General features: G+C 41.5%; 2 protein-coding genes and 1 long non-coding RNA gene across 4 annotated transcripts; 2 read left to right on the top strand and 1 right to left on the bottom strand.

The window, feature by feature from the left end:
• Nucleotides 1-70,832: 70,832 nt before the first annotated feature.
• Nucleotides 70,833-171,479, bottom strand: PARM1 (prostate androgen-regulated mucin-like protein 1). The gene is made up of 4 exons (XM_030877869.2): nucleotides 170,974-171,479; nucleotides 106,100-106,795; nucleotides 86,077-86,155; nucleotides 70,833-74,629 (listed from the first exon to the last, which is right to left on the bottom strand). The coding sequence occupies exons 1-4, from the start codon at nucleotides 171,014-171,016 to the stop codon at nucleotides 74,545-74,547; spliced, it is 903 nt and encodes a 300-aa protein (XP_030733729.2). The 5' UTR covers nucleotides 171,017-171,479; the 3' UTR covers nucleotides 70,833-74,544.
• LOC115864330 (uncharacterized) lies at nucleotides 170,157-199,866 on the top strand. Of its 2 annotated transcripts, XR_009564033.1 has the most exons (5): nucleotides 170,157-170,257; nucleotides 171,513-171,584; nucleotides 189,776-189,856; nucleotides 194,826-194,967; nucleotides 199,109-199,866. It is a non-coding gene; the product is annotated as an uncharacterized lncRNA (long non-coding RNA). The 2 variants fall into 2 exon arrangements; XR_009564032.1 differs by lacking the exon at nucleotides 170,157-170,257 and having other exon boundaries at nucleotides 170,982-171,584.
• Nucleotides 199,867-244,936: 45,070 nt separating this feature from the next.
• BTC (betacellulin) lies at nucleotides 244,937-286,124 on the top strand. The gene is made up of 6 exons (XM_030877868.2): nucleotides 244,937-245,291; nucleotides 268,438-268,536; nucleotides 275,424-275,541; nucleotides 280,858-281,004; nucleotides 282,768-282,878; nucleotides 284,318-286,124. Exons 1-5 carry the CDS (start codon nucleotides 245,228-245,230, stop codon nucleotides 282,874-282,876), a joined length of 537 nt encoding a protein of 178 aa, XP_030733728.1. The 5' UTR covers nucleotides 244,937-245,227; the 3' UTR covers nucleotides 282,877-282,878; nucleotides 284,318-286,124.
• The last annotated feature ends 2,234 nt before the right edge of the window (nucleotides 286,125-288,358 follow it).

The following is a 288,358-nucleotide window of genomic DNA, read 5'->3' as shown; positions in this document are numbered from 1 at the left end:
AAAGAGAAAATTAACTGGTTCTGATGTTTTGTTGTCAGGAAAACATTTACTTCATCACACAGTCTGATAACTCTATTTTTTTTTCAGCTCCATCGTTCTGCTTCAGATACTCAAATGGAATTTCCAGATGGTTGCCTTCTCTAAGGTATGATGCTTCTTTCCATAAGCAATCCTCCTTCCCTCCCACATGCAATATGTTTCCTACATACTTGGCCCTTAAATTGTTTTCTTTTATGTTTTAAAAATAATAGCTGATGGTTTTGATGTGTTCTTTAACTAACACTTGATACCTGGGAGGGGTGTTTTGTTTCTATATCCCAAGTGATGCCACAGTCTCAGTAGAAATCTGCTTTAGAGGTTGATAGGGAATTCTTCCATCAGTCAATGTTAGGTCAGTGGCAGTGATAAATCCATCATAGTTGTCCTTCACTTTGATTTAGTTAAGACTCCACAGCATCATTCGGTCCCTCTTGTATAACCTGGGATGGAGGGAACAGAGACAACTGTGGCTTCAGCTGGAAGCTGGGCACATTTCATTGTGCTGACTGACGCTGCCTACAGCTCCGAAGCCAGCATATACCATCTTTTTTTTTTAAAGGTTTAAGGGGGTGGGGTTGATGGCGGACTCTGGGAAGGCTCATGCCAAGGAGTACTTCCCAGAACTTCTGCTGCAAGTGTCCTTGTCCCCGCAGTAAGCCCAAGCCACCCCCCTGCCTCTGCAGGAGACCCTCCAACACTAGTAGCTCCGATGGGGAGTTTAACAGTGCTATTGATCCACATCAGAGAGAAAAGTTCTTCAAGGTTGTTGGTCCCTGTCTCTCCCATGGGCTGCCCTCACCTCAGCGCTTACCCTTCCAAGTCAAGCTCTTTGTGCCCTAATCTGAGGGAATAGCAGCATCTTGGAAATCTTCCCAAGTCCTCTGAGTAAGGCCTTGTGGCTGACAGGGTCTTTGTGCTCCAGCCTGGAGACAGGCCTGTGCCTGTGAGGTGGGAGAGCCGAATTCAGGACATTGGTCCACCAAGACCTCCTGGCTCCTCATAATATCAAATGGCGAAAAGTCTCCCAGAGATCTCCATCTCAATGCTAAGACCCAGCTCCACTCAACGACCAGCAAGCTACAGTGCAGGACACCCTATGTCAAACAACTAGCAAGACAGGAACACAACCCCACCCATTAGCACAGAGGCTGCCTAAAATCATAATAAGGTCACAGACACCCCAAAACACACCACCAGACGTGGACCTGCCCACCAGAAAGACAAGATCCAGCCTCATCCACCAGAACACAGGAACCAGTCTCCTCCACCAGGAAGCCTACACAACCCACTGAACCAACCTTACCCACTGGGGGCAGACACCAAAAACAATGGGAGCTATGAACCTGCAGCCTGCAAAAAGGAGACCCCAAACACAGTAAGATAAGCAAAATGAGAAGACAGAAAAACACACAGCAGATGAAGGAGCAAGGCAAAAACCCACCAGACCTAACAAGTGAAGAGGAAATAGGCAGTCTACCTGTAAAAGAATTCAGAATAATTATAGTAAAGATGATCCAAAATCTTGGAAATAGAATGGAGAAAATACAAGAAACGTTTAACAAGACCTAGAAGAACTAAAGAGCAAACAAACAATGATGAACAACACAATAAATGAAATTAAAAATTCCCTAGAAGGAATCAATAGCAGAATAACTGAGGCAGAGGAATGGATAAGTGACCTGGAAGATAAAATAGTGGAAATAACTACTGCAGAGCAGAATAAAGAAAAAAGGATGAAAAGAATTGAAGACTCTCTCAGAGACCTCTGGGACAATATTAAAAACACCAACATTCGCATTATAGGGGTCCCAGAAGAAGAAGAGAAAAAGAAAGGGACTGAGAACATATTTGAAGAGATTATAGTTGAAAACTTCCCTAAAATGGGAAAGGAAATAGTCAATCAAGCCCAGGAAGTGCAGAGAGTCCCATACAGGATAAAACCAAGGAGAAACATGCCAGGACACATATTAGTCAAACTATCAAAAATTAAATACAAAGAAAAAATATTAAAAGCAGCAAGGGAAAAATGACAAATAACATACAAGGGAATCCCCATAAGATTAACAGCTGATCCTTCAGCAGAAACTCTGCAAGCCCGAAGGGAGTGGCAGGACATATTTAAAGTGATGAAAGGGAAAAACCTACAACCAAGAACTCTACCCACCAAGGATCTCATTCAGATTTGATGGAAAAATTAAAACTTTTAGAGACAAGCAAAAGATAAAAGAATTGAGCACCACAAAACCAGCTTTACAACAAATGCTAAAGGAACTTCTCTAGGCAGGAAACACAAGAGAAGGAAAAGACCTACAATAACAAACCCAAAACAATTAAGAAAATGGTAATAGGAACATACATACCGATAATCACCTTAACTGTAAATAGATTAAATGCTCCAACCCAAAGAAATAGACTGGCTGAATGGATACAAAAACAAGACCCATATATATGCTGTCTACAAGAGACCCACTTCAGACCTAGGGACATATACTGACTGAAAGTGAGGGGATGAAAACAGCTATTCCATGCAAATGGAAATCAAAAGAAAGCTGGAGTAGAAATTCTCATATCAGACAAAATAGACTTTAAAATAAAGACTATTACAAGCGACCATAAACAAGATGAAAAGACAATCCTCGGAATGGGAGAAAATATTTGCAAATAAAGCAACTGACAAAGAATTAATCTACAAAATTTACAAGCAGCTCATGCAGCTCAATATCAAAAAAAACCCAACCCAATCCAAAAATGGGCAGAAGATCTAAATAGACATTTCTCCAAAGAAGATATACAGACTGCCAAGAAACACATGAAAAGCTGCTCAACATCACTAATCATTAGCAAAATGCAAATCAAAACTACAATGAGGTATCACCTCACACCAGTCAGAATGGCCATGATCAAAAAATCTACAAACAATAAATGCTGGAGAGGGTGTGGAGAAAAGGGAACCCTCATGCACTGTTGGTGGGAATGTAAATTGATACAGCCACTATGGAGAACAGTATGGAGGTTCCCTAAAAAACTAAAAATAGAGCTACCATATGACCCAGCAATCCCACTACTGGGCATATACCCTGAGAAAATCATAATTCAAAAAGAGTCATGTACCACAATGTTCACTGCAGCTCTATTTACAAACCAGGACATGGAAGCAACCTAAGTGTCCATCGACAGATGAATGGATAAAGAAGATGTGTCACATATATACAATGGAATATTACTCAGCCATAAAAAGAAACGAAATTGAGTTATTTGTAGTGAACTGGATGGACCTAGAGACTGTCATACAGAGTAAAGTAAGTCAGAAAGAGGGAAAACAAATATCGTATGCTAACACACATATATGGAATCTAAAATTAAAAAAAAATTGTTCTGAAGAACCGAGGGGCAGGACAGGAATAAAGATGCAGATGTAAATAATGGACTTGAGGACATGGGGAGGGGGAAGGGTAAGCTGGGACGAAGTGAGAGAATGGCATGGACATATATACACTACTACATGTAAAATAGATAGCTAGTGGGAAGCAGCTGCATAGCACAGGGAGATCAGCTGGGCGCTTTGTGACCACCTAGAGGAATGGGATAGGGAGGGTGGGAGCGAGGGAGACACAAGAGGGAGGAGATATGGGGATCTATGTATATGTATAGCTGATTCACTTTGTTATACAGCAGAAACTAACACACCATTGTAAAGCAATTATACTCCAATAAAGGTGTTAAAAAATTTTAAAAATAAATAAAAATAAAAAGTAAAGGTTTAAGGGAAGGGATTTGCTGGGTGATGTTTATCACAGTCTTTCAAAGAGCATCTGTATTTGAAATGAAGGTAGGAAAATGGAGATGAGCATAGCTGGCCTTGCACTATGAGTCAGTTTCCCGGCAAGATTTATGCTGGCAGACTTTGATTGTACAACCTGTTGACTCTTCTGTAGACCCATAGCCCACCACCCTCACAATCACAGCCACCCCTACCAGCTCCAGAACCTCCACCGTTTTCAATCTGACAACCATTATTTTGGCTACAGCATCATCATCATCTGCTCTTCACCCCACAATCCTGATAACACTTTAATTCAATTTTATCAAGAGCCTCATGACCACAATTTTATGATGAAACTCTCTAAAATAATACTAATAATAACGTTGATTGTGTCCATTTTGCTTTATATAATTTAACTCATTTAATCCTCACAACAGGTTTTGAACTGAGTAATATTATTAACTGCATATTGTAGATATAGAAATTGAGGCTCCTGGAGTTAAGTAAGCCACGCAAAGTCATAGAGCTAGTATGTGATGGAACCTGGATTTTTAACCCAGGCCCAGAATCAGAATTTTTAGCCACTAATCTAAACAAAGATTTGTTCACTGAGAACACTTGGATTTGAAGTTTCAATAGCTTTGTCACACACAAACACGCAAAAGCACTACTTTGGACAATAGCTAGTAAACTCATAAAGCGCATTTCCCTTTGAATGTGTCAAGCTAGAGTAAACTACGTATCAGGTACGAATGAACCTTGAACTATCAGTGGCTAAACATTACAAAGGTTTGTTTCTTGCTCCCAGAAAGTCCAATGCCAAGTGCCTGGCACTCCAGGGCACTGCACCGCCCAAGAGCAGCGCGGGAATACCAGCTCTCTGCAGGGTTGCTGGTGCAAGCGGAGAGAGCATGGAAAACCTGCCTACTTTTAAGGACCTCAAATGGAGAGTGACACACTTCCCATCTGTTCACAGGCATTAGCCAGAACCAGGCACATGGTCCCAACCTAACCACGGTGGCTGGGACGTGTAGGAAGAGAAAGCACATGGAATGTTCGAGAGCACTACCATGTCGTATTGCTGGACAAACATAATCCGTTCAAGTAAATAGTTGAGTCATAATTAATATATCCATAATTGGAATGCCAGGAGACCCGGAACAATTCTGCTTTAGGAATCCAAGTCTCTTACTCATTTGTGACAATCCTTTCTTCATCTGAAAAGTGTATGGACTTGATAAACTGTCGTGGGATATTATAGTGTCCCAAGCCTTCGGCTGCTGCATTCCTAAGTGATGATTTATATAATTAACCATAAGGGGGAGGAAGGAAGGCATGAAATCTTCAAAATCTTTCTATCTTGCTCTGCCATGTCACATGCTACTCTTTGATATTTCTAGACGTTGGAGAATAGAGGAAGTCCCACCTCTCAGAGCTCCACATAAGAAAAGAAGACTTATAACTGGATCTCATCATTGTCATTTCTGTTTGGTATAAAAGAGGGAGACATGTCATCTAGCCTACAGGGAAGAAGAAACCAGGTTATGTCCACAGAGCTTGCTGAAGGGAAGACCTCTCTTTGTCTAACATTCCTGACTTGGTGGAGTGGTCTTCACTGTTTAGCCTTTTTTTTTTTTTGGCGGTACACGGGCACAGGCTCTGGACGCACAGGCTCAGTGGCCATGGCTCACAGGCCCAGCCGCTCCGCGGCATGTGGGATCTTCCCGGACCGGGGCACGAACCCGTGTCCCCTGCATCGGCTGGCGGACTCTCAACCACTGCGCCACCAAGGAAGCCCCACTGTTTAGCCTTTGGGAATAAATCAAGGAAAGAAATTTCACCAGCAGAAAGCTGAAAAGCTAGAACTGGAGATATTTGATTGTTATTTAATATTATTTTGAGTAGAGAATAAAAAGCACTATGCTATAAATCTCTCTAATAGCCTAAGTCTTTCATTCACTGCCTTAAACTAGAGAGAAAGGAGTTGACTCTAATCTTTGGGTAAATAAAAGGCACTGGAAGTTCTCAGGGTGCTTCCCAGTCTTTGTGGACAGTGTCATGGAGGGCAGAGCTGCTGTGCTTACACTCAAGCCGTCTCAAGGTCAGGCTGCATTGGTTTCTGATCTGACCTTCTGAGAAACCACCCATGTTCTTATGTCCCACACGTCAGTCGTGGGTGCTCTGCTAAATGAAGAAGGCATGAGCCTCCAAGCTTTGCCCCACAAAGGGCTAGAGCCACATCTCTTGGCTCAAATTTAGCAACTTTAAATACTGGCATCCCTCCAAAAAAAGATACAGTGTAATCTAGACTCAATGTGCCCTGCTTATCTCTCAAGTAGATAGGTGACTGGTTGCACTGCTTGTAGTTTTTCTGCTGTGGCTGCTACCTCTCAAAGTTTCTTTCCTGGAGGTGGAGATTTGGAGAATGCATAGTTCCTCATCATCCCTCTTCCTTGTGATTGTTCCCATTTGGTTGGCTGGCTAAGCCACAGAACTACCTTCTGTGCTGTGAAAACATCTCACGGTACAAACTATTTTCAGGAAGATAAGTTACCCATGCACGGTCATGTACTTAAACTAGCTCACTGTCTTTATCTTCAGACTCTTCTCTCTAGCCGTCACATACTGCCTTTTCCAGTTACTCTGTAATAGCTTTATTTTCTCTTTCACCATCAACCCCTTCTTCCAGAATCGCACAAAAGAGTCTCCAGTCCTCTGTCTTGTCTGCTCCTGGCCCATCAAGTCAGGTTTATTCTCAAGAGAAGTGCTCTGACTGTGGCAATCTCTTCTCTGCGAAGTGCCTTAAACACACTCACATTTTGTTTACAATATATAAACATTATATTGTTAAATAATCAACTTATTTCATCTATCTTTGTTGTGAGTCAGTCTTAGGTTATGTCTGTACCTATGCTAGAACTACTTGAACCCTTTAAATACTGTAAATGGAATCAGAGAGAATAGAAATAAACTCTGTACTTGGCAGGGTGGAGGTCCCTGTAAATAGGAAACTGGGTAAATATTATTACGTAGAGATGAACGGCCTAAGCTTGAAAGGAAAGTCCAGAAACTGAAATAGACAGAGGAAACATCCTTCCTTAATGTCCAATGAAGCTGAAAGAGAAAAAGTTTCTTTTTTTTTTTTTGCGGTACACGGGCTTCTCACCGCTGTGACCTCTCCCGCTGCGGAGCGCAGGCTCAGCGGCCATAGCTCACGGGCCCAGCCGCTCCACGGCACGTGGGATCCTCCCAGACCGGGGCACGAACCCGTGTCCCCTGCATCGGCAGGCAGACTCTCAACCACTGCGCCACCAGGGAAGCCCAAAAAGTTTCTTTTTCTCCAGCTTCACTGAGATATAATTCACAAACAAAATCATAAGATGAAGTATACAAGGTGATGATTTGATAATTGAACTCATGGAAACAGAGAGCGTTAAAAGTAGCTGCCAGGGTCTGGGGGGTGGTGGAGATGGGGAGAGCTTAGTAAAAGGGCACAAACTTTCAGTAAATAAATAAATTCATCTTATAAATAAAACTTTTTATTTATAAGATGAATAAAATCTGAGGATCTAGTGTATAACATTAGACTGCAGTTGATAACACTGTTGTATAATAGAAATAATTTTAATTCGGTTTCAGAATAGGAATGTGGGAAGACTAGTGATGGAAATTGGGGATATGTAAGGAGCTGAGCTAAGAAAAATACAAGTATAATTAAGATTGAGAAATAAAATAATAAACTAAGAAAGCTGATTTAAAAAGTTTAGCTGTGTCCAGCTAGTTTAAGCACCAGACTGGATACTCAATAGTAGTATTTTTGCAAGTAAGTTAAATTTTTTATTCTGTCAGTTTCTATAACTCTGTTTGCCTAATATGAAGCCCCAGGAGCAAATGAAAACAAAGCCCCTCATTATAAACTTTAAAGTGGGCTTAAGAAGAAGTATCAGACTTGCCTCTCACACATGACTATGGCTGACCAAGGGCAGATAAGACCATGGCCATGTGTGCAATCAGCTTGTGAACCAGCCCCTCTACAGCATGATTGAGGCCATGGACATTCCTGGGATTGAGCCAGTAACAAAACCAAGTACTTAAACAGTACGGGTCCATTGGTGAGAAAATCCCAGTTGGAGGAATTCTTTAGTGACTACTTTGCCACCATATCATAAGTACTGTGAAATAGTTATTTCATTAAAGTTATTATTGCCTTTACTGTAGGTCTTTTCACTGGATCTGGTTTTGTATTCCTGTTGGTTATGGGGTAGTTCTAACCTTCAAAAATTACTCTGGAAGAGAAGAATGTTCTCCCTCTCTCCTTGTCATTTCACTTCCCTAAAACCAGGATCTTTTCGTTTACTGACGAGGGATTCTTTTTCTGCAACAGGAAGATTAGTTAACTGACTCAGTCATATTTTCCCATAAATGGCAACATGAGCTGTCCTGAGATTTATTTTTAGATACTGGATTAGTCTTAGAATGTGAGTTCTGCACTGTGGGAAAGAATGACATGACCCTGCTAAGATGTGAACCCTGCTTTCTGTTGCCACGGTTACCATTTGATCATCCTAACTTACATACTCAGAGTCCAGATGAATAAATCTAAATAACAGCCTTTATAGAAGACAGGAGTCAAACTACAAAATACGTCGTCCTGTATATGAGCAAATATGAGCCATGCATAGACTGTAGGACAAAAATGCCTGCAGAACAAAAAGGAGCAGGGATACATTTTGCCAGAAAATGCAAAATTTGGATTGGTCTTTACAATTTATTGTTTAGGAAATGTAGGTTTCAGAATTGCATTTTAAGCATCTAGCCCAATATCTTGTTATCTGAATGACTGCACTGGCATCCTGTTTCCTTTGCATTCCTTATTAAAAACATCAAACTGAAAATAGAATAAAAATAGACTTTATTAAAAGCTATAAACATGTTCTTAAAATATGCTAATTCTAAAACATCTGAAGCATGACCACCATTTCATGATCATTCATTCAGTCCTTATCTTTTGTGAACATGACTCTATGACATCAATGGCAAGATTCTTATTCTCTCAAAGCTAGTTTTCATGGAAAAGAATTGAAAAAAAAGGATATAGATATATACATATTTATACATATAACTAAATCACTTTGCTCTACACCTGAACCTAGCACAATATTGTAAATCAACTATACTTCAATTAAAAAAAAAATGAAAGAGAAAGGGCACTGCAAAAAAAGTGCCTAGCAAAGTGTATAGTGTATATTCAATAAATAATGGTTATGAAAAACCCTATTTTTTTTGGGGGGGGGGTACGCGGGCCTCTCACTGTTGTGGCCTCTCCCGTTGCGGAGCACAGGCTCTGGACGCGTGGGCTCAGCGGCCATGGCTCACAGGCCTAGCCGCTCCACGGCATGTGGGATCTTCCCGGACCGGGACACGATCCCGTGTCCCCTGCATCGGCAGGCGGACTCTCAACCACTGCGCCACCAGGGAAGCCCAAACCCTACTTTTTTAATGATTAAATTTCAGGAAAAGAAAATAATCATGAATACAACTCATCCCCTTCCCCCAATAAATAGCTACTTATAAGGGAGCAGTCAAATTTTTACCCACACAATTTGTAATTGAAGAGATCATCACCTAACATTCACCGTGCCCCCTGCAGTGGAAGCGCGGAGTCTTAACAACTGGACCACCAGGGAAATCCCGCTAACATTCTTATTTTACAAAGCAAACCTTACCTCTCAGTGGCAATCATAACAAAGTTTCTTATTTGAATACATTTTACAGTTTAGGTTCTTCTTTGAACCTAGTGCTCACTAGGCAAGAAGATAAGTTGAGAGTACAAATTCTGCTTTTCTGAGATGACAAACTTACGAATTCCCCTGTTTCAGGGATTATGGAAGTGCTTGTTGGCAAACATTTTGAGTAGACTGGCCCCATTCTGCATGACTTGTTTTCTATGACAGTAGCATGAATTCATGCACGTCAGGCTGTGCTCCCGATTGAGTTTAGATGAGTAAGGGCCTTGGTTTCCCTTGAAGGGAGGGGTTCAGTCGTAGAACACAGGTTGGAGGCTGATCCACGATTTCCTTTCACGGGGTTTAATGACTTTCATTCAGGAAGCAGTGGTGCTGGACAGTTCCCTTCCAAGCAAGCAATGAGAGGCCAGGATCGGGTCCAGGATTTGGGGTCCTAATAATAAAAAAGGTGGTGTTATTGTGGTCTTGGACAATAACTTTCTCCTTCGACTCATCGTCCATTTCAAGTTGAAATGATACTTTTAAATTTTTATCTGACACTGATCTATTTTTGCAGTCCTGTTGAATAATAAAACATTTGAATTTTGGAACTAGGACTTTTGAAACAGTGCCAGTTGTTTCCGGAGTGGTCAGGAAATGAGATTTCTCAGTTCAAGCTCAGGTTGCTCTAATGTCCAGATCACTCCACCCACATACACCACCAGCCTTCTCCAGGGCAGTGATTCCACCATTCCTTTGGGTTTGGCATAGTTGTTCCAGGACCATTTTGTGTGTGTGTGTGTATGTGCTCGTGTGTGTGTGTGTGTGTGTGTCTAGAAATCTGAATTTTAACAAGCATATCAGGTGTTTCCAAGGCAGACGGTAACTGAGAAACAGTGACATTTGAAGAACAAGCTTCTAGTTTGCATTTGTCTATTCCGTCAAGGAGATTGTTCCAGTTACTATTGCTGTGCAACACACCACCCCAAAATGTACTGGCATAATACAGCTATTTTATTACAATCCTGGATTCTGGGATTCAGAAATTCAAATGGGCACAACAGAGGCAACCTTTCTCTGTTCTGTGATATCTGGGCCTCCACTAGTGAGATTTGAAGGCTGAAGGTGACTCTACTGCTTTGAGCTGGAATCATTTGAAGTCTTCTTCATTCACATTCCTGGTAGTTGATGAAGGCTGTTGGCTAAGACCTCAACAGGGCTGTTGGCTGAAACACCTTCATATGGCCTCTCCATGTATCTCTTCAGAGGATAGTTTGGGTTTCCTCACAGCATGGCAGGTGAATTCTTAGAGTGAATATCCCAAGAGAGAACAAAGTGGGAGTGTGTGTTATTTTTACAACCTAGCTTGGAAGTCACATAATATCACTTTTATCATACGCCATCAGGTTGAGGGAGTTACAAGATCTGTCCAGGTTCGTGGACTGTCAAGAGGACATTATAAGAAACCATGAGGGATGGGAGTATTGTGGCTATCTTTGGAAGATAAAATCTGCCATTGAGACCAATCATTTAATGGAAAACTATCGAAAAATTAGTAAAGACAAATAGAAGCTCAATATAGTTGAAAACATTATAATAGAACACTTTTCTTGCTGTGAATAAGTTAAAATCTCTTCACCCAGATGAATTACATCCTATGGTACTAAGAAAACTCACAAATCATATTACTGAGACGTATGAAAAATAAGAGACATTGGCAAACTGGGAAGTTGGTACATATCATTCTGTCCACAGGAGGAAAAAGATGGACTCGATAAATGGCAGGACAAATAAGATTCTAGAGTCTAGTAAATTAAGGGCTAGAGTTTCAAAATCCAGGCCAAGGATGACATATAAATCTGCTACAAGTGTGCTACCACTTTCTTACCTTGTATATCCCTGGAAGATATTGCAAAATAATCAGATCATGGCATCCCTGACTGCTGTGTTTGGACCAGACCTAGAATCATTGTCAAAATTATGCTCTAGGTAGCCACAGCCAATGAATTGTTATTGATACATGAGTTAAAACCTACTTCTTATTTAGAAGCAAAAAGTGGAGGTTCCTAGATCCCAGTATCATTTCAGTAAAAGTAAATCATGTTGTACCAATTTTATTTATTTTTTCTTTATAAAAATTATCAGACTGACTAAGTTACTACCATAGACATGGTGTTCTTTGGCCTGTATGAAGGAATTTGACACATTCTTGCTCATGATAGTCTTGTAGAGAAAATGGGAAACCACTAGTTGAATGTAACAACAATGGAAGAGACCAGTTATTGGTATGACAACCCCTCACAAAATGTGATGACTCCAACTTGGTTGGAACATTCTTGTGTGTTCAACATTTTGTAAAATCAAAGACTTGAAAAATTTAAGGGTATACTAATCCCATTTAGAGATGATATGAAGGTGGAGGAGACCAAATAGGTTGCATGACAGAATAAGAATTCAGAAATGTCTTGATATGTTGCATCCAACAAGATGAAATTCAACAGGATATATAGTCTCGCATCTGTTTCCCCCCCAAAAATACAGAACATATAAACTTGACTTTGCAACAGCATATATAAGGAATACTTCTGTATTTTAATTGAGTAAGATCAAATCAACTGTGTGAAATGATCTCCAAAAATGTTTGTTGAAGTTCTTTCTGGAACAAAGATGGTAATAATTCTATTCTCTAATTGCTTACTCAGATCACAATTGGGAGAGTTCATTCAGTGGTGAACACTCCAGTTTAAAGGGGTATAGAAAAGTCAGAGTATTAGCCAGGATTTGTGTTCCCTGGAGAAGGAAAACTTAGGATATTTCATATAAATCTTAGTCATAATATATGCAAATCATTGTGCTAAGAATTTTACTTTTAAAACCTAAATTTTTATACTATTATTTAAAATTAATTAATTAATTTAATTTTTTTTTTTCTGGCTGTATTGGGTCTTTGTTGCTGCACATGGGTTTTCTCTAGTTGTGGCGAGCGGGGGCTACTCTTCATTCTGGCGCACGGGCTTCTCCTTGTGGTGGCTTCTCTTGTTGTGGAGTGTGAGCTCTAGGCACACGGGCTTCAGTAGTTGTGGCATGCAGGCTCAGTAGTTGTGGCTCGCGGATCTAGAGTGCAGGCTCAGTAGTTGTGTCACACAGGTTTCGTTGCTCCACGGCATGTGGGATCTTCCCGGACCAGGGCTTGAACCCATGTCCCCTGCATTGGCAGGCAGATTCTTAACCACTGCGCCACCAGGGAAGTCCCAGGGAAGAGTTAGTGTAAATTCACTCTTACACTAATCCTGTAAGGTAGGTATTATTCTGACCATTGTATAGATGAGGAAACGGAATCACAGTGTTTAAATAAAGTATAATAGCTTTAAATAGCTATAAAGTGGAAGAGCCAGGATTGTAACACAAGTCTGTGCCACCCTGAGTCATCAGAACATCTGTGACAGTGGTTCACAAAATTCTAGCACACATATGCATCTTATGAGGATCTTGTGTAAAAATGCAGATTTTCAGGCCCAGATGTTCTGAGTCAGTAGGTCTTGGATCATCTTCTTTAAAATATTTCAGCATAGACTGTGTGATATGAACATGTATGTATGATTTAGTTTTAATCTAGACCCTTTTTGTGGTTAGTTGTCCTAATCAGAAATATATACTCCAGGGTCATTAGCTAACATTTAATCAAAGGTCCACAAACCAGGGGAATTAAATTATATTAATCTCCAGTGAATATCAGAAATTCTGTTATTCGATTAATGAATATCAGAACTGGGTATTTCTTGATGAAATTATTAGTGTTCATTATATGTGGATTTTCTGGCTGTATTGTAGAGACCCTCACAACCTTGCATACCTGGGCCATAAGAATATAGCAGGCCCAGCAGTCTGCATCCTCAGAAATGGCACCCAGAGCTTGATTCGTCAATGGCCTGTTTCAGCTACTAATTTGGAGACTTCCTGGTCTCCTGACTCTGACTAGATAGTTGGCTGAATCCTGCTTCTTTTGCCTCCAGTGAACTGTCCATGAAATGTTTTGTCGGAGCTCTTAGAGGAAGGAATTGAGAGCTGGAACTCCATCGGGCTTTGCCAAATTGGTGGTGTGATTGTCACATGTTTGCTGAGAAATGTGTGTGTCAGGATTCAGTCTGAAGCTTGCTTTCAGGGGGTTGTGGAGATGAAACCCATAACTTTCACCTATAACTAAGTGTTAGTGTTTACCAAAAACCTCATGAAAAATGTGTGCATAACTAAGTTGATCAGGATCTGAATTATTAGAAGCAAGTTAGATGATTCTGATTTGAGAAGCACTGAGTTATATCTCTTTCCTTGTTTAAATGGAGGACCAATGAATATTTGGTAATGGGAGGTGGAAGTGTTTCAAACGTTGGATGAAGACCAGATCTTTCTTTTTCAAAAAGTCCTTTATAATCTTGAGATTTAATCAATTAAAAAAAAGAGATTTAATAAAAAGTATTTGTTTTGGTTGGTAAAAAAGAAAAAAGCTTTGTGACCCTCAACATCTGCTTAAAGCCCCATAGCCAGATAAAGTTTTCTGAGTGCTTCAGACTGAACCATTGCCCCTATCTATGATCCAATGAACTTTGCAAAGTCCCTGTAATTTCAAAAGCAAACACAATTAAGTGAATCATATGCTTTGTTTTTTTGAAAAATTACTTTACTATCTTAAAGTGATATCAGGAAGCTAGATATATCTGGTGAGAAATAATGTTTCATTAAAATGCTGTGCTTATGATCCTATCATGATTGTTTGTGCTTGATATTATGTTAAGTATGATATTTCAAGGCTAGTCTAGAAAAAAACCATGACCTATCATTATTTTTGCAAATTTCTCATGATGAAAGGGCATTGGTATTCTTTTTGGAATAAATCTTACAGGAACAGATAACATCGATTTTTGAAATATTTAAGCCTATTCCTTCATACTCAGACAACAAATGCAATGAAAATAATATGCCTTACATATAACCGGAACTGTATTAATGTTTGTGGACAAGCTTTTTGATATAGAGCAAGTGAAGGAAGTATTAAATGTGGGAAAAGTTGAACAGGAACATAGCAATGATATTACAAAACTAGTGTGTGGAGCTTCTGAATACAAAAGAATATAGAAGCTTCTGAATCTTGAGATATTAATGACTAGGAAGAGATTTTAGTGTAGAAAACAAAATCATTAGGGAAGACACCCCTTCAACCTAGATGGAAAAATGACTGTAGCTGAAAGCCAAGGAGGCCATTTTCTGCCTGGGAATTTGTATTGAAGAGAGAAAGGGAATCATTAAACCAATAGGGGGTTCTTCAAATTTTAAAATGGTGCCCTTTGTTTTCACAAAATCACATCAAGCTTGTTTGTATCTCAGCATTGTTCAGTAGCAAATGAGGTCATGTTTATCAGAGACAGTGCAGAGTTTTATGGTGGCCACTAAGCGATCAAAAGAGGATAAATTACGTTGCATATAGTTTTAGTAGGTGTAATGATAAATTGAGTTATTTGGCTATCAAAATCTAACATGGAATCTAGTTCCGTCATGATTGATGAACCTGAACACTCCATGGACTTCTCAAATCCTACAGATGATGGTGGCTGCATACTGTTTTGTAACTGTTTCTTCCATGTGGCTTTCTTTAATAATATTTACTGCTCCTAGAAAAAATGTACATTGAAAAAGACATCCTTTCTTTTCAGGAAAGAGTAAAGGCTGCTAATTTGATATAATAGATTACCCAGCTTGTTGATATTTGTTAAATATACAAATATTACATCTGATTATACATTTGATGCCAAGTAAACTACTCAACTTAGTTTGATGATTAAAAGCATGCCAGTTATTTGGTGACATGAAAATCAAACAACAATTTGAATAAAATGTTCATTTCTTAATCAGTTGCTTGGGTTTTTCCCTTCTAAAATTGTAAGTTGTATTAAAGAACTTCCTGTTTTGTGTGTTGCAGTTTCCCCAGAGAGCAGAACATTAAGAACAAGAATAGTTTAACAATGAAAAGAGACTGGAAAATGAGTGGGTGTTGTATGTGTACTATGTCAAGAAGATAGCAGAAATGCTGGTTAGCTTTCTTGATCTATAGTGAACAAAATATACTGCTTAATCACACTATTGTATAGAATATTTCTTTAACCCGTCATGACTTTAATGGTGAGCCTACTATTTGCCTTAAATTTTTTGAATTTCAAATCGTTTCTTTGTTCATCTCATAGCATGTTATGTTTAATAGGTGCTAGGTTTGTGGGGGGTTTTCTTATTAGTCATCAATTTTATACACATCAGTGTATACATCAATTCCAATCACCCAATTCATTCACACCACCATCCCCAACCCCCACAGCTTTCCCCCTTTAGTGTCCATACGTTTGTTCTCTACATGTGTGCCTCAACTTCTGCCCTGCAAAACAGTTCATCTGTACCATTTTTCTAGGTTCCACATACATGCGTTAATATACGATATTTGTTTTTCTCTTTCTGACTTCCTTCACTCTGTATGACAGTCTCTAGATCCATCCACGTCTCTACAAATGACCCAATTTCGTTCCTTTTTATGACTGAGTAATATTCCATTGTGTATATGTACCACAACTTCTTTATCCATTCGTCCGTCGATGGGCATTTAGGTTGCTTCCATGACCTGGCTATTGTAAATAGTGCTGCAATGAACATTGGGGTGCATATGTCTTTTATAATTATGGTTTTCTCTGGGTATATGCCCAGTAGTGGGATTGCTGGATCATATGGTAATTCTATTTTTAGTTTTGTAAGGAACCTCCATACTGTTCTCCATAGTGGCTGTATCATTTTACATTGCCACCAACAGTACAAGAGGGTACCCTTTTCTCCACACCCTCTCCAGCATTTGTTGTTTGTAGAAATTCTGATGATGTCCATTCTAACTGGTGTTAGGTGATACCTCATTGTAGTTTAGATTTGCATTTCTCTAATGATTAGTGATGTTGAGCAGCTTTTCATGTGCTTCTGGGCCATCTGTATGTCTTCTTTGGAGAAATGTCTATTTAGGTCTTCTGCTGATTTTTGGATTGGGTTGTTTGTTTCTTTAATATTGAGCTTCATGAGCTGTTTATATATTTTGGAGATTAATCCTTTGTCTGTTGATTCATTTGCAAATATTTTCTTCCATTCTGAGTGTTGTCTTTTTGTCTTGTTTATGGTTTCCTTTGCTGTGCAAAAGCTTTTAAGTTTCATTAGGTCCCATTTGTTTATTTTTGTTTTTATTTCCATTACTCTAGGAGGTGGATCAAAAAAGATCTTGCTGTGTTGTGATTTATGTCAAAGAGTGTTCTTCCTATGTTTTCCTCTAAGAGTTTTATAGTGTTTGGTCTTACATTTAGGTCTTGAATCCATTTTGAGTTTATTTTTATGTACGGTGTTAGGAAGTGTTCTAATTTCATTATTTTATGTGTATCTGTCCAGTTTTCCCAGCACCATTTATTGAAGACTGTCTTTTCTCCATTGTATATCCTTGCCTCCTTTGTCATAGATTAGTTGACCATAGGTGCCTGGGTTTATCTCTGGGCTTTCTATCTTGTTCCATTGATCTATGTTTCTGTTGTTGTGCCAGTACCATACTGTCTTGATTACTGTAGCTTTGTAGTATAGTCTGAAGTCAGGGAGTCTGATTCCTCCAGCTCTGTTTTTTTCCCTTGAGACTGCTTTGGCTATTCGAGGTCTTTTTTGTCTCCATACAAATTTTAAGATTTTTTGTTCTAGTCCTGTAAAAAATGTCATTGGTAATTTGATAGGGATTGCATTGAATCTGTAGATTGCTTTGGGTAGTATAGTCATTTTTCATAATATTGATTCTCCCAATCCAAAAACATGGTATATCTCTCCATCTGTTGGTATCATCTTTAATTTCTTTCATCAGCGTCTTATAGTTTTCTGCATAAAGGTCTTTTGTCTCCCTAGGTAGGTTTATTCCTAGGTATTTTATTCTTTTTGTTGCAATGGTAAATGGGAATATTTCCTTAATTTCTCTTTCAGATTTTTCATCACTAGTGTATAAGAATTCAAGAGATTTCTGTGCATTAATTTTGTGTCCTGCAACTTTACCAAATTCATTGATTAGCTCTAGTAGTTTTCTGGTGGCATCTTTAGGATTCTCTACGTATAATATCATGTCATCTGCAAACAGTGACAGTTTAACTTCTTTTCCAATTTGTATTCCTTTTATTTGTTTTTCTTCTCTGATTGCCATGGCTAGGACTTCCAAAAGTATATTGAATAATAGTGATGAGAGTGGACATCCTTGTCTTGTTCCTGATCTTAGAGGAAATGCTTTCAGTTTTTCACCATTGAGAATGATGTTGGCTGCGGGTTTGTCATATATGGGCTTTATTATGTTGAGGTAGGTTCCCTCTATGCCCACTTTCTGGAGAGTTTTTACCATAAATGGGTGTTGAATTTTGTCAATACTTTTTCTGCATCTATTGAGATGATCATATAGTTTTCCTTCTTCAATTTGTTAATATGGTGTATCACATTGATTGATTTGTGCATATTGAAGAATCCTTGCATTCCTGGGATAAATCCCACTTGATCATGGTGTATGATCCTTTTAATGTGTTGTAGGATTCTGTTTGCTAGTATTTTGTTGAGGATTTTTCCATCTATATTCATCAATGATATTGGTCTGTAATTTTCTTTTTAGTAGTGTCTTTGTCTGGTTTTGGTATCAGGGTGATGGTGACCTCATAGTATGAGTTTGGGAGTTTTCCTTCCTCTGCAATTTTTTGGAAGAGTTTGAGAAGGATGGGTGTTAGCTCTTCTCTAAATGTTTGATAGAATTCACCTCTGAAGCCATCTGGTCCTGGACTTTTGTTTGTTGGAAGATTTTAAATCATAGTTTCAATTTCATTACTTGTGATTGTTCTGTTCATATTTTCTATTTCTTCCTGGTTCAGTCTTGGAAGGTTATACCTTTCTAAGAATTTGTCCATTTCTTCCAGGTTGTCCATTTTATTGGCATAGAGTTGCTTGTAGTAGTCTCTTAGGATGCTTTGTATTTCTGTGGTGTCTGCTGTAACTTCTCCTTTTTCATATCTAATTTTATTGACTTGAGTCCTCTCCCTCTTTTTCTTGATGAGTCCGGCTAATGGTTTATCCATTTTGTTTATCTTCTCAAAGAACTAGATTTTAGTTTTATTGATCTTTGCTATTGTTTTCTTTATTTCTATTTCATTTATTTCTGCTCTGATCTTTATGATTACTTTCCTTCTGCTAACTTTGGGTTTTGTTTGTTCTTCTTTCTCTAGTTCCTTTAGGTGTAAGGTTAGACTGTTTATTTGAGATTTTTCTTGTTTCTTGAGGTAGGCTTGTATAGCTATAAAATTCCCTCTTAGAACTGCTTTTGCTGCATCCTATAAGTTTTGGATCATTGTGTTTTCATTGTCATTTGTCTCTAGGTTTTTTTTGATTTCCTCAGTGATCTCTTGGATATTTAGTAATGTATTGTTTAGCCTCCATGTGTTTGTGTTTTTACATTTTTTTCCCTGTAGTTCATTTCTAATCTCATAGTGTTGTGGTCAGAAAAGATGCTTGATATGATTTAAATTTTCTTAAATTTACTGAGGCTTGATTTGTGACCCAAGATGTGATCTATCCTGGAGAACATTGCATGCACACTTGAGAAAAAAGTGTAATATGCTGTTTGGGGATGGAATGTCCTATAAATATCAATTAAACCTGTCTGGTCTCTTGTGTCATTTAAAGCTTCGGTTTCCTTATTTACTTTCATTTTGGATTATCTGTCCATTGGTGTAAGTGAAGTGTTAAAGTCCCCCACTATTATTGTGTTACTGTTGATTTCCTCTTTTAGAGCTGTTAGCAGTTACTTTATGTATTGAGGTGCTCCTATGTTGGGTGCGTATATATTTATAATTGTTGTATCTTCTTCTTGGATTGATCCCTTGATCATTATGTAGTGTCCTTCCTTGTCTCTTATAACATTCTTTATTTTAGAGTCTATTTTATCTGATATGAGTATTGCTACTCCAACTTTCTTTTGATTTCCATTTGCATGGAATATCTTTTTCCATCCCCTCACTTTCAGTCTGTATGTGTCCCTAGGTGTGAAGTGGGTCTCTTGTAGACAGCATATATATGGGTCTTGTTTTTGTGTCCATTCAGCAAGCCTGTGTCTTTTGGTTGGAGCATTTAGTCCATTCACGTTTAACGTAATTATCAATATGTATGTTCCTATGACCTTTTTCTTAATTGTTTTGGGTTTATTTTTGTAGGTCCTTTTCTTCTCTTGTGTTTTCCACTTAGAGAAGTTCCTTTAGCATTTGTTGTAGAGCTGGTTTGGTGGTGCTTAATTCTCTTAGCTTTTGCTTGTCTTTAAAGCTTTTGATTTCTCCATTGAATCTGAATGAGATCCTTGCTGGGTAGAGTAATCTTGGTTGTAGGTGCTTCCCTTTCATCATTTTAAGTATATCATGCCACTCCCTTCTGGCTTGTAGAGTTTCTGCTGAGAAATCAGCTGTTAACCTTATGGGAGTTCTGTTGTATTTTATTTGTCATTTTTCCCTTGCTGCTTTCAATAATTTTTCTTTGTCTTTAATTTTTGCCAATTTGATTACTATGTGTCTCGGCATGTTTCTCCTTGTGTTTATCCTGTATGGGACTCACTGTGCTTCCTGGACTTGGGTGACTATTTCCTATCCCATGTTAGGGAAGTTTTAGACTATAATGTCTTCAAATATTTTCTCGGGTCCTTTCTCTCTCTCTTCTCCTTCTGGGACCCCTATAATGTGAATGTTGTAGTATTTAATGTTGTCCCAGAGGTCTCTTAGGCTGCCTTCATTTCTTTTCATTCTTTTTTCTTTATTCTGTTTTGCAGCAGTGAATTCCACCATTCTGTCTTCCAGGTCACTTATCCATTCTTCTGCCTCAGTTATTCTGCTATTGATTCCTTCTAGTGTAGTTTTCATTTCAGTTATTGTATTTTTTATCTCTGTTTGTTTGTTCTTTAATTCTTCTAGGTCTTTGTTACACATTTCTCGCATCTTCTCAATCTTTGCCTCCATTCTTTTTCGAGGTCCTGAATCATTGTCACTATCATTATTCTGAATTCTTTTTCTGGAAGGTTGCCTATCTCCACTTCATTTAGTTGTTTTTCTGGGGTTTTGTCTTTTTCCTTCATCTGGTACATAGCCCTCTGCCTTTTCATCTTGTCTATCTTTCTGTGAATGTGGTTTTTGATCCACAAGCTGCAGGATTGTAGTTCTTCTTGATTCTGATTTGTGTTTTTCTTAATAGTATTTACAGAGACTATTTATGTAGATTCTCCTCTGCTATGGTAGCCTGATTCTTCACATGGCCCCTGCTGTTTCAGTAGCTATGTAGACCAGGAGCAGCTCTGGAATCACTCGGCTGTTGAACTCACAGGGACATTGGAGATGATCTTGTCCAACCCCAGTTCATAGTTGGTGAAACAAAATGAAAGAGGTTGAATGACTTGGCTCGTGCTTTTTATTGGCAGACCTTGAGCTAGAGCCTGGTTTTGTCAGTCTCAATCCAAGGATTTCTTTTTTTTTTCCTCTTAAATCAAGCTTTTATTTTGAGATTGTTGTATATTTGCATGCAGTCATAAGAAATAGTAGAGATCCCTTGTATCTTTCCCCCAGTTTCCCCCAGTGGTAACATCTTGCAAAACTATAGTACAATAATACTATAATAGTGCTACAATAGTACTATAATAGTACCACAATAGTACTATAGTGCAATGTTGCAACCAGGATATTGACCTTGATGCAGTCAAGATGCAGAATAGTTCTATCACAAGAATCCCTCATGCTGCTATAATACAGCTACACCCATTTTCTCCCCCCCCGCCCCGCCCCCCCGCCAACCCACTCATTAACTGTTGGCACTCACTCTAACCTCTTCTCCATTCGTATAATTTTGTCATTTCAAGAATGTTATATAACTGGAAACATACAGTATGTAATCTTTTGTGATTGACTTTTTTCCACTCAGCATAATACTCTGGGGATTCATTGAGAGTGTTGTGTGTATCAGTTTTTTTTATTGCTGAGGAGTAGGGAAGGACCACATCAATGCTTTTCTCACTGATGATTGCTCTTCCAGTCTTGTGGAATTCTCAGCCATTTCCACTTTCAAGGTTAAAAAACATATTTTTAAAGAAATAGTTCAATTTTGACAACCCTCCTTTTATGCTTTGAGAGCCTTAGGAAAAGTAAATGTAAAGGCAGCAGAGAGTACAAAGTGCCCCAGCTTCCTTATTTTGTGGTAAGAATGGGGAGGACTTCAGAGAGAGCCTCCAAACTTCAGAAAATGCTTCCTGATGGTATGATGAGAAGGGACCATGTCCACGTGAGGCAATCTCCTCAGGGACCAACACCTCAGCTATTAAACAGGGCAATACAGTTGCAGATCTCATCCCCATGTCACAAAGGGGATTTGCGGGTGCCAATCATTACTGTAAGTGGAATGTGGCCAGAAGACATGATTTAGCACCTGTCCACTCTCCAAATGTGCTGCGGGTTTTAATGACCTGAAATAGTTGAGATTTGGCTCCTGCCTTAAACTCTAAAGATAGGTTCATTAGAAAGGCAAGATGCTTGTAGGTGAAGAACATGTTTTAATTCTTGACTTAAATTTTAGTTCAACTCACAGTGAGCTGCATGGCCTGTGTCCTGTGAACATTTGGAGGTATACTCAGAGGTCAGAAAAACTTCCAGAATTTCAGAACTATCAATTAAGAGATGATAGGTCATAAAGCCATGCCCCAACCTTTCTTCTCTCAGTGTTTTTATCTGTTCTAACCATCTGTGGATGACTTGAAGAAATAGTAGTGGAGGGAGGAAGAAGTGGTCTAGAGAATATTGGAATTAAAGTATGGGGTTGGGGGAGCACAGTTATTTGAAGAATTATTTAGGTAAAACGACAAAGACTTTGGAAACATAAAACAAGTAAAGGGGGGATATGATATAGCTTACAAAAATCTGATAGACAATTTTTAAGAAACTGTTTCTTAATGTAAAGTGAGGTACCCATTTGGCGTGAACCCAAGAAAGTTTGGGAATGAAAGGGTGGGGACGTAGGGAGCATGGGAGAGAGCCTTGTGCAGGGCATGAGGGACTCTTCTGGCTAAGTTGGGTAGATCTCAGGCACTAGAAGGGACTAGAAAGAACCAGAAGGAAAATACTGATTCATTTGGATTTTAATTTTCACATCAACAGTTTTAATTTGAAGTTGCCCGTCTGAGAGAGGCCAATAGATTTTCCTGCCAGTGCTGTGAAATCCATTGTGAATCTGAAGGGGTAATCTGAAAGGTACTAAAAAATGAACAGCTTGGAGAATCATTTCTGTAACTTCAGAAATAATTTATTGTCCTTCAGAAAGCTAGGCTGCTTGTATCCCCGCCTGCTCTGATTTCAGATGCCGTCCCTGTGGTATGGGCTGGCTTTGAATTTTGCCAATAAATACTTAGACATGATTTTTATGTAACTTGTCCCTCTCTCTAGTGTCCCTCACTCCCAGAGGCCTGTGCTCATAAAAGTTAAGTCCAGTCTTCCTGGAGTACAAAGTCACAACATATAGGAAGTCATCAAAACATCTCAGCTGCTGGTTGGTTGGGGCAGCTGGGTGTGACATTTCAGGTGAGATTATTACAAATTCCCTGGCACTGTCCACATTGAATGGTAAGTATGAAGGGTTCACTGGACTCCCCTCTGAGAGTCTGGCTCAAATCACTCTATCCTCACCCTCCCAGAAGTCCAAGTGCGCCACTTCTGGGCCCTCCAGGTGGCTGCTGTGGAATTGCTGATGAATATTTACACAGTTTCAGTCTTCAGGCTTCAGATTTAACAACAAAGCTTGTTGGTTTGGTAAAGCACCCTAGAGAAATTGGTGTTCTCCAGAGGTTCATTCTAGGGTCAGGTAGGGTAGGTAAATCCTCCAGGTAAAGAAGATGATGCAGAGGAGAATGGAGTGAAATGAATGGCTTCTCTGGGGCTGCCTTCAGCCCCAGCTCCTGGCATTGCAGGCGTAGAAAGGAATTGGCGCTAGTTTCCCAAAGAAGTTTATATTTGCCCAGTCTCCCAGGTAGGGACGGGAGCTCATGGCTAAAGGAATTTTGAATTGATGGATGCCATCTGCTTGAAAAAACAGTCCCTCTTCCACCCCTTCCAGCACCGAGTTTTCACTTTTCCTTGCTCTCAGTGTCTTTTCATGGGGAAGAGGGGCTTAAAAGAAGCAGCATAGAGATTAAGAGCATAAGCTCGAATAAACCAGACTCCTTGGGTTTGAAACAAAGCTTTGTCACTTACCTTATTCCCCTGACCTAACCATTCAATGCCCTAGTTTTTCCTCAGCTGTAAAGTAGGAATAACTTATTTCATGGGTTTTTATAAAGATTAAGTAAGTTTATAAATATATTCCAATTAGCTATTACTGTATAATAACTCCAAGTTTAGTGTGTTAGAAAGAGAACACTCCTTTTATTTTGTTGCACATGGTTCTAGCAGTTGATTGGGCTCAGCTGCATCACTGAGGGTCTGTTTTGCAGTTGCAGTCAGAGGGAGGCTGGGGCTGGAGTCACCTTGACCTCAGCTGGGGCTGTTGGTTGGAACACTTCCGTCCGGAGCCTCCATGTGGCTTGGGCTTCCTTGCAGCATGGAGACTGGGTTCCAAGGGCAAGTGTTCCAATAGACCTACTTGGAGGGTATATCACCTTTAATGAATTAGCCTCAGAACTCACATGGTGTCACTTCTTCCATATGCCTTTGAATGAAGTAGCCATAAAGGTCCATTCTGGTTCAAGGGGAAAGGTCACAGATCCTACCACTGAATAGGAGGAGTGTCAGCATCACTCTGCAAGAAGAGTATAGGAGATGGGGTACATCTTTCAAAAAACCAATATGCTACAGAATGTGGGCCACATAGAACAGTATCCGGTTCAGTAACAAATGCTCAGTAAGCATTTGTTATCATCACTTACTGGATTCCAAACCTGCTGATCCCCAAATGGGACACCTGACCATATCTTATCCCAGCCTCATTTCTGAGGAAAATTTGGGGCAAGTTACAGTTAGCCCTGTGGTTCTAATGATGCTACTACATACTTGTGTCTAGGGTTCCGTGAGGGGGAGCTCCTGGGTCTGAGGCTATTGTATTCTTTGGCAGTAAACCTGGAGGTGAAGGATGAGGAAGAAATTCAAGGCAGCCTGGAAAATGTGCCTGGGTCATTTGGTCATAGCGTGATGGACGGCGATGTAGGAAAGCAAGTCCATTTCATCCCAGCACAGGTCACCTATAACTCTCCAAGTGACCCAGCATAATTAAGCTCCAGAAGGAGCTGACTACAGTCCTGCCCTCATGTTCACTGAGGCCTGTAAGCTTAGGATAAAGTTGAGTAAAATTTTCCTTGGCACCGTGCAGCATGTCTCTGAGGTTGAATGCCCCCGAATACAATCACCTCATGGACATCCTGGGAAGCGTTTGTTCGACTTTGGGGTGACCCTCATCTGAACCTGAATCTCAAAGGCAAATGGATTAGATAGCTTAGTCATGGGAACCCCAGTCCAAAGGCAGAGCTTTAGTGCTTTTGTTGAAAGCAAATGAAACAGAGGAAACAGCTTCTTATGGGCCATCTGCTTCTTTACAGACCAAATAGCACCAACAACAAGGCTTGGCCCCGGGGCAGTGTTGACAGACTGAAGCAGCTTTCTCCAGATGTGTGTGGAACCTCCATGACTCCTTTACCTTTTCCTAATATAGTACCTGCCAATTTAAAACAGAAAGTTAAACAGTAGCCTTGTTCCTTTTCTTTGCAGAGTAAGGAATCTATATGACTGAAACAGAAAAGTAATGCAGCTAAAAACTTTAGAGTTGCCCTAAAAATATTCAAATGTAAAAATCACCAGGAAGGCTTGCACTGTCTCTGGAGATAGCATTCAGCTATGTGTAAATTTACCTAAGGTTTTTGTCACTTATGTATAGCTCTTCTAAAGATCCTCATGGGGATTCTGGGATTAAATTAAGTACCTGTTAAAATTTTGGTAGTAACTCAGTAGTTCATTGTTAAGTCCTTGTGGATGGATTGCATCGGCTCGATGTTGATATGTAGGGAGTGAGTAAGAGCAAACAGCACAGACCTCCAGATGAGAGTCTCCCATTGGCTTGTTCCATCTGCTGGTGGCCTCAAAAGGCATCCTGGGAAGAACTGCCTTTCTGTAGACTGGCTGAGGGAGAAATGAGAGAATCAGAGGAGGTTATGGGTAGGTGAACGATTCTAATTGACTTATGTTCAAAGAGCAGAGGCCAACCAAGGATGAAGGGGGAATAAAGAAGAGGAATTAAAAAATAATAAGAGAATTTACCGTATGAGATGGCATTGCCATCTGCAGACTGATAACATCTGATTATTGTTCTGGGCTGAAATTTCAGGTTGAAATTCTTATCCCAAACCAAACCAAAGATTAATGTGTAATATTTTTGTAGCATCTGTGTCTTGGTTTGATTTCACCCAAAACAACACTGAGATAAGGACTTGGGTGCCAGGAGTTTATTTGAGAGGCAGTAAGCCCAAGTGAGGCAGTAAGGGAAAAGCAATAAGAAGCATATTAATGAGCTGTGGGCATCTAGATCTCAGTCCTCCAGGGGACACTTTGAGGAGCCATGTATAGCACATCTCAGAATTGTCTCACATAGGGATAAAAATCTGGGACATTTAGTCTTTGCTTCCAGTCCTTATTGGTTGAGGTTTGACCCTGAGTATATTAAATTTCCATCTTTCTCCCTCCCTTTCTCCCTCCCTCCCTCCCTTCCTTCCTTCCTTCCTTCCTTCCTTCCTTTCTTTCTTTCTTTCTTTCTTCTTTCTTTCTTTCTTTCTTTCTTTCTTTCTTTCTTTCTTTCTTTCTTTCTTTCTTTCTTTCTTTCTTTCTTTCTTTCTTTCTTTCTTTCCATCCATACATATACTTTAGGCTTGTGTGTTAATTGACTAGACTCTAGTGATAATATGAAAACCATGCCCAGTTAAAGTTTGATTGAATATATCCAGATAGATAAATAAATAAAGATTAATGGAACTATTCAGAAAAGCATAGGTGGCCTGTCCACACTTTATCATATGAAACAGTATTACCTCATCTATCTGGAAGAAAGGGAGAATATATTTTACCTTTTCACCCTCTGGTCTCCAGATAAAATCTCCAGTTTGTTTGAAAAGATAACTGGCCATTCATTCCCCTACTCCACGGATTTTACTTTTGAAAGAGCCAATGTGTTATACCTTCCCAAATTCACAATGCTTCTTCTGGATCCATTCAGAAGCTGAAACTTTTAGAAAAGAGCAAAGCAGAAGGTATTCAGGGACTGAGATAGGGCATTGAATCTTGAGAGATTTGGGCCCCTTGAATAAGACTAGGGAAATAGGGGAAGAGACTAGGCAGGTTAGATCCTGGGTATTGCTATTTTTAGCATATTCCAGTAATTTAGAGTATCAAAGAATGAAGTAATGGGGTTAGAAGGTCATTTTAATTCAATGTAGTAAAGCTGCATATGATGAAGGCCTGGTCAACACAAGAAATGAGAAAGAGGGCTTTGCTTATCATGTTGCTTTCCAGATGTTGATCTAAGAACCAGCACTCAGGAGGACAGGCAAACACTGAGGACTCTTTCCTCATTTGATGATGAATAACGAAAGAGAAAAATCAAGAACAACAATATAGAATCTATGGGAAGGCGAGGGAAGGGAAATATTCTGAATTCTCAGAGAAGGTATATAGTTTCAAGAATGAAGACAGTATCTACCTAAGGATATATAAGGATACTTATGAATAGGGAACCAGAAGAAGTTTAAAAAATGTTGGGAATTCTCAATATAATTCAAGAAGACTCAGACTCCATGAAATAGAAATAGGAAATCATAACGAGTGAAAAGACTGAGATAGGAAGAAAATGTGTTTATGGAAAAACAATATAAGCCCCTTTTTACAAGGGAAAATATGAAATCTGAAATACATGTCTTCTTTTAAAAAGAGAGTCTGCTTTAAGGAATACTAAAAGGCAAATCTTTTGAAACTAAAAATGCTATGTTTACTTAGTTGCTCTGCTACAAATTCCCTGTCCTGTTTTATATGGACACTGAGTTTATGAATTAATAAACTATAAAGAGCCTTTGTTAGTTGACTAATTAGCTAGAGGAAATGTTCTCTACTACTTAAATTTGATTAGTCTCTCTTATTTATCATAAGTGACAAAGTCCTCTATTGTGTTTTCCTGTCATTCAAAGAAAAGCAAAATGGATGCCCTTGTCAAATTATTTTGTTAAAGAGTTAGTATTCATCAGTCTGAAATTTAAACATTACTGTTTTTATAAATATTAAAGTTGGTGAGACAAATTTTAGAGAATTGAAAAAAGATGTGGAACTTGGCTAGTGTAACAGTAACAGTAACAGTTACTTCATGATGACTATGTAATTTATTTCATATGTAAGAAACTTATATTTAACTTACTGGATTTTTTCTCCTTTCTTCTATCCTGCTTCTTTCTGTTTTATTTTTTTTCCCTCAATATAGATATACAGGGTAATTTCTGAAATTTGAGACAATAGACCACTCTTATATTTTCTCCACAATGGTTTAAAAATAAAAGTGCTTCTAGAATTGCCTAAACCAAAAATATAATAATGGGACACTGGAAGTTAACGGAGAAATGAAGAATACAATGAAAGTGAAAGCGGAATTTATACTGTAGAAACCTGATTCAAACATGAAAGATTTTCCCAGGTTCATGGGAAAAAATGTAAATTCAAAGAAAAAAATAACAACATTATGAAAGTGAACATTATTGGCATGGAAATAGAGAATCAGTGATTTATGTTTAGAATCATAGGTGTTCCATGGAGGGCAGAAACAAAAACAATGAGGACAAAATCTGTGATCAAAGAAAAACTATATGGAACTTGAGAAAGAATGAGAGAGATCGTTTTTGTTTTTGTTTTTCTTAGATTCCATATATATGTGTTAGCATATGGTATTTCTTTTTCTCTTTCTGACTTACTTCACTCTGTATGACAGACTCTAGGTCCAGCCACCTCGCTACAAATAACTCAATTTTGTTTCTTTTTATGGCTGAGTAATATTCCATTGTATATATGTGCCACATCTTCTTTATCCATTCGTCTGATGATGGACACTTAGGTTGTTTCCATCTCCTGGCTATTGTAAATAGAGCTGCAATGAACATTTTGGTACATGACTCTTTTTGAATTATGGTTTTCTCAGAGTATATGCCCAGTAGTGGGATTGCTGGGTCATATGGTAGTTCTATTTGCAGTTTTTTAACGAACGTCCATACTGTTCTCCATAGGGGCTGTATCAGTTTACATTCCCACCAGCAGTGCAAGAGTGTTCCCTTTTCTCCACACCCTCTCCAGCATTTATTGTTTGTAGATTTTTTGATGATGGCTATTCTGACCATTGTGAGATGATATCTCATTGTAGTTTTGATTTGCATTTCTCTAATGATTAATGATGTTGAGCATTCTTTCATGTGTTTGTTGGCAGTCTGTATATCTTCTTTGGAGAAATGTCTATTTAGGTCTTCTGCCCATTTTTGGATTGGGTTGTTTGTTTTTTTTGTTATTGAGCTGCATGAACTACTTGTAAAAAAAAATGGTCATGAAGAACCTAGGGGTAAGACAGAAATAATGACACAGACCTACTAGAGAATGGACTTGAGGATATGGGGAGGGGGAAGGGTAAGCTGGGACAAAGCGAGAAAGTGGCATGGACATATACACACTACCAAACGTAAAATAGATAGCTAGTGGGAAGCAGCCGCAGAGCACAGGGAGATCAGCTCGGTGCTTTCTGACCACCTAGAGGGGTGGGATAGGGACGGTGGGAGGGAGGGAGATGCAAGAGGGAAGAGATATGGGAACATATGTATATGTATAACTGACTCACTTTGTTATAAAGCAGAAACTAACAAACCATTGTAAAGCAATTATACTCTAATAAAGATGTAAAAAAAAAAAAAGAATGAGAGAGAGAGGTGCAGACTGATCTGGCTCCTCACATTCCAGGCTAAATCAGTGCTAAGATCCCAGCAAACGGCCACATCCAATGGTGTGCTGGAGAAAGCTCATACTAGCTTGTGAAAGCTGACTTTTAAATTTTCAGAAATTCTATGAGCTGGTCATTAAACACAGCCACTATTAAAAGTGAAAAGTTATAAACTTACAGTTAAGCAAATTGTATTAAAAACAAAGGTAAACATTTAGGTTGCTTCCATGTCTTGGCTGTTGTAAATAGTGCTGCTGTGAACATTGGGGTGTGGTATCTATACAATGGAATGTTACTCAGCCATAAAAAAAGAATGAAATAATGCTATTTTCAGCAACTTAGGTGGACCTAGAGTTTATCATACTAAGTGAAGTAAGCCAGACAGAGAAGGACAAGTATCATATGATATCACTATATGCGGAATCTAAAAAATAAAAGATACAAATGAATTTATTTCCGAAACAGAAAGAGACCCACAGACATAGAAAACAAACCCAAAGGGGAAAGGGGCGAGGGAGAGATAAATTAGCATGTTGGGATTAACATATACACACCACTATATATAAAATAAATAACCAACAAGGGCCTACTGTATAGCACAGGGAACTACGCTCAATATTTTGCAATAACCTATAAGGGAAAAGAATCTGAGAAAAGTATATATATATGTGTGTATATATATATATGTGTGTATATATGTCTGAATCACTGTGCTGTACACCTAATATGATATTGTAAATCAACTATAATTTTAAAAATAAATAAAAGAACCATTAAAAAACAAAACGAAGGTAATACTCAAAATATCATTCCATAATTATTTTACTACATGTTACTGTTATCCATGCTCTCGAGGTTATTTACGCCTATGGTAACTGTACAGAGGAAATGCTGTATGATGATGTGCCACCATGCATCCTTCCCTACTCTGGGCTCAGTGATGTCACAGTGGTAATTTGAAATCCGCCATGGTGGGAGTATTTATACCATTGGAATCAATAAAAGCTAAAAATCAGGGCTTGGTTTCTTGTTTTGTTGATTGTCTAGACTGCAGAAAGTAGATGGAGAAAACATTAATAATGAAGATTAAACTTAAAAGTGTGCTGTGTCTATAGTCATCCTATTGTGAATAGCACAAAAAAAATTGAAGAAACATTCTTCTGGTATTCAAAAATTATCTACTAAGAAAAGAATTCACTCAGGTCACTGACAGATAAGTGAAGTTCTGACATAAGTTTCTGTGGTTTCACTTCTTATTAACATAAAAGATACTATTAACCAACATTCATGTTGGAACTACCCTAATTTTTTGATTGCAGCCATAGGATGTCTATATAACGAGTGTTCAGTAAATATCAAAGAAGTCATTCAATAAGAACCAATTAGCTATCGGGGATTTAAATAGAATTATAAATTTTATTATTATTTACCACTTGTGTGCTATGCATCCTATCTATCATTAAAATTTACAGTAAACACACAGAGGTATATACACATTCTTTCTTTGGAGAGTTTTGTTTTTAAACATTTACCAGGACACTAGACGCCCCCTTACTTGCAGCTTCACTTTCAGTGGCTTAAGTTACCTGCAGTCAATGGTGTCTGGAAATAGTAAGTGGAAAATTCCAGAAATAAACAATTCCTAAGTTTTAAATTGTGCCTTGTTCTGAGTAGCGTCATGAGATCTCTCGCTATGAACCTGTGTCCCACGCGGGACAAGAATTATCCCTCTGTCCCGTGTATCCTGCCCATTCATCACTTAGCCACCTCTTGATCATCAGATTGCCTGTCGTGGTATCACAGTGTTTGTGTTCAAGTTATCCTTATTTTACTTAACAATGGCCCCAAAGCGCAAGAGTAGTGATGCTGGCAATCTGCCAAAGAGAGGCCGTATAGTGCTCCCTTTAAGTGAAAAGGTAAAAGTTCTCGACTTAATAAGGAAAAAGATTGTATACCGAGTTTGCTAAGATCTGTGGTAAGAACGAACCTTCTATCTGAGAAATTGTAAAGAAGGAAAAAGAAATTCGTGTTAGTTTTGCTATCACACCTTAAACTGCAAAAGATACTGCCACAGTGCGTGATAAGTGCTTAGTGAAGATGGAAGAGGCACTAGATTTGCACAATATGGAAGATATTTTGAGAGAGAGAGAGCACACATTCATATAACTTTTATTATAGTATATTGTAATCATTCTATTTTATTATTAGTGGTTGTTAATCTCTTGCTGTGCCTAATTTATTAAATAAACTTTATCATACATATGTATGTATAGAAAAAACATAGTATATATATATACTATATATGTATATATAGTATATATATACTATATATATATACTATATATATATACTATATACTATATATGTATATATACATATATATATAATGTGTATATATGTGTGTGTGTGTGTGTGTGTGTGTGTGTGTGTGTGTGTGTGTGTGTGTATATATATATGGTTCAGTACTATTCGCGATTTCAGGCATCCAGTGGGGGTCTTGGAATGTATCCCCGGAGGATAAGCAGGGATGACTACATATAAATTGCCACATTCAATTTTCATGGATTACAAGGACAAGGGAAAAAAATTGCTCAAGCAAAAGATGACACGAACAAAGGGAATAAAGATGGCGCCTTTTTCAGATGATTTTTGGAGACACCAAAAGCTAAGAGACAATGAAGGAAGGCAGCTACAGAGTTTGGGGTGGACACTTTGTGATCCAATAAGAAACATACAGTCAGGATATCTTTTGTATGTGAAGGTCAGGGAATGACATCTTATGTTATCCAGGGACTCCAGAATGATTTCACCAGCATACCCTTCTTGAAAAACTTACACGACTGTCTTCTCACTAGCCAAGAAATAATCAAAATGAGGAGGTCAAGAATGGGAAAACTTCTAAGAGGAAGCCCTGAAACAAGCTAATAACAGAAGAGGAAATAACTGCTGTACATTTTGTTGCAAGCCAAATGCAACTAAAATATTAAAAATTACTAAGAGGATAGAATAAAATAACTTAAAACAATTAAAAAGAAGAGAACTGAATAATGATCATAATTTGTTAGTGGTGTATTGATTTCCTGGTTCAAGGTGTCTAATATGTAGAGAGAGCCAGGCTTTATAAGCTCTGTAATGTTATTTCTTGAATGTTTTTAAAAAGAATTCGCTTTATTCCCTCAGTTTCCTAAGAAATATCAGTTTTTCTTATCTTGTTCTGCTTACCATTTTTTGTCTTGGATTGTTTGTTAGTTGAGATAGTTCTACTTTCTATGGCACTTTTGTTGAATGACTTTATTCCCTTTAATTTAGAACCATATTGTGGCTCCTATCCTCTTCCATTTACAATAAATTTATTTTTTTTATTCACCATAAAGATCATGTTTATTTGCTTTCAGTAACCTTATTCGGATATTCTTGTTTAAAAATTTTATTAAGACATTGTTTTAGAGCACTTTTAGGTTCACAGCAACATTGAGCAGAAGGTACTGAGATTTCCCATATAAATGCTGTCCCTACACGTGCATCACCTCCCCCATTGTCAACATCTCCCACCAGATGGGTACATTTATTACAATTGATGACCCTACATTTGATACATCATTATCACCTAAAGACCATAGTTCATATTATGCTTTACTCTTGATGTTGTACATTCTATGGGTTTGGGCAAATGAATAATGACGTGTCCATCATTATCGTATCATACATGGTATTTTCGTAGCCCTAAAAATCATCTGTGCTTCACCTGTTTATTTCTCCCCTCACCCCCAGCGCTTCGCAATCATTGATCTTATTACTGTCTCCATAGTTTTGCTTTTCCAGAATGTCATATAGTTGGAATCATACAGTATACAGCCTTTTCAGACTGACTTCTTTCACTCAGTAATATGCATTTAAGGCTCCTCCATGTCTTTTTGTGGCTTAATAGTTCATTTCTTTTTAGGGATGAATAATATTTCACTGTCTGGATGTACCACAGTTTATCCATTCACCTACTGAAGGACATCTTGTTTGCTTCCAAGTTTTGGCAGTTATGAATAAAGCTGCTATAACATCTGTGTGCAGGTTTTTGTCTGAACATATGTTTTCAACTCCTTCTGGTAAATGCCAAGGAGTATGATTGCTGGATTGTGTGGTAAAAGCATGTTTCTTTTTATAAGAAACTTCCAAGTGTCCTCTAAGTGTCTGTACCATTTTGCATGCCCACCATCAATGAATGAAATTTCTCTTGCCACACCCTTGCCAGCATTTGGTGTTGTCAGTGTTCCAAATTTTGGCCAGTCCAGTAGTTGGATTGTGATATCTCATTGTTGTTTTAATTTGCATTTCCCTGATGACATATGATTTGGAGCACCTTTTCATATCTTATTTGCAATCTTCTTTGGTGAGGTGTCTGTTAAGGTCTTTGACCCATTTTTTTATTGGGTTGTGTTGAGTTTTATGGTTGAGTTTTAAGAGTTCTTTGTAAAAATATATCTATATATTTTTTCTATTGCTCCCTCTTCATCATATTATCTGTAAGGTCTAAGATATATTATTTACCAAACTTCATTTTTCCTGAATGCCGAAAACCCAGGTAACACTGAATAGGCTCACCTCCCCCCAGGTATAATTTTAAGATCTCTTCTCTATGCAGTGTCAGATAGCATGTTATTCAGGTATAGGAGATGAGGCAGAGAGCCAAATAGCATAACACACTTTGCTAATATTCTTCATCTTGCCAATCAGTACCTATTGATGCCGTACCTATAGACTCCAGGTGTCCAGCTCTTGCCTTAGAGATAAGGAGATGGAGAGAAAGAGTTTTCAACGGGAACTGTTGGTTAATCACAGGCCAGAATCTAAGACTCCCTACTCTCAGTTAACTGGTTAAAAAGTGACCTTGGTTTTTTACTTAGACGTGAGAACTAACAATGATGAAGCATTGAAGAGGAAGGAGATAGTAAGGGCTAGAAGGGGCCTCCTGATGAGCCTCTGTTTGCTGTGATCTAACCAGTGGTTAAATCACCTTGTGGGTACCTCTCCTGCGGGTTCATTATCCCTCCACTAAGCCTACTATGGTCTGGTCCATAGTTTACTATCAGATCCATCCCCTCATATGAGTGACTTTCTTGGTATTTGATGTTTTTACATCCCTTGTAAGGGGTCCCTTTGTTTCTCCTGACAATTCCTATCACTTCATAGTTCATTCTGAGTTACATTATGTTCCTCTTAATGGGCTTATTGCCAAAGGGCATTGGCTAGATGCATCTTCCAATATATATGGCATGCTTTTTTTTTTTTTTTGCGGTACGCAGGCCTCTCACTGTTGTGGCCTCTCCCGTTGCAGAGCACAGGCTCCGGACGCGCAGCCTCAGCGGCCATGGCTCACGGGCCCAGCCGCTCCCCGGCATGTGGGATCCTCCCAGACCGGGGCACGAACCCGTGTCCCCTGCATCGGCAGGCGGACTCTCAACCACTGCGCCACCAGGGAAGCCAGGCATGCTTTCTTTATATCCTTTTCTTCTTTGCTTTTTCTGAGTTTATTTCAATCCCAGATTATTGGAGGCTCTTCATATTTAACTTCTAGCACTTCCTAGTTTAGGCTTGAGTTTTTTAAAACCATGTTAACAATCTTTAAGTGTACAGTTCAGTGGTGTTAAGTTTATTCACATTGTTGTGCCACAGATCTCCAGAACTTTTTCACCTTACAAAATTGAAACCCTATACACACATTAAATAACAACTCCCTCTTTTCCCCTTAGGTTTGATTTTACTTTATGGAATAACAACATGTAACAAAACAATTCTCAGGGAAGGAAGCAGCTCCCAAGTCCTAGTACCTAGTCTTTTGTAAAGATGGATATGTTAGGATGGTTATTTTTAAATTATGGAGAAAAGGCAAAAGATTTATTCGATCTGAAGAGAAACCAGAGTATTTTCTTTTTTAAAAAAAAATTTATTGAAGTATAGTTGATTTACAATGTTGTGTTAATTTCTGCTGTACAGCAAAGTGACTCAGTTAAACGTATATATATTCTTTTTCATATTCTTTTCCATTATGGTTTATCACAGGACATTGAATATAGCTCCCTGTGCTGTACAGTAGGACTTTGTTGTTTATCCATCTTATATATAATAGTTTGCATCTGTGAATCTCAAACTCCTAATGCTTCCTTCCCCCACCCCCTGTCCCCCTTGGCAACCACAAATCTGTTCTCTGTATCTATGAGTCTGTTTCTGTTTTGTGGATATGTTCATTTGTGTCATATTTTAGATTCCACATGTAAGTGATATCATATGGTAAGTTATGGAGGAAAAACTCATCCTTTAGAAATTTTAATCTCTTTGGGTGCAATTGTCATCACATATCTATATCTGTATTTATATCTATATCTATATCTACTGGTTGAATGATACTTGGCCCCTGAGTCATCAATATTTTAAATAAAAACCCACCATAGCCAAGAATGATGTGCAGCACACAGGACCCAGACATTTTTGCAGGAACTCTTAAATATATTTGTAGTTACAACACCCACTCCTCCTGGTGTTCTAACTTTATGCAATTTCTATCTATGAGACAGCCCTAAATCTTTCCATTCCCAGAGGAAGCCTGCCATCTGTTCATCAAACTTAAGAGTAGTTGGAGGGAGCAGCTGCAGTTTCTATCTGGATTTGAGTGTGTATGTGTTAGTCATTAAGAAAAAAAGTTATGCTCATTTATGTTTTGAGTCATAACTATGCCATCAGTTGACTCCAACAAAACTGTCAATGCCAGTCTCAAGGGAGCAAGGTCTGAGTTCTGTTCCCAGCAATACTTTCCTGGTGGATTTTGGGTAACTCATATCAAATTCTTTCTCGTTGTCTCCATCTAAAAATGGAGAATGTTCTTTAAAAAATTTCACCTCTTCCTCTTGTCGAGAATAAAGAGGTAGCTCTTTGATTTCCTTCCCTATTTTTTTTGAATAGAGTAGCTTAAGTTCAGCTCTGGGAGTCAAGTTCTCCTTGAAGAGAGAGTCTAAGGAACTATCGTGGCTGAGGGCTAGGAAGAGCCTTGGAGATCCAGTGGTCCAGGACTCCTCAGGCTTCAGAACTGCATTTTTTCTTGCTAATTTTTGCAGTATCTTTATATCACCTATTATATACTGAATATATAAATAGATTTCAGACTGACTTATTTTTAACACTCATCTTTGTCCTATGTAAGAATATCTGTAAATTATAGTTTAGATGTGCTATTAAGCTTATATTACAAACTAAAAAATATAGAATTTATAAATGTACATATTCCCCAAATTGCATTAAAATAAACACATGATTCTTTTTTAAAGTTATTTTAAAATTTTTTGATATGTAATTGACATATAATATCAGGTTCAAGTGTACAACATAATAATCTGTTATGTGTGTATACTGTAAAATGATCAGACAATATGTCTAGTTAACATCCATCCCTACACATAGTTACAATTTTTTTCCCTTTGATGAGAACTTCTAAGATCTATTCTTTCAGCAACTTTCAAATATACAATACAGTATTGATAACTATAGTCACCGTGCTGTACATCACGTCCCCATGACTTACTTATTTTATAACTGCAAGTTTGTATCTTTTGAGTCATTTCACCCACCCCTCTGCCTCTGGCAGCTACCAATCTGTTCTCTGCAAACAGACAATTTTATTCTTAAAATAAAAAATAATGGATTGTGTGCCACCTAAAATTAGTGGCTCACATGTCATATTTTGGGAAACACTGATCTAAACCAGCTCTGTCAATTTGTACACATGGAAACTGAGCTTCAGAAAGTATAAATGACTTCAAAAAGTCCTTTCGCTAATTAGAATCCAGGGTTTCTGACTTCAGTTTTCTCAGGCATGGAAAAGTAAATGGGAAAAGCATTCTGGGTGACAAATCTACTTGGAATTTAGTTAGGAGAATTTGGGGAGATGAGATAGCTGGGAAACATAGTTTGCGAAAATTGCAGAGGATCTTGGATGCTAGGTGTAGGAGTAGAAACTTCTCCCTGGGCTACAAAGTCTTAACCCTGGGATCCAAGGAACATCTAAAATTATACGTGAAGTTTAATGGATTTATGCACATGGATATTTGGGTGGGACGAGAGCAGTCCTCCATAAAAAGTTAATAACCATTGCTCTTGGCAATGGAAGCTATTTGGGTTCTCACATAGGGGAATACATGTGTTTTGGAAAGATCACTCTGGTACAAGATGAGAAATGGAACAGAGTGAAGATTGCCTCAAAGAGAGACAGTGGCAGATGACTGAAGCCATTCCAGCAAAGTTACCTGAACAGGGCTTAGGGAGTCATCCCTTTAGGGTGGACTCAGGAACACAGATGTAGGTAACAGTGAACCAGAAGGGACTCACATTGGTTTTCTTCCTCTAGTTTCTGAGGATCACCCAAGGAACCAAACTGAGTGAGAAAATTACATAATGCAAATATTATCAAAACAACTCTTGGTTTTTGTGTGTGTCTGGAGGTGGGGGTAGGGCAAAGGAGGAAGAGGAAAAGATGGTGAAAGGAGAAGCTTCTGCATCATTGGAGTACTGCTTATTTTGCAACTAATAGGAGCACACGGGGAGGGATGCTTTCTGTTACTTTTGCTTGAGGGTTAATCATTTTAAAGCAACTGTTATCACCTACCTCTCTGAGAGTGTTGTAGTTCCCCAAGCGTGAAAAACGTATTTAACAGACAAGGTAGCCCCATGAGTCCCCTGCTGCTCTGCGTGCTTCTGCAGGTTATTTTACTTGGAAAGCACAACTGAAGAAAATTGTTTCTATTGAACACTGAGCAATGCAGAATGAGGATTTATTCACTCGTTTACCAAATGTTTATTGAGTGCCTATTATGCTCATGGCACTGATGGACACTAGAGCCGCAGAGAAGGAGAAGTCAAGAGTCCTTATCTTTAGGAAGTTTACAACGTATTAGGAGTAGCAAAACAAATGAATGCATTTATCTACACACGTGGACACATTGCATAGCAAGTTAAATTAAGAAATAAAAACAATCATACACCTGATGACTAATTATATATCATCTTGTGATAGCTTTTCTTAGGAGGAGGAGCAGTGCTTTTATTCTCCCCAGAGATCATCATCCTATTTTTTCATTGCAGTTTTATTGAAAAGCTGAAAAAAATAGACTATACAAGGGATGACAAAGAATAGTAAATGCAGAAAGAGACAGTTACTTGGGGACTTATTGATTAACAACATAGCCTTCACTTTGAATGAATAGCTTTGCATCTACCTCAGGTTGCTACCGAAGGAAAGCCACCACAATTATTATTTAATACTTTGGAGGTGACATCTATGTTCAAGAGACTGCTTCATAAATAACAGGCTCCCATAAATAATGAAGACCTAGTCTGCTTTAGAAAATTGCAACTGAAAGTCATAAGTGGCTCAGAGTAAGAGAAAATAAAAGATGGAGCATTCAGTAAAGCCATTTGTGGCTGGGCTAACTGGACTCAGGAAATGCTGATGGAGGAAGTCACAGTGGGTAACAGAAAGCTAAGATTGAAGCTGGGGAAACTAAGGTGAAAGTTCGGTTTAGGAAAATCAGGAATAGATTTTCTCTGGCTCATATATATCAAATATTCCAATGAGCCTGTTTGACTTCCCAGCAATACCTTTAAGAACTTTCCCAAAGATGGCAAGCTGATCTTCTGTGTTACCACCCTCATGACTGCAGAAGCAAGTTTTTTTTAATGAGAGTAATATGAATAATGTCAAGCTCAATCTGTTGATAGCATGTGCATCGGTTAGCTATTGCTGCAAAACAAACTAACCCAAAACTAAGTGGCTAACAATGACACTCATTTAATATTATAGCTTTTATTTATGCAGATTAGCTCTGGGTTTGGTGGGTGGCTAGGCTTGGCCGGGGTGGCTGTACTCCATGTGACTCTCCTCCTCTTGGGAAATACCTGGACGTGTACTTTTCATGGTGGTGGCAGAGGTCCAACAAGGCAAGTAGAAAGCATGCAGGGACTCTGAGGACCGTGACACATCATTACTTTCCCCTCATTCTATTGGCCACAGCAAGTGAAGGGGTGGGAGGATATACTTCATCTACATAATGGGAGGAAGTAGGAAGTTATATGCAAAGGGTGTGGATATAGGGAAGTGGATATAGGGTGGTGAAGAATCGGGGGATAGTAATTCTGTCTCCCTATTGTGTCAAGACAGGACAGACTTGGATACAAATTTCAGCTTTATTGTTTATAATTAAATGTCTCAGAGAGGTTGCTTAATCTTTCTGAGTCTTCATTTACTCATCTTTAAAACTAAATAATAAAATGTTCAGATTTTGTTTGTAAAACTTCTGGGACTTAAACTAAATTATCATTTTTTCCTTTTCCTATTTTGTGTGTATGGCCATATGTTTGCTATTATCAAATTCTTGTAATTATGCTCACATCCACTCTTATGCTGCTCAGGACTGACTCTATCACCTTTCAAAGATCTGTTACTGACAAAAAGAAAATGAAGAAAAGGAGAAAGTGGAATTGTTCTCCAGGAACGTAGTGTCTAATAATGCAAAGCTGATTAGGTGAAGGCATTCTCTTTTGGTTTTCAGAGTGACTATCAACATCATATAATAGCTCATGCCCCTACTCAGAAATCTGAAGGATTTACTTTCCTGAATAATTAGTATGTTTCCAGTATAACCTCCAGTGATTAATATCAGACCACTATTTGATATCGGCAATGACAATAATGTAAGCCCTACTTCCTTGTCCAGTCCAAAGGAAGGTCTCCAAGGGAATGTATAATTTCTGCATGGAGGATCATTTTATTCAGAGATTAGGAACATCAATTAAGTAGCTGGGTGTGTCATATATTGTATCTCATTTAATCCTTAAAATGGCTCTGGGAGGTACTTATTTTACAGATGCAGACTTTCAAGCTTAGACAGGCTGGGTAACTCGTTCAAGGTTGTATAATTAGTAAGTTGTAGTAGCTAGCCTCCATACAGATCTAATTCTAAAGTCTGTTATTAAGCACTTTTTTTAAGAAAAATAATCTGGAGTTGAATTCCCGATTTAAAATTTAGAATTAAATAAACAATAGATATCATCTTTGATGTCAAAGGAAAAAATACAACCTATCACCAAACACTAACCACGATGAGTGTCACTTAAACATTCAAGTCACAATAATTTTGCTTGTCTTTGAAAAAATTGTAAGGCCTGTTTGGAAATGATTTGAATGATCTAGGTCTCTTTTTAAAGCAGGGGGAATCCCAAACTGATAATTTCCCCTTTTTTTGTAAATTTCCCCGAGGCAAGTAGAGGGCTTCTAAATTATTTGATTGATCTTAGGCCAAACTGAGATCATTCTTTTCCAAAATAGCCATTCAGCATGTAAAGATTTGAAAGGCCTGGCTAAAGATTTTAATAATGAGAGTCTGGTATAAGAGACATCTCTCTAAAGTAATTCTCTCACTCTCTCTCCTTCTCTTTGTCTTTTCTTCTTTGCTTTCCAACATCTCTCTTTTAGTTCCTCTCCTGCACCAACTCCTCACTCAAGGAAGTTTCAAAGTTAAATTTGGGGGTAGGGAAGTGATTTGAAGCTATGAGCTTTGTCTTAGACCAACTGGTAGTTCCTAAGGTCTTATCTTCTTTGTTTTCTTGAGCAAATGCCCAACAAAACTTGTGCTGTCTGCAACCCAGCTAGGGAATGAGCAGGCAAAGTTAGTGAAATGTGAAGATTTATAGGATAGCAGAGAGTGGAGAAGTATTAGTACCCAGAATATGCCAAATGTGGGGTGAGTTAGCTCTAAAGAACCAGATCTATTTCCTAAAAGCAAATAGGGAGCAAATTGTTTTTTTCTTGGATTTCATGGCACGCTGGTCCTACTCTTCCTCTCCCTCTTAGGCCACCACTCCTCATTGTCTTTCGCATTTTCTTTCTCTCTCCCCCTCTGTCTCCTCTGCCTCTAAATGTAGGCATTCTTAGGATTCAGGCCTAGACTTTTTTTTCAGTTTAGTTTACACTTATTTTGTTGGGTAATCTTATCTGCTAACAAAGTTTTACGTATAATTTATAATCCAACAATTTAAAGTCGTTTTCTATCTCTAGCTTGGATCTTTCTTCTAAACTTCAGATACACATATACAATGGCCAAATTGATGCCCCACCCAGGTACCTCGCAGGAATTTTAAATGCTACATGTTTGAAGCTTGCTTATCGTCTTTCATCCGCCCCCTTTGGACCATGCTGTCTTAATAAATGCTAACTCCATCTACCTGGGTGCTCATGCCAGAAACCCAGGAGTCATTCTTTTCCTTTATTTTCTCTTTTAAAACAGTAATTTAAAGTTTATTCCAGCTATAATACCGGTTTCTCTGTCATGTTTCAGAGCCCATTACCAAGACATTCTGTTGCACTTGTCTGTCTGATTTATGGATCTGTTCAATTTCTGGCACTAGGGCATCATCTGAGTTTCGACCAGACAGCAGTGATAAAATGGGTGGAATAACTTTAGAAATAGTTAAAGCAAGAGACCATTGTGTTTCTAAGACAAATGCTCTCATTATTACTTCATGTTTGGGTGATAAAATAGAATCATTACCATTTAAATTTCTAAATATTATTTAAAATTTAATATTATGTTAATATTTGGATGATGAATTCTTGTTGTAAGTGCAATTGTCAAAAAGAATATACATTGATAAGGGCTGTCATTAGGGCCTGTAATTGTGGCCTGCCAATCAGTCACAGGCCAAATGGCTATGTTCCTTATTAGTGGTTTTAGTGCCAGGTCTGTGATTTTCTCTTTAGTTTTCCACTCTCTCAGTGTGGATGTCCAAACTCTAGGGTGGTGGACAGAGGCTGTCCTTTTGCCTCATGCCATCTTTGCTGAACTCGAGTGATAAATGGATGGTAAGTTGGAGGGGTGATGGGTTGGGAAGTGGATCAGGAATGAGGGCAAAGAAGGGAAAGTGGAAACCTTTATACAGTAGAAGTCATCCGCAACACCTCCTCCCCTCAGCCCACTCTCCACATCCAATCCATCACTTGACCTGGCAAAATAAAGCTCACACCCACCAGTCTTCCCCATCCCACCAGCCATCATGATCTCCCTGAACCATTGTAATAGCTTGGTAGCTATGTGGAGCATCTTCCCTCTTTCATCCTCAACCACCTTGATCCATTCCTTAAACTGTAGCCAAAGTGAGCATTTAAACAACGTAAATCAAACTGTCTTTTTCTTTCTTCAAATCGTTTCATGGTTCCCCACTAAACTTATGATATAATCTAAAATTTTTAGAGTGTCCCCCAAAGCCCTTCCCAACCTGACTGCTTCCCAGACTCCTTTACCAGAGCCCTCCCTTTTCCTCTTTACACTCCAGTCACGTTTTCTTCAACACACACAAGGCTTCCCACCTCCAGCGGGGGGCGTGCTGCTCTCTCTGCCAGGATGAGCTTCTGTTCTCTGCAGAGCTAATTAACTCCCACTCTCCTCCAGGGCTAGGTTTAAATGTCACTTTCTCAGAGGGACAGTTCCTAAATGTATTGATCTAAATTATCATCCTCTGTTATAGCCTCACACAGTGCTTCTCTTTATAATCTTTATCAAAATTTGTAATTTCATATTTATTTATGCAATTACTGTCTCCCCTACCAGCCAGTGTGTCCAGAGGGCAGAAGCAGTATCCACTTTGATATCATTAGCACATGTCTAGCATGTGGTAGATTGGCGATAAATATTAGTTGGAATAAAGGTAATATAATTTTTATTATAAATTAAAAAATATATTCTTTTTCCTAAAAAATCTAACTTTTAGGGGGATCTTTGAAGAATTTATCATAAGTCTTCATATAAAAGACATTATTAGATAGTACAACAGATAATGTATGCAGTTTGGATTTATAAGAAATATGGAAATATTCATTAAATTGATATTAAAATTAAATATTGGCTATCTTTTAATCATAGAAAGAAATACTTGTGTAATTGGTACCTTGAAGAGCAGGACTCTTGGGATACATTCAAAAAGTATATTTATTTTTTATTTGTTTAAAATATATTCAATGGAGGAAGTGTTTCCCTGCCCTGGTTTACTTTTACATACTAACAATAAAAAATAATTGTACAGGGCTTCCCTGGTGGCGCAGTGGTTGAGAGTCTGCCTGCTGATGCAGGGGACACGGGTTCGTGCCCCGGTCCAGGAAGATCCCACATGCCGCGGAGCGGCTAGGCCCGTGAGGCATGGCTGCTGAGCCTGCCCGTCCGGAGCCTGTGCTCCGCAACGGGAGAGGCCACAACAGTGAGAGGCCCGCGTACCGGGAAAAAAGAAAGTTGTACAATCACAGCCTCAGTTTCAATTCAGAAATTAAGACATCCAGTTCCAAGTAATGATCTAAACGCTGAACTCGATTTAAAGATAAAGTATTTCCACTTCCCTGGCTGGTAGTTTTCTTCAGGCAGGAAGGCAGGGAAGGGGAGGTTTCACCCTTCTATCTCCTTTCCCAAGTTGGGCTTCCATCCCTCCTTTTTCCATCCCTTTTTGAGAATTCTTGGATGCATGTCCTGTGAGGTGGGCAATACACATGTATGTATGGAGAGGGAGAGAGAGGGAGAGAGAGGGAGAGAGAGGGAGAGAGAGGGAGAGGAAGAGAGGGAGGGAAGGAGAGGAAAAAAGAGAGAGTTATTTTAAGGAATTGGCTCACGTGATCATGGGGGCTGGCAAGTCCTTACTACTTGCTGTCTCTTGTCATTTTGATGATAGTCATTCTAATGGGTGTGAAGTAATATCTCACTGTTGCTTTTATTTACATTTCCCTGATGATTACTGATGATGAACCCCTTTTCATGTACCTGTATGTCTTCTTTGGAAAAATGTCTATTCAGTTCTGTTGCCCATTTTTTTAAAAAATAAATTTATTTATTTTATTTTATTTATTTATTTTTGGCTACATTAGGTCTTCATTGCTGAACACAGGCTTTCTCTAGTTGCGGCAAGTGGGGGCTACTCTTTTTTGTGGTGCACGGGCTTCTCACTGAGGTGGCTTCTCTTGTTGTGGAGCGTGGGCTCTAGACGTATGGGCTTCAGTAGTTGTGGCATGCAGGCTCAGTAGTTGCGGCCCATAGGCTTAGTTGTTCCACGGCATGTGGGATCTTCCCAGACCAGGGCTTGAACCCGAGTCCCCTGCATTGGCAGGTGGATTCTTAACCACTGCGCCACCCGGGAAGCCCCCATTGCCCATTTTTTAATCAGATTGTTTGAGTTTTGCTATTGAGTTGTAAGAGTTCTTTATATATTTTGGATTTTAACCCCTTACCAGATATGTGACTTGCAAATATTTTTTCCCATTTCATACGCTGCCTTTTTATTTTGTTGATTTTCTTTTTCTTTTCCTGTGCAGAAACTTTTTAGTTTGATGTAGTCCCTCCTGTTTATTTTTGCTTTTGTTGCTTTTGCCTTGTGTGTCCAAAAAAGTCATTGAAAAGACCAATGTTTTCTTCTAGGAGTTTTATAGTTTCAGGTCTTAAATTTAAGCCCTTAGTCCATTTTGAGTTGATTTTTGTGTATGGTGTAAGATTATAGTCCAGTTTCATTCTTTTGCATGTGGCTATCCAGTTTCCCCAATATCATTTATTGAAAAGAGTATCTTTTTCTCATTGTATATTCTAGGCTCTTTTGTCATAAATTAATTGACTGTATATCCATGGGTTTATTTATGGGCTCTCTATTATGTTCCACTGATCTATGTGTCTGGTTTTATTCCAATACCATACTGTTTTGATTACCATAGTTTTGTAATATAGTTTGAAATCAGGACGTGTGATGTCTCCAGCTTTCTTCTTCTTTCTCAAGGTTGTTTTGGCTGTTGGGGGTCTTTTGTGGTTCCATATGAATTTTAAAATTGTTTGTTCTATCTCTATGAAAAACACAATTAAAATTTTGATAGAGATTGCATTGAATCTGTAGATTGCTTTGGGTAGTAGGGACATTTTAACAATATTTGTTCTTTCAACCCATGAGCACAGGCTATCTTTCCATTTATTTGTGTCTTTTTCAATTTCTTTCATCAGCATCTCATAGTTTTCAGTGTACAGAACTTTCACCTCCTTGGTTAATTTATTCCTAAGTATTTTACTTTTGATGCAATTGTAGATGGGATTTTTAAAAAAATTTCTCTTTCTGGTAGTTTGTTATTATTTACATATGTCAAAATCCAATCAAAGATTGAAGTCATCTGGATGGGGGTTATAGACTCTAAGCTAACTTGAAGATTAATAATAATATGAGCAAATTTAGGGGATGTAGGTTATGTGGCCTTCTTTTTAAATTTTGGCACCATTAAAGCAGTTACTATAAATAGAACCCTTCCTATCAGTATAAGACAAAGATTTAGTCCTATTTAAGGCTGATGTCCTCTGGTTATTAGGAAACTTCAGCAAACTAGGAAGATAATCAATGCTCCTTCCCCCCAGTTATTTGGAATGAAACATTTGCTTCATTACTGGATATGTTGGCATATTCTCTTACTCACTGTTCACTGTTTACTCTTGAGGCTCATGTTTCTCTTCTATTCACTTTACTTTGTGTTCTAGGAGGTTGAGATCTATCAGCTGGACCAACCAGGCTCCTTTCCTTTCTGAAGTGCAGAGGGTGCCAGAGGAGATAGAGACAAAGTTTTTTTGTTTTTCCCATATCTCCCTCCCTGCCAAGCTTTAGGTTGGTGGTGACTGAGTTCGCTACCAAGGCCACAGTTCCCGTCAGGTGACTGTCCAATAACTACAGGTCTTACTGCACTCTGCTAACTGCTCCATTTCTTTAGACCTAGGTATGCTAGTCAACCTCTTGTTGCTAGCCCTGTGGTTCTTCACCGTTCTTGTGCGTTACTACCACACTTTTGTCAATAGTGTCTTAACTAAACTCTTCTCCATTACCGTGTTTGAATGTGCCATCTGTATCCTGCCAGCACCCTAAATGGATTACATAATTGGTACCAGGAGGGGCCCCTGTAATGAGCTTTTAAAATGGGTTTCTGGAATTGAGAGTCTGACATATTTGATGAATATATGAATAAACTTTTTCCTTGCTGGGGGGGAATGGACGTTGGTAGTCCATAGTATGTGGTACCATTATGATTACTCAAAGTATCACCAGTAGCAGCATATGATGGAGTACAGATGCAGGGCAAGGTACTGGGAGACCAAGTCATCCAATTCTCCCAACACCATTTATTGAATGACCCTGTCTTCCTTACTGATTGAAATGGTCTTCTTTACCATAAACTAAATTCTTTTGTGTACTGAGGACTGTTCCTGGGCTGTCTATTTTGTTCCATTTATTTGGGTAAGTCTCACATGATCACTTTATTTTATTGACCCACTATGTGAGTAAAGGACAGAACACTGATTCGTAATAATAATACCCTCCACTTCGATAGTGCTTGTACCAGGCACTGTTCTAAGTGCTTTAGGTATATTAACTCATTTCATCTTCAGAACAACTCTATGAATAGAAGCTGTTATTATCTGTGTTTTGCAGATGGAAAATGAGATACAGAAAAGTTAAGTGACTGGCACCAGATCCCACAGCCTGAAAGCAGAGGAGCTGAGATTTGAGACTAGGAAGTCTGGACTCAGAGCCTGCACTCCTAACAATTATCCTACACTACCTCTAACCATGAGTGAGGGCATCTCTTTGGGGGACTAAAAAGATACAGTCCAGGTGCACTGCTCCTGATGATTTAAATTAATCAGATAGAACTTAGATAACCTAGAAAAATTGGTAGTTATGATATCTCCTAGACTGTCTCTCTCAATTATCTGTTTCTCAAGTAACCTTCTAGTTACTGTCAGACTTCATCTGCATCAGACTAGCAAATCAAGTCTAAAACATTTTATACTTGCCCATCTTCCCTGCTGTTCATATCACTGAGTTAGCCAAATAAATTCAATTTTTTTCTGCGGCAGGTTTCTCACAAATTGTGACTGGCGTCTGTATATTTATGAAGTTTCTATTGCATTGCTAGTTTCTCATTGTATTCTTATAATAGATCACAGATTGCGTTGGTAAATGCCATGACGAGACATGATAAACACAGTCCATTTTTGATGGGGTAAAGTTCTCTTTAATTTTCCTGGTCTATAAAACAAGGATTAGAACAACTGACTCACAGTGTTGGAGTGCATATTAGAAGATCATGTATGTGAGTGCAATTAGTAGTGCCTGGTGTATGGTAGGTATTCAAGTAATGTTGGTAGAGTCTGAATCATCAGAGGCTACAGTTATTACAGGGCTCAAGCTAAAAGCAGGGAGGAGACGTGGAGTGAATCATACTTATTGAGCATTTCCCATAGTCCAGGCATTATGGTTGGTGGTTTATATGCATATAGTCTGATATGGTGGAATTGGTAGGTGCTTTTATAAGACGACATCCCCATGTTGTACAAAATTACGGTCCAAATATTATGTGCTACTTTGACATCTGGTGAAAAGAAGGATGCAAGGGGGACCCTCAAATATCCTAACCACAAGTTCCCTTCCAACTCTACTCCTCAGTTAAGCTTCCCAGGCCAAACAACCCTCTTTAATAGCAAATAGACCAAGTACAGTTCCCCTTTATCCCCAAGTAGCAGGTTTCAGTTCCTGGCCAGCCCACAGAATTGTTCAAACAAGCCAATTGCATCTTTCAGTGGGAAACAGAGGGTGCATCAGTCTCTTGATACTAAAAGCTTATCTCCCAGAGCCCCTGGTTATTCACTCTGTCACTGAGTACAACCCCTATGTGGTCTGTGAGGCATGTGATGTCTTCCTGCATCTGAGCTCTGAGTATATGTGACTAACAGACTGCTGTGATTCATCTGTCCAGTATTGGGTGTTGGCCATCCCCATAGCCTTAGGACCAGAATTCCTCTTTCACCAACAGAGTGAATAGGAGGTGGTCAAAAACCCTAGAAGAAACTAAACTGAATGAGTTCCACTGATTGCCCTAGATCATTGCTTCTCAAACTTTAGTGTGGAAACAATGACCTGGAGATCTTGTTAAAATATCCATTCTGACTTAGTAGGTCTAGAGAAGGTCTCACATGGGGCCTGAGATTTTGCCTTTCTAAAAAGCTCCCAGGTGATGCAGCTGCCCCTTAGACCACATAGTGAATAATAAAGCCCCAAGGGAAAGAGAATCCAGGCCAGGGAGACCTGGAATGTTCACTGCATCACTCATCAATGACCTTCCAATCATCTAGGAATCTGGCACATCAAGGAATGATGAATAGTACCTTCTAGGAATTGGGATATTCAGCCTGAGGGATTGGAAACTGACTAAGATCTGTGTAAGATGGAACACTCCACTGGAACCAAAAGAAAGAAACTTCTTAGGGGTCACATGGCCAGGAGACCCACATGTCAGACCCACTTATCAGTCTCTGCCTTGCTCTGGCCACTCTGTGATCCAATCCTACTGCTATTTTAAAGATGGAAATACTGGTCTCCATAAAGCTTGTCACTGGACTTTTTAGTTCTTTAGGATTAAAGAACTTTGCTTATTTCTATTAGTTTTTTTTTTTTTTTTAAGTAAGTTTCATTGGGAAAATGTCTGAATCAGGGAAAGGGGGAAAGGAGACAAAGGATTTGTTGCAAAGGGCCCTACTAACAAGCAAGACAGATACTTGTCATTGAGAAGGACAGGAGGAGAAGGAGAGAAGCAGAAGAAGAAGGGCTGGATGAAATCAAGTCATGTTTTCTCCAGGAAGCCTGACCTCAGTGAAAATCCAAAAGCAGAGGCTCCCAAGGAGTCCTTCTGCTCCCAGGAGACAGTGCAGATTAGATTGGTTTTATGCTTAGCAGACAGGCCTTGATGCTAATTTCTCTTGACCTTCTCTTGTGATTCTTGTCAGCCTGGCACTCATCTGTTAAGCTTGCTTTAATTATGTGCATAATGGCTCATTATTTTTTATAAAGGAAACAGCAAAGGAAACAATTATGCAAATGAATGAGGTTTGTTGTTTATTGTAGAGTTGTGGGCTAATTGGGCACTGGTACAAAAACACCATTGTCAAACACAGTGCCAGAAATAATCCCACTAATCTCTACCTCTGAGATCTCTTTCAGCACATCAGTACCTACAAGATAAACTTAATGTCCGAGAACAAATATGAAATGCCAGAAGAACTCATCTAGTGTAGTCAGATGGGTTAGGGGGTCCCCAGAAAAAGAGAACCAGACATGGCTTTCTTGACAGAAGAGAAGCCGTTTTGGCCTAGGCCATTTGGGGATGTAAGCCTGGCTGCAACGCCTTCCCTTGAACAGGTCTCAGTAATTAATGACCTTGGGGAACAAAGGAATGCAGGAACAGAGAAAAGGCAGTCAAACGGGAGCGCAGTGATAAAGCAGAGTCCTAGTTCCTCCTCAAGGAGGAGCACATATATGTAATAAGGGAATGATGATATTGACCCTCCTGACTTCAGTCAACTGAAGCTTGGACTCTGTTGCCCTTTGTCCTAATTCTATGCTGAATTCTCCTCTGCTCAAGCCCCTTCATGAATATGCATGTTCCCTTAGCTTGAAACGTCCCCAGTTTTGCTGTTTGGGGAGACGCTGCTTCGGGTAAGATCCCTGGTGTTCTTCTTACTTGCTGCAAATAATAAATCCTTCCTTCTTCTGACCTTTGGCTTCATTGCGTCTATTGGCCTGACACCCACCAAGAGGCAAACCCAGTTCTGGGGTAACACTAGGGCAGGGGCTTTAATCAGAACAGCTACTCTTCCTTGCTAAGGCTGAAGGCTTACCAAGCTGTCCAAGATCACGCTTCTTCAACTAGCACCTCCTTTTTGGTTTGGTCTTTGATTGTTGTCAAACAGAAAAGATTTGTGTGTTTGGACCTAGTATTCTTTCTTCTGGTCTCTGCTTTGGAATGTCTCACTCATTCACTCGTTCATTCATTCATTTTGCCTGTTTTAGTTCTATCTAGTTCAATCTTTACCTGAAGGCCCCTGCATTTGTCTCCTTGTCTTACCCAATATCACTTCTTTTTGACACAGCTCACTCATTACGGGTGACCTTCTTTCAGCCTTAAATATTCCAACCTTCTTTGGTCTTTGGTCTTTTACCTATAATGGATTAACTTCCCTCCACCCTCACGTAACCCCTAATTCTGATTTATTAGATTAGATCAGGAATAGATGTCATATGCTTCCATGCGACCCTGTATTTCTCCCTTAGGGCATTTATAACATTTGAAATTAATTGCTGTTGTAAAATGACTTGGGCTAACTTGGTCATTTATAATTACTATATCTTCTCCAGAACCCACAACCAGCGGGGAGAGTACACTGAAGGCAAGTCCTCAAGTGGATTCTGCACAAAAAAATATCACTGAACAGGCACAAAACACATCCCACAGTCTGTTCTGTGAGCTCAATGAAATCTTAGCACTCTGTCTTTTCATGCACCCAGACAAGCTCTTAATTAAAAGGTTCATTTGAGGCAAATGTGAAAATATACTAGCAGCAGGACTCAGCTAAATTTCTACTCAGTATCAAATACTGCCTAAATGGTAGGATATGGAACCAGAAGAAATACCAAGCCCTAGGGCATCATTTCAAAAGATATAAGGCTACTAGATTTGCTAGATTCCTAGATTTTTTTAATGTAATGATGGTAGAGTCTATACAATATTCTTAGCCATTTCCTAAAACTGGAAGATCATTTATTTCACCAAAGAGAAATTGTCTCCAATATCCATTATACCAAGTAACATTTTCCGCTGTTGATCAAATATTAAGGTAACGGTAGTTTTATGGTAGCTGTCCTCGGAGGGTGGATTTAGATTAGAGTCTTTCAAATACCACCCCTGGAATGTGTATTTCTGATTAGAGTTGTTCAGATATTAACCAACCACCCCCAGAATATAAATTAAAATGTCCATCTATATATCACACAGTATAAGTAATACAAAGTAAATTGCAGACAATATAGCAGTTGTTAAATTTGCAGGTTCATGTCTGGTGTGCTTACTGGAATATAAGTTCCATGGGGGAGGGGGGCGACATTCATTTCATATACCCAGAGTCTGTGCACTTCTAGACCCAGAGCAGGTGACCAAGAAATGTGTGGAATAAATGGAGCTCTTTTGCCAAACTTTCCCCCTTCCCTCCTAATTCTGCCTTTTTACTTCTCATTTTCTTCTGTCATTCTCTCTTCCTTCCTTCCTTCCCTCCCTTCCTCCTTCCCTCATTTCCTTATCTCTCTCCCTTTCTTGCTTCTTCTCTCTCTTTTTTCTCCCTTTGGGTCTCTCTCATCATCTTCCCCTCTCTCTTTCTCTTTTTATTTGTGTGAGAAAGTCACGTGGCGTCTTCAGAATTCTGACTAAATATTCTGCCATTGAAGAACTAGTGTTTGAAGACTGGCTTTAGCTTGATTTAGCTGCTTTGAGGCTCTGCACTTTCTTTGTTTCCTAATCTGTAAAAGGAGAATAGCAGTGATGCCTCGGTCAGAATTGCTGTTTTGAGAATTGGTGGAGTATTGCCAGCACACTTAATTCTCTCCCGCCCCCCGCCTCTAAATTTAGCCTTAGCCCCCCTTTCTCATTAATGATTCGATTACTTTAATTTCCTTAGCCATGAGGTCATTCACTTCTTTCTCCAACTGGCCTTGAAAAAGTGAAAGTGTAGCATCTTTGCTGGTTGTGTTCGTGAGTGTGAGGTGTGTGGGGTAGGGCTGGCAGTCAAGGAGAAATGTTTTGCTCCACTCTTCTTTCTTTCCAAGCTGAGTTCTCTTAGATGAGCCAGTTAATCCCTTTCAGCTTTTGTTCTCCTATCTATGAGAGGCAGTTACGATGCCCATCTCACATAGATGTCATGAGGATAGAATGAGATTAGTATACATGAAGACAGCTGGCCCAGATACATGCTCAGCAAAGGTGAATAGAACTGAAACAATCCTTTCTAACCAATTGTAACATCAGCGTTCAACCAGGAAGCAGACGTCTCTGAGCTATGGGTAAGGAATAATTACAAGAAGCGGACCCTATAAATTGTGGGAGGCTGGGGAAGTGAAGGTGTGCAGGGTGAGTTAGAGGATCACGGGAGACATCAGTCAATCTGAGAGCCAGGCATATCCAGTTGCCAAAGTGAGACTGAAAGGGGAGCTGATGGGAGGGCTGTAGGGAACTATTCTCTCTGGATCCACAAACACGCACCTTTTGAGGAACCTGGGATCTCTGTTAAACAGAGGCGAGCAGGCAGGTGGAAGACCTTGACCTTGAGCAGAGGAGAGTGACAGTAATGTGGAACCCACTGCACCTGCCTCTGTCTGTCACTCATGTCTAAACCTGATGACCTTAGAGATAATGGCTGATGCTCTATTTCCATCTTGCAAATCTCATGCAAATCCCCATGTTGACCAACTCTAACTCTGTATAATACCCAGAATTCTGGGAAATATAGTTTCAGCTTTACCAAGTTGACCTGGAAAAACCACCATACCAGTGTTTTCCATTTTACAGCTAACTCCTTTTGGCTTTGATGTAAATGACTTTTTTTTTTTCAAGAAATGCTAAAAATACTCCTTAACCATGATCTTAAGTTTATGGAGATACATAAAGTAATATTCTAATTGGGTCAGGCCTTGTACTTTGCACTTGAAATGCAGTGTCACATAGGAGAAGGATTTTTAATGTAACCTGTATTAGTTTCCTTACAGATGGGAAAGGGAGATTTTTACTGAGTATAATTTGGGTTTAAATTTCAAATATACACTAGTAATGACCATATCTAGGGTCTGTAAATTTTATTCATTTGTTTGTTATTTGACAAATTTAAGTTTTAAGTTAAATTTAACTTAAAACTTAAGATTTTAAGTTTCATTGTCTTAAGATTTCAAGTTTCATTGTCTATCTTGCCATCTCTTCTCTGAGCCTCTTGGGACTGTGACATGAGAAACCTGGACTCTTTCAAACCTGCTCTTTTTTATCTCTAGTGGGCCCAGAACACTGGTATGTAAAGACTAAAATAATAAATACCACTTCTAATTTGTTGAAGAGAAATAATTGTTAAGGCTCTTAAGTACTTAAGGTTAGGTCCTTAAAATTTTCTTAATATAATTTTCTTCCCTTTCTGGAGGCTAATAGCACACCTGTGAGGCTGGTTCAATGTAGTTTAAAGCATTAATCATCTTCCTTGTTAAGCAATGGAGACTGGAGAGAAGAATAAGATGCTGACACTGTCTCAAGGGATTTAAAATCTGGTGTGTTTGGAGGGAGAGGGAACAAAAGTGATAAGAAAACTTTGTGAGTGAGGTACTCTGGAGGAACACATGGCCAGTTCTTAGGGAGGAGAGGGCAGAAATCAGGGGCAGCAAACCAGTTGTCATTCCTCTAAGATTTCATTAAGCCTTAAGCACATTAAAGAAAGTAGGCAGGGTGTATATTCCCAGTAGAGGAAACTTAAGGAGAGCTGAACATTTAATTAACCTTTTAACAGCCTTGGTTGAGTGAACTGAGAAGTTTCATTCTTATTTTAACAACTTAAAGTCGGAGGAGCATGGATATGGTAAAAGAGAGAGAGAAAGCGAAATAGAATGAGTAAATGGTTAAGGGAATGAAGTTTATTTTTAGCATCACCATTTATCTTCTGCGGCCCCCAACCCCCTGTGCACTGGGGTCTCAGTGACCTTCTGCTATCTCTGGTCACTCCCCCTGCTTTGATGACATTTGTTTGACTCACCAGGACCCTTTCCACCATTAAACCTTACTTTACCTTGTCAATTGCGTTATTATGAACTTTCATCAAATCTTTAACCGTGGTCATTTTTAAGTCTTTTGTCATTTACAGACAGTTCTGGGTGTACTCTGATGCTTATGCAAAAATGTTCCTGTAAAAGGGTTTCAACTTCAAGGAATTCATGGAAAAGACTCTGACAAGTATAGGTTTCTGGTAACTGACTATACTGCTGAACTGAATGAAGAAGCATTTTCAGAACTCTAATGGAAAACTGATGAATTCATAAAAGTGCTAACAAAAGATCAAGATGAAAAAAAATTGATTACATGGGACTGAGTGAACTGATGAGGATGATTTTAATTTTTGTGACTTTCTGTTTGAATAAAAAAAAAATCCCACAAGGACTCAGAGGCAAAAAATATACAAATAATTTTCACTGCAAAGTAAAGGAGCTGTTACCGTGGAGGATTCCTGGACTGAATGTCAATATTATGACATAGTATGAGTGTGTTTCGTGTTTGGTAATTGCAATCATTGTTGCTTTTGTTGTGGTCATCCGTTTACAATGCTTGGTGTCAGTTTATTTCTCTCTTGTAAAAATAAAGTACAGTGTGTGTGTGTGTGAAAAAAAACAAAAACAAAAAACAAAATAAAAAACCTTACTTTACCTGTCTTCATCTTATTCTTTTGAAGCTCTGTTTATTAGAGTACCTCTTTACCAGGCACTCACTATCATCATTCAGATACCTTACATTCATAGAGCTCCTTAAAGTATTCTAAGTGTTTTTAAGTATATTACATCATTTAATTAACTTATTTGAATGGATTAATATATTAACAAATAGGTCTCTCTAGGTAACATATTGATATGTTAACACGGGACTACTGGAAAGAGTACCATTACTCTCCCAGGTCCCTTAGATTTGCATAGTTTTTTATACTTTGTAAAGTGTTTCCCATCTGTTTTTGATAAGGCTCTGGGGTAGTGGGAATGGGGCACTGGGGAGATTGGAAGAGAAGGTTGTTAAGGCACAGGGTCCTTTGGGGCCAGAGCCACCGCATTGCACAACCCCAGGGCATGCCATTGACGCTGTTGACCCTGGGATGGCACCCTTGCAGCTGTGCAGGGCACTACCTGTGAGTAGCCAGCCATAGCAGCTCTGTTTGTGGTCTTCAATTCACTCCCCCGGTGCCTCTGCCCCTGCCCGAAAATGTTGGCTTACACCTACCAGCCGGTAATGACTAGGAAGGGGCTGGATGGAGGGAATCCTAACCCTATGCTTCCCAGGATGGAATAACTAAAGCCCCCAATAGTACGCCCTTCTTCCAGGGGCAGTCATAAAACTGTGCTTGGCAGAGACATTTTTCTCTCAATGCTCATAGTAAACCTTCCTGGAGTTACAATTAGAGCAGAGGCCAGACATATAAATCCATATGAAACACAACATGATTTTTTCCTTTTGAAATACAATCCCATTTCTTAGGCAGGTGTTGTTTACAGCCCAGCTACTATGCTCATGTTGCCAAGGACCTGCACACAGGCTGCTGCGATCTTCAGTTTTCCTGATGAACTCAGAAGGTACCTGCGCTTTAGAACTAGTTTGTTTGAGTGCCGTGTACTGGCTGTCAGAGTCCCTTCTTATCAATCTTTCACACCAAAGTAGTATTTTCAGGGCTTCTTGGTTCTTTTGCTATAAACTTTCTCACTGTGACATTTCTGTTTCATAGGGCCGGGAGGTCTGAATGGGTTCCCCAGACCACTGGTTGGCCCAACAGTTTATCAAGAAGTCTTCAGAAAGTGTGACACCTTTACAGGAAAAAGCAATAAACATTTTGTTCATATCTATTTCACATATTTGCAATGTAAGATTAATTATAGGCTTCAGAGAGATCCTGTTATATTCCTAGCAAACCAAAATATTCTAAAAGCATTGCTTGTGTCAAAAGGTCATGTGAGTCAGCTGTCCCTGCTAACATTTGGTTCATCTTCATTACTGTGTTTGTGCTGGGTGTGAATTTCAAAAAGTTTGCAAGCACTACTTCACACACAGACAGATCTTGCCCCAGACCACAAAAGGACCAAAAATAAATGGCAGAAGCAAGAGTTCTTTAAACATTGAGGCATCCCCTCCTTCCCACACCTCTCTTCGCCCAGGTAGAGGATATAGAGGCATGTGACCTTTTCTTAATCTAGGCTGGAAGCATGGAGACCCACGGAGATAATGTGATAGAGCTATGAGGGGCTTATAACAAGTGGACACGGCAGATGCTCCTCACGTATACTTAAGTGGAAAGTGTCCATAATGCCACTTGATTTGAGGGTGGTTTTGAGAGTTTGAAGGGAGGAGGGTCTGTGGTTGTAGGAGCCTGACCTGTAGTCCCAGGTGCCGTAGCCTTGGCCAGAATGGAGATTCCATCCTCCTCTATCTGTTCACAACTGTTTTCTTTGAACTGTACTCTAACATTCAATTCCTGTGAACACTTAAATGGTTTTTACTTAATATTACAGATTGAAAAGTATGTAGATATTATCTTAGTCATCAACTTCTGATCAACGTTCTAATTAATGTCATTCTTTGTCATCATCTTAGGTGGTTTACAGAGGTGAACTTATATTACACACATGTGCACACCTTTGTGCTGTCACACCAAGAACTTCTTACTTTACGCTTGTCACACTCACAAGCTCTCTCTCCACCTCAAACCTAAACTGGACGGGAGACCATTACAAACTATTATGCATAGAAAACCTGGCAAGCTGAATGGATTTCCCCAACCCCTCTTTACAATTGCATTTTATTTGGTGTTATTGTTCATGTTTGTTATTTTTGATTTTCCAACATCTCTTTACAATTGCATTTTATTTGGTGTTCTCGTCCATGTTTGTTATTTTTGATTTTGGCTATTGCGTGATATCTTGATTTGACCAAAATAAAGGGACTTATTAAAAGGACTTATCAAAGTATAAATATAATGATAACAATAGCCATATCAATGCTGTAACTCAGAATATATGAACAGAACTTCTCAACAGAGAAAGTGGATATCATGAACATACACTGTGAACTTGTATCAACCGGGACAAGAAAATCCACGGGAACAATGAATTTTCACACACATAAAAAGGTATTGTTAGAAAGCATAACAATAATTATCTGAAATTGGAGTGCTACTGGACTGAAAATTTCCTCTAGTGCTTAGTGTATTATATATTGAAAAACGTCAAATAGAGACATGAAGACATAGTAGCGTTTTCATCTTTTTAAAACAAAGTATTATAATATATCCACTAGGAATAATTTCAGCTGGATTTAAGAAATGAACCCCAAAATAACAGTAGCTTGAATGGAAGGATATTAATTTCTTTTTCTCAAAGAAGTCAGAGGGCAAGCAGTCTAGGGTTGGTATAGCAAGCACATGGTGTCATCAGAGCCCCAGGCTCTTTTCTCTTTATTCTACCATCTGAGGGACTAGCTCCTGTTCTTATTGTTACTTCATGGTCAAAGATAGCTGCTGTAGTTCCAGACATCACAATCCTACTCTAGCCAGCAAAAAGAAGTAAGGATAGGCACACCTGTTCTCTTTCAAGGAGACTTCCCAAAAGTCCTACACAAACACACCTATTTATATTTCACTGAGTGGAACTTAGTCACATGACCATCCTAGCTGCAAGGGAAGTGGGCAGGTAGTCCTCCATCTGAGCAGCATAGCGTCCATCTAAAATGTGAGGTTCTGATACTAAGGAGGAAGGGGAAAATTGGCATCGTATAGCAGTTTCTTCCACAAATGACCTCCAAAGCAAACTAATACATTTTCCAAGGACAAGCACACAATGATGCTTTCTAGTATAATATCAACAAATGTTGTTGCTAAAGGCAAAGAAGAGACCAAAAAGGAAAAACAATATTTAAAGTAGTGCTACTCATGACAAAAATGAGCATTTATTGTACAAATCACAGGAATTTGTAAAACTAGTCACAAAGTTAATAAGTATTATGTTTGAGGGTTATTGGTAAAATTCCTTTATGACATGGTTCTGTTGTGTATTGCTCAATATCAATAAAATGTAATGGGAAGGGGCAATTACTATCACAAGTGCACAATAATAATAAATATCTTGCTTTGCAGCTCTATAAAACCACTGATTTCAGAGTTTTAAAAAGCTCCTGACATTTGTCACATTAAGGGACAAGTGAGGGAAAATTGCTTGACAAGTTTTTGTTGTCTTTATTCCTGAAAACCCATGATGTAGGGAGGATTTTGTTCCTTTAGTTAGTAATAACTTTGTAAGTCATGATGTAGATAGGAAAATACACATTGAGATCAGTTCTGAAGGAGGACTAGTCATGTTTATAGCTAGTAAAAAAGATGCCATTGAAACATGAAAACACTTACTGTTTTATTCACCTGGAATAGTTGGCCATGAAATAGGCCACAGGTTCTAATTTTAAAAAGTAGAGTGAAAGTCGTAAATACAAATAGTGGCTACTTAGTGCATTAAGTTCAGTGTATTACGCAAAAAATTGGGCAGCAATTAAAACCTACTGATAGTAGGCAGAACACAGAGCGCCTGTTGTGTGGGTGGCAGTGGAATTGTTCAGTGTGTTAACAGTGGTGATCTGGGATGCTACATAGCTGACACCATGACTTTGGCCCCCAAGAAGAGAATCCAACTGGGTCTGCCTGTCTCCTGACCTATAGACCTGGGTGTTGTTTTAAGCTGTTAAATTTATGGTAATTTTTTACAACAATAGAAAATGAATACAATTTGTTCCAGAGGGTTGGAAATAAACCCTAAGGAAGTTCAGGGGCCCACAGCATCAATGTAATTTTTAGTCTAATGGTCTGGAGCATTCTGGAATATTCTCTCTAGTTGTGGGCAGATTATTGCCTCTTGCACTTCCCACCACCAGGAAAGAAGACAATGCCTGACAGGTGTCTCTGATATCTGGGTGCAGCACACTGGGAATGTTGATTCAATCCATTTATGGGGTGACATGGAAGATGGCCAGCTCTGTGTGGGTCTCAGAGCAGACAAGGGATCTGCAGTAGGTCCAGGCTCACGGGCCCTTTCACACTGGGTTTGGCACCTATTCCAAACATGGGTTTGCCTTTTCTGCTGGCAAGGCCTCGGCCAGCACCACTGACCGAGGCTTACGAAGTGCTTGATCCATAGACGTGGGCTCCCACATAAAATTGCATTGGCTCAAGAGACCAACACTATGCAGCAAAGGAGGTGAATGGTGGGTATGTGACCATGGTGTCTACAGTCCTATCACATACCCCACCCCCCCACAGGCTGCTGGACCGACCCCACACGGGCACAGTCTGTTGGAGATCCAGCTGAGGTGCCATCTTGGAGAGAACACTCTGTGCATATGGGACGCTATCCTCTAAGATGGAGCAGGTGCTTCAAGTCATTACATATTATATGGTGCTGTGTTTGCAAGATGTGGAAGGTATGGCTCCTGAAAGCAAAAGGTGAAAGCAGTAGTGACTTTGCTAACATCGGCCCCGGTGGCCCCTTTGGGGGGTTTGTGCTTCCCTTCTCCGCAACTTTGGATTCTAACGTTTCATTGTCTTGGTTCTTAAAGGGATGATGGGTCCATCAAGGAACACAGCAAGACCCTATTAAGGTCATTAACAGGATTAAGCTCCTGCTCAGTTACTTTAGAGATCTTTCTCCAAGAGACCAGTAGGCAAAGAGAGTAGTCACTGGCAGGAGTAATTGACCCTGACCACCAGGCAGAGGTAGGGCAGCTAGTGGCAGGAAGAATATATCTGACACTCAGGTGATCCACTTGGGATGCTCTTGGTAACTGTTTGCCCAGGTTTGATGGTAAATGTAGCTGCAAACACAGCCTGGGAAGGTCATGGTGACCAGTGGCCCATGGCCACTCTCTTTTTAAAAAAGGTATTTTATTGAAGTATAGTTGAATTACAATGTTGTGTTAATTTCTGCTGTATAGCAAAGTGATCCAGTTTTTTATATATATATATATATATATATACACATATACATTCTTTTTCATAGTCTTTTCCATTATGGTTTATCACAGGATATTGAATGTAGTTCCCTGTGCTATACAGTAGGACTTTGCTGTTTATTCACCCTATATATCATAGCTTGAATCTGCTAATCCCAAACTCTCAATCCATCCCTTCTCCCCGTCCCTCCTCGGCAACCACAAATCTGTTCTCTATGTCTGTGAGTCCGTTTCCGTTTTGTAGGTAAGTTCATTTGTGTCGTATTTTAGATTCCACATGTAAGTCATGTCATATGGTATTAGTCTTTCTCTTTCTGACTTCAATTAGTATGATAATCTCTAGGTCCATCCATGTTGCTGCAAATGGCATTATTTCATTCTTTTTTATGGCTGAGTAGTACTCCATTGTATATATGTACCACATCTTCTTTATCCATTCATCTTTTGATGGACATTTAGGTTGTTTCCATGTCTTGGCTATTGTGAATAGTGCTGCTGTGAATATAGGGGTGCATGTATCTCTTTGAATTGTAGTTTTGTAGAGATATATGCCAAAGAGTGGGATTTTTTGGATCACATGGCAACTCTATTTTTCGTTTTTTGAGGACCCTCCATACTGTTTTCCATAGTACTGTAGCTGCACCAATTTATATTCCCATCAACAGTGTAGGAAGACTCACTTTTCTCCACACCCTCTCCAGCATTTGTTATTTGTAGATTTTTTAACGGTGGCCATTCTGACTGATGTGAGGTGATACCTCACTGTAGTTTTGATTTGCATTTCTCTAATAATTAGTGATGTTGAGCATATTTTCATGTGCCTGTTGGTCATGGCCACTCTTATCCAGAGATAAGTGTCTGTGTCATCTTTGTAACCTAGCCACCTAGACCAGCAGAGGTGCTAGTTGAGGGCAGGGAGATTCTAGAATAGGTGGTGGAGGACAGGCAGAATGAGTGTCTGTTACTGCCTGTTCAATGGCAGGGATGGCAGCTTTTCTTACTAACCTTCCTCTTGTAAGATTCTCCTAGGAAAAGAAGCCAAACAGAATACTGGAAGCTTTTCTTCCAGAATTTATTATATGAAGAAAGTGGATCCAAGGAGAGCAAGGAGTTGTCTACACAGGATGCCACGGTGTGCCACCCAGATCCCCCTCCAGCTTGTTTCATTCATTCCCCCAGCTGGTAAGAGTGTTGGTGGCAGGTAGCTCTCAGAGAGTTCCCTTTCTGGGACTTCCTGTAGGATGGAGAGAGCCGCCTTGTGCAAAGTTATGCAGAGGAGAGCCTGTAATTAATACCCCAGTTTGAGACAACTTTGGAGGATCACCTCAGCCCCAGAGCTTCCTGTGGGATTGACTGAGACCTTTGTTGCCATGGTATTGCAATTCCAATTCACCTCTCCCCATCCCCAGTCACTCCCCAATAAGCCTCCTGCACACAAATCTCTATCTGGGAGTATGATTCTTGGATTTCTGACCGGTGACAGAAGGATTGTGCCAGATTATATCCCACTAGAAATACATGAAATGATAGTTTCATCGCAGAATCTCTGGTATTGGATACCTTGGTTTTTAAAGTTGAGGATTTTTTTATCGTGGTTATCTATAAACTTATGACGCAATATGGTGCACTAGTTTTATTTAGAATTTAAAAAATTACTAGCAAGGTTGAAAATATTCTTACATGTTCATTTGTAAAATGTTTGTAGGCATGATTACTATTGGACCTGGTCTTTATATGTCATCTGGGTCAACGGCCATTTCTTTGTCACTTTCCTACTACTTTCACGTGGCACACAGCAGAAGATTTTGACGCACGCTCGTCTTGTTTACCATCAAATAAGACACTACTTTGTCCTCCAACTTCGCAAATTCCTAGAAGGGCAAATTCATGAAATTGGGTTGGGAATATGCTCAATATAAATAAGTTATTTATTCAAGGGCTGTGAACATACCTCATGGCTTCTCTTCGTTTAAGCTTTTCAAGCTTGTGACTTCACCTCTTCCAAGGCTAGGCTATTTTCTCTGGATTCAGGGTACATATTTTAGGACTAAATGTGCAGACGTGTCACTCAGCATCCATGGCTCGGTATTGGGATCCCCTTCAGACTGACAAAAACTTCAGCTTTTATCTAATTTCATTAGGAAAGATTAAACAATATCAGGATATTTAGAAGCCTTTTCAAAAGTCAGAAGTACTTTAATAACCCTCCCAACCGTACTGACATTTAAAAACTTGATTATGCAAAGAACTTCGTCTCTGGGACATGGGATTACTGACTGCCAGAAATAATTCAGTTGAGACCTGGAATCTTTTTTTTAGCTCCAAGAGAAGCGCTGTTAGTAGGATTAGTTAACAGACCCGAATCCCCATTTTGAGCAAAGACATCATATGTGATTAATGTAATATTTGGAAACAGATACCCCATAACTTAGGATGGCTTAACTTGAGAAGTTCAAATCTTTACAGGCTTATCATAAATAGCACTTTAACCATAATGAACAAACTTTGTATTTATGAATACCTAATAGCTGAAGCTGATATGCTTTTCGAATAGACTTAAGTCAATGCAAATAATCAGTGACAACACAAGGCGGTGTGTTGATTTGAAAGGTGAAAACAACTTTTGATTATATGAATTCATGATTGGCTAAAGAGCATGCATGCTCTGAACTAAGCTATAAATTCTTAGCTTATCAGTAAGGCATTGGTTGTCACTTAAAAAAAATCTTACGAACAGAGCTTGGGAAACCAACAGGAAAAGGTGGTAAGTGGAGTAAAGGATGGGTGAGTCATTCAGAAAGATACCTTGCTGGCAAATTTCAGATTTCAGGGGAAGCTGAATGGGCTGATATAAAGACAGGGAAGGCTTCTCTGGAGAAGTGAGCTGATGTCTTCAAAGATGAAGGGTACTGTTAAGGTAGGTGTTTCATGCTTTTGAAAAAGGAGCAGGGTGGTCTCTGTAAGAGAAGTCACCTTTGAAACTCCTCCCTTAGAGTTGACCATTCACACTCATTCACTCATCAGTGGAAAATTTTTCCCCAAGAGAACCAAATATTGAACGCTTCCAGGGTCCCTAGAGCAGTGAAAACTGCTGATTGTGATTACTAAGAAAATTCCCAGGAAAAGACAACATCTTCAGTCCAATTTTCAGGAATCAAACAGCCTAGGCCCACCCTCACCCTCAAGATATTTTAAAATATAGATTTATATTCTGTGTTTGTTTTTACATATTAAATATATTTGTCAAAGTGTGTATCCAAAGCGAGGGTGTTTTCCCATGATTATTTTATATTTTAATTATATGGAATGGATTTTATGGAGTGAAAGTCCAATTCAAGAGTCAACTCTGGGACTCTTCTAGCTGTCATCCACAAACTTTATTGTATATCATGTGTCAATAATATTTGCATTTCTAATTCCAGTTTGTCATACCTTCTGAGGCACGGAGAAAGGAAAAGAAGAAATGAGGGTTAACAGCCATTGAGCGGTGCTCAGTTTGCAGACAATATGCATAAAAGATCTTACTTAGTCTTTATAAGCACCATTGCCAAGTAAGTATTATCATCTACATTTTTTTAGGGGAGGAATCTGAGGCTCAGGGAGGTTAAGCAGCGTGTCCAGGGTCATCAAAGTTAGTAATTGGCAGAACTGAGACCTAACTGCAGGTTTATTTTTGGAGGCTGCTTTTACCAATAATCTATCCTATAAGAAGATAAAGGTATGGCATTACATTATTAATTTGAAAGTGACCTTTGTGAGTTTTACTTCTTTTGATCCAAAATATGCCTAGCTCCGTGCTGGGTACACAGTAGAAGACCAACGAGGGTAGGTGAGGAAATGGATAAAGCATGCCATTTGGAACTGTAGCTCTCAGGCTCCAGAGCCAACCCCCCGGGCTCAGTTCCTGGATTCACCACTAAACAAATACATACCCTGTGGCAAGTCTGTTTATTCATAAGGCAAAATGGGGATAATACCACTTATCTTTCAGGGTGGTTGTAAGGATTAATTGAGTTGATGCTACTAAATTACTTAAAATAGTGTCTGGTACATAATCAGTTCTCAGTGAATATCACTTTTTTTTTTTTTTTTTCGATACACGGGCCTCTCACTGTTGCGGCCTCTCCCGTTGTGGAGCACAGGCTCCGGACGCACAGGCTCAGTGGCCATGGCTCACGGGCCCAGCTGCTCCGCGGCGTGTGGGATCCTCCCGGACCGGGGCATGAACCCGTGTCCCCTGCATCAGCAGGCGGACTCTCAACCACTGTGCCACCAGGGAAGCCCTGAATATTAGTTTTTATTATGATTGATCAGATAGATTCTGTCAGATTGTAGGTATGTGAACTTGGGTAAGCCTCAGTTTCCTCATCTGTAAAATATGGAAAAATAATTTGTCTTTCATGGCTATTTTATTTAGCAAGCATAGCTTTTGTCTGCATTCAGCAGGTATTAATTCACTTAACGCTGGGTAGCAGCCTAAAGAGGCAGGTACCCTTCTGATCCCCATTTCACAGATGAAGAAACTGAGGCACTGAGAGGGTAAATGTTTTTTTCAAGGTAATACAACTGGTAATTAGTTGAATTGAGATTCAAACCCAGACACTCCAGCTCAGAGTTTGAATTTGTAATGATGACTCAATGCTACAGATGCAATGAAATAATATTTGTAAAGCATTTGTCCAGTTCCTGACACATAGCAGAAGCTTAGTAGGTATCAGCTCTTCTCCCATCTTCTCAATAAATACCTTTAGAAATTCTCATGGGATGCAAAATGATGTGAATTTATCAGCTGGTCTACTTGCTTTCCTAACATGCCCAAGCTTGTGTGATAGCGACATCTCTGTGCTCTTTGGGGGTACCCAGAAATGTGTGAACATATTTCTCTCAGATTAGGCCCATCTCAGATCATCTTTTCTGTTAACGCGTTGGAGTACCAGGAAGAAAGACATCAATGTGCACTCATGCGTGTGCAGTGATATCCTGGAGAGCAGCTGTCAGCGATGACAGTTTGCAGCAGAACAGCTGGAGGGCAGAGCTGATGTTTCTAATGACTGAGAACAAGTAATGGAAGTAAGGCAGCCAAAGAGATGGTGCCCGCAGCAGTGCACACCGCCCCACGCTACTGTTCAGAGTTCCCTGATGAGGAAGCCGTAAGAATTCCAGGTGGGACAGTTCTGTGCCGTGCAGGACTGTCCTTAGAAAATCAACCTGGATTATTTCACACGTTGTCGGATTTGTAGCATTCTTCACTCTCAGATATGAAATGCCAGTAACTCCACTGTCATACCAACGACTAAAAATCAAAACTAATCTATGCTTCCACACATGGCTTCCCTGCCGTTAAGAGGTGGTGTATCACCTCTGTTGAGAACTGCTTCTGGTCAGGCCCACGGGGTTCACCTGGGATTATGAGTAGAAGGCTTCATTTTATATTGCCTTGCAGTTTACAGTCAGGGGGCAGCCTGGAAACCTTAGCATCAGCGCCCCCTGGGAGCTTATTACAAATGCAGAATTTATGCCCCACCCCCAAACTGACTCAAAATCTGCATTTTAACAAGATCCCCTGTGATTTGCATGCACATTAAAGTTTGAGAAGCATTATCATACTAAATAGAAGATGGCCTTTGGAGTAAGAAGGACGGGATTGAAATAGAGACTGCCTCTTACTAGCTCTGCGACCGTGGGAGGGTCACTTAACCTTTCTAAGCCTCAGTTTCTTCATTCTGGAGGAGAAGAGGCCAACAGCCAGGTGACGCTGGGAACCCTTGAAAGGCAACGGAAGTCTCAAAACTGTGCCCCCATGAGGAGGGCTGCTCCGTGAGCTTGACTGCTTTTCAGAAATGGATGTCCAGGAGGAGACAGCACAACCGCTCCAACAGCCTCTGGGCCTCAGGACTTGAGATTTAATCACCGTTGGGGCTTACTTATCCCGTATATCATTGATCACTTATCAGCTCCAGAGCTTGCTTTCGTGGCCCAGCAAACCCATCTGCAGCCTGGAATTTCCTCATCGGTGGGAGGTCGATTGGAGGAATGCGGAGGGCAGTGTGGCTGTTGGAACTTCCACGGTGAAAGTGAATAAATTAAAGGAAACCCTGCTCATCCCAGCAGGTCTCTTTATCATGCTCCAGCTTTCAGAAATCTGCATCCTTCTCCTCCCAAGACCCCAAGCAGAGGCAGGGAGCTGGGAGCCATCGGTGGGTGGATGGGGCCAGGGATGGCCATGGCTCTGCCTGCAGCAAGCAAAATGCTGAGACGGGTTTTGAACCCTTTGTCTATCTTCTCCCCCGACCTTTTTTTTTTGCGGTACGCGGGCCTCTCCCTGTTGTGGCCTCTCCCGCTGCGGAGCACAGGCTCCGGACGCGCAGGCTCAGCGGCCATGGCTCACGGGCCCAGCTGCTCCCCCCACCTTCTTTTTCTATTTGTTGGGAGTGGATGAGTGGGGTGGAGGGCTAGTGGGAGGGGAGAGGATTTGGTACATTATATGCAATGTGAGCTGTTCTCTCTCTTCCATGTTCATTTAAAATTTAGGTCAAAATAAAAATATATGCATTTTGTGGGTTCATAAAACTTCATTTACTGTATCTTTAAAGAAAACAGAAATAACAGCAATGTATATAAAAGTAATGATTTAATGACTATAAGCAAGACAAAGCAATAGCGTTATAAAAACAGCGTCCAGTTCAGTAGCTCCCTTTCTTTTCTCCAGGCCCCAAGTTGTACTCACATTTTGACAGAACATTTGCGTTGCCACGTAAAGAACCACGACCAGAGGAGATGGTGGCAGAGGATAAAAGGAGACTGCGAGTGGGAGAAGAAAGCTATGGACAGCAACGTGTCACGTGACTAGCTGCTGAAAGGAAGTTTTTTGTACCTATGCATATTCTCCTCCTTGCTTTGATAGGGATATAGGCATATATATTAATCAGTTCCTTTTCCCTCCTTTCTCATGCCCCCTCTAGCCAATATAAAGCAGCTAACCCTATAATTTGGCATTTAAGTCACAGGAAAGCAAAGGAATATTGCATCTGAACTAGGAATGAATATTCTCGGAGATAAGGTGACATATGGGAGGCGGTGTCTTTCTTTTCCAGGAGCAGGTGAGTACATCCTCAGTTGTGTAAGGGACAGTTGTATCACATTAGGGATAACAGGATGTTATGTCTTCTGGGGGAAGTTCTAATCTGGGGAAAGACGAATGGACTGTACTGTCTGTGTTCAGCTCAGCATCGTTACCACCCTGCGCTCTGCAATACAGAGGAGAGGGCAGAAACCACGCTTCTTGCAATTCCCTTTCCTGAAAGGTTCTGGCTAGAACTCGTCCGTAAGAGGTTCTCAGGTACAATATGGAAAAGGCAAGGCCATTCTCCAGAAGCTGTCGCCAGCAGGTGTGTGGGCAGCTGCGCCCCCCCACCCCGAGCTCCTGAGAATGACCTGCCTCACTGCTGCAGCCTGAGACACTGCAGCCTCCCGGAGACCCAAGAACGTCAGCAGTTATTTGGCATGGTTTCCCTCACCTCTTCTCCTCCCGCTCTCACAAACCCTGCGTAAGACTCTCATTTCTATCTGAAATCCTTAACTTCATTGTGATTTTAATATACATCCCAGAAATTCAAGGAAAAGTGTTTTTTGTTTTGTTTTTTTTTTCCCCTGGTGAACCCTAGTTACAGGGCTGAATGTCCTGGCACAGGGGCTGAGCTGTGGGCATTTGTGTCTCACACCACCCGACAACATCTGGCTTCTGACTGACTGGAACTTTTCAACACTCTGCCCAGCAGTGTTTGTTGTGGTGGTTTCTGTCCAAGTGTCAAGGGAGACATGGTCAGTGGGGGAATAAGAGGGCGGTCTGGACCATCTCACCGTAGCTGCTGTGTGGTCTGGGGCCTGGGAAGGGTCAGCCTGGAGTCCCCTGCTGTTGATTACAGAGGTTGTCAGGTGGGTGACCTTGGCTGGCATTGCGAGAATCTACACAGAGGCAGCTAAGAGCCTGGTCGGCCGGGTGCCCTAAGAGCGGCCCCCTGGCTACTCTAGAAATCTTCTATAGGTAGGGATCTTGCTTCTGCAGCCTTGGCCTCGGGTTGTCCCACTGGGTTCACTGGGATGGCTGGCCCAGTGTACGTGCCAGGAACCTCTGGCACACAGTGAGGGCTCTGTGGAAGTGGTCAAGAGCATGGACTCTGGAGGTCCACTGGTGACATCTGAATTCTGCCCCACCACTTACCAGCTGTACGACCTGGGGCAAGCTTCTAAACCTGTTGGCCCTTAGTCTTCTCGTCTGTACCGATGGGGATATTAACAATATCTCTTCACAGGGATATTAATCCATGTAAAATGCTTAGAACAGTATCTTTGACACAGTTAGTCTATGTGAGAATAAGCATTATTATGACGACCCCAAGGAACGACGAGTTAGCGCAATGATGGAGCCTTCGGACAAGAGGGGGCAGTGAAACCAAAGGCAGCGTCCCTAGTCCAAGGCTGCTGTGGGCTCACATCCGACTCCTGGGGAGAGCAGGGAGGCTGCAAGGGGACAATAAGAGAGAGGTTTTCACTAAAACGCTGGGTGACAGCGGGGGCCTGTGCTCTTGCAGAACTGGGGGGAGGGGAGGCAGTCTCCCCGTTGGCAGAGAACACAGCCCAGCAGGGCAGCGGGAGTCAGCAGAAAGGTGACAGTGCCTGGCAGGGGGTACGTGCTCAGGAGCTGACTGGGCTCGCTCTGGGCTCCACACCAGGCACCCTCGAGATGGCCCAAAATAGCTGAGCGGGACTTTGCAAGGGATCTGACAGTTTTAAGACCTGGGTTATATTTATATCAGATACCAGTCCCGTGGCTGGAAATGGTTCTCCTGACAGACAGACCTGGTTTGAATCCCACCTCTGCCACTTACTGAACAGTCAATGCTTGGATAGCAGGGGGCGTCGCATTCACTGTGGAGCACACAGAAGGATTCAGTCCATGCATGAATGAATTTAACATCCTGGAACCTCAGTTTCCCCATCTGTAAGATGGCAAGAGTGTAATGACCCCTAAAGGGTGTCATTAGACAACTGATGCAAGGGTTACATTAGACAATTGCCCACAGGCACCTAAAATTCCTAGTGAACATACATTGCTTCTTTTGTTTTTAGTACATATTCAGTGTCTTGCTTAAATAGAAACACAATACATTTGTTGACTGGAACGGATTAATGCTATTTTAGTGAAGAAAATGTAGTCCATTCTACACTTGCCAAAGACTACATCCTTTTTTTTTTTTTTCGGTACGTGGGCCTCTCACTGTTGTGGCCTCTCCTGTTGCGGAGCACAGGCTCCGGACGCAGGCTCAGCGGCCATGGCTCACGGGCCCAGCCGCTCTGCGGCATGTGGGATCTTCCCGGACCGGGGCACGAACCCGTGTCCCCTGCATCGGCAGGCGGACTCTCAACCACTGCACCACCAGGGAAGCCCCAAAGATTACATCCTTTAAGAGAAGAGGTCATACCTCTTACAGGTGTTTTCCCAATTTGATCAGTGTTTTTCAGTGTCATTCATGACTCAGTCCTTTCTGACAAAAATCAAAGTATAGCCACTAGCTATTGGTGCATACTGTTGAATATTAGGAGAGTAGAAGACTGAAGATAGGTTACTCAGTGATTGAAACAGATTATGACCTGACTTGGAAAACTATAATACAGGGAAAAAATGGATCTGGAACCAAGAATTCATAATATGTAAACACTACACATTATTATTAGGCTTTTTCTTTCTATACACACTTAATGTGTTTTCCAACCAATCCTGTTCAGGCAAGCTTGGAATAATGGAGTTGTTACTTGCTTTCGTGCTCACGGCGGGTCTTCGAGAAATGACCGAATGATCAACGGGGAAGGGTCTGTTTCACGTCTGGTTCTCTTTGTTCATCTTGAGTCCTCCCCGGCAATCCTCCATGCTGTGCCGCTGGAAGCCAGGTACCTAAACATATGAAATCTGACCTCAATTTTAAATCCATCATCAAATCAACTTGCTCTAGCTTGCAGGTGGATCCGCTGCTCTCCTATGTTGCAAGATACATGGGCTTTGTCATCGCTGCGTTCTTCAGAATCAGAATAGTCTTCGGTTGGCTCCTGGAGGTGGAAATTATATTCTGGATGATTGAAATTGCTTGCTATTTAACTGTCAGATGGATGGGTATGCCGAATTTTTTGAAGGAGAGCAAAGCAAGTATCCAATGGACTGCTACTGCCTTAACGTGACTTATCATGGATCACTACCTGTTTATTGAATCAAAGTGTTTATTTTTATAACTATTTTATAAGGCATGGTATATGGTTAAGAGTAAAATCATTGCTTGGAAAGTTTCTTCATTTCTGACATCCTTCAATTCTCTTTCAAGATCAGAGAGAACTTCCCACTCTGCAGAAAGTATTATTTATTGATGTGGGATAAATTTTCTCTAAGAACAAGGCAGGACTACTTAATCTGAGCAGTACTGAGCATAGTAACCGAACGGCTTGAATAACAAAACATATCAAAATGGGAATCAACACTGTCAGATGCAAGCTTTTAAGAACTTTAATTGATATAATTATCATTAGTATGCAATACGTCTTACAACAAATGTAGATACAATGAGATCAAATATCAAAGAAGTTGCAAGTTTTTCCATCTTGAAATGACGTTGGCTAACTCACCCCAAAAAAGCAATCTGGCATTGGTCTCTTGGTTAGCACTATTACCAATATCAACTAGCACTTTAAAATCAAAGTTGAAATGGTACATTCATTTGCCAAAAAGAGAGAAAAGGCAAAGAAGGTGAATCAACGTGCAAATTAGCATCTGGCCCAATTGCAAAATTCATTTCCCAGATGCAAGGGATTGAACCATGCACCCTTGCAAGCAAGATAAAGGGCAAACAGATGACAGTAAACCAAAATCAACTCCACAAAGAACTCAGAAAACTTTGGGATGGTAAAGGCCAGGTCTACTGCTGTTAGCGTTCAGGTATCCATATGTGTTACCCTAACTCAATAGTCTGTGAGACCTATGTCCTGGGCCATCCTTTCATTCAGGGATGGAAACCATCCTTCACGGTCCCAGGAGTCAGGCGGCGGCACTGGGGGTTAGCTTGGAGTTGTAACAGCTGTCTGTATCTAGTTACTATACAGCTGTCGTTTCATAGATTTAAGTAAAAACAACACATCAAACAAGAAACTGAGATCACGTATACATTTATGTAATACTTAAAATGTCTATAAATATTTTTCTCCAGAAATTGAAAACACTGTAGACATGATTTCATTAATCCTCACAACACATTTGTGAGGTAGCATGGGGTGAGGTCCATAGGACAGCATCACGCCCGACTAAGAAATGAAGACACAGACGTCCAGGGAGGGCAGGAGACTTCATTGGGGCCACGGTAAAAGAAAACAAATTTGAACCCCACTCTGTCATTTGCAATCTGTGACCTAAGAGGCTGCTGGCCTCTCTCCTGCTCTGACATTCTCTCTAATGCATTATGACTAGTCCGGTCCCTGGAGAGTACATGGTTGTTTTAGACCAACTGGAACCATTTCCCTTAAGTAGGCCTGAACAGACTCGCTCCCTGAGGTAAAGGACGTCAGTTATTGGCATATATTTCAGGGTGTGTGTGTGTGTGTGAGTGTGAGTGTGCTAAGCCATATTTGTTGAATGCAGTTGTTAACATTTTTGGCCAACTCAAAAACAGAAAAATGCACTTGGCAAAATAAGGTTCAACCCATCGGTATTTTACACTAACATAACAAGGAGTGTTAGTTTATGGGAAGCTGTCGCCTTGCTGAACGCGTCTGCTGTAGGTCCAGATCCCTCTCTTTACCCTAAGGATCCAGAAATTAATAAGAGCAACCAACCCATCAAGCGCTCTTGTACAACAGCAGCCTTGGTAGGGAAAGATGCTAGCTGAGTCAGGATTCCCTGGGAAGAGGCTGGTCCCTCTCACCCAGTATTTATGACTGAGCAACACCCAGAAGACCACCTCTCCAAAGGTGCTTCATGGACGTTTTGTCAACACATCTGTGGCCGAGGGAGGAAAAAAACATATGGAATGTCCTGTCGTTGTTGAATTGTCCTTTGCCAAACTGAAAGCCTATAAAGGGGGTGAGGGTAGGAAAGAGGGATCATTACTCAGGCCAAGCATGGTCAGAAGGGGTACCCTTGGTCATTCCTGGCCATTTTTCTGAGAATGTCCACTTTCTTTGTCCAATTTCTTTCAGAGCGGGGGATTGGCACATCATGGAAAGTGTCACCGGCCCTAACGTCTCTGCCACCAGAGAAGTTTAGCCCCGCACGGTAGCGGCTGTTTTCATGTCAGTACTTTTGCTGGGCCACAGTGAGTGACAGGAGGAGTTGAGGGTCAAGTTTCTGGAAACTAAACAGAGTCATGGCAGCAGGTCCAAGTTTAGAAATAAAATATGATGCAGTTTCAAGTTCTTTATGATAGCATAGGATACCATGACACATTCTGAAACAGAACCCAATGTATATTTTCTACGCTATGAAATCAGGACTAAAATGCTGGCTGCTAATACACAGGTGTTTCAGGAGGACAGGGTTAGAGCCATGAAATACAGCTATCTAGAAAACACACAGAAATAAAAAGGCAACCATGCATAGCAAAAACAACCCATCCGCCGACACTAAATACTTTTGAGATAAAAATTGAACGAATCGTTTCATTTAGGTAAAAGTAAAAACTATCCCTAACCTGGGGCGTCTTGTTTTGTCGCAATGAGCATCACAATAAATTAGGGTTTCTCACACTCGGCACTATTGACCTTTGGGGCCAGGTAACTCTTAGTTGGGATAGGCTGTTCTGTACATCGTGGGATGTTTAGTGCCTCCATGGCCTCTACCCAGTGGTAGCACCCCCAGATTGTGACACTCAGAAAGTATCACCAGGCATTTTCAAATGTTCCCTGGATGGGGGAGGGGAAGCAAAATTACCTGCTGCTGAGAAGCACTGCTGGAAACGGATGCCCACAAAGATGATCAGCTCTTTCTCAAAACTCGTGATGCAGGATTTGAAAACTAGGTACCCAGGGGTGTCCATTTATCAAACAGCAGAATTAGTAAGGTAAACATTTGGGAAAAATGAACGGATTAATCACTGTGTCTGTACGGAAAAGCCTCACTGAGCAACTGCAGACAAACTAGTGCCTTTAAAAAATTAACAGCAACAAGAACAACAACAAGAACAACCAGTTTGCAGCCTTTATCGAACAGACAGTAAGGCAGTGAATCAGTTGCTTTGGGGGTAGAAAGCAAGGAGTCTACAGGCTCCTTCAGGCAGTGGATGTCTCTGACAGTTACTGAGGGCAGCTCTTACCTTCCCTAATGAGGTACGCACTGTATGTTACACGCCCCTTCCCTCCCGCCCTCCTCAACGCCCCCATTGCACACTCACTTCACACGTCTCTCCCTTTCTTTTCTACAGCTAAACTCATCTCACAGCCTTCTCCTGTGGAACCGCTGAAAGCTTGTGGGCTGGGGTCCCAGCTGCGGTTGACTAGAACGGGCATCCTCAGCAGAGACAGGTGTCCTGGAGGGGAGGCCAGGTAGCAGGCAGGCTGAGATCTGACAGCAGCCTGCTACTCTGCCCCTCGGCCAGCTGGCCTCCCCCAGGGCACCTCCTAGGTTCCTCTTTCCTTAATTAGGCAGCTAAGAAACTGGCATCCAGCTAGCAGAGCGGAGCAGGTGTCCTGTGGGACACAACCAGATAAATTGAGATTAAAAAGGAATCTGAGAAACCCCTGCTTCCTTACCTGCAGGGCAAACTCCTCCCAGCACTCATCGCCTTTCCCCTCATTGAGACTGAATGTAATCTCCTAAAGAAAAGTTTAAGAAATACCACACACTGAAAGTTCCCCTAAAAGGAACCCTTGACGACACAACTTGATCCCTCTTCCTGTTTCTTCTCGCAGTGGGACCTGCGCTGGGTACAGACACCTCCACCGTGGCGTCCGGCCTGGACGGCGTAGGATTGGCCCATGTCAGCTGCATGTCAGACTCCACTCACTTTTAAATAATTTTCTTTCTTTCTTTTTTTTTTTGGTACCAGAAAGGGGAAGTTGTAGCAGCCAGAGGAGAGGGAGGAAAACAAAACAACCAAACCAACAAAACAGGGCTTAGGATGGTCGCTCAATGCACATCAGGTACTTGTTATTAATTCTACTGGATAAGCACTGATAAATAAAGACAGTTACTCCTCATCTCAGGCCACCTTCCTTGGTTAGGAGTCGTCGTACAGAGGATTGTTGTAGTTTCCCCAGGACCCGTAGTCGTGGTCATCCAAGAGCCTTCCGTAGGAGGAATGCCTGGTGGGAAGGAGAAGAGGGGTGTGGTTATTTGGAGAAGTTGCCCGTCTGTGGACAGCCCCGTGCCCTGGGGCCTGAACCGGGGAGAGGAGACACAATTCTTCACTAGGACACCCCTCGGTAGCAGACGCACCAAGCCGGGCGGCCCCAGTCCGCAGACACCTTGTAAGTTATGACTGATCCACTGGGAGCCCAACTGGCGCCTTCTGTCGAGATCAGCTGGGTCCTTGTCTCTCTCCTTGACCTCCAATGCTGGAGGAGGAAGAGGCCCCTTTTCCGTGGCTATTTAATAAGAAGTAATGGGAAAGGGAAGGTTGCGTTCCTGGCATTTTGGCTTAGGTCCTGGACTTCATTTTCCCTGAAATGATAACGACACAACCAGAACCGCTGTTGCTCTCACCACGCCCTCCTGACCTTTATATAATGTTTTATAAGCTACAAAGTTCTTCTATGTTCCGTGTTCACTTGATCCTCAGAATAAAACCATGGGCCAGGTATTGTTCATCCTTATTTCTCCGATGAGGAAAATGGGGCTCAGAGATGTTAACTGACATGCCCAAAGTCACCCAACTGAGCTATGAGTCGAACCCTCACCTCCGGGATCTGAAGCCAATTCTCTGAGCTCAGCTCCCTGGAGTCTGCTTAGCACCTTAGCTCAACGGCAATATGGGTTTATCCGGCTTTGCTGGCTCATTCTGGCAACCTGTTCCACGATTAATGTTATTTCAAAAAGAAACTGAAATCAGATGCTTAGCACTCTTCCGTGTGAAGCCTTTAAGTGGCCCGTCATCCCACACAGAGTCAAAGCCAAAGTCACTACGATGGTTTGCAAAGCCCTGCAGGGTCTGGCTCCTGTCACTTTTCTGAGCAAATCAGCTACCATGCCAGTGCCTTTTGCTCGGTTCCAACCACACTGGCCTCTTTGCTCTCTCCTCTCATGCCTGACACACTCTTGCCTCAGGGTCTTTGCACTTACTGTTCCCTCAGCTTGGAGCAATTGTCCTCCAGATCTCCACATAGCTCATTCCCTCATTTCCTTACATCTGCCCAAATGTCACCTTCTCAGGGAAGCCTTCCTTAGGAGCTCTATTTAACTAGCCACTCCCCGCCCAAAGCACTCCCTGCTTAATTTTTCTCATAGCACTCACCACCTTCTAACATGCGATACAATTTACGTATTTATTTTGTGCCTGCCTCTCTCCTCAAATTAGACTATACATACGGATTATTTGCCTGTTTTGTTTGTTCTTGCCTCTATCTCCAGCACCTAGAGGAGTAAGTCCTTGATAAATGTTTGTGGCAGAAACAGTGATAGGAAAAAATACATCCTGAACATCCAATCTGTTCACAAGGTGGGAGCTTCCTGGAATGATTATGGCATTTTAAGAATAAAACCAATGACAAGATTTGGAGAACACCACAAAATGAGCATCTGGTGCCTCTGAGGTTCAGGCTAGCTTGTGAATTTTGACACCTCGCCACTGGAAATCAGGTAGGCTATCTATAGTACAGATGAACATACCCACTCCCCCTAACTTTTTTCTCAGCTAGATATGAAAGTTAAACAAAATGAAAATACAGCCCGAGAGGCACAAAAAGCTTTTGCTATATACTTCTATCTGTTGCTAAAATAAGCGCTGTCACTCTTCTAAGCTTATTTACATCTGTCAGGTAGTTGAAAAGAGATGCTTGTCGTGCTGGCTTCAGACTCCTAGCTTTCAAAATTCTGATTTCAGTCCCGAGGGCTGGCTCAGTTGACCCAGTCTATACACCTGGAAACTTCCACAAAATAGTCTGTTTTCCCTGAAGACCCACACTCATTTCTGTGGGTGTAAGAAGGAAAGAGGTCACAAATAACACACCACTGATTTACTGATTGGCAGGAATAGGGGAGGGCAGTGTTGGTAAATGAGGTCCCGCCCATCCATTGCCAACACTTCCCCCACACCTAAAACCTCCAATTCCAATCAAATTCTTTAATAGGAGGGTTGAGAAACGGAAGTTATAGACTGAACAAGTAGAAACCTAGGGATTACAAGACTGGAGCTGGGCCTAAGTTTCAGCATGACTTACTGTGACAAGTCTGGCCAAAAGGGACCCAATAGGCACCTTCTTTTATTGATAGGATACCCTGTCTCACCGCTGTGTGCTTTCTCACAGCATTTTTATATCTATCATATAATTTGATTCTCATAAAATGTCAGTTGAGCCTACAGATGTATGTCCTTGAATATATTTTTAACTCCCTGTTTCTTCGTCTATAAAACGGAGAAACAAAAAAATTGCGTTAGGATTGGTGGGTGGATTAAATGAGGTCATGCATATAAAAGACCTGGCACATAGTAAATGCACAATAAATGTTGCCCAATATTGCTTTTTAATTTTTATTATAATGAAACTTACACAAGCGCATGACAGATCTGCAAATAGAAAAGGATACTGAGTGAAAAGTGTGCCTCCCTCACTTTCTCCAGGAACTCCTGAAACTATGCCCCAGGCATAGTTATAAAACCAGCTTCTTATATTATAACTTAAAAAAAATTATTATCATGCGAGAGTGGGGTTAGAGGATTAAAAATCTTCTGGGCGTCAGGTCTTACTGCTCGTGGTTATTGTAGGCAAGACTATTTGATCAGAGCTATACCTGAATCTGCTGTATTATAAGAGATGTCTACTACACACACACTAGTAAAATAAAGGAAAAAGATGGAGCCTTCATTTTTCTTTGTCTTCTCAATTGAATGGACTGTGAGTTGAGCAAAATACTGATAAATGAGGGAAGCAAAGCAAGAAATAGAGATAAACCATGTTTGGGAGTATACTGAACCTGCAGGGCATGTTTTAATGTAATAATGAGCCTAAACGAGAAGAATGGGGTGTGCTGGGATTCAAGCCAGGTTTGGATAAATCCTGTAATACTGTGGAAAGAGAAAGACAAACACATTTTCTGTGTGAGTGTGTGTGTGTGAGATAAGAAGAGAATCATTAATGATCACTTTAAACTATCTCTCTTGGTCAGAACCTCTTAAATCATGGCATGTTTTAGATGGAAATGGGGGAATTTTTCAGATTGGCATTTGTCAGGTCTAAAGTGGTGAAAAAACTCCCACTCTCGGGGCTTCCCTGGTGGTACAGTGGTTGAGAATCTGCCTGCCAATGCAAGGGACACAGGTTCGAGCCCTGGCCCGGGAAGATCCCACATGCCGCGGAGCAACTAAGCCCGTGTGCTACAACTACTGAGCCTGAGCTCTAGAGCCCGCAAGCCTCAACTACTGAGCCCATGTGCCACAACTACTGAAGCCCACGCACCTAGAGCCCGTGCTCCGCAACAAAGAGTAGCCCCCGCTCACCACAACTAGAGAAAAGCCTGCACACAGCAACGAAGACACAACGCAGCCAAAAATAAATAAATAAATAAATAAATAAACAAAAAACCCCTCCCACTCTCAAGATTAAGAAGGTGGGGCTCGGCCCAAGGGATCTGGAAGACTGTCACTGTGACGTACCGGAAGAGGTGGTACTAAAACGAAGGCCTGTTGGCTCTGTACTGCAAGGCTGCTGCGTTTAATTTCAATCTTAAGAGCCCTCTGTATGAATGACATCCTCGTCATGTCAAGGCAGTTTCATTTACTCCATTTCTTCATAAAGACCGCACCCAGCAAGCCAGCATAGCTAAGTTTTCCATTTGCTGTGCGTTGGCTTCCTTAGACAGTAAACCTTCTGGGGGCAGACTACGTCTTACTTTGCTTCTCATTTTCTGAATGTCTGATACGTTGCTCTTAATGTGATGGTACTTTTATAAATACTTGATAATAACTGCTTACATCCAGTAGCATATAAACAGTACACGGAGTAAATGCACTGAGTTTACTTTGTCAATACCAGCGGGGATTAGTATGGCCTGTGGCAAAGCATTGTGCAATATAACCATGGCAAAGCAAAAATACCTTATTAAAGAACAGAAAGGGCCAAAGCCACCATTTTAACCTTAAAGATAGGAAGAGGGAAGAGAACTACCACTAAATTTCTCCCGTGTGATGACATGGCTTTGAAGCACTCAGTATAGGCCCACAGTCCTTGTAAATCAATGACACTGTGCTTACTGTCACTATTGTTCTACTGCGTCGGATGATTTAGTTAGCTAAAAGCAGAACCTGAGGGGACAAAATAGGGAATGATTTCTGTGAAGCCCTTGCCTCACTGCTTCCTTCTCAAGTGGTTTTGCTCTGACAAAGCAACACTCCCCACTCCCCGCAGTCACAACTGGTGATGCCTTGTTGGTGACAACTGGTAAATGTGGTGTGACATTTATGGTTTGAGGCCTTCTCCACAACTGTGAAAAGGTACCTATTTTAAGATAGCTATAGCATCAATACTTAATGGAACTCAACGCTCTTTGAAAATGAATGAGGTGTTTAACTTTTTTCTGTGTTGAGACAAACATATTTTAGAAAACACCTTCTCCTTTATAAGGGTCCACCCCGGTTCTCCAGCAGGTCTCCAACTCTGTTTATTACTACTCCTTCCAAAGTCCTCTCCTCTCTAGTAAAGTGGGTCTTGCCATTCAATCACTGGTGCTTATTATGTGCTAAGAAGGAGAGTTATAAAGATGAATAAGATATGGCTTAGTGCTGGGAAAACACAACTGAACTTGCAGCTCCTTGGTCATTAGCCATTAGGCCTTAGATTCTTAATCATCCATTAGCAAAGCTAGTTTGGTGCCGCTGTCACTGGCTCCTTTGTTTTCGTTGATCGCTTTCTTTTTCTGATTGTCATTTCCCTGCCTGGCTCCTTTCGTTTATTCATTGAAAAGTTATCATTGATCAGGCCTTATTTTGGGATTTGGGGAATGCTTCAGTGAAGTAAGAGACAGAAATCCCTGTCCTAAGGGGGCATACATTCTAATGGGGGAAGACACAATAAATAAGACATGAAAAATAATATGGCAGATGGTAATAAGTACTATAGAGGAAAATAAAGCAAGGAAGGGTAATGAGGGGTTCCATATGGGAAGCGGGGATTGTCATTTTGAATATGGTGATCGGGAAAGTTTCACGAAGATGTCATTTGAGCAGACACATAAAGGAGATGTGGATGAGCCATGAGGATGCCTGAGGCAGACCCTACAGACAGAGAGAACAGCATGTGCAAAGGCTCTGGGGCAGAAGCAAACAACACATGTGTGTGGTAGCTACTGACCTATAATTAAAAAAAACTTTCTATATTGGGATGGTTTTAGATTTATAGAAAAATTGCAAAGAGAGTACAAAGAATTCCCATGAGCCCTTCACCCAACTTCCCTTGACGTTAACATCTGACATAACCATGGCCCATTAGTCAAAACTAAGAAATTAACATTGTGAACTACCAATTTGAAGCTAAGAAATCTGTGACCATTAGTGGCGAATTTATCTGCCCACAGTTAACCACTGCAAGTTAGTGGCAACAGTTAGAGTATCGTAATTCAGTATCTTTAAATAATCACCTTTACTTTGAAGGGGCAGGTAACATTTATTTTATATTTTAATATCATACTGGCAGACACTCATCACAGAAGAGGCCTGCACGTCGGAACACCTGCCTATTTGTCAACAAGTTCAGAGTCACGAGATAACTAGGGGAAATCTATGGTTTAACAGATTCCCATCGCTTCCCCTTCTCTAAACCTAGTTTCTCCTGATCTGGAATAAACCAACACTGCTGCCGCACCCCAAACTTTCTTACCCAGAATCATTCACTCAGCCAGCAAGTATCTATAAAGCAACTCTTATATGTCAGGTATTGCCAGGGGCTCTCTGACCTTCTAGTGGAGGAGACTGGCAGTGGATGCAATGATTCCAGTACAGGGAAGTGAATGGTACGAAGGCGGCATGGGCAGCATGAAACTCACTGTGGAGAGGGTGAGGGTGGGAGCTTCCCAGAGAAGATCTCTTTTGAGCTAGACAACTTGGAATTAGCCAGATAAGAAAGAGGTGAACCGAACACCTCTGGCCAGGGATCAGCACGTTCAAAAAAAACAAAGGCACGAAACAGCAGAGCGTTATACCTGGGAAACTTTAGAGCCAAGTGTGTTTGGAGTGTTGGGAGGAAAGGGTAGAGTGGGGTTACTCAAAGTCTGATCCTTCGACCAGCGGTACTGGCACCACCCGTGAGCTGGTGAGAGCTGCCACTGCATGGGCCCCACCCTGACACACTGAGTCAGAACTTATGGGGCTGAGACCCAGGAAACTGTGTTTTTAACAAGCTTGTCCACTGGTTCTTTTTTTTTTTTTTAAATAAATTTATTTATTTATTTTTGGCTGCTTTGGTTCTTCGTTGCTGTGCGGGGCTTTCTCTAGTTGTGGCGAGCAGGGGCTACTCTTTGGTGTGGTGCGTGGGCTCCTTATTGCGATGGCTTCTATTGTTGTGGAGCACAGGCTCTAGGCACGTGGGCTCAGTAGTTGTGGCTCGTGGGCTCTAGAGCGCAGGCTCAGTAGTTGTGGCGCACGGGCTTAGTTGCTCCGCGGCATGTAGGATCTTCCCGGGCCAGGGCTCGAACCCGTGTCGCCTGCATTGGCAGGTGGATTCTTAATCACCGTGCCACCAGGGAAGCCCTCGCCCATTGGTTCTTATGCACATTGAAGTCTTGAGAATCACTGAGGTAGAGAATCAAGTCAACTAGACCTACAGAACGCCAGAAGCTGACCGGAAAAGGTCAACCTGTAGCTAGCAAACACTAGAAGATCTTAGACTTCATGGCTGGCTCTTTATGGGCCTAGTTTTTCAACCTTACAACAACCAGGAAGAATCCAGTTGTAGAAAATGTCATCACTAGAAAGACTTCAAGCAAAACAGGTGACTTCTACAAAGATGTCTTAAGGGCCAGGCCCTGCTGTGTCTACAAATCAAGATCACATTTATTTTTGTGAAGGGAACAGCCGTGTTGTCTGTCTGGGCTACCAGCACACCTAATTATAGCAGCATCCACGTTGCTGGCGATAGCAGATATGGTCTCCTGCCCGGGAGATTATCTCGTGGCTGAACAGTTTTGAGCCAACTTAAACAAAACAGAACTGACTTACCTCATTCTTCAATCATCACTAATTAAAGACAACCTTCTGCTAGAGGCAGGAGGGGCTTTTGCTTTCTTTTGCCCTGGAATAGAGATTTCTCACAGATAGCTTCTATTAATGAATGTATAATGTGGATGCCACTTCCCAGGCGTTTAGAAAAAGCACAACTGAAATTGCCAAGATGGAACATGGAAGTCTGCACGTCAACAGGTAATTAGAAAACGGAGCTTCTGTGCCGTCTTCCTCCTCCTCCACCTCTCCTCTCTCCTTTGAATTCCTGACGCCTACGGAACGGGGCTGCTGGTGGCTACAGTTTACTGAGCACCTAAGTAGGAAGCGCATGATAATTACAACGAGGACAGCAGTTGGCCCTTCCATGGCCCTCACTTCAACCCCGGAACTGCGTGTTTACCTGTATCATAGTTTAATCCTCATAACAAGCCAGAGTTAGGTATTAGTATTCTAGTCCTATTTTACAAACAAGGAAAGTGAGCACAGAGTGATTAATGAACTTGCCCTAGAGTCCATATTCTTTTTTTTTTTTTTTGCGGTACACGGGCCTCTCACTGTTGTGGCCTCTCCCGTTATGGAGCACAGGCTCCGGACGCGCAGGCTCAGCGGCCATGGCTCACAGGTCCAGCCACTCCGCAGCACGTGGGATCTTCCCGGACCGGGTCACGAACCCGCGTCCCCTGCATCGGCAGGCGGACTCTCAACCACTGCGCCACCAGGGAAGCCCTGGGCAGTTCATTTTTATAAATTGCATCCAAAAGCGGCTTAGGTTAGAGTGCCCTTTTTCTGGTGGTGAGGCTGCCCTTTCAAGCGGGTCTTCTTTTGCCTTTGCCGGGACATCGGCTGGGCCTGGGGTGATAGGGCGTGGTTGCAGGCCAGAAGCTAATGGTTCCCTCATGGGCTGTGATTTCAGTCACTTGCTGCTCCAGCCAAGTGAGCTAAAAAAACCACAGACAACATACCTCTGTCATGTTATTGTTCTCAGAAATGTGGGACAATAGGAATGGAGGAAATTTCCAGCCAAGGCAAAACTCAACCTTAGGTACACACACACACACACACACACACACACACACACACACACACACACACACGCATGCACAGTTGTCAATTGAGCCAAGTGTATTTTTGATGAATGATTAGTGGGGCTTTCCAAGAATCTGGCAAAATAACACTTGAAGGGGTTTTAGCACAGCCTTGAGATGCATGAGAGCTATTAACCTCCTTATGTTATCATTTTTCCAAAATAATTACCAGAGCAGCAGAAAGAGGTTTTCCTTAGGGGGTTTCTAAACAGGGGTCTGATCACTTTATCCATCCTTAAGTTTGTAGTGCCAAAGATAAATAACAATCTTATACTTACACCATGGGGACCTTTCTACATTAAGAGGGAGGAATTACATTACACAGGAGAGAAACAACGACTAGTTCAATTTAATCATTCACTGAATTTATCTAGTGTTGAGAATGCTTGGAGAAAAAATAGAACTTTTTTAATTTTTTAAATTTAAATTAAAAAAATTTTTTAATTTAAAATTTTTAAAATTTTAGAATTAAATTTTATTTAATTTTTTTAAATTTAAAAATGTTTTAAATTTTTAAGTAAAATGTTATACAATTTTAATCAGCACTCATTAGAACCAATTTTAATGGCATGCTAACAAAATTGTCCAAACCCAGTAAGTTCTGAGATGGCAGAACTGTGTCTCATGACTGATGTGACCCCATTGCTTAGAAGAGTTCCTGGCACATGGCTAGTGCTCAGTAACTATCTATTGATCAGCTGTCCCACTGGCGTTCCTTCCAGCTGACCACTTTGATGATGATGATGATGATGGCAGTGCTACGTACTTGGGAAGCAGGATCCATTAATCCTTCCAACGATGCTACCAAGTAGTTAAAATTACGGTCCTCATCTTACAGAGGAGGGAAGTGAGGGATAGTGAAGCTCTGTTCCATGCCCAGGTGATGGTAGAACCTGCTAGAAAGTGGTAGGGCTGAGATTGGAACTGAGATCTCCCTGCTCCTGGAGTCTGAGTTCTTAGTCACTGTTCTAGTCTGCCTGTCTATCATCAGTGGTAGGCTTCAGGTGGTGAAGTTGAGTTCTTGCCTGGAGTCAAGAAGAAGAGTCCTGAGGTTATTTTAACATCATTTCTGGCAAGTGTGTGGCGAGAGGGAAGTGTTTCTATTTTGTTCCATACTCTGTGGAGGCATTTTTGGTGACACAGCCCTTTGGAACTCACCACTGGTGATTCCAGAATGTCTCTAAAATTTCTCTGTAAGTTTCTTTCTTTGAGCCCCACCCAGAATCTCCCAGACACAAAGAGAAACTCTGTTACAAAGTGGGAATGAGGTACCCAGACTAGTTCATAAAAGCCAATTTAACTAATAATTAAAATACAGTGTATCTACCGTGATAAACTAGTAATTAAGCCAGATGGAAAAGGGTAGCATTCAGTAAGCTATAATTCATAAAACTGTTTGATGCTCAAGGAAATATAGACTTAATGAAGGGAAAGATTGTTTTTTTAATTTGAAGACCACTGGATCCTTTCATAAAGGCTTTTAGGCACAGGTAATGCTAGCACTTTAATTCCGATTTCTCTTTGAAACCTGGCTTTCCTGTTCTTTGTACCTTAGATAGGGGTGATATTACAAGGCACTCTCATACTTGACACCAGTCATTAGATTGATTTTGTTCATGTGTAGAACAAAAGATGGAGGGAGATAAAAGGGAAGGGGGAGGGGAGGGTTCCCCACTGGGCGCTGGTCTGGGCTGGGGTGACCGGAGGAGATGAGAGGGGGCAGCAGAGGGGATGTGTGTGTAGAGATGAGAAACTAAATACGTGAGCTCCACGTGGGGAACCAGGACACGCCTCTTGAAGGAGAAGCACAGCTGTGATGAGAAAAGGTCAAGAGTGTGCATGTGTGCACAACTGTGCCTGTGTGATTGTGTGTTCTTACGTTCAGTTGTGCATTTATTCCATTTATCGAGCATCTTCTTTAGGCCAGCCCTGTGCTCACAAATAAAGTCTGGGTCCTCAGGCAGTTTACATTTTTGTGGGGAAAAGAGACAAAAGACAAGCAAACAAGCATATAAAAAAAACCAAATAAAATCACGTACAGTGAAAACAGCCAGGATGAAACTAATTGAGGCACTAGGAGAATAAATAACAAAGGCACCAAACTGGAAGGGAAGTCTCCTGGAGAATGTGACTCGAAAGCCATGTATGAGGAAGAACTAGAAGAAGAACATTTCAGGGAGAGGGATCAACAAGAACCAAGGGCCTGGAGAGACACAGTACCTGGTGTGTTCTAAGAGCTGGATGGAAAGCCAGTGTGACTGCAGCTCAGTGGTTAACAGGGAGAGAAATGTGTGATGAGCAAGAAGACGTGGCAGGGTGGGTCCATGAAGGAACTCACGCCAAGCTGGAGGGTCAGTTTAATTCTAAGGGCAGGGGGAAAGCCACTGGGGGCGTTTGAGGGAGGGAGTGACAGGTCGAAGGAGCTTCCACAAAGATGGGCTTGGCTGTTGGGAGGAGAACGCATTGGGGGGTCAGGGACCAGTTGTACTCATCACGGTGGCATGCGTCCTCCTGTCCCTGTTATAGGCACTGGGCAGACTGGGGAACCAGACAGCCACTTGCCTTTTGGCATTTTACAGCTGGAAGGACACTCAGTGTGAGTAACGTGGTTTTTGAGAGTTTTGATTTTACAGACGGTAGATGACAGAAGTGGAGGACTCACAGGGTACTGCAACTTTCTCTTTGGCTAAAGAAAGTAAAAACTCAACTACCATCTGTGATCACATTCTTTTCGTAAGAGAAAGGATATTTTAAAACCCAAATTATAAGGATATAATCTTGGGGGGAAAAGACCCAATTTTGTAGAAAACACTACGCTTTCCTTGTAGTTTCAACATTTTGCTCTAGAAGCGGTGAGAACCTCCTTCCAGGCTGGGCACACACTCCCACATCAGTGTTCAGAACATCAGTGCTTTGGAACCATTGAGCCTGCCTATCTCGCCCATTTCACAGGTGAGACAAAGTGAGGTTCAGGAGGCATGTGGCTTTCTCAGGGTGATGATGTGAGTTAAGGGCAGAGGGCCAAGGCCCCAGTCCCCTCACTCCAGGTTCATTCTCCTTCCATTACATCATCACGCTGTATAGTCCGGATGATTTCTTCTGCTTTGCCAACTTTCAGATACTGCCCCATCTATTCCTGTCCAGGGTGCAGTATGCTGGCCATTTTCACTTCCCTGCCAAGATTTCTGAGAGCTGAGATACTTATGAAGAAACCAGAACTCAGCAAAACAGCTCACAGCCCAGAGCCTGATAAAAAGGAATTCCACTCTTTATAAAGAAGAGGAGGGTGGTGTCTTACCTGATCTTTAGATAGGCTGCAACTCCGAACACCAGCAACACCACAGCAATGACTGTCACCGTAATGGCGGCGATGCTGCCTGGGAAGGAGAAGAGGCACAGAAAGAAGATGAAGGAAGGGTGTTCATTCCAGATCATTCTGCAATGCGAAACCCAGGAGCTTAATCCTGTTATCAAAATGCTTCTCAGGCTAGGCTAAGTTCGGTAAATGGCCAATATTTATGAAGACCTTTTGGCTGGCCTTGAGTTCAGAAAACAGTTCACAGTAATATTTGATCATTTTTTTAAGAATGCCACCGATCTGTTGCTGCTGCTGCTGCCGTCTGCAGGGGTAGTGGATTTAAAATCTCCTGAAGTACTATCTTCTTCGTTCATGTGCTTTAGCTTGTCTTTCTAGCATTTGCAAAATATTGGAAGACCTAGGATGCTTAGTCAAGGGTCATGACAAAATAATGCTGTTGATTTTTTGATAAAACAGAACCACAGCGCTATGTCAGTAGTGTCCACTTCAAAAGGGTCACCTTGGTAGGAGATGCACTAATTTTAATGATGCCATCAAATCAAAGCATTTTAAAAGAACACCTCTTTGGGTCATGTGTCCAGTTTTCAGCCCTGAAAGGTGAATCTGATTTTGTAGAGGATAAAGTCAAGTTTGGTGTATAAAATAAGGTCAAGTCTGGTAGGTAACGCTATGTTTTGTTTGTAGAAATAACCAGGTACAATTATAAAGTAACAGGAAGGTTTTATTGTGTAGTTTAAAATCTGTTTCCAAAGGCAACTATTAATGGGCAGTTAAAAAACAAAAACCAAAAAACCCTTTGAGCACATAGCCTTGTAAGAATAACCATACTGCTTCCAGAGATTACTACTTTGGGGCACAATGCTCCTTTTGTGTGAGTTGGTGGCTAATAATGTATATATTTCAGTTTTATTTCACCCCAGAAATACCAAGAATCAATTGGGCTTTTGTCTCCTCATTGTTAAAGTGACTTTTTGGCATTAAAGTTGGTACTAGGGATCCCATTTACTCGTTCAGGCCACTGAGAAATTATTTTTTACTTCAACAAATGAATGGGACTCTTAAACACATTGGAAAGAGCATCAGATCTGGAGTCTGAATATGCGGATTCAAGTGTGCTTCTATCATTAGCTGTCTGACTATGGGCTAATTACTTAACCCTGTGGACCCATCCACCACTCACCTGCTGTGACAGAGAAAAGAAGAGCTGTTCTACCTGCCCACATAATTTGAAGAAAATTAAATGAGGTGCCCTGTGCACCAAGCTAAAGTCCTATCCGGATATACCTTCCTGGACCAGTGCCCATCTTTCATGAACTACATCGCAAAGGTGATGGATCTGTCCCACGTTTTTGGAGATTTACTATTTGTGGATGATTCTGCCACTTCTCCTTCTATTTTTTCCCCCCTGTCTTATGAATGGCTTTTGTATATTGTTCTTCTCATTAGCCCTTCCACCAAAGGAATTAGAGCAGAGCTAAGAAGCAAATGAGTCTATTCATTAACTCTTTGGTAACTCCCGCAAAGGTCTGGGTGAAAGAAGGCCACAGGAGACATGCATGCCCCGGCTGGTTGTAATTTCTAAAAGGCCAAGGAGGTACTGCTAACATTGAGACTAAGACCAGAACTTGATGTGTCTACACAGACCGACCATAATGTACCATTTTAGAGCTTCCACACTTCTGGACACTCACAGGCCCATCTCTTTGCTCCTAGAGTCCTTTAGGGCCAGATTGGTATAATTATCAGTACCGTTCTCTTTCCTTTTTACTATTGTCAAGGTAGAATTATGGCACCGAACACTCAAATATGAAGACTGGATCAAGTAGAGAAAGTTTGAGGTCAGTCCCCTTATGGATAACCTCTACTCTGCACTCAGCTTCTCAGCCTCCAAACTGCGCTGAAATTAGAACAATTCAAAGTTCACTGAAGCCTCTTAACAGCTCTTTTAAGAGCTTGTGAAATGAGGATTATTACTGCAAGGTAAGGTGATGGGGGTATTTCAAGATTCAAAAAGGTACACTGATTGCAATTAGGAGCTTTGAAAACTGACCTTTAAATTTAATTTCCTCCTTTCAAAAAAATGGAAGGAGAGAAAGAATATAGTTGATTTCTCTATAAGACCCTTCCTTCTTGCCCCAGGATACATTTAATTTAGGAAATCACAGGTTTGTCCTTCAAAGTTTCTTCCCTAACTCTAGGCAGTTGGATCTCCTCCAACTCTGCGATTTACTGGATATATTTAAACACCACCTCTACTGAAGATAAAACAGGCAGTTCCCCAACTCAAGCGCTGTTTTTTTTTTTGAAACAGAAAGTAGTAGAATGACCGGCTTCCTCTCCATGTGACTGACGGCTGTCTGTCTCTGGGTGTAGACCAGTCTTCAAACAGGGCTCTTCAAGGCCACCCTTCTTGTTCACAAAGGACAGCCAGGCAACAAGAGATGGAATTAGCAGGTGATTCCCCCCGTGGGCCCTTGAGGGCAGCTGAGCGAAGGGGCGTTTCTGAGGGTTCATATTGCCCCAAAGGAGGCCAAAACGTGTGAGGTGAGATAGATGGTACTTACATATTCGGGCCACCTCCTTAACGATTCTGCCACCCACCAGCTCTTCTCAGAGGGCGCCACCATGGGGGCAAGGGTCTTCTGGAACCAGAAGGGCTTCATCAGGCCCCCAGCCTGGGAGGGCTTGTGTCCTAAGCTCGCTTTCACCTCCAGCGCAGCTGCAGCTGCCCCCCTCCGAAGCAGCCGGGAAGTTCATGCTGGGAAGTTCCACGCCTCAGGGCATCGCGGTTTGAGCATCTGAGGGGTTTGCTGAGCTGACAGTAGCCGAGGGTAGCAGGACTTTATGCGGGAACCCAAAAGGCCTGATTTCCTCCTTGTGAAAACAAATGCCATTTCCCCCGGAGTTCTGTTTAAAGTAAACTGGATACTTCATGACCTTTTTTTCCCCCTTAGATTCCATATATATGTGTTAGCATACAGTATTTGTTTTTCTCTGGGATAAGGAGGGTGGGAGGGAGGGAGACGCAAGAGGGAAGAGATATGGGAACATATGTATATGTTCACTTTGTTATAAAGCAGAAACACACCATTGTAAAGCAATTATACTCCGATAAAGATGTTAAAAAGAAAAAAAAAATACAACAGGGTATTGCTTTTATCTGTATTTTCATTAGCATTCAGTCAACTCAAAAAATGTATTAATTAATGACTGCATTTTGTGTCAGTCATAGGATGGGTTATTACTATAATAGCAGAAATTAAAATACCATTTATAAGGAAAAAAAAATAAAGTAAACTGGAATTCCCCTTCTCGTACTTCGTCTTTCAAGGCAGGGCAGGGAGAGGAAAGATGAGGAAGGTGTGGCTACGGCAGGGAAGCGCTACCCTATGAGGAAGGTGTGTACACTGGGTGGGCAGTGCCCTGGGGATGGGGGATGGGGAGGTGGCTGGCATTTCTGTCTTCCTCATCTTCCCTGTTGGCACGTGTGAGTTTCGGACTGGGTGTGATTCACGCTGTGAAGCCCTGGAACCAGAAGAAATTAAGAGAGAACCGGAGGAAATGTATGTATTTTCTAAGCCGAGATGCCAGAATATTCCACCGTGCCAACACGTTCTGCCTGACCAGAGAGCCACGAGCCGAAGCCTCCCTGAAGTCTGGGTCTCTCTGACGGCGTTTCTCAGGGGGCCATTTCCCCACTTTCATAACAGCTCAGAACAAAAAAACAGAACAGGCTAGAGAATGATCTGTTCTACACTTGTGGGTGGTGACTTCGGTCTGGTGCTGGGCCAAGAACTTTACAGCTCCCACCTCATTGAATTCCCTTTATGAGATGAAAATGATTCCCATTATATGGACGAGCAAGTTAAGGCTCAGAGAGATTGAAGAACTTGATTCAGGTTTTATAAGCTGGTAAATGATGAAGCTGTCATGTGAACCCAGGACTACATCCTAGGTTTTGCATGTTTAATCATTAATATACTGGTGACATCCCTGGCCCTTTTCTCAGCTTGGCCAGCTCCTATACTTTCTTTATGACAACGAAATATCAACCCTTCTGGGAAGCTTTCCTGACACCCCCAGGCAAGCTGTAGTGTTGTTGTGTGTTCTCAGCTCTTTGTGTCTGCTTCTCTTAAACACTGTGTTGTATTTTTGAGCTTCCCCAGACAGATTCTAATCATATTCATCTTGCATCTCATCCCCCTTCTCCCTGAACTCTCCGCACTGGGCACAGTCTCTAGTCCATAGTGGGTATTTAAATTATTTTTTAAAATGTTGAATGATTAAATGTAATACTCGCAAAAAAAATAAAAAAGATAACTGGCAGTTTCTGAAACCAGTCACTGTGCTAAGAAGGTCCCCAGGCAGCAGCCTCTCCACCTGTCCATCTCCACCTGTCCTGGAACCCCTGCTCCAGGTCCTACCTCGGCATCTACTCCTATGACTCTAACAGCTATGGTCCAACCGCCCCAGTGTGTGCCTGCGAGTCCCCATGGACGACTGAGCTGGAGGAGAGTTATTTTAGGACTCTCTGTCTGAATAAAGTCAGAAAATATCCTTGAAGTAAGCAGCACAAAATCCCAGAAGCCCACGCTTCTGGTTGGACCTGGTCAGACTACCCGAGGGAGAGGGTTTCCCTGGAGGGCATCACTTGCCCTGCTTCGACTCTGTTCTGTGCCCGTGCAGTCCTGGAACAAACGATGACATCATTTACAGGCTCTCTCCGCCGCCCCCAACACCTGCCTCTCTTTACTACGCTTCGGCTAGTCCTTCGCAGACACAGGACGTCCTCCACACTAGAAGGGACTCTGCTCCTGTCCAGACTACCTCCCCGTCACTTGTCCTAAAGGTGTCCTCCTGTCTTCCTGGGCTTAGCAATGTTCCCAAACCTCAAATGTTCCCCTGGGGACTCTTCTCATTGAGGGATTTCCCCCTCCCCATTTTAAACATGAAAGAAACGTTTCATCTGACCTCTTTGGCAGGATACTTGCCAATCATATCCCAAAATGAGAATATTAGGATGTGATAGGATGAACCCGAACGACCTCTGAAAGAAAGAGCTTTCCTAGGCTCTTTAAAAAAGTTGTTATTGCTCTGAGAGAGCCGGGGACAGGGGAGGTGACGGTGGGGTGTTCTCAGGATGATAAAAGAAGGTGAGTGTCTTGCTGCTATCTGTGGATGACTTCCGAACTACATCTCATTGGGAATTCATCAGTCAGGCTTGTTTAGAATGCACGTGTAAATGCTTTGACCAAGTTCCAGGGTATGCGTGTGTGTGTGTCTGATCTATTTTGAGAAGTCTTTAACAAAACCTCTGGACTGTTTTTCAATGTTCTTACTCTTTCCTTTCCTCTTTCCCGTCTAGAGAATAGGTAAGAAACGGAAAATAGGAGCAGGTGGCCACTTCAGAGAGCGTGGTGGCTTCTTCAGTCAAGGTCACCAAGAGGAAAGGAACATTCTGTCTCAGAGGAATTCTTCCTCTTTGAACGCATGTGTCTGCGGGACTTCCCTGGTGGCGCAGTGGTTGAGAGTCCACCTGCCGATGCACGGGACACAGGTTCGTGCCCCGGTCTGGGAAGATCCCACATGCCGTGGAGCAGCTGGGCCCGTGAGCCATGGCCGCTGAGCCTGCGCGTCCGGAGCCTGTGCTCCGCAACGGGAGAGGCCACAACAGTGAGAGGCCCGTGTACCGCAAAAAAAAAAAAAAAAAAAAAAAAAGCCAGAGTAGGGAAGAGGTGGGAATGAAGATGTTCTCTAGAGGATGGGCTGAACTTGGACAGAGAGCAATGAAATTTTTAGGCAAGAACCAGCTAGATGGAGGTACATATATACAATGGAATATTACTCAGCCATAAAAAAGAATGAAATTGGGCCATTTGTAGAGACCTGGATGGACCTAGAGACTGTCATACAGAGTGAAGTAAGTCAGAAAGAGAAAAACAAATACCATATCCTAACACATGTATATGGAATCTAAAAAAAAAAAAAAAAAAAAGGTTATGAAGAACCTAGGGACAGGGCAGGAATAATAAAGACACAGATGTAGAGAATGGACTTGAGGACATGGGTTGGGGGGAAGGGTAAGCTGGGACAAAGTGAGAGAGTGACATGGATATATATATATACTACCAAACGTAAAATAGATAGCTAGTGGGAAGCAGCTGCACAGCACAGGGAGATCAGCTGGGTGCTTTGTGACCACCTAGAGGGGTGAGATAGGGAGGGTGGGAGGGAGACGCAAGAGGGAGGGGATATGGGGATATGTGTATATGTATAGCTGATTCACTTTGTTATACTGGAAAAACTAACACACATTGTAAAGCAATTATACTCCAGTAAAGGTGTTAAAAGAAATTAAAGAATAAAGGACATTAAAAAGAAAAAAAAAATAAAATAACTGATTCTTCTGAAAGTGTAGCTATTTGTTAAATTGAACTTTATAAGTAGTTATGATGCAAAATTAAAACTCCTTTATAAGGCATACAGCTTGCATGCAAATATGATACAGAACTGTTTTTTTTGTTTGTTTGTTTGTTTTTTTGCGGTACGCGGGCCTCTCACTGCTGTGGCCTCTCCCGTTGTGGAGCACAGGCTCCGGACGCACAGGCTCAGCGGCCATGGCTCACGGGCGCAGCCGCTCCGCGGCATGTGGGATCTTCCCGGACCGGGACACGAACCTGCGTCCCCTGCATCGGCAGGCGGACTCTCGACCACTGCGCCACCAGGGAAGCCCAATACAGAACTGTTTTTAATGAGCACAATCTAAGTTTGTCTCCGTGTTAGTCCTCCTCTCTGCTGCCCCATCCCCTCAAATCTTTAAATCATTGAAGTACTGCTTAATCATTTCTTCACACAGTGGCAGAGGTAAACTTTATTAAAATTAGTCAAATATGACCACAATTGAAATCTTTTACTTCATGTTTATACTATTTCTTAAAAGCTAGTTAGTTTGCAGGATTGGTCAGTGGGCAGACTTGGGATTCAAACTTCGGGCAGGATCTCTGATATCTATATTTTTCCACTTCCTGTCATCAGAAGCCCTGGTTTGGGGACTGGCTTTGCTTTTATCTAAAAGTATTTTACCTACTTGGGTAGCATATAGTTAAAAATGTATATTAGAAACACAAATCTCTGTTGAGATAATAAAAGATTTGCATTCACCCAAGCAAGTGTGTGTTTCTTTTTTCTTCATTTCTCTCTCCTGCAGGCGCATCATCTGTACTTGAAGGATGCAGGGAGCACAGGTTTGTAATCCATGCCAAACGGGGCACACGAGTCGGCACAGTTCCCGGTTACCATGGTTTTAAAATTTCCTTACTTCACTTACAATCACAATCTTTCCCAACACAAATGAAGCCTCGTTCCCACCTGGAATTTTTTATAACTACCTGTTTAGGTCGCACAACCCCAGCTCTCCTTTGACACTTGTAATGTAAACTAGGCTGGGTTTCTAAGAATAGCAAACAGTGCCCCTCATCCCCTTTCCCTATAGCATCCTGACAAGCTGATGGCCACACAGCAGCTTCCCATCAACGTCACGTCAGGGAGCATTCCTCTCATTCAGTGCTCTCCAGACCAAAAGGAGCCCACGGGGAGTAAGAATTCTTCCCGAAACAGGGGTGACCCCTACATCTGTATGCTATTAACAGACTCTCCTTAAAGACTGAATTCAGTCTTGGTTTAACAACATTTCTCAGGGGACAGCTCTAGTATTGTGCCAAGAACAGTAATAAAAGCATTAAGAAAAACAATCGTGGTCATAAAAGTCTCAGCAGCCTTCCTTTACTGCAGTTCCCTGTGCCAGGCACTGAGCGAGGCAGAGTGGGGTAGGTATGTCCACTTAGGAGTTTAGCAGAAGCAGTTAACAAACATCTATTCAACTGGTTAGTATGCAGAAATGGGATTCAACCTCTGAGGCTGGATTCCCCAAACTTATGCTTCTCTACTTTCTGTGACGGGAAGACCTGGCGTGAAGACTGGCTTTATACATGCACTAGCTGAACAGTCTTGGGCAAGTCGCTTTGCTCCTTTGCGCCTCTATGGCCTCATCTGTGCCCCTATTTCTACCTGTAAAGTGAGAATTCGTTCATTCACACAACTGATGTTTATTGTTTACTACGTGCCCAACTTTGATGTATCGCTTGCTTCCTCTCAGAGTGCTTTTACTAATTAAACAGTGTATTTAAAATGCTTTGTCCATCATGAAGTGCATTACAAAGGTCTCGGTCTCTGGGCATCTCTTATCCATAAAAACTCTGAAGCCGGGAAGAAACTTGAATCCAGAAAAGATCGGAGTCAACCCTACTATTCGAAATGACTGCGGATCTCAAGCTCAAGTTTTGCTTCCAGCCTGATCATGACCAATGGAATAATGTAATTTTACTGTTGAAAGGAAATTAAGAAGGTTCATTGCCTCTAACCCCTTCATTTTACAGATGATAACATAGAAATTAAGAGATTTGGTTGAGATCAGACTCCATCAGTGGCAGAGCTGGGACTAGATACCTTTGAATTCCGGGTTTGCCTTCTTTAAAATTTTCTACCTCTTGGTCTTATCCCAAGTAAAAGCCTTAAGGCACTGATAGCTGAGGCAATAAACAAAGACAAGACCCCATCTTCTATGTCACGACAATGTTTTCAAAATTCAAACATCTCTATACCACTCTCATGATTTTTGCCATGTCCACATCACTGATACTATTATTTTCTTAATATCTGTCTTTTTTTTTTTTTTTTTTTTTTTTTTTGTGGTACACGGGGCCTCTCACTGCTGTGGCCTCTCCCGTTGTGGAGCACAGGCTCCGGACGCGCAGGCTCAGCGGCCATGGCTCACGGGCCCAGCCGCTTCGCGGCATGTGGGATCTTCCCGGACCGGGGCACGAACCCGTGTCCCCTGCATCGGCAGGCGGACTCTCAACCACTGCGCCACCAGGGAAGCCCTAATATCTGTCTTTAAATTAAATTATTTTTCTTTAGATACTGACTACATATAGCCACACCCTAAGCAATGATAGCTATGAAATCATGAGTTTGATGTGCTATTTTAGTTTTTTTTTCAAATTCATACTGAAACAAAAACATAGATTTATTAGAATGAAAAAGCTTCATCCTCTTGCATACTACCTGTGTAGGGACTTAAATCATACTTTTGGGAACACTGCTCCCACGAACCAAATTTTCACAAAGAAACTCGGGGTGAGATGCTGGATTGGGGGTAGATCACAGCCCTCAGATCCCCTGGAGGCGGCCAGGAAGAATGGAGGGCAGAGAGTCGGGGTCATCAGGGCCAGTGTCAACACCTGTCACTACTTTAGGGAACGTGGCAGCTTCATGAATACTGCTTCTTGGTGGAGGCCAAAACAGGGGAAATGTGGCACAGAAGGGACAGCTGTCCTGACTTACCCAACCCCCGGGGGAGCAGTGCAGACATGAACAGAGACTGTATTTCTAAGACCATGATGCTAACTAAGCCCTGATGATTGTCCCTAAGCATGCTTCGTGTCAGTTTCCGCTTCTCATTCTTTCCTGCAGGGCAGCGTCACAGTGCCTGGCTTTATAAGCCTATCCTAACTCTTTGAAAGTTACCTTATATAATAAATGTAATTCAGCCTGGGCTGAATTATAACCTGTTCCGGGCTGAGAGAACCACACCTTGACATGAGTGGGGATCTCAGCTCTGAGTCAGACCTACCCTAGACCTCTTGAGGGATGGAGGGACAGTGTTGGAGAGATTTCTGGGGAATAATTAAAAAAAAAAAGATCAGAGAATCCCCTCTACTGTTTGTCCTGGATGAGGAGAAGTCTCCTTCTCCTCTGGTGAAAATTCTGATCTATAGTGTGAGTGGGTGAGCAGTATCATGTTAGGTCATCAAATCCTTTGACTCAAGGACAAAGATATTTCTATTCAGGAGTCAAATCAGAAAGAGGGAAAGAAATCCTGACATCTCTCTGCTATCGGAGTATCTTTAATGCAATTAGCCTTGAGAGTATCAAAAAGATACTGGAGGGCTTCCCTGGTGGCGCAGTGGTTGAGAGTCCGCCTGCCGATGCAGGGGACGCGAGTTCGTGCCCTGGTCCGGGAAGATCCCACATGCCGCGGAGTGGCTGGGCCCGTGAGCCATGGCCGCTGAGCCTGCGCGTCCAGAGCCTGTGCTCTGCAACGGGAGAGGCCACAACAGTGAGAGGCCCATGTACCGCAAAAAAAAAAAAAAAAAAAAGATACTGGAAACCCTGAAAACCTGGGGGTTTTCCAGTTGGGGACAACTAGCTGTGTGGCAGTGGGAAGGAGGAGGTATGTGTAGGCTGAGAAGTCAGCCTTTTGTAGCCTCTGACTTTCAACTTAAGGGGCCAAGTTGGTGATCTCAACTCTGAAGTCATCCCTTTGCAAATTCCCCATAGAGAGGGGAGAATCATGTATCGCAGGTGCCATTTACCTGCATGAAGACAGAAAAAGAAGGTTTTTGGGTTGTTCTCTTTAGTATTTCCTCTATCTCTTCAGTATTCCAGTGATGAAAATGAGACATGACCACAGATAAAACTGTAACAAATAAATAAAAAAATAAAAAAATAAAATAAAATAAAATAAAAAAAAAAATAATATTTTATTTTAAAAAAATAAAAAAATAAAAACAAATAAACCAGAAAAATTGGTATATGCCCTTTTTGAGACTCATCTAGCCTGCAGGTGAAGGCTCAGACCCCTTTGAGGCTCATCAGCCTTGGCACGTAAGGCCTTCCATGCTGCCATTTTCTTGGTTCCAAGGACACGGCAAGAAGGAAGGGAGGAACTTCTTAGGGCCCAAGACAGAGTCCTAACCCTGTTTGCAATGATAAACTTGCAGTGTGCAAGTTTATCATTTTTTATCATGGAAAAATGACTCTCGCTGGGGAGCAGAGAGTCAGTTTCAGGTCACCTGTCTCAACATCTTGACAAAGGGCAGCGACACTATAATTCCTGCAGCCCAAGGACTTGGGGATTTCTGCAGAATCATTAGTTAATTTAGCTTTGCCTCCATGTAATTAATCACCTAGGCAAGGTAGGAACCTGCTTTTGGAGACTGTATTTTATTTACCAAGCTTGAATTTCTCCCAGACTCAGGATCCCAAGGTTTTAGAGTTAAAAACTTTAGAAAGAAAATAATTTCCAAACTTTGATGCCAGTTAGGGGAAGAAGGCAACCTCCAGGTCTTAATCCCCCACCCTCAGGTGCAAGTGGAGCCTCGGCAAAATCCTGTAAGCTCAGCTTTTGTATCCTCCCTCCTCCATGATTTATTTTCTCCCAGCTAGAAATCTCTAGTTGTATGCACTCTTCAACCCTTATCTTTGGATTTTCCAAGTTTCACGAAAGTGCTACTATTTCCAATGTGAACATAGTTACTTTTCTCTTTCACACTTTTTGGATTATCCTTTTCTGTATTGTGTTATAGGCAGGTGCTAAAATGGACCTTGATTACCTAATCTTTACAGTAATAATCCTTTTGGGAGTCTTGAAGTGTTGTCACAAACATTTTATTTTTTCAAGTTAACAAAACACAAAGTCTAGAAGAGTCAAACTCTTGTTGGTAACCACACTGAGAATCAGGGACCCAACTGTAATAATAAGAGCAGCCAACATTTATTTAGTGCTATGTAAGGGACTCTTTATAGACTTGTCTCATTTAATTCTAAAAAGAATCCTATAAGGCAATTATAGTACTATTATTACCCGCATTTTACAGATGAGGAAAACGTGACACTCAGTGATGAATAAACTTGCCAGGTCATCCATCTAGTAAATGGCATTGGTGAGATCTGAACCAGGCAGTCTGATGCCAAAGTTCGTACTACAAGTAACATGCTTACCCTCCTAGAGCCTGGCTTTGAAATGACGCCATAATTTCACCAAACAGAAATACGGCAAAGTGTTTTTGATGGCCCACTTCATGGACTTTGAGATTTTATGACTTTAACCTAAGTTCACCTTAAATTTTGAGCCCGTGTTCTATCCCTGAAGAGGCCTGTGGGTCTGATGATAAAAGCAAGATACTGTTAAATAAAACTCTGTCTCTTACTGGCCGATATTTTTCTTTCCCAGGACCAGAGAACAAGGCATACCGAGGACAATATCAACTTAGTATCCATTATGTGTTCTCCTCATGCAATACTCCTGACTCAACCCACTTCAGGGGGGGAGTTCTAGAACCTTTTCTGAGGAAGACAATGGGTTAGTGCTGATCTGTTCTCACTTTCCCGTTATTATTTTGAACAAAAAGACATGCTCTTCTGAGTCAGAAGATTACAGTAAGTTCAGTCTGGATATGGAATTGGGAATATTCCAACCAGTTTTCCCAGTGAGCCAACAAGCCATAGATTCATTTAGGATATCAGCAGCTGTGCTTACAAGCTAAATTCCACTTTCTCAGTGAAGTATTTCCAAAATCACTTTAGTCATATGTGACTAGTGAAAATATCTGAAGCAGAAAAAAGAAAGTGTTCCGTGGAGACAAAGTCTCTAAATGTAATGAAAGGTGAGACAAAGTATGTGATGGAGTTGCATTGCTACTAGATAACAATACCAATGGTAACTAGCTGATTTTATTACCTTGCCATATATTTTTCAAAGGATATTTTGGAAATATTTTAAAACCAGATTAAGATTTAGGCAGTAAAAGTAAACCAAAGAGAAATAAAAGTAGTAGAGACAAGAATTTAGAATATTTTTTTTACCTGAAATATTATCTGACAGTTGGAGCTCCTTATGGGAGTTTTACTTGCTGTAAGCAAGCTTAGAGGTTTAGCTTAAGTTTAAAGAATCGGGCACAAAAGAAAAAATGTGAGTGAGGATTTATAATCCATATTCTTGTCAGCCTTGCAGTCCACGTGGACCAAAGATAGGAGCCAGCGTGATGGGAAAAGAGAGATGTGGTGGGATTATGGGAGCTTTGACATGAGAATGAGAGTGAAGAGAAGTGGGTGAATTTGGGACCTACTAAGAGTTCAAACCAACAGTTCTCGGTGATGGAAAGAACACAGAGAAGGAAGGAGGATTGGACTAAAAGATGTTGGTACCATTCACTGTTAGAGGTCAGGCCTGGGCATGTCATGATTTAATATTTGTAAAACTGAGTCTAGGATAGATACAATATTTTTTAGGATTATTGCTTTCTGATATATTTTGGGCAATCTGGAAGAATCTGATCAATAAATGTTTAACGCTCTTTTACTTTTTTTGTTAAATCCTCATTTCCCCCTTTAATATATTTTGAATAGATCATCGAAATATAATGGTCATTAACTTACTATTGTATTACTTACAATACATATATATATTTTTACTCCTAAAATCTTTCTACGTATACTTTAAAAATGATTCTTCCCCCTTTTCTAGGAGTTAATTCATTTTTCAAATCTATATTTATCCTAAGAGTTGGTCTGGAATAAGGAGGTGTTTTGACAGCTGAAAGTCCCTTGCAGGTACGGATGCAGAGAGGATTAGATATCTGTGCCTGCCTGGTGTCATTCCTTTCAGGGTATTTATTAGCACAGTTTGTCCTGAATAAATCTGGAGTCAGACTAGCAAATTAAAGTTCAAAGGCCTTCACCCATTTTCACAATTAAGAGTCCTTCTCTTTGTAATGGAAAGCACAGGACAGCATAAGACCAGGGGCCACTTGGATTTTATAGACAAAAGAGAATACCCAGTCTGCAACAAGCCGAGTGACTATAATTTTAAAGTTTGCATATGTAGGAATTGAAGACGATTCGAGTATCACTTGGTGTGCAGTATCAGTTTATCCCTTAAGCGTTCACACAGCACCATTCAGTTCAGTTCAGGATGTCGCAAACATACTGTAGTCACAGCTTCCACCCTTGAAGAGCGCTGATTTAATAACCCAGACGATCCTTATTTAACACAGCACATCTCTCTCTCTTTTCCTTTAAAAGCAAAACAAAAACTGAAAAACGAAAATGAAAACCCGTTTCTTCTGCGCAGCCGCTTTCGGATGGCGGCGGCTACCACCTGCTTCTCCTCCCATCGGGAAGCTCCACCCCTCAGGCCCAGCTGGCAGCCCTGGGAGTTTGACAGCATCCCATGTGGCTCATGTCCACAGCAGGTCTGGAGGCCGTAGGTCCTTCCCAACTTTTCATTCCTACGAATTCAGCTAGGATGGGTTCAGTGGAAGGAAGACCTGACTTCGGGTCACTCAGGAGAACTGAATTTGAATCCTAGCCTGGTCACTCAAGTGAGGACTTAAGTCGCTAAACCTCTCTGTGCCTGTTTTGTCACCTACAGCAGAGATACACCATCCGGCTCACCTCGCTGGAATGTTCTGAAGATTAGATGGAGGGCTACCTGTGCCAGTCACGAGCCCAGTTCTTAGAACACGTATATTCTCAGTAAGCCTCGTATGAACGTGAATCTCATTCCTTCTGCCTTGGATAATTCTAAGAAACAATTTTTGTGGTATGATAAGCCAACAACAACAACAACAAAACCCCTGGAAGATTGTCTCTCTTGTGTTCAGTTTATAATGAAGAGAGCTTAAAGTCAGAGTAGCTAAATGACATGGTCTGTCAGTGACAACGGCCAACCGGAAACCAGGTATAAACCGGTCTACGTGTCACCAGTCCTGAACTCCCTACAGTTTACGTACATGGATTCCTGCCAGTTGAATATTCTTAAGTATAATTCTGAACACGTTCTGCCTCTGATCAAAAGCCTTTGGTGACTATCAATGGCTTGTCAAGTAAAGTAAGTTGCCTCATCCTGTTACTCAGGGTCCTCTAACACTTGTCCTGAAATCTTCCTTCCGGCTTCTTCTGCAATGTCTTCCTCCACACTCCATCCTGGGATCCACAGGCTACTTGCCGTGCTGGGTACACGCGACACTGTAAACTCCACAAGGGTGGCGACTGTCTCATTCACGGCCAAATCTTCACTGTCTAGCCAGATGCCTGACTCACGAGCTCAGTAAGAGTTCGTTGAAGATGACGGGCAGACTTCATTATGATAAACACAGTAACAATAGCAATCACAATAGCAAAATAATAACAATAATGATGATGCTGCTGATAGTGGTAAATAATAGTAAAATAACAAGCACAGACATCAACAGAGTCATAGCTCAACAGCCACTATGCTGTACGTAGACCCTCGCCAGGTCTCTCTGGTGAGGGTGTGGTGAGTAGTGAGATCAGTTACAGGGGTATTTAGTTTCTTATCTCCATTAAACTTTTTAATAACCCCATCATTTGGAGACTACCCTTATCCCATTTTATTGGTGAGAAGACCAAGGCTCAGAGAGATTAAATAGCTTCCCTGGTACTGGCTGACTGCCTCTTTCATACATTTATCCAACAAGTGTCATTTCAAGTCTACCATGTGTCAGGCTCTGTCTCAGGGGTTGGGGATGTAACCTACATCCTCCCGTTTGTGAGCAACGTCCTTGCTTTCATGGAGCTGACAGTCTAGTGGCAGAAAGCAGACACCTACTCACCAAATAAATGAGATGATGTCAGCAAGTGGTAAGTGATTAAAAGGAAAGTAAAGCAGGATAAAGGGATCCATGGCGATGCGATTACTGTTTCAGAGAGGGGTATGAGGAAAGGCTCCTGAGGAGATGACAGCTGCACAAAGTCCTTCCTGATGACAAGGAGCGAGCCACTGAAGACCCAGCAGGAAAATGTTTCAGGCAGAGGGAATGGTAAGTGCAAAGGCCCTGGGGCAAGAGTGTCTGCGGTCTGTTCAAGAAGCCGTAAGATTGCAGTGTGTTTGCTGGTGAAAGTGGAAGCAGGCGAGAGCATTGAGGCAGGGCGGGTTCCGAGTGTGCTGAGCACTGCAGGCATGACACAGACTTCAGCTCTTACTCTGATTCAGAAGGGCAAGCGAATGGAGTGTTAGAGCTGAGGAGGGACAGGATCTGTCCTGGGTTTTGAAAAGGGTCGCTCCGGCAAGGGTGTGGTGAGTAGTGAGATCAGTTACAGGGGTATTAAAGTCCCACATGTGAGAGAGGACCGAGGGGTGAGAGGAAACTGGGTTCTGAGGGACCAGATGCAGCGTATGTGAGAGATGAAAGAAGTCTAGGATTATCCCATAGTTTCTGAGGGAGGACTGGACGGAGGGGTGAGGAAATCAGTAATTCATCTGATCCGTATGACATCTGAAATGCCTAAGAGCCACCCAAGTGGAGACCATGAGTTAGCTGACAGCTGGGTGTTGACATGTCTTTAGTTCAATGAAACAAAACAGGGACAGAATTTTACATCTCCGGGCTATCAGCATGTGGATGGCATTTTTTTTTTTAATTTATTTTGTATTTTTTTTTACATCTTTATTGGAGTATAACTGCTTTGAAATGGTGTGTTAGTTTCTGCTTTATAACAAAGTGAATCAGTTATACATATGTTCCCATATCCCCTCCCTCTTGCGTCTCCCTCCCTCCCACCCTCCCTAACCCACCCCTCTAGGTGGTCACAAAGCACCGAGCTGATCTCCCTGTGCTATGCGGCTGCTTCCCACTAGCTATCTATTTTACGTTTGGTTTAAGTCACGAGATGTGATGGGGTCATCTCAGGAGTGAGTGTGGGGAGAAGAGGAGAGCGTGCGTGTGGAGAGCTGGGGGAGAGGAAGACAGTGTTGGCCCTGGGGTCCTCCAGTGTAGGAAGGTGAGGGGGTGAAGTAAGGCGACAGACACGGAGAAGGAGCAGTGTGACGAACCAAGAGAGACTGTCCTGGAGGTCAAGTGGAAACAGTGCTTCAAAATGAGGGCAGTGACCATCCGTGTCAAATGCTGCTGCTAGGTCGGGTATGCCAGGACTAAGAATTAACCCTCAGAGCTGGCAGTGTGGAGGGTACCAGATACCCCGACCAGAGCAATTTCCGTGCTTGCAACTGCCGGCTGGATTCTGCACCCAGGTATGTGCAGCACACAGGTGCCTGAATCTCCCCTGCCCTGTCTTCTCCTCGGGCTGCAATTCCCTTCATCTCCTACAACTCAGTTCATGTGCTCCCTCTATCATGAAACCTTCCCTAATCCCGCCAGTCAAATCTAACTCCCATAACATTTACCTTGTTTTTGAATTATTTATTGGTGACTATGTCTGGATACTTGTTGAATGGACAAGTCCTTGGATTATAGAAATATGCTATGTGAACTCATACAGAAGAAGACAACATGCTCAACAAAAGTGCAGTATGATTACTGCCACTATGAAGGCAGCACAAGAGTCTCTAAAACAAAAACATCTGCAGATAGTCACCTGTGAGCACAGTGTCACAGGGTACTGCCTAGTCTGCTGGGCTGATGGTGGAGCAGTGCGGCAATGCTGGAGCTTAAAGAAGACCCAGTGGTGGTTTAACGGATTTGGGCTCTGGGCCCAGCTTTACCACTGGGCGGTGTAACCTTGGGTGAGTCACTCCAAACTTCTGGGACGCAGTTTCTTCACCCTTGAAATGAATCGCTTGTATCACATCTGCTCAAAGATCCTCCCACCCACCCTGGTTCATTCTCAGATCAGAAACTGAGTGGTGTTAAGAGTTACTTGTGTCCTTTCTTTTTACTCAAACTGTAACATCTCAGAGGACAGGTCTTACGCTTATTAATACTTCTTTGCATCAAGCACCGGGTCCTGGTGGCTGCACAATAAATATTCTTCGATTTAATAGATCATAAGGGATGAATCCCCTTGGGTCTATGAAATGAACACTGGCCATGTTCAGTGATCTCCCTCTCAAGTCAATCAATCTTTCCTTCATTCATTTACCCTGGAGTTCTTACTGGGGGCCATATTCCCTAGAACTATAAAGTTCTGGTCCATGACCCAGCTCTGTCACTAATTTTGTGTCTCTTAGCCCTGCTGGCTTTGAGTTGAGGAAATCAAGACACATGGTCGAAAACACAAGCCAGAACAGTGGAACAGGGCTGTCTTGGATAATCTAGCCCATGAAACTGAGGGACTTGGAAAAAGTAGTAGGTTACGCCACATTAGGGAGTCTCTTGCATGCCAAGCTCAGAATTTGTGCTCAGTATATTGAGCACAATATACTGTATTGTGGAGGGGGCAGTATCCTGGAGGGGGCAGAGGGTGGAGGGGGCAGAGGGTGGAGGAAGGGAAACCAGTTAGAAAACTGAGAAAGTAGTGCAGGTGGTGGGAAGGGAAGAGATGGGGCCACTGCCTCAAGCCTGTTCTTGGATGGCACCTTTGTTAGGGACAGACCTGAGGACTCGAAGTCAACACCCACTCTCCTCCAGGTACCGGGTCCATTCTTGAGATATTCCCTGCATGCTGGCAGCATGGAAAGTATCAGACAGAAAGTGGGGATGTGGCAGAAAGTAAAGACAGAAAGCACACATCTAAACACAGCGTGCTGAGTACTGGCCGGAGGTACAAACAGGGCGCTAATGGGGACGGGGCTACGCAGAGGAAGCTATGCTTGGACTGCGAGTGCCGGATTCCCTCCTTTTGCCTCTGCAGATCCACTCTCCACCTTTCTCCACTTTGCTCTCTGACTTGCCCTCCAGGAGGCTGAACAGTATGCACCACAATGGGCTTCCTTGTCCTTGGCTTCTGGCTGCATATCAGAGTAGGGGGGGAGAGGGAGGGCAGAGTATAGATTCCCTTCACTCCCAGAGGTTAACCTTGAGTTAGTTGTGCCCCTCCCCCAAGAGTCCCGACTCCTCCCAGGGTGGTCTATTCTACGAGACCCTCCTTCTGGGTTCTGGTTACTATTCTCTCCTCCTAGGTCTGACTCATGACAGCTCTGCAATTATGATGCCCTGTGGTTTTCTTATACACCACCAGCTGTACCTTTGTAATTCATTCCTTTAGCCCAGTTTGATTGCATCTCTCTCTCTTGTTGGGACTCTCACTGATACTGGGCCTTTGAAATAAGAATTTGCAATTCTTTGGGACCTTGTCCCTTAGTAAACTGTGAGCTCTTCCATGAGGAGTTATGTCTTGTTAATCTGAGCTCTGTTTCTCCCCACCTCCACTGTGTACCAGAGTTTCCATTCGTAATGGTTGTTTATCAGTTATTTGTTAAAAGATGTTAATTTCTCCTTGGTCACAGCCATTTCCTTGACCCCAGCTGGTGCTGTGTGGCTCAGTCCCAAATACTCCCCTCTGAGTCCGTGGTCCCTGGCAAGATGACTCAGGCGAGGGCCTAACGCTCCATTTTCCCCTTCATCTGCTGGCTGCTCTCACCTCACTGTTTCTTAATCAAGAGGCCAAATGTTCCTACTAAGGCCTTTTCCTGACCAATGCCCTGAAGTTTCCAGACTTCACCTCAATGTCAGATGCATGTGACCTCAGAAAAGACCCTAAATCTCTCTCTCTCATAATTTCCAAGACTGCAAAATCAAGATAAAAATAATACTAACTTTACAGGGCTGCTGGGAGAATAAAAACAAACGTGACATTCCACAAAAGTTGTTGTCTTTCCCATGAAATATATCAAGAATAAGCACATTCTCTCCACCCCCCCCCCCCACTTTCTTTGACTGTTTCCATGAGGTAAACACTGCATTAATACATCGAGCAAAATCATAATAACAACGGATATTTCCTGAGTACTTACTCTCTGCCGGGAACTATTCTAGGCACTTTATATGTCATTTCATTTAATCTCCACAAGAACCATGTAGGATACAGCTTTCTTTATCCCTATTTTACAGATGAGGAAAAATAAGGGCACCCTGATGAAGTAATTTGCCCAAGGTCGGGAGCCAGAACTGAAACCTAGGAAGCTCAACCCAAAGCCTTTGCTTAACCAGTCTCATTGGTTACATACATGAAGACGTACGTGAAGACAAATTATAAAGATTGGCCACAATTAATGAACTATCATGGGGAAATCATTAAGAGACTAAAAGTAAAGTTTGCACTTGTGGAAATTCTTAGGAATTATAATTTAGCTAGGTGTTGCACTCCAACATTCAAACTTAATCCATTGTGTTTGGTCAACTGAACGGCATTCTTAGCACCTCAGTGTCATCAAGGCCACGTGTTCTAGCCAGAGACTCACCTGAACTTAGCGCATGCTCCACTTCCTGCATGATCACCCCGGGGGGGGCAGTGGTGGTCTCCGTGTCTATCAGCATACAGGTCACTCTGGGGGGCACAGTTGCTTGGGCCGTGGTCTCGGTGGGCACTGGCTCGGCAGGGGCATGTGAAGTGGCTACGTGGCCAGAGATGTGCTCCTCCGCTGGGGGCTCTGATGTGGTTAGAGCTCCTGTGGGCTTGGTGCTGGCCTCAGCGGAGTTACGGTTGGTGCTCACAGGGGCAGAGGGAACCTCCTCTGGTGGTGAGGTTGATGGGGGTGAAGGTGATGAGGCTGGCGCTTGAGGGGAGGTGAGTGCGGGAGACTCAACGGGGGGCTGCGACCCTGTAGCTGCCACCCTGGCCTCGGGAGTGTCTGAAGTGTGTTCCTCGAGCGTGGGTGTTAAGTGGACCCCACCGCTTGTTGGTGAGGCGGCTGTGTCTGTGCCCTCCCAGTTGGAGGCTGGGCTGGTGGGTTCCTCTTCTCTGGGCTCTGTGGAGACGTTCTTGGCGGATGGAGATGTCCGGGCCGATGCTGTATCTGGGAGGACCGAGCTGCTGGGTGTTCCACCGGTAGGGGAGGCGGGAGGGCTTTGCGGAGAGAAGGCCGTTGGTGGGCTGCTCTTTGCCGGAAGAGAAACAGGCGAGAGGGCTGATTCAGACGCGCTCTGTAGCCTCAGTCCTGTAGAAGAGCCAGTACAAAGGTGGTTAATGTGTGAAAACCTGCGCGGCGAGGCCGTTTTACAGTATTTTCACGTCTTTCTCATTTTACACTGTGCCTCTGTAACTGTGAAGGTGACTTTAAAAATAGTTTCTTCCCACTGTTGCTCTCTCCTCCCTTGGTGACTATCAGTAGGAACCAGCCTGAAGGCTCTGCAGGAGCAATTAGTGGATCGGTCAACACAAGTCCAGCCAGTACACAGCATGAACTAACCTTGTCTTCTGCTTGCTGAAAGCCAGGCCCTTAAAAACCGAGACACTCTGCGGAATTGATTTTATGGGAATTGGTCTGGACAGTCGAGGGAGCTGTTGCACAATGCTTGCGGGGATGCCCAGCCTGTGTGATGGGCGTGGGGAAAAGGCATGGTTGGTGAGTGCAAAGCCAACCACTCACTGATTGGCTCGTCCCTGTCAGAGGAGCTCATTGATTGGCTGTTCCCTGCCGTAGGAGCTCACTGATTGGCTGCTCCCTGTTAGGGTTGTGAGCTCCGCAACCTCGTACAGGGATGCAAGGGTTATGGGCTTGTCCACCGGGGTGAATAAAGCTGTGAGCGCATTTCCTGTGGAGGAGTAAAGGGGGAGGTCCCAGATTAAAAGCTGACAGGAAGAAGGAATCTGAAGTTTGGAACTATTTTCTTAGACTCGAACCTAGTTCTCCCAAATTCTAGCCTGGTGTCTTTACCATCATGTCATTTCGCCAAATATTCTCTTTCATATTTTGTAAAATTTAGAGTTAGTTTCCTTTCTTCGTTCCTCCCTACCTCCATTTACCCATTCAGTTTCATTCATTCATTCATTCATTTATTCATTCAAGTATTTAATAAATGGCTTCTATGTACTAGCACTCTGCTAGACCCTGAGTTTATGATTTCACTTTTTATGTAACACATCTCTTGATTGCCTCTCCACACCCTTTACCATTCCCCAACTAGCTTTTCCTCTAGTCATTTCCATCTCAGTGGATGGCAAGACCTATCAGTTACTCAGCTGAAAACCCAGATATCATCCTTAATGCATCTCTTTCCCTCACTGCCCCTCCTCCATCCAATCCATCAGCAAATCATGATGACTCTACCTTAAAAAGATATCCCGATCCAATCTCTGCTCATCACCTCCCTTATTATCTCAACATCACCTGAGCCACCAGTCACTTGTCTAGACAACTGCCACAGTTGTTTTGTTTTTCTTTTTTTTTTGCGGTACGCAGGCCTATCACTGTTGTGGCCTCTCCCGTTGCGGAGCACAGGCTCCGGACGCGCAGGCTCAGCGGCCATGGCTCACGGGCCCAGCCACTCCGCGGCATGTGGGATCTTCCCGGACCGGGGCACGAACCCGTGTCCCCTGCATCGGCAGGCGGACTCTCAACCACTGCACCACCAGGGAAGCCCTGCCACAGTCTCTTAATTGGTCTTCTAGCTTCCAGATTTCTTCCTTTCAGTCTACTTTTCACATGGCAGCCAGTATAATATTTTAAAGTGGCAAATCAGATTAACTGACCCAAACCTTCCCAAGGTTGTGCTTAGAACAAAATCCAAAACTACTCCCCTATGTCATCATCCCATGTTCTCATCATCATTCTAGTTGATCTCAACTCAAATGTCAGCTCCTCCTCAGAGGAGCCTTCCCCAGACAGTCCTAACCAAAGTCATTCCTACTCCTTCCCCTTGCTTATTTTTTAAAAGATTTTTTGATTGTTAAAATATACATAACATTTTAACCATTTTTAAGTGTACAGTTCATTGGCCCTAAGTACCTTTTCACTGTTGTTCAACCGTCACCACCATCCATCTCCAGAACTTTTTCATCTTCCCAAACTGAAATCCTGTACCCATTAAACAATAACTCTCTATTCTTCCCTTTCCCCAGCTCCTGGAAACCACTATTCTACTTTCTATCTCTACGAATATGACTGCTTTAGGTACCTCATATAAATAGAATCATACGATATTTGTCCTTTTGTTTCTGACTTATTTCACTTATTAGCAAAATATTGTCAAGGTTCATCCATGTTACAGCACATGCCAGAATTTCCTTGCTTTCTAAGGCGAAATAATATTCCATCGTATGTATACCACATTTTGTTTATCCATTCATCCACTGATGGCCACTTGGGTTTCTTCCATCTTTTGCCTATTGTGAATTATGCTGCTCTGAATACGTGTGCACAAATATCTGTCTGAGACCATGCTTTCAATTGTTTGGGGTCTATATACTCAAAAGTGGAATTGGTGGTTCATATGGTAATTTTATGTTTAATTTTTTGAGGAACTGTCACACCCTTTGCTCATTTTTATTTTTCATAAAAATAAATAAAATAAAATAGTTTCTTCTTGAAACTACATATTATTTATTTGCCTAATTTACCTCTCTTCTACCAGAATGTAAGCTCCATGAGGGTACAGGGACCTGGTCTTATTTATTGCTGTTTCCTCCAAGCCTAGAAGAGTGCCTAGGTCATCATAATTGCTCAATAAGTACTTGAGGAAAGGAGGAAGGAAGGGGGGAAGGAAGGAAGGAAGAGAGGGAGGGAGGGAGGAAGGAAGGAGAGAGGAAAGGAGAGAGTAAGGGAGATAAGGAGGGAGGTAAAGAGGGAGCATGGAAAAATGAATTAACTTAGGAACTTTATTTAAAACAATACCCCAGTATTTCTCTACTCCCTTCAACACATCACTTAGTATGGCCACATCCATCATAGCTGCCTGGGGGCTGGCTGCCTACCTGGTGTTATTTGAAGGCAGGAAACTTGCTTACAATGTCAACCTCTGTCCTTCCACCACAACATACACTGATGCCTGATGTCTTGTTAGGTCTTCAACTATTTAACTCTCCAAACTCTGAGGAGATTTCCTTGGGGGTAGCATATAGGTAACAGCCAAACATGATCAAGATTCATAAGGGAAAAAAAAATGGGCCAGATTTTCGCACAGAGGAAGGAAGAAAAGAGGAATGCAGAGGGATGTAAGCATTTGGGATAAGATCTGCTCACTTCTTCATTCATCTGCATGACAGACTCAGTAGCTGATGGAAAATTGTGCTATAGAATTTAACCTGAAAACAGAGTTTTCTCAATATTTAACTGAATTTAACACTTGGATTGTTATCAAAATGATTGGTTTAATTTTTTTTTCTGAGAGGAAGTTACATTTTAATCAGTAAGTATCACGACAGAGGGACTTTTGTTAGCTAATTCATGATATCTGTGTATAAAGCGACAGTTTCCATCCATCTATGGGGTCCTGAAAAGTTCTCTGTGTACTGACTGTATTTTCCAGTGGCTTATCATTTTAGCGATGTTGCGTGTTCATTTCTGATGGGCTTTCACCTGACCCCTGCCAAGCTGATTGGTTTAATTTTATTTAAAGGTGTTGGTCAAGACCGTAAACTACAGGAAAGTTACTCTCCTAGTCACACCTCCCAAATTAAGCCACATAATAGTCCATGTTTCTGTGGTTGACTTTTGGGAGCTGTGAAGTGTCAACAATTTCAGGATGAATATAGGTCAAGAGGTCTTTGAAATATGGACAAAACAACAGTTGGGACAAATATTATGAAAATATCAAATCTTCATATGTGACCTTAGAGCATACTGGCTTTGCATCCTGGTAGCTCTCATAGCTCATTAAAGATTCTGAGGCCAAAAAAAAAGAGACAATGTTTAACTACTGTTTCTAGTATCATATAATAGGTGGGCAGATGGAGGTAGAGCCTTAGTCTGGCAGCTGAGTCAGAGTCTTTGGAATTCTGGGATGAATGAAGAATGAGTCATATGCAAAGGAGCAAGACTTCATTCATTCATTCAAGCTTTTATTGAGTAACTTCTATGTCCATGGCCTTACCCTCAAAGAGTTCACTATCTAACAGAACAGAAAGGACACACAACTTTCTGTAATATGATGTGATAAGCATCTTATGGAATTACAAGCAAGTTGCACTGGGAGCCCCAAGGAAAGATGAATAAATATTGTATGGGGACTGTGGAATGCAAAAATATACAAAGTCATTTTCAAATGACATTTAGAAAAGTCACAGAAGAGATGACATTTGAGTTGGTTCTGAAAGGATGAGACTACACAAGATGCCATTAAAGTGTATGATATTCAGGGCGACACCTGCATTGTCATTTCCAGTGGAGCTAAAAGCTGTACTATGGAAATCATTATAGTGCTGAAAATGACATGCTGCAAGAATTAGTTTTGTGGCTGGAGACATCCATTTTCTTGTTTAATTCTGACTCATATACTTTTATAACTCCTACCCTTCCTGCTTCCAAAGAGGACTGAGGTGGTCATTCCCGTGGCTACCTATTTAGTACTTATTTAAAGTACTTTGCAGTCTCGTTCAGATAATTCCGACTCCTAACAAACAGCAATGCATAGAAATTGTGGGACAACGCTGCTCATCTTCACTTGGACAAGGCATTAAAAGCCTCTGCTTTGCCTGTTCGATGATACATTCCATATTGCTCTGAGTACATGAGGGTTGGTCTTCATGAAGATATCCAAGGCTCAGGCGCCATGAAGATATCCAAGGCTCAGGCACCATGACTTTCATCATGAAGATATCCAAGGCTTAGGCACCATGAAGATATCATCCAAGGCTCAGGCACCATGACTTTCATCACGAAGATATCCAAGGCTCAGGCGCCATGAAGATATCCAAGGCTCAGGTGCCATGACTTTCATCATGAAGATATCCAAGGCTTAGGCACCATGAAGATATCATCCAAGGCTCAGGCACCATGACTTTCATCACGAAGATATCCAAGGCTCAGGCGCCATGAAGATATCCAAGGCTCAGGTGCCATGACTTTCATCATGAAGATATCCAAGGCTCAGGTGCCATGACTTTCATCATGAAGATATCCAAGGCTCAGGTGCCATGACTATCCTAGAGAATGCTTGCTGTCCTAGTTGGCTCAGGCTGCCAGAAAAAAGTACCATAGACTAGGTGGCTTTAACAGTAGAAATTTGCTTCTCACAGTTTGGAGGCTGAGAAGTCTGATGTGGGCCAATTCAGGTTCTTGTGAGAGCTCTCTGTTCCTGGCTTGTAAGTGGCAACCTTCTAGCTGTGACCTCACATGGCCTTTCCTTGGTACGTGCTTGGGGGAGGGGGTGGTGAAGAAAGCCCTCTGGTGTCTCTTCTAATAAGAACACTAATCTCATGATGTGGGCCCCGCCCTCATCTAACCCTAATTACTTCCCAAAAGCCCCATCTCCAAATGCCATCCCATTGGTTTCAACATTGAGAATCACTGAGATAGCCTGAGGAAATATCATTTCTGCTTTATCATAGGTAGGACCCGTGTTTCCACAGGACTACAAAATTGATTAACTCAAACAGCTAAGGATATATCCCAGGATTTCAAAAAATTTTTTAGAGCTAGAGAGGGTCTAAGTGATGCATGATTACAGCCCCTCATTTGATAAATGAGGGAACAGACACAGGGAGGGGAAGTGATGTAATTGACCTTACACATCTAAGAGAAGAAGTTGGGCAGTGTTGCCTGGAAAGAATCATGTAGAGACAGGGTCAGAATTAGAATTCCCCACCAGCACACTGTGCCCAGCCTCGAAAAGGCAGGTAGAACGTACTTTAGCAACCACCATTATAGAATAAGCAAGGAGGAGCCCATGTGAGACTGCACAGCTAAAGAAGTTAAAATAATGTACCAACAAGGACCTACTGTATAGCACAGGGAACTATACTCAACATTTTGTAATAACCTATAAGGGAAACGCATCTGAAAAAGAATAGGCATATGTATAACTGAATCACTTAGCTGTACACCTGAAACTAACACAATATTGTAAATCAACTATACTTCCAAAAAGTCATTAAAAGTAAACAAAACCAACCCCCCCCCCAAAATAATGTAGTGCCCCATACACCTTCCCACCCAAAGTAGAGCTACTTTCTGAAGAATTAGTTCTAATATTTCCTTGAGAAAATGGCAGAGTAAATAGAATAAAGAAATTGAACCCATTAACTGCTAAATTAGAGGTGACTTTACCAGACATGGTGTCCGTGCCCAGGCAGTGACAGGCTCACGTGCCTGAAATGGAGTGACTCAAAGAAGGAAATCTCTCAGACTTGGCCCAAATGAGAGATCTAGGGGTATAAGGGCCAACTTAATCTGAAATTCCTCCTTGTAAATTTACAAATGGAAGTCTTTCCTGAAGTTTGGTCAAATTAAAGCTTTTATGTTGTAAGCATAGCTGCCAGATTGTTGCTCAGAAGAAAAGCAGATGCTTAGGTGGATAGAAAACTATTTGTTTCCATGTGTACTATCCTCTGATATGTGAAAAAAAACAGGTCTGGCTTGAGCCCGGGTTTCTTGCCTTGCTGGGAAGAGAGATTTGGGGGCTGATGGCTGGGACAGGTAGGCGAGTTCTCCCAGTGCTGAGGGGAGTTACAGGATATTCCAGGGTGGAGAGTCTGCGTTCTGTGGATGTGCTCTTGCCTCCTGCCCAACTGGGTGTCAGGAAGATAGGTCTGCAACGTTGGCAGCCGCTGGATAATGAGTGCCCTGAACTGCCACTTCTTCCTGGGTTTTGTGAGCAGCAAACTGGGTCAGTGCCAGAGTCCCAGATGGCCTGATTACCTGTGTTGCTCACCTGTTCTCTCCCCCTAATCCCCCACAGCATGTCCTCTCCTGCCCTTGGCTTGTCAAGTGCCTGAGAAAACATGTGACAAAGCTTTGGCAAATTCGGTGAAATTCGATCAAAACACAGTCAAGTGCTCTCCTGGGCGGCCAAGTCAGCCCGAGTGGTGCCTTGGCCTGCAGTCTCGGGGGATCACGCCAGGCCTGCCTTGCAGAGGCCCGACAGCTGCTGAAGGTCTGCACGCTAAGGAACTGCTAACGGTCAAGGCCAACTGGACCATGTCACTCCCCTTTGAGGGTGGAGGGGAGGAAAGGAAGCCTGCACAGAGGATACAACTTCACATCCCCACTGAGGCATAGAAGGCTCTTTGTGACCCAAGCCCAGTGTTGCCTCTTCAGCCTTGCTCCCCACCAGATCCCAGAACAAACCAGCTTTTTTTTTTTTGCGGTACGCAGGCCTCTCACTGTCGTGGCCTCTCCCGTTGCGGAGCACAAGGTCCGGACGCGCAGGCTCAGCGGCCATGGCTCACGGGCCCAGCCGCTCCGCGGCATGTGGGATCTTCCCGGACCAGGGCATGAACCCGTGTCCCCTGCATCGGCAGGTGGACTCTCAACCACTGCGCCACCAGGGAAGCCCCAAACCAGCTTTCTATTGTACCCTAGTCCTTCTGCCTCAACAGCTCTCCCTCTTACGCCTGCCTGAGTTACTCCTATTCATCCTTTAGTGTTAGCTTAAGGGCCTTTGCTGATTCTTTTGCTAAATCCACCCGCCTCCTCCAGCCTCAACCCTTTATGTGCTCAGAGCACCTTGTATCTTAACTTCATAGCACTGAAACTGGCACGTAGCTAGGTAATCACTTATGGGAAGCTTTGTTTAATGCATGCCTCCCCCTTTAGACTCTAAGATTCACATGGAGCGGGGACTGTAGTGGATTTGCTCACCACATATCCTCATTGTCTGATCCACAGTAGGAATGCAAATATATACCTATATATGAATGAGAGAATGAGCTGAGGACTCTATGAAGGACACTGTGCTGACCACTTTCTATGCATCATCTCTTCAATAGTAATATCCATTGTTATCTTGGTTTCACAGATGACAAAACAGAGGATCAGAAAAGTTAAGCAACCTCCCTAAGGTCACACAGCTAGTACGTGGCACAGCCGAAGCTTGAACCTGAAACTGTCGGGCTCCAGGCTAACCTTATAACCATCCCACTGTATTGTACTGGGAAATGCAAGGGTGTTTTTGAAGTCTGGGCCCCATGTTTGTAAGGTAATCAAGCACCAGTTTTCCTCTGTCTCCCATAATACATTCTCTAGTGTGGGCCAATAGAGTGGGCTTTAAAAAAATTACCCAACCCTGTGAACGCTTTTATTCCCTTTTATCCTGCTGCAGGCTCCATAACGGATGGCCTCAGGATAAATTCCGAACTCCTTGGTTCAGCACATAACACCTTTTATGATTTCCCAACCCCACCCTTCACGAGCCTTGCGATTCAGCGTGCATTCCTGAACTACCTGCTGCCTCCCTCCCTGCATTTGCATCTGCTGTTCTTCCCACCCTGGCTCCCCTCTCCCCAGCCCAGTTCTGAGAACTCTGGAGCCTTACGTCCTCTGTGAAGATTCACCAACTTGAAAGAGCCCTTCTTCTCTGTGTGGCCACAGCACTAATCGTAACACACGTTATCCTGAGCCATTTCTCCCCATGCTTGTCTCCTATCAGGCTGCGAGCCCTAATAACAGGGACTGCAGCTTATTGTTTGTGTCTTAGTGCCTGGCCCAGAGAAAGTGCTCCACAAATATTCATTCAGTAAAAACATGGATTTTTCTACCTTTTGAAAAACAAATATTCTCTTGCTTATACGCTGGGCCATGATGGCAGAAATGCATCTTCCCTTTGATATGTCTGTACGTTCCATAAAAACTACCAGCTAATAGGATATTTTGGACCAGTCTCTAAACATACTTTTGCTATTTTTGCTCACTTGTTTCCACTTTGGAAACTGCAGGGATTTCTTCTCTCTGTGCATGATATAGACCAGAGTCACCAGCTATTGAAATGCTGGCCATCAGTCGGCCTAAACACAGGCGGGCCTTACCATCCCTGCACTGAATGGACTAAACTTCAGCAAGTTTTTAAGAGAGGGAGAGAGTACAAAATAATCTTAAAATGATATGTATACTTAACATAAAAGCTAGGTCTTAATGTTGTTTAGGTTGAGTGAAGCCGCTGTTTGGGACCCTCACACTTAACCAAAATTCCCCATGTTGCGTTTGGTTGGGCTGCTAAGGGCACTCCAGAAGGTTCATCTAACATCTGCAAACCCATTACTAATCAGAGTCTGGTCCAACCATATGGCATTTGAAAGCCCTCATAGGTCTAGACAGAATGTGCATGCCCCAAAGCCATCAAACTGTGTTTAAGAAGACACTTGTTCAAAGCAGAAGAGCCATATCCTCCTGAGTGTTTTGTTGATGGAAATGAGATCTAATTCTAGTCCGAAAAGAGGAAAAGACCTTCTGTTTTCCAGCCATCGAATCAGAACGGGCAGAACTGGCGTATGGCTCAATTTCTCTATGGGTGAAATCAGGACTCATGATATCATCAGGCTCCCTGTGGAGGCTGTGAGTGCTAATGAGAAAATAACGTTTGTGAAGAATGTCGTGCTTCCTGGGGAAAGGAAATACACCATTTTCTTTCTTTTCGCCAGAAGCAGCATCTGTCTTTGTCAGTCAGATGCCCCCCCCAAACTCATTATCTTTAAGCTGGAGGCTGACTGTGGTGGCCGGCCTCAGGAGGAGGCTTTGCTGAGCAAGGATGCCAGCAGATACCCGAAATTCTGGAGGAACCACATTGGGGCTTCTCTGGGTGGGGCAGCGAAGAGAAAGAGGACGTAGGGAGGGTGAGTACCTTCTCTTCGGCCGCTTTGTGGTTAAGGCAGATATGGGCGTAAGCCATGGGTAGTGAGATGGGAGAAGAAGATGACCTAACGCCTCCTTCAGGTGGCAGGGGATCTTCTGAACCAGTGTTAGGTTTTGCAGTGGGCCCAGTCCCGACGTGTATGGGGTCCAGGGCAAGAGTGTCCACAAAGGCCCACAATGAGGATGTGTAACTGTTACAGATTCACAGCCTGTGCTCCATCTAGAGCCCTGCAGCCTTCGGAAGAGGGGGATCCCTCTGGTGACTGGAGACTAAGGGGACCAGGGAAGTGCTGGGGCAGCGCGGGCCAAAGCCGGGCCTGGGATCACCTGAACCCAGGATGGAGACTGATCCGGTTGAAAAGGAAAAAAAGGCTTTGTGTTCGGGTGTCATAAAATGCAGCAGTCTCGGGGCTTCCCTGGTGGCGCAGTGGTTGAGAGTCCGCCTGCCGATGCAGGGGACACGGGTTCGTGCCCCGGTCTGGGAAGATCCCACATGCCGCGGAGCGGCTGGGCCCGTGAGCCATGGCCGCTGAGCCTGTGCGTCCGGAACCTGTGCTCCGCAACGGGAGAGGCCACAACAGTGAGAGGCCCACGTACCGCAAAGATTAAAAAAAAAAAAATGCAGCAGTCTCTTGCCTCGTCGAAGGTCACACCCCTTCCTTCCACTCCACCTCCCACAGGCCCAAATCACAAACAAGTCATTTCTTATACCCTGCAGTCCTGGAAAGTACCAGAACTTAAGAAAGTCCGTAGTATCGGTCTGCTTTGACTCTGAACCGTTTCCTTCAGAGGATCTTTTTGAAGCTTAGAATTGCCCAAAGGGCTGAGGCAGCCCTGATGCCTTCTCAGCCCCACTGCCTTGTCAGCCTAAATGCCCTTGTCCATTTTTTGCCTCACTTTGTCTCCAGCTCAGTGGGTGCACCGTCCATGCCTTCTTGTTCCACGAAGAGCCAGAGCTCTTTAGGTGGTCAGCTCCATGGAAATCTGCCTTTGGCAGGACAGTTCTCGGGGGCATTCCCAGGCTGATGCATCCTGGCATTCTGACTGGTGAATCTGTAGGCAATTTGACTACTAACAGGATAACGCCCATGAAATGCAGAGAGATGTTGTATTCCTGATTGCCTCACCACCAAAGTCCACCACTGATCACCTAGGAGTCAGACAAGAGGGCAGGGATGGCTCCAGTGCAAACACATCTCCAAGACTGGGAATATGACACAGAGGAGATTTCCTGTGCTGCAGGAGAGGGCCGCGGGAGCTTTCTGAGAGAGGAGGAATGACCCATGATATTGTTGGGCCTCCTTTCCCTTCCTGCCAACATTTTCTTCTGAGGGTTTTCTGCAAAGGTGTCAGTCAGTATGAATGGTTATGGTTACGCTTCCTAGTTTCTTTTTAAAATTTTTGTGTCCTTTTAAGATAGAATAACTTATACAATAAAATGCATACATCTTACGTGCACAAATTAATGAATCAATGAATTTTTACACGTGTATATACCTGCATAACCACGACTCAGATCAAGATATAGAACTTTTGGGATTGACATGTATACACTGATGTGTATAAAATGAGTGACTAATAAGAACCTGCTGTATAAAAAACTAAAGGAAAAAAAAAGATATAGAACTTTTCCAGCACCCCGGAAAGTTCCCTTGTACCTTCTCACAGACATAATCCTCTGAAGGAGACTCATTCTGACTTTCATCACTACAGATTAGCTTTGCCTGTTTTTTGAACTTCAAATCAATGGAGTCATATGGTGTGTACTCTTTCATGTCTGAATTATGAGACTCACTCACTGTGAGACTCTCTTATGTTGTTGTATATTTTAATAATGCATCATTTCTCATTGCTGGAGAGCATTCAATTGCATGGATATACCACAATTTATTAACCCATTTTACCAGTGGTGCACAGGTAGGCTATTTCCACTTTAGGGTTGTTATAAATGAAACTGCTTGCTTCATAGCTTCTTAGTTAACACTTTTCCAATGCTTATTAAAAGCCAAATCCTGTAATACTTTTCAAGTATTAGGTCACTTAACCTTTACAATAAACCTAGGGTATTTATTATTATTATCCCCATTTGACAAGTGAGCAAACTGAGGCAGAACGAGGTTAAATAACTTCCCAGGATATATAACTAGAAAGTAGCACAACTTGGATTCAAACTCTAGAAGGTAGTCTGTCTCAATAACCTGTCTTCTTAACCATCTTGCTAGATAGCTGCCTGTTACTGTTAAAGCTATTAGCCAGACCACTTATTTGCTGCATGACCTTGGGCAAGTCTCTTAATTATTATCTCCTCGTTGGCCAACTTAGGATAACAACAGTACTTCCATTCATAGAGTTATTGAGAGGATTAAATAAATAATCCATATAAGGCAGAAACTGTTGCTTGACTAACCCAATAGCCATTCCCAATCCCCTCTTGCCAGTCTACCTACAGAAGCTATAAAAGATAAATGCTCCCTTTCTAGCCTCCTTTGCACTTAGAGGTGTCTATGTGCCCCAGTTCTGCAAAATGAGGTTGATGGGATATAGGCTAAGGGGTTTCTGGAAAAATTTTGCTTCCATATAAAAACAATATATAAGGAAGAGAAATTCTTAGTGCCTACTTGTCCCTCCTCCTTCCTACCTTTAATGTAGATGTGATGTCTGGCACAGTGGCAGCCACCTCGTGAAGCTAAGGATGAAAGTCAACCCACTAGGGATGATGGAAGTGAAAGAGAGAAAGAACCTTTCTCCTTGATGATACTGTTGATCTTGCCAAGCCAGGACTAGAATGCCTGACTTCAGACTTCCTATTAAAGCAACAACAAATGCCTTTGGGGATTAAGGTATTGTTCAGGTTTTCCATTACTTGCAGTATAGATGACAGACCATGTAGAATGCTTATCACAATGCCTGGCACAAAGTAAGAGCTCAATAAATACTAGGCTATTATGTGGATCTCTGTCTAATTGGAACCTGGGCCCAAATGCCTTCAACCTTCTTTAATTTGTTAATGATTTGCAAAAGGCACTTTTCAGGCATCATTAAAGGGGAACTATTCCTCCTCCTGGCGTCAGCTGTGAGCCTCCAGGATGGAGCCCTCCCCACATCCTTCGACAAAGCCACAGGCAGCTGGACCTGTCAGTGTTCCTAGCGGTATATTCTCTAGGCTGATGTCTACGAAAGCTGAGCCTCCTCCCACACCCACAGAATGCATCAGAAAGGAAAAAAAAAAACACCACACAGCTAAATAGAATTTGTATTTCTCCACCTTATTAAAAAAATGTTCAGAAACATCGTGGGGCAGTTTTCACCACAAGTCTTGTTAAGAACATGCGTGGGGCTAGGTGGCTGCAGCAGGCTGAGGAAGGAGAGCAAAGAGCCCTCAACAACAATCAGGGACCAGGGCCTTGGTACTGTTAGACAAGCTGACCTGCCTTGGTCAGAGCCATGAGGTGTAAGTCATGAGACACACTCACTAGAATGGCATCCTACTCTCGTTTTTAAACTTTACGCATCACTTAGCAGTTTACTTTTAAAATATTTGATTAGACTTTTGTTTGTCTAGATCCAGTTCAACAAATACGTATTGAGTGCCCGCTCTGATCAAGGCACCTAGGTATCTAAGTGATTATGGAGGAAGGCAGACTAGAAGAGAGAGAAATTTGTTTTATATTTCACATAGCCTTTCCGTGGACAGCTGCAATTGGACTCTGTTTTCCCCTCGTGTAAGCTGATGCTTAGGGCCTTTGGCACCTGACCTTTCCAGATAAAGACTTCTGATATTGGCACTGTCGTGTTCCTCCTCTACCACCTCTTCTCCACGCAGATTGTCTGTTTTGTCAAGTATGCTGAAAGGCCAGTGCTGTGGTCTGCATGTTTATGTCTCCCGCCTAACTTCATATGTTGAAATCCTAATGCCCAGAGTGTTGGTATTAGGAGGTGAGGCCTTTGGGAGGTGCTCACCTCATAAGTGTGGAGTCCCCAGGAATGGGATTAGTGGCCTTATGAATGAGACGCCACCGGACTCCTAGCCTCTTCTACCATGTGAGGACACAGAGAGAGGCTGTCGGCTAGGAAACAGGAAGAGGGCCTTCTCTGGAATGCGACCATGCTGGTGCCTTGGTTTTTGGACTTCCAGCCTCCAGAACTGTGAAAAGTAAATTTCTGTTGTTTATGGGCCACCCAGTTTGTGGAATTTTGTTACAGCAGCCCCAATGGACTAAAGACAGAAGGGGATAAACAATTAGGTGAAAGGGATTAGTAGGCTATTAAGTAAGACTCTAAAGTAAGATACTCATTAATTATCATTTCTTCCCTTTAATCCTCTTTCTGCTTTTTAAGCTATCTCCTAAACAACAACAACTACACTAAAATTGTAAGTTTACAAACTCATGTGTCAGGGCAAAATTCCTAGAATCTGAAGATTATTGTCCCCTAAGACATGGAAATGAGAATGAAGTTGTTACTCGCTTGAGTCAAGTTCTAGGCTGGAAGTGCAGAGGTAGAATCTGCAGCCCTGAAGCTACCTGGTTTTGTGGGTGTCGAGGCCTTCGTTCCTTGGACAAGCTGCTTCTCTTTAAGACTCAGTTTCCCTGATTATTAACCCACTTCCCCATAAGGGACCCTCAATGCTGTGCTTGGCCTCTCTGCTGAGAGGGGTCATTTTCAGAACTAGAACTGGGTGGAAGATGACAGCTGTGGATGGAACCATGCACAGCAAGACCCGACTCATCACCAGAGACTCCAGGAGGGACCTTGTGTTTTACTGTCTCCCGGAATGTGGTCCAAGTCCTGATATGCGGTCAAAGATAGATGGACCATCCCTGGAGACTGAGAACCAGGTGCCCATTTGTTCCCGAATAAAGAGGAGTGGCCAGGAGAACAGGAATCAGTCATTAGGAAGTTCCAGGTACACATGCAAGCTAAGAGCTCACAGGAAGATATGAAGAGCACAAGCTAAGGGCAGACAAATCTTGTCTCCAGTTTATGTGTGATAAGGGTAATCTATTAACTTTGCCGGAGTGAATTTTCTCTGCAGAAATGTTCCTTATAATGAACAGAATCCATTGAAATCAATATGAGGAACCATGCTTTATGTAAGAGATGTTGTGGGTAATGAATTTTAATCAAGTACGTTAAGTGACGAGGGGATCTGGCTGTTTGAAGGAATTCCATGGTGAATCCTCATTTAATGTGATTAATTACCACCTAATCTGTCACCTGCGTAAAGCATTCTGTAGCCTAAAAATCCGGACCTCAGAATCTTCTAATGAAAATCTTTGAGACCCATTAAAATACCACTCCACAGCCACTGCTGACAGATGCTATTAAACACATCAATCTGGAAGGACAGACTCTGATGACGCAAGCTGAGTTGGGTGAATTGCAGAAGCTGGATAAAAATTGGCTCTGCTGGTAGCTCAGCTTGAAGAATGATTTTGCTTTGGGTCTACTTATTTAGAATAAATGTATAAGTGTTGCTGCTTAGAAAAGAATTATTCAAAAAGTAAAGTTGCCCATCCTATACCTCATGAACCACATCTTCCATCTATTCCTAGGTTCCCTCTGGCCATGCTGGGATTAGACAGGGACCCTCTAACTGTACACATGCTGAATTTGAGGCAGAGGCAGCTCTACCTCATGGCTTTATTTCAAAAGTAATTCCCAGGTCTAAATAACCAGCCTGGCGTTCCCTCCTGTGTTCCAGTCCTCTGGCTCCAAATGCCTTTTGGGTTTTGCCCTCAAAGTCAGTAAGTCTATCAACTGGTTTTTCATTCCCCATCCAACCAGCTCCTCTGGGTTTATTTCTGTCATCACTCTTCCGCTTATCCAAGTTCTTTTTATTTTTAAAATAAAACTTGCATATATTTAAGGTGTACAACATGATGATTTGATAGACATATACACAATGACATGATTACTACAGTTAAGCTAATTAACAGGTCATCTCCTCACAGAGTTACCATATTTTGTGTGTGATGAGAACACCTGAAATCTACTCTCTTAGATTTTAGCAAATCTCTCTTAGCAAATTTCCAAGATTCAATACAGTATTACTAACTATAGTCATCATGCGGTACATGAGCTGTCTAGACTTATTCGTCCTATAGAATGGATCCTATAGAACCTTGTACCCGTTGATCAATATCTCCCCATTTCCCCCACCTCCCCACCCTGGTAACCACCATTCTACTCTCTACTTCAACTTTTTTAGATTCCACATATAAGTGAGATCATGTAATTTTTTTCTTTTTATGTCTGGCTTTTTTCACTTAGCATAACGTCCTCGAGGTTCATCCAGGTTGCTGTAAACGGCAACATTTTCTTTATCCATTCATCCAAAGCCACACAAAGCAACCCCGGTGTTTGGGCCTGGGTATGTCTTTCCAGTAATCCTTCGGGTCCTTTTGTAAGGAGGATCTTATTCCTGCAGATATGGAGGCTACTAAGGGAAGCACTTTGTTTGCATTGTGGTGAAACATTAAGCTACACGTTAACACACACAGACACACACACACAGACCCCCGCACCACTACCACACCCTTCTAAATGCTCCTTCAGAAAGGAAGAATTTTTTCTGCCTAGCCAAACATACAAACTCCTCACATATCTAACCAAAAGAAAATGGGTGGGCCGTTCCTTAGTCCATAGGACAGATGCCCTCATGTCCTTCGGCAGGGGCTATCTGCCAGCTGGACTATGGGGACACCTCTCTCTAGCTCAGAGGCTGCTTTTAGCAAACAGATTCACATCTCACCCTAAAAGCACTTATCAACGGTTAGTCAGGTCTCTGAAGGCTGGAGCAGAAGCACTTTGCCTTGGTAAGATTATGGGGCTGTAATTGCATTCACAAGTCTTCATCCAGAAAATCTACTTTTTATTAAGTCCTGCTCAAATAATATATAGAAAAGCCAAGCTTATTCTTCAGAGGATCAGTAATATCATTTCTATTTGCTGTGTAATTAAATCCAGAGCATTTCAGCTTTGGCTTCTCTCTCTGAAATCTACCCTTTCATTCACAACCTAAGCAAGCAACAGCAGAATAAAAAAGATACAAGCAAACTTTCTGAACAGTACAGAGAAAAGTAATTCTCCTTCCTACGTTACGGCTGAATACACAACCTAGAAAGGAATATGCCAGGTATTGATTTTGATTTCTGGTTTCACCAGAATAAAGCCACAATCAGTCTAGCTAAATACTACTTAGCGAAGTGAGGAAAGCAAAATTCTCTTTAAAAAAGTGGTAAAATTAGCAAGTCTGAAACTTCCAGCCTCACAAATGAGCCCCGATTCCATCATTCCAGCTGCACCCAGGTCGTTTCTTCTTGGATAACATTTTATCACCAAATTCAACAGGTCCCAATCTAAACTGAGCAACTCCAAAGTAATTCTCTTAAATGCTCCGTTGATGCTTCCAATGGCACTAGTTATGGTTAATGTATTAAAAGAAAGTTTGACATAGATACAGTGGGTACAGAGTAGTGGTTACCAGAGGCAAAGGGATGGCGGTGGAGAGCTGGGTGAAATGGGGAAAGGGGATCAACTGTGTGGAGAGAGATGGAAACTAAGTTTTTGGTGGTGACCATGTTGTGCGGTATACAGAAGTAGCAATATGATGTTGTACACGTGAAACTTATATAATGATATAAATCTATGTTACCTCAATAAAAAATAAAGTCTTTTCCAAAAAAAAAGTTTGATTTTTAACATCCTATCAAACTCATTCCTTGTTTATCCTTCAATTAAAAAAATTATCTGGAGTCCACTATGTATTCGATACCATGCTAAGTGTTGGGGAGAAAAGAATGAACAAGGTCATTGGCCTCACGGAACTTAATATTCAGTGGAGTGAGCCAATGAGTGATGGTACAGGGCAATGTCCAAGCACGTCAGAGAGGGCCTAAGGCACACGTGGTTCAGGGTGTTAGAGCACTTCTGAGCAAAGTGACCTCTCAGATTGGATGTGAGGGGTGAGTAGACATTAGTCCATGAAGAACAGGGAGGAAGGTGGAAAGGATGGGAAACATTTTAAAGGGAAAGAGCATCATCTACAAAATCCCAGAATGAGAGAGTATGAAGTCTTATGTCTGGAACCTAGAATGCAAAATGATCCGGGACCAGATTATGTTGGGCCTCAGAAGGCACGTAGTAGTTCTGGACTTTACCCCAGTGATTTTGAACAGAAGTGTGATGGGATCAGCTCTGGGCTTTTGGTAGATCACCCGGGTGAGGGTACAGCATTGATTGGAGGCTGGCAAGTGTGGAACCAGGGAAAGCAGCAAGAGGCTGTTTCAGAGAAGAGGAGTCCCTGTCCTGGACTCGGGTAGTGGCCACAGAGACGAAGAGAAAGGAGGGACTTGGAATGTGTCTTGGACTGGGCTCCTTTAATGTCACTCTCAGTACCATCGTGTGGCCTGCACAGAGTCAGTGCTTGAGGACCTGCAGAGCGTACACAGAAATCTGGGGCCAGATGGCTCTGTTCAAACCCTGCCTCTGTTCCTCATTAGCTTTGTGACCATGGGTAAGTTATTTAACTTCTTGGGGCCTCAAATGTAAAATAGGTAATAATAGTGTATATTCCATAGTAAATAAACATTAAATGCATAGTTAATACATGTAAGCATTTAGAATGGTGCCAGGAACATATGAAGCACTCAACAAATATTAATTATTATTATTATTAATGTGTTTGGTATTGTCATTTCCTTTATTCACAGTCTCATCAAACTTTACCCAGGCTACTCCAAAATGGCATCTAAAATAGCTTTCCCACCTTATTCTTCCCTTACCTAATTCTACTCTGTACATGACGTCTAGATTAATCTTCAAGACATCTTTCACCATGTCATTCCCTTTTCCAGATTTTATAAGCCTCCCAGATAAGTCCAAAATCCTTAATCTAATGAGTAAAACTCTTTCTTATCCTGGTCTTATTCTTTTCTAAGCTTATTTCCCATTATAGTGATACTCCAGGGTATGCCATTTTGGCTTACGAGAATCTAAATTTGCAAGGGATTTCATGTAATATCTGCTCTGGCTTATGATGATGCATTTATTTACGTTTATGAGAACTGCTTTGGGTGATGTGCACCTCCCAAGTAGCTGAGAGCCAGGAAACAAGAGCCCCTATGAGGTCATCTTTCCAGCAGTGAAATATTTCCAGTATTTCTGGTTTGCAAGTCTATAGCAGTGACAATCTTGTGCACCATTTGCATTGCTTTTATTGACTTACTTTGTCTTTTGTGGGCTAAAAAAGGACAGTAAAGGTTTAAGGGTATGGTATAGAATAGTTAGAAATGAACTGGATAAAGGCATTCAGCCTTATCACAGGGTAATTAATGAAGGGAAATTGCCTTGGAAGGCCATGCCATGACAACTAATGTCATCTACTGAAGTGAGAGTGTTCATCTTAAGGGGATTTGGTGTTGTTTTAATATAAGTGGCTTAATTTCAGGGCTCAGGAAGTACCAACATCTCTTGAAATTATCAGTAATTACGTTTTAGACTTTATAGGAATTTGCCTTATGGAGGTTTTCTGGAAGAAATTACCCTGGAAAGATAGAGGAAGACTGTTTTCTTCAAAAGTCATACTCTGCTTAATGTTGGGCATTGACTTCTTCTCCTCCACACACATTACCAATTCCTGCTTCCTGGCCCTGCTGGTACTCTGCCCTCTGCCTCAGGTCCTCCCCATCTTTCTTCTACCATTTTACCAAAGCCTGATTATTGCTAGGTCCTCTGTCCTCTGTGAAGTCTCTTGTAATAATTACAACTCACATTGATGTTTCTCTTCTCTAAACTTCTATTGTCTGTTCTTTATACTTTTATTTATATCTTTTTTGAGTATATAAATAATGTATAATTAATGTACAGTAAACAGTTTATATTTAGTGTACAAAACTGAGATTTGACATACATATACTCCTCTGAAACCATCACTGCAAATTAAGATAATGAACATATCCATCACCCCCCAAAGTTTCCTCATACCCTTCTGTAAGCCCACTCTTCTTCATACCCTGCCTGGTCCCCAGTCCACCAAAAATATAAAATTGCCATACAGTTCCTTTTTTTATTTGTTATAAAGTCAAAATCCATTGTTGATATTCTTGCCTTAAACACTCAATTATCTTGTAAAGACATGTAAAAATAAATAAATAAATAAGGGGAGGGCTTCCCTGGTGGCGCAGTGGTTGAGAGTCTGCCTGCCGATGGAGGGGACACGGGTTCGTGCCCCGGTCCGGGAGGATCACACATGCCGCGGAGCGGCTGGGCCCTTGAGCCATGGCCGCTGAGCCTGCGCGTCCGGAGCCTGTGCTCTGCAACAGGAGAGGCCACAACAGTGAGAGGCCCGCGTACCGCCAAAAAAATAAATAAATAAGGGGAAAAGTATTTTATATTTATCCCCATATATATTCCACTTCCTCTCTCCTGATGTATCAGCAACACATCGTTGCATAACAAACTACCCCCAAACCGAGTAGCTTAAAACAACATGTATTATTTCAAAGTCTCTGGGGGTCAGAAATTAGGGTGCAGCTTAGTCAGTTGCTCTGTGTCACCTCACAAAGCTACAAACAAAGTGTCCAGAGCTTCAGTCAAAACAAGGCTCAAGTGGGGAAGGCTCTGCTTCTACATTCATGCATTTGCTGGTTGGCATGATTCTGGTGAGCTTTTGGACTGAAGACCTCAATGGTTTCACGGCTGTTGGCCACAGGCCAGCCTCAGTTCTTTACCACATGGGCCTCTCTATAGTGTAGCACACAGCATGGTAGACTACACCATCTGAGGGAGCAAGAAGAAACAGAGGAAGAGTGTGAGCAAGAGGGAAGTCACAGTCTTTTACAGTCTCCTTGGAAGTGATGTCCTAGCACTCTTGTTGCATTGCATTCGTTATAAGCAAGTCTCTAGGTCCATCTCATACACAGGGAGGGGAGATCATACCAGGAAGTGGGGATCATTGGGAACTACTATAGAAGCTTCCTACTACTACATTTGTGTGGGGGGGTATATATTATACAGGGCACAACATACTGCTATCATTTTTGTTTCAAAAAGACAATTCCTGGAGCTCTTCATTCCTTTGTTTAGATCCAGTTTCCATCTGGCATTATTTTCCTTCTGCCTGAAGGAGTTCCTTTAACATTTCTTACATTGCTTGTCTCTTGACAGCACATTCTTTAAGCTTTTGTGTCTGAAGAAATCTTTACTTTGTTTTTCTTGCGTTTTCTTTCTTTTATTTTTTTTTTTTTTTACAGTACGAGGGCCTCTCACTGTTGTGGCCTCTTCCGTTGCAGAGCACAGGCTCTGGACGCGCAGGCTCAGCGGCCATGGCTCACGGGCCCAGCCGCTCTGCGGCATGAGGGATCCTCCCTGACCGGGGCACAAACCCGTGTCCCCTGCATCGGCAGGCGGACTCTCAACCACTGCGCCACCACGGAAGCCCTTGGCTTTGTTTTTGAAAGTTATTTTTGCTGGGTACAGAATTCTAGATTGATCATTTTCTTATTTCAGTACTTTAAAGCTGTTACTTCACTTTCTTTTCATTTGTGTTGTTTCCAATGATAAGTTTGCTGTAATTTTTATCTTTGTTTTTTTATTAATTGTCTTTTTTTCTGGCTGCTTTAAATTCATTCTCCTTTTCATTAATCTTAAACATTTCATTAAGATGTGGCTTGATACAGTTTTCTTCATTTTTCTTTTGTGTGGGGTTTGTTAAACCTCTTGGATTTCTAAGCGTATAGTTTTAATCAAATTTGGCAAAATTTCAGCCATTAGGTTTTCAAATATTTTTTCTGTACTCCTCATTTCCTTCAAGGACATGTATATTAGGCCACCTGAACTTGTCCCACAACTCATTACTGCTTTGTTCATTTATTTTTAAAGTCTTTTTTCTCACTCTGTCATTTTGGAAAATTTCTATTGCTTTGTCTTCAAATTTACTAATTTTTCTTATGCTGTGTCTAGGTTCTGTTAGTCCCATTCAGTGTATTTTTCATATTAGACATTGCAATCTTTTTCTATAGGTTTGATTTGGCTCTTTTAAAAAAGCTTCCACATCTCTCCTTAAAATGCTCATTTTTCCTCTATCTTCTTGAATATACCGAGTATATTTATTATAAGTATTTTAATGTTATTTTCCATTAATTCTATTACCTGTATCATTTCTAGATCTGGATCTATTGATCACATTTTCTCCTCGTTATGAGTAGTATTTTATTGCTTCTGTATATGCCTGTTAAGTTTTGATTAGATGACAGGCACTGTATCTTTTTATTGGGCTGGCCAAGAAGTTCCTTCATTTTTTGAGTAAAAATAAAAGACACATTTTTCATTTTCACCAAGAACTTTATTGAACAATGTATTCACCCTTTTGTTCCACTACCTTCTGCCATTTTTCAGGCAACTTCATAATTCCACCTTCCCAAAACTTTTAATCTTTTTGAGCAGAGAACTGCTCCAGGTGCCTTTTACAGTCTTCCAGTGAATTGAAATTTTTTCCATTAAGAGATTTTTGTAAACACTGAAATAAATGGAAATCCTAAGGTGCGATGTCTGGTGAATACAGTGGATGAATCAGAACTTCCCAGCCAAACTATAACAGTTTTTGCCTGGTCATCAAGGAAACATGTGGTCTTGAGTTACTCTGATGGAAGATTATGCATTTTTTTGACTAATTCCAGGCACTTTTCATCAAGTGCTGCTTTCAGTTGGTCTAATTGGGAGCAGTTCTTGTTGGAATTAATCGTTTGGTTTTCTGGAAGGAGCTCATAATAGAGGACTCCCTTCCAATCCCACCATATACACAGCATCACCTTCTTTGGATGAAGACCGGCCTTTGGTGTGGTTGGTGGTGGTTCATTTCACTTGCCCCACGATCTCTTCCATTCACATTATTGTACGGTATCCACTTTTCATCACCCGTCACAATTTGTTTTAAAAACGGAAAGTTTTTGTTACACTTAAGTAGAGAATCTCATGCAAAATACGGTCAAGAAAGTTTTTTCTTCCCTGCTTAATTTATGTGGAACCCAAACATCAAAGCGATTCACAGAACCAAGCTGGTGCAAATGATTTTCAACACTTGATTTGGATATTTTGAGTATGTCGGCTATCTCCCGCGTGGTATAACGTTGCTTGTTCTCAATTAATGTCTCGATTTGATTGCTATCAACTTCAACTGGTCTACCCGACCGTGGAGCATCGTCCACCGAGAAATCTCCAGCATGAAACTTTGCAAACCACTTTTGACATGTTCAATCAGTCACAGCACCTTCTCCATACATTGCACAAATCTTTTTTTGCATTTCAGTTGCGTTGTATCTTTCTTGAAGTAATAAAGCATAATGTGCTGAAAATGTTGCTTTTCTTCTTCCATCTTCAATATTAAAATGGCTACCCAAAAATTCACCAATTTTGATAAGTTTTTTAAAAAAATCCACGCCGATATGACAGTTGTCACAATACAATCTAACAAGATTGGATGAAGTTAAAGACAACTAAGCGCTGCTAGAGCCAGCAGAAGGAAAGAACGAATGAACTTTTTGGCCAGCCCCAAAAATCTGGTCTCTGTTCCTTCATCATGTTCAGAAGTAGAAATCTGTTTCATATCCTTTAGTAACCTATAACACAGTTTACCCTTCCAGCCCCAATTTTCATATATCCCTTGTGCTCATAAAAAACATGCTCCTGGAGGGCAGAACCCGTATCACCTGACTTCTTTTTGCACCATGAACAGTGCTGTGCACATGTTGAAAATATATATTTCTCTTTACATAGTCTCTTGGAAGGATTGGCTGTGAAGTATCTTCCCTTTGCTTTTATAATAGTGCATCCTTGTGGTCCTTCTCTTATTTCTGTCTTCTCCATATTTAGTCCTCTTTCCACTCTGTAAACACAGGAGCTCTCCTTCACGACGTCACCCAATGTGATGGCTTCAGCTATTATCTTTGTCAAATACTTAGTGGCAACTTTACAACACCAGAGGGTTTTAAACTGGAATTTATGTGCCAAATATTTTAAAGGTGAACAGAGGTGAAAAACTGCCACCTGGCAAAATTAGTCTGATTATTCTAATTACTATGCTTGGTTGACCCCCATTATTTAGGCCAACTCCCCACCTTCTGATCCTGAGCTCACACCCTCTACTGTGATTTTCAGTGTCTGCCCAACTCAGCTGGTAGTAACCTGTGACTTTCCAAGACTTTCCCTGGATGGTCCCAAGTCCCTGTCTCTTGCATCACAGACAGAGCCTGAGGTCCATTTGCTGTTCGTAGTACCGTTCCTGCATAGCTAAGTTTCATCTCTGGCTAGATCTGTATTGTGCCGAGGCCAAGATTATTCCGGAGGCACTCACTAATCCCTATTTATACTGCAGTTGCAAAATTCTTCCTCCTTCCAGCAGGAAAAACTGGTTTTGTAGATGAAGATATCAATGAAATTGCTACCTCATAGGTGCAGGTCACTCCCTTAAGGACCTACTGCAGTGACTTCCAGACCTTACATGCTTGTATTACAAACCCTACCAGTGGATGTGCTACACATCTCCATGTGGATACCCTGCTCTCACCTCAAGTCCAGTATATCCACCCTTCCCTGCTAATCTGATCCTTCCACTGTGGTTTCCATTGTCATCAATGGTGCCTCCAACCTGCTAAGCTCAGGAGTCATCTTTGACAGCTTGGTCTCTTAATATTTTTACTTGACCTGTTTTCTAGTTCCAACAGTTTTACACTTAGGATGTCTCCTGTATGTCTGTTTCTCTTATTCGTTTGTTTTCTATACAGCCCCATTTTCACGCATCCCTGATGCCCCCGCCTCTAGCATCACCAGTCCATCCAAAACTGCATTTCCAGGTAAATCCCCTTCAAGGACGGCTTGCTTGTGCGAATTTCCTTTTCAAGTTTCAACAGCTCTTCACTGTCTACAAAGCTAAGCCCAAACTAATCCTCCAGCACTGAAGGCCCCTTCCTCAGTGATTTTGGCTTATATTACCTTTGTAATCTCGGCCATTGGGCCTCCCCCCACCGAATGCTGTCAACTCCAGTTTAATTGGACTTGTAGCTTCTCCTGGAATTCTCTCAGGCCCATTGATGCCTGTTGAAACCCATGAATGTGAACTTCAAGGTTCAGTACACATGCCAACTCCTTCATGTCATTTTCTCAGAGTTTCTATCCAGAAGTAATAGCCATGTGCTCATGCTCAGAATAGTGCCTTGGCACACAGTGGGCACACAAGAAGTATTTATTTGATTAGTGAACCACCCTTTCTCTTTTATACTTTCATAACATTTTGTACTTGTTCAATAGCACTTTTATCATCCTGCCTTGATGCACTGGCTAGTTCATTCGTGCAAGAAGAAATGACTGAGCACCTGGGATGTGCAAGGTTCCACACTACAGAGCTAACTGAATAATGGTTTTCTCTTTCACAGCAGTGTGAACATGCCCACTGTACACACGAGCGTCTCTCTCAAGGTGGTGTGAGTGTGTCCACTTGTACACACGGCCGTCTCTCCCACAGTGACATCCCCAAGGGAACAGACCACATCCTACTCCTCTTGGCTTCATGCACGCACCCTAGCGCTGGGCCTTGTATGACACACAGTAAATGCTGAATTGAAAAGAAATGAATTCTCTTCTGAATTAATAAAATAAACACAGCTCACATAAGAGTTGGGATGCTGACATTCTGTGTATGTCTCAGATAATTGAAAGGAGGACAAAGATGATTTAATAGCCCAGGAGGAAGTAGGTGCTGACTTGCTTCTTTGTATTTGACTTTATTCCTTTCAAAACGGAACAGTCTGTCCTTATTGATCAGTCATAAGAGAAAACCACAAACAACACAAAATCTGTCAAGTTCAGTTTCTTCAAAAGGTGATCAAGCTAACTGAATGGCAAACTTTAAAACTTTACCATCTCCTGACCTTGATGTAACCTGGTTAGATAACACCTCAAATATTTTAATTTTTAATATACAAAATGAATATTCTTGTAGCTATTATTTCAAATTTAAAAAAAAGTCTTTACAAATAATTTTAGTGCATGATATTCTTATGTACTATTTAAGATAAGGTTTGATTTACACACCTTTCCTTAATATAATTACTGTTTTTAGATAGGACGACTAGAACATTCATTGTCTTTCAATAACTATCAGTATTTAGAGTGGATGTGTTATGAAAATGCTATGTCTCTTCTCTTCTAAGAATGAATGCCCCCCCCAACAAAGGAGCGGTCCCTACAGTCTCACCCAAACACCGTGGTCCTGTTTTCCAATCACAGCTGACCCAATGGGGTTGCAACTTGACTCAAGTTAGACCAAGCAGATTCCATCCTCCAGGAAATTGTATTTGAGACTAACACATTAGGTAGTCTGCCAGAACTACTGTTTAAATTGGGAGGGCATCTTCCCATGTGCATAAAGAAGAAGGGGAAGCCAATTTGCAGATGAAAAATAATGTAGCAAACATGAAAGAAAAACACAAATGACATTGAGCATTTAGCATGTGTCAGGTACTATCTTATTTAATTCTTACAGAACTTAACTAAACTCAAGTGTTTGCAGTTGAGGAAACTGAGGCAAAGAGGGATGAATGGAAGTGGCAGAGCTGGGATGTGAATCGAAGAGTCTGACTTCAGAGCACAGGTTAGTGTGACATTCTCCTGCCCTGGAGCAGCAGAGTAGGATGAATGACCTCGAGACTCCGGAGAGCAGAGCCAGCTGGCTTCCTTATCGAGAGGTTTACTGGTCTGGCCTGAGACTTGTCTGCCTTTGGGTATAAGGAAGACCAATTTCTTTCATTAAGTTCTCCCCCTTTGCTTGAACAATTTCAGAGGTTTCAGTTACCTACAATCCTGAAGTCACGTACTAGAGCTCTGCCCCCTTCATTTACACTCATTGTCAGACCCAGAGTTGTCACTGTCATTGAAGTTCACGTGCATATGCTCACATTCCCATTTCCAGCAACCTCCTCTGCTGTTTGTGTTCCTTTTCCACACACAGGTACACATGCACAGCACGTCTTTGCACCTGCTTCTGTGTTGTACATACAAATCAGTTACTTGCCTGTGGAAATGTAGGGAGGATAATGCAAAGCGTTAGGAAGATATCTGGCGCTTTGCTTAATTGATGGGCCTGGTGAAATTATGAGGGAATGTTTTATTGTGAGTCGCTGTTCGTAATACCTGCAATTAATGCTTTTAGTGTAATTAAGCAGTTCGAACGTTAGGGAGAGAAGGGTAATTAAATCTGTTTTGTCTTTCATAGTGCAAAGGAAACCTTTCAAAACAACTGGGAAAGGTAAAACCTAGCCAAATCCATTTTCTACCAGGAAAGTTTCTGGCAAACTTTTGCTGGCATCTAAACATATGTAAATCTTCAAATGGGTTTTGTGTATTGCAGGTCCCATGCATTGTAAAAATGCCAACTTTCAGCATTATTGTTATTAAGGGAAGAATTCAGGTATGTAATTTCAGTCTAGTCCTTGTGGTTCTTGGCTTTCTGCCGAATAAAATGAGGCAATTTTATGTCATTTGGGCTCTGCATTCAGACAGATCAGGGTTAAGTCATTGGGTTAAATCAGATCAGGCTTAAATCAGATCAGGGTTCAGTCATTGCTTACCACCTATGAGCTATGCAACCTGGAGCAAGTCACTTTTGAACTTGGGCAACTTACTTTTGACCTTGGGCAAGTTAATTTGTTATTTTCTGTCCTCTGAGCCTCAGTTTCTTCATCTGTAAAATGGGATAAGAGTTGTGTCTCCTTCACAGGATTGCGGTGAGGATGAAAGGGACAATCCATTGTTGGGAAAGCAGCCTGCCAAGGGCCCAAACACCTGTGCATTTCTTTGCTAAGTGTGCCAAACTACAGGCCATCATGGCCGTCTGACACTGAGCCATTTCTGTAGCTAGTCACCTGGCCAATTAAGTAGGTCAAAGTGACACAGAGTGACTACCACCTGACTACTGCCTCCTTGGCTTGTTCACTACTTGCTATAAAAGGTGAGCCCTAGGTCTTGGATTCCTCAGCTGCAGCACAATTGCCTGCATTGGCGCCATCTGGGCCCACTGTGCCACGTGGGATTTAGTGGCAGGGGAACGGGCCCAGCCGTGAGATGCTCCTGCTACTGGCTGTGCCGTAAATAAAAACTGTCTTGCTCTTATTCACTGAGTCTCATTGTCGACTCTCAGCCACGTGGAGTTTTGGCGAGCCAGTCTTCTTGCTTGCTGACTCATGTCCTTTGGATCTTTTTTGAGGGCTGGTTACCCCTTGCCATCCTCTCTGACAGAAGTTAGCAAGCTTTCTGTAAGGACCAGACAGTAAATATTTTAGGCTTTGGGGCCACAGATCATCTCTATTGTGTATTTTCCTTTGTGTACTTCTGTCTTTAACCACCTTTTAAAATGTAAAAAAAACATTTGTAATTCACAGGTTAAACAAAAATAGGCTGAGGGCAGGACATAATTCCACTCTCACAAGGCTGGTCTTCTTCCCTGATATCCACACAAAGCACTTAACACAGCATGTTCTAGATTAGTGAAAAGTCAAGAAACGTTAGCTATTCTTACACTAATACTTTCTGTTTGTTAATCTCTAAACCTGAGGCAATCCTGTTAGTACTCAAAATAATGTTCCCAGATAGTGGAGAAATTTGTTACACATATAATGCACAATTACTAGTTCTTTCCATTCTTACAAGTGAGTTCTGCTTCTTTGGTAACAGGACAAATCTTTGTATCAGGCTTCCCAATGTGGTACCAAGAACAGGTTACAGGTGTATATGTAGACACCGAACCCCTTAAACTTCAGAGCATCTGGGCAACTGGTCCTGGGCACTCTCCTCTGTTTACCCCAATGTGCTGTGCAAATGTTATAATTTTCTATATGTTCCAAGTCCTGCCAAAGGTTGTTAAGCCCTGCTACAAGTCATTAAGTTATTGTTTCACAAAGTACGGCTTTGGTGTATAATATAAGGTTTTACATTTTGCGAGCACTGTTTCAACCAGAGTGTAAGAGGCATGGCACTCGGAGAGGCTCACGGGTTCTTTCACCAATCCCAGGTGACTGCAGAACGCTCTCTCCAACTGGCAAGGTAATAAAAATAAGCCACACTAACTGGTTAACTCTTAATGGTCCAGACAGCCTCTGAGTAGAAAGATGAACAAAAACCAGCCAGGAAGACATCAGTGACATCAAGAAAAAAGACAACGAGATAGGTCTTGAAGGCTTGCTGGACTGAAAGGCGAAGGGTTAAGGGGAAAGGGTAACCAAAGGGAACTAATAGTTCACCGTTTCCACAAATTTCCACGCACTGGTTCTGGTTCAAAAGGCAAACTCTCTAGACACCAAACCTAAGAAAAAATGAAGACAGGAAAAGTAGTGGAAGAAAGAAGGAACAGGCGGGGAGGAGGGCAGGAAGCTGAAGGTAAGGGGCTATGGGCTGCAGAGGCTGCACAGGGGACTGGAGACATTCACAGGGTGACATAGATCAGGGCCAGGCATGGCGTCCCGCAGAGCCAGGCTTCAGGACAGGGCGATAAATTCCTACTGGTGTCTAATGGCTGGACCACACCAGCATCCCATGGCATCACTGCATCACGGAAGTTCTGTAACAATGACCTTGAGTAACCCAGAGATGCAAGGAAAATGCACAGTCCGCTTTGCTTTCTGAGTCAGGAAAGCATACATTTCAGGAAGATTTCCCTCAAAAAACAGTCATGAGTCAAGACTTCAAAAACTCCCTCCGTAAAAAGATAGAGATATTAGTTTTCTGTAAAACCTCATCCCCAGACCATACTTGGGAAGGAAAGCCACACTCTACTACGAATCTCATAGTGTGTGAGGGGTGGGGTGCAGGTCAGCGTTCTTTTTTTTTTTTTTTTTTTTTTTTTTCTGCGGTACGCGGGCCTCTCACTGTTGTGGCCTCTCCCGTCGCGGAGCACAGGCTCCGGACGCGCAGGCTCAGCGGCCATGGCTCACGGGCCCAGCCGCTCCGCGGCATGTGGGATCTTCCCGGACCGGGGCATGAACCCGTGTCCCCTGCATCGGCAGGCGGACTCTCAACCACTGCACCAGCAGGGAAGCCCTAGGTCAGCGTTCTTAATGAGCCTTTCCTGGTCCTGAATGTAGTCAATTCCTCTAGTTTTCCCTCTGAGTGTAAGATTCTTAGTTATCCTTGCACATACATGACAGTATCTGATGCCTGGAACAATTTTGTGTGTGTGTGTGTGTGATGTTGAGGGTGAGAGGGTGGTGAAAATCTGATTTTTTTCTGTTACAGTGTTAATGGAAAAGTAGGGGAAGATTCATAAAGCTAGCAAGCATGTTTTACAGGGTCAGAGACCAGAATCTGCTGAATAGTGAGCTGATGGACCCGGGGTGATAATGACTGCCTGCATGAAAAGAAGTTAGAATGAAAACTCTGTGTGTCTTCGAATAATGGCAACTTAATTCAGGCATATCATTGGGGAAACTGCTTTAGAATTTTTTTTCTCTTAAAGCTTGACTAAACTTCTCAGAAAATGTTCCTGAAGGAAGTGTTTCTGAAAGTTGTCCCGGAAATGGAAGGCCATTGCCTCTGGAGTAGGTCCACGTTCACCAACAGTGGCCGTGTTTCTAGCCTTATTCCGAGGCACCAGCAACTTTATTTGAAAAATACACTCATGCACTAAGGGTGACCAGTGGTGATCTTTGGATGGCTGGAAGAGGAAGCTGCTATTTTTTTTTTTAAGTTTGCTTGCTGGAAGTTTCTAATTTTCTACAGTACATATATATCACAACTGTAATAATGCAAAGCTCTTAAAAAAAAAAAAAAGAACTATGTCCAAGCCATTGTGGGAGGGTCCCTTACATAGAGGTTGGTGTACAATTTGCTTGCTTTCTCTGATCATATTAATCTGATTAATACAACGAATGGAGGCTAAGGTAATGCATTACCAGTGCTTTACAAACTTCTCTGGTATGTAGGTGCCTGTAAAACGTCTGGGAAATGTCAAAACCTAGTAAGGAATATCCCTTGCCTTATTCACAGACACACTACTGTCTTTCAACTATCCCAAAGTTCGTAAAGTGGATCAAGGAAACAGAGATCACTAAACTACTGCTGGTTGGAGCTTTAGGTCCCATGTTTTTTGTTTTATTTTGTTTTGTTTTCCAGAAAGAAAACCCAAATCACAACCTAACATGACTGGGAAATCCGAAGCGCTCATTAACTACGCTGTCTGGTTATGTTTAAAGAAGAGCTCATTTATCGCTAAAGCTAGGCAAGAGATGGTTTTTAAAACAATGATACATCAGAATTTAACGCATCTAATACAGGCTGCAATCTTTCAAAAATTGGATGCCATGATCTACCTGTCTTAGTGTTCAGGGACTGCACTGACATTTAAAGCCTGGGGTGGCGGGGAGGGGGGAGAAATGTGCAAACTGTCTCTTGAGGAACATGCAATGGTAGCTTCGGCTTTCAGAGCGGGGCAGGGCTGGGCATAGTCTGATTGACACAGTAGAGTGGGGTGGCAGGGCAGCGGCAGTGTCCAACGTTGCCCCTGAAAGTCGTCCCCTCAAATCGTAAGCGGTCACAGTAATGTTTGTCTCCACATTCACCTTTCTCCACTGTGGTTGCGACCACTTCCGCAATCTATGCTAATAAACCAGAATGAGGAATGCAAATATTCTGGCAGGCAGGTATGGCCAATAAAAGACTTATAGGTCTCCATGTCTCCTGACCTTGAATGGGCAGAGCCAGACTGAAAGAACTCCTCTGGAAACCAGTTCATCACGTGTGACGGTCTTCTGTGGTCCCCTATCCTAGGGGCAGCTACTGCAGAGAGCTTATTTACGGTCAACTTAGGAAAAGTTAAAGCGGGAGTCAGATGCTTTTCCTGTGATCTCTTTCAAGCTTCAACTTAACTGCATTTCTCTGTATGATGTTATCTCTTCTACAGGCTCCTAAAGCAACAAAGATGAATCATAAATCTGTATATGTGAGAGCTGCTAACTAAAGTATCTTTATTAAAATTATCTTTTTGTAAGAATGTTGTTGCTGCTAAAATAAATGGCATTTAAAAATGCACACACACACAAAAGACCAAGGACATTTGTAAATACTGGTATCGAGTCACTTTTGACTCCATTCATTGTATTAATTAGATTAATCTGGTTAGGAGAGGCAAGCAAATTGTACACCAAACTCTGCGTAATGAACCCTCCCACAATGACTTGCGTATAGTTTTCTTTTTCATTTTCTTTTATAGCTTTGCATTATTATAGTTGAGATATATATATATATATATGCATACATGGTAGAAAATTAGAAAATTCAGACAAGAAAACTTAGAAAAAAATAACAACTTCCTCTTAAATAAATATGGAAGTCTAAAAATCTGGACAAATCCTCTTGGTATGATTCAACAATTTCCAGTGGCCCATCCTCCCAGCGTCATATCTTTGCTATGTCAGGAGGGAGCCGTGGGTCTCAGTGTCCTGAAATCTGAGGGAGGTGGCCTGAGTTCCCTTGGCCAACACCTCAGGAACTTGTGTCAGGAAGGAAGAGACAGCCAGAATCTACAAAGTATGGACAGTATAGGTTTTTTACACCCCAAAAATGTATATTTAACTTAATGGCCAGCTAGAGGCTTGTGCCACTGTAAGAGGGTCCAGGGGGAGAAGCTGAGGTTACCCAGACCTTCAGGGCAGGATTTGGTCTTCAACTTGTACTCCCTTCCTGGACTCAGATGCAGATAAGGACCTGACTCTCCAGTGGTCCAGAAGCGATCATGTCCCCAGCTCTACCCTGGGATGATGATTTAACACTGGGGAAGTGCCCAGTGTTAAGGTTTTCAAGATGCTGAGATCTTTAGGGGGAAATAGAAGTATTTTATATGCTGAGGTCATTTATTCTTTTAAACTCTTTAAAATCTGTTCGTAGTTATTGGAAAAAAATGTTACTCTCTTCCACATATATTTTTCCAGCATCATCTAATTGGCAGGTTTTGCTAATTTTTCTCTTTCAAGTTTACGCTGCATATGATGTGTACCACCCTGAAAACACCCAGGTTTTACACTTTGCTGACTGAAAAACAAAAACAAAAATCAAAATTCAAACCAGCAAAATCATAAACAAGGCTTCTAAAAGCAATGGGGAAGTGGAAGGAAGAGGTAAGTTTAACTACTACTGCGTAATGGGGATTGTAGGAGGTACATTCGTATATTATTTTGTTTAATCTTCAGAATAACACTGTGGGGTATTATTGTCTCCTCATTTACAAATGAGAAAATGAGGCTCAGAGAAATAAAATTCACATAGCAGAAAAGGGGCAGAGCTGATGTTTTCAACTGCCACCTGTCTGAAACAAAACCCATGCCTTCCCCTCTGTACTGGACCAGCTTCCAGACGCCCTCAACCCTCCTATGCCCAAACTGTAAATTTCATTTCATCTCGCTGCCTGGAAACATCAAGATGACATCATTAGGGACTTCCCACTGGAAATAAAATAATCCAGAGAACACAGAGAGTCGGCTGTTAATAGGCTCAGATCGATCTGTTACTTTCTTAGGGTCTCTGCCCATCAGAATAAGAAATCACGGAGTACTACTTTGTGTATTTACCAGAAGAGTTTTCACAAGGATGTGAAAGTAAAAGACAAGTCCCCTAAATGGAACTCTTGATTCTGGAACCTATCTACAGCAGAATGTCAGAACTCACACGATGCAACTAGAAAGCTGCGCTATGAACATGTTGAGAACATTCAGATTCAGCTGGGATGTTTACAAAGGCAGAGATTTCAGAAAGGTTTTCACTTAGATTTGTGTTTCTCTCTGAAGGTATCTTGTTGTTATGAAACAGACACACACACAACTCGATACTAAACGGACTAAATGGAGCGTTCTGAAAGAAACACACAGAGAGGTTTCAAAACCGAGTAAGCAAATGTGGTTGAAAGGAAGTGTTGTCACAGCCTTTAAAAATAATCTTTTTTACACTGTAAAAACCAAAACAAATCCAATGTTTAGGGCAAAAAAGCAGGGATCCCTAATGGTGGAATGAGGTCTTGCATAGGATGGGGAGGTTCCAGGGCCATGCAGCCCTGCCTCTAGCTCATCCTCCCTCCATCTCTGGAGATGCTCAGGGAGCTGGTGCAGACAGTGCTGCTCCTCCAGGTGTGATTCAGGATCTTCAGGGCTTTCACCCCATGTCCCGCTCAGAGCCAGGGACATGCATGTTATCAGTGCCCTGGCTCACCTGTGCACAGCCCCAGCCAGACCCCCACTGCCAGTCACCTCGAGGAGCTGTATGTGAGTAAAGAAGCAACCCTGATATCAAATCCTGGTGCTCGTGGCTGTCTTCTGGTCCTTGTGGGGACTGGCACCGTCCTGCTAATCAGCGCTGCACAAAGAACGTGTCCCTACACCTTGGACGTCTCAGAAACCTTTAGGACTTTCTCCTGGAAAGAGCAGACTAGACCAGGCTGGGAGAAGGTGGGATAAGGTCATTAAAAAGTTAAGCCAGGGTCTCATTAACCTCACTGGTGGGGAAAGGCCCCGGAAGGGACAATTCAGGAAAGCAGCACTCGGAACCTCAGAGCTCACCTTGCCCAGCTGCTACATTGTCAGATGAGCAAGCCCAGCACAGAAACACGACCTCAAAGGCAGTAATTCTCAGCCGCACTGTTATTTCATGCACCATTAAGAGAGGTGAAATGCTGCCGATAAACTAAGATAGGCCGTCGATCGTGAGATGCATCCCAGTTTCAGAGGTGGTAAATGTAAAGAAAAACAAGTGGGTGTCTTAGAATGGTTGAGATGTACTAAGCCACTTGCCCCCAAATGCTCAGAGCTCAGTCCTTAGGGATTTTTTTTTTTTTCCCTCTGCTACACTCTGTAGCTGCATTCACAGACAAAAATCCCAAAGCTCAGAGCTTCAGTGACTTATGCAAAGTCACTGAGCTAATAAGGAGAGAGGCAGGACTTGAACTAGACCCGGAACTCCTTCAAGATGGCTCCCATGACTCTATGTGGCCTTTGCTCCAAGGTATTGATCTCTGGCTCTGGAAAACTAAACTGAATTCCTCGGCAGAACGTTTGTCTCCTGATTAGGTTTTGCATATGATAATATAAAAATTAATAAACTGCTTCCTTGATCACATGCAGAGGCGTGGCAATGAAAGAGCTACTTGTGGCAGTTAGAGTTGATGTTTTGTTAGGTCTTACTGGAATACAGGAGAGGGGAGAGAACAATTTTATTTTCCATAGGCCTAGCCCTTCCCTTCACCCCAAAGCTAGCGTGCTAAGATTCCTCCACAACTCCTGTGCCCAGGAGTAAATGACAAAAGCTTACCCTGCTTGTCACTAAATGCTCCAGGGGCGGATGTGTGAACTCCCCAGCCCCAGGAGACCCAGAAGCCCCTCAGACTTGAGAAGAGGGACAAGGCCACACAAGAGGACAGCTCCCTCTGCAGTGTCATCTCTGGCCAGGCTGGCATCAAGGCACGAATTAGGCTTGGAAGAGAATGATGTGGAATGTCTCACCTGGCTGGCTCCCCAGGAACCCCGGATACCGTGTACCTCCTGTTCACACACTGTCACTTCGAAGTTTAGCTTAGGGAGGCATGGCCTCTGATTCCTCGTATGGGGACAAGCTCCCTTTAACTCAGAGTGTTCCAACATCTGGATTACAGGTGAACCTAGTCCCTGGGCTGGGGTGAACTGCCTTGATTTTCTTTTTTCTTTTTTTTAACATCTTTATTGGAGTATAATTGCTTTACAATGGTGTGTTAGTTTCTGCTTTATAACAAAGTGAATCAGTTATACATATACATATGTTCCCATATCTCTTCCCTCTTGCGTCTCCCTCCCTCCCATGATTTTGATTCTTATTGATATTGGATCTTGAGTACTCCAATGACTTGGACAATAAAAAAGGTTGCATCCGGACTCTCTTGGCCCCTGTAAGGTGCCCTGCCAGCTCGGCCCACAGATTATCTCAAGATGAGGGTGCAGTGCACTGTGATCTCAAAAACAGTGGGAAACCAAACCCCGAGGCTCCCTGGCCACTCTTGCTGCCGGCCTGGTAGCAAGGTGTTGGGGAGTGCCCCAAAGAGAAGGAGCCGGGGAAGGAACAAAGGTATGGCCTTCTCAGGAGGTGTTTGGTTCCATTGCCCCACCGCCCAGGCTTTTGGCCTGTATCTTCTTTGCTTTCCCTGCCTTGTGAAGAAAGGGAACACTCTCAGAATTGCACCTTCAAACAAGCTGCTTGAGAAAATGTATCACTGCTCTTGAGACACTGTTTGCACCAGCAAGATGGGCACGTTAGCTCTTGTGATGAAATGGGAGGCCGCCTGCACTCTCTGTCCTCTTCTGGCTCTGGAGGACCACTGTGTGGGTCTGGAAGGCAACACGCGGGTGCTGGCGCTGGAGAAGATGCAGTGGCCGCTGCACGCAGATCTGGTGTCTGCTTGCCAGCAACCTGGACAATACAGCCTTCTGGGTGCCGGGCTGTACGCCCTGCCTCTGAGTCCCTCCTTGTATGTATGTTAAGCAAGAGTTATGGCTTGTGCTTTCCCTCTGAATGCCTGCAAATGCTCTTTAAGTGACCGAACACAGCCAGGAAGGCGCCCTGGACCCTCCAACACGACCACCAGGGCCCGTGAGCTTGGTTTCTCTGGGCACTTCTGAAAGTGAGAAAGAGCAGCCGGAGAATGTCAGCTGCCCCTCCTCACGCCCTTCCTTGTCGTCAGGAGAAGCCCTATGTACACATACCACGGCGACCCTGACAACATCCACCTGCAAGGAGAGACGGGCAGCCAAAACACAGTTTACTGCATATACGTACACAGTCGAGTCTGGGTCTCTGGGAGGTTATTTCTAGTTGTGAACATGAACAGCTTTGCAGACCAGCTCATCCTAGGCTATTATTGTCTTCCACAGCCTTTCTTTCTTTCTCCCTTTTTCTTTCTTTCTCTCTTTCTTTCTTCTTTCTTTCCTTTCTTTCTTTCTTTTCTTTCTTTCTTCTTTCTTTCTTTCCTTTCTTTCTTTCTTTCTTCTTTCTTTCTTTTTTCTTTCTTTCTTTCTCCTTTCTTTCTTTCTTTTTTCTTTCTTTCCCTTTCTCTTCCTTCCTCTCTCTCTCTCTCTTTCTTTCTTGCTTTTTCTATCTTTCTCTCTCTCCTCCCTCCCTCCCTCCCTTCCCTCCTTTTTTCCTTTCTTTCTCTTTCTTTCCTTTTACAAAGAAATATTTTTTACAACTGTGGTTTTCACTTCTGAGCTGTACATTACAATGAAGTTACAAAATTACCAGCGTTCAAGCTCATCCCCAGTTTCAGGTTAAATGCTCTGGTGTGGGGCAGTGACACTGGAATGGCACAGTGTCAAACCTCAAGACACTAATCATGCAGTTGGAGACATTCTCGATTCCTCACAGCCTTTCTTAAACATAGGAAAGCACCACGACTCTTGGAATGAGCAGAAACCAAAAATTCTACAGAACTGCCTGTATTTCTAGGATACGATCTTAACCTTCCCAAACTTAAGCTTGGTTTAATTCTCTCCAATGAAACTACACCATGTACTTTGCTACCTTTGAGTAAGGAGGAGACAGAAGTACATGATCAAAAGGAAAAGTTCTTTCTTTTGTTCTGGGAAAAAAAATTGGATGCAAAATTGGCAAAAGAAAACACAGCAGACAGCTGATCCTAAAGTACCTTTTCTCTCTGTAGTCAGCAGGACCGTGGCAGGGAGTGGAGGCTGGTTCCACAATTAATTAGTTTCAGTTAATATAAGTGCCAGTATTATTTCCCCCGCCTTCTCTTCTTCCATATACACTGACGAATAATCAGGGTATGACATGTAAAAATTTCAAAACTCATTTGAAGTTGAGGTGGTATAGAATTCAGGAAGCACAGAAGTCTAATTACAGAATACAGTACCCACACAAAGGATGAGGCATAAAACCAGAATAAATCGACTTTCTTATTTCCTGACCTGTACAAACGAAATTATCCAGACCTGATATTTTAGTAATCTGATTTCCAAACGATGCGATGTTTTTTTCCTTAATTTTTCTTGAGACAAATGCTCTAATTTTATATGCAGTATTTGGGGGAAAGTAAAGTTCAGTGTCTAATTTTTTCTGATCTATTTAGAGCTATTTTCCTCTGCTTTCTAGGAGACAAAATAGAGAAACAGAAATGGGATCAAATTCTATAAATAAATTATGGTTGGCTTGTCCTCAACTATTATAAACTGCTGAAAAGCAATGAAGTCATAGACATAGATTAATTTTATTTTGAAAGCTGGCTAAGAGATGGCATTAAAATTAAAGAGCTTTGCAAGAAGGAAAATGAAAGGAGGGTGAAAAAAACCCTGCGAAGACTTCAGAAATAATGAAACAGTTACGTTTCTTTGCCAGCCTCTTCCAAGACATCAGGATCCTATGTTCGCTGCTTTATCCCCTGTGCTGGTGTGATACTTAAGTAACCACCAAAGTTGGGGTAAAGCCTGACAACCTGTCAGTGTGTTGCTTAATAACGGTTACGTTTTGCCCAATATTCTAGCCACTGTTTCACCTTCTCCATATATTAAAATATCCCCTAAGGAAAAAACCACAAGTTCAATAACAGCAGAACAAGAGGACCTTACAGGTAGACATGGATTTGCTTGGATTTTATGAACTTCTTTCATCTCCTTTCAGAATTTAAGAGTTAGGAGAGTCACAACGTGTTAGCTTATGAAATTTATTTTGGAACTGAAACCAAAAAAAAAAAAGAACAAGTTTAAACTTAAGTTTTCACCAGCTCAGCCCATGTGCCAGTGTCAGCCTCCATCAGCCCTCCCCACAAGCTCTCCCCATGACACAGTCTATCTCTCTGCAGACCGAGCCCTAACCTGCCCCGCAGCCAAAGCCAGGTGGAGAAATGGGGCTACGTGAAGGTAATTTTAGGTCAGAATACAGGCCAAAACGCAAAACTGGTTCTGCTCGATATTGCCTGGGTGTCCTCATTTCGTCACTTGGCTTTACATGGAAACACAGTGCTCCAAAACTTACACAAACTTACACAAATTACAAACCACCGTGACATTTTACACCAAGATGCAAAGGGGGACTGAGCTTATCAATTTTTTGCAGACCTGGATATGTTCATGTGAATGAATGTGCTGGACCAGCCCAGAGGGAAAGAAAGCCCTCCTGTAATTCATCCCTTGACCTCAACAGGCAGATGTATGGGATTTGTGTTTGCACTATAAGCAAAGTTCTTCCATCTGCATAAGGATCTTTTGACTGGAAAAATGACTTCTGCTCTGGGAAAGAACTGCCTCATGGATTCTAGGTACCAAACCATCTGTAAAATTAGATGCCAAATCCTCAAAGTTTGCTGTCTCCAGACACAGAAGCCAATCAATTTGGGAGGAAACTGGCTCATATAGCATTAACCCGGTCATGCCAGTGGCCAAGATCCAAATGCTGAAGTGAAATCACAGGTGGAATCTGCTCCCGGGCTGCACCATGCCAAGACTCTGGATGCAACCAAATAATCTGGATGGGAGTCAAGCAGGGTGAACGCTGGTAGTATAGGCGCCACTCAAATGGGAATCAGATGGTATTGGCATGACTGATGATGACAAAGTCTCTCTCCACTTCAGTCAAGTTCCTCTGAGCTCTCTTGTCTGGACCTCAACCTTGGGGCCCCCTCATGCCCCTCCCCATCCTGTCTTTGGCCTGCCTAGCCCAGTCTGAGCAAGAATCCTGCTAAGTCAGTTTAGTGAGAATCCCCCCACCTTTGATTTCTGATCACCTTTGATACCTGACCAAGTTCCTCATCCCTCACCTTTGATGTAAATCAAAGTCCTTGGCCTGCTTTGAGCAAGATTCCTGCTAAGTTGGTTTAGCCAGAATCACCCACCCCTCGATATCTCCTCTTGGTGATTTTCTATCCACTGACCCTTTCACCCTGCTCCTTGGGGGATCCCCACTTGAAACTGTCGTGTTCAGAGGTGAGCTCCATCTCTCTCCTCTATTGCGATAGCCTTGACTCCTATTGCAATAGCCTCAAATAAAGTCTTCCTCGCCATTTTAACAAGCGTCAGAATATTTTTTTTTTCTTTAACAGTGATGACTGTACCGCATTAGGGGCCGAAATCTTGACCTTTGGCGACAGTGACAGTGACAACAAATGTCACTGTCTGCTTAGCAGAGAGTTTTCCTTTTTGTGATTACTTTGTTTAAATAAACTTCTTTTTAAAACTTTAGTCATTTATTTTACTGCCTTCCCCTACTAGTTTAACAAAGAACCAATACTGACTATTTTAGTCTTCAGGCTTTATCTTTAAATAAACGGCTTATTTTGGAATAATTTTAGATTTACAGAAAACAGTGGCTATTTTAGTTATGAGGCTTTACTTTTAAATAAACTGTTCATTTTGGAGTAATTTTAGCTTCACAGAAAAGTTGCAGAAATGTTACAGAGAATTGCCATTTACCCTTCACCCAGTTTCTCCACTGTTAATATCCTACTAAGAAATTGTCATTGATACACTACTATTAATTAAACTTTTAAATTGAATTAAAACCAATATTAATTAGACTTTATTTGGATTTCATCCATTTTTCCATTCATGTCCTCTTTCTGTTCCAGGATCCAATCCAGGTACCACATAAATGCTGGCTGACCTGCCCATGCCTCCCTCAGCTATGCCCCCTGCCCCTCCCACGCCCCACCCACTGCTCAGGAAGGAGGAGAACGAGGCAGCAAACACGCAGGTCAGCTCCCAGACACCATGTGCCATTCCTACCCAGGGTCTGCTACAGAGAAGGGCAAAAGTTTCTCTTTGCAGAGGAAGGAAAGACCTATGTTTGTAGACCAGGTACCACAGCAGTCTCCCGGCAGCTCTGCCTCTGAGTTCAAGGATAACTAACTACACGGGCTGTTGCAAAGACTTGTGTCTGTACCTGATCATTCCTCCTTAACGAATGATTCAGCTAAGTGAGTCATTCAATCACCTCACAGTCCAAGGATAAAGAATTTGGGCTCGTATTTTGTAAATAGTAAAAGAAGGTCTGTATTTTTGTTGACACTTTGGTTTAACCACCAGGCAAAGTAACAAAAACAACAACAAAAATACTCCAGTATGATGACAACAAAAAAGTACTAGCTATGAAAACAGTGTTCTGGGCATTTTGTACTCAATGAGCTGTTGCCAATACATAATGTTTTCCATTAGCATTTGTCAAAATCAGGGACTAAAATATCTGTCAGTGAGTTATGGATTATTGGGGATTTACTGGGTGCAGCATTTATAGTAGATAAAAAAGACCAGAAATGTACATGGTAGGGAAAAGAGAGGTGGCTGACAGTGACAACAGAAACCATGTCGCTTAGGCAAGATGCTTTCTAAAGCAGAGAGGATAATCCAACCAAACTTCAGGATAAGAGCCCAGGCCAGGAAGCCAAAAGACCCGCTGGGCTCTAGTGCTAAGTCTATCATGTCCGTGTGACCCTAGGAAAGTCAGTTTCCCTCTCTGAGCCTCCATTTCCACAACTGTAAAATGGTAGTGCATGGGGGGAGGGGAGAATGAGGAAAGTTTATATCAATCTCTATGGTCCCTTGTATTCTAAACATTTTGTGGTTCCACGACTCTACACCTCCACTGTCTAACAGAGCAGCTATTAGGCACGTGTAGTCATTTAAATTTAATAAAATTAAATAAGATAAAAGTGCAGTTTCTCAGTTGCACTGGTCACATTTCAAATGCTCAGTAGCCAGAGACAGCTAACGGCTAGTGAACTGGCTGGTGCAGAAAGAGAACATTGCCGTCATCACAGAAAGTTTTATTGGACAGCCCTGTTTTTCTTTATAAAAGACACTTGAGAAGTCTAATAGGAACACTATTCATGTTTTCCGTTATTGATTTTATTGTAAAATTAATGATTGCTATGACGAACACCACTAAGAGCTGACATTTATTGAGCTGGAATTGCTGGAATTGTAGCAATTAGTCTATTTTGATTTAATCCTCACAACAACCCTCTGATAGGTACCATTATTTTCTGCATTTTATAAATGAGGAAAACAAGATTCAGAGTGACAATGTGCGTTGCTCAGAGCCACATCTGAGAAGTGGCAGAGCTAGGCCTTGAGCCCTTTGACTGTTGTAATCCAGACCCCCAGTGTTTCACCCTGGCCCCAACCTTGGTCTCTGGTCTTGTTGTCTCATGGCCAAGCCTCATGGATTCCTCACAATCTCCCTATTGTGGACACTGGGCCTTTGTACGTGCTTTGTCTATGATGCCCTCCCTTTCCTCCTTTCCTTTGTTTGGGAACTTCCTATTTATCTTCTTAAAATATCTAAATATTACTTCTCCATCTGGCAAAATAGTTACCCTGTCTGCTTTAGGTTTCCGTCACACTCCATTCATACCTCAAACATGGAGCCCACCAGGCTGCATTATAGTATCTGTTTGCAAGTCTGGTCTCCCACTAGACTTAGTGCATTCAAGATGAAGTGTGTGTGCCCAGTACTTACAGTTTAAAAAAGGTGCTGAGTCAATGTTTGCTAAATGAAAATGTCAAAATCTCCTTCTAAGATTAGGTCACCACTTTTTCCAACCACTCCAGCTTATCTAGATGCTTTCCACTTTCCCTGGAATTTGCAGTTTAGATGCATTCATTATCTGCAAGCAGAGGGCTCCAGGGCCTTCAGGCAGGGAGCAAAGTTAAATACATACATACATAATCATTTTGCAGACATGAAATTCTTCCCGAGTCTTTCTGCAAGCAGGCTGTCATCTACAAGCAAGGAAATCTGACACTTCCTACCAATTCTGGTGAAGTTTTGCCCACATTTTCTACCACGTACCAGGCCTCGGCGGTGCACTGGGCTACCTGCTTATAGCGACAGAGGCCATTCAGAAATACTGTAGGCCAACAGGGTGTAGCTTGGCTGCTGTCTTCAACCCTTCCCCAAAGCAATAGGACGGCAGCAGCTTTATAAAGTGATGTTAAAATTACTCACAAGGGTCTTGATGCCCAGTTAAAAAGACACCTGGTCACCTCACACATTCTCTCTGGGACCAGACGGCACCAGCCCACTCCCTGCCCTGTAGCTATTCACCCCAGACAGAAGATGGAAGAAAAAAAAAGTTATCCCTGCCTTTCCTGTCCTCTAAAATCGTACAGGTACCTCTATTTAGAGTCATCTTTTTGCTTCTGCATTTTAAAAACAGCTGAGACAGGTCAAAACCTAAAGTAAAAAAAAACAAAAGGAAAAGAAAAGAAAAAAAAAACCCTAATTAATTGACCAAACAAAGTCAGAATTATTACCAGAACAAAGTGTGGGAAGAGAAATACTATTTATCGAAGACCTTCTGTATATCAGGATTGTTCTGGGTAAATTAACCTCTTAAAATGCAACAACCCTAGGGCTTCCCTGGTGGCACAGTGGTTGAGAGTCCGCCTGCCGATGCAGGGGACACGGGTTCATGCCCCAGTCCAGGAAGATCCCACATCCCACATGCCGCGGAGCAGCTGAGCCCGTGAGCCATGGCTGCTGAGCCTGCACGTCCGGAGCCTGTGCTCCGCACCAGGAGAGGCCACAACAGTGAGGGCCCGCCTACCAAAAAAAAAAAAAAAAAAACACAACAACCCTAAAAGATATCTTTAATGATCACATTTTACAGATGGAGACATGGAAGTCCAGAAAAGAGGTGCTGAATCATTGAAAGAGCACGGGTTTAATGGCCGAGAGCTCTGGGTTCAAATTTGGAATCCATTAGCTCTGTGGCTTTGGAGGAATTACTGGACCTCTTCAAGCCTCTGTTTTCTCATTCAGAAGCAGAAACCAATAGCACCAACCTTCCAGGGCTGTTGTAGAGCTGGAAAAGAAAATGCCTATAACGTGCCTAAACACGATGGCGGGCATCTTACTAGGTTTCATGTTAATTTCCCTTCCCCCCTGCTTGTCTGGCTAAATGGCAGAGCTGGAATTCAAAAGCAGGATCATGGGCACCAAACCAAGGTCTTTGCAGATCTGTAATGAGAACTATTTTGAGCTGCTCCTCTACCACTGTGGTGACAGAATCAAACTAGCTGAAGCTGAGCCATTCTTACCTCTGTACTGGCAAAACACTCTCTATTGTTTTATAGATCTATGCCCAGATGTAAATCTTTCCGAAGTTAAAATCAAAACAAATAAATCATGTATCTCTCAGTGCATTATAATGCCCTCTCAGCACAGCCTGATCACAAAAATATCTCTTCCAGCCACTTAATGTCATATAACTACTTAGGAAAAAGGTTTAACGTTGGCAAAAGATAATAGAGTAATTATTGGGTTTCAGTTCCTATGGAATTTGCAAAAAGCCAGTAAGACATAGGGAGAAATAATAGCCTTTTTTGTCCTCAATCTTCCTCGTAGTCTCCCAGCTTTGAAGTAGGCTATGTACGCTCTGGGGAAAAAAAAAGTAAGTCCACAGAAAACGTTCTTGTAAAAAGGTGTAGGCTGCATTTAGAACTGGGGAGGAGTTCAGTCTTGGTATTTTCTTGTTGGTCAGAGATATATTTGTCCTTTGCTTGGTAGGGAGAAAGATTCTGAACTTGTAGAAAATTCTTCAAATCTACACTCCAGGGAACGCACTGTCTATGTTACCGCAGAATGTATTTTGCAGACAGTTTTCTCACCAGTGCGCAAGTCTATGAAAATGGTCTGACCTGACAACATATGTCCCAGTCTGTGCACCCCTCGCCTACCCCCAATGCCCTGAGAACACTGTAGAGACAGCTGTGCTGCCACGAACAGGTGCAGAGTTGGAGTCGTGAGATCGGCCTGGAGTTCCGACTCTGCCCCTTTCTCTGTGGCTTTGGGTTGTGTCAACTCACTTCTATGAGTCTCGTTTTTTCTCATCTATAGAATGGGTGTGCTGGCTGGCTGCCAAGAGCTTTTGAGTACTGAGTGTCAGTTTGCACCTGAAAGCTCTGTGGAAACCATAAGATGCTATGTGAATGTTTTTATTATAGAATTTAAGGACCAGGAGCCTAAAGAAAGGTAGGCTCAGGGCAGTATTTTCCATTTTTAGATTGAAATTCATACTTGCCACTAGTCCAATTAATTTTGGATCATTTTTGGGGGGGGGGCTAGAGTTTGGAGACCTTAAGTAACACAAGTGGCTTCCAAAATACTGAGCTGTGTGCAGGAATATGCAGCTTTTATGACATCCTATATAACACACTGTAACGGAAAGAAAACCAGTCCAGCAAGTCAAAACACCCATGGCTGACTCCCCAGGATCTCACTGACTGCCTCAGTGACACATCTCTGAGCCACTTTGCTATTCCCCTCCCCACTTCTATAGCCTCAATTTGAAAGGACAATCTCCACCTTTGTGGGTGACCCAAGGCGAGGTGAATGCATGTAATAATAATCTGTACTTTGAAAGCCACAGCCCCAATAAACATAAGCCAGCACTACTGCAGTGTAAGGGTGCCCTCAAGCACCACACCACCCCTAGGTACCTTATGAATTGTCAAAGAAAGAGTAAATCCTTTAAGGGTTAAATGAATCACAGAATGAATATTAGACGCTCTTAAATTTATGGGAGAGCCAGAGTTCAAGTACTGGATACAATCTATGGAACGTCTCCCAAGGAAAAGAAGGCACAGAAGTTCGTTCATGCAATGTTGCATACGATGTTCTGTGAATTTCCTGGAGCTCATTTATGGATCATCTCAATTTGGAAGGTCTCAGGTTAAGAATCTGTTTTGGATCATAAAGAGTAGATGCTAAAGCTCATCTCATTTAAACCTCTTATTTAACAGATGACAAGTGGAGGCATGGAACTTATCAGTGACCTTACCATAAATGTGAGACATGGTTTTAAATATGCTGGTTTTTTTCCAATTAAAAAAAATCAGCAACCCACATAAGAGTACAGAGAAAGCTCCGTTATTCGGACTATTTCATTTACCAGAATATTTACTTCATCACCCCTGTTAAATCAAGACCAGCTTATGCATATCTTATCCATTTTCCATACCGTAAATTGAATTTATACCTTGAAATGATGCCGTGTAGCAAGGAAGCACAGACTGAATTAATCCAATGTCCCACTGAAAGCCAAACTGCTCATGCTTTTAGAAGGATACTTTATCCACTAGGGCTTAAATCGAAATTCTTAGATGAATTCAGATCTAACTGCTCATCAAGTTTCCTGAATTTGCACAGCTTCCGGCTAATTGCCTATGTTCTGCCTGATTCCTCATCAAAAATAAAACTCAAGTGTTGCTTAACTCTGATGCTAAGAAAAATGCATTTTGATGAAAATAAAATCAAGAAAATGCGTGAACAGTATAATTTGCACGTTTAGGAGTCTGGGTAATGAGGGCCAACATTCCCATTGCAGATGGGGATTTGGTGCCTGCTTTTTATTCACTGTCAGCACAACCAGTGGGAAATGGCTCTTTTGTAGGTACAGCAGGGTTGGCTGTGTCTTCTGAACACAATGTTGGGACAGGCCAACAGCATCACAAGTGAAAAGAAAACGGGCAGGTAGAACCCTTGCGTTTACAGCAAGGTCCGATCGCCACATCGCGCATTGTAATCGCAACACTGCGGCATTTCTTTCGTTGGACATTTTGAGTCAAACAAGGTCATATTTGGGTTGTTAAACCCCCGGCAGTAAGTGCTCAGCAAAGAACGTAGGTGCCTTTTCACATCCAGCGGTAAAGTTTCATCAGTACGGCTTGGCACAGCTGTATGGAAGACAAATGATGTCACTTTGGCTAGTGAAGACCTGACAAAGTACCACTGGCACGTGCCAGTGAACCCGTCTCTCTAATTCAAGTTTTATGTGCCTTCCTAGAAAGCCAACTCTGACTAAGTCAAAGGGAAATTGGGTCTTTTCCCTAGAATTCCTGTCCCTTCATACATCATCTCAGAAGGCTTTGTGCTTTTCCTGGGTAGTTCTTGTTTTTTTTTTTTTTAATTGAAGTATACTTGATTTACAATGTTGTGTTAATTACCGCTGTACAGCAAAGTGATTCAGTTATACATCTAAATATATATTTTCTTTTTTAATATATTCTTTTCCATTATGGTTTATCATAGGATACTGAATATGGTTCCCTGAGCTGTACAGTAGGACCTTGTTGTTCATCCATATATAATGGCTTACATCTGCTAAACCCAGCCTCCCACTCCATCCCCCCCAAATCCCCTTCCCCTTGGCAACCGCCAGTCTGTTCTCTATGTCTGTGAATCTGTTTCTGTTTCATAGATAGGTTCACTTGTGTCATATTTTAGATTCCACATATAAGTGATATCACATGGTATTTGTCTTTCTCCTTCTGACTTACTTCACTTAGTATGATAATCTCCAGTTGCATCCATGTTGCTGCAGATGGCATTATTTCATTCTTTTTTTATGGCTGAGTAGTATTCCTGGGTAGTTCTTGATTAAATAGGGAATGATCTCTTCCCAGTGATTTTGAGAAGCATTTATTGTGGGTATCGAGCCTTAGCGCTTCACAAGGTATATTCCAGATCTACTCCTAGTTTCTGCCTCATGTGCCATGGATTCCCAAGCAGCAGCCATGCTACCCTCAGAGAGGAGGTTTCAAGGTGGCCAGGCCAGCTACCATACAATTGGTGGCCCCCAAATCGGCCAGCGTGACTTGTCAAGGGAAACAAGCTGTCTCACCAGACGTGACCCACTTTCCTTCTACCTCCTGTCAGGTCCCTTTGGGGTTCGAGCCCCAGCTGGCTCATCTGCTTTCCTCAGTCAAATGTCTCTGGAGAGGCTAGGATGCTCTCAGATGTCAGTAACGGTGGGGATCACTTTTCAAACTTTCATGTTTCTTGTCACTTCTTTCATTCTGAAAGAATTATCCTAAAGTCCAATCTTCCGTGGAAAAGTTTGGTCATTCCAAGCATGTGCCCCAAACCAGATATATGAGCTGGTTGACCTGCTCACCATTATATAACCTCAGATTTCCTGATTAACTCCTTTAATCTTAATTGTTTTAGAAAAAAATTCAAAGCTTCTAAAGCTCTTTACTAGTAGTCTCTTGGGCACTGACATTGGGTCCCAGGCCGTCTTACCACATTGCTTTGGCGAAACAATGGCTCTCCCTGGGATTTTAAAAATATAATGAGGCTGTTCTGTTGCTTTGTAACTTTTTATCTCAGCATGAACTCAGCTCTCATCAAGGAGCTGTGTTTACAGTGTCAGAGCTTTAAATTTTTTTTAAAATTCTTTTAAGAATAACCCAGGTCAATAAAGGCTTCAGGAGACCTCTCAGTTTTCTTAGAATATTTCTCTTGCCTATATAAGCAAAACTATCTAAGTAATTAAATCTCCTATAAGTGAAATTATATTTTTTCCAAGGGAAAGACTTGCCAGTGTGATGTTCACTCTAATTTATAAGGAAAGCTATGATTCCAAAAACCCATTGAATAGGCAGCTACAGAACAAAATAAATGCCCATGTTCCACCTAATTAATATCCTAGTTACTAATCAGAAGACATGGACGCACATGATTATGGCTGTTCCATGTTGTAGGATAACCTGCTATTTTATGGGGAGGAAGTGTTGAATTTTACATATTACAGAAAGAGCATGAATCCACTGAATATCAATTTTCCCTGAAAAAGACATTCTTTCGACGCTACTTGGTCTCCTTCTTTTAAAATTCTTCTAAATATTTTAGTAAGGAAGGAAGCAGGTAAGAAAGGAGGGAAACACACATCCTACCCACAAATACAAACACACACCGCCACACACTTTTCATGTTGGCAGACAGAAATCCACCGTTCTACAATGTCACTATTTCTACATTTTTCCACGAAAGATTCCTGTGACCTCTTGTGTCCCACATCCAATAATACATTACTCAGAACTGAGGAAAAGAGACTCTTTAGGGAGTGGATCATGCCGTCTCTGCACAGAGGGGAAAGGTATGGTATCTATAAGCAATGAGCTCCACTGCCGAAGGGCAGAAACTATTTTTATCTCCTGGCACTTTTGCTCTTTCTATACTGCATCCTGAGTCTACTTCATCCCCAAGGTTGCACACAATATAGTATTAAGCGTGGCAGAGAAAAAGTGACACAGTGCCTTCCAAATAGTCCACATGCTACTAGTCATGTCCAAGTCAGAATGTTCCTGAAGCATCTAGAGGCCTCTCCCAGTTGGCAGACTGGCTGAGTACGTTCTGAGTAGGAGAACTGCTATTGCTTAGGACAACCCATTCTGTGTGGGTCTCTAAGAAGGGTCATTAAAAATCTCATTAATGTAGACCTTTGGTTTTCAGTGAGCCTGATAAGTTTAGAAATGTGTGAAGGCATTTCCTCCCTCCTTCCTTTCTTACCTTCTTTTTTTTCCTCTATTTTTCTCTTATTTTGCTTGTCACAATTCCTGTAAGGTACTACTGGGATTTGGCATTCAAGGGCCAAGGGATGCTATCCACGTGTTATATCCCCTCCAAATGCCCAGAACACTCTGGTTGAGAAATACCTGATTTAAACAGTCTCAACCAAACTTCTACCATCAAGAGCAATAAATAAACAGGTAAGTCAACAAGTAAATAAAAAATACGAGGTGACAGCAGCTGCTGTCTTGAATAAAAGTAACTCGTAATTGATTAGGTTAGTAACTGCTCCTTTTATCAGTGGAGGAGGGTCTTTCATGAACATGCCTTAGATGTGAAAATAATATAGTGGGTATGGGTTGAAGTGTGTTCCTGCAAAAAGACATGTTGAACCCCTAACTAGGGGGGACTTAGTACCTGTGAATGTGATCTTAGTTGGGAATCCGGTCCTGGCAGATGTAATCAAGTTAAGATGAGGGCATACCGAGTAAGGGTGGACCCTAATCCAATCAAGACTAAATGACTAATATCCTTATGAGAAGGGAATCGAAACAGACTCAGAGGGAAAAAGGCCATGTGAAGAGGCAGAGATCAGAGTTAACACTGTCACAAGCCAATGAACACCGGGGGCTACCAGAAACTGGTAGAAGCGAAGAAGGATCCTCCCCTTGAGGCTTTGAAGGGAGCGTGGTCCTGCTGAAACCTTGATTTTTAACTTCTAGTTTCCAAAACAGTGAGAGAATCAATTTCTGTTGTTTTAAGCCATCCCAGTTTATGGTAATTTGTTATGGCAACCCTAGGACAATAATAGCTAATCTATATTTGTCCCAAGCTTGGAAGGTTGGCATAGTTCAAGGAAGCAAGGAGTTCGCAGCAAACTGGGGCGAGTAATGTTTGGGGACAGACACTTACTAACCAGCAACCTCTGCTGGGTAACTGAGAAGCCAGGAGAAGGTTTCCCTTTCTATCCAGGAAGGTACACTACCTCTTACATTCCTCTACCTGTGAATCCTTTAAAGACAATCTTCACTGGATTTGTTTAGCCAGAGTGAAATTTTATTTCATAAAGACGTGCAGGTAAGGGTGGTCCCCCAAAGGTAGCAAGCTTGTCTGGAAGTTGACTCTCATTCCTTTCCAGATTTCCCGTGCTGATGTGTGATGGCGTGAAGCAGACTAACTGGATCTCCTCTCCTTTCTGTGCTACCCCTGGGGCCTTTCGGTGTTCAGTGCATTCACCATGCCTCGCACTGTGCAACTCCTCATCCAGGTGATGTCCCAGCTTCTAGGCCACTTTCCACTATCTCAAGGTATCTGTCCTCTAGGCCACTCCCTCAGGCTCCATGCTCATCTGCGCGCCAGCGCATGGCAACATGGTGATCTTCTATTTCCACTATGCCGTCTTTGTTAGCTGGAATACTTGTATGGAGACAGTCAAGTCATCCCATCATCTAATATTTGGTCACCCAGTGTACACCTCATAAAATAAATGCATAAGATCAATCAATCAATTGAAACAATTCTTTTATCTATTATTTTTCAAAATAATGTGTTGGTTAATTAGCATCCTCTAATGGAGATCAGTGAAGTTTTGTGTAATCACTGATTTGTTTTTGGTACCATTATGAACTCATGAGCTCAAACAATGTAATTCAGTCCTTTGAAATTATCCTCACGGATGTTCCAACTGTTCTCTCTTTAGCCAGTGGGAGCCTCAGTAAGTGGTTCTGAGTCCTTTTGACAGGAGGCTCGTAGTATTTTTTTTTTTTTAAGCGGTACGCGGGCCTCTCACTGCTGTGGCCTCTTCCATTGCGGAGCACAGGCTCCGGACGCGCAGGCTCAGCGGCCATGGTTCACGGGCCCAGCCGCTCCGCGGCACGTGGGATCTTCCCGGACCGGGGCACGAACCCGTGTCCCCTGCATCGGCGGGCGGACTCTCAACCACTGCGCCACCAGGGAAGCCCTCGTAGTCTTTGATAACATCCCTGCTGTCTGGTATAACAGGATCCTCCAGGCTCATCTTATACATTTCCTAACCCCGACCTGGAGTTAGCCATTTCTCCTGGAGCTTTCATTCCTTGTACTGGAAATAAAATTTAGCAACCACCATCTGAGCACCTGAATGGCTCTTAGGCAGATCCGAGTCTGCTTCTCCTTCTTTGGAGGGAAGCAAGCAGTTTGGCCTGGCCTGAATGAGTCCTCACAGACTGTGAGACGAGGAAGCCTGACAAGTGACCATTTGGAGTTACTGTAACAGTCCAGGATGAGACGATAAGGTTCTCAACCAAGGCTGTAGCTGTGGGGATGGCGAAGAGGATCAGAGCTGGGAGAGATTCTAGAGACTAAATTTACACAAGGGGATTTATCAACTGACTTGGCAAAAGGCAAGTTCAAGGCAAAAGATAGCAGACCTGGGTTCAAAGCCTAGCTCTGTCGCTCACCGACTGTGAGATCTGCATCTCATTACTCAACTTCTGAGACTTAAAAACCTGAACTACAAAATGGGAATAGACTGCCTATCTCTTGGGGTGGTTGGGAGGATGAGATGAAGCTGCAGATGAAATGAACATAGTATCAAGTGTGATAACTATGACAGCTAAAAATTAAACATGAGAATTTCCCTTCTTCCCAACAGGCCTAGATTTTTCTACAAAATGAAGGGGTTGGCCCAGATCACACCACAGCCTCTTCCAGCCCTGTCTGCTCCAGCCCCCTCTCCCTAGTGTTGTTCTCTGATAATGCCATGGAGTATTAATAATGGATCTCCCAGCATTTTTCTAAACCACATTTTATTGATTATTTTATTGAAAAGATGATATAACAGATTTAATGTTGCCAAAAGGGAAATATATCGTATATTCTTCTGAGGGCTGTGTTTCTTATTTGACATCAAAGTTGACAAATTTCATTTTAGAAAATCTTAGAGTGATGTTTTAATTTAAAATTGCCTCCATAAGAGACCAACACTGAAGATATTAAAAACTAACAAAGTACCTTAAACACTGATCAGTTAGCTCAGAGCCTCTTAAAATACTTTCCAAGATGGCTGTCCTGATCAATGATTTATGCAGCACTCTGGCCTTAGAAAATATAATATTACGTTGTCAATCCCTTCCCAGAACCTTCCTTGCCCATTAAGTCAGTTATATCCTGTAAACCTTTCTTAAGTTATTTGTTTTTCTAAGATCTTATTTTTGAGGACTCTGTTGGAAGGTTGTTTTTTTTTTTTTTTTTGCGGTACGCGGGCCTCTCACTGTTGTGGCCTCTCCCGTTGCGGGGCACAGCCTCCGGACGCGCAGGGTCAGCGGCCGTGGCTCACGGGCCCAGCCGCTCCGCGGCATGTGGGATCTTCCCGGACCGGGGCACGAACCCGTGTCCCCTGCATCGGCAGACGGACTCTCAACCACCGCGCCACCGGGGAAGCCCAGAAGGATTTTTGAATCAAGATTTTGAGGACAGTAGTAGCCATCTAGCAGTTACTAGAGCCACATTGACTGTTGATAAAGAGGGATTAAAATACTGATTACAACGTTACTTTTTAAATTGTGAAGGCAATACAAACATTAAAATAAACTTCAGGCCAAACAAATGAGCATAAAACGTGACACTGACCCAAAACTCATCTGACGGAAATAACCAGTGTAAACTTCTAAACTCTTTTCTCCATAGGCACACACATGACGTTTTAACTGTTTTATCATGAGGTACATTTTATTCCTTCGCTTGCTCTTTTGATATGTTGTGAAATATAAAGTTGCAATATAGTAGTTCAATATATTGTCACCATTTCTACCTGTCAGTACATAAATGAGCCACCTCGTTCTTTTAAGCAATTGAATATTGCCCAGTTGAATAAACATGGAACTGTTCACTATGATCTGACTAGCACTTTATAATTACATATTTACATTGCTCCCAATTTATTAATATTTTTTAAAAGTTCTTTTGGGATTGACATAGATACACTAATATGTATAACATGGATAACTTATAAAAAAAAAGTTCTTAACCAAGACAAACAAATAAGACCTAATTCGGTCTGACAAATTCTTGTCAATTTCTGTGTATTTTACAGTTTCCATAATAAAAAATGAAACGCAAATCAGTGCTTGAGTGCAACTTTGAAAAACTGTTATAAAATGAGAGACAACTGTCACTTACGGACATTCAACTTTTTTTAAACAAAGACTTGGCTGTAAATTTCTGAATGTCAAAACCCCCATCTCCCCTCTGCCTGATAACTCTTCAAACTGAAACCCCATCCTCGGTGATGCAGTAATTTTTGCTCTTTCAGCAGCCACACTTGGCTTTGAGATTTTGGGTGTCAAAAGCCTCCTCTTGTCAATGTCTGTTCCTTTTCCTTCCAGTGGCACTCACGACCCCAGACACAGTTTCCGGTCGGTCCTGCCGCACAAGGGTCGGCCTCGCGTCCTTGCCCCTCCTCTGTTCACGGTCCATCCTGCTCTTCAAGATGGTGGAGCGTCTTCCCACCTCAAGAATGGACAAGTGACCTCACTGAACAAGCAAGGAGCATGTTTTTCATATAAAGGATCATCTTTTCCCTTCTTTGGTTGGTTTTTAGTTTGCTCTTCAAGTTGATATCATCTTAAATTTTACTATTATCCCTTAGGCTTCAAGACCGGCATGTTGTTCTTTTTCAAGATCATGTTCTTTCTGGCAGCTGCTAAATGAGTAGATGTTTTTATTTAAGGCAGAAAGTAACATGAGTCTTTGTTGGGTGATGAAGCTGGGGGATATGCCAGCCTGGGTGACTTTAACACCAGCCACGCCAAGGGGTGTCAGCCCTGCAGGGTGGGGAACAAGTGCATACAGGATACAGGTCTGATTTTAGTCAGGACTTCCCATCACTTCTATCTATCGCTTGGACTAAAACACAATTCATATTTCAGAATCACCAATGAAGACAGAAAGAGTCTGTAAGGCCAGGAAATCTCCTATTCCGTCCTTCAGCTTATTTGTGACTAACTTACACCCTCAATACTCAGCATTTGAATTGACTTAACATCCTCAGACGTTACTGGGACATTGGCAGTCATGACTCCCTTTGACTTAAATCACTTTCACCACCAGGCTCTTTTTAGCTCTTCAGAAAATTCTCAAAAATGTTCAAATAGTAGAAGTACCTTTATCTTCTCTAGCTGAGCTCAAAGGTGACATTTTCTTAATTGGCCAGAGAGTATCAGAAGTTTCAGCTATTTTCAAGTGACAGCCATGGTATAAAAAAGGCTTACATTTGTAAAAGAAGTGTTTTATACGTGCATAGCTTTAAAAAAGCTGATTTTCAAGTTTAGCTTTTGTAACCCTCAATGAAAACGAAAAGCCTGACTCTTTTTGAAAAACAGCTATTTGGAAACACTAGACAACAAGCACTTGATAGTAAGCAAGTCTGCCAATGTCTCCTTTTGGGGGGATCTAAGGTGAAATTTAAATTAAGTCTTCATTGTGCCAGCCCTCAAAAATGTATTTTAATCCTTCAGTTCAACAAATATTTTGAGTACCCCCCTTAGTGCCACACAGCACTGGGGATACCACAGCAAACAAGAGAGACAAAAGTCCCAGGATGGGGGGGACTAGGGATAAAGGAAGAGAGACATTAAAGGAAAAAGTAGAGGCAAGAGGCAGATGAGGGGCAATGGGAATACGGTGTCAGCAGGCAGAACAGACTGCAAATTTAAAAATGCTGGTCAAGGAGAATAAAAGAAATCAAAGAGCAAAAAATGCATGTTCTATGAGGTCCAGATTAAGAAGCATTGATGAAATTGACCAAAGCAAGGCTTGCTATTTTTAGTATGTATTACACATTTTCTTAATAAAATAAGATTGTCCGTATGATTAATCTCTCTGGTGGCTTTTGAGCAGAAATTCAGGATAAAGATCAGGTTTCCAGGACTGACTGTAAATATGTTCATCCTTTGGGAACACAGGAAAGGAAATCTAATGATGCAGAAATAATCATAGAGCGGCCAGGAAAGAAAGAGACCAAAAGGGGAAGGGCTACAGCCAAAGAGCCTGAAGTCAGTAATCAAACGTCTCCTCAAAGTATGCTTGACAATTTCAAGGGGTGGGGGAAATAAAAGAGTAACTGACCAAAAAAAATAAAAATGTTGGTAAGGTAAGTCTCACTTACGTCTGAGTAAAGGTTTTAGGAAGGTGCGGGAATTAACCACATGTATATTTAGAGAAAATATGTTCCAGAGAGAGGAACCAGCCATGGTGTGCAATAAGGAAACCAGTGTGGCTGGTGCCAGGGGAGCAGAGGAGAGGTAGAAGCCCTGGTCCAAGATGAAGGGGGGAGCAGCTCAAGTGGATCTGGATGGCTGCTTTAAGGACTTGGGCTGAGATTTCACTCTGAGCACAACAGAAAGCCATTGCAGAGCTGTGAACAGAGCAATGTCATCATCTGATCTATTTCCACTGGATCGACAGCTGCTCTGTAGAGACTAGACCTTAGGAGGGAAAGGGTAAAAGCTGAGAGGCCCGAGAGGAGGCCCCTGCAGGATTCCGGGAGAAAGAGGAGTGGGGCTCACACCACAGACAGCAATGGAGGTGGCAGAAAGTGTCTGACTTTATGTATTTTAAAGGCAGATTTTCTTGAAGCATTGGATGAGGGGTGTTGAGAGAAAAAGAGACTCAAACATGACTCACGATTTTCAGCCTAAGCAACTTGGAGTTGCCATTAATTGGGATGGGGAAGGCTTCTGCTGGGGACTATTCTAGGAGAAAAATTCCAAGAGTTCATATTTGGACGTGCTGCGTTTAAGATGACTGTGAGATGAGATGGTCAGCTACTGATTTTCTTCTGACCAAGTCAATCGCCCTCAAAGAACGTACGTCCCCTGAGGGCAGACTTCTATTTTGTTCATTGCTGTATCTCCAGAGCCTTAGACAACACATGAAGATTCTCCATTAAAAATTAATTTAACAGGGACTTCCCTGGTGGTCCAGTGGTTAAGAATCTGCCTTCCAATGAAGGGGACACGGGTTTGATCCCTGGCTGGGGAACTAAGATCCCACATGCCACAGTGAAGATCCCGCAGGCCGCAACTAAGACCCGACACAACCAAATAAGTAAATAAATAAATTTATTAAAAAATTAATATAACACATATTTGCTAGGCACTCATTACATGTCTTGCTCTGTTTTCCATGCTGGGGACACAGCTGGGACAAAACAGCTAAAATTCTCATGCATCTTATATTCTAGGAGTGTGAGGCGGATGTGCCAATGAAGTAAAATAAAATCTTCTATGCATTGTTTAATAAACTTTTGTTGAATGTTTACTCACATGGCACTTGATGTGTATTATCATAACTCTACAAGGAGGAGACCGAGACCCCAGAGTTGGCATCACACCAGCCTGTCTTCCTCCAAAGCCTCTTCCACCATACCATGTAGCCTCTCAGAGAAAGTAACACAAATCCCATCCTCATCGGGTAAATACCAGGGTTGTGTTTCTCTCCAAATAAGCATTGAATGCGGAATCTGTTCAAAACAGGACTCTTCGTGAAGAGCAGTCTAGGAGGCCAGCCCGGAAGCGGGCAACCCCAGGTCACTCAGCCCTCCTTCATGCAACCAAACCACGCAGCTGAATTCCTCTTGACACTTCAGGGCATTTTCTTATTCTTCTGCCCCTTTCACAATGCTGAGGGTACCTGAATTACCTGCCATTAAGGGCTGTCACATCTGTTTCCTCTGAAAGGCTCAATTTGCAACCTTTCACAAAACTAGAAAGGTGTATTAAAAGAGGATGGATGTGCATACACACTTGAGGAGGAATCTCTTATCTCCTTCACCTAAAAATGAAACGATGAATTTTCCATTCCCAGTAGCAGCATCAAGGAGGTGGTTTGGTCTTCAGTAGCCCCCAGTAATTTCAACAATCACTTCCCCCTCGTTCAGCCACCTGACATTCTCTCCATCTCATGCAACAGACCACTCCCAGCCTCTTCCATGTATCCTACGCAGAAATTCTAAAACAGCCATGGCCCCTGCCCTCTGTCCATTTCTTATCCAGTTTCCACATGGGATGTGATATCACACTTCCTTCCCCTCCTACATTTCCTAGAAGGTAAACGATGAATGATCACTTATCCTCAAAAACTGATAATTCTTTCTCATGCTCAGACCTGTCTGAACAGTTCTTCAAAAAGGACAGTTCCACGGCTCTCTCCTCTGGAACGCCATCTCTGACAACATTGTAATTTTTAAGACCAAACGTGCCGAGTTCCCTTTGGTTGGGTGACGGCCGTATTCAGCTTGATGTTACCTCTCACGCAGTTGACCCATCAACAGCGAGAATTTACATGACCAGCCGAGTGTGTGATCCACCAATAACTTGCCTCTTTTCCCAAACCAACAAAGAGGTGGTTCAAGTCCACCAGATTTCTCTAGGACCCTCTCATGGACAAATGGGCTTTGAGACTCCCTCGTGTAATTCTGAGATGTACTGAGTCCTCTCCTAATGTGACACATTACCTTAGCTCAATAGAATGACCAGAGTCTTAAACATTTCCCTAAACACATACAGCTTTTGCATGGTGAATAAAGAGGACATCCTTTTATCTTTACAATAATTATTACTGTTCTTCCTAAAGAATCTAAATGACAGTACAAAGCAAGAATCATATAGTGTGGAGGGTTTAACAATGAAATAACTGTTCAACGCCAGTATAATGGTAGCTGCCTGTCATCTATCTGTGGATCACAAAAGCTTTTCCAATGGAAAATGAGAAGATTTTATAAGGGGCAGACAACCCCAGTAACAGCCCATCGTGGATAAAACAGTGGGTGAAAAAACTCTCTCAGGAATGAGGTTATGCTTCTGGACTACACAAGCTGGCAAGAATATCATCATTTTAAAGGTAACATATATTTTAATAACCCCATACAGGGAAATATAATATGTTCTATCCAGTGAGAAGCTTGAATGATAGCTTTAAGTTTACAACCATGGCCAAAAAAATGAAAAATGAATTATACCTTCTCTCCTCCAATTCTTCTCATGTGCAACACCTGCCCTAAAGTTTCTGTGCCCTTCTTTCCTCCTTCAGGGAAAAGAAAATCAGGTGTCAGAATCTGGACTGTAACTGGAAGATATTATCATCAAAGCCGTATTCTATCATGCATCTTATTTTGTATTGAATAGACATGTTTTCTAAATATCGCACCTGGTAACTTTCCACAATTTTTTTTCCACTTAACAATTACCTAGTCACAGATTTGGCCTTAAGTATAAAGGTGCAAATTTCCACCACGGTCTAATTGCTGGAAGGGTTTTTTTCCCCCAATCTGCCTTGAAATTCTGTCTAATATGCTGCTTCAGGCCCCATATAGCCACAGATTCCAAGTGATACCTATAGACCTATCCTGCAGGAATTATGCAAACCTTATATAATAATTGTGAGATGTGTTAAGATCCTGGCACAGAAGACAGCATTGAAATCCAAAGCTGTTCTATTAACTTTCTTTTTTAATCAGCTGCCTGCTGGATTCTGGAAGGCTCTTAGTTCCAGCTCCTATGCAAGAACACTGTTACCATTTCAAATAGTATACTGTTTTGTTTTTTTTTAAGAAAAGGTCACAAAAGGGTAAAGTAATGTAGCCTCAGGGAAGCTACAGAAATCCCACCGATTGTTCGGAAAACCACAACAGTGCACAGTAAATGGATATGCAATCCGATTCAAAATGTTCCATTGGAGAGCTGCCTCTGAATCCTAACGTTGTAAGTTGCTCTCAGAGAGACAGAGCTGCTTTGAAATCTCCCAGTCGTCTTCCCATGAACAGATTGTGATGAATGAATGAAATGGAGTGGGATGGCTAAAGCCGGGTGGGTAAGCCGGGTGGGGCAGGGTTCAAACTAAAGCCAATCCTATGTCAAAGCCATTGCACTGATGAACCACACATGGAAGGCCAAAGGTAGAGTTGCTAGAATACACGATGATCAGTTACATTTGAATTCAAGATAAACAACGAAGAGTTATTTAGCTTAAGTGTGTCCCAAGTACTATGTGGGATAGACTTAGAATTCACTATTTATTTGAAATTCAAATTGGACTGGGCAACCTATATTTTTAATTGCTAAATCTGGCAACACTAGCCAAAGGACAATTAAAACAGCTTATTTTCAATTGACATTATGCCACCTTGCACCAATGAAAAACACAGATGACAACAATTATATAATCGCCTATTTTGTTGTAATGGTTTCTATTATGTATAAAATGGCAGAAGTCTCAAGGTTTATAAACGATATTAAAACAGGTAAAAGAAACGGGCTATGCTGCTGTAAAGGATCATGAAGACCATTTAAAGATCCACACCTCAGAAAATGTGACGTTACATCAATCCCCGTCCTTTAAATAATTTAAGCTGTGACTACGAAATGTCATGCCATGAACTACATACACAAATCTGTCTTAGTTTATAGTAACCCTACTTGCACATTAACTGGATGATAACCTATTAGCCCTACATTTCCAACTAAAAAGCAATCGTTGCACAAGGCAGGTACCCACTATTTGCCTACCTCTTTTCATAACCACTGCTGTCTTCTAAATGAAACATTAATTTTTCCTAGGCAACTGTTTTATTCAACACCTTGCTAGCAAAGCCAAGACAGCCATCTCTCTGTATCTGTGGGATCTGCATCAACCTTGGGCTGAAACTACTGGGAAAAAAAATTCCTGAATCCAAAAAGCAAAACTTGAACTTGTTGCATGCTGGTAACTATTTACACAGCATTTACATTGCGTTAGGTATTATAAGCAACGTAGAGATGATTTAGAGTACACAGGAGGAAGTGCGTAGGTTATATGCAAATACTATACCATTTTTATAAGAACCTTGAGCATCTGAGGATTTTGGTATGGGGGCCAGGTTCTGGATACTTAGGGATGACTCTATTTGATTCCTAAACTAACGTATCCAATTTCAGTAACTTCTAAAAGGGAGAAAACCATCGTGCATGTTAGAGCAGGATTCCTTTCATTGGGTGTTAAAACAGTCAATACACTTTGAAAATATTGTTTAAATGTCCCTCTTCGTTGTTTCCGGTGGATGCTGTACCCCCCAGCCCCACCCCTGTCCCCCCCAAAAATTGTAGTTTAAGAAAATCTGCTCCAACGGTGTCAATATTTGGCCAATATTTTTCTTATAAAAGCACAAGCACGATGAAAGCACCACTAGACCAGGCCCAAATGATCAAGTTAAATTAGAGATCCGGCCATTATTGATGTTTTTGGATTCTGGAGAGAGCCATTCTGGATCATTCATATGCCATGAAATGCCTTTTCCTAAGTTGTTTGATCTGAATTATCCAAAATTTGTGGCTCTGGGAACCTGACCTTAAGATTTAGCTGAGTTGGGCTTTTGAAACACACCAGGCTGCAAAAGACTTTGTGGAAGAAATAGCATCTTCCGTGAGACTTGACTTCTGTTTGTTACTGAGCGTTTTTTGGACTGTTGTGCTAAATTTGAGCTGGCACGTTATTAACCTTTTCAAATTAGGCATTTAGTAGGCTCAGCTGAATCTTTTCTTAATTTGCACATGAGGGTTTGCCAGAACAGCTGGCATTGTGCTGGAATATTAGTTTAAATCTTCAATTTACATAGTCCAAGCACAGACACGTAAACTTTGGACAGGACAACCTAACTGGTGCCAAACAGTCAACTTTATTAATAAGAATAATAGCAACAACAATTGCTAATGGTTATTGAGCGCTTACTATGTCCCAGGCATTATAGGTATATTCAGTTATTTACCACTTTTAACAGTCTGATGAAGTTTTATTTCCCCATTTTTGTAGATAAGAAAACTTGAGAGGTTAGATTACGTGCCCTAAATGATACAATTAGTAAGTAGTAAAACTTCGCTTTGTACTGAGGCAATCTAGCTGCAGAATCTGCAGCCGTGCTTCACCACTTCGCAACACTGTCTCAGTAAATCTATCCCATGATAATGGAGAACTTCCACCTTCTCAGGTAGGTTTCACAGCGAAGGAGGTGTCACTCTGTGACACAGACTTCAGGGGAATAGGAGGTAACCAGGCTAAAGGGACGCAAGCCACCCTTCACCTCCACTCGCAACCAACCACAGGCAACCTTGCCGTTCCCATAAATGTGTGTGCATTTTGGGGTTTATTTTTAACATGTTTATGATAAGGTTTACGATATGGCTTTAATATGCTTATGATAAAGCCCTGCCGTATATGAGGACCTATACTGAGAAGAGAGCCATAAATGGGTAGGGTGGGGTCTTCCTTTGAGGATAAGGACGTTCGAGATGTTAGTCACTTGGAGAAGAGCTATAGCTGACAGGCCTGGGACACAAACAGGCTCTCTAGCTGGGTGGCAGACTGGAATCTAGCTCTGCTGGTCTTGATCACCAAGGGGCCAATAAGTCAGCTTGGGTAATGGGGCAGACTGCAGTACTCTCCCTGGGGTGGGGCAGACAGGGCAGAACCTAAGGCAGGAAAAACTGGGTCAAGGGATTTTTGCCTCTCTTACCTATGCTTGTTTCCCCTTGAACTCCTTGAATGTTTGGAAAAGGACTCTGGGAAGTTCCGGTATACCTCAGATGTCTCAGGGAGGGAATTTTTTAACATATTGAGCCATAGAGCACTGGAGAGCAGCAACGACAGTGGTGGGAATGAAAGAACTGAATCCAGAGAGGAGAGGGAGAGGGATGAAGATGGAAGCTTCCTGTGGCCTGCCATCCTCCCTCCATTCTTGGTTCTGCTGCCTGCCCTCGGAGGTTCTGGCTTGTAATTTAGAGGCAGTACTCCTGTATGCCTAGAGTACTGGCCTTAGAGGTGTTTGGGAACGGTTTGTAAAATAGCCATGCTAGTTTTCTACCCCAATCATCTCTGAGAGAACTGAAGACAGCCCAAGGTTTCTCTCTTCCTTCTTTTTAAAATACAAGTGAGTAAGTGTAGAGATCTACTTTTGCTGTGTTGTTCACAAGGCACAGGTATTTACAAGTGTCCATTACACAGGCTGGACAAAACACTATGTATATGTATTGAGTAGATCTAAGCCCCATTCCTGGCTCAAGAAAGTATCACCTCAAGAGTTTTATGGAAAATTTCCTGAATTCTCTAAAGATGGGGTGGGGGGAAAGCAACTGCCTGATGAAGCTATCTAGAGCTTTGCCACTTTCATTTCAAGAACCCTTGTCCCTCTCTCCTTTATAACTTTTTCTAGAAAAGTTATATTTTAGTTTCTCAAACAACCTTGTACGGTATTTATGCCTATTTTTATATTATTTTCCTGATAACTTATTGCAAGTAGCTCTAACAACACACTGATCCCCGAAGAGATTCCTTCAGAGGCACGAACTCAGAGGAAAGGACGCTTCATCACTCAGGGAGATGTACTCAGAAACATAACTATGTCTTCCGGGGTCAGGGGAACCCCAGAACTGGGAGGCTGTGATCTTCTTTGTTCTGGCTTCGACACACAGTGTGCAGGGATGAGTGAGGCTGCGCAGTGGGTCCCCAGCTACCAGCCTCCTCAGTCTGGGCCGTGAACAAGGTCAAGGTTCTTGCCGCAGCAATAGCGAGGCTAAACTCTAAAACTGGCCAAGAAAAAAAATAATAAATTTAAAAATATGTATATATATCTTCAGCTCCTTAGGGAGGAAAAAACCCCACAATACACTGCCTTAGTAGGGTTACTCCCGGCGTTGCCAACTGCCAGAGTTGTTAAAAAAATAAAAATTAAAGAAAAGCCACTAAATAAAATTAGCCAACAAACCTACCTACCAGCTCTACTGGCTCACTGAAGGTTTTCTGAGCCTCCAGCCTCATGAAAGGATTTCTAGAGAGGAGAAAGGAAGGCACCTTTCCTGTCATTTCGTAAACGTCTCTTGGCAATCCCGGGGCTAGGGAGTCGGCTGTCACACTTGGGGATACAGGCGCTACCAGCCTGGCCCAAGGCTGTGCAACCAAAGCGGCAGGAGACCGGGAACCCTCTGTGGACGTGCCTCCAAACCTTGCAGACACGAGAGAGAAAAGGGAGCTTTCTCAGGCGTTCGGCAAGTAGAGGAAAAAGACCCGCTCTAGCCTCAAGTTGGGAAACTTTTCCTCAAAACTGCATTATCCGTTGTGAGCTGCCTAGAAACCCCTAGCTTCTTTTCAAGGGATTGTAACGACTTGTGTCCACAATTACAGGAACCCAAGCAATTCAGGAGGAAAAAAAATACACACACGGACTACAAGCATGAGTCAAATGGCTTGTGTATGTGGCTTTGGAACATTCTTATCTAAACACGCCTGTGTCCCCGCACTCGGGCTGCTTTTTCCACCAGTGCCTCATCCGTAGTCAGTTGTCCCTTGTCTGCCTACATTTTCTGGAAAAACTGGATACCCCACCCTCAGACTTAAAGAGCTGTTCTGAATCTCTCCTCTACGCCCACCAAGCCGAGCTCAGTCCTCCGGCTCCTCTCTCCCCAGGCCCTGCTTGGAGGCCGCTGCCATCCGTGGTCCTGAGGCCAGCGATGCGCGCGTGGGGAAGCCGTCCGGAGGGTGAGTGTGTGTAGGAGGAGTGGGTGGAACGGGGAGGATGCTAGTTTTAGCCAAGTTAACAGTTTCTGCCAGGGCACATATTTTGGGGGAGTTTCCAGGCCATAGGGTAGAATTGCAAATCCCCAGGGGTGATCACGAGCTCGAGCCGGGTCGGAGCAGCTGCCCTGAGACTGTTAAGGCCGCATCACCCCCACGCGTAACTAGGAAGGGTCGCCGGAGATGAGAGACCACCAAATCTCGGGGAACGCAAACCAGCCCCGCCGGGTGCGCGGCCACGGCTTAAAGCTTTCCCAGATGCGATCCCTCCTGCTTCTCCTTCTTATCCCTCCCTGAGTCCAACCGCGTCAAGAGGTCTGGTGCCCAACTCTGGCAGGGTGTGCTCGGAGACCCGAGAAGCCTCTAGTTTCAGTCAGTGTCGCCAGCCCGGGTTTCAAACGCATCGTGCAGCCACCTGTTTCACAAAGCCCGGAGTTTGTGCGGGCGCGGGCTGCGGCCGGAAGAACCCTGTCATCCCCTCGGTCCGGCTCGGCCCAGGTTCTCCAAAAACGCACATCGCTCTAAATCCAACTGCGCACGCAGCTCTGCGAAACGCTGGAGGCTCGCACCACTCCGGCCCCCAGCGCGCGGCGACTTATTTCCCGGTCTCCCCGGTTCAGCCCCCGCCCCCAGCGCTAGTCGCCGGGCCAGCCCTCCGCCAGATTGGCGCCCCAAAATACCTGCTGTGAAGATGCAGAGAGCGAAGAGAGTCTTGTAGACCATGGTACCCTGGTGCTTGGTGCCGAACCCGGCGCGGGCAGCGGGAGAGTTTGCCGGGACTGACCGAGCGCCCAGAGCGCGGGCAGCTCCTCCTCTGTCCGCTGGCTGCGGTGGGAGCCGGGCGACCGGGCGGCGGTAGGGGAAGCTAGGCGAGCGCCGCGCGGCTCCGTCAGCTGCTTGTACTCCGGCGCCCGGCGCGCTTCTGCTCCATCCCAGCCGCCCGGGCCGCCTCCGCCGCCGCGACTGCTGCCGCCAAACCCCTCCCACCCGGGTCCCGCGGAGATGACAAGGCCACCCCTGGCCTTTCCTCTCCCAGCCCTCGTGTCCCGGGAGTCGCGGCCCAGGGCGGCCTCTGCTGGACAGTCAGGGCGCGAGACCCGAGTTTCGACCCGGTTCAGCAAATGTTTGGGGCGGCTAGCGCTGTGCTGGGAACTAAGGGGAGGCAGAGAAGTGGGAGCAGATTTCTGCCCTCAGGAATTTACCTCAGCTTTTCTTACAGGAGTAACAACCTTCAAACACGTGACCGCGTGCCATCTTAGGTGTCACCTCGAAGAGCCAAGACCCCACTACGGTAAGGGAACATACACTGCTTTCCAAGTATGAGAACCTTTTCCTTTTCTTTCATTTCTCCAAACCTTCCTGCATGTACGTTAAACCCTCACACACATTCAACCCCACTGCATTTCCTGGTGCCTGGGCCAGGAGGTCTGCCGTCCTACTCAGCTTCTCACGAGAAGAAACAGTACTAATGTCAGGTAACAGTGATCATGCGATAATTATGAGCCAGGCACCCTACTGGGTGTTGTATCACGATGCTTCTAACAACCCTACGACATAAGAATTATTATTTCATTTTAAAGATAAAAAAACTAAGGCACAGAGAAGTTAGGTAATGTGCTCAAGGTCACATAGCTGGTAAGGGCTGGATCCCGTAACTGAAGAGTTTGTGTACCAGGGCATAATAACAAGGGCTGACATTTCCTGAGAATTGCTGTGTGCTAGACAACTGTGCAGTACAGGTATTAACCAGGTCAGGTTCTCAGAACAATTCTTTGAAGTGGGCGCTATGATAGCTTCATTTTCAGGGGAGAAAATGAAAGCGTGCAGAGGTTTAAGTACTTGCCCAAGATCACACAGCTAGCTAATGGTACAGATAAGTTGCCTGCCTAGGGACCTGGGGTCATCCCTGTACTATACTCTCTCTTCAAAGCCCAAGGTTTCTGTGTGTTCACACAGATCGAAGCTGATCCTTCACTTAATCCTCTCCACCACCTTAGACTTGCTTATTTTCTACACGTCTATCAGACCAGATGCTAGGTCATCTTCCAATATCTATGTTATTATGAGCCTGGTGGTCCCCTAGTCACTAGAGCTGGGATTAAGGAGCCTTCTTAAAGAACTGATTTGCACAGGACCTAGCAGTGCTGGAGAACAGCTTTCTTTCTTTCTTTTTAAAATTTATTTTACTGAAGTATAGTTGATTTACAATGTTGTGTTAATTTCTGCTGTGCAGCAAAGTGATTCAGTTATATATATATATGTTTATATGTGTGTATATCTATCTATATATTTTCATATTCTTTTCCATTATGGTTTATGAAAGGATATTGAATATAGTTCCCTGTGCTATTCAGTAGGACCTTGTTGTTTATCCATCCTATAGAACAGCTTTCTTGTTCTGTGACTTCTTTCTCATATACCAGACAGAGCCCCAAGTTGTATTTTCTCACTCCCTTGGGCCTCATGACTTTATCTGTGATGATGTCAGTTCCTCTTCCTGACCCCACCGTCACCACTTGTAGAGCTTGTCACGCTTCCACAACCAGATTAAACTGAGCTCATGTTTTCTCTTTTGTCTTGGTAAATTTATTGATTCTTGTTGAAATGAGAAGTCAAAGATATTACAACCAAATGCCCAACCCCCTTTCCTCCTCCCTGGCCAAAGAAACTGCAAATTTATTTTTATTAAGCAAACTCTCTTAATGCTTTTGACCTTCAGGTCCTTCTGGTTTCTAGGCTAATCTATGTGATGATGAAGAATTACTGCATCTGTGTGGTGACTGCCGTGGAGGCAGGGACCACACACAGATGGAATTTTGCAAGCACATTCTGTAAGGCACTGGTGCCTTTAGATGGGGCCATTTAAGTAAGTGACCCTATGACAGAAATAAAGATTTTCAAAAACACTTCACAGAAAAAAAATTGTTCAGTTGAAACTCAACAGACATTAATGGAGTCCCTTAGTAGTGTAAAGCATGTGTGACAGGCTTTGATATCTAAGATGATAGTTTTGTACCCAAAGGATTGTGACTCCCACGTATGAATCAGTTAAAATCTCCAAAGCTTTTCGTTGTATACAGAATAGAGTTGAAAATAATTTCTTTAACTAAAATAATTCATTTTTATTAACAATTAAAACTTTTGATTTATTAATTTAGTGAAAACATATTTGATCACTTACTAGGTGCCAGACCTTATACTAGGCTGTGGGAATGAGACAGGTTGTAACAGTCAAGGTAGGTAGGTTCTGCTGCTGTAATAAACCACCCCAAAGTCTCAGAGGCTTAAGCAATAAAGGTTTACTTCTCGCTTATCGTCATCTGCTTTGGATCCAGGCTACTCCCCAGAGTAGATATCTTCTACATCAGGATTCGGTGTTATACTCCATATCAGAAACTGCTTCTATACTCAGGAAAGAAAGAAGAGGAGAGTTATGTGCAGCATTTATGTCTTCCACCTGGAAGTGACGAGTCCTTCCTTTTTAAAATTAATTAATCTTACTTTTGGCTGCATTGGGCCTTTGTTACTACACGCGGGCTTTCTCTGGTTGTGTCGAGTAGGGGCTACTCTTTATTGCGGTGCACAGGCTTCTCGTTGCAGTGGCTTCTCTTTTTTTTTTTTTAAATACTTTTATTTTATTTTATTTTATTTTATTTTTTGGCTGTGTTGGGTCTTCGTTTCTGTGTGAGGGCTTTCTCTAGCTGCGGCAAGCGGGGGCCACTCTTCATTGCACTGTGCGGGCCTCTCACTATTGTGGCCTCTCTTGTTGTGGAGCACAGGCTCCAGACCCGCAGGCTCAGTAGTTGTGGCTCACGGGCCTAGTTGCTCTGCGGCATGTGGAATCTTCCCAGACCAGGGCTCGAACCCATGTCGCCTGCATTGGCAGGCAGATTCTCAACCACTGCGCCACCAGGGAAGCCCTGCAGTGGCTTCTCTTGTTGCAGAGCATGGGCTCTAGGCGCGCGGGCTTCAGTAGTTGTGGCATGCGGGCTCCATAGTTGTGTCTAGCAGGCTCGAGAGCGCAGGCTCAGTAGTTGTGGCACACGGGCTTAGTTGCTCCGCAGCATGTGGGATCTTCCCGGACCAGGGCTTGAACCCGTGTCCCCTGCATTGGCAGGCGGACTGTTAACCACTGCGCCACGAGGGAAGTCCAGAAGTGACGATTCCGCACCTTTACTGGTTAAAGGAAGTCAGTGGCCATGCATAACTTCAAGAAAGCAAGGAAGCACATTCTTCATGGTTGTGATGTATGCCACAGTGGTTAATTGTCCCTGCCATCAGGAAGCTTATATTCTAGTAGTGAGGAGTCAAACATTGAATGATCCCCAAAATATATGCAATAATTTATTATGTTAAAGTGGTGGGGGATGGGAGAAACGGGTGAACTGTTTTATAGTTGTTTGTTAAAATAAATTGAATAAAAAAGAGTTCAAAATATATGCAATACTTTATTATGTGAAATGCTATAAATAATAATACCCACTAACACGTATTGAGCTTCTGTTCTATGTTCTGTTAGGGATTGTTTCAAGCATTTTGTGTAATCTGTAAACTCTACACTCTGTAAGTTTATCCCAATTTTGCAAATAAAGAGACTGAGAGATACTTAACAAAAGTGTAAGTATGAAGGAAACCAAAAGATGCTAAGATATTATGGCAGGGGGACTTGCACTCCTCATTGGGGTCAGGGATGGAATTTGCATGTAACTTTTTAGTCATGCCTTATAGCAAAAGCCAGTTTCTTCAGAGATTTCTTGGTTCTTTCATAATGCTCCACTGGGATAAAATCTAAGATAAACCTGCCTTTTACTGACTCCCACTCTTTTTTTGATCAGTGATTAAATGAATTGCTAGGGTTGCAGACGTTCAATATTTTTAAAATATTGCCCTTGGTTGACTTAACTTTCGACATCCTAAATTTATCATCATTTATAGATAAAGTCGGGTAATACATTTTAGGTAATATGGAAGTGTTAGCTCTGGACTCTTGGATTCATCATGGCCTAGGAGAGACAAAATAACTCGGTTGAGAGAGCTGGGTAAGTAAGGCAGTCTGTGCAGTGGTTAGAGGCTGAGTTCTGATGTCTATTCCATGGTCCCCATAGGCTGGCTTCCAATCCCCCCTCTTCCATCTACTAACTGACATTACTTGGTATCTCTATGCCTCAGTTTCTTCCTGGCTTCATTGGGAAGATTAAGTGGATTACATATGTGAAAGGCTTGTCATGTTCTAGGTGCCAGTAAATGTTAGCTATTATTAGAGGAGAAACTTTGAGGTACATTTAAAACTCATTTGGGGATCTAAAGTACAAGGAGAAAACATTAATGCCTGCTGTAGCTATTTCTTCATATAAAAGATTACGAAACTTGGATTCTCCCCTGGGCATTTCCACTCCTGCTACATCTGAGTTGCAGGGGAAAGCTCTAAACTATCTCTGACAGCTCCTCCCCCAACCCCTCATCCCCAAAGGCAGGAGTGCAGCAGTTTCAAGACCCTGATATATTTTGTCTTGGTTTCATTTCTCTTCCCAAGTTGCACTGCAAAAATATCTCCCTGGCTTTTGCTATATACTTAATTACATAACTTTGCTTCTCTCTTAACTCCAATTTCCTTTTAAAAATATTAATGGTAAAAAAGATTAAAGGCAGTGATGCAATATGAAAAAACAGGAAATTTGGAACTTTGCCAAGAAATGTTTGTTTGAACAAAGGCAATTTTAAAAGCACATGATGAAACATAATTGTTTCCCTGATTTAAATAAACTTGTTTGGAGCGCTTTGAGGACACTAAACCACATGTCACTAATTTTTATTTTAATTAAGGAGGAGACCCTTAAAATATTTCAGGAAGGAAGAAACTGGCCTCTTGGAGGTGATGCACATAATGAAACTGCTTTTTAAACTTGATTGAGTTGATACTGTAGATTTGCATTGTCCAATAGAAGTAAAATACAAATCATATATGTAATTTTAAAATTTCTAAAAGTCATATTTTGAAAAAGGAGAAAGAAACAAGTGAATTTAATTTTAATGCTATGATTATTTAACTTGATGTATCTAAAATATTTATCATTTCAGCATGTAATGAATAGCAAAACATTAATAGGATATTTTACATTCTTTTTCTTATTGCAAGTCTTCAAAATCCAATGTTTATTCTACATTTATACAACATCTCAATTCAGACTAGGTACATTTTGAATACTCAGTAACAAAACATGGCTAGCAGCTATCATAACGGGCCGTGTGGCTATAGAGAACTGGGCCCAGCCTCTTGCCTTGCCTCATGGATATCTGCTGTAAAAGTACAGAGCAGTGCTGGTGGGACTTTCTTAACTGACAGTGGAGTAGTTGGAAGCCTAAGACTTGCTGATTGCGTGGCCTCTAACCCTCATTAACTTCTCTAAATCTCAGTTTTCCCCTCTATGAAGTGAAGACCGTGATAATCATTACACCTTACTTCAGAGGATTACTGAATATAATCCTTATATTATTAATTACTTAATTAATGCATGGAAAACATTTAGAACAGACCCTAGACAGAGCAGAGCCTTAATAAATGTTTACTTGTTATATTTGGTAAGAATGGTTATGATGATGATTACAAAACGAGTATTAATAGTAAAATCTTCCCAATTGTCAGTGTAGCATTAGCGATTCCTTACCACTCAGAGGCATTGACAATATTGCTTGTCCCTAGAAGTCTACTTTTACATAGTTTAGAGCAGCATTTATCAAACATTTTGGTCTCAGGACCGCTTTGCACTTCTAAAATTAGAACTCTGAAAACTATTTGTTCAAGGGCCCTTTCAGGTAATTGCGCGTTTTGTTCTTTCATATTGCAACAAAACTCAATAAACAGTGGTTTCTTAAAAGTTAGTAGCAAGGTGGAATCTGAAAGCATCTCAATAAAATTTTCATATTCTGTTCCATTAAAATCCATTGGTCTATTTTGCACTTTGGATGTGTCTTTTACCCATGTGTGATTTTGTAACATCATGCATTGATCATATAGAAAATATTGGTTCACTGAGTTACGCAGATCTTCCGAATTTCAACACATTTCATTATACAACATCAAAAACTATACTTGTTAACATCTCCACTCATATCATCAAAAAAGTCTTTAAATATTGGGAAGCTATCAAGTTAGTGGTAGAAGATGCAAGTTTGGCAAAATTCTAATTTTCACTTGAAAGCTTGGTTGCTTTCCTTGAAGTGACATCTAACATCCCAGAAAAAATACCTGACAAATATCCAAGTCTGAATAACCACAGTTTGTCTTTTAGTTGTTCTTTTAAGTAAAAATTGTGTTCCACAAAAATTTTAAAAAAGGACTAAAAAATAAAAAAGGTAAATAGCATCTTAGTATTATTATGAAAAGAGTCTTGACTTTGCAGACCTGAAAGGATTTTGGGGATCCCTAGGAGTCTGTGGACCACACTTTGAGAACTGCTGGTTTAGCAAAAACATCTAAGAAGGTTGCTGAGAACATCGACTGTTTTATCTGTCCAGAGCAGCCCTTTCTTCAGAGAAATTCTCTTTTCCCTTCTCCAAGCAAATTGTTCCAATAGTGGTTGCATCTTCCTGTGGAGCCTGCCTCTTTTTTCAGTGATTGGTATAGGGTGGACATCAGGCTCTGTTTGTCCTACTCAGTGCACTTCCCCAGGATTTTCAAACTTGGGACCAGAAAATACCACTAATAGTTGTGCTCTGAGATGAAGTTATGGGGTTCTGGTACTCTGGTGGACCACTCCAGCATGTGGAAGGAACTGGTCTGAATTAGGATACAGAAACTTGATTCTTGGAGAGAAGTAGAAATGGGAGAAAAGATGCCCAGTGGCATTTTGGTCCCTAGTCACACTAGTTCCTAGTCTCTAAGGTTCAACCACATCCTTGCCCTTCTCCCCCCCCACCCCCACTCTGTGAGCATTTTCATGAATTTCCCCTTTTGGTCCAGCTAGTTCAAACTGGGTTTCTGCCACCTGCAACCTAAAGCAATTGGCTAATGCAGAGGGTAGCAAAAGCTAATTTCCAAAGTCACTCAGTGTTCAGTAATAGTGACTGAGGATAGCTCTTCCCATTCAGAAAAATTTAATTATCAGCTCTGGGCTAAAAATAATCATAATAAAAACATACCACCGCTACGTTATTGAACTGATGTGTGGCAGAGCAAGTCAGGATATTCAGCTTCTATTTCTGAAAAACATTCATGTAAATGAAAATTGTTAAGCCCATGAAAGCAAGTGAGGTTCACCATTGATACTAAAGGTTTAATAATACATGATAAATTTGAATATGTCCACAAATATTTGTAATGAAAAATACAATGAATAACCTGGGCTTTAAATACCTTACTTTTTCACAATATTTGTGAATTCGTCCAATAAGGCCTTTTTTGTGCTCTACACATACTTTTACCACCATCAATTGTAACACATCTTGGTAGATTCCATTTCAGGTTGTACTGAATTGATGTTTTTTTTAGGTTCCTTGAAAATATTCTTGGACTTCCCTGGTGGCACAGTGGTTAAGAATCTGCCTGCCAATTCAGGAGACATGGGTTAGAGCCCTTGTCTGGGAAGATCCCACATGCCACGGAGCAACTAAGCCCGTGCATCACAACAACTGAGCCTGCACTCCAGCGCCCACGAGCCACAACTACTGAGCCTGCGTGCCACAACTACTGAAGGCCACGTGCCTAGATCCTGTGCTCTGCAACGAGAGAAGCCACCGCAATGAGAAGCCCGCGCACTGCAATGAAGAGTAGCCCCCGCTAGCCACAGCTAGAGAAAAACCCACATGCAGCAACGAAGACCCAACGCAGCCAAAACTAAATTAATTAATTAAATTTTAAAAAAGTACTATATTGAAGAAACATCTACATCCCTGTACTTACTGCAGAATTATTTATAATAGCCAAGATATGGAAACAACCTAAGTGTTCAAAAAATGTGGTATATATAAACAATGGATATATTAGATATTATTTAATATATTTAATAAATAAATGAATATTATTCAGCCATGAGAAAGAAGGAAATCCTGCCAGTTGTGACAACATGGATGGACCTTAAAGGCATTATTATAGGTGAAATAAGTAAGACAGAGAAAGACAAATACTGTATGGTCTCTCCTATACATGGTATCTAAAAACCTCAAACTAAGAGAAACAGAGAACAGATTGGTGATTGCCAGATGTGAGGTAAGGGTTGGGAATATGGGTAAAGGTAGTCAAAAGGTAAAATCTTCCAGTTATACGATATGTAAGTTCAGAGGTTGTAATGTACAGCATGATGACTATGGTTAATAATACCATAGGCATATTTGAAAGTTGCTGAGAGGAGAGCCTAAAAGTTCTCCTCATAAGAAAGAAAAATGTAACTATGTGAGGTGATGGATGTTAACTAGACTTATTGTGGTAATCATTTGGCAATATATACATATATCAAATCACTGTTGTGTATACCTTTAACTTATGTATTTCAATAAAACTGGAAAAATATAAAAAAGAAAAGGAGATATTTTTGACTCTTAGGTATACATAATAATTTATTTAGCAAAATACATCTTTGTTAGTAAATAACTTCAGTATTTTTCTTATCTGAAGTATAACACATTCTGAATTGAAGAAATCAGTTAATCAGGTTTTATTATATATTTTTGAATTATTTTTGCTTTGGTTACCCCAAGTTTTGGCAAGCCTAACAAGAGGTTTAAAAATCAAGAGCTTAATTTAATGAATATCATGTTAGATGAACGTGATTACTTATAGTCTTAAAGGCCAGCCAGCCTGGTTTTTACTGGAATAACTAGAAAAGAGCATCTCAAAGATGAAGATCTTTCTTTAAAAAATCCTGTCTTATTCTCACTTTAACTAATGCTCTTAACAAAATGTCCTCTCTGCCTAAATATTACATCTGTGTGCTATAGACTGCAAGTTTGTGTTCCCCCCATATCATATGTTCAATCCTAATGCCTAATGTTATGGTATTTGGAGGTGGAGCCTTTTGGAAGTGATTAGGCCATGAGGGTGGAGCCCTCATGCTTGGGATTTGTGCTTTTGTAAAAGGGACCCCTCTCCTCCCCTGTGAGGACACAGTGAGAAGATGGCCATCTATGAACCAGGACACAAGCCCTCACCAGATATCAAGTCTGCTGATACTTTAATTTGAACTTCCCAGCCTCCAGAACTCTGAGAAAGAAATTTCTGCTGTTTATAAGCCACCAGTCTATGGTATTCTGTTATAACAGCTTGAACAGACAAAGACACTGTGTAACAGTAAATTTTTTTATGAAAGGAAAATAGATACTTTGGCTCCAAGAGAACGAATGTACCAATGACCAATGGCCAGAACACATATGACAACAGAACTCTGACCCACAACCTCTGTAGGAACCAGTCTAGAATGGTCAAGACTTGGTCACTTGCTGTCAACTTCCCTATTTTTCTCTCTTGTTTCCAACACAAGACCAACCAAAGAAAGCCAACACACTCCCCAAACCAATCATATAAGAGGCCTTGCTTCTAGGTAGCCTCCTTCCGGTTTCCCCATCCAGCAACTTCCAAACATATACCTGAAGCCATCCCTTTTTTTCCCACTATAAAACTTTCATATTCCCTTGCCCATCTTTCAGTCTGTCCCAAAACACAAGTGATGGTGTTGACTCCCTTGCTATAGCAAACTTCGAACAAACAGCCTATGTTGGTTCTTATTTGGGTGGTCTTTGTTTACTCATGTTTTCTTTGAGATCCCACCGAGATGCAGTGTGCACTGCTCAATGCTATGAACCCCAGCCTTCAACCTGGTGCGGTACCCACAGAGGTCCCTTGTGATTGCTGCTCATGACTTGTCAGATTCATGCTGACATGGAAAGTCAGCACCTGGTCTGAACTATGCTCTCTTTGTGTTGCATTCCTTGGCTGTTTATTCACAGTTTAATACTCAGGTTTTGTTATTGGTTTCCACTTGTTTGGCATCCTTGGTAGAATCAAGCCATTCCTTTTCATCCTTTTCTGCTCTCTTTGGACTTCCTTTTTGTGTTCTCTAATACTGTTACTTGTCATAAGAAGGAGAGGCAAAGGGTGGACAAATGACCTTAAACAAATCAACCTGTAATAATTTTTTCTTTTTTTCTAGAAGAGAGGGACATAACAAAGTCACAACCTACTGATGATAACCAAGGTTATTCTAAATTTGAACTTAATAACCTATGAAGGGTGGTGGACCAAATACTTGCTACCTGTAAGAGACTAACAGATACAAATATGTGAAACAACAAATGTAAAGTCTTGGTTCTGCCATGAACTACTCCTCTTTCCCTGGCTTTCCGTATACCTCTACCAGATCCCACTTCCTTTGTGTCCAGAATGCCTGATCCTGTTTGCCTCAGACCAACACCTCATAAACCTTAGGAGTAGTACTCTGAGATTTGTCTGTACAAAGAGACCTTAATTCTATAAATCCTCAAGGCTGGAAATCCTGATTCAGACACAAACTCTAAAACGATGCCACCCTTGATTATTCAGGTATTCTACCTGGGAGAATTACTGACTCATTGTTTATGCAAACCATCAGAGCAGTATGATTCCCACCTGTGGGAATCATACAACTGGAAAAGACTGTAAGAAACTTATCACTAGCTTTGGCAGAGGTATTAATGCTACCACCTCTGTTTTAGATGGAATACAGATTAGTCTCAACACATTCCCATGAATAGTGATGAACAGTTGCATTGCTCTAGATTTCTTGTTCACTAGTCATGGTGGCGTCTTTGCCATTGCTAATTCTTGCTCTACTCGTATCAGTGACAGAACATGGCTGAACAGGTTATACGTCACCATAATGAAAAAGATACTGTTTTCTCTAAGGTTGATTCTCATGGTTTATGAAATTGGTTCTTGGCCTGGGTTGAGTGATTGGAATTCCTGGTTCAATGATTGGAACTCCTGGTTCAAGCATTTTACAGGAACTGTTAATTATTCTTGTTGCTATCACAATGCTCGTTATGTCGGTCCATTGCATTCTGCCTCGAATAGCCACTTTCTCATCATATGATCACCATGATTGTATAATAAAAAGGTCAAGACAATCTTGCTCTGCAGTTGATTGTGAAGGTGGCTAACAATCTCTGAGAAATGGAAGTTGGCTCTTTAGCCTTCCATAAATTGGTTACCTTCTGACAAGTAAGATACGGACCAAAAGGGGAGATGAGAGACTGCATATACAACAGTGGCCAGACTATATCATATATGACAATAGAACTCTGACCCACAACCTCTCTGCAGCAACCGTTGCAGGAAGTCAAACTACTGCCTCTGCAGCAAGTGTACCACAGTGGGCAGGACATGGTCAGTCGCTGTCAGCTTCCATATTTTTTGCCTTTGCTTCCAGCTCAAGACCAACCAGAAAAAGCCAAATAGGCTCCCCAAACCAATTACATTTGATGCCCTGCTTTTGTTTTATTTCATTTTAATGGTGGACATGTATCTTATTTGTTGTGATGACTGAAAATGTGAGCAGCAATTATGGCAACGTCCACAGAATTTCCCCTGTGGTGTAAAATAACAGATAAGACTTTTATAATATTATCCCTTGATAACTGAAGTTTGCGATGGCTGAAATGCTCTATGGGGCTCAGTGACGCCCTGCTTTTAGTTTTCCCTTCTTCAGCTTCTCAGTGCCATCAGCCTCCAATCAGATCATGCTTGAAGCTTCCCCCCTGATCTCCACTATCAAGCTTTCTCACTTCCTTGTTCATCTTTGAGTCTCTGCTAAATGCAAGTGATGGTGGCTGACTTCCTTGCCATTATAAACTGTGAATAAATAGCCTTGTTTGTCCTGATTTCAGCAGTCTTCTGGTCAATGACTTAGCTTTGTTTTAGGATATCTATAATGCTGGGCATAAGGATAGTAAAATTATAAAGTCAGTCTCAGACATGAAAGGTAACCGTGAGGGATAGTAAGGGAAGGTTCTTTCTTAAAATGAAGGAAAAGTGGTTTCTGAAAAATTGCCTAGAAATCTTCTGGAAAATATGAAGGGGAATAAAATAAGTGATTTGGTTGGCTTTGTAAAATGACATGATGGGCTGAATGGAGTCCTTATTTTTTACAATAAGAAAAGAAAGGGGAAAAAAGAAGTTCAGTGCTTTGTGTCTCAGAACAACCTTATCCAGATTCTAAAAGCACTTGGCAAAAGTCATCTGGTATCAAGTATTAGAAATCCTTTTTCAAAAATGAGAAGTGAGAGCACTGTGGATTTTTCCAGGAGAGGAGAATAAAGATTTTGTACTTTTCCATTAAATATTCTAATAATTATTTCAGTACCATATTATTCCATAAAGTAGTCTGTACGGCAAGCTTTTATATACTGTGTGTTGTATGCTAGGTCAACTCCTAACAGTACAACAAGACAATTAACAGCTTTTGACTTTTAAATCTAGTCTGTTTCTCTCTACTATGTAAAGAAAGCTGGCACTGGAGTTACATATTTATGTGGAGTGATTTTATGGCTTGAAATAATCCTCACACCTCAACTCCATCCACAACAATTTCTATCATCTTGAATTTATTCTCCTTACCTTGATTCTATAAATAAAGAAAAAAAAAACCTCTTGCCTTAATCTTCATTTATCTGCTTTAGTCTGAAAAGTGCTTTAATATTATAAATGTGGCTGTAAATCTACTTTTTTGAAGCACAATTTACCGCTTTAGACTCTATCACGATGCTATGGAAAAAATGATTAGGTGTCTGAAATGCAAGTCACTATTACGTTATTTTTAAATCACAACTTACTGCTATTATAGTGATTCTTAATTTCCTAGAATGCCTCCAGTGTTATCTAAAATTGTCCAAAAGGTTAACGTTAAAAACAACAGCAGGTGTGTGCCAGGTGTGGGTCTTTCCGCAGAGAGACGGGTAGTGAAATGAAATACAAACAGGGCTTAACACTACAGGAAGGTTGGCGGAGGATCTTCCAGTTTTTAAAAATGGTCTTTCTTTTGCACTCTTGGTTTTTCTCACTGTCAGCGTTAGAGTAGGAAACTGGGCTTGGACAATATCACTGACTGGCGGAATGTTACAGACCAGCACAATTTTGTGTGTGTGCCTCTGGTTTGCTCTTGTATAGGTGTTGCTATTGTCTGCCTTACTGAGATGACATAAGAATAAAAAACACACTGTACTTTTGAGGTTAAGCTTGTCAACCCGGCCATTATTTCTTTCTGATAATCTTTGCTCACTCCTATAATCCTTTGTAAGGATTTCATTTCCCCTTATGTTTTACCTTCTCTTAGTAACTAACTGCATGTTACTCTCCCAGCTTTATTATTCATATTTTTCAAGGGTGTACATGACATGTAAATATTATTCATATTTTTTCAAGGGTAGTACAGCCACTTTCCTTTTATCGGTCTTTGAAGATGGAATTTAATATATGCTCTCCTGGGGCTTCCCTGGTGGCGCAGTGGTTGAGAGTCCGCCTGCCAATGCAGGGGACACGGGTTTGTGCCCCGGTCCGGGAAGATCCCACGTGCTGCGGAGCGGCTGGGCCTGTGAGCCATGGCCGCTGGGCCTGTGCGTCCGGAGCCTGTGCTCTGCAACGGGAGAGGCCACAACAATGACAGGCCTGCATACCACCAAAAAAAAAAAAAAAAAAAAAAGATCACCAAATGGCCTCTATGTGTTAAATTGTACGTTCTCATCAGGCTGAAAATTTGCTTCCTTTGAGGCAAAAAAAAAAAAAATATATATATATATATATATATATATATATATATATATATATATATATATATATGCTCTCCTACTTTTTGATGACTTCTCACACCAGCAAGACAGTATCTGATCTTCTTGCCCTAATAAAATAGAATTGGTTTTTTATCCATGAATTTTTATCCATGTACTTAACAAATCCATACTGACCGCTTACTCTGTGTCAAAAGCAGAATGTATATATAATCATACATGCATCCCAGATGACAACTGCGGTCCCCTTTCCTTGGATATTTAGGAAAAAATATTCAAACACTTACTGCACATCCCAGAGGAAGCCCATCACCTCTGGCAAAGTTTTGTTGTTGTTTGCTGTTGTTTTAGATTCCATGGGCTTATATTCTCACGGTCACCTCACTCTAATTTCCTGAAGACTCCAATGACTTGATTTTCTTTGTGTCCTGCCTTCCATGGCTTTTCTATTTTCTATGCCATGAACAGACCCAGATGTGGAGTTAGCCATTTTCCCTTAATTTCCTGCAAAACATAAGGCATTCTTGCATGCAATGCAAGATAAATGCAAGGCAATAAAGTTGCATGCAACTTTATTAAAGGTTTGGGGTGATGGAGTGACAGAGAACCAAACAGAAGATAACTGAATGTGAATGCTACCCTACTCCCTTTTTAGAATCTCTTAGGCCACATTCACTACCAGGACCCGACAACTTCACTCCACCAGCCACCTATTTATGGAGGTGGCTTGTTCCTTAGCTCTCTCTCTAGTCCCCTTACATTTTTCCCTTGTTTGCCTCCAACCTCCCCAAATTCCTGCTAATTTTAAATGCAAAGCAGTTTCATTCTCTCTTAATTTCACTGGACCATTCCAAATCATACTCTGGAGGTCACAGCCACAATGGACTGTGAACATATTTATTTATTTATTTATTTTTTTGCAGTATGCGGGCCTCTCACTGTTGTAGCCTCTCCCATTGCGGAGCACAGGCTCCGGACGCGCAGCCTCAGCGGCCATGGCTCACGGGCCCAGCCGCTCCGCGGCATGAGGGATCTTCCCGGACCGGGGCACGAACCCGTGTCCCCTGCATCGGCAGGCGGACTCTCAACCACTGCGCCACCAGGGAAGCCCTGTGAACATATTTTATTCAATAGAAGACTCTCTATAGCTAAAATCTGCCACTGACTTAGAGGCAGAAGTGGCTGCAGGCAGTTTTGGTTTTAAAAAGCAATATAGTTTTCCCTTCCCTGACTTGTGTAAACAACATACTGTGAGAGGAATCATTGCGGAGACCTAGGCAGAACGTGGTGTGATGGTCCAGAGGAGACACTTGGGAGAGGAGAAAAGCTTCACAGAGATTTGAACTGGTTTTAAGGTATGAGAATATATGTATCAGTCAGAACACTGGGGAAAAGGACAAGAGAACCATTTATTCCAGGTTACTATATAAATATTAGTACAATTAGGGAAACCTATTACTTGTAATTAGTAAAAGTGTGATATCATTTTTTCACCCCTCATATTTAAACTATGTTGTTATTCTTTCTCAGTTCACCCTCTTATCATTTAACCTTTTCAAATCCTCACTCTCATTGCATCTACTGTGTATTTCAACCTCTGCTCCTTTCCCTCTTCTAGTCTTTCTAGTCCCTCTTCTGTCTTGACCTGCCTTCTTACTCTATGATCCACCATTTCGACTATGTTCTCTTTAACAGGCTTGACTGTGCCACCGCCCTCACCAGGAGCTTACACAACTTGTCAGTTCTCAGGACTGGATAATCCCACATTTCCCCTTTTACTCTGTCTCCTTGCTAGCTATCTCCAGAGAAAATTATGAAATGAGAGCTGAAACTAAAACGATGTCCTGTCTCTGTGCTAAATAATAACTGGGTAGACTTTCCTGTCCCTATGTTAAATAATACTGAAAGCAAGCACAAAATAACTTAACTTCTTGCTCCAGGAAACTATTTCTCCTGAGAAACGTGACTGACAAGTTGATCATCAAGATTCCTTTCAAGGGCTTCCCTGGTGGCGCAGTGGTTGAGAGTCCGCCTGCCGATGCAGGGGACACGGGTTCGTGCCCCGGTCCGGGAAGATCCCACATGCCGCGGAGCGGCTGGGCCCGTGAGCCATGGCCGCTGAGCCTGCGCGTCCGGAGCCTGTGCTCTGCAACGGGAGAGGCCACAGCAGTGAGAGGCCCGCGTACCGCAAAAAAAAAAAAAAGATTCCCTTCAAGACCCTTGCCTCCCTGTGCACATTACTCTAAAATTATGATGTCATAACTCTGCATAAGCCCAACCAACTTCGTGGTTGGCAAGACCTGCCTAAACATCATTCAGTCAGGTTCTAAATCCTACAAGCATCCTCCTCTGACTTGACATCCCTCTTCCAAGATGCTACTAATGCTCTATCAAGGTGCTCTTCTCTCTTACTGAAGTCTAATAAACTTAGCTTTGCTTGATAAAGACCTTTTCCTGGTGACCTTTAGGGGAGTCAACAAGAAGCATTCTCCTTTGATGTCCTGTAGCTTCATGCTCTAATTTCTGCTCTCTCCTCCCTACAGTCTAGCAATTTTTTCATTCCTCTATTATCCTTTTTTAAACTTTCCCCCCCAGATGTCCATAGCAACACTATCTCTCAATTTCAGCGAATACCTGATTTCGTCTTCTCTGTCCCTAAGAAGATAGGAAATGAACTATAAGGACAGTTACAATTTGGTCTTCTCTCTCCGAACGATCTTCTCCACTAGTTTCTATAGCTCCTGTGATCTTTATCTCACTGCTGCTCTTTCTAACTTGTCTTTTGCCATTTACTCCTTAAATAAAAGTGTTCCACAAAGTTTTTCTTTTACCCTCTGTTTGAGGACAATTTCATTCAGTTTCATAGCTTCACAGTGATCTTTATGCAGGTAGTTTTACTAACCTGCTTTCCTATCTCTAACCTCTTCTTATATGACCTTCAAGCAGAAAACTGTGCCAAGAATAACAAACCTCGGTTTCAACACAACTCACAATTTACTCAGGCTTCTCCAAGCCCGCAGAGTTGGCCTTGACCTTGGTCCTGTCCTGTCTTTGGCTTGCCCGGCCGAGTCTTAGCAAAGAGTCCTGCTAAGTCATCTCCCACCTATGACATCTGATCAAGTTCCTCATCCCCTGCCTTTATGGATAAGTCCTTGGCCAACCTTTAGCAAGAATCTTGTTAGGTCAGTTTAGCAAGAATTCCCCTCCCCTCGATATCTTGTCGGAGTAATCTTCTATCCACTGACCCCTTCATTCTGCCCCTTGGCTATAAGTCTCCACTTGTCCTGGCTGTATTGGCAGTAGACTCCAATTTCTCTTCCCTATTGCAAACCCCTACTTCAACAGTCGAATAAAATCTTCCTTACCATTGTAACAAGTGTCAGAATCAGTTTTTTTTTTTTTTAATAGAACAGAGGACAGCACACAGACTCAATGCATCCCACCTACCCATCAGCTAGTGCAGGGATGCTATATCAATTTCCCTAAATCCAGACGCCAGCTGGGAGTAAGGGAGGGAGTAAACCCTGAATTGAACAGGAATGAACCCAAAGAGCCTGAGTAGTAAACCCCAAGAATTAAGTTGAAATAGTATCATCAAGCGGTTCTATTTGCAATGAAAATTGGGACCTGGTAAGCCAACTGCAAGTATGGAAAAGTAAAGAGAGTTGTGTGGCTTTGTATATCTCAGCAGCTTTATTTCATTTAAGAGCCACGTACTTCTGAAACAATATCACCTCTAGGATAATTTAATTTTTTCGACCCCAGAAAAAGAAAATGGACTTTTTGTAGAGACTGATTACTGTCTGTGTACAGAGCTATTTGCCTTCTCACAGTAACTCTCTATACTTCGAGGGGAGTCAGGGGGGCTTCACAAACTGAGTTATTCCTGGGAGTCCTTTACAGTGAGCCTTTCTCATTTATTAAACATTGAGACATTTACAGCCTCAGGTATGCTATGCTTCTCCACCATATAATTTGCATCACTTAATCAGTACTTATTTTTCATTCTTCACAAACCCAATCCAAATGCATACCTGTGTTTACAAGCTCTCCAACTACTAGCCAGAGGGGTCTGTCACACACAGTCTAGCTCTCCACAAAATTTCGCGAGCTGGTATGCAGCAGGCAGTAAATGTCAGCCTGACAAATTGCTAAATCCAGAAAGGCCTCTCCTCCCATCAGTAAGCACTTTTCAGATCATTTTGCTTTTAAGTTTTTAATAGAAGAGGGAGAGGGGAGAAAAAATAGTAATGTACTTTGCTCAGACTGATTGAGTTATAAGTCTATAGCTTTCCCCCATACAAAGAGAATGTTATTCTTTTTACAGTTCTGGGTCTGGTAGATTTCTGGAAGACCAGGGAAAAAGCACATCACTTTGGAGATGTAATTTTTTTCTTTATTTTTCTCCTGAGGGACAATGGTAGTAGTTCAAAAAATGGAGTGAAATGATTTTGAAAAATTGAGTGTAGTTAACGTATTTATTACTGTCTTTTGCAAATTGTGGAATGCTGGCACTCTGATATTCTAACATATTTTCTGAGGCTTTCTGTATGCAATTTGTCAGTGTATGTGTATAGTTACAAGCGCTCTTTCTTTGGAAAAAGGCCTCTTTGTACTGGAATCTGAAGGAAAAAAAGAGTTTAAACGGGGTGTATTTAAAAATAATCTGCTGAATCAACATATTTGGAACAATGTGTCGTTAAATATTCATTCTCTCTATTTCCTCACCTACAGGCACATAATCAAGGAAAACTCTGAGGTCATGGATATACCTTCAACTTGAAATGAAATTCAAGGATGAGGACCCTTGCACTGGTATGAGCTTGAACTAAACACCTATAAAGCCACTTCCAAATTTGAAACTCACTTTCTCAGATAATTTAAGCTCTTAAATTTTATTTGGCATTAATTATTTGACTAATTCAGGTGATAACATTTTAGGGTATATTTATCATTCAAGTTCAAACTTATATTTGATTTGTAGCTTTCTTGTGCTGGATGGATTCTATTTCCCATATTTCATCTACCGTGAAGCCTGGAGATGATGTTAGAATTCTACCAGTTATCAGACTATCATAACTCCTAAACCATTGCTTTTCATCCTTTGAGCAAAATCTTTCCCTCTCCTGAAGCTCCTATCTTCAGATTTTATCACCTTCCTTGGTGTCGTTCACGTCTACTCAACACCTGGTCTTTCTTTGTGGTCTCTGTCTTTCCATGTTATCTCCTCAAATCCCATGATGAATGACTTTGGCATCCATGGCATCAGTAATCCACCACTGTGACTTCACTGTTCCCTGATGTCCTTACCTTCCATAACTATCATCTAGACTGCAGAAACCTATACCCATGGGCACACCTATGATCTGGCTCTGTGCAACTGTTCCACTTCTGAAATTCTAAAGTCTATTTTACTCTAACCTCCAAATACACACTCCATCTTTGACCTCATTGAAATCCTTGACTCAACCATTTCATCCCAGTTTTCACCTCCCTTTATGACAATTTTCTTCCCCTTCTACATTTCTTAGTTAAGATTGCATTCCACTATAGGAAAGAGAAAATTCAACCAGTGGTTTAGCTTAAATAAGTAGGTGCTTACTTTTCTCATGCAATAGAGAATTTAGAGGTAGAAGGTTACCACAGGGATTTTAGGCACTCTGTATTCATTTTCTAGGGCTGCCATAGCAAAGTACCGCAAACTGAGTGACTTAATAGAAATTTATTGACTAACAGTTTTGGAGGCCAGAAATCCAAGATCAAGGTGACAGCAGGGTGGGTTTTTCCTGAGGTTCGTGAGGAAGAATCTGTTCCATGTCTCTCTCCTATTTTCTGGTGGTTTGCAGGCAATCTTTGGCATTCTTTGACTTTGTAGAAGCCTCTCCTGATTTCACCTTTCATCTTCATGTGCTGTTTCTCTTTTTATGAGAACACCAGGCATTTTGGATTAAGGCTCACCCTACTGACCTCGTTTTGACTTACCTCTGTAAAATCCCTATCTTTAAATAAAGTCACTTTGTGAGGTACTGGGAATTAGGACTTCAATATATGAATTTTGAGGGACACAATTCAACCTATAACATGCTCTGTAACATCATCATGGGTCCAGGCACTTTCCTTCTTTCCTCATCACCACCCTTAGCTTGTTGGCTTTGATTCTCGTGTGTGTTGCCTCACACTTAACAGATAGCTGCTGTACCTCTAGGACTGCTCCACGTTCAGGGCAGGAAGTGGAAGGAAGTGAGAAATGGCCACACTGTCCACATCTGGTCCTTTTTATCAAGAAAGCAAGAGCTGCCTTAGGTTTTTATCATGAGGCAGAACTGGATTATGAGGTCAGAACTGGATCATGAGGTCAACTTCAGCTGAAATAAAAACTGGGAAGTAAAGTATTTAGCTTTCCAGTCTCACTAGGAGAGAAAGACAAGGGAGAAGAAGGCTGGGAATTGGTGTTGAGTGAACATCCCTGTATTGTCCACCACAGCAGGTTTAGCCATTTTCTTACCAACCCTCTAATATCCTCAGCATATATGTGTTCGTAGCATCTGCTTTGCTAATCTCCAACCTTAGATGATCCCATCACCTACCTTCTCTGTTAACCACATCCAGGCCTGGTGGGAGCTCCTGGAGGAAACCTCTCATCCTCTAAACTGGAACCACTGCTAATCCATGGTCTCCAACCAAAAGAGTCTCTAGGATTATTTAGAAATACTTGTGCACATCTCTGATCAGCTCCCTCTTCTGTTCGTCATTGAAATTCCAAACTACTATGGTTTTCTTCATTTACTCTCCTGCCACCCACTCTCTGTCCCTAGGAAAACTGTGGTTATTATTGTGAATAGCCTCAATTTTCTTTTCGCTTACTCTACTGGTCTCGACTTTCCTTCGAGTTCCCTAGTCCCCTTTGGCTTGTTCAAAGTTGATTCCTTAATACAGGCTCTTTATCTTATTTCCTCTAGCCTCCCCCGGACTCTGCTGCTTGGATTACTCCCTCTGTTGTCCAATTTCCACCCTTTCCCTTGCTATTATCTTCTTTTTTAGCTATAAACATGTTCAAGTCTCTTCCACTGAAAAGTAACTAAATCCATCATTTCCTGCATACACACATTCTTCTCCAGCTACCACTCTTCTCTGTCTTCTAATTTTTCTGATAAACTTCTTGGAGGAATAGCCTTTACTTGTCTTCATCTCTTCTCCTATTAATCACTCTTAAACTTATTATAGTCAGCACCTTGATCATCGAGTAAGATTCTGTGGTAATTTCTATTGACCTCCAAAGTGCCGAGTCCAACCGACTTTTTAAAGTTCCCATCTTATTTCAAGCATTTGACATAGACATTTTCTAATCCCATGGCTTCTGAGATGTGACTCTCTCTTGACTCTCCTCCTCTCTGATTTTTTTTCTTTCTGCCCTTTACTTCTCTTCCTTACATGTATTTTGTTCATTTTTTAAATTGAAATATGGTTTTACTTTTTGAATAATTATAATTTTTAAATAAAATGTTATAAGACCTTTCCAAAGTCAGTTTGCAAGTAGTGTAGAACTAGCGCAGCTCAGAACCCCCTTCTCCAAGGTGTTCCTTTGGGTCATGCCTGGCACTCTGTGACAATGTTTCTAAATTGAAGTGTAGCTGATTTACAATATTGTAGTAGTTTCCGGTGTATAGCAAAATAATTTGGTTATACATATGTATGCCTATATCTATATTCTTTTTTAAAACATTCTTTTCCATTATAGTTTATTACAAGATATTGAATATAGTTCCCTGTGCTATACAGAAAATCCTATTGTTCATCTATTTTGTATATGGTAGTGTGTATCCGTTAATACGATACTCCCAGTTTATCTCCCTCACCCCCTTCCCCTTTGGCAACCATAAGTCTGTTTTCCATGCCTGTGAGTCTGTTTCTGTTTTGTAAATAAGTTCATTTGTATCATATCTTAGATCCCACATATAAGTGATAACATATAACAGTTTGTCTTTCTCTGTCTAACTTACTTCACCTGGCATGATAATCTCCAAGTCCATCTGTGTTGCTGCAGATGGCATTATTTGATTCTTTTTATGGCTAATATTCCATTATATATATCTATTCTATATCTACTTTTATATATATCAATATATATAGATATAGATATATACCACATCTTCTGTATCCATTCATCTGTTGATGGACACTTAGGTTGCTTCCATGCCTTGGCTATTGTAAATAGTGCTGCTATCTTTACATGTATTTTGCATGTTTCATCTCCCTGGAGCTCTGTTCTTAGCCTCCTTCTCTGCTGGTTCTCTACATCCTCTCTGGGCAATCTCATCTACTCCCACATTTTCAGCGTGACTCAAATCTTTACCCATCTCTCCCTTAAGTTCTTATTATTATGTTAAACTGCCTACCAGAAATTGATTACTAGCATTCCACAGGCATCTTAAACTCAACTTGTTCAAAGTTCAATTTATCATCTGCTTTTCCTCCTTACTTTTCTACCTTGGTGAAAATGGGTCCTGTATCATCCTATCTCACCACTGAATGATCAGCACATTTTAAGTTCTTACAGCTGAATTTCCTTCCTTTTTTTCCACTGCTCCCTTTGCTTAGCTCATTATCTTTTGCCTTCTCTAGAGAAATAGGCCTAACTGATGTACCTTCCTCCTGTCTTACAGCCCAGTGATCCATCCTCCAACCTCTAAATCACTATTGTGAGCTTTTATAGACATAATGTATGTGAAAGCACCTTGTAGTCTGTTAAGATTTATTCCAGTGTCAGGTGTAGTATAATTGCTGTGATCAATGCTTAGATATTAGCAAACATTGATGAAAATAAGAGCACTGATGAGTAACTTTTGGGCAGCAACATGCATTTGCTATTAGTGAGAATAATGACATGCATTTATTTTCATTAGTTGAGTAGTGTTTGTAATTCAAGGTTAATACATATAAGGACTTGTTTTTGTTTATGCCTGAGCAGGCAGGCATATTTGAATTAGTTTTCTTTCCAGAATATCAGTTGATTAAGAAGTGAGAAATACCCCTGAAACACTAAATTACATTTATTTGTTTGTCTGTTTGTTAATAGTTAACATCCACTTGCATTTCGATTTTCTCTTTGGAAGTGTGCAAAATTCTCCTTTCTGTCTACTTAAGTCATTTCAGCAGACTTACTTCATCAAAGCCAATTTGAATTTGACACTGACCATGAAAGTATGTATTTATATATTTTGTGTGGTATTTCGTGTTTCATTTCTCAGGCTTATGGCCTAACGTTCTGACCTCTGTGCTGTAATCCCGTTCTGGTAGGAGAAGCTGCTTCCCTGCGTGTTTTATGTTCTATTGTTTCATTTGCCTTTGAGATTGTGATATCAAACCCTTTTCTGCAATTGAGGATAGAAACTATCCATGCTTGAATAAATTTTTTTTAGCAAATTTGTGAGGTAGGCAGTATTTACCTGAGATCTATTGATCTCCATGTCTCCTACTGTCGGTGTTTCCTCTCCTAATTTTCCCCACCCATTCCTCTTCCCTCACTGCGTACTCTGCATCCGTATTCACTGCTCCCGATAGCAAAGCCATTTCCAACAGAGGAGACAGAGTGAAAGTCATTGTTATGAGTTGAATTGTGTCCCCCCAAATTCATATGTTGAAGCCCTAACCTCCAGTACCCCAGAATGTGACTGTATTTGGAGATAAGGTATTTAAAGAGGGATTGAGTTAAAATGAGGCCCTTAGGGTGAGTCCTAATCCAGTCATGGGAGTCTTTATAAGAAGAGAAAATTTGGACAAACAGAGAGACGCCAGTGATATGAAGGCACGGAGAAGACTGTGTGAGGACACAAGGAGAAGATGGCCATCTGTCAGCCAAGGAGAGAGGCCTCAGGACAAACCAACCTTGTCAACACCTTGATCTTGGACTTCTAGCCTCCAGAACTGTGAGCAAATAAATTCCTGCTGTTTAAATCATGCTGTCTGTGTTACTTTGTTATAGCAGCCCTAGTAAGCTAATATAGCCAGGAAGTAGGACACACCTGGCAACACGTGTGGTTGGAGAGTGATAACTGAGCGGCTGGAGAAGGTAAAAGCCAGGTCATAAGGGCCCTTGTTAGACATTGTAAACTGTATATTACAAGGAATGGGGGGCCACTTTCAGTGTAAATACGGAATTAGTCGGATCAGAGTTCTACTTTAAAATGATCACTTAGGCATTAATGGATTGGATAGAGGGGGTAAATATATGATGAGACCAGTTGGGGAATGGGCTTACTGCTACCTTGGTGGAGATTGTGGTTTGACCTAGAAGAAAGGGTGAGCTTGAGGTGTGAGAGGGAGATAGATCTTGTGTTAGACACTTATTGCTCACAGAAAATTACCCCCAAAACTTGCTGTAACTTAAAACAGCAAACATTTATTATCTCATGGTTTTTGTGGGTCAGAAAGTCCTGAGCGGCTTAGCTGGGTGGGTCTAGTTCAGAGTCTCTCATGAGGTTGCAGTCAAGATGTTGACTGGGCCTGGAGGATCCATTTTAAGAAGACTCGTGTGGTCTCTGTGGGGAGGTTTCAGGTCCTTGCCAACTACTTACCAGAGGCATCGGTTCCATGTCTCTTAGACCAATCCATAGCATCAGCTTGAGGGTTTCCGTGGCATGGCGACTGACCTCCTCTAGAGCCAGGCATCTAGGAGATATCACTACTAAAGCGTAATGATGACTTAATGACCTGGTCACATATCGTCACTTCCTCTGTTTTCTATTCAACAGAAATGAGACTGTCACTGAGTCCCGTCTACATTGGAAGGCAGTGGAATCGGGTTCCATCTTTTTTTTTTTTTTGCAGTACGCGGGCCTCTCACTGTTGTGGCCTCTCCTGTTGCGGAGCACAGGCTCCGGACACGCAGGCTCAGTGGCCATGGCTCACGGGCCCAGTCGCTCCGCGGCATGTGGGATCTTCCCGGACTGGGGCACGAACCCGCGTCCCCTGCATCAGCAGGCGGACTCTCAACCACTGCGCCACCAGGGAAGCCCTGGGTTCCATCTTTTGAAGGGAGAAATGTGAAGGATTTATGGACACATTTTATAGGGAGGCTGTTACTATAGTCCAGGCTAGAAGCAATGAGGCTCGGGATAGTACAGCGGCTAGAGGCACCCACTTGAGGCACTGTTATCAGGATGTCCCTTCTGGGCAGTTCATATGGTGGATGCAGGGCTTGCTGCCCTGTTGGCATCATTGTGTGAAGATAAAGGTGCACTGAGTGAGACCATGGCCTCACGTCATCCTCTCAATCGACATCCATTTGCAGTGCACTGTAGAGCTGTAAGCTCTGGCTGTGTCTCCAAATCAATCTCGCCGTGACTTTCACTCATTGATTTTAGTTCTGTGAACTTGAGAGGATGAGATAAATTCCATTGCCTTTTAAAAATGACAGTCATTCAGTATTTGAGGAGCGCTATCACACTGTCACCTAAGACTTCTCTTCAGGGAAACTTTCATTCTTTGTTGAAAGGACATGGTTTTGAGACTCTGGTTCTGTTCTCCCCCCTGAAGATAGAGTCCAGTTTGTTATCTCCCCTCTGACCTGAGCAAAACACTCCATGTGTATTCTGGTTAGTGAGGTAGACGTTTCCTTTAACAGCACATTCACTGCATTTCTATGAATGTAGGCTAAGAGAAGCTGCATTTATTTTTTTCCTGCTAGCTGCATTACCCAAGCATCATCTAAAATACTTGGGCTTAATGCACATCTCATTTTGTACAATTTAGTTATTTGAATATAGATTCTGGACTTTTCCTTTATCTTTGCTTTTTTTTAAACACCTCTTTTGCTTGTATGAAGGGTTTATTATTATTATTCAACAGATGTTAGTGTTCTTATCCTCAAATAGTGGGCCATCTATTCTTTGTATTTTTTTTTTTTGGCCGCACTGCCATGGCATGCGGGATCTTACTTCCCCACCAGGGATTGAACTAGGGCCACGGCAGTGAAAGTGCTCAGTCCTAACCACTGGACCGCTAGGGAAGTCCCATCTTCGTGCATATTTTTTATGTAAAAACACCGATCTCAATAATAAATCCTTTTAATTTCCTTCACGTAATTTAGACTAAAGCCTCGTTTCATTTTCATAGTGTTGGCATACTGTGAGGTACCCTTGCGGTTTTTTTCCTTTTTATGTATCTTTTGCTCAGGTAGTTGCACTTGCCCATCAAACTAGAATCTCCTACTGCATTTGGCTGGTGCCAGCGGTGACATCACGGTGTCAGTTATAGTGCTTGAGAACAGCTCTACCATATCTTTGGAAACTCCAAATGCATTAGAGTGTGGCCCGTCCTTTTCTCAGAGACAGGAAAAGGAAATCAGAAAGTGTTCACTGAAATGGATGTCAGGAGTCCACACGGAGGGCCACTCTACCTTGCTTGGTGATAACTCCCTGTTTAGCTACTACATAAATAAACTCAAAACATCTAATTAAAGCATTTCATTTTATCCCAGGAGATGTGTCTCATTGTGAGCTAGTGAATAAGTTCATGGGTTGACATGAAACATTTTACTGCTTCCAAGGAAACTAATACTTCCGAAAAGATTCAGCTGTGAGGCCAGTGTGTGAAGAGGGTTTTAGGGAAATACAAAGCAAAGCAGATTACAGCTCCTAAACCTGAGGTCCATTGAAAGAAACCTGGTCCTCCAATGTCTTTTTGCTTGATCTAATGAATGATATTCGTTGTTTTTGTTTGTTTATTTTATAAAGCCCAGGCTCTTTAGCATGGTACCAAGTATTTAAGCCTAAGAGTGGATTCCCCTTTCTCCTCCTTAGGCTAGTTTAGTTTGCTCTGTTTTAGACTGACATCTGGTGGTCAAGAAGGATCAACCAATTGCCCTTGCAGTAAAAGAATTCTATCAAAGCAAAGGCGTGGCCATTTTGTGGTCAGCTATTGCCAGGAAATACTCCACAGGATTATTTATTTTCACTTTCTCTTGTACATAAATCAGAGGGGCTGTCTGAATTTGACCACATTTATCAAAGTCTTTAAAAATACTTACAGTGTTTTGACCACCACTTTAAAAAATATATCTCAAATAAAGGCATGCAGACAGATTTATGTATAAGCATGTTCCTCAAAGTGTAATTTATAATAGCAAATTTGGAACTAACCCAAATATTCAAAAACAAGGATTGTTAAAATTAGAGTGTTGCATTCCATGGTGCGCTCATACTTTAGAGGAACATTTAATGACATGGGAAAATGTTTATGATGTCTTATGAAGTGAACAAAACCAATTAGAAAACAAGTAAAGTTCCATGATCCTCGTTTTGGTTTTCTGTATACTTCCTCCTTTCAAAGGCATGAACGTGTAATATTTTTGGAAGCAGAAGGTAAAAAAACCCAACATCATAAATGTTATATAAGTATGGCTACATGCATAGTAGAGTATCCAACTTTTTTCAAAGTAACCAGTCCTTTAAGATATCTCACCTGAAACTTTGTCCAGTAAACACGTTCCTATAGAATACTGGTGCAAAAGGTCATGAACAATTGTTTCACTGTTCTTGGGATAAGTAATAATCCAGGAAGCTTGAGCACGCAGCTGCCACTCCAAGTTTGCTAACGGGTCTTGTGGCTGAGACAAAAAGCATGATATTTCTTGCATGGCCCTAAAGACTCATTAATTTGTTCTAAGGCTTATATTTTGCTTCTAAGAGTTGGTGGTGGGGCAGTGGAAGAAGATACAATTTAAATCTCTGTGCCATAACCAGGGTTCTATTTTATAATTGGACACAGTCCATTTCTTACAGCATTTTTAAGACGTAGCTTTGAGATTTTTCTTTGTGCATTGAACAGGTATAAATAGACTGCTTTGCTTGCTTCATTGGGGGATTTGCCCAGAAAGAGAAGGCTAAAGGGATCTCACAGGATGGAGCTAGGAGCAGCTGCCCTTGTGTCCTGAGAGCAGCTGTGTGGTGAGCCCAAACCAGCTAGGTGTCCCTTTCAAGGGGCTTTACATTTCACGGTTGTTTGCTTAATATATTTGGACACAATTTCCACATACATGGTTAACATGCCACTTTTGTCTATTCTCAGGGCACCAGGTGGCAGCTCCAAGAAGAGGAAAATCGTTTTCAGAGCTCCCTGCTGGCTCAATCAACGCTTTTCAGTTCTCTTAATGAGATGGTTAACCTCTTTTCTCATTTAACCAATCGGTCAACAAAACTTTGATGGCTCTTACAGGAGTTGTTTATGATTTTCACTCATACAGGTATTAACGCCATTGCCCTTAGATTGACAAACAGGAATTCAACTAATCCTCCAGCTCTGGTTGGAAATAGATCCCCTTATGGATCTTCTACCCCATAAATTCTGCTAAATTCCTGGCTGGGGCGTAACGAACATTGCTACTTAGTCATTTTCAGAGAAAAAGAAATGAAATCTGACTGGCATACATTAACCTGTGTGTGTGTGCTTCTTAAACACATGTGCAAAGACACACTGACTTATTCATCTGACTATTACCTTATCTGACTTTAAATATGAATGTGCATAGCGGACTATGGTTAAGTGAATATTACATTTTTTTTAGTTATTAAGCAGTTCTTCCTCTTCTGTCAGTCATGTTTTAGGAAGGATTTCAATAAATACTCATTGGCTGTTTTTATGTTTTGGTGCTTTTGTCTAAGTAAAACATTCTCAAAATAACATTCACTGGGAGATAGGACTCAATGCAGAAATATTCGCTTTAAACGTACCCTTTTGTATATAACGCAAGGTCATGTTCTATTGTCATAATGATCTTTAAGATGTGGTGGATGGAGTATTTAGAGCGGGAGTTACAGAAAATCAGGGACAGAGAATTTGCTTTTCAAAGTTAGACCTTTCTTGAATTGTTCTAACTTCAAATAAAATTTTAACTTTTAAGAAGTTGTTCCCTGGGCTTCCCTGGTGGCGCAGTGGTTGAGAGTCCGCCTGCCGATGCAGGGGACACAGGTTTGTGCCCCTGTCCGGGAAGATCCCACATGCCGCGGAGCGGCTGGGCCCGTGAGCCATGGCCGCTGAGGCTGTGCGTCCGGAGCCTGTGCTCCGCAACGACAGAGGCCACAACACGAGAGGCCCGCGTACAGAAAAAAAAAGAAAAAAAAGAAAAAAAAAAAGAAATTGTTTCCACTCTTCCTTCTGTTTAATACACTTGGCTACTTTCTGAAGTTTATCACTCATCAAAAGTTTAGGGAAGATCTTCCCTTCTTCTTTTTTTTTTTTTTTTGCGGTACGTGGGCCTCTCACTGTTGTGGCCTCTCCCGTTGCAGAGCACAGGCTCAGCGGCCATGGCTCACGGGCCCAGCCGCTCCGCAGCGTATGGGATCCTCCCGGACAGGGGCACGAACCCGCGTCCCCTGCAACGGCAGGTGGACTCTCAACCACTGCGCCACCAAGGAAGCCCCTTCCCTTCTTTTTTTTTTTTTTTGCGGGCCCAGCCGCTCCGCGGCATGTGGGATCTTCCCGGACCGGGGCACGAACCCGTGTCCCCTGCATCGGCAGGCGGACTCTCAACCACTGTGCCGCCAGGGAAGCCCTTCCCTTCTTTTTCTGATCAAGGAAACTATGCTGAAAAAAATGATTTTTTACTTCAATGTGCTGAGCCTAAATTGTTAGCCTAGAATTTCAGATATTAGAAGTCCATGATTTAGAAGTCAAGAACAAACTATATTTCAATCAGTCTATTCCTAGGCTTTATAAACTGAGAGAAGAAAAAGATACAAACTCATAAAATGTTAACATAATATTAGTTCTACTTTATAGAGTCCCTGTTACAGTTTGTTTTTCTCATCACATGGTTGTTTATATATATATATATTTTGAATTTTATTTATTTACTTTTTTATACAGCAGGTTCTTATTACTTATCTATTTTATACGTATTAGTGTATATATGTCAATCCCAATCTCCCAACTCATCCCCCCGCCCTGCCCCGCTTTCCCCCCTTGGTGTCCATACGTTTGTTCTCTACATCTGTGTCTCTATTTCTGCCCTGCAAACTGGTTCATCTGTACCATTTTTCTAGATTCCACATATATGTGCTGCCACACTATATTTGTTTTTCCCTTTCTGACTTACTTCACTCTGTATGCCAGTGTCTAGGTCCATCCACATCTCCAGCATGGTTGTTTATATATATTAATAGCAGCTCAAGTAGTCCCTTGCCCCAACTTCTCCTTATCACTCTAGTTAACAGTGCTATTCCGTAGAGTTTTCTGTGATGATGTTGAAATTCTATATCTGAGCTGTCCAGTATGGTAGCCACTAGCTTCATGTGACTTTGGAGGACTTGAAATGTGGTTGCTGTGATCAAGAAACGGAATATTTAGTTTTATTTAATTTTAATCAATTTCAACTGAACTAGCCACATGTGGTTACTGTATCTGATAGCACAGCTCCAGTCCATAACTGGTTTTATTATCCACATAGTACTTAGCACGAACTGCAATTACCTTTTACATTTCATTTATTTCCTTGTTAGTTGTCCGTGTTCTCTTTACTAGGTTGTAAGCTCCCTGAGAGACCTGGTCTACCTCTTACTCAGCTGTGTCTTTATTACTGAGAACAGTGTATGGTATGTGGTAGGTACTCAAATTATTTATCAAAAATATTCAAGGATGTTATTATTATGCACACTCTACAGATGATCAGGAGCAAAGAGGGAACGTACCTTGTGAAAGGTGGCAGGTTTTTGAACTCTGGACTATTTGACTCAACCTCAGAATCCTTCCCTTTTACCAGTTGGCCAATCATGGCTTCACTTCAGGCTCCTGATAGACAAGCCCCAGGCATGGAAACTGTTTTGGTTGAATTAACACAAAAACCTGAGTGGTCCCTGATGTGTTTTGATTGTTGGTATTCTGGCCAGGAAACTTTCAGGCATTTGGGTTAAGGCACTGTCCCAGAAGTATATATATTACAACTGAGGGATAATATTTTAATCTCGAATTTCCCAGACTGTTCATACCACTTAAGAATTCTGACCCTCTTTGAGATGTTATTAATTGCTCTACTATATGGGGGAAAAGTTTCTGGAAATGTGTTTTTCCTAAAATGTCTTTATATATGTAAGAGATAAATAAAATACATTTTCTCAGCTGCACTTTTTATTTTGAGATAATCTGCTTAAGAAAAAAGTAGTCAAAAGTCCTAAAAGGCTACATGTAGGAACCCCAGAGGCTGCCCTGCCCAATGATACACACTAACAACTTATTACAAATGATCTTCAGGGTAACCCGTAGGCTGTCAACGTACTACTGCTGTCTGTGTTGTCTGACATGGTAAACTTACAATGACACTTTTGTGACATTATCTTGTTTATTTTTTGTTAAACACTCATACTATACAAATGTATTTCTATGTGTCTGTGTCTGGAAGAGAGAAGCTTTAAATAAAGAGTGTTCAAACTTATTTAGATAAACAAGTCAACTCTTCCAAAGAAAGTGAACCATTGTAGCCTCCTCTTTCTTAAAAAACAAGAAGCGTGCTTTTCAAGATGAAATAGAGACTTTTTCAGTGGCCAAATGTAAGACTACCTGAATACTGGGAAGCATCAGTTTTATGTTCTTATCTTAGCAACCATACACCTGTGCCAAACAACATTTTCACAGGACGTTGTAAGGAAACAAAATAAATGGACAGACTTAAGACTATGAAACACACTCTGACGTGGCAACAGCGCTCTTAATATTAAGCAATAACCAACGCAAAATACTATTTTCATTTAAAAAGATGACAAAATGTAAAAGTAATGATGTTTTAACCTGACACGTGCTGCTGTCTTTTTTGTTAAGAGAATCAATATCACTCGCTATGTTTTATTGTTGTTTCCTTATGCTGTTCCAAAGTATAAAGAAATGCACCTGAACTAATTTTACTCGTTTCCTGAGGGCTAAAATGAAATCTTTGACCGTTTTTTTGCCAATCTTTTAAATCTAAGTGTACATTATATCTTACAAACTCCTTTTGGTGTTTTGTCAATACGTTGAAAGTTTTAAAGTGCCTTATAGTTAAATACATTTAAGAAATGACTTTAGCCCTTTAACACCTCAGAATTCAGCAAACCAGATTAGTATTTTGGCTAGCTTTCTCTTTTCAGGGAGTATGACTCTTCAAACCAAAACGAGTCTATTTGGACTGAGAGGCAGAGGAAATTGACTAGCAAGTACTGATAAGAGGGAACAAGCCTTGGTGACATTTCCCAGTGGGGGCCTGGGATGTCAAGGAGGCAGCATGAGGGCACTTGGGGGAGAGTAAGAGAGAGAGGCTTGGCCTGGCCTATATCCTAATCCCCCTTATGAGGCAGCAGGGACCAGATCCAGGCTTGGGGTCCTTGGGTTCTAAAGTGGAGTATATTGTCCCAAATCATCAGGAATGTCTTTACAACTGGAGGATGCCTGTCAGTCAAAGTTCTTAAAGTGTGTGATGGGTCAAGCAAGGAAAACCAGGAAAATTTGATAAGGTCAAAGGTAAGAGCAGACCCCCAAATTGGAGAAAATCAAAAGTGTGAAGCAATTCAATGTAATAAGAGCATGGTTAGAAATAAAGAAGCTTGAAGCTCATTGGGTAAGTACGTGGGCTTGAGGTGTCTTATTTTAACCCGAAATAAAGATACAGAAGGTGGCAATATTGGAATTTGAACCAACCCCAGAATTCAAATTCTTCCTCCTATTTGCACAATAGGGTTCCTATCCTTTCTCTTTTTCTCACTAAAGGAACTTCCTTTTGTATATAATGCTGATAATGGTAGTCTTCTCATGGGACAACTGTGAGGATTAAATGATTATAAAGCCATAAATCATTTAGACCCACATCTGTTACAGGTTGGTGCTCTGTAAATATGGGCTGTTATTATTAAGTCAAGAAAGGTCCTGGGCTTCCCTGGTGGCGCAGTGGTTGACAGTCTGCCTGCCAATGCAGGGGACACGGGTTTGGGCCCTGGTCTGGGAGGATCCCACATGCCGCGGAGGAACTGGGCCCGTGAGCCACGACTACTGAGCCTGCGCATCTGGAGCCTGTGCTCCGCAACGGGAGAGGCCGCGATGGTGAGAGGCCCGCGCACCACGATGAAGAGTGGCCCCCGCTTGCCGCAACTAGAGAAAGCCCTCGCACAGAAACGAAGACCCAACACCGCCAAAAATAAATAAATAAATATTAAAAAAAAAAAAAAAGAAAGGTCCTGAGTTGTAATCATGAACAGAGCTAGATGAGGGTAGAATGCTATAGTATGTCGTTATACTTGTGCTTTGGAATCAGACAGGTCTTGGACAAGTTATTCCAGCCTTCTCTTCGTTAGTAGGATAGAGATACTAACTACATCATTAGTTTGCTGTGAAGGTGAAATTAAACAGTGTATATGAAGTGCATAGCACTTTGCTCCTTGTTACAAGGTTCAGGCTCTGTAAACGAAGGGCTTGCAGGCTGATTTCATTGGCTATTGGCCATTGAGTAGACTGGCTTAAATGTAAAGGATTAGATCAACATTTGAGATTTCGGCAAAAAGCCAACACTTAACATTGATCCATGGCTTGGAAAACCTGATTTTCAAAGTTCTTCATGCCAACATGCCAGTGCCATATAAATGTACCAGATACTTATGACTGCTAAGCATGCAATTACCTCTCATAATTGGACCTGTTATTTCTTTCTTTTGTTTTCTAGAAGGCTTAATTTTATTTTTTTATAAGCAGGTTCTTATTAATCATCCATTTTATGCACAGCAGTGTATACATGTCAATCCCAATCGCCCAATGCATCACACTATCACCCCAACCCCCCTCCGCTTCCCCCCTTGGTGTCCATACGTTTGTTCTCTACATCTGTGTCTCTATTTCTGCCCTGCAAACTGGTTCATCTGTACCATTTTTCTAGGTTCCACATATATGCGTTAATATACGATATTTGTTTTTCTCTTTCTAACTTACTGCACTCTGCATGACAGTCTCTAGATCCATCCACGTCTCTACAAATGATCCAATTTCATTCCTTTTTATGGCTGAGTAATATTCCATTGTATATATATGTACCACATCTTCTTTATCCATTCATCTGTTGATGGGCATTTAGGTTGCTTCCATGACCTGGCTATTGTAAATAGTGCTGCAATGAACATTGGGGTGCATATATCTTTTTGAATTATGGTTTTCTCTGGGTATATGCCCAGAAGTGGAATTGCTGGGTCATATGGTAGTACTATTTTTGGTTTTTAAAGGAACCTTCATACTGTTCTCCCTCCATAGTGGCTGTATCAATTTACATTCCCACCAACAGTGCAAGAGGATTCCCTTTTCTCCACACCCGCTCAAGCATTTGTTGTTTGTAGATTTTCTGATGATGACCATTCTGACTGGTGTGAGGTGATACCTCGTTGTAGTTTTGATTTGCATTTCTCTAATAATTAGTGATGTTGAGCAGCTTTTCATGTGTTTCTTGGCCATTTGTATGTCTTCTTTGGAGAAATTGGACCTGTTATTTCTGACGGCCCCACCTTGATGCAGTCTTCATACTTATTTGGGCTGCAGAAAAATAACAGCAACAACAACACATATTATCAAGGTCAGAACTTAGGGAGGCTTTCCAGAAGGGCCAATATTTTATTTCAAGTTCTACCAAAGGCTGATTCTTTGTAAAAAATGGTTGGTGAGGACATAGGGCCTATTCTTTTTGATGAGTACCATTTTTCACTTACATTTATTTCAGGCAGTTCATGACTTAAAAGGGCAGAAGTAATTGGAAAGGAATCATGTAAAAATGTGATGAGCACTTTGCTGGAGACAAAAGTCTTTGTGGTGGATGAGGGAAAAGATATGTTATGTCAGACATTAAACTTTAGAACTTCTGCATCTGTGGAAGATCACAGAACCCCACCTTTGAGTATGTAAGAGTGTGGAAAAACTATAAAGGATGTGTCATTATTATACCAGTCCCTCAGCTGAGGAAATTACTTGATCCTTCAGATATTTTCAAATATCCAACCTTTACATCTTTTCTGCTTTTTTGATTGCTTACCTAAATCGTTGGCTTGAATATTATCAGTGTCATGACAGCCTTAAATTGTGGTCAAAAGATACCAACTTCCAGTTATAGGATAAACAAGTACTAGGGCTGTAAGTCACAACATGATAAATATAATTAACACTGCTCTATGTTATATGTGAGAGTAGTTAAGAGAGTAAATCCTAAGCATTTTCATCAAAAGAAAACAATTTTTTTTCCTTTATTTTGTATCTGTATGAGATGGTAGATGTTCCCTGAACTTGTGGTAATCATTTTATGATGAATGTAAGTCAAATCATTATACTGAACACCTTAAACGTATGTAGTGCTGTATATAATTTATAGCTCAATATATCAGGAAGAAAAAAATGACTTCTCTCGTTCATATGACATAGTTTAATGGTTTAGATTTGATTTCTTTTAAAAATAAAAAAATATATTTTTAATAAAGTACCTTCTCCTTCCCTCTCTCCCTGCTCCTTGCCAAAAAAAATTTTTTTTTTTTAAACCATGTAAGTTAAAGACCTTTGGTGGCTTTCTAACCTGTCAGCTTGACTAGGCTGAATTGCATTTTCCACAATTTGTTTTCCTTCATGCTGCATTGAGGGCAGCCCCAGCAGAGATTCCTGTGTGAGGCGCAGAGGGCAGAAGAAAGACCCAGCTTTTTTCAGCTCATACACAGTGTTGCTGATCTGCACATCCTTGGTGGGGGCAGCACTGGGTCTGTAACTGCTCCCCCATCCTCCAACCCTCCAACAGCTCTTCAGACTTTTAGGCTAGGTATACAAACACATATAGGTGTGTGTGTCTAAATGAGCAACAAAAGGCCCCGAGCTCTCTAGGACACCTTGGCACAAAGGTCAGCGGTAAAGGGTTTCAGTCTGTCCAGCTCGTGCTTGTGGATTCCAGCTTGTTCTTGCTTTTCCCCATCTTACATCCATCTTCCATTCCGACAGCCAAGTTAAACATTCGTGACCAATCCATGTGTGCATGTGTATATAATTACATATATGGAGAATATATGCACATAATTATATATATGGAGAATATACATACATAATATTATATATGAAGAATATTCATATATAACTTTATGTATGTTTTTTCTTTCTTTTTTTTTTTTCTAGTTGTCTGCTTCTGTGATTGAGCCCTGACCAATTCCTTGACACCCATCCTAGACTTTCCTCCAGAGATACCCGCTGTTGCTAAGGCTGTACCATGACCTAGATTTTTTCTGTGCTTGTACCTAGACATCACGGATCACACCCAACATGTGTCTCACTGTGCCAGGTGCTTCCATGTGATTTAGAAAAAAGAATGGAGGCTCAGACTGCTTATGTCATCTCTCTTGAAGTGTCATTTTATTGATATCAAGCTAGACTTCTATTTCTCTGATTTCTTTGCTGACCTGACGGTGATCATTCCCCTTTTTGTTAGCAATTAGTCTAATTAAGGTTTTCTGTTAATAACTTAAAGTTTCCCCTCTCTTGCTTGAGTAAGGCAGTTACTTTTGCAACCACTGAATAACATAGGTCATGTAGACTCAGAGTAAGGATTAAAAAACTCATCCATCTACCTGTTATTCCCTCTTTTCTTAGTGATTTATAGGACTTTTTTAGGTCAAGGGTGAACACTCGTAATTTTACACCAGGAAAAAACATCATTCATATATTTCTCACTTTGATTTATATTGTTTCCAGTTCTGTCAGCCTCAATGGAGGTCCAAGGTTTGGGTTCAAAATAAAATCAAATGATTGAAAATCTAAATTATGTAAGGCATAGTAATAGCTATTGTGAGAAAATGTAAGAAATTATAAGAAATAACCTCTGTTTTCTAGCTTGTAATCTGGTTAGGGAGATAGGCACAAACATGTAAAAACCTAATTTATAACAAAAGACTTAAATTACAGCTCAAAAAATTGATGATATGTCACAGACTACTGTATAATGAATCACATGAAAGCAGAAGATTTGGAGAAGTTGTTTTCACTTGGAGTTGGGATGGGGGCTGGAGACAGAGGGTGAGAATAAGCTGAGAAGCGTCTTCCAAACTCTTTATCTGCCTGTTGTCTTCCCCAGCCTGAGAAGCTCTGCTTGAAAGAAGAGCACATCAAGTCTTTTTTTTTTCCTTTTCTTAGCAAAGTCAAATTACTCCTTTTGAATCAAGACTCCAGGACTCATCACTGCTCTGCATCTCTCCACAGCCTCCCCCTGCACCCTGGGTCTTTTCCCAACTGTCCAAACCGCAAAGAGTACGTTTCAAAATCACTTTTACCTCCATTCAGCAACAGAAAACCAAGTTACTTTCTTCTAATGTATTTTTTTCTTCGTGATTATTTTTAAACTTACTATTCACACTTAAAATAGGTATATGCCCCCAATTTTTTTTTTTTTTTTTTTTTTTTGCGGTACGCGGGCCTCTCACTGTCGTGGCCTCTCCCGTTGTGGAGCACAGGCTCCGGACGCGCAGGCTCAGCGGCCATGGCTCACGGGCCCAGCCGCTCCGCGGCATGTGGGATCTTCCCGGACCGGGGCACGAACCCGTGTCCCCTGCATCGGCAGGCGGACTCTCAACCACTGCGCCACCAGGGAAGCCCTATGCCCCCAATTTTGATTTAATTTTTTCTGAAGTATGGCCGCGACATTAATCACAAATTCCTGGGTGACTTTTATGTGCAGGCAGGATTGAGAGCCACTGTGCTAAGCATGCTTTGAGAAAAGCTGCCCTGACTAGAATTGGTAGTTTAGGTGCCTCTTACCCTATTCCCCCAGTTAGGTGGCAAGCTTGTCAAGGGAGGGATCGGAGCCTTGCTCATCATTGTGATTAATGTATGCACTTCGGGAAAGGCAGCTGCTTGATTAACCCAGGTCTACAATGTATTACCTGGGATTCCAAAACGTCAAAGCTCTGCAAATGGAAAAATGTTTCTTAACTCGTTTGGGAACAAAATCTGACCTCAACTAAGATGGTCTATTTATAGTCTCTTTGTGGATGTTTATTTGTTTCACTGCAGAATGTTAATGTGTTTGATTATGGGGTGCTTCCCTAGACTCACCTGAGGGCATTGCATATTTTAATACACTGCTGCACACGCACACACACTCACACACACACACACACACACACACACACAGGGTATCCAAAAACAGTTGTGAATTGTGAAACACATCTGACCCCAGGGCTTCAGGGAAGATATTGTAGAGCAGTATTTATCGATGATCCACTTGAGGATTTAAGAAAGCTGAGGTCTTGGGGGCTACGGTAGAATTTCGAATTTAGGCCAGTGGTTCTCAAAACTGATAGAATCACCTGTGGAGCTTTTAAAACCTAGCAGTACTCTGGTGCTACATCCAGAGATTCCGATTCAATTGATCTGGGTTTGGGCCTGAGCATCAGATGTTTTTTAACTTTCTAGGTTTTACTACTGGGCAGCCAAAGCTGAGAACCAATAACATAGACTAATGATTCTTAGCTGGGAGCTTGCATGCCCCTTCCTTTCATCTGAGGAATGTTTTCAAATGGCAAACGATGCTTTGGAGACACGCCTCCATTGCTTCACACAGTTATTGGGGGCCATCGTCATCCAGGAGGAGGGGGTTGAGGCCCTTAGTTGTGTCTGTATAGAAAAAACTGAGAACCAGTGATTGAGAAGTTAGATAGGGCAAGGGAGTTCTAGGTGCTGAGATGAGCTTGGAGAAAGAAACAAAGGCCGGGGATGCAAGAGGCCTAAGAGGAATAGAAAATAGTTTGGATTGACTGAAGGATAAGGCTGGAGAGGCAGTTTTAGGACCTTGTATGCTTACCTTATTATCACTCGAATACTTTTGTTTGTTTCTTTAGATACTTTAAACTGCCCTTTTCTGCATTCATTGTTTAAAGTTAGCTTTTTCTGTTCTCCTGCTATCTGGCAGTAAACAGACTCCAATTTTCAAAATTTGTTTAGCAGTGCTTTCCTTTTCCACGGTGGTCTCACTGTTAGCCTCTCTGGTACCAGGTGTGGGTTCTTGATGCAATGCTGTGCAAATTCACAGCAGAAGAGAGTGAATTACCCACTGGAGGTGGGCAGGCGGAGGTGTCTGTGTTGAGAACTAAGTGTGTGGCCTGCCAAGGAACACGCGGAGTTATCATACATAAGGTTGTAACGTGTAACGCTGGCTGCTTTCCACCTTGGAGAATTTGTGTTTCATGGGTGGAATGTCATTCCTGTGAGCTATATTGGACACCCACCCTGTTTTAATTTATAGTGGCATGGAAGAGCCATAAATTATGAGCTTTAAAAACCAGCCTCAATAATGACAAACGAATTGGGTCGTGTAATGTGCACTATTACCATGTTCAGACTGTGTCTGTCTCCTGATAAAATCACCTCCAAAGGTGATTTTATCTCCCTCTTTGGAATCTTAAAACAGTGAAGGAATGCTTCTAAAATGTAACAAAAGTACTTGGTTTAGAGTAAATATTCAACAATGTTAATAATTGTCATCGTTCATGGCTTTTGTTGTTGCCATTCATGGAGGTGTTGTGAGGTTGGTGGCCTGGGCTGTAGCACCTGATCCCTTGGGGACTTGATAAAGTGACCTTCTCAAATGGAAAACCATCTCCCCATAGCTGTCATGCTCCTTTGCTCAAGTTGGCCATGTCATTCCCATCAATCTTCAAATTGGGACCAAATACGTGATTAGACCTAGCTTAGGAAGAGATGCTTGAGTATTTAAACTTGAGTCCTTTGTTGTTGGCTATTTGAGAAAAATGAATCTGTAAGAGGCACCTTGGTTTAGAGGAAAGGGTCCCAGATTAGGAGGTTAAAGAACTGGGTTCTCATTCGGGTTCTACTACAGACTAGAGTTGAAGGCATGAGCAGGTTGCTTCGTAGTTCTGGGCATTCCCTTATGGGTAAATGGAAAAATCAAACTAGCTGACTGCTATCATCCTAACCCCCTCTATGGCTATTTGATTATGAGTTTAAAGAAAACCAATATTAAACCGAAATGGTAGACGCTGAAGGTTTTCTGCCTGAAAGCCTGCACAAGGGATTAGCAAGCTGCAGGCTGAAGAACAAATTCGGATTGCCACCTGTTTTTGTATGATATGTGAGCAGAGAAAGTTTTTTTTATGATCTCCAACAATTATATATATATTTTTAAAAATTTATTTATTTTTATTTTTGGCTGTGTTGGGTCTTCGTTTCTGTGCGAGGGCTTTCTCTAGTTGCGGCGAGCGGGGGCCACTCTTCATCGCGGTGTGCGGGCCTTTCACTGTCGCGGCCTCTCTTGTTGTGGGGCACAGGCTCCAGACACGCAGGCTCAGTAGTTGTGGCTCATGGGCCTAGTTGCTCTGCGGCATGTGGGATCTTCCCAGACCAGGATTCGAACCCGTGTCCCCTGCATTGGCAGGCAGATTCGCAAGCACTGCGCCACCAGGGAAGCCCTCCAACAATTATATTTTAAAGGATTATATAAGTACCTACATAATCTACTCAATTTTGCCTCTTGCTTGAAAGCCTAAAATATCTGCTATCTGGCCCGTTACAGTAAAACTTTGCCAACTCCTGTATTATTCACAGAAAGTTAAAATAGGGACCCTTGTGATGATCTTTAGTTACCAAAGAAAGGTTTACTCCACGCTTCTCTTCAAGGTGGATGACGCTCTTATATTTTCCCATGAGTGAAATTAATCGTTCCTTTTGCTTTTAATTAGTGCTTTAAAAAGCATTCGATTTTATCAGAAGAATGGAGTCATTTTTACAATTAGATTTAGATTGGTGATGGCCTCAGCCTTTTATGTTCCTTTTTGGCAATCCGAGGAGAACATATTTTTTCTTTTTTTCATGATTCGTACAGCACAGAACTCTGTTTCTGGGAAAAACCAACATAACTGGTTGTGCTCTGGGATTTTCAGTTCTGGAGCTGGGCAACATGCCTCTTTCTTTTCTGACCATGAAGATATAAGGATATGAGGGCTGATGCTATCAGTGGTCCATAGGTCTCTAGCCTTTCAAAGAGGTGTAAAGAATGAAGCTGGCATAGGGGTACCAGAAAAAATCTGTAACAAAGAGGGAGAAACAAGCTTGCAGTTTGGGACCGCTGCTTCATACTCCTGCCCTTTCTGCTTGTGTGAGCCCCGATTTTCCCCTTTTGCCCAGGTTAGCTCAAATGGGGTTGTAGCTAGAGTATTTTTGGCTGGAAGGACTATTCGTTTTTCTCTGAATGTGAACCTTGGAACTTCGGGATGTGACCTTTTCTTAAATTTTATTTATTTTTTATACAGCAGGTTCTTATTAGTTATCCATTTTATACACATCACTGTATGCATGTCAATCCCAATCTCCCAATTCATTACACACACACACCCCCGCCACTTTCCCCCCTTGGTGTCCATACGTTTGTTCTCTACATCTGTATCTCTATCTCTGCCCTGCAAACCGGTTCATCTGTACCATTTTTCTAGGTTCCACATATATGCATTAATATACGATATTTGTTTTGCTCTTTCTAACTTACTTCACTCTGTATGACAGTCTCTAGATCCATCCACGACTCACCGAATGACCACATTTCGTTCCTTTTTATGGCTGAGTGATATCCATTGTATATATATGTACCACATCTTCTTTATCCATTCGTCTGTTGATGGGCATTTAGGTTGCTTCCATGACCTGGCTATTGTAAATAGTGCTGCAATGAATATTGGGGTGCATGTGTCTTTTTGAATTATGGTTTTTTCTGGGAATATGCCCAGTAGTGGGATTGCTGGGTCTATGGTAGTTCTATTTTTAGTTTTTTAAGGAACCTCCATAGTGTCTGTATCAATTTACATTCCCAGCAGCAGTGCAAGAGGGTTCCCTTTCCTCACACCCTCTCCAGCATTTGTTGTTTGTGGATTTTCTGATGATGGCCATTCTAACTGGTGTGAGGTGATGCCTCACTGTAGTTTTGATTTGCATTTCTCTAATAATTAGTGATGTTGAGCAGCTTTTCACGTGCTTCTTGGCCTCTGTATGTCTTCTTTGGAGAAATGTCTATTTAGGTCTTCTGCCCATTTTTGGATTGGGTTGTTTGTTTTTTTAATATTGAGCTGCACGAGCTGTTAATATATTTTGGAGGTTAATCCTTTGTCCGTTGATTCGTTTGCAAATATTTTCTCCCATTCTGAGGGCTGTCTTTTCGTCTTGTTTGTAGTTTCCTTTGCTTTGCCAAAGCTTTTAAGTTTCGTTAGGTCCCATTTGTTTATTTTTGTTTTTATTTCCATTACTCTAAGAGGTGGATCAAAAAATATCTTGCTGTGATTTATGTCAAAGAGTGTTCTTCCTAGTTTTCCTCTAAGAGTTTTATAGTGTCTGGCCTTACATTTCGGTCTCGAATCCATTTTGAGTTTATTTTTGTGTATACTGTTAGGGAGTGTTCTAATTTCATTCTTTAACATGTAGCTGTCCAGTTTTCCCAGCACCACTTATCGAAGAGACTGTCTTTTCTGGGATGTGAACTTGTTTGGAAATAGGGTCTTTACAAATGAAATTAGTTAAGAACCTGGAGAAGAAACCATCCAGGATTTTGAGTGGACCCTAAATCCAGTGACTGATGTCCTTATAAAACGTCCTCTCCTTGGGGGACACACAGAGAAGGCCATGTGAAGATGGAGGCAGAGATTGGAGTGATGCTACCACAAGCCAAGGGAATTCGGAAGCTACCAGAAGCTGGAAGAAGCAAGGAAGGATCTGCTTAGAGCCTTTGGAGGCCTGCTGTCACCTTGATTTCAGACTTCTGGCCTCCTGAATGTGAGAGAATGAATCCGTGTTGCTTTAAGCCACCCATCTGTGGTAATTCATGATGACAGTCCTCAGAAATTAATGACTCTTCTAGTATCTGGTCAAAGAGAACAAAAGCATCTCTTGCTTTTCTGAGTACCTAATGGAGGCCACAGCATTTCACCTGGGTTACAGTTGTCATCGTGCTACACTATAATGACAAGCTCACATCTCTCTGTTTTCTACTAGGGGGTGTCTCTTCAAAGGTAAAGATCCTGGTCGTCCTTTGGATCTGCTCCCTCTCCTAGCACAGTGCCTGGTCCGTCACTGATGCCCAATGAAAATTTGTTGCATGAATGAAAGAATGAAGATATTCAACACTGCACTAATCAGTGAAGGGGAGGAACAAAACCATGGGGTTTCTCCAGGAGTTTAAAAGCCTGGATGGGGAGGAAAGATGAACCTGAAGCAGATATCCTGCAGCAGTGCTAATGAAAACCAGTCTGAGTGTGACTCAAGGAGATGCCAAGGATATATTTAATTCATACAGCTCTCTACACCTGTCCCCTCCCTCTGGCCTCCACAGCACAACATCTGCTCTAGAACCAGATTGGCTGGCTCCACAGCCTGGTTCTGCTACCTGGGAAGCTGAGTGACTCTCCCAGCCAGTTTCCTCACTGGAATCTGGCTTTTAAGGGTTTTATGTGGGTCAAATAAGATAATACATGTAAAGTGCTTAGACAGTGCCAAGCAACAAGTAAGTGCTCAGAAAGTGTTAGCGGGTGATTACTATTATTATTCCAGTCTTTTCTCTCAGGCACTGCTCCTCATTTCCACAGAACACTCTGCCATTACCTTGAACATGACACTTCTAAAACCCAACTTTACCTCCCTCCACCAACTGGCTTCTCTCTCTCTCTTTTCCTTAGAGTGCATCTTCTCCCCGGCAGCCTTACTTAAAACCTTAAAGCCGTGCTTAACTTCCTGCTTGTCTGAATACATCAGCAAATTCCCTGTAAACTCTTTTCCACTTGTCCTTTCCTGTTAGCTCCTGCTACTACACGTCCTAATTCAAATTAGAAGGTCACTGGCAATTCATACAGGACTCAGAGTGCCTGTACTCCTTCAGCTAATTATAAATCATGGTTAAAGTCCTGTGTGTGTGCAGAGTATGAATACAGGCGTACAATCCGTGTATGTACTGTATATATAAGCAGTGCTATTTGTTATGCAGCATGTTCCTTGAAATCTTCAATATTTATTATGATTCGAATTTTCTTTTGTTCTTAAGCAAAGATTATTTTAATTCAAAATTTATGTGTTGTTTTGTAAGGTTTCAGTAGATGGAAATTATGTCTTATGCTTCTTGTCTCCCATAGAGCACATGGCAGGTGCTGGGTATATTCTAGGGAATTACTCAGGCCCAAACTCTAGGGAATCCCCCTCCATGTCTCTGGACAGGCAACTCCACCTCCAAAACACGGCAAGTCCGGCCAGCTCACCCTTCAAAGACATGGCAAATAGAATTCCATCTCCCCTCTGCACTGCTGCACTCAGGGTCTAATCACCACTGTCTCTTGCCTAGACGACTCGAAACATCTCTTCCTGGTAACCCTCTCCACCCTTGTCACCTTTAATTCTATTCTTCACACAGCTTCCAGAAGGATGTTTTAAAAACATAAACCTTAAAATCCTATCTATCACACTTAGAAGACATTTCAAACTTGAACCCCTTTGAGTGGCCTCTTCTCAAAGATAAAAACATTTTTGTTTTGAAAACAGGGAATGTTAGTATCAACAAGAGGTCCTGGGAGGGACAGGGAGGGCCCCAAGGGGCTTCTATAATTTAACATTTTTCTCACCTTGTGTCTAGGTATTCTCCCTGCCACCTATTCTGCTCTAGCCGTTCTTGCTTTCACTTATTCCACCAGCATTCAAGTTCCTATCTGTTGCATGGCGTCAGTCACATTTCTGCTGCAATTATGCTGTATAGTCCCCCATCTCCCCAGATCTTAGTGGCTTAAAATGAAAACTTTTCTCTTGCTCATGGCTATGTGCACTGTTGGGACAGCTCTGCTTCAGGCTGGGGTCGGGGTCAGGTGTGCCCCACTGGTCTTTCATCCTGGAAGCGGTGGCCACCACAACATGTGCTTCAGATGACAGATGGCAGGGACAGTGGGGACCAAGCAAAACCATACAAGGACACTCAAAACTTTTGGACAGATGTGATTTTATGACATCCACTCCCATACCGTTGGGCCCAAAGCCCTACACACACCAGAGCCTGAGGTTGGTGAGGGGAGAAACTGCGCAAGGCCATGGCATGGCTGGGCAGGGAAGGAGATGTGTAACACATAAAACTCTCTACCTGTTGGCCTCAGGGACTTTGCTGCTGCTGCTGCAACTTCGCCTGGGCTACTTTTCCACCAGATTTCATTTCTTCACTTTATCCAGGTCTTTGTTCAAATGTTACCTCATCAGAGGGACCTTCCTTGATCTCCCCTGAGATAGAAACCCAGAAACCCAGTCATTCTATAATACTTATCCTGCTCTATTTTCATTCTTAGCGCTCACCTCCCCATGAACCGATCTACCATATTATCTACCGATCTACCTGTGTACCTGCCCTTTTCCGTGGTGTCAGGAGCCTCGTTGAGCTCCATCTCTGTATCACCAGTAGGTGAACCAGTGCAGTGCATCTCTGTATCACCAGTAGGTGAACCAGTACTGACCTGTCAGTACTTGATAAGTAGTGGTTAGATTAAGCAAATTACATAATACTAATGACTGCTTTTCTTTTCTTAGAAGAAAGAGTAATTAAATGGGTAAAATTACAATCAGAACTTGTCATGCCAGGAAGATTATATAATTTTTTTGTTATGTTTGAGGCTGTGTGTGTGTGTGTGTGTGTGTGCATGGGAGCATGTGCTTGTTTTCTGATTTTATTGGAAGGTTACTTTAGTGCATTCTATATTCCCATATAGACTTAGATGTCTTAGCTCTAGACATACCTTAGCTCTAATGTTCTAATTAATAGAACATTTACAATTCTACAAGTCCTAAAGATATTTTACAATCTTTGTCCTCAAAATCAGCCTTTTCTCTTGATTTCCCTATTTTCCTTGATTGAGACCTATTCTTCTATACTTAGAACTCTAGAATTATGTTTGGCATTTAATTTTCTCTTTTCCTCCTCATTTAATTAATACCTCGCTGTGTAGACGCGTCACCCCAGTGTCTCCCACGCAGTTTCCTCCTTTTCTATTTGTACTTCCGTCTCTGAGTTTCAGTCCTCTCTCCTTCCCTGAACAACGAGATCTTGACTGGTTTTGCTGATCCACGTCTGTTGTACATACTACGTGCTAGAACTCTTGTCCTAAAGTGAAGTTCTGATTATCTGACTCCTATGTTTAAAAACATTCAGTTTCTTCTAGTTGCAGGTTATATTAAGAAAAAAATCTAAGTAGAAAATGCAGTTTTCTTGCTGCTTTAAAATATGTCATTCTTCTTTCACCAAAACGACTTTAGAGAATTATTTGCTCTGGATTAAAACAAAAATCAGTGATCAACACTTCAGAAAAGCTTAAAAATTATTTATTATTTATCTGAAGTTCAAATTTAACCATGTGTGTCCTATATTTTTTGTTTGTCAAATCTGACAACTCTACCTTGAAGGCAAGAGCAGGAAGGAAACCCTTGAAGAATTCGTAAAAAACAAAAAGCAAACACACTAACAAAAAATCCCATACGAATCTATCACAAAAATTCCAGCCTCAGAGAGCCCAAGATTATTTGATTATGCATCAAAGATTTCATATTCATCCTATTGAATTACATACATAGCAAATTTTGTTACTATGCATCTGAGTAGCATACTGTGGAAATATTGGTGGTTACCTTGTCAGTGTGGTCATTTGCCTTGTACAATCAATTCAGATTTAGTAATGCCTCCCAGGAATTCCAAGAATAAGTAGAATAAGTAAAATGTCCTAATGCCACCACACAGCATCTTTCATATGAAATCTTTCCAGTGTCTTACGAATGGAACATTCACATAAATCATTTCCAGTTTGCACATGGCAGAGGGTCCAAGGAGTCAGAAGGGGAGCATAGATGTCTGGCTTAAGCTATCCCCTTACAGGCTTCCAAGCACATTTTTCATGGACTGTGGAAAGCGTATCTTTTCAAAGCACAAAGTGAGTGTGTGCTCAGAAGGGAATGGATGACAATGACAGTAATGACAAAGCCTTACAGATATATGTTGCTGACAAACATAATCTCATTTGAGCCTCATAAAACGCTTGTGAGGTAGGCATTACTTCCTTTTTACAGGGGAGGGAACTGAAATCAAAATGGGAGAAATGTAGTTAAAAAGTCACTGGAATAAAAGCCTATATTATTTTGCAAGGCAAAGTTATTAAGTGACGAATATTAATTTCCTTGAAGCTGATGTAACCTTCCCCTATATAATGCTAGTGATATAGCTTCGGTGCCTAGATGCAAGATGTCCAACTTTTAAATTTGCCACTGAGGAGTGACTGAGAAAATTGTACTGACCTAATTTTTAGTGGTACGGACTTTCAAATATAACCAATTTTTTCGTTGCCTTACTACTTGTCCAGTAATGGCACTAGTACCCATGTTTTGAGCACTTAAGTGTGCTGGATGCTGCCAGGTGCTTGATAATGAAAAATCAAAGTCTAAAGGACAGGTAATATTCACCATTATTCCATTAAATCCTCAGTACTTTAGCCAGTATGGTCTGTTCCACCAGCTTTGTAGAAATAATGAGTCAAATCTCTTTTTTGTTTTCCGAATTAATCACCGGAGCACCCAGGCATCAGGAAGCTCACTTTTGATCCTTTGACTCTCCATCCCCATGGCCTACCACCCCTTAAAATTGTTCCAGAATCCTGAGGGCTTACTGAGTTTAAAAAAGGCCAGTGCTATTCTCATAGACCAAGCAGAAAGGGAAAATTGCCAAGCCTTGTTTTTGTTCCAACCCCATGGTGCCTATTTTGTTGAATACAGGTCCTGAATGGTCCCTTGTGCAGGCACCCATCCTGTGGCCGAGATCTTGTTGACCCAGGGCATGTTCAGCCTGTGGTCTTGCCCATACTTGTTCTATAGGGCTCTGTCCACACTCACGTAGTTGGCCAGCGTTCTTTATGTTACAGTAGCTTGTCAGGAAAGTTAGAGAGCCTGATTTGGAGAGGTGTCTAGGTCCAGCCACACACTGTGCTGGAATCAGCTTCTCCCACAAAGCCTTAGGTTCTTACGTTGATGCTGGATCACCAGGCCAGACTCACCCCTCCCTCCTGGCAAGTTCTGCATACATCTCAATGGGGTCTCCATCTGTAGACAGGCCTTGGTCAGGGCCACCCTGTTCTATGTGACAGATTTTTCTAACTTGAATTCTTGGGGAGTGGGGTTGTTCATTCCCTCATGTGTTCGTTTATCCAGGCAACATTTATTGTACCCCTACTTTGTGCTAAGCACTGTTCTTATCAGTGAACGAAATTAAGTCTCTGTCTTCATTGACTTATATTTTGAGCAAAGGTGGAAAATAAATGGAATAAAAGATTGAATGCATAGAATGTCAGATTGTGATAATGCTATGGAGAATAAAAAAGCAGGTGATGGAGGAAGACATGGGGGTGCTGTGGACAGTCGCTGTTTTAAGAAGAGAGGTCAGTGCAAGACTCACTGAGAAGGAGATAGTTTATGAAAAACTTGAAGGGGTAGAGGGAGTTAGTACTGCAGCTCTCTGGGGAAAGGGCATTCCAGGCAGAGGGAACAGAGAGAACAGAAGCCCTGTGGTGTGAATGTGCTTTGTGTGTTCTGGGAAGAGCAAGAAGGCTTGCATGGATTTGATGGCCAGATAACAGAAAGCCCTATAGGCCATCTGAAGAATTTATACTTGATGTAATTTAGAGTTCAGCAGATATATCTGGAGCAGGCAGTGTATAGATGTTGGGGAGAAAAAAAATGTGTCAGGAACGTCCCCTGCTATAAGGAGCTCAAAATCTTGGGGTGGGGACAGGCTCATAAATAGCGGAGGAAGGTTCCATACAGTATAAATGTGGTGAGAGTACAAGGTACCACGGGCACTCAGAGCAGGGCTTGCCGAGTCTGGGAAGTCGGAGAAGGGTCCTGGGGTGGGAGGTGGAGCTTTTGCTAAGGTCTGAGGACATTGTCATGGGAGGTGGGTGACAGGATATTCCTGGCAGCAGGAACAATGTGAACAAAGGCCAGGAAACATGGAAGAGTTTGAAGAACTTTTACATGTTCAGTATTAGTGTTTCCCTTCTGTCATGGAGAGGGGTAATGAGACTCCCAAGGCTGTAGGGGTCAAATCAAGGAGAGCCAGGCATGACATTTCGGGAGTGAAAGGAAAGTCCTGGAGGTGTTTTGGAGGAAGAATGACGTGGTCAGATTTTAGGAAGATGGCTTTAATCTAGGAGAATCCTGTGGCGTGAATTCCAATAGAGTAAGATGAGCAGAGATGGGTTGGGAGAAATTGCAATTATCTGGATGAGAGTCTGAGCGAGAGCAGAGATCACACCATCAGGAGACCTTGCCAGCTGCCTGCATGTGAAGAGCAGTATCGAGGCAGTGTATCATGGAGCTGGGTTCAAATCCTGACTCTGCCACCTGTGTCTATGACATCTTAGGCAAGTAACTTACCTTTATACCCCTCAGTGGATCATCCTTTCCTTGTTCCCTTTCCTGATTTTTACCAGCCTCAACCTGCATTCCTGACACTGTTGGTACAAGCTCTTGCTCAGGTTTCATATTCTCCCCCATCCTGAGCACCCATCACATTTCTTCTCTCTTTAAATCCAGGCTCACTGACATGCTGTCAGAATCACATGACTTTCTTACTAAGCCTTCCCATTCTTTCTTCATAAGGACACTTTGTAATTAAATGCTTAGAACAGCATTTTTTAGAATTTCCTTTTTGATGCTACACTCTAGAATACCTGGTCTCTGTTCATTTCTTTAATTTTTTGGACCTTGTTGATATGTGCCCTCTAGAACCTCAGCATCCTGCAGTCCTGGCTTCATGCACACTTTCCCACTCTCTGGATGGCTCATGTGTCTTAGACACTGGTAGACACCAGCAGTTTGCATGCTTCCTCTTCTCTACAGGTCAGGTTGGGATGGTTTTGGGTAGGAAATGAGGGGTCTGAGTGTAGTGGGCAAGAGGGGCAAGAGAGGTGACTTCAGGGAATACCCAACGTGAGCTCATGATAGGTCACAGCTGGGCACATATATGTGTGCTGATGAATATGCACATGCAAGTGTAATAGGAAAGAACAAATCTGACTCCATATTGGATCTGCTTCTTTTACTTTAACCTTTGTATTCTACTGCTTTTGTTACAAGTTAATACTAAAGGGATATTGCCTGTAGCTTAAAGTATACATAATGGCCCATCTCTGGGAAACCTGCATCCCATGGCTGAGTGTTAAACTAAAATACCTTTGTTTAGCTCACAGGAAACATCCTGACCAGGCCCACATGTGAACTGCCACAGGAAAGAAGAAATTAACACATCCCCTCTGGAGTCTGGCTAGAACCCAGAAACATTTGCAACAATTTATATCCCTTTTTACTTTACCTCCCCACCTCCTCTTCTTTGTTCTATAAAAGAAACTAGCATACAAACCTGGGCAAGATGGTTCTTTGGGACACTAGTCCACCATCTTCTCGGTCTGCTGGCTTTCTGAATAAGGTTGATATTTCTTGCCCCAACAACTTGTCTCTCAATTTATTGGCCTGTTGTGCAGTGAGTAGTACGAGCTTGGACTCGGTAACACAAGCTCTCCCAAGTGTGTGCATGACTATGGTTTCTGGTGTGGGTTTATGTAGAGAGGTCTTGATTGGCTGGGTCTCTACATTGGCCTACATGCTGTCAAATGTTAATATGTGTACATAGTGTGAACAGAGGCCCCTTAGATGTGGCATAATTGTGCAGTACACACTAAACATAGTACTGGAAGCGGTGGCTGGTTTTTCAACCCGTTCAACACATTCAACAATCCCAGAGGCATTTACCCCAGCACCTGCGGAAGAGTCTGCATTTCTTAATGGAAGTCATAGCAATCAGAAAAGGCTTATCACCCCTAACAAAAACTGTGGTTAGGGACCTGGCACCATGGTCTTTGCCCAGCCTCCTTGGCTGAGATAACTTAGTCTGGGACATCATTGCTGAGTGCATTTTTCTCTGAACCACTCAGAGGGCCCACACCTCTCAGGTGCAGTCAGCTGTCTTCTGAAATGACTGTCATCCTAGAACCATAAAATAGCTAATGGCATAATGCTAACCCATATGCTACTCAAGTCAGTGTGACTTTAATTATTTCTCTTGGGATGAGCTCAAGGTCTCAGAGAATCTCAGAAATCTTGGAATAAGACTGACTTAATATGCAGCCAGACAGGGTGTGATGGATCCCCAGTAGGGCTTAGCAGCTGTGGCCCATCCACACTGAAGCAGTGGTGTACACAGACGTTGCTATGGTGACCTCCATAACTCAGAGGGTGTGGGAATTTAGGGGTTCTCAGGGGAACTCTGCAGTTCCTCTCACCAGGCCCTTGTAATCTGGCATTCCCAGGCTTTTGAATCCAAGTTGTACCAATTAAGATCTCTAAAAATCTTGTCCCCTGGTATGCACATGCAACAACCATGTGAACTTTAATGGGAGAGCTTTTGTAGGTGTGTGCACATATGTGTATGTGTGTGTGTTATGAAAATGTGATGAAAATTTTATATTTGTATTAATGTCTCACAAGGCAGAACACAACCCATGCATCCTATCTCATCTACATTTCCTAAAATCATAACGGTTTACTCGGTATACAGTTAGTTACCAGAAGTCCAAAGTGCTTTCTCTTTATGCTCTGCTGTTACTCCCTTGCAACAGTTTTGACTTTGTGTCTAAACTTTAATAATAATTTAATTAACTTGTTTAACAAGAATTACTGAATACCCATTCTGTGTATAAAGTTTTACTTTCTGGTTAGATCTTGTTTATGAAAAAATGGTATGCGAGGAGAATTAATTTTGACTGAAGCTGTGGTATCTAGTGTTTCCTGGTACAGTTTCATCATTAAGAATCTCTACCTTAAAAAAACAAAGGTTCTGATTTAGTAGTGTGGATATGCAGAAACAATGTATGTCAATTTATAATGTCTGCAAATGAAGAAAATTCTTTATCTGGTCGACAATAAATTGGTTCTTAGACATAGATAATCAATCAAAAAACTAATTCATTCATTCAACCCACATTTATTGAATATATGCTCTGGGCAGGGGGCAGGTCTTGGGTATAGTATGATGAATGAAACAACTAGAGTCCCCTTTTTCATGAGCTAATAGGCTAGTGGAGGAGGGAGACACAAATGCATAAACCGACATGAATACATAATTGTGACTTGAAAAATACATGCAAGAATTAAACAGAACAAAGTGATAAAGGATACCTGAAATGTACATGACACATGGAATATGATTACATGTATGATTAATACTATGGCATACTCAGAGACTTCTCTCTGTGGTGGACAAGAAAGGGACTTTTGTATTTGTATATTACACATGTCTGGTTCAAATCATGGTCATTTGTGTTCATGGCCAGACAAGGAAGGAGAGACATCAGTCTTTGGTTTCTTTTAAGACCAAAATAAATTTTATTTCCTCACTCTGGGGGTGAGAGAAGACTATATTTCACCACCCCTATGCTCTCTAAGCCACAGACAGGCACAATTCCCCCTTACAATTTACACAGACCAATTTTTGTTTGTATCTTTCCCACAAAGCATTTCGTTTACACTAGTGTATTTCTCTTTAATATAACAGTAGGTACTATAACAGTTTAACATAGCTATTTTAAAACATCCGTAGAAAATCCTTAGGAAATAAAATGTGGAGAAAAGCGATGTTCACGGATTAGACAATCTATATTGTGACTATAACCATTTTCCCGAAGTTAATCTATAAGTGGGATTTCTGTGCACCTTATTTCATATAATATTTAGATGTCTGCCTACTGGTTTTACCAATATGTCAAAATTACCTGATTTTTATTTGAGGTTGGGAGTGAGTTAGGAGGGAGTGAGAGTAGAAATACCATCTCATTAAAAACATTTTATTGGAGTATAGTTGTGTATGGGTAACCACCCGTCACTAGAGGTTACCCTCATGATCTATTTCATCTAAACTTAATTACTCCCAAAGGCTCCATCTCCAAATACTATCACAGTGCAGGTTAGGGTTTCAACATATAAATTTGGGGGGGACACAAACATTCAGTGCATAGCACATAGTCTCATATCTGATGAAGCATCTGGGATTGTGGACTGTTTTACACCTAGGGACATTGGCAAGAAGCCCGCAGAAGAGAATGCACTCTGAGCTTTCTTGTTCCTAAGTTCAAAGAAACTGCACAGTTCCACAGACCCTGGAGCTGTGCCTGGTTTAGTTGGGGTCTTGAATGCACTCTGAGCTTTCTTGTTCCTAAGTTCAAAGAAACTGCACAGTTCCACAGACCCTGGAGCTGTGCCTGGTTTAGTTGGGGTCTTGAATGCACTCTGAGCTTTCTTGTTCCTAAGTTCAAAGAAACTGCACAGTTCCACAGACCCTGGAGCTGTGCCTGGTTTAGTTGGGGCCTTTCATATTTCATAGCAGTCATACTGCCATGGATGGTGATAAGACTGCTGGGCAGGAGGTGATGGCATCACAGTCTAACTCAATTCCAGCTTTATTCACAGAATCAGGACAGGTTCTAGCAGCTACACAGAAGGCAAAAGGTAAAGAAAGGCCTCTCAGATACCTCTTACAAATGATATAATTATTCTGGACAAACCACAATCCCTGTAACTGCTACTTTAAAAAGTCTCAAATTAAACTTAGGTTAGATTTTCTTTTATTAAAATTAAATGTTAACTACACATAAGATAATATTTATAACATATATGAGAAATAAAGAATAATAATAAAATGAACACCCATATACTTGACCCCAGCTTGAGAAATGGAATATTAACAGCACATCTTCTGTGCCTTTTCTGATCCTATCCCTGGCCATGCTTTCCTTAAAAGTACCCACTGCCTGGATTTTTGTGTTCTTTTTCCTCTTCTTGCTTTTCTTTATAGATTTTACCACGTATGTATATAACCTACAGTCATATATTTTTAGTTTTGTACTTTTTGAACTATATATAAATAGAAAGCAAGATTCTCTTTGGCTATTTACTGTGATTACATGTCCCATTTCAGAATGTTGCCACAGATATAATTTTAAAAAGAATACTTCAAAGACACCTCATTTCCCCAAATTTTCCCTTCTGATGCTTCCATTAAGTGTAAATTGGAAGAAAAAGAACAAAAGCAATGCTGCATTTTTTTTTTTTTTTTTTTTTTTTTGCGTACGCGGGCCTTTCACTGCTGTGGCTTCTCCCGTTGCGGAGCACAGGCTCCGGACGCGCAGGCTCAGCGGCCATGGCTCACGGGCCCAGCCGCTCCGCGGCACGTGGGATCTTCCCGGACCGGGGCACGAACCCGTGTCCCCTGCATCGGCAGGCAGACTCTCAACCCCTGCGCCACCAGGGAAGCCCCAATGCTGCATGTTTTTAACTATGATTATCTTCTATGATAATTCTCCCTTGAGTCTATGTAGTTTGTGTGTGTGAGATTGAAGGGGGAAGGGCAAAGGGTAAAGGGAGCGCAGACGTTCTCATTGCTTCTATGATTGTTGAAATGAAACAGAACTGACCAACCAGAGCATTCCATCCCTTGGGCCACTGTGATAGCTTCCGGGTAAACATGGGACTAAAGTCAGGTCAGTAGAAGTCCAATCCCTGACCTTTTTACAATTATGTTTTACTTTTTAAGCCTTTAGATCATCACTGTCAATAGAACCCAAACTGTGTGGATAACCTTTTTTTAAATTAAAATATATTTGACATATACTATTCTTTAAATATAAGGTATACAATATGTTAATTTGGTACATTTATATATTTTAATATGATTGCCACTGTAATGATAATTATCACCTCTATCATGTTACATAATTATCCTTTCTTTTTATTGGTTGTAATAAAAGTTCTATTTTCTTAGCAAGTTTGACGATTATAGTACAATATCGTTGTCTATATTCACTATACTGTGCATTAAACAACCTGTGTCCAGTTCTCCCACCTCCATCCCCTGGTAACCACCATTCTACTCTCTGTTTTTATGAGTTTTTCTTTTTCAGTTTCCACATATAAAATATCATACAGTACTGGACTTTCTCTGACTTATCTTACTTAGCATAATGTTTTCAACGTCCATCCATTTTGTTGCAACTGGCGGGATGTCCTCCTTTCTCATGGCTGAATAATATTCCATTGTATATATTTCAGAAGGTCCATTCATCTGTTGATGGACACTTAGGCTGTTTCCATATCTGGGCTGTTGTGAATAATGCTTCAATAAACATGGGAGGGCATATATTTCTTCAAAATTCTGTTTTCATTTCCTTTGGGTCTCAGAGGTGAAATTGCTGGATCATGTGGTTGGTAGAGCTTTTTAATTTCTTGAGGAAGCTCCATATTGTTTCCCATTAAATTATGTGGATACTTTTTATAGTAACAACATTATTAGTGGTTTTGCTGAAATGAAGCCCAACAAGGAAGAATAATCTGAAAGAATAGATATTAATAACTTATAAATTATGGATGTCTATTTTATAACTCAACTACCCATCACAAGGCCACCAGACTGGAACACTCTGAACAGAACACCTAGACTTGTGCAATAACAATTTGATTCAGTCATCCTCAGTCAGATACAAAGCATAGCTTCACACACATTTTTATTTTGTTGTTATGAATGCATATTTATTAAGAAGGGAGGATAAAGATACTCTATTGGCTTTTAGCTTGGGGTATATTTTACAGTATTTAGCCATGTGCTCTACAGGCCTCCATTTCTACTCTTGCCCTAGACATCACCGTTGTCTCCAGCAGAGCTGGAGCTTATTCCCATCTCTAGAGAACCTCTGGTTTCAACCCTTATGTTTCTCCAAATACGTGTCAGTGCTTCCCTTTCCATCTCCCTGTATTCCTATTAGACCTTCTGCTTATCTGACAGCAGGAAGCCATTTTGACAAGTCTAGCACTGGATCGATTTCTTCTACCTCTGGCAGCTTCCCACACTCCTCTGTTAGGTGAGGCTTGCCCTCTGAGCACTGCTGCCGCTGCAGAGTTGCAAGGCTTCATCTCAAAGGGCTGAGGCCCAAGAGGATTTTGTTGGGGCCACTGTGTGTATGTGTGTGTGTGTGTGTGTGTGTGTGCGTGTGTGTGCACAAGTCTGTGTTGAGATGGGGATGAGCATGGAAAAAATGGTAGGAATAAAGAAAGAGAGGGCTTCCCTGGTGGCGCAGTGGTTGAGAGTCCGCCTGCCGATGCAGGGGACACGGGTTCGTGCCCCGGTCCGGGAAGATCCCACATGTCACGGAGCGGCTGGGCCCGTGAGCCACAACTACTGAGCCTGCGCGTCCGGAGCCTGTGCTCCGCAACGGGAGACGCCACAACAGTGAGAGGCCCACGTACCGCAAAAAAAAAAGAAAGGGAAATGAAGAGGAGATATTTTGAAGGAATAAGTGGAAATAAGATGAACATGTGTACAAACTGATAACTGATGGGTCTTGGTCTTAAAATTTCAAAAAGAGACAAATGATGGTGAGCATAGGGTTCTGAGGATCATCAAAAAGAGAACCATCTCTTCATCAGTAGTCATGAGAGGCACACTTTGAGAACTGCAGGTATTCAGAGTCATAGTTTCTTTAGCTTACAGGGCAAATGTGAACCAATTATCTTTAATGGACAAATCAGAATATTTTAGCCAAAGCTTAGTCAGATTCATTAAGACGGTTTTACACTGCTTTATGAAACTCTGACCCCATTTGGCCGTCTCCTCTGTCTACTTCAGGCTAAGCTTCCCGATGAGGTGAAACCCTCTCAATCAATTGGCCAAGTTAGCTATTGCCTCGTGAGTCCAAACGTCCTTTGATAACGAAAACCTAACAGGCAGTTCTGGGCAGTGGCTCAGGGTTCAGAAATGTATCAATAGGAATTAAAGGCAGTTAATAATGAAAGGAAATCCCTACACTCTCTCCTTAATAATTTATAGTTCCAGTTTGCTTCATAAGAAGAAATAGGGAGAAGGGAGATAAAGTAAGGTGAGAAAAAGAGTTCAGGAGAAAAACAGAATCAAGAGACAAGCTACAAAGCAGGAGGTTGGAGAAGCTTCATTACATTGTCCCCCTAGTGGTTGTGACTCCAGTGAGGAGCTAATTAGTTTACCAGGGGACACCATTCCTGGGTCTGGAGGAAATGTAATGGGATGATTATGCCGTAAACCATAATCACATCATAATTTGCGGTTCCTACCTAGGAAAGGAGAAGATGTGAGAGTGAACTGAGAAAATTTTTCTCCTAATACGATCTGAAAATCAAACACTCGTGTTAGAATCACCTGGTTGTTTGTCATGTCCTTGATTCCTGGGCCTCAACTGAGATTTACTGAAGCAGAAGCTCTGAGATGAGGGCCTGGGGATATGCATTAAAATTTTTTTTTTCTTTTTTCACAGGAGGTTCCTATACACAATGAAGTTTGAGAATTACTGGCTTAGAAGATAGCAAAGAACATAATTTTCTTTTAGCCATTTTCTTAACTTGTGTTTTGACTGATGGGAAGTGAAGTAACACTGAAGAATACCAGGGCAAACTCAGAAAATCTCTGTAAAACAGAAGCTTGCTCTCTTAGTGTGTCACTGAATGAGCCAGCTGCCAGTGTAGAAGGCTGGTTCAACATCTTAACCTAATTTGGAATTTGAACAATTACATAATCATGTGAGCCAATTCCTTATAATAAATACTATTGGTTCTGTTTCTCTGGAGAACCCAGACAATGACAATATTATTCTGATCGGCTTTTTTCCTGTATTTCCTTGGCATATGTATGTCCTTGGTTAGCACATCAAGTATGCAGAGGCTAGCATATGGGAGTGTCTCCACAGGAACAGGCATGACAAGTCAGGAACAGAGATTACAGGTAGATATGGGGTCTTGGGTCACGTGGTCTGATTTAAATGCTTCAGAGTACGTATCTGGAGTCAAATCAGGGCTTGGCCCTTTATCAGCCAGCTGGACAAATCACTTAATCTCTCTGTTTCATTTTTCTCACCTGCAAAATAGAGAATAATAAAATTATCTGTCTTCATAGGGTTGTTTGACTAAACACATGAATGAGTTAAATACATGAGTTAATACATGAAAAGTAATGTGCGGCTGGCACATAGTACAAATTCAATAAATTTCAGTGACTATTATTATTGTTATTATTCTATTTATCATACTTTGCAACAACCTTTGATTTGGTTTTCTGTTCTTTAATTGCACTGCACATTCTGAGAGCAGAGACTAGTCTTATTTAATCTGATGTGCCCGGTGGCTTGCAATGTACCTGACACAGAAGGGGTGCTTTTCACCTGGCTATTGAGTGAATTAGTTGAAGGAATGTGAGTGTGAAAGAGGCACCTTGGGAAGAAAGGGCAGGAGACTCTCTGGCCTCTTTATGCTACAGATGTGTATCTTGCTGGAAAGGTTGAAGTGGGGGAAACAGAGCTGAGGCCCAGGATGTGTCCTGATATTTCCAACAAGACAACCTGAGGGCACAGTTGGTACATTTGGGAGACAATTTTCAGCAGTAGCGCTGTGGGCTTTTTTTAAATTCCTTGTCTCTTAGCCTACAATTTGAAGTTTAACTGACCTTCATGCACAAAATCCTAGTAATGAATTCAACTCATTTTTGAACAGAAGGTGATAAAATAATACTGCACATCAGGAAAGTGGAGGAATTAATGAGGTAATTAACCTTAGTCAGCATGTTATGTGACCCTGGCCCAAAGAACAGATAAAAAAACAAGGAAAAATGCCTGGATCAAGAAGAGGGTTTATGACCAACGGGAAAAGGGGAAGATACTTGAAAGCCATGCTTAAAGGGTGGTGATAGAAAAGAGCTATATGGGACTAGTACTCAGGGACTGTCCCCATAGAAAGGATGTGGGTTGAAATTTGGGTTAATGACAAGCAGGACATTGCAAGGGCAATTTTTGTAGAGGAAAAAATAGCAGTTCCTTTCCTTTCCTTTCCTTTCCTTTCCTTCCCTCCTTCCTTTTCTCCTTCTTCTTCTCCTTTTTCTCTCTGGCTTCTCTACTTATTCCTGCCTCGACATTTTATCCAGCTTCCACTATTGGAAGCTCTTTAGAGCCATCCTCCCGTAAGTGGTTGTCCTTCCCCTGCCCTCCACACCTCGAGAGAGTCTCCCTTGGAGTTAATGTAATTCAGCAAAGATCCAGAGATCCAGGTGGTCTGGATAGGACTCTCCCTTGACGGCCATGCCTCCAATAGGTGTGAAGACGGAGCCCTAGACCTCTGCGTGCTGCTGGTCAGACTTCTGCCCTTTCTCCACATTCAGTCATCTCTGCTTCACCTCTCTCTCTCTTAGTGCGTGTCTTGAGTTCTTCTGAATGACACAGGCAGAATCTTGGACCTGGGGGAGTTTTACTTTCTGACCTAGCCACGGCTGTTAGACAGAACCGGAACTAGCAGTATGCACTTGACATCTTTCACTCATTCCTATGAATATACAAGAATATATATTGATTGTCTGTGACCTCTATGACCCTGTCTGCACTGTGTAAGATGCTGGGTGTCTGAATAAGGTCTCTGCCCTCATGTGGCCTATGATGTTGTCAGGGAAGACAGGTGCAGAAACAAAGGAGGCCATTGTGGTGACTTCCTTGCTGAGTTAGAACTCTCTTCAGGTTACACTAGGGTCACAAAAGAGAGGCGAATATATTCTACCAGGAACTGGAAAGTCAAGAAGAGCTTCACAGTCAAGGTGATACCCTGAAAAGTGAGAAGTATTTTCCAGGTAGACAGGAGAGCACAGGCATTCGGGTCAGCAGAAGATGTTCAGCTTATGGCCAGGAAACGGCATATAGTTCAAAGAGTTCATTGGGACCGCAGCGTGGGGAGGCATCGGTCAGAGGGCAGAGCTGAAGGAACTGGAAGAGGCCAGATGGTCAGAGCTTTTATATGCTGGCCGAGGATTCTGACCTCCAGCCATGGGGAAGTACTGAAGGGTATTCGGCAGGGTGGTAACACATTTATTCATTCAGTGTTTTAGAGAATAAGGTATTTCATGCCAGACACACTTCCAGGCATTAGGGCCACATCAGTATACTAACAGATAAAAATCTCTGCCCCTGCGGGGTTTTTTTCCTACTGGTGGGAAACAATACATATTATCAATTATATAGTATGTTAATAGGTATATGTGCCATGTGAAAACATAGTGCAGGTTAAGGTGCATTAACGGCACTGGGAAGGGAAGAGTACAGTTTGAAAGAGGGTGACCAGAGATTTGAAGGAGCCAAGGGTGAATGATGCAGCATGTGGGGAGAAGGGAGATGTCACAGGCAGAAGGAAGCTCTGGTCCAAAGGCCCTAAGGTGGGAGCGGGCCTGGCCAGTATGTGGAATCTTGAAGAAGCCTAAGGGCTGGAGTTAAGTCAAGTAGGAGGGGCGGATGAAGTCAGGGAACTAATGGAAAGGGGGCTATGGGCTGTGCAGGGCCCTATAGATCCTTTAAGACTTTGGTTTATGTTTGTACTGAGATGAACAGCGATTAGGGAGAGAAAGAGAAAGAGAGAGAGACAGAGAAGCAGAGGAGTAATAGATCCAACACATCATTTTAAAAATCAAGAAGTTTGGAGGAGCTTCAAGATGGCGGAAGAGTAAGATGCAGAGATCACCTTCCTCCCCACAGATACATCAGAAATACATCTACACCTGGAACAACTCCTACAGAACACCTACTGAACGCTGGCAGAAGACCTCAGACCTCCCAAAAGGCAAGAAACCCCCCACGTACCTGGGTAGGGCAAAAGAAAAAAGAATAAACAGAGACAAAAGGATAGGGACGGGACCTGCACCAGTGGGAGGGAGCCGTGAAGGAGGAAAGTAGAAGACCCTTCGCGGGCGGAGACTGCGGGTGGCGGAGGAGAGCACAGCAACAGGGGTGTGGGGGGCAAAGCGGAGAGATTGCCGCACAGAGGATCGGCACTCACCAGCGGGCGGGGCTGGGAGCACAGGGAGAGGACTGGGGTTGGTGGCGTGAACACAGCCACGGCTAGCTTTGTTTCCGGGTGCGCGAAGAGAGGGGATTCAGAGCGCCACTTAAAGGAGCTCCAGAGACTGGCGCGAGCCGTGGCTATCAGCCTGGACCCCAGAGACGGGCATGTGACGCTAAGGGTGCTGCTGCCGCCACCAAGAAGCCTGTGTGCGAGCACAGGTCACTATCCACACCCCTTCCCGCCACTGCCAGGGTCCCGTGATCCAGGGACAACTTCATCGGGAGAACGCAACGTCCCACCGGCCTCTGCCGCCGCAGGCTCACTCCGCATCCGTACCCCTCCATCCCCGCAGCCTGAGTGAGCCAGAGCCCCCGAATCAGCTGCTCCTTTAACCCCATCCTGTCTGCGCGAAGAACAGACGTCCTCAGGTGACCTACACGCAGAGGCGGGTCCAAATCCAAAGCTGAACCCCAGGAGCTGTGGGAACAAAGAAGAGAAAGGGAAATCTCTCCCAGCAGACTCAGGAGCAGCGGATTAAATCTCCACAATCAACTTGATGTACCCGGCAACTGTGGAATACCTGAATAGACAACCAATCATCCCAAATTGAGGAGGTGGACTTTGGGAGCAAAGATATATATATATTTTTTCCTTTTTCTCTTTTTGTGAGTGTGTATGTGTATGCTTCTGTGTGTGATTTTGTCTGTATAGCTTGGCTTTTACCATTTGTTCTACGGTTCTGTCCTTTTTTTTTTTTTTAATAAAATTTTTTTTCTTAATAATTTTTTTTATTTTAATAATTTTTTAAATTTTATCTTACTTTATTTTATCTTATCCTTTTTCTTTCTTTCTATTTTTTCTCCCTTTTATTCTGAGCCGTGTGGAGGACAGGCTCTTGGTGCTCCAGCCAGGCATCAGGGCTGTGCCACTGAGGTGGGAGAGCCAAGTTCAGGACACTGGTCCACAAGAGACCTCTCAGCTCCACGTAATATCAAGCGGCAAAAATCTCCCAGAGATCTCCATCTCAACACCAACACCCAGCTTCACTCAATGACCAGCAAGCTACAGTGCAGGACACCCCATGCCAAACAACTAGCAAGACAGGAACACAACCCCATCCATTAGCATAGAGGCTGCCTAAAATCATAATAAGGCCACAGACACCCCAAACCACAACACCAGACATGGACCTGCCCACCAGAAAGACAAGATCCAGCCTCATCCACCAGAACACAGGCACTAGTCCCCTCCTCCAGGAAGCCTACACAACCCACTGAACCAACCTTACCCACTGGGGACAGACACCAAAAACAATGGAAACTACGAACATGCAGCCTACAAAAAGGAGACCCCAAACACAGTAAGTTTAGCAAAATGAGAAGACAGAGAAACACACAGCAGATGAAGGAGCAAGATAAAAACCCACCAGACCTAACAAATGAAGAGGAAATAGGCAGTCTACCTGAAAACGAATTCAGAATAATAATAGTAAAGATGATCCCAAATCTTGGAAATAGAATGGAGGAAATACAAGAAACATTTAACGAGGATCTAGAAGAACTAAAGAGCAAACAAACAATGATGAAAAACACAATAAATGAAATTAAAAATTCTCTAGATGGGATCAATAGCAGAATAACTGATGCAGAAGAACAGATAAATGACCTGGAAAATAAAATAGTGGAAATAACTACTGCAGAGCAGAATAAAGAAAAAAGAATGAAAAGAATTGAGGACAGTCTTAGAGACCTCTGGAACAACATTAAACGCACCGACATTCGAATTATAGGAGTCCCAGAAGAAGAAGAGAAAAAGAAAGGGACTGAGAACATATTTGAAGAGATTATAGTTGAAAACTTCCCTAATATGCGAAAGGAAATAGTTAATCAAGTCCAGGAAGCGCACAGAGTCCCATGCAGGATAAATCCAAGGAGAAACATACCAAGACACATATTAATCAAACTATCAAATATTAAACACAAAGAACAAGTATTAAAAGCATCAAGGGAAAAACAACAAGTAACACATAAGGAAATCCATAAGAAAGGAAATCCACATAAGGAAACACATAAGAAAACACTCCCATTTACCACTGCAACAAAAAGAATAAAATATCTAGGAATAAACCTACCTAAGGAGACAAAAGACCTGTATGCAGAAAATTATAAGACACTGATGAAAGAAATTAAAGATGATACAAATAGATGGAGAGATATACCATGTTCTTGGATTGGAAGAATCAACATTGTGAAAATGACTTTACAACCCAAAGCTATCTATGGATTCAATGCAATCCTTTTCAAACTACCACTGGCATTTTTCACAGAACACAAACAAAAAATTTCACAATTTGTATGGCAACACAAAAGACCCTGAATAGCCAAAGCAATCTTGAGAGAGAAAAACGGAGCTGGAGGAATCAGGCTCCCTGACTTCAGACTATACTACAAAGCTACAGTTATCAAGACAGTATGGTACTGGCACAAAAACAGAAATATAGATCAATGGAACAGGATAGAAAGCCCAGAGATAAACCCACGCACATATGGTCACCTTATCTTTGATAAAGGAGGCAAGAGTATACAGTGGAGAAAAGACAGCCTCTTCAATAAGTGGTGCTGGGAAAACTGGACAGCTACATGTAAAAGAATGAAATTAGAACACTTCCTAACACCGTACACAAAAATAAACTCAAAATGGATTAAAGACCTAAATGTAAGGCCAGAAATTATCAAACTGTTAGAGGAAAACATAGGCAGAACACTCTATGACATAAATCACCCCAAGATCCTTTTTGACCCACCTCCTAGAGAAATGGAAATATAAGCAAAAATAAACAAATGGGACTTAATGAAACTTGAAAGTTTTTGCGCAGCAAAGGAAACCATAAACAAGACCAAAAGACAACCCTCAGAATGGGTGAAAATATTTGCAAATGAATCAACTGACAAAGGATTAATCTCCAAAACATACAAGCAACTGATGCAGCTCAATATCAAAAAAGCAACTGAATCCAAAAATGGGCAGAATACTTAAATAGACATTTCTCCAAAGAAGATATACAGATTGCCAACAAACACATGAAAGAATGCTCAACATCATTAATCATTAGAGAAATGCAAATCAAAACTACAATGAGATATCATCTCACACCAGTCAGAATGGCCATCATCAAAAAATCTACAAACAATAAATGCTGGAGAGGGTGTGGAGAAAAGGGAACCCTCTTGCACTGTTGATGGGAATGTAAATTGATAAAGCCACTATGGAGAACAGTATGGAGATTTCTTAAAAAACTCAAAATAGAACTACCATATGACACAGCAATCCCACTACTTGGTATATATCCTGAGAAAACCATAATTCAATAAGAGTCATGTACCAAAATGTTAATTGCAGCTCTATTTAAAATAGCCAGGACATGGAAGCAACCTAATTGTCCATGAAGCGATGCATGGATAAAGAAGATGTGTCACATATATACAATGGAATATTACTCAGCCATAAAAAGGAAGGAAACTGAGTTATTTGTAGTGAGGTGGATGGACCTAGAGACTGTCGTACAGAGTGAAGTAAGTCAGAAAGAGAAAAACAAATACTGTATGCTAACACATATATATGGAATTAAAAAAAAAAAAAGAAAATGGTCAGAGAACCTAAGGGCAAGACGGGAATAAAGATGCAGACCTACTAGAGAATGGACTTGAGGATACGAGGAGGGGGAAGGGTAAGCTGCGACAAAGTGAGAGAGTGGCATGGACATATATACACTACCAAACGTAAAATAGATAGCTAGTGGGAAGCAGCCGCATAGCACAGGGAGATCAGCTCGGTGCTTTGTGACCACCTAGAGGGGTGGGATAGGGAGGGTGGGAAGGAGGAAGATGCAAGAGGGAAGAGATATGGGAACATATGTATATGCATAACTGATTCACTTTGTTATAAAGCAGAAACTGACACACCATTGTAAAGCAATTATACTCTAATAAAGATGTTAAAAAAAAAATCAAAACGATCATTCAGCTACTGAGCTAAGCACAGACAGTCCAGAGCAGAAGCAGAAAGGCCAGTAAGGAGGCTCTTATAATAATCTAGGCAAGAACTGATGGTGGTTTTAACCAAGATGATAGCAGTGGAAGAGATAAGAAAGGGTAGATTCTGGATATAGTCAGATTTTCATTGTGGAATTACCAGTCTTGCAGTGTAAAGGGTAAAATTTTACTTAACATTTATTCAGTGCTTACTGTGTGCCAGATACTAGTCTGAACATTTTCTATGTATCCAATCATTTATTTTCCACAACCATTGATTGTTTGCAGAGCTATCATTTTGATTCATGGGGAAAAGTATTTCAGATGGTAATAAAGGAGATAGTTGAAAATAACTGCAGTGTAAATATATCCTTAAATGGAGGGGAATGGTGGAAATATAAAAATTGAGAGGATTGAGGGAACGTTTGTATAATAAATGTTTTAATTTCTTTACCACATCATCTTCTGCTAAGTAAATTTCTAAAGGAGGGGCATAATTTCAATCTTACCTGTGGGATGACAGGCAATGACAATTTGCAAGTCTGGAATGACCTGAAATGGGTTTTATTAATGAAGTTGTCCGTACTAGGGTGGCAGAAGGATATAGTGTGCTAGGTTATGTATTGGATTCAGTTGTAAAAGTCCTTGATTCTAGTTCTAAAGCTGAGACTTGTGTTATAAAACTTCTTTATGCCTTATTTATAAAACAAAGACAATAAGAGATAGCCATAAGAATGGATACTCCAAGGCTTTTTAAGGATGAAGAAAGTACAAATGAAAAGAACATCATGAAAAACTAAAATCTCAAATTATGAACATTTAAAGGGAGAAGGCTAAGGTTATTTACTCACTCTAAGGCATTTTTCTGTTGAATTTACCATTTTGACAGTTTGCCCAAAGAAAGGGATACAGCAGTTAGAAGTCATTAAGATTTACAAACGTCATTTGTCATCACAGCTGGAAGTCTCAATAACAGCTTTTCAGTCTAGACTACATTGCAAGTCTCAGCCTTCATCTTTCGGGGCATCAACTGTAGTTAAAAAGAATCCTTCCTTTAGATTTCTTTGTTCATGGGAATATTTACTCTGTTTAAATGCAATTTATGTCCATACCCCTAAGTTAAATCTCCATTTTGTGCCCTCAGGAATACATTAAAAAATATAATCTATATAGCTTAAAGATTGTGATTTGAGCTGTGTCAAAATTTAACCTTATGCAACTCACATTTAAATAATTTGATAATTGACATAACCTTGAACTTGTTGATAGACTAAAAATGTAGAAATTGTTAAACTGTATCATTTGTGAGACCAATAGACCATGATTTGTAATAAGTATATTTTATTACTTATTTTTCATTTCTATGGGAGCCGGTGAGAACATAAATATTATGGACCATAAACTAAAAGTACTGGTTTTAAATTAAATTTTAACTTAAGTTGCAATTTGAAGATAGTTTAGAATATGGAGAATTCTTAGCCATTTGTATGTTAATTAGTTTTCAAAATTATTTCTTAAATGTCTAGTTTCATGGCAGATTTGAGCAGAAATGGTTTCTCGGTGATCTTCTGGTTACTTTAAAACAGTTTTGAAGGAAGAAAACTTGCAGTGTTGTATTAGCATTTTATGGTTGAAAAAGGCTGTTTAAAGTCATCTAGCCTTGGAATCTCAGCATCTCCATGTTAGGAATGAGATGAAATTATTGGAATTGCCTTTACAGTACATAGCATGTGCATTTCCAGTGCCAGGGAATGTATTATTTCCCCAGGGAATCTATTTTCTCAATAGAATTTTAGATGAATCTTTATATTGAATCCAAATGCATCTGCCTCTAACCCTTAGGTCCTTGTTGCAACTACTGGGACTGAGCGGTATGAATATAATTAATTTTCCATGGGACAATTCTTCAAATATTTGAAGCAATCTATCATGCAAGCCACCTTCCTTCCCCTGCTCCTTGCCTCTGTCCTCTCTGCTTAAGGCTAAACGACCCAGAAAGAACTGTTATTTGTGAAAGAGAGGCAAGAACCCTTACCAGTCTGGTTAAGTTTAGCAACTTATCATTTAGGAGCTATACGTTCTTCCCTTTGGGGAACACTAAAAATATATTTCCTTATCTTCAGTCTTTTGGGATTGATTTCACATAGATTACTAGTAGCTCCACCTCCTCCCCAGTGTCTTGGAATATAACTCATATGAATCAAAACACTTGAATTCATCAGAGGATTTGCAAACTCTCGTAAGATGTCTATATTCATCTTGGGTTTTTTATTTTTACATTTTGTTTTATTGTGGTAAGAATAAAACACGTGAGATCTACCCTCCTAACAAAATTGTTAGTGTCCATGACATTATTGTTGACTATGGGTGCAATGGACAGCAGATCTTTAGAGCTCATTCGTCTTGCTTAACTGAAACTTTATGCCAGTTGATTAGTAATTTCTCTTTTCTCTGTCTGCCCAGCCCCTGGAAACCACTGCTTCACTCTTTGAGTCTATGAATCTGACTATTTTAGATACCTCATATAAATGGAATCATGCAATATTTTTCTTTCTGGGACTGGCTTATTTCATGTATTATAATGTCCTCAAGATTCATCCATATTGTCACATATTGCAGAATTCACTTGCTAGATGGTTATGATAAAACAAAGACAACGGTTGTTAGTGAGGATGAGAAGAAGTTAGAACCCCTGCACACTGGAGATGGGAATGTAAAATGGTGCTGCTACTATGGGAAACAGTACAAAGTTTCTTCAAAGAGTTAAAAATGGACCTACCATAGGATCCAGCAATCCCGCTTCTAGGTATTTATGCCAAAGAATTGAAATCAGGACCTTGAAGAGATATTAGCACTCCTACTGTGTAACTATTCACAATAGCCGAGATATGGGAACAACCCAAATATCCATAGACAAATGAATGGAAAAAGAAGATGTGGGGCTTCCCTGGTGGCGCAGTGGTTGAAGTCTGCCTGCCGATGCAGGGGACGCGGGTTCATGCCCCGGTCTGGGAGGATCCCACATGCCGCGGAGCAGCTGGGCCCGTGAGCCATGGCCGCTGAGCCTGTGCGTCCGGAGCCTGTGCTCCACAACGGGAGAGGCCACGACAGTGAGAGGCCCGTGTACCGCAAAAAAAAAAAAAAAAAAGAAGATGTGGTGTGTATATACAATGAAATACTGGTCAGCCTTAAAAAACAAGGAAATTCTGCACTCATCTTGGGTTTTGATACCTCCTCAGATGCTCTTTTTTTTCTTTTGTTCTGCTTGGAAGAAAAAATTAAATCACAATAAAAGTGAAAAAAAAACGTGTGTACGTGTGTGTGTGATTCATGTTTGTTGCACCATTGGCACAGAGCAATTGGCCATGCCCCATTTTGATATTTTCATTACGAACATAATTAGAGCTCTGTGGTCCCAAGTCATTTTCGGAAATCTCAACCTCCTCAGAGACTTTTTTCACAGGTCTGTGATAGTCACTCTTGTCTGCATATGAATATGCGACTTGCTCTCCAGATTTTAGATAATTTTTAACTGAAATTGTTAATAATTACATAATAGGAATCACGTCTTTTTTGAGAGTTTTTTTTTTTTTTTTTTTGCGGTACGCGGGCCTTTCACTGCCGCGGCCTCTCCCGTTGCGGAGCACAGGCTCCGGACGCGCAGGCTCAGCGGCCATGGCTCACGGGCCCAGCCGCTCCGCGGCATGTGGGATCCTCCCGGACCGGAGCACGAACCCGTGTCCCCTGCGTCGGCAGGTGGACTCTCAACCACTGCGCCACCAGGGAAGCCTTTTTTTGAGAGTTTTAAACTCTGTTGAAAATTCACCCTTTTTTAGCTTCTCAAGCCCTCTTAGCATGCCCGTTTTTCTCTGTGATGCCTTCTTTCAGCTGACGCTGCGTAGCCGATTCCAGTCTTCCCCTTACATGGCCAGAACTAATTCTAGGGTTGCATAGTTATTTATCTCCTACGTTTCATTTTGTTTTTAACTTTACAGCCAATCTCACCTTGTGAGTTAGAATTACAGTCCAATGCAGCAATCCCCTCATCTCTTCCTCTATATGGTGAAGGGAAGCAATTTTTCAGGAAGTCAAGTGAAGAACTCATTAGATACACTGTTGTTCTCAAATGAGACTTCCAGCAGGTGGCCAGAGGACTGACTACACTCGCTATGACTACTTGAGCTGCACAGAGTCAATGGCAACGATTTCCTACTAGGTCATTGGATTTGAAGAGTGTGCCCAGGATTCAGAACTTGAGCATACACAGCATAGCTCTTCCATATATCAGCTACGTGACTTTGGGCAACTTATTTAACTTCCGTGTTTCAATGTCCTCACTGTGAAATGAGAATAACAATGATACATAATTCACATTATATTTGGTGAGCATTTAAAAAGTTAGTGTACGTAAGTGCTGACAATGGTGCCTGCTACACAGTAAGCATCAATGTGTTCATTGTTATTATTATTCTGGCAGTGGGTTGAGGAACTCATGTAAACGTAACTGAAAAACTTCCTCCCCTACCTGTGAGGGGGACTTATGGGATAGTGGGGAGGGGACAGGAACACTCACTTTGTCCACAATAAGTGTGTCCACAGTGGGGTGAAAGATGCTACAGGCAAAATGTTCTCATCTCAGATGTGTTCATTTGGGTAATACCAGCACCTCCTAATACAATGCATGGTGCAAAGTAAGTATTCAGTATGTTTGATGAACTAGAATACAGGGACAAGAGCAGAAAAAGATTGCGAGAGTGACAGTTTTGCCATTGTATGGGTTAGGAGAATATTCTCTATCTGGCAAGTTGTTTGCAAGTTTTCCTGTAATAACATTTCTTCTATTTCCCTATGTCCCTTCCTTTTTTTTTTTTACCCCTAATGCTTTCTACTATGGTTCCTAAAGTCTGCCCTCAGGACCTGAGATTCCCTCAGAGGTGTTGCCACCTCCTCTTCCAACAACTCTGCTTCTTTCTGATGTTCTGTTAAAATGATTGCTACAGTTGCACCAAATCCTGGGATAAGTTCGAAGCCACCAGATGAAAGAAGGTCAGAGGGGTCTAAGGGATTGCCAGAGGCATAGACAGTGCCCAAATTCATGGAATTTTAGGCTCACTGTTACTTTCTCATCAGAGATTTAAAAAAAATAAATTTATTATTTTATTTATTGATTTTTGGCTGCGTTAGGTCTTTGTTGCTGCGCGCGGGCTTTCTCTAGTTGCGGCGAGCGGGGGCTACTCTTCGTTGTGGTGCACAGGCTTCTCATTGTGGTGGCTTCTCTTGCTGTGGAGCACAGGCTCTAGGCGCGTGGGCTTCAGTAGCGGGGGCACGAGGGCTCAGTAGTTGTGGCTTGCAGGCTCTAGAGCGCAGGCTCAGTAGTTGTGGCGCATGGGCTTAGTTGCTCTACAGCATGTGGGATCTTCCCGGACCAGGGCTCGAACCCGTGTCGCCTGCATTGGTAGGTGGATTCTTAACCAATGCGCCGCTGGGGAAGCCCTCCCATCAGAGATTTGCTCTGTGCTCTTTCCTTCCCTCCACTAGGAATATTAGTAAGAGAGGGTTAATGAAGGAAGCTAGTCCCTACTCTTTTCCCTTATGTAACCTATAAATAGATTGTAAAATGATATAATAACCATAATACACTGAATAATTTCTAATATGCCAGATTTTTGCCTTAGAGATATATATCATTGTGAATTATAAAAACTGTGCCAATCATTACCATCACATTTTATAGATGAGAAAACTGAGGCTCAGGGAGATGAGTAATTTGTGATCCAGGCATTCAGTGACAAAGCCCAATTTGAACAGATTAAAAAAACTCCAGAACCAATTGTACATAGTATACTACTCTGTGGTCCCACATGGAGGAGTGTTGACACTGATGGGAAACTATGACCATGTAGGAAGGGATGAAGCCACTGTGCCAGGTGTGTCAGGGGGATGTCTAGGGCCTGGCTGTACTACAACATTAAAATTATGCCACTTAAGTGCTTGCCTACTTAGTCTACAACTAGGGCCTGCACAAAAGCCCAGATTTTTTTAAAAATCAGAAGTATCTTTATCAGGTATGTATGAATATGGTCACAGGAAAAGGTCATAACAGAGAGCTGAAACTGATAGATATCACATAGATGATTATATTTGAGATTTACTAAACTTGTATCAATATTAAGCTGCCGTTGAAAAAAGATAGCAAGTCAAACAGATTGAGGCTTACGTATAAAAAATGGATACCTGAAGGACTGAAGAAGAAGGTATGATAAAATACGTAAGAAAAAAAAAGTCACTAATAATCCCCTTTCCCCAGAAAAACTAGGGTGTAAAGCAAAATCACCTGAATACAGCTTTTGAGCATTGATTTTTCACTGGTTTTCCATAGAGGCTAATTTAATAGTTTTAAGAACATTTGAAAACCCTCTATATATACTACTAATTTTTAGTAATCTATAATGCATAATGTTTATCATTACTATAAAAACATTATATTCACCATTCATATTTCTTTTTATTCATCTACTCTTATTGAATTAAATAATGTTACTGACTACTAGGAAATCTTCCTATGCTACTGAATACCTTAAAGTCATAATTTGGAGATTACGTGCTGACCTTGAATGGATACATTCTAGAATTTTCCTTTCTACCACCACATGTGTGTCTGTTTAGGTGTTGTGCCCCACAAATAACCACAAGCTTGTTTTGTCCTGTCCAGTGGAGGGAGAGGAGTGTCCCTGCTGGAGGCTGCTCTGTGTGAGAAGAGAAAACATTGATGCTTAAAGGCCTCCAAAGGCATCCACTTAAGCCTCATACCAGGTTCAGGAGGGCTGGTTATATCGGCTTAAAGCTGGCACAGGAAAGACACGATTCAAGCAATCCTTGGCTTGGGGATTCTGGGAATATAAGTTCTACCTTGTGACTCTGTTACAGATTTGACCCATTCATCTCTTAGTAACAGCTCAGTTTATAATCTAAAGCATTGAGACACACCTCAGTTACACGAATGAGGCCTCATGAAAGTCAATTCTTGCCTCCTACTCTTCCAAAGTTAGTGGTTGGAACCCAGATTGGCTTTCCCCCTTAGTGAATGAATTGAGAGAGAAAAAAGAAGGAGGAGGAAGAGAAGAAGGGAGAGAAAGAAGGAAGGAACGCAGGCAGTAAGGAGGGTAGGAAGAAAGAAAGGAAAGAGAACGTTGCTTGATCTTGAAGAGCAGTTTGCCTGGGCGCGTGCTAGAGAGAGGAAGGGGATGATCCCGGAGAGACGAGAGCTGAGGAAGGCCCGAAAATGAATATTCCACCTCTTTCTTGCTGAAGATTGAACCTTCGGTGCCAGGAAATTTGGAAGACATATTCTCTGGAGTATTTATTTTACTTCTGGCAGTAAATAAAGCCCTTAGGGAAGGTTATTAATTTATCCGGCTTATTTAATATATTCAAGTACCCTATTTCATACTCCAGTGGCCTGAAACAGTTAATTTACCCTTTGAATGGCATGAATGGTGAACATTTACACCAAGTCTTGGCACTTTACAATATTCGACAAACATCTGGTATTTTTTGCTAGGTTTGCTTTATTTTTTATTAATATTTATGGAGAAGGAAAATAAAAATAATAATGTTCTGTTGAGGATACCAGGACAGTTGTTGGCTAGGGTGCCGTCTCAGAGTGAAAGATGCCTTCACCTAGGGCCCTGATCCTGAGGGAAGGAGACAATATCAGAAAAGAAAAGGGAAGGATGGAGATGGAAAGGAGGGAGATGATGTCAAATCCCCTTGGCTTCGTGTGCTCTTGCCCTTTTTATCTGGGGTGCAGTAACCACCTATCTCACAACCTTGAACTCTCTAAACCTCATGTCTGTCTTCTCATAGATGCTTTCTGAGCTGTCATGTGGGTGCTAGAATGGGATTCTGGAAATTACCAACTGATTTTTATTCCTCTGGGTATATTGGTTGCCTGGTGCGCTAAAATAACGTGAATTGGTTTTGAAATGAAATGTCACTTGTTGAAGAAAAGCACATACTAATTTGTTTAATTTAAACAATGGGGAGGAAGGGGAAGACATCTGAACTGCATTTCTTATGTAAATGAATGTTTATTGGACTTTCGGATGCTACAGAAATACAACTTCTGTACTGAGGAGGCATGATTACACATATTGATCAAGCAAGAGGAATATAGATCAGTAAGAAAACTGCTGTAACCTTTAGTTATTTTGGAGACAAATCATGTAAGGTAAAACTGGATGCTACTTTCTGTCTTTGAAAGCTGTGCGGATGCTTTTGTGTTCCAGGAAACGCTTGGTGCAGAACCATCAGATTCCACGTCTCCTCAAAGAAGAGATGTGTTGAGGTAGAGATAGTGCTTGGAAAGCCCCAGGCAAAAAGGATTCTCCTTATTCTTATAGATCCAACAGAGTTGATGAATTAAATAAATAAATGAAAATACAATGGATAGACGAGTAAATGGAGAAAGAAAAAAATATAAGTGACATCCTTAAAGTAGCTCTTGGTGAGCCCACACTCCCAGATATTCAACAAATTACGTATGGAAAAGAGAAGCTTGGAAGTTGTCAAATGCCTGAGGTTAACCACAGTGAGTGTTGGCTCTGGTCCCTCCAGGACACCAGCAATTGGCTGAAATAAGGGGAGCTGGAATTCCAGAGCAGTCCGGGTCTGTCGTTCTCGCTCAGTGGGCTTGGGGAGGGAGTTTAGAGCCGGCTTGCTCCACGGCGGCCCGCAGGCCCCGCACCTCGGGCCCCTCCACGTGCTCTCTCTCCGCTCCCTCCCCACCTCCTCGACTCCCCAAGGGGAGGGAAATGAACCTTCAGGTGCGACCCAGCAGGGGGCGTGGGTGAGCTGACCCGAGGGCAGCCCGCAAGTGTCCCGTTGTGTGGGTGTGGGGTAACTTGGGTGGGAACGGCGTGGAGGCCACCACGACGAAGTCCTGCGCCTCGTCGATGGGGTGTGTGCAGAAAGAGCGCGGATAAATAGGAGGCTCCCTCTTCCCGGCGACACTCGCGTAGCCGGTCGGCCGCCCGCCCGAGGTGTCCGCCCGCCCGGTAGCCGGGTGGCAGCCTGGGGAATAGTTTTGCTTCCTGCTAGCTCCGGGATTCGTTTCCAGGCACCCCGTCGGGCGCCCGTGGCCCGGGAAGGGGGCGCAGGAGGAGGCGGGAGACTCGTCTCGGGGCTGCTAGGCCCGGCAGCGGGGTTGATGGCCCGGGCCGTCCCGGGCAGCGGCGCCAGCTCCCTGCCACTGCTCCTGGCCCTCGCCCTGGGTAAGTGGTCGCTGGAGACCCAGGAGGAAAGTCTAGGGTGGAGTCGCAGGGAGGGCGAGCCTTCCGCGCTGGCATTTGGACCCGAGGGGGCCCTGGGGTTGGCAGGGGCGGGTCGAAGAACTTGGACGACTCGGGTAGCACGAGGTTAAGAATCCGGCACTTGGGCACCTGGGGCTGCACCTGTTGCGGCGGCCCTGGGCGCAGGGGGCGGTCCGAGGGCGGAAGGGATCCCGTGGGCGGGCGCAGAGCGGAGGGCCTGGGCGCCGGTGCTCTTGGGCGTTGCGGCGCGGTGCCCGTGAGCGAGGAGGTGTGGCAGGTGGAGGATTTTGGCAAATCCACCAAAGTGGGAGCCTGGGAGACTAGACCGAAAAGACATCCCCTGGGAAGAAGAGGAAAGGGAACTCCCTGGCTTGAGATGCGGGCCTCCGGGAGTGCGGAGCAGGGTGGAGAGCAGTTTGCCTGGGCGCGTGCCAGAGAGAGGAAGGGGACAACTCCGGAGAGACTAGAGCTGAGGAAGGCCCGAAAATGAATTATTCCACCCCTTTCTTGCTTGCGAAGTTGAGAGTGGCAGGAGGAGGGAGAAAAGATTCAACTTTTGAGACCTGGATCTCCTGTTCCTGATAGGGAAACAAAAGGAAAGGGAGATGACATATTTTTACTGAGGGCAGTATTGATGAAACACATAGCTGCTTTACTTGGAGTATATTATTTCCTGTTTTAAGGAGAAGTTGCAGAGAGAAAACTTTTCTTCACTTCGAAGGTGAAACTTGGGTGGTTAGGCTAAGGACTACGGTGTGGTCAGTCACCTGGTGTGAGGGGACAGTGGCTAGTGGGAGAAGTGGTAGGATGCCTGGCCCTCCCGGAGGCTCTCCTCACCTCCTTGGGAGTCAGTGCTGGCAGAGAAAGAGCTGTAACTTCGGATGCTGGGGCAAGTTTATACTGCTGGAAGCAGTGTTCCCCTCACTCTCTAGTATGGGAAGGTAGCAGGTAGATACTTAAGTGGGAAAATCCTACTACTGCAAGACATCCCCTCTGCATCATGATCATTTGTGCGGGGTGCAGGCAGAGGGAAGGGAAACTGGCAATATTTTGTAGTCCTAGCTGGGATGAGGGGTAGGGACATCTGGGCTTGGGGCATCAATGCGAGAGGAGGGACGTCTCCACAGCTGAAGTGTCTATGTGATGAGGACACTACCTTCCAGCCTGGAAAGGGCCAGGCTTTCTCTTATGGAGGAAAAGAGGTGGGATCTAAATGGAAACCTCCATTTGGCTGTGTCCTTGGAATAAGAGAGGTGCCTTAAAGGTGTCATGACCTTGGTCAGAAGTGGATCAGACTTAGATCATGGTTAGAGAGAAAGGACTGATTTACAAACCCCGCAGAGGAAGAGGTCAGAAAGAGTTTGGAGTGATGTGGAGCCTGAAGAAGGACAATGGGCCTGAGAGTTAGGCCTAGAGACAGTACTATGCTTTGCCAGCATCTCTTGGATGAAGCTGGCATTCTCTTCCTCCATTTTATCTGGTCTGTCCTACTGTCAAAGTGTTTAGTGAAAATCTGCTACAGTCAGCAAGATGCTAGAGTATATGGGAATGGGGGTGGGAGGAGGGCTCAAGAGAGTCCTAAGACATGATTCTTGCCCTAAAAGATGTTACGTTGAAGTTGGGAATGCAGGACTAACAGATATGAAACAATAGGAGAAAAAGTCATGAAACCGGCGAAAGGAGAGCTCAACAGGGAGGGATGGAGCAGTGGGGAGATTGCATGGAGGACCTGAGTGGGTAGGATTGAAACTTGGCAGGATTTGAAATATCAGTAGTAGGGGAGAGAGGGGGACAAAAGGCGGTAAAAGCATTTAGTAAAGGGTTGGTGATGGGAATGAGATTAATTTTCTGGGGAGACAGGCAGTCAGCCTGCCAGAAAGTAGAACTGATGAGAGGCAGACAAATTATGAAGAGCCAAAAAAGCCAGGTTAAAATATTTTGATATAAATCAATAAACAGTTAATCACACACCATCATAGGCCTTGAATACAGAGTGATATAATACAAGCAATGATTTGAGGAGATAAACCTGGCAGTGGGGTGCAGTGTGGGAGGAGGGGAGAGGGCCAGAGGACCTGATTGTCTCAGGTATAATCCAGGCACAAGCTAATACAGGACAAGATTAGGGTGATGTACCAGCAGAAGTGTTATGGTAGAAGTGACTATTTCAGGTTGATGGACATTCTTCCTTATTTACCATCACACGGTACTTTATTTTTTTCTCAAAACTTGTCAAAAGGCAGAAATGAAAAAAAACAAAACAGAATTCTAACCCAGTGCTGTTGTAACTCAGGGTAACCTAAGTGTGCAACTGCCTTGTTGAATGTTTGGTTTAGGGAATTGAATTCAGTCTCTAGACTCCCTAAGAGGCTCCACTCCTTGCAAAATGCCAAAGGATGTAATTTGTTGACCTCAGTGTTTCCATTAAATGGTCCTATTTACTTTTAAGTCTCATTCCTAATTTAAGTCACATGTTATCTTATTTACTTCTTGAAAAGAATGTGAGCAACGGCTGTGTGATGTTCTAGGTGTGTGTGCGCGTGCGTGTGTATGTATGTCACAGTGAAAGTGCGTTGAGAGCTGGTACTGAGCAGACGTTGAGACCTGGTTCCAGCTTCTGCCATTCTGTGACTTGAGATGTCTGTAAGTTACAATTCTCTGGGCATTGTTTTTCTCATTTATAAAATAAACGAGTTGCTTTAGATGAGACTAAGGTGCTTACCAACTTGACATTCTGCTGATCTTTAATGAACATTTCTACTGGGAATTTAAGAGAAAATTTTTTTACAATAATATTTAACTTCCATTTACTTGTAATGGGTCTTTGTTTCCTGTAAACTTTACCTTAACAAAGAGAGCCATGGATGCTTGCTTATTTGATAAATATGGTAAAGGGGCAATAACTTTGTTTAAAGTTTTTTTTTAATCTTGAAGAAATTGGACTCCCTATTTATTGTTTTTAAATTTCTCCCTCTCATCCAATTGCTATAACAAACTAAAGCTAAAATCATAACTAGTGAAAAAGGGAAGAAAACGTTTCTTTTTAAAAAAATGAGCGAGTTTTAAGGTCAAAAATATGTTCCCCTCCTTATTAAAATCTAAACCATTAATATATGTAAGTTGGTTTTTTAAGTTCTTCTTGAGAATATGAATGTATTCATGACGTAATATCTAGGTTTCAAGCTGTAAAGCAAGTAGGCGGCAGCAGGTAAAATTCTCATTGTACAAAGGAAGTAGCTGAAGCCCCACACAGTGAAGATTTTAGAATGTGCCTCTTCAGAGATGCTTTGGGGCTTAGAAGAGCATTAGGAGTTTTTTCCCTCTTCAAAAATCCCAGGTTTCGCAGGCCACACTTGCATATTAACAAGTGTTACAAATCAAATTTTGCTATTGCTCCATTCTCAGTTGTTGTGTGGAAATTCCCAAATAATTCTGGAAGAAAGATCCCAATAATGTAGACAAGCTTTGTAGTGCCCACTGAAGGTGGCCCTGCTGAGGCTTGGCCTGCAGATATCTGTGCTGAGGTCCAAGGTGCCCAGGACAGAGAGTTCATGTGTCTGTCCACACCCCTGGCACTGCCCCATCTCTGTTGAGACTGCTCACCCCAGTACCCTGTGCTCCTGAAATCCATGGAGAGCCCAGTGGGAAAGCCTCATCTTGTTTTTTTCTCACCCTCTAATAGTAATCAACTCATGAATGTCACTAGGAGGCACGAATGTCACTAGGAGGCTGAGGGGACAGTCAGAGAAACAGCACCAAACTGTTGTCTGGGTCACTCTTCTAATCCATGAACCATGCGTGTCAACTTCTCCTCTAGAATTAGTGTCTTCCCAGGAGGGTCCAAATAAGCCAGAATCTGGGCTGCATGCAGTTTAGGCTTAAGCCACGATCCTGATACACTTCTAAAACTGCACACGAACCCCTGGATCCACAAAGAATCCGTATTCCAGTTGGTCAAGAGTCCGCCAAAGTAAAATTCAAGAGGAAAGTCATCTGATTAAAATGACTATGCTTTGTACTGCTGATGATGCAGTTTGCCCAGCCATATCTGTGTCTTAAAAGAGGAATCTTGGTAGCCCAAATGAATCTATAATTGCTAGATTTTAAAGAAATGAGGAGATTTTTTAGATGGTTGGAGAGAGATTGGGTATTTAATCTTAATTTACATCAGTTAGGTAGTAACCTACTTCGATTATCAGCAAGATCAAGTCAAATAGCGAAGAAGTACTTTTATTCATTCTTGACATTTTTTGAGGATACGTAGTATATTATTTACCTGACCTGTAGACCAGAAGCACTGATTCCGAAACAGTGACAAAATGTATAACAATGTTTGTGTTCAGCCTTCTTATTTCAAATTGTCTCCGTTGGTTGTATAACAGGATGAGTTACTAATATAGCATTTCTCTCTTTGCAACACCATGGATTTTCTCATTCCATTAGCCTTATGTTTGAGATGTTGAGATGTATAAAGAGTTCCTGGCACATAGTGGGAGCTGAAAACGTATTAGTTAATTGAATGAGTGAATGCAAGTGACTGTTTGTGACAATGCCCAGGCATTAAAGGGACAGTATGTTCAGTAAAGAAAACAGTTCTATTTCTTGTTGGCAAAACATGCCCACTACTCAGAGATGGTGTAGAAGGACGTGTTTCTTCATCTCTTCTTACTTGGGACTTGCTTCCCATCTTGACAGAGATCCTTTCACAGACGGACTTTTGTTTGGCAAGTAGTAAGTCTACTTCTGTTTCTCATGTTCGGTAATGCTACCTATCTCTCGTATATTTGGTTCATATATTTGATTCTCCCCCATATTTGAATGGGGGAGACAGTGGGAGATAGGACACTAAAGTATAGTACAATGACATAACACTGTATTTAAGAGGAACCCAGTTCTCCTGACTTATTTTAAAAGCATTTAAGTTCATTCTAGCAGTCTCCTACCATCTTTGCGTTCTCTGCTGCCTACTCATGCATCTGTGGCACCCCAGGCACTGGCTATACCTCATGTTCTTGGACGCTTGGCTCTTCATCCCAGCCAGGAAACCTGCCTACTCATATCCCAGGCCCAGGCCATCCCAGCTGGTAGCGAACAGTTGGCATTGATCAGACCAGGTGTTTTCCTTTGGTCTGTGCCTAGAATCACTTTGGCCATCCTACTCTGACCCTGTCCTTAAATGAACCTGAATCTGTGGGTGACTCCTGCACTTTCCTGGGCTGCTTGCAACACTATGACACTTAGGGCATGCTCCTTAGGGCAAATGGAGAGAGGTGACCTTGCTTTACATTCCCCCTGATTGGACCTGTAGGCCTATTTCTGAGGAGTAAAAAGAGCATATCCTGCATCAACGTGATGTTGTAGTCAAGAGTGTAGACTCTGAGCCAGACCATCTAGGCATGACTCCCCTGTTGCTGCGATTTACCCACTCCTTAATCTTGGACAAATTTCTTAAACCCTCTTGGCCTCAGTTCCTTCATCTGTAAAAGCTGACAGCAATAGAACCAAGACTATTATGTGGACTAAGTGAGTTACTACATAAAGCACTTAAACTGTGTCTGGAGCATAGTTAAGTTCTGGATTAACATGAGCTGTTATAATGGATAATTGGAAAGCACAGAAGAAATCATTAATTTAAAAAATTTGGATTTTTAAATTCTGGGTACTTCTGAAATGTAATCAGGGTCTACCAACTGGTGGAAAAACTTCCCCTTGCCTTTATTTCTCAAATTCCAGCTCCCACTAGTTATGAAATAGGCAATAGATAAAAATTCTCAAGAGTTCTCTTTTGGCTGGCTTTGATAGGAAGGAACAAATGTAAGAAATGCCACTGCAAAAGCAAAGTGCTTATCTGTTTCTAAAAAAAAAGGTCTATAGATTCTTCTTCAACTGCCAATTTTGATCCTAGTTTTATGCAGTGAAAAGCTTTCCAGCACTTTCCTGACATTGATACCCAAACCCAACATCTTAAGGTGAATCAGATAAAAAGTGAGCCTTCACTAGCAGAGAAAAATGAAATATTACAAGATAATTTTAATACTTTTAATCTCATCAAAATGGGGTTGTCTCATTTATTGGGGTTATGCAAATGATTGTCTTAACTAAAAAGAAATAAACTGTCATTTTGGAAGAATGAATGATGATGCAATGTCAAAGTTCATTTCTAAATGTCAGAAAAATGGAAAATAAACAAGTTGTTTTAGAAAAGTTGTCTAATGACAAAATAATTTTGTTTAGATTTTAAGGAGCAGACAGCTATGCATAAATATTCAGTTTTTCCATAATAATTGTCTTGTAACATTGAGAAAGTTACTTAATCTCCCTGTGCTGCATTTTCTTATGTATAGAATGATAATAATGATAATAGTACCTATCATCTAGGGACACAGGTGTGTTTTGAGCATAAAATGGGATAATGCAGGAAAAGATTTTAGTAGAATAGTTGGCTAGAAAATGCTCAATATTTATGAATATTCTTAACTTTGTGAATATGTAGATAACTTTGAAAGTATTTCATAGGTATGTCTAAAAAGGAGAAATAGAATCATTGTGTTCATTTAAGCCAGCCGGAGTGTGTTTGTACTTTGATCAAAGGAAATTGCTGTAATATTCACCACTGGAAGCAAGCAAAGGAAAAAAAAAAATAGAAATCTGCCCCCATGATAACCATGCTTTCAACAGTTCTTTAAACAGTTCCATTAGAATGTAAGTACCACGATGGCAGGGATTTTTGTCTGATTTGTTCACAGCTATATTCCCAGTGCCTAGAGGATTATTGTGCATAGTAGGTGCTCAATATATATTTGTTCAAAGAATAAATCTGGGGCTTCTCTGGTGGCGCAGTGGTTGAGAGTCCGCCTGCCGATGCAGGGGACACAGGTTCGTGCCCCGGTCCGGGAGGATCCCACATGCTGCGGAGCGGCTGGGCCCGTGAGCCATGGCCGCTGAGCCTGCACGTCCGGAGCCTGTGCTCTGCAACGGGAGAGGCCACGACAGTGAGAGGCCCACGTACCTCAAAAAAAAAAAAAAAAAAAAAAGAATAAATCTGAATGCACACAGCCCAGGAAGTTCTCCTAGACCTGTAGCTTCTCATAGCGCGTCGCAAAGATCTTGATGTAAACCTTGTAATTTCAGCATGTGCCCATGCGCATGCTTTCCTAGCTGCCACAATCAGAAACTAGAACTGTTTTCCAGCATCTGTTTATATTCCTTCTTTAATGTCTTCGAATTTGCTAACAATGACTTATTTTAGACAGTTCCTCACTGAGATGGCGGCTGTACCTCCTATTCCGGAGTAGGCTGACCTGATAGAATGAGATTTGCTTATGACATTGAGATATTGACTACCACCATCGGCAAAATGGGAACTTATCCAAAAGCAAGAATTTATCCCGAACCAGTGTGGCATAGTGTTGGGTCGCTTGTTGGGAAGTACAGTCTTTATTTCTAAAACATGTAATAATGAGGAAGACATAGCTAAGTATTTGTACTATTTTAAAGTGTGTCTAATACTATTATAAAGTGTGTCTAATACTGTGTTTAGCATTAAGGAGAGCTGTCCAAGTCACCGTCTTTCCAAAAAGAGTTTGTATTATATTGGGTATAAATGTTCATCAGAAATGAAACATCGTATAGTAAGTAGTTCAATACTTAACGGAGTTTAAATTACCTAGTACAGACTAAACATCTCAGAGAAGGAGAATTTATTATGGGCTGAAGTGATTGTGAAAAAGATATCACCAAGGAAACAGGGAACTGAGTTAGGTTTTCCACGATGGTGGTAGAGGAAAAAAAATGGGAGAAAAATTAGAAGGTGGATAAATTAATTACTTTTTTTCTTTTTTTGGTGAAGCAGAGAGTGAGCAGACTCAAAGCATAGAACAAAGAGTTGATTTTGTGTAGTATTGAGGGAAATATTGACTGGATAAGGACTTGTTTTTCAGAAGGAGGACATTAGGCAGGATCCTGAAATTTTAAAATTTTTTATTTTTTTTGCCGATGAGTGTCCTGGTTGTCATGCCTTCGGCTCTTTGGTCCTGAAGCGTTTGCTGGAGAAAACAACTCATCCCTGGCCACCAACACCCCTATCCCACAGGCAGCGTAACCTACACCCTCCCCCAGGATCCTGAATTCTTAATGCAGTGACATCTTTGCTGGATTTCCTAGGAATTGGAGCTAGGAGGTTTTCTAATTTACATAAATGTATGCTTTTAATTATATGTCAAGACCTTATTTTAAAATATTATATGGTCTCCTACCTGAGGAGCCTGTTTTAATTCTGTGGAAATGTCTAGACTCCATTTTTACTGGCAGCCCTATAGCTTGGTGAAGAGCTAAGTACAGATCAGAGGCTGACCTGAGTGGTTTGCTTCAAGGTTCCTAACCATGTACTGCTAGGTTTTCTAAGGCTGAAGGTGGCTCATAACCAGAGGGTAGCCCCACACCCATCTTAGAGTAGCAGTGTCACCTGGAGAAAGAGACTTATCCAAGAGGCCAGATTCAGGGAACTGGCTCATGACCACATAACACTTAGAGAGAGAGGAAACTAAATGGGAATGAACTTTATTTTTCTCACAGAAGACCTCACTTTATTCTATGACAGCTCCATTCTCTACCATTAAGGGCATCATTTTGTCCCTAACTCGTGTTAGAAGGACTCCTTCTCGGGAGTGCAATAATAATGGTTAATGGGTAGCTACTGTGATATTTTCAATAGGGGAATTATACAGGGAGTGCAGTGGTTTTAAGATTGGTTTTACCTAGCCCAGAAAGCCTGGACCAGGCAATGGAGAGCAAGGAATAAATTCAATAAATATTTCTAAGCAACAATTTATATGAATGACTTGTCTAAGTAACAAAAAAAGTATTAAAGCTGTTTCCAACACTGTTAACCTGGGAGAGAACAAGAATTTATGGTACCATATGTGAAAGAGAACTTCCTTTTTCTGGTGAGGATGTGAACTGCTTTTGAGACATTCAAAAGTCTTATAAGCATTTGGAAATATGGACGTTGACTTCAAATTAGAGCAGTGGACCCCAGGTCTGATTGTTCTTCCAAGAAAAGCAAAAAGTACAGATTATTAGGCCTCTCCCCAGACCTACTAAAGTCTGGTTGACATGTCCCTATGAATCTAAATTTTTAAAGACTTTTCAGGAGAAGAAACAAATTTTCCTTCTGGAATAACTACAAATAATAGAGGTGGATACTCCCCCCTCTAAGAGGTAGAGCTTAAGTCCTTGACCTCGTTGAGTGTAGGCTGGATTTGGTGACTTGCTTCCAGAGAATAGAGTATGAAAAGGAAAAAAAATAAATAACCTTACAGTGTAAAAATCCCTTAACCAAGTGGTCAGGGTAAATGTCATCAAAGATGCCAAATTCCTAAGAGTTTTGACACATGAAAAGGACATTAATGGAAAATTGATGAAGTCAGAATGTAGTCTTGAGTTTAGTCAATAGTAATCTACCAATGCTGGTTCTTAATTTTGATAAATGTACCACGGTAGTGAAAGATGATAATATTAGAGGAAATGAAAGTGGGTGAGGGGTGCACAGGAATGCTGTGTACTTTGCAACTTTTCTGTAAATCTAAAATTATTACAAAATTAAAAAAATATTACAAAAAAGGCTCTACAGGAAATTTTAATGGCCACCCAGTTTGGACAATCATCTGGTTAGAAAATAGGGCTGAAAATATAAATGAATCATTTAGCTGATTATAATTTCAGGCTCTAGCACAGTGCCTAGCACACAGGAAACCCTCACTACATATTTGTTCCGACACTAAGTCTATGGGTATTTCGTGAGATCAAATGGCATTATAAAAAAGAAGACCAAGGCAACATCATAGATAGAAAGTAGAATGGTGGTTGCCAGGGATTGGGGGAGCGGGAAATGGGGAGTTAGTGGGTATGGAGTTTCCGTTTTGTGAGATAAAAAGCATTCTGGAGATCAGGTGGTTATGGTTGTACAACAATATAAATGTACTTAATATCATTGAACGGTATATTTATAAATGGTTAAGATAGTAAGTTTTATGTTGTATATATTTTACCACAATAAAAATGATCAGAAGAAAAAGAGGACTGAAAGTAGAGTGTTGATGACACCCATATATGGTGTGGGTGTCAGAAAAGTAACTGGCAGAGTTGAGTGAAAAGGGAAGGATAAGTCAAGAAGCCAAGAGGAGGGTGATTTTTAGATGGAAGATTTGGGAAGTTCAACCATATCAAATACTGTGGAGATGGACGAGGCTCAGGAGGAGGTCACTGGTGAGTGAGCTCTGAGGAAATCATTGATGCTCTGGAAAGACAAGAGACAGGAGATTGATGGGGAAGCCAAAGACACACACACACGCACACACACGCACACACACACACACACATAACTGAAAGGATAGAAGGATAGAGGTCCGGGTGGTGGGTAGAAAAGAGAAAGTTTTGGTTATGAGAGTCAATTTCAAATCGTTGAAAAGGTGACCCAGCAAAGGTTTCCTCTGTGTAGTTCAGAGTATACAACTTGGATTAATGAACTAAAATTCCTGGAAGACAGCTCTCACATTAATTTAGGAAATTTTCTCCCAAGTAGAGCTCTGAAAAACTGGAATCAGCTGCCTTGGGATGCGGTGATCTTCCCATGCTGGGGCATGTCTGTGGTCTGGATTGCATTCACGGGAAGCTGTGTAGAGGTGATTCCTAGGTGAGGTAGGAGTTGGACCAAATGACCACCAAAGGTTCTTATGACTCCATGAATTATAGACGCTACTATAATGTTACTTCACTTTGGGGGTACTTTGGAGGTTGGTACTGTCAGCTGACTTCTCTGCAAGGAGAAGACGCAGGACAGATGGAAACCTGGGGAGCTAATGGTAAAGACTTTTGAAAAAGAAAATCACTTGAGTGACTTCACTCCCACCCGGCCCAAACTGTATTCCACCATGTCTTTTCCTGACTAGAAATATCAAGGTTAACATCACCAATAATGCCATGTAGATATCATGTACCCCTCATATGATGTGATGAGAGGACATCTTGGGACATAGTATCAATCCCTTGCCCCAGGCTCAGTTTTTGCCTTAAAGATGCTGCACTCTTTATATTTTACCAACTATTAAGATAATAGTTATGACCTGGGATCCTGTTGTGATGGGGAAAAACCCTAGCATAACTATAATTGATTAATTATTTTGCAAGAATTTCAAATGTTATTATTTCAGGAGACAAATTTCTAACATTGCAAATTTCTAACATCCTATGATAGGAAACTTCTGTGAGAAGATTCTCTACTTGTTTTTAGATAAATGATAATTATCCTGTAATAGAGGGTAAGAAGAACAAAATGTGATTTAGATGCCAGGTGAAACGATGCACTTTCCATTTGCCTTCGCAGAAGGGTAGCAAAAGAAATGCACCCCGTTCTTTCTTAACGATTTCTACCCACCAGCATTCACCACTATTAAATACTTCTTGATTTCTAGATTAGTCAGCTGCTTTATTCAGGATGTGGTGAACAGACATTGAAGTTTCAACTGGAAACGTGGTGTGACTATTTCTTAATGAGTCATTTTCATAGGTCACACAAGAAAAATCAATTGAATTATTTCACAGTCACACCACACACATCAAGAAGGCCCTTGTTTCTTTTTTTTTTTTTAATCCTTATTGGAGTATAATTGCTTTACAATGGTGTGCTAGTTTCTGCTTTATAACAAAGTGAATCAGTTATACATATACATATGTTCCCATATCTCTTCCCTCTTGCGTCTCCCTCCCTCCCACCCTCCCTATCCCACCCCTCTAGGTGGTCACAAAGCACCGAGCTGATCTCCCACGCCCTTGTTTCTTGATACTTCTCTGTATAATTCTTCACTCCAGCTGGACATCTTTACTTTGTCCCCCAAAACACACTCAGCTCATTTCTACGTCATTGCCTTCAGTCCAGTTTAGTTTCCAACTTCTTTTGTGAAAGTTTTCGCTATAATTTCTTCAGCTTAACATTGCCTCTTTTTGGAATTCTATTAGAATTTATTTCCTTTATACCTGGCAATTATACTGTCTGATATTGATTGATTGATGTTTCTGGTCTCTGCAAATGGTTTGATCAATAAAGATAATAATGGGTTAAAGTTAAGTTGGCTTGAGTTATCCTAACTCATTTTAAGGGCCTAAATTCTGGGGCTTTTTCAGGTTGGGAGAGCATCTACTCTGACACCCTATGTTCTTTTCTTTACCATTATTAAAGCTTGATGACTGTTTCCTCATGGGTCAGAGGCTGTGTTATCGCTGGATCCAGAAGCCAACTCCACTATTCCTCCTCACTTTGCACTCAGATAATCCTCCTTGATAACAAATTGTTCTTTTTCCATGGTTCCTTTTGCCTCCTCTCTTTGAACTATTATGGAAATTCAGTGATCCCAGAGGTTTTCATTTAAAACGCTACAATGTCTGACTGTCTGGTCCAGCCTTATCATAAAGGGATAGAATTCAAAACGTCAAGTTTTGACAACTGATGGTTTCTAAGAAACTAGCTCTAGGTTGCTATAGGGTTCCCATTCAATTTAGTCATTGTTGTCACAGATTTAATAACGGTCATGGCAAAAATAAAATGGTGGATTTACTGGCAAAGGCATTATCGTGGTGTTGACAACTTTCAGATATGTGAGTTAATTTATGCATGACAGGTTGTTAAATTACTTCCCTCTCTGGGCTTTAAAAATATAAGAGTGTGGAGTTCTTTTATGAGTTAAAAAAATGTTATTCATCATTCTAAGCCCTTCTTAAACACCAAGATATTGTTTATACCATTTGGAATAGATTTTTTTTTTGAGGCGGAGGAAGGAGGTCATATTCTACTCCCCTGATTTTGAATGGACATAAACTATTTGTGAAGACCCTCTTATTTTTTCTCTACCCTTGTCTTGGCCTCCCCTCCTGGCTCTGAAAATCTGGAAGCCTGTCTTTCAGTTTTGTAGAATAGGCAGTCCTCCAGGTGGTGTGATTTGAGAGACCTTAGAAAAATCCCTCCTTGTCCTGGAACAAGGCTCCCCCAAGGTGTCCTGATGCCCCAAATCCTCACTGTACTGGGACACAGAATCGTGCACTTCTTAAGGGCCTTTCAACTACCTCCCCTGTCCCTTGATCAGCTCTCCATTCATACCAGCTTGCCCCTCTTTTGGGACTTCGAGGCCGTGTCCCAGGGCATGTGTTCTGGCCTCTCACTCACCAAGGGGCCAGAGATTGGGGGAGGCAGCACCCAGTGGGGAAAATTTTGTCCAAAAGAAAATGGGTGATGGAAGTGACTGGGGCAGAGAAATTCCTCCTTCATTCTTTCTTCTGTGAGCAGCTTCAAGACGCAGTTCCTTTCTGAACCTTTTACATGGCCCTTTGTTGAGTGAATGTGTCATGCATTTCGGTGTCTTTGTGGCTCACTCTGGAGCTGCACCCAGCATGATGGGTACACACATTGCATTGCTTTGCCTCCTTCTCTGCTTGCTTACCTTTTTCTCATTCTCATGGCCCAGAGCTTGTACCTCCCCAATAAAGTGATAACCCCTTAATCTGTGTCTCAGGCTCTGCTTTCCAGAAGACCCAGGTTGACGCACTTGATTCTAGAGTATTTCTGTTGATTTAAGCAATTTCTCTCCTTGCAGGTCTGCTTTGAAAGTAAATACATTTGGAAAGGGAAATCTATGAAGAAATTATGTTCTATTAGGGGAAATGTTAAGCAGTAGGAGGATACTTGTTTATAGGAGGGGAAAAGACAACAACAAAAAAGACAGAAAAGGAGTTTAAAAAAGATGAAGGAGAACATCAATGTCAAACTTAATCTATTTCACACTTTTTTACTCAGCCACCCATAAGCTCAATGTTAAACAGCATTTCCACCACTTAATATATTTTTTCAACTCCCTTTTAGACATGTCCTCTTTTTGGACATAGAAAATACTTTTCGTGTATAGTATGCACACTCAAGATTCTGATTTTCTTTTTGACAATAAAGATACATTGGGAAATTCCCCAGATGCTTATAGTTTTTACTCCTAACGTTGATTTAAATTTTAAAATTTTGTTAACTTTATTTTTCAGAAATTAAAATTAGATCTCTAATCAAATATAATCCATTTGACTGTTAAATAGTATCATCTAAGATCTGACTTTATCTGTTATATTTGTATTACTGAATCACTTAACTAACCAACTGAATCAGTAACTCCCCTCTGACATAAACACCGTGCTGAGTACTGGCAGAACTGTGCTGAAAATACAAAGAACCATACATGCAGAAGATGGCATATTTCTATTAAGCAGTTGAGGTGCATTAATGTCAAATATCTTTTTAAAAACACTGGAGAAAAGCAGCATGTGGAAAGACCAACATACAGATTTTCCTCATTGAACACATATGTATAAGTGTACTATAGAAGTATAGTATGTATGTATTTATCTTTTGTAGTTTGTTTCATAAGCATATTTTATACACAAGTCAAATCACATCATAAATGTAGAAATTTGTCAATATTCATTAATGAGAGTTGAGAATCTATATGAGTAATAAGAATTCTTTTTTACTTCTGTTCTCTTAGAGCTGCTATTCTGTTGAGTGCCTACCTTGTGCCAGGCATTACCGGGGTTAATAATTCATAATTTACTTTTTGCACTTTCTTTAAACAGATAGTTAAATCGTTACCATGTAAGTTATATATCATGGGCCTCAGTTTACAGATGGGGACCCTGAAGTTCAATGCTGAGTAACTTAATCTTATCACAAAGCTGGTGATTAAAAGGTACATTCAGGATTCAAGTACAGCTCCATTTGACTTCAAATATCTTTTTCCTATTAATCTATACTGCTTCCCTCTAATATAAATGAAATATCAGAGATCTGACTGTGAAATATTCTTCTAATTTCAGCTTATATTCATAAATTGACACATTCTCTGTTGATTTACAGTTGAATTGTCTAATGGGACATGGAGTGTGGTTTGATTCCTAAAATAAGATTGATGTGACATCATAGGAAATCACTGGATTTAGTAAACACAAGTAGAAGTTAGGGTATCTAAGAAGATATCCTAAGTTATCAGAATATACTGTATGGTCATTTTGAGATAATGTTATGTTTACTTAAAAAATATAAAATGTACTTGGCTCTAAAAATGGAAAGTTCAGCTCAGAGATGAGGCAAATACAGCATATATGACTGTTTAGGTTGGTCACATTTGATCTTTTTAAGTAGTTGATCCAGCTGGTGTATGACTTACCTCAGCGTTAGCAGTAACTTTGAGACAGTGGGTCATGCTCCTTGTCAAGCTGTGTCTCTCTGAATGCTTGTATTGTTCCCAATGACTTCATTCTCCGTGACGGCTGATGGGGATAATACTTTTAATACATTCTGTAATTTTTAATTTGAGAATCTCAAAGTGCATAAAAGTAAATGGAGCTTTGACTCACTAAAGTAGAACTGGGTTTCTTTTCCTTTTTGTCTTTCATTTTATGAGTGGAGTTCGTATTTAAAAACCAACCCCAGAGAATATGGGGACATGTGTATGCATATGGCTGATTCACTTTGTTGTGTAACAGAAACTAACACAGTATTGTGAAGCAATTATGCTCCAATAAAGATCTATTACAAAATAATAAAATAAAATAAAATGTTCCACTAAAAAAAAAAAGAAAAAAAAAAAAACAACCCCAGAAATAGGAACTCAATATCCAGTCACTTAGCAAATGCAGCTAATCTAACATTATTTTGTTTTATTTTGGTTTTATTCCTTGAATGCATCTGCGAATTCTGCAGGTCATGTGCAGCAGGGAGGCATGGGTAATAGGCGGAATGAAAGAGTAAGAAAACAAAGAGATTGTGAAATATTTGGATGACAGGTAAAATTTAACACAGTAACATTTAAAATGGGCAAGTACAAAATCATTTCTCAGATTAAAATGAAACAAAACAGAGCAAAACCAAAAAGAACAAAAAAGCCACGAATACACTGCTTTCCAACAGTATAAGTGGTTTAAGAGCTTCTATTTATTCTAAGCAGAATAAAACCCCTGTATTTAATGGAATAGTTAAAAAGGGCTGATATGCTATGCAGCTGCAGTATCAGGAATATGGTGCCCGCAATGTGAGAGGTGAGAGCCCCACTCTATTCTGTCTTTGCCAAACCATGTAAAATGGCCCTGTATTTTAACCTTGTTTTTAAGGAGGATGTCAAGGCTTATCAGAGGTCTTGATGATGTCAGGTAAAATACGGTTGGAGGAACCAGGATGTTTAGCCTGAGGAGGAGAAATCCTTTCAGGAAGACTTGATCTCTGGCTTCAAATATACGAGGATCAGTCACGAGAAAGAGAGATTAGACTTATTCTAGGTGATTCCAATGAGCAGAGTAAAACTATGGGAAGGCAAAAACCAGTTCAACATAAAGAAGCATTTATAGAGCTTTAGAAATAGGTGCTTTATTTTTTTTGAATGAATGAATGATTGTGAGAGAAAGAATGGATGAATGGTCTCATTGAAATGTGATGCCTTAGAAGGGAGTGAAGTCTCTGTGCTGAAATTTTAAAGGTGAACTCTCCCAGGGGATGTTTTTAGGGGAGCTGAGGGTTGGTAGGAGATTTGAGTACCTCTAAGGTTCTTACTAATTCTGAAATTTAATATAATTTGTGACTCTTTTAAATGAAGATCTTATGTTTTCCATATCTAAGTTTGGAGAGAATTGCAATGGTTCTCAACCAATGTAATTTCTCCCCCAAGGAAGCACTTGGCAAGGTCTGGGGACAGTTTTGATTGTAACATCTCAGTGGTAGGTGGAGGAAGGGAGGGGGATGCTACTGGCATTTTGTGGGTAAAAGCCAGGGATACTGCTAGTCATAGTACAATGCACAGCATCCCACAGCAAAGAGTTATCCAGTCCAAATGCCAGTAATGCGGAAGTTGAGAAACACGTTAGATGTTTCCCACTCATTTTAACCAGAACTTGGATTTCCTTGAGCAATGAGGTCAGATGTATTGAATGTAAAATACATTTAAGCTCTTATTTTCCAAAGACTTTCCATTAACTCAAAATAGAGTTATACTTGCCAGAATTACTAACTTTGACTGCAAAGAACTACATCGCACTTGCAGAAGTGGCCCTGCCTTTTGGGCTAAACTGTCCAACCTCTCTGCTCTGTCATTAATTCATCCTTTGCCTCTCTCCTGTACCTTTGGCATCTTCCTGTCAATGATCTTTCATAATAAAACAAAAGCAAAATAACTCTCTTTTTTTCTGTACATATTGACTAATCTTAACCCCCCTCCCTTTCTCAGTTCAACATCTGTGAAGAGTAATCTCCAATTATTTGCACAGCTTTCATACCGTTACTATTTCTTTAGCAAGAAACTGCTAGTGCTTTTTGGTTGTCAAATCTACTGCATGTATTTCAGTTCTTATCTTTAATTCTCCATCAGTTTTTATACAGTTGACCAAATGCTTCTAGAAAACCTCTCTTCTTAGTTCTGTGGCTCTTTTTTTTTTTTTTTTTGTGGTATGCGGGCCTCTCACTGTTGTGGCCTCTCCCGTTGCGGAGCACAAGGCTCCGGACTCGCAGGCTCAGCGGCCACGGCTCACAGGCCCAGACGCTCCGCGGCATGTGGGATCTTCCCGGACCGCGGCACGAACCCGTGTCCACTGCATCGGCAGGGGGACTCTCAACAACTGCGCCACCAGGGCTCTTCTTGATCCCTTGAGGACTCTTCTCTTTCTGCCCCTCTATTATATTGATTTTTTTCAGTACTCTATCCATAATCAGCTTTCTCTTTTCACATGGCTCTTTCTAACAGATCAATATGTGTGGCGTTAAGTACCAGTTTATTTCTCATAACTCCTAAATGTAGAACTCGTAGCTATGACTTCACTCCACAGCTCCAGATCTAATATCCATTTACTGTCTCTAAATGAGACACAGTCATCTCAAATTCAGAGTGTCTGAAACTGATTTTTTTTTCCATGCCTGTCTTAGTCAGTTTGGGCTGCTTTAATAAAATAACATAGACTTGTAACAACATTGGCTGGTAAACAACAAACATTTATTTTTCACAGTGCTGGAGGCTGATAAGTTCCAGATGAAGGGTCTAGTAGATTCAATGTCTGGTGAGAGCCTGCTTCCTGGTTCATAGACAGCCATCCTTCTGCTGTGTCCTCACATGGCAGAAGGGGCAAGGGAGCTCTGTGAGGTGTCTTTTACAAGGGTTCTGATCCCACCCTCACAACCTAATCACCTCCCAAAGGCCCGTCACATCCCATTAGGGATTAGGTTTCAACAAGAAATTCAGTCTACAGTAATCCTCAACCTGTTTGTCTTCTCGTATACCTTATATTTGTGATTGGTACCACAATCCAGACATTCACTCTAGTTACAAACTCCGGAGTCATCCTAGACTCCCTTTTCCTTATCTCCCACTCTAGCCCATTAGTCACCAAGTCTTTTTTTTGTATTTCACTTTGTGAATTTCTCTCGCATTCATTTCTTCTTCTCCATACAGATTTGTGTGCTAGCACCTCATTTAGGTATGTCTGAAATCACCTGTATTTGTATTAAAGCAAACTTTACAAACTGAAAGAAAAGAAGATGGTCATGTTGCTTCTCACTTAAAACTTTTCAATGACCCCATTTTAGCGACATAACAGAACTCAAAGTAACTAACATGGCTCTTAGGCCATTTGTGACCTACCAGCCCTCCAGTCTCCTCTTCCATCACAAGGCCCAATCACCCTCCAAGCGAACTAGACAAGTTATTCATGCCATGTCTTTTTATAAGTTGTGCCTTTTATTTAGAATGCCCTGGTTCATTACAATTTTATTTATCCTTTTCTTAAAAATTAATTCTGTTTTTAATAAAGTAATAAATATACACAAATTTTAAAAAATCAAATAGTACTAAGAAGTTTATAATGATGAATAGCAGATCTTTGTACCTGCCTTCCTGCCTCTTCACCACCCTAGAATCAACCACTTTTGACTCCTTCAGGTGCCTCTTCTGTGTTTATCTCTGTATTGCTAAACAGTATGCTTATAATGCTATTTCTTGACTTGTCAAGTTTAGACTTTTACCTATTGAGATTCTCTTCTAATTCTAGTATAGTTACTATAGGGGTGATACTCAAAACACTTAAGAACTAGCACCACACAGATTATGATTAATCACAACCACTTCCCCTACATGGTCTGTGTTGGCTAATTACTGGTCCTGATTTTATGACAAATTTTGTTAAATTATCAGTATTTACATTATTATTACCATATAAATATTGTCCACTGCTGAAACAAATAATGTACTATAATTATGTCATAGTACATTATAACATAATTACTTGCTTACACAATTTTCATTTTCTAGAAGTTATTAATTGATGTTTTAAAAAATCATTTATTACTCATTAAAAACTCACCATAATTCCCGCCTTCTCAGTGAGTCTTTGCTGCCAGGCAGAGTTGATTCTCTGCTCTGTGTTATTCCTGTATTACCTCTTTCGTACTCATCACACTATACCTTATAGATCTGTGTGTCTATCTTCCTTGTCAAAATGTGAGCTCCTTGAGGTTAGTGATAATATGTTATCTTTGAACCTTCAGTGCTGTGCACCAGTGCCAAACACAAAATGTTTAATAAATATCTGTTGAGTTATGGATGGAACAGGAGTGGCCTTTGTCTTTGAAGCAGCCTTCAATATTGGGTGGATGGTTTTGTGAGCATTTCTCTGATTTCTGAGTCGCTCCATACAGATCACTCACTCAAATGCCTGTCAGGGTCTACACAGTTAAAATAAATGAACGCAGCAAGCCCGATGGGGTCTGTGGCATTTAAAGTGGTCACGTGCTACTAGGCTCTAGCCAGCTGTTGCCGTGAAGGTGTTTCAGATCTGTGTTGCCAGACCTTCTGCTTTTCAAATAGAAACAGGAAAATCCAGGCTTGATATGAACTGTCATGATTCCATTTTTTAAAACTATGCAGACAAAGTAAATGGTTCTTCAGGCTCAAGCTCGATTTGGTTCATAAGCACCAGCTGATGAAGATTATTAGTGGGAGTAGGAGGGACTGTGGACCCTGTCCCAGAGCCTTGAGCTTGGCGTCCGGTTGGCCTGAGAATGTCTCTACCGCAAGGGGTCCTCCACAGGGGCTCTACCCAGTGGAATTCCTTTGCCAGCTGATGCCAGCATGTGGAGTGAGCCTTAGCAGAAGAGAGCCTGGGCTCAGCCTGCCAGAATGTTTGGAGGGCCAGGCAGGGTTTCGATGGAATCAGGACTTGCTCTGTTATGTGGAAATAAAGAATGATGTGTTAAATCATAAGTGATAGTGGGAAGGAGTAGAAGAAGGGTAAAAATTGTATACTATGTGCCAAGCCCTGTGTGTGCCTTTTCTTATGTTACTCAACTTAGGTTTTACAATAGCCCTGAGGCAGAGATATTGTCATCTTCAGTTTGCAGATGTTGAATCTCTATGAGATTTAGTTTATTTTTCAATTTCCATCATCAGAACAGATCAACTGCAGAATGAATGCCTCTTGAATCTGCCCATGAAGAAAGCCCATGTATGGGATTTTAAAAATGATTTAAATCTGTTTTTATAGTAAAAAAGAAGACGGTTAAAATTTTCCACTAGAAATTGATTGTTTAGTTTGTTTGTTTGTTTATAGGTTGACCTAAGATTGGTCAATCTTTCAACATTTGTTGAATATCCATTGTATTCTGTGTTAGATTCCAGGATTACCAAACTGATTAATATACAATTCCTGTGCTTGAGAAGTCATAAATGATTGTTTCTGGTTTCTTCTAAGTGTGAAAGGAGGGAGCCAGGTATTGGCATAAAAGATAGGAAAAATCTGGAAATTTGGTTGCCAAATTTTTGTTGTTGTTTTTTTAAAATTTTGAACTATTCCTTTTTTCTTGTTGCAATCAACAGGATATTCAGATAGAAAAATAAGAAAGTGCAAATAAAGAAAATTAAGGAAAAAGTCTTCTTCTAACCATTGTGGGCAACTCTCTACCTACTTACTTACCCAACTTTTTGGACTATTTATCTGTATGGATATTTTTATACTTATCACAAACAGACGCAAACACTCAGATCCCACTACATCACTATTCTGTAGCCTGCTTCTCTTACTGAGGAATATTTTGAAATGTTTGAAAATCATTTTCTATGGCTGAATAGCATTTTATTGCATGGGAGTATTCCCTATATTTAATCAATTCTCTATTGTTAGATATTTAGGTAATTTCTAATTTTTTATAACCCATGTCACGTGGAGAAATTTTGTAGCGAAATCTTTTTATGTATGTTAAATTATTTCCTTAGGAAAACTTACTAGAAATGAAATTACTGGATTTAAGTGCATGTACAATTTTAAGCTTTTCGCTTTTAGCACACATAGTGCTAAATTGTCCTCCAGAAAAGTAATACTAATTTACCCATCCCCAATGGATATGAGTTTCTATTTCTCTTCACTGTTTCCAATGCTAGTTACCACCTCTTTTTTTTTAAAAAAATTTTTTTTCGAATTCAATAGAGATAGAAAAGAATTTCTGTTTTGAAAAACTCTTTTTGAAGACCTTTTGGCCTTTGACCTTTCTGGATACTATTGTTCTCTGGTACAATACTATCACTTTGTGTTTTGGTTACTTGGTTGGCTCTTTACCTGCCTTAGTAGCTTTGGAGCAGTTTGAGGGTACAGCATGTCCTATCCACCTGTGTGTTTCTGGGTGCTCGTGGATATTGGTTGAACTGAATTGTACTGGAGGACATGTGTAGTTTAGAACCTTGGCTAGATGTAAAAATGTCAATACAATCCGTGGGCAGGTTACTCTGTTCCTACCAGTTACATAATAATGAGAATTTAATTGAACATCGATTATGTGCCAGCAGTGTATTAAGTGCTTTGCACACTTACCTGGATGAATCCTCACAATGCTCTGAAGAAGAGATAATAATCATCTCCACTTTGCTGATGAGGAAACTGAGAGGTTATAAAACTTGCCCAATGTGCATTGGCTGTCAAGTGGCAAAAGCAGGTTGTGAACTCAGGAAAAGTTAACTACCAAGCCGTCTTATCTCTCCTCCACTGCCCTCCCCTCTCCAACTTCTTATTATAGATATTTAAAAATATATATAAAAGTAGAGAGAACAGCAGAGTGACCCTTGATATACCTACCACCCGGCTTCAGTAGTTACCAATATGTGGCCAATCTTGTTTCATCTATACCTTTCCCTCACTACCTCACAGCCCTCTTCCCTGGTTGGATTATTTTAAAGCAAATCAGAAATTCATTAATTTCCTTAATAAGTATTTAAATACATATCTCTAAGAGATATGGACTCTGTTTTTTGTATCCAAACCACAATATCATTATCACACTTGAAACTATAACAATTTCTTCATATTCTCTAATGTCCAGACAATGTCAGATTTCCTTAATTATCTCATAAGTGACTTTTACTGTTGCTTTGTTTGAATCAGGACCCTCGCAAGGTCTACACTTTGTATTCTAAGCTGTCCTAACCTCAACACAGTGTTCCTCTCTTCCCCATGCCTTTCTATGAAGCCTGTCCTTGTTAGAGACAGAGGTACTTAGCTGGAGGAATTTGAAAATTTTAAATAATTCCTATGAATTGAATATCTAGTTTGCATCTCCCCAGAAAGAAGCACACTCAACAGTTTATACCTGAAAAACACTGGGTCCGTGTGGCATGGAGAAAATACATTGCTACGCAGGTTCATCATCCCTTCTCCCTGGAAATTCATCAGTGTATTCATCTGCTGGCTGAGAACTCCCTCTGTTCTTCTGCTTGTAGGATAAGGCTCCATCACAACTATGGTCAAGTCTCCTCATTTAAGGGGCCAGGGCTTGTCAGATGTAAGTGATACTGGCCTGAAAATTCTGTCTTGAGCCCTGAGCTTAAAAAATGAGACACGCTGGCCTGTGTAGCCCTCCCTTGCTGCGGGAGAATGACTTGGAAATGGAAAGGCTTGTTATTTTCATAAATCGTCATGACTTTGATAGAAACTTTCACATTGAGCACATTTTCATTGAACGAGTTTTCATGTTTGTTTTGGTTCTGTTTTAAAATTGAAGGTCTAGTGATCCTCCACTGTGTCGTGGCAGATGGGAATTCAACCAGGAGTCCTGAAAATGATGGCCTTCTCTGTGGAGATCGTGGAGAAAATTGTCCAGGTAACGCATAACAAGCGATGCATTTGTTTTTATCAGCTTTATATTCAACCTCAGAAACTTGACCCCCCTAAATTTTAAGTTGTTGATAATATAATAATCATAAAACTAGGTAGTTTTGAGCACATGTTAATGTACCAGGCTCTGGGCTTTACATATAGTAATTCATTCATTCCTAGCAAGAACCCTATGAGCTGGATAATATTTTTTACTTTATTTCAAGGTGAAGCTAGAAAGAATACGTAACGTGCCGAAGGTCACACAGCTGATATATCACAAATCTGGGATTCACGCTCAGGTCTTTCTCATTCTGGTGCTTCCATTCTTCATCATCATACTATTTGGGGCATTGTAGATGTGTGTGTGCTTCAGTCTCCAGCATGTGATGTCTTGGACTAGATTCGCAGAAAGCTGGCATATTCTATTCAAATTAAAAAAATATTTTTTTCTATTTTATAACTTAGAAGAGGGAAGAAGGCAACAATTTTAAAACATATTTTACCTTGAAGATTCCTGAATTAGCATTCTCACATTTAGTAGTCTGAGGCAGGGATCAGCCTTAGTAAAGAGTCAGATAATAAGAATTTAGGTTTTGTGGGTCACGCGGTCTTTGTTGCAACTATTCTGCTCTGCCATTGAACTATGAAAGCAGCCATAGACCTATGCAAATGAATGGCCTTGGATGTCTTCCAATAAACCTTTATTTAGAGAAACAGGCCGTGGGCCAGATTCGGCGTTGGGGCCATAGTTGGCTGACTCCTGGTCTAAGGTCTGTCTGTCCTTTATAAATTGCATGGTCTGGTGTTCTACAGGAGTTGTTTCTTATTTTAAAACAAAACAAAACACAACACAGGCCAATTCCAAAAGTAGGGCAGAGTGGAGAAGAGCCTCTTGTATTCCCTGGAAACTTCTCTGAGCTGGGAGTATGGTGACGTGGTGTAAGTGCTCCTTTCCTAGCACCCTGGGAATGTTGTAACTGAGCCAGGAACACGCTGAGCAAGTCATCCTGATGTGAGTCATCAGTTCCAGCCCAACCTTCATCTTTCTTTCCCTCCCACTAGTGGGTGGTCCGGAGAGTGCCCACAGTCTGTGGAGTCCATCGCTGTGTTAGGTCACGCTTGTGCAGGTCTTGTCACCCATGTAGTGAGAAGGACAAAGCCAACTTTATGTGTTTGTGTGCTTTTCTTCAGTCTGGTTTCAGATGTCTTAAATGACAACATTTTCACATTTCCTTTGGGAGATTATTCCATAATCTGATGATTGACAGTGTTAAAAAAAATCTTCCTCATCATCCTCCTAAATGTATTTTTATATTTTTTTATTGTAGTAAAAACATTTAACATGGGATCCGCCCTTTTAACAAAATTTTAAGTGTACAGCACAATATTATTAATTATGACAACTGATGTTGTATAGTAGATCTCTAGAAATTATTTATCTTACAGAACTGAAACTTTAAGAGGAGAGAGGAAAAGAGATGAGAAAGCATCGAGCCTCAATGCATTGCAGAATTTAGAGGTTAGGGGAGCTGAGGTCAAACCAGCAGGGGAGAATGAGCAAAGGAGGTATCACAAGCATTCTTTTTTTTTTTTTTCCACACGCACTTTTGAAAAACAAAAGGAAATACAATTTTTTCCCTGTCGATTCTTCTTTGTCTCCTAGCCATGAATAATTTTAGATACATGAAATACACTCAAATCTCAATACTGGATTCTTTTTTCTTCCTTTAAAGGGCTGGAATGAAAAGGGCAGCTCTAAGTGAAGGTTCACTCCTGTAAGCTCAGAAATGGTTGGCACAGTCCTTCTGGTTAAAAGACATGCTGATCAGACCTGATTGGCCCCCCGTGTAAGCATATCCTAGTAAACCAGGAAGGTAATAAGTACATCTGTGAGATTTATTTTTCTTTTCCTGGAGAAACAGACCAATTCACAGTTTTACAGGAAACTGCATTGAATGGAAGACAAATGGGAATCCTCAATTACAAAACATTTTCCAATTTTGCACTTTTTCAAGAGCATCATGAATTTACATTCCCCTGTCCCACAGAGATAGTTGGCAAGATAAGAAGGAAAATTAACTTAAAAAGTATAAAACTTTCTTCCTCCCCTCCTGGCTTAAGAAGGTTGTAAAATGAAGAAACCCTTATTGGGAAGATGCTTAGAACATTAAAGCCTCAGGCTGTACTTCATAGAATAGGAGGAAATGTTTCTCCAGACTCTGCTGTGACCACTTGAACTCTTCTGTGCACTGGTTGTTCCCCCTATTTTTTAGGTCAGATATCTGTGTGAGAAGATGAATTTATAGGCATTTGTTTTCCTTCCTCTCTCTCCTTGATAACAGTTGTGGGACTTCTATCTCAAAATTTAGTATCCCTTTTTAAATCTCTTACACAGAGATTGAACTATGTATCTAACTAAAGGTTTAGAGATACAAGAGGTTATAAACATTGTAATGAGATTTACCAAAAAAGCATTGTCATAGTAATTGTATATTCCCTTTAGAGTTGATTTCAGAAGAGTTGCTGATATTAATATCATTTGCAAAATCATTAAGTAGATTTTTCATGAGCATTATTGGAATAAATAAGGGAAGGTTTTCCGAAAAGTAAACCTAATGTATCAATTGTGAAGAGTTTTAATCACAAAGGCATCACAAAGCCTGTTTTGGCTTGAGGATAAGAACCATGTACAGAAAGACTAAGGAATCACACTGTTTAATCAAAGCATCCATCAAATTGAGGAAAATTCCATATTTAAACGAGGTTATTTGGGTGTCTGCTGTATTCCTCCACTTTAGTTTGGCCCAAGGGAATCCATCACATGTCATCTAATTATTCATATGACCCTAAGAAGGTGACCACTTCCTATCTATCTGCCCATACTATCAGTGAAAGCTATTCTTTTTCCTGATCCCTTTTACTAACTCTTAGAATCAAATTTTGACATCACTGACCTGCAGTAGCCCTGGTAGTTTCTTATTTAATTGGTTGTAGAATCTCTGAAATACAGTGTCTCATGAAGAGTTTATGATATGTTACCTGTGGTGCCCATCTGCTTATAAGATTGTGTTGCGATCTGGTCCTCTGGTACATGTAATTTTCTCCAGCAATTTTGTGGGACAAACTCACTCCCAGAGGAACGTTCTGGTTTGAGGAATGTGGGTTGGAAAAGAGTAAGGTGGGAGGGAAAAAGATCAGTTAAGTTCCACCACCCCCAGTATCAGGGAAATCTTCACGGCTGTTACATTTTCAAGACCATACCATTTACTTCTCAAAAGAGAAACACAATACATGGGACTAATCATTCTTTTGTCATAAGATTAACTTTTCCTTTTTCTTGGTAAACACCTCTGGAATGGAAGGGTAGATTTTGCCATCCCCTGCCCTATGTCATCAGGTCTCATGATAGTCAGAAAATGTTAGATTTCACTGTTCAATTTTCAGATAATGTGACTTTGATGAATATTAGATGAAAGCAACTGGAATTTTAGGTGCATTTCAAAAGGGGGAATGCTGATAAGCCTTCTCATTACCATGAGAAAGAGAGAGGATCCCATTTGGGTTTTTTTTTGGGGGGGGGGACTCGGTAATTGTGATTAAGTTTTCTTCCAGGTTTTAAAGTTCCAGAGAGAAATCTTAGGACATTTTCTGCTTGGTGGCATGGAAGGGTTTTTTAATCCAAATAATGCTGGGAATATTTAAGGGCATGCTTATTTGCAAAGGAGAGAACTCTGTGAGCAATCAAAACAGGGCCTGGCAAACATTTCCCTGGCATGGATTTGTGTTGCTTGGATGAACCAAGGCTGATCAAATCACTGCATCCAGCAGCTGCTGGTTAAGGCGCTCTCTGGTATCTTGCTCTGTATGGTGTTTATTAAAAGACTGGCTATGTTTAAAGGGGCGTGACAGCCAGAGGAATTAGTAAAGTTCAGGATACAGAGCCATATGGCTTATATTTAAAGTCAGGTGTGCTTTGCAAAGTAGAAAAGACCTTTCTGGAGCAAGGAGATCTGTCAGTAAGTCTTACCGCTTCTTTATGGGAGTATAGTTGATTTACAGTGTTGTGTTAGTTTCAGGTGTACAGCAAAGTGATTCAGTTATACATATATCTATTCTTTTTCAGATTCTTTTCCCATACAGGTTATTACAGTGTATTGAGTAGAGTTCCCTGTGCTATACAGTAGGTCCTTATTGATTATCTATTCTTAAATTCATCTCCTTGCCCTCCATTTCCCTGCCCCAGGCCTATATCCTGTATGTCTGCATGGCTCGGATATGCCTTGGATTCCTCTTTTCCCCTTTGGTATCTTCCTACTTTAATCCGTTGTGCACTTTCCTGTCTAATACATTGATAAAACACTTCACAGTTTAGGTTTTACATATTTCATGTAATTTAATCCATAAGAACCTTCTTCAGCTCTCTCCCACCTTGTATTTCAAGGGTAAACACTTCAGCCCACTGACATTTGTGGTCTCTGACTTCCATTCACAGCCATCCTTGGCTACTCTCCTTCAGGCCTCTTCCATATCCATTAAATCTACCACCCACCTCCTGCATAAGGCTGGCATATTCCCAACCCCGAGCTTTTGCTCTTGACATTATCCACAACTCAACTGCTTGCTCACCTCCTCCTAAAAAAGTCTACATTTCCTAGAAATTTTCTTTAATTAGATAAGCCCTCTTTGTACTGGCACAAGATTTCTCTTAGAATTGTCAAGATTTTCAAGATTCTAGAATCAACTCATTTACCGAGGACTTTATTGTCCCGGGTACTTTGCTAGGAATTTCCACATGTATTTTTTATTTGAGCCTCTCAACAGCCCTTTAAGGTAGATGTTATCATCTTCAATTTCCAGATGATGAAACTGAGGCTCAGATAGCTTAATTAGCTTGCCTGGACCCATAGGGCTCATGAAAGGCAGAGCTGAAACACTAATTTCCTTCCTCCTAAGCCAGTATTTTTTCCACTGTTTCCATGTTTCCATGGTTACTATGGTTGTTTTTACTGGTTTGTTGCTTTTTATTGACTTAAATTTGTTCTATTGTACCAATGTAGATAGTTAGATAGGATATCCCTTATTTCTTTGATGTTTTCCAATGCCTACTACAGGGCTATGGAAAGAGGAAGTACTTGATGGATGGAAGCTGACCTTCATTTGATCAATTTATTTGCCAAAGTACACAGGTCTTTGCCTTTGAGACACTTTGCAGTTCTTTCTGGGAGAAATTTCACTAAGAGTCCCATTGATTGGCATGCGTGGGAGCAAATGTCTGGCACGTACAGGCAGTCCGCATGGCTGGTAATCAAGTCACCAACCAAAACCAGGTCAGCCAGTGCCTCAACAACATTCTGTCACCCTCCGAAACTCTGTGACCTGGCATCACAGAAATCTGCTGTGTATAGAGCATCCAGAGTCCTTTGCAATTCTCCTCTCTGGTGACCCTGGGTACTTTTTTTATATAGGTATATGTATGTATATATACTCATTTCATCATATTAATTAAGAAGTTTAGTAGTCACTGCTATTTATAAAGCGATCGTGTAACGTCATTGGGGTGCCAGGCGCCATGCCAAGCCTAGTGTGAAATGTGCTCTGAAGTGACCACTGTAGGCTTTCTGGGTCCACAGGTGTCTGAGTCCTGCAAGCTGTCGGTCACACCATGACTATGGAAAGGCCAACCCTGGGCTGGAGCTGGCTAGTTAGCAGTTTTCTCTGGGTGTGGGCAGGTGTCTGTTGTGAATCGACACATGGAACAGCTAGTTAGGATTTCTTTACTGTTTCTCTTGACAATCCTTGTTTCTTGAAACTTTCTACACGTAAACGATGGAGAAATCCCTCCATATTACACCCCCTGGTGAAACATTAACTTTGAAAACTTAGGCAATTAAGATTCTGAAAGGTAAGACAAGGAAGTCAGTGTAGGAGTGAAATCCTGGATATGAAGCTTACAGTGTTTTCCTCCTTCAGGGCAAGAGAAACCCTCCAGGGGTCAGATGAGAGGGATAATCTCCCATTCAGAGAAGCAGGACTTCTGGGTGCCACAGGCTGAGAGCAGATGACAGCTACCTGCCTGACAGAGCACCAGAGTGGAGCAGGCAGAAGCGTGGACTCTGGGACAGGACTGCCTGGGTTTGAGTCCCAGGTCTGCCACATATTAGCTGCATGATCTGGGAAAGTGATTTAGCCCCTTTGAGTTGTGCTTTGCTCATCCATAAACAGCAGTTAGAACAGTGCTTCCCTCACAAGCCTCTTCTGAGTATGAAATGAGTAAATACAGCCCTCCCTCCGAATCTGCGGGTTCTGCGTCCGCAGATTCAACCAACCGCGGATCCCAACTGGGGGATACCGAGGACCGACTGCAAATGCCATTTAATACAAGGGACTTGAGCATCTGCGGATCTTGGTGTCACCTGGGGTCCTGGAACCAATCCCCCTCAGATACCGAGATGACTCTCTCTATAAAGCTACAGACCAGCATCTGGCACTAAGTGCTGAGTTTAAGTTAAAAAAAGAAAAAGAAAGGCAAAAACCCTCCTCTCTTTTCAATGCCATCAGCCCCATGTCTCTGACAATCTTCATGGAAAGAAGAGGCTTCTCTCTTACCACAATTATGCTTTACGCTTTAAACAACACTAACGTTTCTGAGAGGTAGTTTGGACAGAAATCTTAGTTAAAATATGAGACGTTCCTGTCACAATCCCCATTAGCCAATCTCTAGGGCTAGTTTCGGGTCACAAAAGTCTGACACATGCCAGTGTGGGGAGAAGGAGAAATGAGACATTGGAGTATATTCCACAGAAAAACTGGCAGCACAGTTAGGAATATGATTCTACTTACAAATGTATATTTAAAGTGAGTTGATTTATTGAATCATTTCTCATTCTTCAGCTACGACCACACAACCAAAGCGAAGAGGCCACTTCTCTCGGTGCCCCAAACAGTACAAGCATTACTGCATTAAAGGGAGATGTCGCTTCGTGGTGGCCGAGCAGACGCCCTCCTGCGTGTAAGTGAGGCGCTGAGCCGACAAGCAAAGGGGTACAGACTGGTGCCGGTTTGGGGGGTGACAGGACTGGAAAGTCTGAGCTAATCCAGCCATCTGTTGGGATGCAGTTCCCCCTGGTCCTACCCCCTCCCCTCCCTGCGCCACTTGTTTAGGGGCCCCCGTTGGACAGCTACTTATGGAGAAACTGACGCACACTTTCCTGCTGAAATATGAGCATGCGAGAGTCCAGATCGCCTTCCAGGCAGGGCTGTGTCTTCTGCTGCCTTGCGCAAGCAAAACTGTTTCTGTCCAGTGTTAAGGATGCTTTTCAGCTCAAATAAACTCCCAGGGGTTTGTTGCACTCGAATGCAAACACAGTCTTCTGGCGTGTGTTAGGTGGTTCATGGCGAATGTAAATATGAAAGGATTTCTGCCAAATTACAAGCTACTTTTGCAGGTGTCAATTAAGTGCATGGAAATCAGTCCTATTTTTAGAGATTCATAAAGCCTGTTTAGTACCACAGGGAACTGGGAGGAACGTTCTCCTTCCAACTCTTGGTAGATTGAGTCCAAGTTTAATTTTACTCAGGCACAAACAAATTTTTTGCATATCTTAAATATTTATTTTCTTCTAAAGATGTCTCTTTAGAAGAGACCCTACCTCGTAGAGGAGCAAGATGATTTCTTAAGTATATTTTTGACCTAAAGTCATAGAACGCTAATGTTCTTCTGTGTAGTTGCCCCAGGATTCTTTTTTTTTTTTTTTTTCCCACAAGTATCTCAGAACAGTGATTCCAAGCCCTGATATAGTGGAACATTGAAGAGTCATGGACTTCAAAGTTTGATTATAATTAAATTTAATTAAAAAATCAATATACACAGATAATACTTAGAGGGGAATAAGAAAAAAGACTAATGTAAGGAAATAAGGAAAATGTGCTTGTGCGTGTGTTGGGAAAGATAGAGCTGATTTTTGTTTTTTTATAAATGTATTTATTTATCTTTGGCTGCGTTGGGTCTTTGTTGCTACGTGCGGGCTTTGTCTAGTTGTGGCGAGCAGGGGCTACTCTTCATTGTGGTGCACAGTCTTCTCACTGTCATGGCTTCTCTTGTTGCAGAGCACGGGCTCTAGGCGCACAGACTCAGTAGTTGTGGCTCAAAGGCTGTAGAGCCCAGGCCCAGTAGTTGTGGTGCAGGGCTTAGTTGCTCCGCGGCATGTGATCTTCCCAGACCAGGGCTCGAACCCGTGTCCCCCGCATTGGCAGGCAGATTCTTAACCACTGCACTACCAGGGAAGTCCAGGAGTTGATTTTTTTTGAAAAATTCATTTAATTGCTCACTGACTTGGGAGAATATCATGAATTTTTAAAAGAGTAATGCCCTTTAACCCAGTACATTTCTTTAACTGGTCCCTATGTCTGTAGATGTACTGTTCTTTAATATTGCTGCCTTCTAGAATGAAAACCACAGGGTGTAATCTACCTGCCTGAGATCAATACACAGCCTGTCCCCCTCAGTCAGAGGTTAAAACCCATTTTCTCCCTAGCTTCTCTGATGCTGGCTTGACTTTCTAGCTATGTCTCTCACCACATTCCCCAATGTTCTTCCATAATCCTACATTCCTTTGCATGGCTTATTAGACAAGCTCTTCTCATAGTCTGAGAGTTTATTCTTACTGACACTTTAAGATACAACTCAAACATCAGCTCCTCCTGGACCCCTGCGTTGATTTGAGTTCGATGTCCTTCCTCTGTGATTCAGTCACACTTCTGTGAAAGCTTTTTTCCCCTGGAGCATCACTGTTGATTTCTCTGGACATCCCTTCTGTGGCTGTGGGCTCCTAGAGGCCAGGGAGGATGGCTTATTCATTTTCATATTCCAGTGCCAAGCACAGTGCCTAGAATTTACTAGGTGCGCAAGAAATGTCTGACGAATAAATGAACAAGTCCCTCTGTCATGGTTCATCTAGTGCTGTGCTAGGTGTCAAATCCAAGACCTTCATCTGAACCAGGAGCACCTTCTTAGTGGCGGAATGACACAAAAATCAAGGGGAGGAGGAAGAACACACGGATCAGGACTCAGGTTTTGGAGTAAGACAGACCTAAGTCAAGATTTTGTTTCCGCCAGTTATAAGCAGCATTAACAATGGGTCAGTCACCTTTCCTGAATGTTTTTTTTTAAAAAAATAAATTTATTTATTTAATTTACATTTATTTTTGGCCACATTGGGTCTTGGATCCTGCGTACGGGCTTTCTCTAGTTGCTGCGAGCAGGGGCTACTCTTCCTTGCGGTGTGCGGGCTTCTCATTGCGGTGGCTTCTCTTGTTGCCGAGCATGGGCTCTAGGCGCATGGGCTTCAGTGGTGTGGCAGGAGGGGTCAGTAGTTGTGGCATGCAGGTTCTAGAGCTCAGGCTCTGTAGTTGTTGCGCACGGGCTTAGTTGGTCCACGGTATGTAGGATCTTCCCAGACCAGGGCTCGAACCCGTGTCCCCTGCATTGGCAGGTGGATTCTTAACCACTGCGCCACCAGGGAAGCCCCTGAGAGTTTTATCATCTATAAGAGAAGATACCATCTTCCTTTCAAGTGTTGAAAATTAAGCAAAATAATACATCAGGCAAAAGTACTTACTGTGATACCCAGCACAGAGTAAATGTCCCATAAATTGTACCATTCAAGTGAATGGGAAGTATACATCTTAGGCCTGACCTTTTAGGTGACTTGGTGTAGCACAGGTCAAGCAAAGCTGTCTTGTAATTGGTGATTACGCTATCTCGGGAAACCATAAATATCTCCTTTTGCTTGGGATCATAGGAGTTTGTGGACTCCTGTCTTTACATAAAAAACCAAAGTGTGTTTCAAATAACTCAAGTCCCTTCTTAGTCTTCTCAGGATTTTTGTGGAATGGAGATGGTTTGTTTCCAGGTACATAACTTTGATTTACTTACATGGCACAATTCATTTAGGTAGTGTTACATGTGGGTGGGTGCATGAACTGGGGAGCCAGACTTCCTGTATTTGAATCCAACCCCACTCACTTATTTTCTCTTTACTTCAGTTTCTCCACCTGTCAAATGGGGTTCATAATAGCACCTACTTCAAAGGTTGTTATAAGGATCAATTGAGTTAACACTTATACATCTATTAGAACACTGTCTGGTGATTATTTCTGAATAGCAATCCCAAATCCTGATTTTTCAGAGTCCTCAAGGGTCATAGCATCTTTAAATGTTATTTTTAATTTTAATTTATAAGATATTTATTAAATAAAAACTCACTTATTCATTTGCTCAGCATTTATTAAACATCTACTAGCATCTTTCACCCTTTGCCTCTTCCTCTCCCATTGAAATGACCATCAGCTGATATGTTATTAATTTGATGAGCAGTGAAACAATGTGAGAGCCACTGTAACTGGCTGTGTAAGAGTCTGACTAGCTACATGGCTTCATTGGGTTATAACTTACAGGAAGGACTGCTTACTGAGAAATTCATTTAAAGCATGGGTGAGCAACGGAACCCAGAACTTATAATTAGAAAAACATTCTAAAAGCAGCAAGTAATTGCTATGTACTTTATGGGCACAGTTATTTGTTTAAAAATGCTGTATTTAGTAAATTTGTTAGAGAAACATTTCTGCTAATTGGAAGAGACTCTATTTGTAGATTTTAATTATAACCTTAAAAAAAAAACAGAACTCTAAAGACCTCCCTCCCACACATGCAATTAAAAGTGATTTTCCCACCCCCAGTTCCAGTCCTATGTGCAAAAGATTTTTGATATTTCAAGATATTTCTAAGCTCTCTCTCTTCCTGTTGTTTTGACCTTGCAATGAACAACCTAGCTATCTTGCAGGAAGCAATTTTCCCTCATACATCCTGGGGTCATTTTGCAATAGATGGCATTAGGTGTTTTTTCTGCTTTGCTTGCCTTGAGCCTCACCTTTCAATTGATGGTTGTGACTGAGCGAGGCTTTTTTTTTTTAAGCATTGTATCAGCTACAATATTGCCAGCCAGTAAGGGATCTCCTTACTTGAGAAATAAAGCTTTGTGGGAATTAACTGCCTTAGCTCTTATCGAACATAAACTGTCGAGTGGCCTGGCAATAGATCCTTTCATAAAAGAAACAAACAAACACACACAACCAAAAATGAGGTTGCACAGGAATCTTTGTAAGAAGTAGAGCTTCATCTTTCTGAGATTTCAATAATTATGTATATGACCAGTGTCTCTTCGTGTTTTGAATGAGTCTGAGGAGAAGAAAAAGGGAGAATATTTGTTAGTGCAAAGGTGTTGATGTTACAACACATAATTTTGGTTTTAAAGTAGCCTCAGACAAACTTCTTAGTCGTCTTTTATGCATCTTACACAATTCAGAGAATACTATGGGTGGTCCCTAAATCACTGAGCTGTAGGGGGTTGAGTGTTGCTTGGACAAATCTCCGCTTGGTCAAATGGCTCTGTATCTGCACCTTCAGAAGTGGGGCATATGCTAAGTTGAGGTGAATTCAGGACTGTTGACGGAGTTGGAAGAATGAGAGGGGGAATAGTGCCATTTGGAGAGTCTGTTGATTTCTGGTCACGGCACTTTACTTGGGCCATGGGAAAAAGGGGCATTTAGAGGAGAGTGGAGGGCATGGTGTACAGTTCTGAATATGTGGCCTCAGAGGGTCAGATAAAGCAACTGGAGAGGACGAGACCTATTGTATTTTGAGGGGATGCAGTTGGGAAGGTGGTGAAGGGAAGAGTGTTACCTAGCTGTTACTCCTGAACACAGTAGAACCAGAACGGATGCATGGAAGTTAAAAAGAGAGGCCAGGGGGCTAGGGGTTGGGGGCAGAGAAATCCTGTAGAATAACATTTATGGAGCTTTCTATGTGTTCCATGTTTGATCATATAAGACCATATACTTTAAAAATAATTTATAATAGGAGAATTTGGGCACACTGAAACGCTTTGTATTGTCCTATGATGAAATGGGAAATCCTGGGGCTTTTTGAATTCCCTGTTCTGGGGGTATTTAAACACTTGGGAGTGCTGTGTAGGGAATTTTATCACCCCCTTCCTTTCAAGACAGATTTTAGTAAGTTGTTATCATCCCTGTTTATTGATATTAGGCATATTATTAATGATGTTCAAGGGATGACAGGTTTTCAGCAAAGAATGAAATTTCTCATGAACACAGTGGTTTTACAACTTAACATTTTTTAAGGAACTACACCCTGTATTAATTCCAAGTAATGAATACAGTGTTAGTTTCTTCAAAAAAGAAACAGTAAAGATTCTTAAAAGTCTTTCACTTTTGACCTTGTTGCCCTCTTCTTGTTTCACTTTTATAGCTGTGATGAAGGCTACGCTGGGGCGAGATGCGAGAGAGTTGACTTGTTTTACCTAAGAGGAGATAGAGGGCAGATTTTGGTGATTTGTTTGATAGCAGTTATGGTAATTTTTATCATTTTGGTGGTCGGCATCTGCACATGCTGTCAGTAAGTACTTTTAAATTTAATTTTAAGGGAATCTGAAAACTTTTATCTTTCCTATCTTCTTTCCTTCCTTCCCTCCTTCCTACCTTTTCTCTTTCCTTTTTGCTTTGATTTAAATCACTTTTCACAGTTTGCCATCATTTATTTAGAAACATTTATAATAAACACAGGACATATACTTTCTGTCATTTTCTGAGCATAATTATTGTAATTTAAAATAAAATTTATATAAATCTCCTAATTAAAAAAAAAAGGAGGTGGGCAAAATGAATGAAGGTGACCTAAATATACAGACTCCTAGTTGTAAGATAAATAGGTCGTGGGGATGTAATGTACTAATGGTGACTATAGTTAATAATACAGTGTTGTATATTTGAGAGTTGCTTAGAGAGGAGATCTTAAAATTCTCATCACAAGAAAGGAAACTTTTGTAACTATGTGTGGTGATGGATGTTAACTAAACTTACTGTGGTGATCGTTTTGTAATATAAACAAATATCAAGTCATACCTGAAATGAATACAATGCTATATATCAGTTATATCTCAATGTAAGTCAATTATTTAGTCCTAAAGTCCATCATATTTTATGTGGGTTTATTAATAGGCTAAACAATACTTTTATTTTCTTAAACTGTACCATGACACAACAACTTTGAAAGATGGAAACACACAAAAATATTTTTTTCTTGGTCACATTAAAATAATGAAGTTTATTTATGAAAGATGACTGCACTGTTCCTCCTGTCTTTACTTTTCATTATTTACCTCATCTTTGGTAATTAAGAAAAACCTTGTTTTTTCTCTGAGACAGAATGGCTTGGTATAATTCTTAAGTTAGTTTTGGAAACTCATCAAATTTTTTATCAGGCCAGGACTCCCCCATAGCATGCTAAAAAGGCATTTTCTAAAATGCTACCTTCTTGTCTAGAGAAGCCTCCTAAATTGTTACATTTACCCTCGGGCTGTGGTATTTATTAGAGGAGGGTGTTGCCTGATTCCTTTCTTTACAACATTCTGGGTAGAAAGGCATTAGCATAGCTGTCGGCAGTCTAGAGTGATTTTTGTCCCAGCTCTGTCATTAGACATCTTTGAGACCTTGGACAAGTTTCTTAACCTCTTTAAACTCTGATTTTATTTTCTGTAAGACAGAGGATTAAACCAAATAATCTGTAGGATTCCTCCTAGGTATAAAATTGGAAGGTATTTTTCAAGATTTTACCTACTTTATGGCAAAAAGGAGTTTTTATAAGGCCAAGTTTGGGGCAGAGCTGGGAAATGCCCTATTTTATTACATTAATTTTACTTTAAGAAAACTGGACTGCAGCCCAGAATATCTAACACACTTCTTAATTAGTATATCTAGAAACTTAATATCCAGAGGCTACCCTCACTCTCTTGGTTTTCTTATGTCTGTTTCCATTTTGTACTATTTCTTATTTACACATTAAATAATACTTATCAGTCTATTTTGTAAAATGGCTTGGCCTGAAAACGTTTCTTGTGCTCACCAAGATCTATCAACAATTAGGTACCATATTCTTCCTATGTATCTATAACTACACCCTATCCACACTGATGCTATTGTAGCTATCATGTGAGCCTAGAGAAAGGGATGGATAAAGAGAGAACCTAAATTTTATTTTTTTAAAAAAGGAACCTATACATTTTTAACAGTCTAGAAATAAGATCATGGGCTCTCTTGATTAATTTTGTGACTGCATTAACTAATAGGACCACACTAATTTCTAACACTTTGTTTTCCAAGTCCTCTTCGGAAACATCGAGAAAGAATAAAGAAGGAAGAAGAAATGGAAACTCTAGGTAAAGATATAACTCCTATAAATGATGACATTCAAGAGACTAGTATTGCTTAATGGTAAGTGTGATAAACTTGGTAGATGGGGAACACGTGACATTTACCTGGTGAAGTAGGGCTTAACTGCATCAAGTAAATCATTGTTTGGGATTTGATTATGTTTAAAAACATCTAAAAATAAATTGACTTTTTTTTTTCATAGAATCTGAAGCCAAATAAAAGACTTTCTCATATCTTCCTTTTGGATGTCACTCTACCACAGAGATAGAATGTGGACTTTTATATACTTTTTCTAATGTACTGAGATCAGTCTGCTTTCTAGTTCTGCATGGCTGTGGTCGTTATTTTATATTCTTATAAAATATTATAAGATACTTGATATATTTTTCCAATATATCACAAGAGAGAAGAATTTTAGTTTAGACATCTCACACTGAAAGGAAATAACAAAAGCAATATTTTAATAACTGCATTTATTGAGCATTTACCACATGCCAAGCACTGTTCTAAGCTCTTTTAAATATTCTATCATTTGGGATTTCAGCAGGAATCACAAATCCTCTCGGATGATCCAAAAAAAGACATTTCGATGAAGGGGCTGGGAGTGCAGGGGTGAGGGTACCCATAGGAACGTTGAGGCTCCCAGAGTCTAGCAATTGCAGGAGGCTGTAATGCTGGGGAAGAGGTACCTTGGCCTTGAGACTCTGGCTGTGCTGGAAGACCCCACCAGGCAGGAGCTGTAGCTGTGGATGGAAATAGCCACAGCCGGCAGCTAAACAATGAAGGAGGCAGGAAGTGGAGAAAAATGCCCCCAAACCTTCTCTCCTCTTGCCTTCAGATCTTTGGCAGGTGCCTCCCACTAGCCAAACTCAATGAGAATCCAGAGGAAAAGGGAGCCCTTGTGACGCAATCTGTAGGTCAGCCCCACCCCGGAGCGCGGAGCAGCAGCACAGAGGAAGACTCAAGGGGGCAGACGGAGCATAACTAGCTCAGTCAGACGGGGTAGTTTTGTCTGTAGGGCATCAAGCACAACCAAACTGGTTTAAAATAAAGGAAGTGTATTGGCTCACACGCACTGGCAGTCCAGAGGGAAGGTAGCATTCACACTTGCTTGTACCAGAGTTCCCATGCAGAGAACAATTATTTCTGTCCTTCTGTTCACCAGTTGAAGAGTTGGCTTCATCTTTGGCTAACTCCTCTTAGGTCATAGAAGAGGCCGGTAGCAATCAAGGCCACATACTTTCTTGTTCCCATCCAACAAGCGAGAAAGATGACTTTCTATAGCTCGCCCCACAGTGCAAAGAATCTCCTTTCCCAGGAACGCCCAGCAGAGTAATAGGGTATAGTAAATGCTTACCAAGAAATTATAATATTCTCCTAACTTATTACCAGAATGACACGAATGAATTGAAAACAAAAATGCTGGCTCTAGATATTTTTTGTAATTACATAGTACATTTCTTTTCAATGGCTTGCTCTTTTTTTCCTTTTTCCTGCAGTCTATGAAGGTACCTCCAGGCTGGTGGCAAACTACAAAATACCTTACTCATTTGAAAATGGACAGACTGTGTCTCAGGAAAACAGCTAGCAAAATGAATTTTAAATAATGTATTTACTTTTTGTTTGTAATGTTAATTTGTGTTGTTTACTGTTGTTTTTATAATAATAATAATAAGTAATTTTATTATTATATAGTATTTGGGAAAAGCACCCAGTTAAGAAGGGAAATTTTAATAAATTTCCACTTAAGTTTTGTCACCGGGATTATTAGTCAAACAAAAAAGAAGAGTAGGAAGGAGTTTAGATCCGAGGAATTGAATTAATAATAAAGCTACTATTTATCCCAAACTTACTATGTGCTAAGAGTTTGAAATACATTATTTCCTTAATTCTTTTAAGGATCTATGATCCTCATTTCTCATGTATAGAAACAAGCCCTAAGAAGTTAAATAATCTAACCCAGTTTTACAGAGTTAGGAATAGGTAGAGCTGAAACTGGAACCAAGATTTACCCAAGTTCAAAGTTTGTGCTCTTAACCATCATTGTTTTTTCATTGTAGTTGTTGCAACCTAACTCACAATATAACCCAAGACTTCACCCTAAACTGTGTTTTGCCATGATTCTGAGACACTGGTGCATTTTCCTGCAGAAACTCAGAATGCAGAGTCCTGGATATACGTTATTGTTACCATCATGCTTTCCGTAGTCTTGACTTTCATTATGCTTCTTTGCTCCTTTATAAATTCTCAGTGATATGCACACATTCTTACATTTCTAAAGCAAACAGATTTGCCCCATAGCTAGGGTAATGAGCAGAGATGGGAAGTAAATGCCTGAAGTCTTTAAGCCCCAGGTAAGTGTCTATGCTTGCTAAAGGATAGATAATAGCACTGGAAGAGGCTACGTATCCCGGGGTAAATGGTCAGTGACAGTACAGCAGAGCCCAAGCAGACACTGGCTGTGACCGTACCCTCATTTGTTCTTCTAAGCAAACAGTACCCATGATTGCTCTCAGGTGAATTTTGGTGCAATCAAATTATGACCATAGTCATCTATTACTTGGGATCATCTTGCCAAATGCTCCTTCAACTCCAGATTACGGTTAATAAAGATTCTTTTTAAACCTGAAACAGCAGAATGCACATTGAGCCAATATTCCATAGAATATGGAATTTCCTACATTTTTATAAAAAATGATGAGATGTCCTCAAATGGCTACACTTTGGCTGTTGTGCCTGTCAGAAAAGCAGCTTTTCCAGAATCTTTGTAAATTTTACTTTGCAGTGTAGGCTCCACACCCAAAGTGAATCAGAGAATTCAGAGAAAAGGTGAAGTTGTCTATTACCTTTTATCACGTGTCATGTTTCAAGTGAGACTGAGGCTGTGCTTATGTAGAACACAGAAATAGCTCAAATATCCATGAGAGCTAACTGAGACAACTGATCATTTTCTAAATCCATTTTTTCTCCTGAGAGTGACCACTCTTGAAATAGGATCAGTTTCAACCAATCCATGTCGTATACACTTTATTTTCAAAAGCCTCCTCTGAGCTCCGTCACGCTCTTTCTCTTTCTCAGTCTTCACTGATAGTAAGAGTGCTTGAAACAAACAGAGGTTGGTTGACCAGTGGATTCTCTCAAGACAATTCAAGCTTGGGAATTTTCTTTTGATGCTAAAATATTAATGGTGTCTCTTGAAATTTGGTAGATCGAACTACCAAGAAAGTACTTCAGAGATTTTCGTATCTTTTCAAAATGTATTTTGTAATTGTTTTGCCTATGTTAAATGACCTTGTTTATGTAAACTGTCAGTATTATCATGTAATAAAATAAATTTATTTTTAAAACAAAGCAAATGTGTTCACTTAGGAATTTTCTATTGTTACCATGAATTATTAATAGAAATAAATTTGAACATTATTGCCTTAAAAAACCTTATATATTATAGCAACTATCATTAATACGTTTGAAATAGTCTACTCTGACCACGTGTTTTCCTTCGAAACTAAAGAATTTGGAGGTGTCGTAGACACCTATGAGATTGTCTGCCCAACAGCCTGGCCATATTTTTTAACCTCAGCTCCCACCTCCAGCTGCGTTTGGTTGGTCTAAGGCGGGCACTTGATGAAATTGGGCCAATTGGAGTCATTCCCAGGGAAACTGGGAACTCGAAATAAAGTTACTCTTCTTTGGGTTCGTGGGGTATACAGACGTGCATTTTGACACTTTTGGCAGTCATATTTTGCTCCGTGTGGACCAGAAAAGCAAAAGAAGCTGGTGAGAGAAGAACAGAGGTGAGAGGTGAGTTTCCCGATAGTCTGAGTTCGTATCCCGTGCATTCTCAAAGTTTAGATTCATTCCATTCCCGTGTGCAGCCTCCACGAGACCTGCTGGTATCTTTATGATAAATTCCTCATTTGACTTAAGCTAATTCTATTTGGATTTCTGTAACCTGGAACCAAGATCCTGACCAACTCTGGTGCATCATGAGGTTGTGGACAACAGTTGCTTAAAGCAGAAATGACATCCTTTATGAAACATTATGTTAAAATCCCAGAGAGGAGGGTGACTTAGCCAGCTTAGAAGGAATCAGGAAAGGCTCCTGAAGGAAATTACATCCGATGACTGGCTCTGAGAAATAAAGGTCTCTGCCCAAATCCTGGGTAAAGCTAGGTATTTCTCGGATCCTTGTCAAATTCTACAGAATTTCTTGGAAAGCTCTAGCAGTGGAGGGGCTAGTGGGTGTTGCTACAAGGGAATGTGAGAAGGGGTGGAACCAAGGCTTCGTACCTTGTTCCAGAATGTCCTGTGCATGACAGGGTAAAATATTTGGGCATGTGAGGTGAGATGTTCCCGTTTCCAATACTGTTATATTATTAAGCGATGGGCTGAGATGGAGGAGAGCTTTTATTTTCTTTCCTGAAGTGATTATTTGGGCTTCTACATTTTCCACTCTGCATTATTGCCCATGGACTTGGCAGGTTACACAGAGAGTAGAGTAAATTGTTCTGGGTCAAATAACTTGCTATTTGGATAAGGCCCTGGTTTGTGCAAAATTCTGTGAAGGAAGTCCAGGACATATTTCAGCGCTCATGGTTTTAAGACCAAACTATGGCCTTAATGAGACCTTCGTTTTAGTATATTTTGCAATACTATATTATGAGAGCCTAAATATATTGGGGCATTGCTGTCATTCATTCACTCAAAAATATTTATTAAGTACCTACTAAGTGCCAAGTACCTCAGTTCTGGGACCTCATCAGTGGACAAATAGTGACCTCATGGTCACCAGCTTACGTTGTAGTGGATATACTCTTTCATAGCACTGAATTTAAAGCAAGGCTTATCCAAGAATTCATGTTATCCAGAGGACATTGTCATTAGACTTTCAACCTATACCACTGTCTTGCAGCATGAAACTCAAGATGAGCATTCACAGAACTCAGTATATGGTAGGAAGAGCAGATTTCTTTTGACCACCAAATAATTTACGTATTTTAATAATGACTGTCAGCAAAAAAGAGTATAACTATGTTTCTTTGGTGTAGGAATCTTGGTTTATACATTTTTTTGTTGTGGTTGATGAATATGAGTGCTATATTTGGGCATCTGTTCTTCTTCAAATAATTTTCTATGCTTCAAGGCATTTTTCTCTGCAAAGAAAACCTGTTCCCATGTGATCAACTTTGGCAGCTGAGTGTTGATGCCGGAACATAACATGCGAATAGTCTATTCTTGTCTGTCTGTTAGTGTTACTGGACCCTGAGAATGTGTATCTTATAATAACATCTAGTTGACACTTCTGTAAGCTCACTCGTCCTCAGGACCTGTCAGCTATTGGTGTCTGAAATTCTACATTAGGAAACTAAATAAACGATACAACTCCAAAAACTGTATCAGCAATGAATTCCAAGAGATAAATTATGTTTATGCTATTGGAAATTTCAGAATGTGGATACCTAGGAAACTTTAAGCAACAATTACAGTCAGTACTTGTATTATAGAAGAAATGTTAGCCAAACATATTTTTAAAGACTTTT

This window comes from Globicephala melas, chromosome 5 (assembly GCF_963455315.2).
Source record: "Globicephala melas chromosome 5, mGloMel1.2, whole genome shotgun sequence".
Classification (NCBI taxonomy): domain Eukaryota; kingdom Metazoa; phylum Chordata; class Mammalia; order Artiodactyla; family Delphinidae; genus Globicephala; species Globicephala melas.
Note: the sequence above shows the minus strand (reverse complement) of the source record. Positions and strands in the feature narration are given on the sequence as shown.

What these genes read in the sequence shown, in the direction of transcription:
- PARM1 (XM_030877869.2), bottom strand. Translation starts at nt 171,016, where the DNA reads ATGGTCTACAAGACTCTCTTCGCTCTCTGCATCTTCACAGCAG. An exon ending in TCTCTGCATCTTCACAGCAG is followed by an intron (nt 106,796 to 170,973) that starts GTATTTTGGGGC and finishes GCTCTTCTACAG; the next exon opens with GACTGAGGCTACAGAGCGCG. An exon ending in GCAGCCTATCTAAAGATCAG is followed by an intron (nt 74,630 to 86,076) that starts GTAAGACACCAC and finishes CCTTCCCACCAG; the next exon opens with GCATTCCTCCTACGGAAGGC.
- BTC (XM_030877868.2), top strand. Translation starts at nt 245,228, where the DNA reads ATGGCCCGGGCCGTCCCGGGCAGCGGCGCCAGCTCCCTGCCACTGCTC. An exon ending in GCTCCTGGCCCTCGCCCTGG is followed by an intron (nt 245,292 to 268,437) that starts GTAAGTGGTCGC and finishes TTAAAATTGAAG; the next exon opens with GTCTAGTGATCCTCCACTGT. An exon ending in TCGTGGAGAAAATTGTCCAG is followed by an intron (nt 268,537 to 275,423) that starts GTAACGCATAAC and finishes CTCATTCTTCAG; the next exon opens with CTACGACCACACAACCAAAG.